Genomic DNA, 203822 nt, shown 5'->3' on the forward strand with positions numbered 1-203822 from the left:
CTGTTCCCTTTTTGTCCTTCCTCCCCAGCTAGATTTCCCCACTAGCTGGAAGGTGGCACTGGAAGGAGTAACCAGTATGCCACCACTGCTATACCCAGCTGAACCTGGCTCTCTTCACAGTTGCTCCCTACAGTCATTGGCAGGAATGGCTCTGCCCCTCCAGGGACAGTGGCAATGGGGTTCACTGGTGTCCAACCCTGGCACTTCAGGCATACCTCACTCCCATCCTCCCATGACATGAGGAGTGGTGTGTCCAGAAATGCCTCTGGGACGCCCAATGCATGCATCAGCTGGGGACAGCAGCAGCAGTTTACAGGTTCCTCCCTACAGTGCCTGCTCCCAGCAAGCATGGGACATGGAGGCTGGGCAGTGAACAGGTGCTGGGAGGAAGAATGTGTGCTGCTGCTGCTGAGCATGGAACCCCACACAGCCGTAGTCCACAGCCAGAAAAGGGCAGGGACTGCTCTGGCGCTCCCCATATGCCCAGATCAGCCAGGGACAGCAGTGACAGAAGGGGGTGGGGTGGAGAAAACATCTGCACCACTGAACCTCCCTGGATCTGTTCCTGTTCCTGCATCTAAACCAGAAAGTTTGAAAAATGTTGAATACTGACAGAAAGTGAGCTAACACTTAAAGTTGGAATAAGTTTAAAAGCAGAGAGGAGAAGATAGCAAGCTTTGTATTATGCAGAGTTCCAGGGAAAGAGGGAGTGAATTATTATATAGAGATGAAGAGACACAAAAACAGAACACCCACACAAAAAAAGGAACCATCAGAAACTGAAAGAGAAGAAACAAGACCCAACAAGACATTAGCTTGGATTAAGGGAACGCTTTTGATAGATTATAGATATGTCTTTATGCATATTTTAGGGGATTGGATGCATCTTTACATGCTGAATCTGATATTTAATAAGTTGGATTAATTAATAAAGACATGTTTTACAAATATATTCCTTTTTCAGGTTGCTTCATATATGTACATTCATGGACGGCTTTTAAAAAAAAAGCAGCCTTTTTGGGTGGAAAATATCAACTGAACCAGAGGTGCGTACTGCATGGGGGCCTAAGGGCCCCGGCTCACCTTGGGAAGAGGGTTGTCACCTGAAATACATAAAACTTTCCACAGGTCCATCATTTTAGGCTCCTCCCCCTGGCAAAAATAAAAGTTGATGCCCATGAGCCAAATGCCAATGACCACCTTGCACAAAAATAAGAGAAAAATTTGGGCAGTTGTAATGGCAAACTCACAAGAAACTTATGGAACAATCAAAAAGGTGATGGAATAGACCAGACAAACAACCTTAAAATAAAACCTCTCTGAAGAGCTCTTTGCTTATGTAAATCATTGTTTAAGTTTACTAATCTCCATAAGTGAAACAGAGCTTAAGCTGCTGGGAAGGCTACCTTTCATGGACTCTAGACATTTCAGTGTTGGTTTAGCCTCAACCTGTTACTATACCCTTCATTTTTCTCCCCTCCCCCAAGTTTGGAAGTACAGTAGTTCTAAAAAGCAGCACAAACCATGACATTTTGAAGTTTTTCTATTATGCACTACTTAATAATATTTTGGCACCTTTTACCATCTTCATAGAGGACTTTTGTAATGTAAACACTCAGGTCACTAACTGGGTTGAGGCCATTAGCTTGAATCAGATGGTTTACTTTAAAGGCACCCTTTGGTTCAAATTCTGCCCCAGGGCAAATGTTCCAAGCAATCTAGTATCAATTTCCTCAGCCATTCAATTGCCATGACCCCCCCACCCGCTGAACACACACTTAACAAAGTTTCCTGTGAACTCTACTAGTATTCTACTAGTTTTTCATCTGTTTTTCCTCCCTCCCACTCTACTTTCTTCAGCTTGAAGCTCATCATTTCATTTCCTTCCCTACTGACAACCTCCCATCTAAACCTCTTCATGGAAAAAAAAAATTACACAGCTAATATTTTAACAGTTTTTGAGCAGAGTTGTTAGAGAACACTTGATGATGAAATGGCCCAACAGTGAAAATCAGCTTTAGGAAAGAGGGGTGGTTTAACATTGACTTGGGACATAGTTTTATCGTTACAAATGAAGAGTAAACCACACAATGTCAGTGGTATTTCAGTGCCAATTCAAATTAAGTTGAAAAATGAGAGTACCCTGACAATCTGTATATAATTAGCAGTTCTGTAACAGTGGTCTATTTAATGTTGTGCCTGTAATTCAACTTGATCATGGGTACTTGAGGGAAAGAGACAAGAGTAATTAGTCCCATTTTCAAGGACGTTTTGACGCTCCAAAGTCTCTCTCAATTTTATGCATTGATAATTAAACTGTTTGGGATTTATTTTTGGGGAGAAAGGAGAAGGCAGGACACAATTATAAATATTAAGACCGTTTTAGCTGTTTCTCAAATTCTCCCAGACATACCTCAGCCTTTCTAGTGCCAAAGTTTGACTGAAGCAGCAGCAAAATGGAACAACTGGATTGCATTGTAAGTTTATCACAAAATTGTTGATTTAAGTCACACTTTAAAAGTTCCATCTATAAAAATTGTATTTAATTATTAGAGAATTAGTATTGGTTCAATAGGTAGGAACATCTATATAATTCAAAGAACATCATATACTGGGTTTAAAAACTATTTATCTTTGAATACTATAACGTTGAACTCCTTTAATAGAAAATGATCATTCAAATGGCAAAACTTGCTTCTATAGATGTGCTGTGTATCAAGTACACCTTAATTTTTCAACTGGAGGAAAAAATTCCATCATGTGCAACCACAATTCCCTCTCATCAGTTAGCAGTAGTCTTTGACCCCATAGCTGTTTGTGGTGATATAAAAGTAACCTCTTGAGCTAGAAGAGGAAGTATTCTCCACATGAATAATCAGTAGATGATGTGCCAGACATCAAACAGTTAGGGAAATCAATTTTCTTGGATCTTTTCCTAACTCTAAAATGTCATTTTGATCAAGTGGCTTAAGATTTAGCCCAATAATTGCAAAAGGTATCATACTTCCAACTTGCATCTGTCATAGTAGACCAACCAGGTGTCATTTAACCAGGGGAGGATGATACTTGTCTCCCTAGTGGAGTGTGAGCCCTTTCCCTATACCAGGGGTTGGCAACCCCTGGCATGCATGCCGTGTAGCACACAAGGCCATTTTGCTTGGCACGCTGCAGCCAGCCCCGGCTCTGGGAAGCTGCTGCCAGCGACAGAGCCCAGGTTGTTTTGAGCAGGGCTTCCCAGCTGCCTGCTGGGAGCAGCCTGGGACCCCAGTTGGCAGCAGTTCCCCAGAGCCAGGGCGGCTGCAGCTGGGAGGCTCCAAACAGCTGCACCAGGCTCCGGCACCACCTCCGCACTGGAGGTGATGAATCCGGCGCAGCTGTTTGTAGCCTCCTGGCTGCAGCCAGCCCTGGCTCTGGGGAGCTGCTGCCAGCCGGGGTCCCAGGCTGCTCCCAGCAGACAGCTGGGATGCTGCAAGCCATGCTCGGAGCAGCCTGGGCTCCAGCAGTTACCCAGAGCTGGGGTAGCTGCTGGCAGCCACAGAGCCCAGGCTGGGGGGCAAGGGGCACAAGCAGAGCATCCTGCCATGTACCCCTTGCCCTCATTTTGTTTTTCTGCCATGCTGGCACTCTGACACCTTCCAAGGTAGGCATTATTGTGTATTTTGGCCCTCCGGCCAAAAAATGTTGCCTACCCCTATAGGCTCTATACTGAAGAACTGCAGTCACAGAGCTCAAGTGGTCCCAGGTAGAGAACTACAACTCACACTACAGAGGATGGCAAAACCATCTTACAGTCCATATCAATGGGGTAAAATTCCTTCCTGACCCCAAATATGGCAATTTGTCAGACCTTGAGGAGGGCAAGACCCTTTAGCCAGGAACCTCCGGATTTGCTCCTCACTGGCACACCCTAGTTGAAGTCCCCAGCCTTGGCTGTAGCCAGCACCCAATGCCCCGGGAAGGTTTAAAAATACTCTGACTCATAGCAGAAAAGGGCGGGGGAGAAGCAACCAGCAAAGCCCAGAAGCATGGGAAATACTGTTAGAAAACAGGCATAGCTATGCCTAGGTTATCTCCAACCAGTGGCTGTCCAACCTCTTCCTGAACACCTCCAGTGATGGAGTCCACAGCTTCCCCAGGCAGTCTCTGCCATTGCCTCACTGTACTAACAGTGACTCACTGTTCTAACAGTAAAAAAGTTTTTCCAGGTATCCAATCTAAATTTATTTGGCTGCAATTTCAAGTCATTGGTCTACATCCTCCTCTCTGCAGCAAAAAAGAAAAATGGTGCTTTCCCTCCTTATGGCAGCCCTTCAAGTATTTGAAGACTGCTAGCATGTCCCCTCTTGAGTACCTTTTGGCAAGTGGAACATACCTAGCTCCTTCAGCCTCTCCTCGCATGACTTGCAGTCCAAGCCCTTGATCACCTTTGTTGCCTGCTTCTGGATTCACTCTAACTTCTCATTTTTAAAATGTGAAGCCCAGAACTGCACACAGTATTCCAGATGAGGCCTAATCAATGGTTTTTGGGCACCAAGAATCATAGTCAAATAATGATGCATCTCTGGACAGACACTACACATAAACCGGTTTAAGTGATCAGAAATCGGTTTAAACCTGTAACAGAACAGATGTTTAGTGCACATAAAGCAGTTTGAAAATGGCTGAAACTGGTTTGAGATAAACCTGGTTGAATGTAGCATCAGACTTAACTGATTTGGCTCAAACCTGTTTATGCAATGTGTGTCCAAGACTCCTTGCTGATTTAAGTTTAAACCAGACACCCCCAGCATCCCGGCATACTCTCTGGGCTGGATGGGGCTCTCTGCTCTGCTCCACAGCAGGACTGTGACCTCCCCTCTGCTCCCTGGCTGCAGCTTAGTATAGATTGCAGGCGTCCCTGCTTTCCCCTCCCCATCTCCTCTGCCTTACAGAAACCTCTCAGCATTAGCTAGCAGACCACATGCTGGCTACAGTCCCTGCTGTGGCAGACAGGACAAAGGCAGAATCAACAGGTAATGTCCCTCTGTTGTTTTCTTAATGGGGTGATAAACACTGCTAAAAATTCCCTGCTGGGCTGGTCAGAAGTGGGGAGGAACCCACCCCTAATCAAAGCGTCTTGCCAGGGCCTGGCTACGCCCCCCCCCCCAGTTCAGTACTGTAAAAGGGAAGGGAGGACTGCTCTAGTGCCCTCCAGCTTCTAGCCTGAGTTACTGCAGGCATATGCCTGCATGTCTGGGATGTCTGTACAGTTACAAGATGATTTAGCCTAACCAGGTTAGACTAATCTGCCAAGATTGAATCAATTCAGGCTCAGGCTTTCTGAATGTCTGTCCCTAGCCTAGAAGGGAACTTAGTTTCCTCTTCCTCTAAATTATCACAGTAGAAAGAGAAGAAAGGAAGATCTGGGGGCAAATTCTACCCTGGTTTCAAGTAACTCTAATAATGGTATGGGTTGCATAGAGGTAAAAAGCAAGACTTTAGCTTTGTGACTGCTTCTGCTGTGAAAGCAATATACTCCCTTTAAGAGATCCAAAGTGAACATTTTAAGGTGCAAGACACAGGTATGAATATCAGTGTTCTATTACCACCACCCTTTTGCTCCAGGGAGAGTATTGATTTCAAATGAAACCAAAAACATTGCTTCAGCTATTTCATAAACAGATATTTGTATCAAATTATTTATTACCCAACAACCTAAGTGGCAGTGTATACAAAGATGAAGTAGAATGTGATTATTTACAAGAATTTTCAATGACATACACATGTACTCTTGTGAGGTGTTTCAACATATTTCTAGAACATGTTATCAAGCTGAACAACTATTCCCCACTCCAAAAATTCATCTGTGTTTTTACATAAAAATATATTGCACTTTTTACAAGACCAACTATTTTGCATATCAGATTTATAACAAATAGAATTCTGCCTTTTAAAAATAAGACTCCATGAGCAACACCCCAAAATCAGATTCAAATATGGGAGAAAATGAAATTCCCAAATAAGTTGTTTTTTTTTTTAAATTAAACACATCACTTCAACGTGAACCAAACTTTTCAGTTTGTATTTGGATCTTAAATTAACATTTAGACTAAGAAAAACATGATTAAAGCCATCCCATTCAATGAATCTATAATATATGCAGTTTAAATTCATACAGTATTCAGCCATTTGTTTAACTGGACCAATTATCTACTTCCATTATATGGACCTATGAAAATACATTTAAATAACATAGGTGGACAGTTTTTGAAAATCTACAGAAATTCTTGTGACTTTCTAAATTCCTTTATGTTTGGAATTTTCAAAAGAAAGTCACAGATTTGTGATAAAGAAAAATACATATACACATACAAAGATCTAGAATTTGTTATGGTACAGTATTTGAGTCAGACATTGTATAAAATGAAATAGAGCAATTAAAATCTTCATGTTAGAGGTGGACTGTGTAAACAATTTAAAGGCAAAATGATTTTGAGGAAATTTACTTTAAATTACTTCATAGGTTTAGCTATGTGACAATCTTGGGTTTTAACATTTTTGTAGTGGAAGAAATAGTTACCCTCAGTCAATATTCAGTCTCAGAATAATTAAGTTATTCACTATGTCAGTTATACGTTGAGGCAATCGCCAAAGAGTTATTTTCAAAATTAATTTTGCCGGCTTATAAAGAGTTGGCTTTTGATTTGGCCTAATTTGATATTTCTACTTTGTATCAGCACTACTTTCTTCAAAAAATAGCACCTAGGAATAAATAGTGTATTTGCACTGTATATCTGTGTAAACTTTTCCAAGTGATTTGTTGCCAGTCAACATTGATAAGTCAAGCAGTTAAATATGCTATAAGATGTTTAAATCTAACTTTCAATGACAATAAATGGGAGCACATCTGTGCCATTCTTTGTGGGTATTTTTAGCTCTGGGATGCAAATTAAACATTCTGCCACACAGATTCACAATAACTAATGTTATGAATCTCTGCAGTTTACAGTTGCATAAAACCTGGTTTAAAGTATTGCTTCATGGTAGCATGAGATGTTTGCCTGTATTAAGGCACAGGCATATTTTTTTGTCTGGTTTTAGACCATCAGAGGTGAAGAGAGAGCAAGCAAAAGTTACAGACTATCAAGATTCATAACACAAGTTCAATTTTTAGCATTACTGACACCATAAAATGGTTGGTGCAAAAAGCACCTACTGAGTCACTTGCTTCTTAAAAAAGCGATTTTGAATCTTGGATTTTAAAGTTATTGGGCACTTATCTCAGAGCCAGCCATATTATATTCAACTAACCAGATATACCCATCGACACTCTTATAGACATTTAAGAATTTAATGCTACTCTTATTTTATAACAGATGAAAGAAGAGTTACCACTCATTATTCAATATTGGGAATACTTGTTTCCAAGAAGTGATTAAAAAAATACTATTACATTTCACACTGCAGCATTTCAATTTGTTGGTTAGAGCATTTATGCATCACTTTGCTGGTATCAAAATATAAGACCAGAGCCTCCTTGTGAATTTGATACGCTTAAGTTTTAGGCATGCACATATACATTTTACAATAGCCTTTTCGTAAATCAATTGACTTGTTTGACAGATAATCAGTCTTTTTCAAAATCCAGTTAAACAACAAAGGTTCTAGCATCTAGTTTGATTTTTAAAGTGCTTTAGAGTCATGGTGGTTTAGCAGCATAAAGAGTCTCATCATCCAGCTGCGTAGTTGCTGAGGAATGAATAGAACATGGGCAGCTTCAAGCGTTGCTGGTCCTTGCGACACCAAGCTATAACATTTCCATCACTATTAGCTGTGTACAAGTGATGACCATCACAGGAAAATGTAAGGCTGAAAAACAAAAAAAAAAAATCATATCACATTTAGCCAATGATACTATTTAGTTTAAAAACTAGGGGAACTAAGTTAGAAAAATAAAGTACACAATAGCTGTAGTCATCCCAACATTGCTTGCTCACTGCCAGTGGAAAAAGTTCAATGAAATGCAATATTTTTGTTCTGTGGTGGCATACTTCCTTCTGCCCTCTAGCTTGGGTAGAAGGATTTCTCAGTGCAGGGGCCACATGGCTTATGGAAGACTAGAGAGAGAAGTTGGCAAATGCCATGGTACAGTACAGACATTAGTCAGACATAGTTTAGTCAGATATTTCCTGATTTACTGCAACAGCTCAGGGATCCTACCACCTGTTTTATTTCAAGAAACTAAAAATCCAGAAAATTGTAGAAAAAAGTTAAGTTAAAATCTGAGACCACTTTATAAATCTAAAAATAAATCTCTACACACAGGTAGAGAACTCACCATGGGTTGTACAGTTTTTATTACTGGTTTCTTATAAGCATCTTAAAAAGGATAATGTCAAAACAGTATGACCACCCATTTTCCCTCCTTGTAAACTTTTAAGTTAACTATTGATCTTTTATTCCAACAGTTTCTGTTGCTTCAGAGGCTTGGTTACAGTACATCAGTAATCACTACAGGTAAAGATAGACAAGGACAGCCTTTTATCCTGGGATCCTAAAGATTTACAAGCCCCACTAAGTGCTTGTGAAGTGTCCATAATAGCTCTTCCTCCATTCTCCCCCTCTCCCACAATCACAGCTAATTTGAGTTAGTTGTCAAACATTCCAGGGACAAGCTGCATATGTAAAAGGCTACAATGCTCCCAGGTTTTGACTTGGTTGAATCAGAACAGATTGAAATGCAACATGTGTTTTTACCCATTTACCACACTGTAGGAAGTGTTGATTTAATGACAGCCAACAACATTGTTATGGTGTTTCAGCAATGGCACCAGTATAATTTTTGTAGGTAATGTGTTACTGGTTAACAGCAATGTAAGAATGTGGCTGGGTGTCCACAGTGGCTGCTGCACACAGGAGCAGTGGCAATTCCTGCTTACTGCTGTGAACAAAACTGCAATGTGGCAAATGCCTTTTTTTTGCCTCCCGCACCAAAGCGCATGCTATTTGTCTCCGTCATCCTGCTCTAGTTATACCACTGCTGGGTAACTGCCAAATATGAAAATTAGGGCTGAAATTCTGCAAGTCCTTCATGTAGGAGTAAATCACACCACAAGACATGCAGGATTGGGTCTGCATGCCCTGCTTTGGCAAGCAATTAACAGGGTTCTTCCCATGAGTGAAGTCATACAGCTGCTTAAGTGTTTGCAGTTTCCAGTATTTAATTGTGGTCTCCATGCCACCAGGACAAAGTTGCAAGGGCCAAAACATATTGTTTAATTAGTTGTTGTGTAAATTATTTACTGTTCAAACTCATAATTATTTAAAATCTGCCTAAACTGAAAATTAGGAACATCTTTTGAATTTAAGAGATCCTGGAAAAAAGAAGTTTACGAATAAAAAGAGCAACCATCATTCACACAGGAATCCTGAAAGCTTCAGTCTGTATTTATCTCATCATGATAGCAACTGAATAGCTATTACTGTCATTATGCTACAATGTATTTGTGCTCACTTTACTTCTGTGATTAATTAGTAGGATCGTGTGCCTGTTTTCAGATAGTATTGTTACTCATCCCTTTCCCAAATGTCAATGTGTTCAATTGTGGGTGGGTTTTGTTTTGTTTTTATGAACAAACAGAAGTTGCATTTACTGCACATTGCAAAAAAAGGAGGAGACTTTACCTTACAATAGGTTTATTCGATTTGGAAAATGTTATTTCACGTACAGGTTTCAAGTCCCATGTGCTCCACAGCCTCACAAGAAAAAAAAGATATAGTTTAGAGACATAAAAAAAACCAGAACTATTTTAGGGATAAACATATGCAATTTTAGGGAATGCATCACATAGCAATTAGTCGAGTAACCTTGAACACTGCATACATTCTCAAGATAAGAACATGAATTTGAAACATTTTATAAAAAGACTTCCAGAACAAAGGAAAGGGAGGGAAGTGCAAACTCTTACCTTACAACTCCATTTTCAAGCCCCCCTGCAATAACGTTGACAGAAACTCCTTCAGGCTGGTTTGAGAAAGCAACAGAGCAAATGCTTTCCCTGCAGTGTACATGTCCTACAAGATCACCATTGACTGTCCAAAGTCTCAGGTCACTACCACCTCCAACTGCAACAAAATGTCAAAACATCAAAAATAAAATCCTAGGCTAATTTTGACTAGGCAATTGTAGATATTCAGAGGCGTGTTTAGCTCTAAACAAATCAGAAAGTTTAGGAGCTCTCTATGCCACATAGATATTGAAGTACAATTATCTTACACTCACTATGGTTAAAACAAAGAAAATACTTGTATACCCAAACCCTCAGTGTTCACAGTCATTCCTACTACCAAGCTCTAAAGCTTTCCACTGACAAACACAATATGAACTCACCAAAAAACTAGTTTTCATGCAACTGATCATTATAAATTAAATAGCTAGTATTTTAAGCACACAGTTCTGATTATCCCCACATTTTTATGTTCAATTTTAGGAAAAATTGTGGAATTTCACAGAATAATTTAGAAGTAAGAAGATCATGTTTCTCAATTATAGACAAACACTTCACCCACATATAGGGTTATCTCTATATCAAGACAGATGTTTTTCTATATATAGAAAAAGTGAATGGTATGATTAGCTGGCTGCTCAAATGATTCTTATTACATGAGGTTCTATTATATTGATACCATGACTGATTCTAAAATTGGTCCATCTTTAAATATGGTCTATAAGTCTTAAATGTCTTTGATACTGTACTCACCTGAATCACAAACTGTTGCAATATCACCAGTTGTTTCGCTAGCAGAGACTGCTGTCACTGGACTTTTGTGCCCAGCAAGGCTCTGGACATAGCAAAGTCTTAAGAGAGACAAAGAGCTTTGATAATTTTCAGTTTAGAGTACAAAAAACTAAGATCAATCAAGGTGGACATTTCAATCAATATGTATATGATACATTATAGTCACACTTTTCTACTCATTCTTGACTTAAACTAAACTGCAAACAAAAAGACATTTCTTTCTTTAGATTAAAATACACAGTTATGAGGCAATTTTACATTTTAGGATTATTAAAAGAAGTGAAATTGCATGTATTTTTGAACTGAGGAAAATATATTTGTACCTGTTCAAGTCCCATATTATGCAGGTTCCATCCTTGCTGACGCTTATCATTATACTGTACGGTTTGCAGACAAATAAGCTGGTTATTTCTGCTGTGTGACCATACAGATGTACCTGAGACTCCACTTCTATTTCAGATGGCTGAAATGTAACATTAAAAACACCACATTTTTATTTATTGTTTTGGAAATTTTTGCCTTTGAACTTGCCAAATTTTGCTTTTGAATTGGTACTTGAATTTGAATTCCACTGCTTTTATTGGATCAACATCTGCAGATGTAAGGAAGGAACCTCCTTACTTAAATACTCAATACATTCAGTTCAGGTATGTTTGTTGGATTTGAGAATAAGTATAAGACATTGACACGGGTATATGGAATATGATATTTCATTTGAAGGGTACTATATCCTCCCTATTCATGCCGAAACTTATAAAGCAGTGAGAAGGCTCTTGCACGGCTGGTTTATTTTTTGACAATTCAACAACAAAATGGAGTTGGCAGCTATATCTGCATATGTATCTAGAGAGGAAGTGTTGGGGATAGAGGAAATAAGGTTCCCCCCCAGCTCTCAAATGTTAATTTAATTAAAGTCAATGGAAGCAGCCAGTATTTAAATCAAAACAATGGTAAAATATTTTAAACTTGCTGGGAATTCACTGAAACACTGCCAAGTCTTTCTGCAGAGTTAAAAAAATAATGAAATTAAGTGAGAGTTAAAATATATGAAATTTGAAATTTTAGTTCAATATAGAATTCGCTAAATATATTACATGTAAGAGCTATCATTTATTTAGTGTAGCATTTATTTAATTTGAGATTGTTTTTACACTTTCTGAATAAAAAGAGGGTATTAAATCAGAACATTTATGTTTCAATTAAGGAGAAGTCAGTGTACAAAAATTATTTCAATAACTCTGCAAGAAAGGGAAGCCTCTCTTTGCTGTAGCATTTTTCCCCATGTGTTTAGAAGCACGTTAATGAACAGTCTACTTATTTGTCTGAGGAACTGACAAACGCAATAGGTCTAGAAGCTGGAGAGAGTAATCAGTGAAAGATCAGAGAAACTGGCACAGACTTACTTTATGCTTAGCATGCCAACTGAGGATTTCCTATACACTGTTTAAACATTCATTTCTGTCCAGGTTACTCTGATCAGTATTCAGGTGATTAGGAGCAAGATTATGTTTCAATACTAATATGATTTAAAAGATGTTTCATTACAACAAAAAATAAAAAAAACCCTCTACTATGTACTTGCTGGTAAGAATCTCCATTTTCCACACGTGGTCGAAGTAACACAGTAGCTTACATTTACATATGCCTGTCCTTACACATCAGAACTTAAAAAACTAGAATTAGAAACAACAATTGGAAAAGTAGCAAAAAGCAGAGGCTTACAATTTTCTGCTAAACTATTTTTTTTTTGCATTTTTGCATCTTGCTGCTCTTCTATACACATTTGTCTGTTTTGTCCATTGTCTGCATCCTGACACTGTACAGTAAGCATTCAAAGCAAACAGTTTTGTTGTTATTTGATCCTTGCTTGGGATTTCTCATCACTATTAGAACACAGATGGATAAATTAAGAGATTTGGTCCCATTTCCCCTTAAAGACACTTCTTCCCTCAACTCTCTCAAGACGCATTGCTTTTGAAAAAAGTATTCCAGTACTGATGTCCACCATTAATTTTAATTAGTGTTGTAAGTATGAAAAATGTTAGTCAAAAACTGGTAACATATTTAAGAATGCCAGTTTTTTTCTGTGGATTAGGCTGGATGACTGTGCTAGCAGCATCTGAATACAGAATTGAGATCGCAATCAGTGTCATATTCACTCCAACAATGCGCATTATTAAAATTCCTCTCCATTAGCAAGGTTAACCTCTGACAGACAGTCAATAACTAAAGGGCAGCACAAATGACTTCCCAATACCCAGAATCACTTGGTTGACAACTGATGAGGGTAGTAATTTAAGTGCTGATTTAAGATGTTATGAGAACAGTATTTATTAAACACAGCGGTTGAGGCTGACGGACACTAGAGGCAGCATCTGGAAAGCAGCCGAGTATATGTCTGAGATTTTCAAAAAAGAGCCCTGGTTTACTGGAGCTGAAAGTGGGCCTCCTTGGATTCATGCTCCACCATCATCACACCCATCCCCTAAACCCATCTCTCTGAGAATTAAGCTGTAATTGATATAGTGTACTCCATTTATAAGACTATCAGATATGTGCATAATTTGCTTGATTGCCTAATATGATGCCAGTCCCAATTTGTTGCCTATTGCTTACATCGTAGCATGTCCTAGTTATCTGCGTACTGGTAAGTACCTACGACATGTAGACAGTGAGGCCCAAGAGTTCCTATGCACTTACATTCTAAACTTCTTGCTATTGGAAACCTGGAAGGATGATGTAAACTAGTTGGTTTGAGTTATTTCCACTTGCTTTCAAGGTTTCTAACAGCAGCCCCAACAGTAACTAGTAGAAACCTCAGAAGTTGCAGAGGAGCTACTCAATTTGGAGAAGAACATGGCCTTTTAAGTTCCAAGGCTATATGGAGCACACTTCACATGAAGATCTGCTCTGGCTGACACTTCACACATGACATTTATAAGAGTCTGCTTCACAATTATTTGAGGGGCTGCACATAGAACAGATGCTGGTAAACATGCGTGCATTCCCCATTCTGAACAGAAGCTACATAATTGGCAGCAAGATCATATTGTCTGGGTATGCAGAATTGTCAATGCTGAGGGATTTGGTAAAGAGGGTCTTGCAGATGACACCTGAGCAGCAAAGCAAAGCACTTATTATGTTTATTGACCTAAACTCACTTGCTTCAAATGCATGTTTTGCTAGAGTCTCTTTTTAGCAACCTTGAAAAGCAAATGTTCTGTACAAAAGTTTACTATTCTAATGACCAAAAATTAAACTGCAGTTGCTTGGGGCTTGAAAAATTCTTAATGAGCAATTTTCTTTGGTGACAATGGGGAATTAGCTAAGAATTTCTGCAGATTAATTCTAATCTTGGTAAAATGGTGTCTTCTTCACCCAGCAGACAACACTAGTGGCTGCTCATGTTCTTGGCTTTATCAAGTAAAACCAGCATGAAATTAGCAAGACAAATGAGTTTAATCAATGTTGTTCAGAATCCCATACACAGGGCTGTGTATGTGCACAGGCTGGACTGCCAAGAATGGTTGGTTTACTGCTGCTCAGAAGAGCAGAGGATGATGCTACAGTTACTCAGAGCAGAGGCAACTAATACAGAGGAAGACTTTTTTTTTTTTTTTTCAATGCAGGTTCTTATACCACAGCTATTAACTGGCATCTTCTAGTAATATGTTAGGTGACATGACTAACTGTCATGCTTTCCTTCTCTCCTCAGCTGCACATTGGTTACTTCCCTTAAATGGTTTGTTTAGGGGCTGTGTACCTGTGCTAGAGAAGGCAAGGTCAGTGCAGCACAGCTTGAACTTGGAGCATAAGGTGGTGAGGTTTGCAATGGTTCTTGAAGACAAAAAAAAGTGCTATTGAACTTGACTTAGTAGTCTAAGGGAAGTCGGTGTAGGGAGCAGAGGGCAGTCTGATGTGTCTGTTGTAAATCTGTACTGATGAGGAGAAGCACTGCTAAGTTTTAGACTAGGTGGAGTTTCCTAAACAACCAAGACTTAATGGCCAGGCATTTACTGTGCTGCTATAGCCTGGGTGTTCTACAGCAGCTTAGTGTCAGCAAGGAATCCAAAAAGTACAGTACTACTAAACTAGACTGAATCAGTCATGTAGAGTCCTGAAACATTTAAGCACACAAAAATTCAGCATTTCTTTTGACAATAAAATACTGAACACATTCTCAACATTATGCTCAGGCATGTTGATTAGAAGTGCAGTGAACAAGCTGTACATTAAAAAAAAGAATTTGCAACTAAATATGCAGTAAACATTTCAACAAATTTCAATTTTATAACTTGATCTTGTTATAAGCACAGCTAAGTTTTTTAGAAAAAGGCAGTACAAGCAGCAAGGATAAGAGGGAAAAAAGTCCATTAAAAAAATGCAACAAGCTGGTATCTGTAATACAAGTTTGCTGATATACTTACTGTACTACTGGTGAACTTGTTCACATATGCTGTGATGACACCAGATTTGCTACCTGTAAAAAGCTGACAACTGTCTGGCACCCAAGCACAACTTGTTACCTTAGAGAGGAAAAATAAGATAAACAGAAAAATCAGAGAAATTTAAAGCATCATTTCAAATACTCATTCTATTTTGCATTATACTTCACTATTTTGCCAAATCTGGTTTCATTAACCCCCAAACATAATAAAATACCTGAGCCAGATACCAGTTTAATATATCTGCACTGGATATGCATTTGTCATAATTTGAGAGTTGAACCAAAAGTGAAGTTCTGTTATGTCACTAAGAAGCACAGGGCAGACCTCCCATCTCAGGGGCTTCAGTTGTCAGCTTGCTGGGACTACACTTCTGGCCTCAGCACCAGCTAGAATCTCTGCAGAAAGAACCCATCCACATCCATAGTATGTCCCCTTTGTCAGAAACTGCCAAGCATTATTAGAACCCTTACAACTGAATTTTCCAGTACCTTAACCAGGGGATGCCAGGCCCAGCTAGTTACGAGGTTTTAAGTGCTCTTTCATGTAGCTCATGTACTCGCAATTTTTTTTAAATATTGTTTTATTGTTTCTGTTCAAACAAAAGTAACTTGCGTATAGTGGAAGGCAGAATAAAATTTAAACTGCCCATAATTTTTTCCTATTCTTGAGCTGAACTTTGTTTGGAAAGCTCTAGAAATTCAGGGTAACCTGCCTGTTAAAAGTACAGAGCAGCAGAATGAGGTCTATTCTAGAGAGGTTTTAAGGGAGTAGAGGCATACACTGAAGCAGGGGGATTCAGCAGAGTGATAGCGGAACACTTGAAAGGAGGATCTAAGCATACATCAAGATTTTCAGTGAGATCTTATGAAATGGTGATTTTAGGTTCATATGTAAAATATAAATGTAGTGCTTTGAGTAGTTCTTCCATGGCGAAACGTAACATACACTCATCAGTTCAGTCCCTGAGCAGAGCCAAGGTTAGACTTGGATGCAACTTTGTGTTTCTGTTTTCTTCCCACTATATGCATATTTTGAATAATTGGATTTAAAATCATTATAATTTTTTTAAAAGTCTTTAAGGACCATCATGGCAAGACTGAAATAGAACCATACATATCTGTGACATTGGTTCAGACACAAACAAGACTGCTAGTGACCATGGGGTTAGGTGAAGTGGTATATCCACTCTAGCTCCCACCGACTATACACATGGCTCTGGGAGTGGGGTGAGGGGGCTTTAATTAGAGTGGCTCTAGGAGCTTCTCTAATTAAAGCTCCTGGAGCATCATGTGCATCATTGAATGAGCTTTAGTTATAGCACCGCTGCCACCATTTTTCAGCACAGGGACACTGATACACGTGATGCTGGAGTCTGCTGAAGTGTGGTAATTACCATACTCCAACAGACTTGATTAACTGAGTCTGTGCTGATGTGCCGTAAGTACAGCACCTCGAAGCAGCCTTGCTACACGTGTATAGGTGCCTAGATGTCCACAATTAGTGATGTCGCCAGCATTTTCAAAGAAAATGTTAAGCCTTCCAATGTTAGGGTAAAACCCCAGGCTTCAGATGACGAGAGAAGGTAGAAGGTGGCTACAAAACCTGCAGTATCATTGCCTGTGCTGCATTCTAATATAATAAAAGGCTTAGTCTTTCTGTGCATCTGTAATGTTTTTGGGCAACTGTGCATGCACCGTTGAGGGCAAGTGGCAATTGGCTGTGTGGGCTGGGCTGCATGGGCCCAAATTTGAGCCACTGCCAGGGAAGTTTGTGGCAGCTACGAACATGCCCTGGCCAACCAAGCAGCAGGGTTTCCCCATGCCTCCCTGCCTGAGGGCAAAGGCGGGGGATTTCACAGTGGTGGTACCCTCCTGCTGCCCAGCCCCACTGCCCCCCAGAACAGCCAGCAGGGAGGGCGAGGTGTGGGGGGAAGACACAGGCCAGGGGGATGTGGAGCAGCAGGTAGTAGAGAGGGGCCAGAACTGGAGCAGGGGGGAGAGAGGGGCTGGACACAGGGCTCTATCCCTGTCCCTGGCCCGGTCATTCTTGATGGGTAATTTGCTAGTTCTCTATTAAAACACTGCTAAGTGAAATCTCTGCTCTTAATTGCCAGAGCACCTTTTGCAAGTCTGACATAAAAAGCATTTCTGATTTTTAAAAGGTAAAAGAAAGAAAGATTTTTACCTGGTGGAACTGCGAACTCTGTATAAAGTTTACTGGAGGTTCACTCTGCTTGCTTTTTAGTCTTAAAATGTTATCGGCATATCCCCAACTCAGAATGGCTGACCACTGGATATCTGTACTGTGCATGCTTCTCACACCTGCAGAAAAGGCAGGGTATATATTCTCTCAAATAGATGACACAGTTGAACATTATGATAGCTACTCTCACACATCCAGAATGAACAGACAACATGCACCTTGCTTTAACAGGCCAGTATACTGCCCAAGATTTAAAAAAATAGATAGCTCCAGTTAAGCTCCTACTTTCATCTTTCAGGCCTAAAAGCAGCCTAATTTTCAGAAGCACTAAGCACCAGAGTTTGTTGAAATTTTGCAGGTTTTCAATTTTGACCAGACTCCTCAGTGAAATTTGGAATTTGGAGAGGTGGGGGTTGGGGGGGTAAATGGCAAATGTTAGAAGCATTTGCCACCCCACTCTGTGACCATCTCCACCAAGCAGCATCAATGGCTTCAGCAGGACTTCAGTGTTCAAAATTTTAGAAATATTGGGCTATCATATTAAGGCACTGAAAGTAAGAGCCTTGGTTAGGGCACTTGTTTTAAAAATCCTGACTTAGTCTTCTGCCTCAAAACAATTATAAGAATTATGAAAACCCAATGATATGATCTCAAAGACAAAGTTAACCTGAAATCAGAACAGAACCTCCTGCTTCAAAGCTCTACTGCTGTTTTTACTGCTCATGCCCCCACTTTCATGCTCTAACAGTTAGCTGCTCCTCCACTTCTCTTTGCCATGCTGCTGCCGCTCTTTTCACCTACTTGTCCACTCAGTACTGCCACACCAAATCTGCTGGCAAGCTGTGGACTTCAGGGGACTGGCAGGGTGGCCTACCTGCCCCAGAGATTTAAAGACCCTGGCTGCTGTTGCCATAGTGTGATGTCCCCTGACCTTGGCTTATCTTGCCAGAGCACAGACCGCCCCCAGAAGCTACCGTTCTGGTTCCTCCTTTAAAGTTGGCACCCTGGGCTAGTACTTTGTTTGCTCACCCCTAGTTGCACTATTGATATTACATATACCTGGATTTACCCTTTTATTCTGCCAAGAACTATAAATAAGACTGAAAGTTCACAGAATTTGCTGGAGGACAAGTGTGGCATCAGTCTTTGGACTGCATATGTAATTCTGATGCTGGGGCTTACTGACCTTGTTCTTTGCTATATATCATCAGAAGGCAGAATTTTCGGGAGAGACCACAAATAGCTCTAGTTGGCAGAGCTTGCAAAGAGCCAAACCTCTCCCCATGAGGCTGACTAAAACAAACAACAGGATCTGGAGCGCTTGGGGAACCAACATATTCACCCCACTTCAAACCTTTTATCCAAGGCAAAGGACTCTAGAACAAAAGTAAATAAAATATAAATTAAAAACAGCTCAGTAGAGTGAAGCTATTTAAGGAGGAGAAAATCAAAGTCAAAACTCCTATGAATGATTCAAGTCTTACACTGGTTTGTACATTTAAGGCTATATTTGAAAAACAAATAGGAAAAAAATTAATTTAATGTTGTATGTTATTCATTTCAAGTGAATTCTCTCATTTATGAACTAGAGCAGCATTTGCAGGGTTCATGTTGAACAGCAGCATATCACTTTTTCACCTCTAGACATGGGCATCCAGTCCTTCAGGCTGGATCAAGAATTCACCATTCAAAGCATCTAACCAGGCAGCCAAAGTCAAGTGTCCTTGCAATTACCAGCATTCTATTTGCTTAAAGCAAGATAAATGCAAAATTTACCCTACTTTGAAATAACTACTGTGAAAAAAGTAAAACATAAAAATCTAGTCAGGTTTTAAAGAAAACAAAAGTAACTTTAAATATTCATAGAAATCCAATTTGAAATGTTTCTTCAGCAGAAAACAAAAAGAAATTCCTTTGGCACCTTGTTCAATACAGAAACAAGACTAATGTACAGATTCTGTATGTGTATTTACATATCACAATTAAACGGGTCATTTTCTATCAACTCTTCCTAAATTTTCAAGAGCCAGAGGCATAGTAATGATGCTGTATATAAAGTACTGACATGAAAAGACCCTAATAAAATTCTGATACTAAAAACATCAACAGCAGCAATCTAAAAACCTAAGGCACCCATATACATGCTTGACACCTGCTCCACCAACATGCTCTAATTAGAATGCATCAGAGTAGACTTGATTAATCAAATCTGCATGCTCCAGCAGCCTTGATGTCACATGTATTCAGTGTTCCTGTGCTTCAAAATGGTGGTGGGGGCGCTTTAATTAAAGCTCATTGAACAAGCTTTAGTTAAAGCACCCCTGCCACCATTCTGAAGTGCAAAATGCTGAACACATAACCCAGTGGGCAGTTTAATTAAAGCAGCTCCTGAGAGCCACTCTAATTAAAGCACCCCACCCTCATCCCAGAGCATGTGAAAGACATTCCTCCTTTACTTAAAGTTAGGAGCAGCCAGTTAGCTGTGTTAGTCTGTAGTAAGGGAAAAGGCAGGGCAGGCTAGCACTTTAGAGACTAACTGGTTCAGAGAGTCACAAGCTTTTGTAGGCAACAGCTGACTTCAAATTACGGGAATGGACTCCTGACAAAACAGGGCTATGAAAGGCTCATGACTCTGAACCAACTAGACTCTATGGTACCACCCTCCTCTAACTTCTCCTCTACTTTAATGCTGTTACTATAAAGTGAAAAAAGATCATTTTTCCAGTTATTTTTTTGTAAGAGGCAAGAACGAGACTTTCTTGATGCTTCTAATCTATGGTCACTTTTACTGTGGGTAACACTTCTTACAGAAAGACGTGAGCATGCACTGGCACAGAGGGCCGTATGCACTCTGGTACTCTGTGGTGCAGAACAATATTCTCTTTTTCTGTTGTGCAGAGCATGAGAGAAGAGGCTACACTCCCCTACCACACATACTCTGGCAGTAGGATAGGGAAGAATAAAATCAATATGAGACTCTTCCTCTGTAAGCTTGGGGCCCTGCAAATCACCATGCTAGTCCTGTGCTGATGTACATAATCATGAAATGTCTTAATCATGGAGAGGATGTTGTGCCAATGCTTTGCCTTAATACAGTCCAAGTACAGCTGTTCTGCTTAATTATTCAGATGTGAGCATCAGGGTGCAGTAATTATAGTCTGTGAATGCTAATTGAGCAATCCTGCGAATCAAAATGACATACTGGATATACTATTTCTTTAGTGTGCTCCCTGGTTTCTCTGAAAGCAAACTGCACTAATAACCCCATCGCAGCAGGAAGTTCTCCTTCCATTATGAGCCTGGACCCCGGTCTGCTGATGTGTGCTGTGTAGAACAACTGACGAGGGGTCTGTCCGTATGTTTTTATCATGGTTTCCAAAGCTCTTCTTTGAACAGGATCTTCAACAGCAGAAACATCCATCCCAAAGTATGTCTACAAAAATAGTAAAAAAAATATTTTATGATAAGTCATCCTGACTCCTTATACTGCAATAGGGCTCAATTTTTTTTTTTATTTTTTTTTTATTCGCCAGCTTAACACAAGGAGAGAAGAGGGGCAAGTTTTCCCATGTTCCTCTGGTCCCTAGCTGCCAAAACCCAAAATCCATGCATCCTTCCTGTCATTCTGCTTGCATGCCTTGGTTTGTGCTTCAAGAAGTGGTCACTATGGTAAGCTTAAGTTGCTGTGCAGAACCACAATTTTTTTATATGCATCTGTTTTCAAAAAACGAAGGCTACTTTAAATACAATATTTTACCATGAACTCCTCAACAATTATAGAGAATTCAATTAAACTAGCAGGAGAGCACCTGGCTTGACAAATGTTATATTACTCTTGCATGAAGCTATTCACATGCAGTTTGAGAGCTGAAAAAGTTAGTTTTAGGAATTCTTCTGCAATTTATAAGTCCCTTTGTCATTTTGTTCTCTTTTCACCACTGCCCTAAGTGCAGAAACTTTGGAGGGTAACACAAAGCCTTAACAGTGCAGTGCAGCTTAAATGGAGCACCAGGTAGCAGGAGAACATATCTAAGGAACAAAGAATGATTGTACAGGAGGGAATAGTACAAACGTTTAGTTCTATGACACACTGAACTTTATTCATGTCTGCTGCAGCTTGAGATACAGTCTGCCAAAATGAAAGGCTTCTTTTTGAAGAAAAATAAAGCAGATGCAGACACCATATTTCTGGATAGTATTAAATAATGGTTAAGTGTCCAACAAGAATGAAAGACAAAATAAAACTCAAGGATTGTTGAATTTTGCCAATCCAACCTGAACACTGAATGCCCTTGCTGTTTTTTGCTAGTTAACTATTTCAAGGGAGCTTGCATAATCCAGATGTTTTCTAATCATGTTGGACACTTTCCCATCACATGATTATATTATGAATGCACAACTTGACCAAGAAGATACTTACAGCAGGATGGAAAACATTTATAGCCTGAACTGAAGCCTTGCCCTTCTGCTTATATCCAAACACCAAATCTATCCAATGACAGATTGTCTGGGAAACATGGTCAGACTCCAAAGTCTGACGATGAATCAGGATGAAGAGACGAGGATCATTACGTGCCCACGGTGGGAGATTGACATGATTAACTCTTTCACCATTCTGTCGCACTCCAAAATCAAAACCTAGAAGCATAAAGTGCGTTTATATTTTCAGTTACTAAACTAGCAAAAGGAATACCCAAGCAGCTTGCAAGCACACAGCAATCAGGTACTTCTCATGATGTAATCATCTCCAGGAACCTTCTCCAGAACTCTGCATTAAATAGCTTTTGTGGCACACCAAAAATGTGTACAAAAAGTATGGGTTGATGATCCTGAGAAATATGTACCCTTTACAGTAAGAGCAATAATACTAAAAGCCCTGTGAAACTATAAAGCTTTTCAGTACTTTTGTAAGGAACTTGTTTGATCAGACTTCTTGCTGGAAAGACAGTAATCGGCTTCTCACCCTTGTCACAGAAAAGATCCAATCATACTATAGAACTTCATGTGCAGTATGACAACCGTAATATCAATGCAAGAAGCTGCAAAACCATGAGATATTTCTCACATATCCTAGATGTCTTGTGCTGCATACATATATTCAAATAATCTGGGAGGAATTCTCCCAGATTTGTTCTCCTGGTATGAAAAACATACCCAGAGCCACATGTAGACATTTGAATGCTGAGGTCCTTTGGACTGGAGAGCCTGCAGTGCTGACACTGTACACACTGTGCAGCTAGGGAGGGAGACCCTGTGCACACATCTCAGTGAGCTCTGCAGGCTCCCTTAGTCTGCCTGGCAATAGATGGTAGCAGTGCACTCAGAAGCCCTGATCAGCTGATCCAGACTGCCCATGATCAGCCTGTGTGTTTCCCTGCAGCATAATGTGGGGATTGTGAAAGGAATGTGTTCTGCTACCTGCTGGAGCAGCAGAGTCCAGAAAATGAAACACTGCCTCTGGGAAGGATGCTGGAGGACTGCTCTGTTTTGAGAAAAGTGTTCTGAATCACAATGTTACCCCAAACCAAACAAAAGTTCACTGTTGGTTCTAGGGGGCAGGGAAATCTAGCTGTAGCTGGGAGCCTGTAGCCTGGTTCCCATAACAATGGGCTCTCTGCCAGCACTCACTGTTTTCAGAATGTGAGGGGAGAAAGGCAGCAGAAGGAGCTTGTTCTTGGGGCTCCCTAGCCAGTACTGAAGGGTGGGCTGGGTGAACTGGAGCCCCCACCACCTTGGGGGGGCTCCAAAACACCCACCCCACCTCCAGGTGGGTGTGAAAAATACCCCTTCACTCCCTTTCCCCCCCTCCTATTCTGAAAATAGCATCAGGCTGGGAATGCTGCAGACACAAGTTACAGAAGCTGCTACATTTTGAAACATCTTCATCCGATACCTCATGCAATGAAGGGTCAGATTTTCACCTGATTGGCCATTTTTAAAGCTGTCTGCAGCCATACACCTGTATTCGGTCACAGCTTTTTGTGCTTTTTTCTGTCACAGCTTAAACTGCTTTTTGTGGCCAGATTGGGTGAAAATTGTTACTTCTTTCTGTGCTCATACAGACATTTGCTCTCCCAGGAGAAGAAAAAAAACTCTCCTAGGAATGATATAACCTTGGTTATTCCCTGGTTATTTTTCTCCTGCAGCAGCCATTTTTACTGTAGGAGAAAAAGGCTGAACAATTGTACACTCGTGGTTTCTCCTGGGGGAGCAGCAACTCTCACAAGAGGAAGTAAATGACTTTACAAGGCTTTAAATTTTTACTACATCCAAATCATGATCTCTATCCAGAGTACTGCCAAACTTCCACTACTCTATGCAGTTTCAACCAGGTTTCAGATATGCATTGTTCACAGACACACACCCACCTGTCTTCTACCCAACACTGAAAGGCCAATTTTCTACAGAAAACATTCACTAAAAGCTCTTTCTGTATGGGATGTTTTATGCTGATTCAACAACCTGATTCCTTCATCTTCTTACAGCATTGATCCCTTTCACTGAGTTCTTCAGGGAATTTGGCAAGGAAATATGAACAAATAAAAGAGATTCAATCTTTTTAAGTGCTCAACACTACAGTGAGAACCTGAGTACCCGCAACTCCCAATGTTTTTAACAGAAGTTGCTTGTCTTTATACCTTCTTCCATATTCTGATAAAATAAGATATAAATCCACTCATGTTCAACATAACAAGAGAAAGCTGTATCAGTGACTGATACTGTCAGAGTGCTCTGGGGACCCAAAACCATAAATAGCTGAAAAAAGGAAGATAAGTGTTTATAGCAGGCTTTACTTTTAAGAGTAATAGGTAGCGTGTTTTAATTACTATACTTACCAGGCATCTTTTCAGTTCTTTCATATTCAAATGGGATTATGACAGTGCACCTCATGGGCATGATATTTGGATTTGAAGAACTAAAATTGTGACTACAGTGGCCCAGCCAATCTAAGGCTCTGTGGGTCTATAACACCAACACCGGAGACCAGTCAGGTTTTCCCCTCCACCACCCTTCTTAGTGGACAGTTAAAAATTCAATAGCTTGGGAAAGAACTGATCACACGCACACAGTTCTCAGTTTCAACCTACAGGTGAGTCCTTGGACATTCAAAAGAGGTAGTGCCCAACTGATCTCTACTATACCTTCTCTATTAACTAAAAACTCTGGGAGGTAGAAAAACTCTGGGATTAGCTCCTTTACGTCAGTCATAGATTCGTAGGATGAGAGACGCCAGGTTGTATTGGTGGAGTGAAAGGTTCTGTCTGGGATGTCAAAACTTTGATCTGCAAAGAAAACCCAAACTGAGTTTGTTACACTGACAGGAGAAAATCATAACACTACCTGCACATTTGACATTTCAAAGAGTCAACTTTACCCATTTCATTCCGTTAATCAAATCTGAGCAGCTAGAGCCTTTGTATCCCAGTTAGAAAGCTGCAGAAGATTTAGACCATTGTGAGGGACATGCATTGTGGGCACAAATATTGTTGGCTTTCCTGAGGAAAGCCTCAACATGGGTCTGCTCTCAAGGTAGGGCATATTTTAGAGATTACCACACGCAATTTCACATTACTGTTGATCGAGAAAAAAGGCACACTCTAGAAGCAACTTCTTGGTTCACAGAGGCTAGTCTCTTGCCAGAGGCAGAACTGGGTGTGTTACAGTGATGGTATGGTTGCACCCCATTCAATTTTTCTTCCATTCCTGCCATCTGTGGGAGCCGAGGGCTTGATCCTACTGGAACTAAACTGCCTGGTCCCTCTTCCCCAGTCAGGCAAGCAACCAGCAGCACCTGACAAATCATATGAGAATCAGCTTGAGCTGAGCCAGGCTGCCTCTTCCAGAGCCGACTCAACAGGTGCTGCCAGCTATTTGCCTGGCTTGGAAAGAGGGGCTGGGCAGCCTGGTTCTGGCAGGACTGGGTTCTCAGCTTGTCCGGTGCTAATGGCTGCTTACTTAACCCAATCCTCCTGGAGTCAGGCTGGCTGCCCCCTCTTAAGCCCAGCTGTCAGTCAGATATACCTGCTGGATCCTGCCAGCACCAGAAGCCAAGGGCCTGATCCTGACTGCATTCCTTTCTCCAAAATCCCCACCATACATTTCCTGTCACAAGTTTATCAGGATGGAGTTGAATTACATTTAAACAAAAATTTCGTACCTTGATAGGCTAAAAACATTTTAGTAAAAGGAGGCAGTCTGACAAGGAAGTGAAGTACAGTTCCACTGTTGGAGTAATGAGAGCCATAGTGGTAAGGTTGCACAGGGGGCATTGGGTCATCCTCTCGAGCTCCTTTACGGTATTCCTCTTCCAAGTACTAGAGAAAGAAACACGTGTGAAGAAGCATAGGTGCCTTTTCTTCTTCAGCCTGCCACTTAACTTTGCCAGAGTTGCTACTACGGGTTAGAGGGAGATAAAACTTTCACACTTCACTGGTGCTACCTCTTGCCAATAAATTTATTTGAAAGAAACAGTTCTGCCTTTCCTTCAATATAAAATTAACTTTTCTACAGAGATAACAACCTACTCTATTTTAAGTGAATATTCTATCCGTTAATTACATCTTAGCAAAATATTAGCTATGGTTTTCTGCAAAGGTACTAAAATGGTTTATCTTATTTTCCATTTGTAGTTGTCTTGTTTGACATGAGTTTAGCTAACTTCATGCTTGCCATCTTTTGTCAGAAATAGATAACTTATGGCTTAGATCAGGCTCTCTTTGCAGCTTTAAAAAAAAACGTAGGAAGCATTATGCAGGAACTAGCATCCAAGATGCTCTATCTGGACCTTTACATCCAAAAACCTAATCTTGGGTGTGGAAAGTTTGAAGGGACAGTGCAAGTTTTCAGAAGGAAAGCTACATTTACTCAATTTTCAGATATGACTTATGAGCCTACGTCATAATTTCAAGAGAAACTGAGGCCCCTGCCAGATGCGCAGGTAAAGGCGCAATGGGATCTGATTTGTGAGCCACTCAATCATATCTTCTGCCATACACCTCTTGCCATGCACGTATGGAGATTGTGGGACTGCTCATCAGATCCTACCATGCCTTATTGCTAGTGCAGGGGGAGCCCAGGATCATGATCACAGGCTCCCCCTGTACCAGAAAGTAGCAAGCTCCTGTGGCTGAGTGCCCCCTCAGCTGATGAGGCTTGCAGCCACTGGGAGCTGGCAGATGACAGGACTCCTAGCTGTAGGGGCTCACCATATGCTCCCATAGCTGGGAATCCCGCCAGCTGATCCAAGTTCCCTGCTGTGGGGACACACCTGACAGCATGTTCAATTAATGTTCCCAGTCCCCAGAAGCATCACAAGGTCAGGTTTTTCCACATACTTTAAAAACAAGCCTTTGCATATATATATGCAGATGAAACTGTAAGGCCCAAATTTTGATGATTCCAGCCCCAAGACATTCTCTATGGACTTTAAAAGGCACCAGGAACAAAATGCTATTTATAGGGTCAACAAAACTATTTAACAGAGACAGCAGGCAGTGTTGGTGGAGTAATATAACAGCAGTAGCTTAAATGATTAGTTCTAGTTTTCCAACTGCATCGATCTTCAATGAAGAAGCACTTACATTTACGGTGCACTTAGTCTAAATGACTAAAGATGTTTGAAGGCAAACATAGCTGTTGTATATTAGTAACATAATTTTTAGATTATGGAAAGCACTGAAATTTACATATACGTTTCTCTAGCTTTTTCGGTCAGTTTCGTATATTAGATGCGATAAGTAACGAATTCAATAACCGTGATATATTAAAAGGGTGCTAAAAAGTGCATTGTGACTTGTAGGATTACGCTGATTTTGTGTTAATATTTTTGGGTACACAGAGACAAAAATATAAAAGGAGAATCCATCCACATTGTGGAGAACATTCACAGGACCTTACACATTGAAAATGAAAATCCCTCAAAACCCAGATTCTCATCTATGGACATGTATTATACAAAGTCTCCCTCTTATTTTGGTTTTAAATATCAGATGCACACATGTAAAAATTTAATATTTTAAAGTACCTTATAGGTATCCACATAACGATCTTCCTTTTCTTTAGACTGTACAGCAATAGGCTTGACTAAGTTTCTGAAACAGAAAAAAAATGAAGAAATGGTAGGATGTCATTAGCAAATTCACTTGGATACAAATTAACCATCATGGAAACTAATACTTTTAGGTTAAAAGCCTAAAAGGACTACAGCAAATCCTAAGAACAGAGCTTTTACTGTATTTTGTTATCTGGCATCCCCCGGGAATGGACACTGGGCCGTGGGCTGAAGAAGTGGCAAGAACTCTGCTCACGGTGGCGACAAAACCCGGAAGTGGTACTTCCGGTTTCGCTTTTGCCGCATCCCTTGGATGCCAGTTAATAGAGTTTTCTGACTAATGAAGTGCCAGTTAACACAGGTTTAGCTGTATCACAAATAGATTAGGGAAATAAGTATTTATGTGAGGTTAGGGGTAATGACAAAATTCATTTATCTACAGACTATGGAAAATGGTCTTCTGGAATGGGCAGCAAGAACTTTGTCATGTGTCCATGCCAATGCACCTCACTGCTGATTTGATGCAGCACCTTTTTAGATTAAGGCCTTGGCTGCATGCAGGAACAGAACTAGTTTTAATGCAAACACATTTTTAAATCAGTTTAGTTTTAAGTAGTACTCATATGGGCACTCTTAAATCTGCTGTCAAGACATTGCTTGTAGCTGGAGAATTAATCATAGACATGCCAAAAAACAAAGTCTTTATGACTCTACAGATTGAAAGTTCAGGATAGTAAATATAGAAGCAGACCTAGAGACTACTGCAATACCAAGTAGGCTTTTAAAGTTAAAACAGGTGAGCCATTTACCTATTACAAGCCACTAATTTACTAGACTAAATATACTTCACAGCAACCTTCCTAATCAAGTTTGCACATAATTTATCACAGTGACGAGAATAGCTTTTTCCAATACAACTAGCTAGCTGAATTACTTGAAAATAAGTAGTTTCACATTTCATATTACCTGTAAACAGATGGATCATTTAGGTCCAAAGTTTCATTGGTGTAGTCAGAAAGGATAAATGGAAACACTGGATATTGCATGAGATCATTAAAGGAACGGCCAGCATGCTTATTTAAATGAGTCAGATATTCAAAATTAGTAATCTGTCCTGTGTACCACAAGTGGGTCAAAGCAGTAATATTTCCATATTCCAAAAGGTTAGGCAGGTTATTCGTTAAGATGTTGTGGTACACATCATCACGGACCTAAAAAGATAGAAATAGTTTTAATAAAGTGACATTTTTTAAATTTAAAAACAACTAAGTCTCCTTTCTATATACAGTAAATTCCTTATTTAGTAAGGTTGTAAAGGCCTGCTGTTGGCAGCACATTAGAAAACGGACACATTTAAAAAGATACTTCTTTGGCTTAGTCTCATTGTTTGAGGGGGGGGTAACATATTTGCAGGCTTGCCAAAAAATTAGCCCCACCCCCTGAGTGGCACTCCAATCCCCTTTCCCCTTCATGATCTGGTGCTTTGCTTTCTGCCCTATCGGCTGTGTGTCCCCTCCCCTGTCTGCTACATGCCACACACACAGGCAGCCTTGTGTCACTTTTGGCATGCATGCTTTAGGCTGGCTACTCCTGTTTTAGATACTGTATCACAGATATATTCTATTTAGACACTTGATGTGACAGACTACAGGGTTTATGGTAATTTTTCTGTGTTAACTGTATTCATGTTGTAATAAAATTGCATGTCTCAGTTTCCCCCTAGCTAATTTATGGCGGGGGGAGGATGCGGAGAGAGTAGGTTAGAGATGGTGAAGTCAAAGTGCCTAGATGCCAACTGAGACAAGATGGACCTCTAACATCAGAGATTTAAATTGCTTTGCTGATGTGTCAACAAAGGTGGGATTGCTGGTGACACCCAAGAGGCTCCAGGACAGCTGAATGAGATAGGTATGGCAATGACTAGAGCAGGCAGGAATAGGAGGCTGAGGCAATCTAAGTAGAGAGACTAGGGAAGCAGCTTTGGGACTTGTGGATGGGCCGGCTGGAAAGGGAATAGCTGAGTAACTTGGGGGTACCCAGGGCTCTGAGGGCTGGATTAGAGACAGATGAGTATTTAACCCTTTGGCTAGGAAAGGGTCTTTTGGTTCTGTGACTTTTGCTCCAATAAACGTCTTTATTGAAAAGGACCTGTCTGTTTTACTTCTCCCCAGTAAGAAGCAGAACTGGAAGCTAGCTCCTTGAGTCAAGGCCAGGGAGGTTTGGAGTCCAAAAAGCCGGGATCTCAATGGGAAGCAGCCATGGCTCCCCTCCTCAGCTCTAGAAGCCACACCTGAGCTGGTTTCAGGGGGTACTCAGAGTACACAGGTTAGAGTGGTTCCAAATAAGCACCCCCCTGGGAGGAGCCTCTGTGCCACCTGGCTGAACCATTAACTCGGTCTGTGGTAGTGCATAAAAAATTCTCATAAGCCTACTCATAGCTTTCTTTAAATTGTGAACTCATGAATACATATATAACACACTGAAGATCTAGCAAAACAACACTATATTACTCTGCATTAATACTGATTTACCTTTGTGTTATCAAAAGCTAAAAGCAAAGTTCTACCATTTGTTAGAAATATTTCCACAGCATTGTCTCTCAACTGCCACCAACGCTTATGAACTTCCTTAATTTCTTCATATGTCCAAGAAAAGGATGCTGGTTCAGTTTCCCCATGAAAACTCTGAAGGGTATAACAGATACAAAGTGATTTGCTAAGTAGACTTAAAACAAACAAACACAAAAGCAAAAAAAACCCAACCCTTTTTCAGTTTTGTCAGGTGTATATTTATACTGTATACTGCAGATGACCAAACCATGGCTTGTGAGCTGCATATGGATCCTGGGCAGTTTAAAGCAGCTACTGAAACATATAATTTAATGACAAATTGTTATTTGACCTGGAGCACTGCATACAGATCAACTCTGGGGCATGCCCTGCAAAAGCTGAGTGTCCTAGAGCTCTCAAGCCATGTCAAGATTTCAGTTTGTAGCAAGGAGGATTAGGAACTTTGGCTACCTTTCCTATGTACTGTAAATTAATTGTCTGAATAAAGTAGTTTAAGATTTTTGGTACTACAAGAGAAAGCTTGAAGAATGCTTATGCAATAAATGTTAAAGAACTAATTGCTGTACAAAAGACTTCATTATAAATGAAATTATCTTATGTTCATCTAGTAGAACTTTTGGTTTTAATTAGTTCCATTTCCATGCAAATAGAAGGTATTGGCAGGGATAAAAGTTAGCTCAAATTTCATTTTAAAGGTAATGAAAGCTTTGTTTCATTACAAGTTTCACATTTCAAAAATAGCATATATTATTACTAGGATGCCTACATTCTGAGATTTTGACCCATGACTAAGATTCCTAACCACTATAGCATAAGTTAATAAACCACCACATACATTAGCCAAAAAGCTTTGTCAAAATATCCTCTAACATACTGTGTTTCTGAACTATTATTAACAAACCATGAATTGGAATCTTAATACAATTTGAATTAAATTAGTCTTATGATGATTGTAAAGTTTGCAAGGTGTTCAGAGTTGCATTTTAGAAAATTTAGAAAAAGGAAATATTACTCACAGAATTTTCAATTGTCTCAGAAGCATTGTCTTGAACAAAATACATTCCACATTTTCCTGCAGAGAGGAAATTTTATATAAAAACAATAACACGGCTGATTTACTGTTAGTAAACTGTAGACAGGACAACCTTTTCCTAGAAATGCATTTAAAAACCTTTTTACAAGTATTTAGTAAATCAAATTAGTGCAGTGTGCAAGCTAGAAAAGGAATGCCAAACTAAGTTATTTTAGTAAGCAGGTGCAACTCCAGTGAAGTAAATATCAGTACAAAGCTGATGACTACTTTATGCTTGGAATGCTTGTGCTAGTAATTTTAGAGAAGTACTAGATGTTTAACTTAAGTATGAGAATGGAACAAAAACTAATTACTCAACTTAAACTGTGATATAATTTAGTGTCTATATAGCCACATGGCAAAGCAAAATCATGCAAAACAACAGTTTATGTACTCTACTATTCATAAACCTTTACTAGGAGTACTATATCTAAGTCAAACAACTGTGCTGATGTTATCAAATGCACACGTATTACATGCCTGGCTGAAAATGGGTTGTATCTGCTTTAGAAAATTCAGAAAGTAACAAATAGGAATTTTTTATTTTTTTTTTAATATAAAACTTATATATAACAAATTATAAATAGAATGCATATACAAATTACATGTAACATTTTTTCTAAATACTCTAGAATGCATTAAATCTACTTTAAATAATAAAGAGTAGAGAAGTTTAGTCAACCATTGAAACAATTTCACTTACCTAACAACAATTCACCGGCTGTCTCTCGAGATGGTGCCACACTAATGCATCTTCGATTAACTCTGAAATAGACATGAACAATAGCACCACTTCCACTTTTTATAATTTCTAGTGTATATCTAACATTAGCTGCTTCAAATATTACAAGTACATTAAGTGGGACAAACACAAAATTCAGTCACTTGTTGATATTTGATAAAAATACTAACAAGATTCAATACAATAGTTTTTACGGTTATTTCCAAAAAAGTGAATCACCAAGTCTGTACCACCAGTCACTGCATGTAGGGCCAAAACTTCAAAATGGTAGCTACCATTTTCACAGAAAAGTCAGAATTAGAAGTGAAAAACTTTGTAAACACACTACAATCTTTCATTATTCTACTAAACTTTCTGCTTTGAACAAGTAGACACACACAAAGTGATATATGTGCATAAATATTTCCTTGTTAAAATATCATATTGAAGTTTCTCTCATGGCTGCCTGCCACAAACAGAAGGGTCAAAAATGTTTTTTTGGGAAAGTCTTTTTTTCTTGTTCAATGCTTACCTTATATGCTCACTTGCTGCTTTGTCTTTGACAGTGGAAGAGTGAGAGGAATGAGTTTTGTCTTCAAATAAGTAAGACAATGGGGGTTTGATTACCTCTATTAAAAAAGAAAAAACAAGTTAAAAATAGTCACTTGCTTTCATAAAAATTCAGTCAGACTTAACATTAAAGATAACTTTACCTTCCTGTTTCTGCCTGTCTGGGAGAAGGTATTTATTTGGTATGGTCAAATAGCACCTCTGCAAACGGCGTCTCTCTCTATTTGGGCCTTCTGTTGGATCCAGTTGCCAAGATGTTGGATAGTAGACAGGGTCATACCAAAGTGCTCTGAAAATTGAAATATTTTAGCTTTTAAGATGCCCAGTTAATGTATCTGTTGTACAACTTTTCAATTCAAAATAGTTAAAATATAACTGCTAAAAACAGATATATATTTCAAATAGTGCTTACAAAATGTTCGGGCCCCACTCCAACTCATGGCACTTTACACATCGTGTCTTGAGTTAGAGCAAAAGACAAGAGAGACTGTCCAGTGGAAAAAGCACAGTGGGTGTGTCTACACATTTATTAATGCGCTTTAGGTAATGTACATTAAATCTAGTATATCCACTGTAAGGTACTAGAAAAATGTGGATTAGCCTATTTTAATGGGCATTAGCTGAAGAGCATGGTTTTTTGTGACGCTTTAATGTGCATTAAGATAGGCTAATGTGCATTTAAAGTCCACATGTGTCTAGTGAACCCTGTCTAATACGGAGTCTATAAAAGCCAAAACCTGCTCAAGTTGGAAAGTTTGTATAGTCCCAACCTGCTTTATAGGAATTGTGTACATGTGATCTGCATAAACTGAAACCATCTATCATAGAACAGGAAAGAAAATTTGGGATCCATTTCTAGAATCATCCTGTACACTACAGAAAGTAACTACCTATTTTGTGCAAGGCGTGAGCACGAGGCAAAGAGAGCGGCTAAGCAGCAGAGAGCGCTGAGCAGAAGGGCTGGGAAGTTTCCCCTATGAGGCAGAAACCTGTCCAAGCCAGAACTTTTTCACAGTCCCATGCAATTTTGTCTTAGACTGGTTTCACTGTGCTACCAAGATGATGCTGTGAAGTTTCATACTACATAAAGATTTAATATTGTTAATTTTTAAATAGATCTTAAATAGTTGGTTTGTAATAGCAGCATGCGGTACTTTAGTTGAAGTTCTATATTTCCTTATGTGGTTTAATTCATTCTGTACCACAAATAAAAAGATGCAGTTTACACCAGACATTTATCGTAGGCCTATAGTATTCTTGTACTTTTGGTACTCTCTCTCTCTCAGACAAAAATGACCATTTCTTCTTCTCTTCCCCCCAGTATGTACACCAAAATTTACCTGGCAAATTGTCTAATTATTTAAAAATCTAGAAGTGTCATTTGATTGTCTGCTTAAAATATACAGGAAAACAGAATCATTTTACAAATCTTAAAAAGAGTTGAACTATTTTGGAAGAACAAATCATATTAACCTACTCCTGCTTTCAGCAGCATCTAGAGGCAATTTTAATTGACAACAACACTCTTGACTCAGAAATGAATATAGATTATAGAATACATACTTAAAGTCAGCAATACAAATTTACAATGAAAGTCACTTACCTATCATGTGTAAGCTGTTGAACAAGTTCCTGCCAGTGTCTACTGGCACTTAAGTCTGCCTTATATATACCCCTAATATGCTGAATCACCTTCTTTCTTTCCATCCCTTGAGAGAGAGAGACTGTTTGGGTGATGTCTGCAGCTATTTTGGAAATATCTTTTGACTTTGCATCCAGCCGTTGAAAGAGACTAAAGGAAAAAAGGGTAATATGGACCAGATTATAAAATGTTTAACAAACACTTTGAAAATTGAAGACAAACATGTGAGAAATGTTTGTGAAGTGCAGTTAGTTCTGCTCTCAGTACCTGGGGTTCCCATTATGGTAGGCTCACTACAGTCATGCCCTCAGGACTAGGGACAGACATTCAAAAACCCTGAGCCTGAACTGATTCATTCTTTGAAGGTTAGTTTAACCTGCAAAGCTTGAACTGATTTGGAGGTGGATAGACATTCCCTTTCTGTTCCAGAAATGCGGCACATGCCTGCAGTGGCTCAGGCTAGAAGCTGGGGGGGCACTAGAGTAGCCCTCCCTTTCCTCCTAGGGTACTGAGTTGGGGGGGGGCGTGGCCAGGCCCCAGCAAGACCCTCTGACTAGGGAGGGATTCCTCCCCTTGCTGGTCAGCAAGGGAGCCAACAGAGATTTACACAGCATTGAGTTACACAGCAGGGAGTTACACAGGGAGCATTTATCACCCCTTCAGCAAAACAAAAGGTTCTCTCATTAGTTCAAGCTCTTCTTAAACTACTATTTCCAAGGAAGGAACAGAGGGACATTACCAGCTACCTGTTGATTAGGTCCAAAGAGCTCTAAGCAGATACTGTCCTGTCTGCCTTTATCCTGTCTCCCACAGAACAGACTGTAGCCAGCATGTGGTATATTAGCTAATGCTGAGAGGTATCTGTGTAAGGTAGGAAAAGAGCTGATGTCATTGGGTGCTCTCCTGCACCTCAGCCTTCACAGTCCCTAGGCAACATCCACTACAAGAACTGGAGATCCTTGTGCCCTCTACCACAACTGGAGAGATACCAGGGACTGAGGGGTGGGTGGGGCTGGAAAGCGTTGCAATCCTGGGTGTAGCAGTGAGAACACTTCCATAGGTGTGGGGGCCAGGGGAGTGAGGGAAATAGAGTGGATCCTGCCTATAGCAGGGCTCCAAGCTCCTCAAGTCCTGGAAGCCCCAGTGTATTCTAGGCACCGCTGACACTGCTGTTTCTGGCATGTGGGGGTGAGGAGCAGGGGCAGCAGTGTCTAGGGTATAGGGACTTGATGCAGCAGTGGCGGCAGCTAGGTGCAGTAACCAGCACTAGGAGAGCCAGAAGGCTGTCAGTCAGCCTGTTAGACTCTCTCTCCAGCTCTCCCCGCCTTCCCCTCCCAGGAAAAAGAACTGAGCATAGTGGGATTCTGGAGGACCCTGGGTCTTCCTATTCCCATGCAGATGTAACAGGAAGTGAAGTGCTTCAAAGAACGCAACCCATTTCAAGAGCAAGTATTTTGGAGTGCTTCAAAGGGATGTATGTCTAGTCTTCTGAAGAGTAGCAAAGGAGTTTAAAATGCTTTAATGTTGCATCTGTCCACATCTTCAGTAATGAAATTGCTTTCCTTATCCTATACAAAAAGTATCGAATATGGCCATTAAAAGAAAAAATAAATCAAACCAGCTATATGCAAAGAAAAATTCTGAAGAACATACATAAACCAGAACATAACATGACTGAAGATCTTGCTAAAAAATTAAAAACACTCTGAAGTGTGAATTGCAGTCTACTTGAGTGACAGCCTAAATTCTCAAAATCATCCTAAACTGTAATTTTGAAATATTTCTCTGGAATGAGTGTTCCCGACTGCTCTGGTCCTTTAAACTTGATTAAGAGCCAGAGTGGTAAAATAAATCTCACTGCAGAGCACTAGAACTCAGTGAAAGAAGCAGGATTTGTTGGATACTATCTTATTGGACCAACTCTGTTTGGCAGAGATGTTAAAACAAGCTTTTGGGCTTCTTGCATATTCCATAGATAGTCATGGCTACAATACTACTAACTCAGTATTTCAGGTCTGCCATAGGTCTGGCTTCCAGGAGAGTGTGGTTAGGATGAACACACAACAGTTTTATTGGTTTCACTTATGGGCATCACTGCCAGTAGGCAACTTGGGCAGTGCTATAAAAAACAGACAGGTGGGAGGATTTAGAGTTTAGGAATGTTTATATTATGCCTGTATCCTCCCTCCCCTTTTCCCTGCCCCACAAATAACTTAGAAGTAGGCTTGAGAGTAATGAGAGGAGGTACAGAGGTGTCTTCAAGACTTTGTTTACTCCTGGATGGCAAGTTCTGCACTACATCTTGGAAGAACAGCCCAGAATCACATTCCACATGCTTAAAGGTTACAATTTCATTTTTGCAGGCAGCATATATTTCATGCACTTTCAATACTTATTTTCTTATCTGACCAACTCCTCTGGGCTACATTTGGCAATCAGTGAATGAATTCGTGAATGCTTGGGACAAGGCTGTACTCCCCTTCTACCAAGAGAGAGTTCCATTAAGATGTACTCATGGCTCTCCACAAAGAAAAAGAAAGAACGTTCAAGCTAAACTGAAATATGGATCATCTGGTTGCAAGACTTTCATGCAGAGAATCTGAAATATTTAAAATTCTCAAGTTGGTGATCAGTTAATTCAAAAGATAGCAAGTCAATTCACTAAATTTAGGCATAGAATAGATTCATACACCAATATGTTATGATTTGATAGTTGAAGGAAACTTGACCCCCAGTCACAGAACATGTAGGGCAAGCTCCAAAAATACAGAAGAATGATCAAAAGCTCTCCTTTTGTATTAACTGGAAAAAAAAAAAATCACAAAAGAAAAACAAATCTATCTTAAGTATTTACTTCTGGGCAGATCTACATGTAGTATTTTGGGAGTTACTGACTTTTAGCAGTACTACAAGTTCTTTGATATGTCAATTCCCTCAACTACACACTTTACTTACCTACATGCCATATGATTTTTGCATGAGAACATCCTTTTGTTGATTAAGTCTTTGGACACACTGAGTATATAAAAATCTTAAGATTATTTTTAAAAATGTATGCTACTGCAAACTACATGATGGACTGATATTAAGCATTCATCCATATAAAATTTTCTACAGTTTTAATCAAGTTCATGACTTATCCATGCATGGTTTCTTATCTGGGACAGTGGAGGCCAACCTTCTTGGTAGGTATGCCACAAATTATCTCAATTTTCCTGGAGAGCTACTCCAATCTCTCTCTTACCTGCTCTGCTTTTTTTTCCCCCTTGTCCAATTTGTTGCTTTGCTTTCTGTTTCTGCCCTACCTGGTGCTGTCTTACTTGTCTGCTCCCTAATCTGCTGCATGTCACACACACAGGCTGCCTGTACCACTGTGGCAACTGTGCTGCAGGTTGGCCACTCCTCATCTAGGAATTCATTAAACAAATCTTGTCTGACAAGACTGACCTCAAGCCGACTTAAGATTTCACAACTGTATGTAGGAGCTGTCTTGCTGATGTGCAACAGGACTTGCAAGGCAGCTTTTGCCTGGCTAACATTTTTACACATGAGATAAAGAGCTTTTTAGTTTGGCCAAACATGCTTGGGCATGTAAGATATATTTCAGACACGAAATGGGAAAAACAGCTAAATGATTTTATGAGTACTGCAAAGATCCCATTAGTCTATCACAAGAGACTTAAAATTAAGTTATATCAATCAGCAGGAATCTACAAAGCTTATAAGAGTTTACAAAATGGTAAGACAAATATAGCAGAGTAGTGGGTTAATCATGTCCAATTACAATGACATATGCCATACTCTTAATTACAAGGTTCACATGTAGAGAAAACCATTGTGACAAATACAATAGTTAGCTTTTAATTGAAAAGAACAAATTTACTTAGGGTTTTTTTTGCTTTTAAAACTGTACTAAATACACAATGTATGCTCTGAAATTTAAATAATACTGTTTTAAAATTAGTGAAAGCTATCAGAATGTGTATATCTACAATCAAGCCATTTTAATTACAGTGTAATAAACTTTCCATTTTGTTAATCTTGAACACTTCTATAAAGTATATGTGGCATTTTGCAATGAGCTGTGTGGAACAAAGAACTCTTACAAAGATCTTACAGCCCTTTTAATAAAGGCACATACTTTTGCCGATTGTTAGTCATAGTCTTCTCCCAAGCAGCTTTGTTCACACCTTCTTCTGCCTCGTACTTCTTTTGATCCTGAAAGAAAGAGGGTTATTTTAAAACTAAAAAAAGTATAGATTTTTGCTCGCTTAGTCAGCTTGTATTCTATACCAGACTTATTAAAACACTGCATCTAAAACAAATGAAACAAACGGCTGCTCTCAAAGAAAGGTCTGCCCACTCATGTCTTCTCGTCTCACCTATTAAAGTGATTTAAACCACACAGCATTAGTTTTCTGTTTTAGGAACGCTCCCCTACCAAGACAGAAAAGTTTAAGTGGTTCATGTTTTGAAAATTACCATAAACCACTATAAACTGGCTTGCTTTTTTTCTTAATTGAAAGCTATCTAAAACAACATAATGAAGGCTGATATTTTTTTTTTTTAAGTAATACTTCTTTACCCATACCTCTTTCATAGCTTTGATGATGTCTGGTTTTAGTGGTGCAGTGGAAGGAATGCTTTTATACCCACAAGATTTCAATGCATCTAAAAATATTCTTGATGATTCTTGTTCTTCTTCCGTCAATTCACCCTTGTGATCATGCATTAATTCATACAAATAGAGGGCTAATTTAGGCCCATGCTAGAGGAGAATAAGAAAATAGTTATTATCAATATTGGACAACAGAACCCTAAGCACTCACTTAAAAAGCTATATGTTTTTACTGAATTATTTTTTCTAGTGCAGGTCTTCTCTGCTTATTTTGGTGCTATTTCTGGATTTCCCCCCTCTTAAATTGCTGAAATCCCAAGAAATATGGAGAAAACTAGTTTTTTGTATTAACAGACAAAAATCATGGGCAGAAAAGCCTCCAGAGTTTAACTCTTAAATAAAGGCAAATTTCCTAAGCATGGCTGAGGCCCTTAGAAAGCTAAATGAGAATTTCTTGTCACATATTTGCAGTGTTCAGTTTTGCTTCTTTAGGGCCTTGTGCTTATTTCAGGACATGGGTACCAGAGATCTCAAGTTTTACTTGCCCAAGATTTTGGCACTTGCACAACTGGCCATAGTCAGAACTGAAAGGAAAAAAGTGTGAGTGAGTAAACTTTCTGTATTCAGCATAGGGGCTCCCAACAAAAGCCATCATTGCTGAATTAGTTTTCTCCCTGCTTCCTTAAACTTTACTGGGATCTTATATCCACACTGGAAACCTCACACATGATCAGAAACACATAAAAGTTTGTTGATCCTTGATGACCTTCCCTCCTTTATTTTAGAGACTCTCAGTTCTACTATGGCTCAGTAGCTGGGATATAGACATATTTCCTCAAAAACACCATTCTAAATGGATGTCATTTCAGATTCAGCCTTCAGCCTGTTAACAATTACATTCAGTGAAACATCAAATATGGAAACTGTGACAACGTAGCCAAAGGAACTTTTCACTCTTGTCAAACCTGGAAATGTAACAGTATTTCCAGCCATACGGTATATACACCATTAATTCCAAATCCCGCTTTAAGAAAATCTTCAGAAGAGAGTTTAGAACGATACTGATTGAAAACTACCTTTAAGAAAATGTATAATTTAAATCATGGTTTCATGCATTCAGTTTTTAAGAATTCCAGTAAATTCAGTTCAAACACCAGCATAAGCTATCTTTATGCATTTTCTTAGGCCATATCTATCTTGTCCCTTCTTTTTTCAGATTACCTTCAACACCCTTATCCAAATTCTACAATACTGAAATTAATAAACTCGCCTGTCAGTAATATCCTCATTTTCTGCAGAGACATATTTGAACATGAAACAGCAAAAAATAAAACAATTTTGTAATGTAAAACAGAAGTTTGTGTTCAAGAGTTACAAGGCTTTTTTATGCTTAAGAATAGTTGCTCTGCTTACGTGTAAAGTTGGACTCAGACAGTCTCGCAAAATCTCCTGGTGGTTTGTTTCACACACTATGTCCAAAGCTAATTTTCTTTCCTGCAAGGGTCTTGCTGGGGACAAAACATTCACGAGGAGTCTTCCAAGTTGCGTACGGAAGGTATCTTTACATGACCAGAGGACTCTCTTCCACTGGTGCCTGGGAGTGCTCATTCTGCTCGTACTCTAAACCGAGAAGAGATCTTTTTTTCCTCCCAGTAACAGGATTTTTCCTGATCATTTTATACAATAGCATAACATCAAAAGTTCAGTCAGAAGCTTCCAAAAGCAAAAAGAAACAGGAAAGAATACAGAAGATTTGGAAGAAAATCTGATTGAAGGAACAAGTTTCAAATTACTGACTATTCTACGAGTCAAGGTGACCCTTCAAAGGAGAAAGGTGGGATCTGTGCCAGTTATGGCAAAAACAACCTAAAGTTTTCTTCCTTCTTTCCAAATATCAGAAATCTAGCTTGAGGATCAGGATGTTTCATCTAGTAAAGGTGGTTTCATTAGCGGCCAAAGGCACAAAAAGACCCAGTGAGGAGATTTTCATGAAGACAACTTAAAGTAGTTCACCTTAACCATCAAACACAAACATTATGAATAATAGACTCTGTAAAAAGCAGACTTTTGTCATGGTGCTGGAAGAAACCAACATTTCCAAGACCTCTGAAAATGTCCTCTGTCAAATCTGGCCTTCTGAGGCTTTGTTATTCTCAATGTTTCTAAAGTTAAAAAACAAACAACTTTGCTTCTATGTAAATCAAAGCAACAAAAAAAAACCCCCAATGCTATTTTTATTTAATTTGTTGCAAGTCACTTCTGAATGACCTGATCAGCATGAAAAGGTAGACTGCAGGTAGCTGGAAGGGATGCATTAAAAAAAAGCAAAACAAAAAAACCCAAAGATACACACACGCCCTAAACACAGCTATTTGTAGGTGTCCAAAAATCCTACTCTTAAGGCTTGTTGCTAATAGGGGCCAAACAAGGATTCCCTTTGCTCCCATGAATACTAACTGACTTCTGGGGAATTTTTTCACCTTCCCCTGAAGCATTAGGACTAGAATAGATTGATTTTTTTCTTCTGATTGGGGTACACCGATTGGCCTGACAGTACTTAGAAAACTCAGGGTTCCTGATTGGTGGATATTGCTCTTCTGTTCAGGGCCATTCTAAATGACTGGATTTGACGTTAGGAGGGAATTTTTCTTTTAGGTCATATTGGCACAGACTGTAGGCAGTTTTTTCTTCATCTGTAGCATACCGCATGAAGCAAAAAGAGATATCGAATGTCAGGATGCATTCTTTTAAATAACTACTTAGTGACATGGAAATTATATGCACCTTTTCTAAAACCTGGGATGCATCTTGAAATGCAGTAACCACAGTATTTATGAATAGGAACAAATGTATGCCGAAGAACTTTTCATAATGGATGTGCCTTAAGAAATGTAATATAATATGGAAATGCTGTCCTGTTACTTACAATAGATACTTTGATCCCCTCAATTAGTATTTTAATCATTTCTTTCAGAAAAGGATTTGTATTGTTAGGCAGCTCTCGTTGCTCTTCCTCTTCAGATGCTTCCAAATGAGATGCTGAAAGTCTGCTTTGGATTGTGGTTTCCGGTGCACCCAGTACATAAAGGCAATCCTGAGTAGATTCTTAAATTTTAAAAAGCACAAATAGAGCAATTTCATCTTAGACCATTCTAACCGTGCTGTTCTTGTAATTAAACCTATTCAGCTGTATAATACAGTACATATATGAACATTCATTAGTTTGTAGATAAAGCTAAACAAGTCACTCATCTAGGCTCAATATTTAGGGCTAAAAAATAAATAAAGCTCAATTCTGTAGGTGTTCCACATACACAACTCGCATATGTTTGAAGTTTCACAGAGTACAAAAAGAACATGAGACCCTTATTAATGAATATTCAAGAAATTTACAGAAACATAAAAAACAAATGACTAATAGCAGTAGGCCATATGCACTAGATTTCCGATTCTAAGGTTCCTTAATGCATGTTAATGCAATAATGTAGTTCTTAATCTTAAGCAGTTCAATGCAACTTGGAAATCAGACTGCTCAATTTTGCCAGCAGGCCAGATCCTTGCTGGTGGGAACAGGGCTGTCACTTCTGAAGACCCTGCTTTTCCACTGATTGGAACAGTGAACCTTTCAGTCAACCCTGAGGGACAGGGAGAAAGAAAGTGGCTGGCCATACTAGGAAGCCCCAAAAGATTATTACAATTAAGTGGAGGCACTAGGACCTGAAAGGCCTGAGTAAACTGCTGACTGGGTACAGGGAGTGCCTGGATATAGGGACATGTAGAGAAGGGGTGTCAAAATCCTTTGCTCCAACAGGCTGGATCTGGATCCACTGCATGGCCTGATTTCAGAACCCAGGGGGATGAACACCACTACTGCTGAGACATGCTTTTACCCTGTTGCTGATTTTAGTTGCCAAGAGCAACAAGATATCCCATATTTGGCTGTAGGCCAGGGGTGGGCAAAATATGGCCCGCGGGCCGGATTTGGCCTACCAAGCACTTCCTTCTGGCCCGTGGAGCCCCTTCAAAACCCAGGTAATGGCGGCTGCCTCTCTAAAAGCTTCCAGCGGCACCTCAGGCTGTTTACTTGGGGTCTGGTTGCAAGGCAACCAACCCTGACCTCAGCCTGCCCCAGCTGGCCCTGCCCCACCCTGGCTCAGGCCACATTTACAGCTTGAGAGGGGCAGGGGGGCTGGCCCAGAACCTGTGGCACTGGTGAGAGGAAGGAGTGTCTGGGCTAGCTTCTGCTTTGCTGCACGGGACGGGAAAGGGCCCTGTCCTCAGGTAAGCCCAGGAAAGTGGCTGCTGGGCAGGCTTTCCCCATGCTGTGCTATGCCACGTCACTCAGGCTGTGCGGGGTTGGGCTGGGCTGGCACTGGGGAGGGGAAGCAGCAGCTGGGCTGCAACTCCAACCCAGTCAGCACCAGGGAGGAGAAAGTGGTGGAGCCGTGCGCCACTTGGGATGGGACGAGCCGGGCCAGAGCGGCAGGGGCTCAGCCGCACTTTGCCCCTACCTGTGCTGGTCAGTCCCATGGCTCTGCTGCTGCTTCTGCTGGCCAGTGCCAACCCGGCCAGGCTCCTCCCGTCTCCAGTAGCATGTGGGAAGCCGGCTTCAGCTGTATGCTGCTCCAGATGGGATGGACCCAGCCGGGTTGGCACCGGCTAGGAAAAGCGGCATGCAGCTAAAGCCGGCTTCCCATGTGCTGCCGGGGACAGGACCCCAGCTGGGTCTGCACCAGCCGGCAGAAGCGATGGCAGAGCCGCGTGCCACTCAGGATGGGATGAGCCCAGCTGCATTTCCCCCCTACCTGCGCTGGTCAGTCCCGAGCAGCACACGGCTCCGCCGCCGCTTCTCCTGGCTGGCGCAGACCCGGCCGCGGTCCTCCTGTCCCTGGCAGCACACGGGAAGCTGATGTCAGCTGCATGACGCTTTTCCTGGCCGGTGCCAATCTGGCGGGGCCCGTCCCACCTGGAGCAGCATGTGGTTGAAGCCAGTTTCCCATGTGCTGCTGGGAATGGGGCCTGGCTGGGTTGGCACTGGCCAGCAAAAGTGGCGGCGCATCCTCCTGCCTTTTGGGACCAGCTGGTGCAGGTAAGGGGAAAGTGCAGCAGCACATGGGGAAGTCACCACTTGATAGGGGATGGGATGGGTTGGTCTGGCTGCACTGGGGAGGGAAAAAACTGTGGCTAAGCCCTCTGTGGCTTGGGACAGGAGGGGTCCTACAGCACTGGTGGGTGCCATGCTGGTGAGGGGACCTGGGCCTGGGCTGGCTTCTGTTGTACCACAGGGGGAGGGGGGGCAGGCTGGGATGGGTCAGGACCAGGTCATGCTGACACCAGTGATGGGTGGGGAGGTTGGCCAGCTTTTGATGCCTGGGGCCCGACAGGGTGGGTCAGGTTCCAAGGCCACCTCTCCAAAAGGAGTACTTCCAGGGGAGGGACGTCCGGTGGCAAAGGTCAGGGGTTATGGAGTGGGCAACTGAAGGGGTGGGGCTACCCATGTAGCCCTTGACAGCTCGCCAAAACTCATCAAGCGGCCCTCTGCCTGAAATAATTGCCCTCCCCTGCTGTAGGCAATGGTTTGGGGGGAGAGGGTAGAGAAGGAAGCCATGGGAAAGTAGTAGTGATGGGGTTCTGGAGCCATATCAACACAGCAGCTCCAGGACCCATGCTTGACAAGCCCTGCAGGCCACAGTTTAACCATTCACAGGTCATATGCAGCCACAGGGCATCAGTTGAACCCCCGATGTTGAGGATTGGGGAAGGACTTTATAGGCTGTAAGCAGATGCTGCATTTCTCCTCCAAGAAAGCCTTTTGTCTCTGTGCCCTACAGAAGTTCAGATTCATTGTCCTGCTTCGAGTACTTGTGAAACATGCCAGATTAAGTGTGCTAACAGTTCCCCCACATCCCAATCCTGGTGTGACTCTATAAGGTTACTCTGGGTCATTCCAGGGACAAGCTTGTCAGGCTGTCTGCTTTCCCTAGCTACCTGTTGGAAGAAGGTACCTAACTGGAGGAGTAGTAACGCAGCTCGGAAAGGCTACCGTGTATAAGTGACTGTGTTCCTCCTATTGTGACCCAGGTCAAATAAACTGGTTTACACCCATACAGTAATATTCTCAGACTTGTTCTATTAAAAAATCTCATATAGCTGAAGAGTCTTGGTAAATGAAATAGATGGGTACAGACAGAATGAAATTGAATCCAATCCAATTGTCGAGGATTTAATTCATGAAGCAGAAGCCAAACACTGATGATAGCAGGAAAGATTTGGAAAAAACACAAAAAACACCTATTAATCCAAATGAATCATAAATTTGGAAAAACTCCTGCTCTCTGTTCCTTCAAACTTACAATGAACCACTAAGAGAACATGAATCATTTTTTTAATGCAACAAAATGCTGGCACTGTCAATGCAAGTATGAATATAAAGTAATTTTTTTGTTCCTACCTAGATAAATGAGCCTGTTAACAGCTAGAACAGTTAGTCTCTGTAACCTCTGTACAAACTCAGTTTCAGTAGCTCTGACTGGATTCTCTTGGCTCATTCTCCGCTGTATCATCATATTGAGTTCATCACTTGCTACTGAACGCATTTTCATCAGCAGCGTATCAGACTGAGCAATGGAAAGTTTTCTGGAACCTGAGGCAGAAATATTAATATCAGTCTAAGGAAAAAGTCACATGTCATTTGTAAGTTAGATTCATCAACAGTTTACATTCAGAAAGTTGCTGTTAGAAAGAAAGATAACTGAAATACATTAGTTTAAAGGGAATTGGAATGCCAGAGTTGTCAGGGTTTTGGGTTTGTTTGTTTGTTTGTTTAATGTAAATGTGAATTTTTTCCGGTTGAAAATAACATACATATGAAATCAAAGAAATAGTAATATGTAATCCAGTAAAGAGTTTACAACAAAGCTGTAAAGACATCTTTTAAAAAAAACCCTGTAATTTCGCATTTTAGATTATATAAAAACTGATGCAGTTAAAAAAAAATGTTCACAGTACAAAATAGATTCTGAATTATCACTGTTTTGTTACCTTGCTCTTAACAGCATCAATATATTACAATATCATATTATTTGTTCTTACTCTAGCATGCTGTTAGGAAAATAGTTTCTAGCCATATGAACTGAGAATTAGCAAGGCATATTAACAGCTCAAACACACTGGGTGCATACTGATCTATCAACACTATTTTGATAGATGCACTTTTACCAAGCTAATCTTGCAGAAACATTTTTTGAGAAATGTTTTTTTAGGATGCATTGGTAGACATCACTATCGCCCTTACTGCACCTGCTGCTGGAAGGAATGTATATGAAGTGGATCCGGTGAGAAACTGTAGGGGCAGTTCCAGATTTAACAAACTGAAGGAGGGGGACTCCAGAAACTGACCATACAAATAGACATGTTGTCTTGGTAGATGAGGAATAATGGAATCTTTCATTGCAATTGAACCTTGTTTTAAACAATTAACAAAAAATATAGCTGATGAGTTGTCTCAAGTTAAGTCTTACACATATATAAATGACAGCCTTGATTTAGGAAAACATTTTCCAGACAGAAGAATCCCAAAACAACATATAAAATGATCACTTAAACTGATTATGTCCCTCATCCCATGCCAGAAGCTTCTGCTAAAATGGTTTGACTATGTTTCTAGAAACACGATTAATATGGGCAAAATATATTTTCTTTATTTTTCTTCATTGATTTGGAAACTGGACCTACAACTTGACAACAGGGATATCACCCACCATCAGGTGTGTGTCTTTTTCTATTTTAATGAAATTTTTCTTCTAAATCAGTTTGCATATGCTCAATAGAGACAGAATTTGGCAGATAAAATGATCAAGAGTCAATCTTCAATGAGCATGTGCCATTCTTGGCTGTAGGAGCAAAGCAGTACTTTTACTGCAATTGTTCCTCTGATCAGCCAGGGGCTGCTGTAGTGTTGGCAGAGGAACTGAGCAATTCTCTCCAGCTCAGTGCTCTCTCTATTGGTGGGTGAATGAAAGAGAAGTTACCTAATAAGAAAGCAAAGAACAGAAAAAATGAGTGAGGGCATAGAGTATGACAGAAGCAGAGTAGGCCAGAAACTGAGGATCCAGGCAAGATAGGTTTATAAGCCCTAGGAGCAAACTCTATCAGGATCTGGAAAGTGAACCCTGGGGTCCTTGCTACAATCCTCTATCAACAAGTAGCTAGGAAACTCTGAAAAGGCATAAATCTCATACCCCAGGTGCTTGATCCAGAAGGTAACATCCTACCAAATGCTACTTCAAAAGTGAAAAGAGCACTTCCTGTGCAGTGGATTTAAAAAGTCCAAACACTGTTGGTGAACCACATTGCTGATAAGCCTAAACCAAAAAAAACTTCTGGTGGAGGCGAAGGTGGCCGCAGAATCTAGGAAGTTGCACATTCAAGTTCCTGTAGATTAAATACTTCTAAAAGTATTTTAAAACGTTAGGGCTGCAGAAGTTTCACACTCCAAAGGTTAAGAAATGTCAGCGTTATAGAACACCCTTGTGAATAAGCACTACGAAACAGTCTTTAAATATATAACCATTTGGTCCTGTGTGGAAAAAGATTTGATCATTTAATTAAGACTAATTGCAATACAATATTGACAGGGGTCTGAATTAATGTTATATTCCAAGCTATTTTGACTTTTCCTATTTTTTCAGTGTGAGATTCCAAAAACTTAACATAGGTTCCTCCCACCTCCCCACACCTACTACACTGTATGTAGGGAACAACCTCATGACTTAGGATTCTGTTTAAAGCAGGGCTGAATACAGTTTCTGGAATGATATAGTATAAAGTGATTGGAATGCAGAAAATGTTATTGCAATCTATTCCCTCTCCAACACACAAATGATACCTTTTCTATAAAAATAGTACAAGTTTCCCCACTACCCTGAAGCTTGTATTGGACTTTTAAAATGATTTTTTCATATTTGGATTAAATTTCCAAATAAGATGCACCTAATTTCCAATGCTGTTTTTTGCTAAGCTATAAATATCTTAGTTATGAAAAGCTTCCCAAGTAAGAGATGTATAAACATATAAACAATATATTACGAGACAGTCACAGAAAAAAAAACTATTGCCTAAATATCAACTTAGATAAATGTCATTAACTCTATTCCAAGGAAGGGCAGAGCAATTCCAAAAACAAAAATCACAACACACTATAATACTGCCACTCACCAGCAATGCTTTTACGTTTCTGTAACATTGCATGATGGCAGGTAGCAGGTAAATGCAGAGAGTTGGCCTGTTCCTGAGAATCTTGGTTTGCTGTAGTTTTTATTAATTCAATAGCTGCATGAAGAACTCTGAACTGCAGCGTAATTGCCATATCTATAAAATGAATAATAAACGTGAACTTTTCCTGAAGGTAACTACATAAGTAACCCAAATGTTAGCATGTTCTCTATCCATATTTCTGTGAAGTATTACAAAGTATCTGAGACGCTAGTGACTTTTAATGAATCTTGATGCTGATATTTTAAGGAGTCTTCAAAAAAGAGACATTTAAAAATATATATAGTTATAATTTTCCCTTATATCTGTAAAATGAAAGGCTATGCATTTTTGGATGCTAAGAAAGTGATCTACAAAAATTGGCCCGATATCACGTGTGCGCCGTAGTATTCAAACCAAAGCATTCAAAACAATTTCAAAACAAAGAGGAAATAAACCAAGACAGAATCCTCAAGACTAAAATCTGGTCGTTTACTTAATTTTTATTTATTTTTTTGTGAGAAAATAGAACTCCCTGAGTATTTCATTTTAGTACATCAAAAGTAGTAAAAAGTTGCTCAGGGTGCAAGTAGAATTTCAGTTACTGCTCATCTGAATTAGCAGTAAATAACTGCAAACCACAAGACAGATTCCTAACTATCCCCCATACAACTATAATTTCAGGTCCATACCAGAAAAACAAAATCAATTTTGTGACTGGAGTATCCACTTCGAAATTTTACTGTTATCTTACTCTCCCCTCCCTTACCTACCACAAGATCTGAGAAAAAAAAGGCAAAAGAGATCCTGACTTACTTTGTGTCCTCTCATTGTTACTATTTTGAAGATGTCCCAATAACACAAGAAGATCTTCAACAACACGAAAGTACTGAGATCCTGAGGAACTGCAGGCATGGATTGTGACTGCAACTAGTAACTGTTGAATATTGCATGCAAGTAGCTTGTAGTCATTCAAGGGAATGCTGTAAATAAAGTCAGTTTTAGTTATTACAACTAGAACCATTTAAGTGATAGACAACATGACTATAGAAAATGATATTCGTATAAGTGACTTACATATTTGTTACAAAATCAAGTACTTTTCATTCATTCCCAAATACTACTAAAGACTAGAAAAACCCCACATATTACAAACAAGTAACTGTAACTAGTTTTATAGTTCCTGAAAAAGTTGACTAGCCAAAGGGAAAAAATAGCCTCAATAGCCAAAGCAAAATTTGGAAAATAGTCCAACAGTACATGAAGTTGACAAATATCTTGAAAAGTTTCAGACTATACAATAAACTTCTGATGCTTAAGGCTTTTGATCTGTTAAATTCACAGAATCAGAAGTCTACAGAATATGCTGAAGTTCATATTTAAAACTCTTAAAATTGTTTTTAGAACAAGTCTGAAGTTTTATAAATAAAACACTTACTTGTGTTCCAGTCCATTGAGTGCTGCTAATGTATTACATAGTACATACAACAAACCATTATCAAGCAGCATGTCTGCCACTTTAGAGCAGGAATTTATAATTTGCAGCAGAAGACAGAAGGAATTATGCAGCAGTACATTATCATACAGAGAGTTTTCTATAAGTCCCAAAACAGGAATGATGCACCATTTCTGAAAAAGTCCAGCATTTTTCACATCTTCCAGATCAAATCTATTAGAACAGATGTAAAATAAGAAATATACTATGTCTTTAAGGATTATCACAACATCGATATCAAGTAGAGTCTATACAAACAAACATTGATGTCTTGGCAAAGGGATAGGAACAATTTCCATGGTCATTTCATATTAATGGCAGTACCATTGTTAAATGCAGTAACAATTACATAAAGTGAAAAACATTTACAGAGAATGAGACCCCTTAAAAAGGAATTTCAAACTTGATTTTTAAAATAACTTTTGTTCCATTAAGAAAGTACAGTGTAAATCTAAATTTCAACTTCTATTAAAAACCTACTGGCACAGTAAGTTATTACTCAACCCATTTCCAGTAATAAATATTGGAACTGGCAGGGACACTTATAAAATAAAATATGGCCTTGCTTTAATAAAATAATACACTGACCAAGAGGAGGCTTTGATGCACTGGATCCATTATGACTGAAAAAAATAAATTAAATCTGGGAAAGAAATCTCTTGTTTGGCTTGTGGCATTGAAGCGAACAACATCACTACAGTCCTTGTCTATTGCATAATGGATAAGGAGATTGGATCATTCTTATAAAAGGTATCATTTGTACCACATCACCACAAAGATTTGATTAAGCAACACAGCAGAATGCTAATGTGTCTTGCAGCCATGAGAGCTGTCTTTGGGTCCTCCTTTCTTTAATTCCTTTTGGAGAGAAGTCCTCTTTCCTTGGGGGAGTTGGGGAGAGGGGTCAGAGAGATGAGGGGGAGGCTGCTGTATGAAAACTGGTATTTTTAAAAGCTTCTTGTAAGAAAGCAATGCGAGGTATACATAGAAACTACTGGGTGAGAGGTATACATAGAAGGTAACTATGGTTTCCATACTTCTATGGAAGGCAACTGAAGTAAGAGCTTTTTGCCAATTGTGGGCACTTGACTATGCCACATAGAGACCCTCTAATTCTGTTAAGATCTTCGTAAACATTGTGGAGCCTAACTGACCAAAAAGAGAGAAAGGCCACCCACCCCTTTAGCAGAACAGCCTGCTTGAAAAGTGATTTCCTTTCCTGACTACCAGCAGGGTCCCCTCTTCTTCCAGTAGAAAGAAAAAAAAAGTACTAAAGGTTGTGAGTTTGTTTCTAAAAAAAAACAAAACCTGGGCATTTGGATTTAATTAAGACCAGGGTAGCTGCTAGGACTGAAATCTTTACCAACTAGTTATCACAGCTTTGTAGCCTAATATAAGTCCACAAAGTAGTACTGGAGGGGCTAAATTGATTATGGTAAATGCCAAGGATGCTGGAGTCTTCGCAAGTGAGCATGCATATGGGATACCACCCAATCCTGAAAAAAAGATGCGAGTGAAGCAGGTTTCAGCGATTAGGGCTGCACGAAGCTTCATTCGCTGATTTGATTCAGCAGAGATTTGGTCCAATTCAGTGGCCAAATCTCTGAATCAAATCAGGAGACCCTTTAATTTCTCCATATTGAATCGGAGCCCTCTGAATCTATTTGGAGAGATTCGGAAAGATATGACAATTCGAACATAAACACATCTTTAAATATTTTTTCCACATACCTCAAGGTACCAGGTGACTTGTGAATGCCAAGATGCTGGGGCAGATGGAGCGTTCTACAGTAGTGCAGGGGGGTCCCCAGCGTGTTTGGCAGCAGACCTGAAAGTGGCACTTCCAGGTCTGCTGGGGAGCACACTGGAGGGCCCCCCTACATCCCCCCAGCTTGGCGACTGGTGCCTTCTGGGTCTGGGGTGGCACCCAGGGTCCCCCTGTGGCCGATTGCTGGGCCCCCAGCGTGCTTGGTGGTGGACCCGGAAGTGGACTGGAAGTACTTCCAGTCCACTTCCAGGTTTGCTGCCGAGCATGCAGGGGGCTCCCCCCCCACGCTCCTGTGGGACAGCTCCATCCGCCCCAGCATCAGAGTGTTCACACGCCACGCCTGGTACCTCGAGGTATAAGGGAACTTCCCAAAAGCAATTATGTCCTTACCATACAGACAGCCTAATCTTTGCTTAAAGAAAAAACTGCATATTTATTGAGTGTTTTAAGAAAACAGTACTTACTCTTCATCCAGGCCAAGAGAACGGCCAAAGAGCATTTCCAAAAAGCACTCAACAACCTCCTGAGTTCCTTGATGAAGATACAATTGGTTGGCTAGCAAAGAGAAGCCACGATTCTTTAAGAACTTCTCCTTTTGTTCCCTAGTTGCTCTGTTGAAATATGCATCTAAAAACTAGAGAGAGAGAAATACATAGTTTTGATTCAAGATTAAATATTTGGGTAATTTATTTTCTTGGAAGTGAAAGAAAGTTAAACTTCAAAGTCGTTTCAGACTCCAAATTAATGGTCAAATTCTTCTAACTGGGCTTGCAATTTCCACTGATTTCATTACATTCAAGAGCAGAAACTTTATTTTAGGAGTTTACACTATAGCATCTCCTATTGTAAGGAACACAAAATAGAGGATTTATCAGGTAAATGAAAAGTTAGCTTTAAAAAAAAAAAAAAAGTATTTTAGATTAAAAATTTATATCTACACTGTTATGATTTGATTTTTTTGTAGTGTTGCTACTTTTTAAATCTCCTCTCAAATCCCCCTTCAGAAATTTAAAGCAAATACTACTCCCTTCCTAGGCTTACCTTAAGCACAAAGTTCTCCTTTATAATTAGAATAAAACTATTGAAGTTAGCTTGAATCTTGAACTTCATGCTCAGGAAACAGCCTGGTTCACTTTAATGGGAAATCCAGTTGAAAAAGCATTTCATGACTGACAGATTGGCAATGAATACCCAAAGAAATATGAGAGTTTTGCTAGCAATTTGTATAAATATTTTTATGCACTAATCAGATTGAAGGATGATCATTTTCCTATAATGCTGATCACATTTTACAAGTTTCTTTTATTCCCATCATGATGGTGTTGTATTTGTTTTGTTATCCCTAACTTTAGTTAAAGTACATAATATAGACCTAGACTCTCTATTAATGACTGATGTATATAGAAAACATTAATTTCTTTTCCAAAAAAGTTTCTTAAAAGTTTAGATGCAAATCAACTCCATTTTTATAGTGTACGCATTTAGAGGATTAAAGCAAAAATAAGACTTATTTCTAAAAACGTGAATATTAAAGAACAACTTAGTTCAAGCTTATATTTGCTCAAATGAGGTAGTTTATAATTGTCTTAGCTTTAGAACTTTAAAATTTTATGTATTCCTACTTTAATGACTCCTTGTTGTATGAGAGGTGATGGATGGTTCACAAGAACTATAAGAGTATCAGGCTGAATAAATTTGTCCATCACATCTTCTAGCATGATATCAGGCAGGATTAAAAGTACTCCACGCAAGAGGTCATATAAACCACAACATATAAGCACAAGAAAATCTTCTGTGGACCTGAAAACAGAGAAGAGTGCGTCACTGCTACAGTTATTGAATTTTCCACTGCTGTAAATACTAGCCTGTCCCTATGACGAGACTGGCTGATGACTAACAAAAGGCATTTCCCCACAATCCCCTCACTACTGTTCTCTCATTCTATTTCTTGCAGCACTGCTTTGCCTATATAATCAGTGGAGGGCAATATGAGCAGACTGCTATGATAATAGTGCCTAAAGGCATCAAATGAGTTCAGGGCCTCATTGTGTTGGGTACCCTGTAAACACAGACAATTCCCGACCTTAAGCCAGTTCTTCTCAACCTTGTAAGACTCGAGGCACCCCTCAGAAAATGCCAGCTCTTAGCTTGCAGCCTGGTTGAGAATTAGTGCCTTAAAGATAGGCAAGCAAAATAAAGCACAATTGGTATTACAAGTAATCTGACAAGACTACTGATAGTTTAACATAATATATATAATATTTGCGAGTTTGCACTCAAGATGCTAGACTTCTTTTCAGACAAACATAAGACCATAAGAAGTGTCACACTGCGTCAGATCAATGGTCCTTCTAGCTTAGTATTCGCTCTCTGACAGTGGCAAAAATGGATCATATAGAAGGAGAGCATTCAACCAGACATCTATAATGATCTATCACCTATTCAATGTCCATCTTGGCATCCACCAAATATTTGAAGAACATCCACTAAAAGCATTTAATGGTATTGCAGAAGTTACAGGACAATGAATATTTTTTCAATGTTATGTCTACTCATTTTCTAAAAAGATCTGCATACCTATCATCAAGGCTTTCAGATTTTTTAAGGGTCTGCTCACTGACTGAAGAAAAGTTAAGGCCTTCCCAGTCTTCAGGAGGCACATTCTTGTCAGTGAGGCTTGGCCAGCGAGACATGGTTGATGGTCCACTATGAGCAGAAAATGCTAAACCCAAGCCTGGGAAATTACTTTGACTTTTCTGAAATGAAGGCAGCCCCTTCAGATGGTCAGGACGGCGCAAAGTTGATTCAGTATCACCAGCATCCTCATTAGGTTTCAGATCTGCATTAGCTCCTTTGCTCTCAGATGCATTAGCAGACAGTTCCTCTTCTTTTGGAATGTCAACAAGTATTTCAGCAGATGTTAACTCTGAATCACAAACTGTTTTTGCAGACTCGCAGCTGCTGATAAAAAGTTCCTCCTGCACCCTTTTCAAAGTTTCAGAACTTTCCATTAAAGTGATTTTTTCCTGTAGATTAGTCCTTCCTCCTCCAGCTTCCAGCAGGTGATCAATATTCTTGCCCAAACTCCCAGTTAGCCTTTTTGGATGCACGTGCGGTGAGGAAGTAGGAGATGCAGGTAGGCTTTTGCAACGCCGCTCCTGTACCTGAGAGCCTATTAACTGTGGCACACTAACCTTGGAAGCAATACCTCCTAAGAAAGTTAAAAAAAAAGAAAATTCTTAATATCTATTTTGCATTAGAGATAACGCCTTCCCTAGAAGTACTACCGTTCTTTTTCACCATCTAACAGATATGCAAAATGGACTTTTTTTTTTTTTTTTAATATATCATGAGAGTCTCAATTTCCCTCTTAACCCACACATTAAAGTCAGCTATAAGACAGAACATATTCCTTTGGCATAAAAATTCACATTTGAATAATAAAGCAGAATATTCAGTTTAGATGTAGCTTAAAACAATTTAATTGCTGTATTCATGGTCTTCATTCTCACAGCACAGGACTGTTTTTCTTTTGTTTCAAAGATGAGAATTCATCTTAAATAACCGTCATGCAATAATCAGAAGTAAATGGCAAATTCTAGAAGTTATGCTCTGTTATGTCTCATCCAATTAATTACGTCCAATGGCAATAAGACCCTTAATATAACTAGGTTTTAAAAAACATTGTTAGAGCAGATGCCAGAAGATAGTAGAATGACCGCATGAGGGAGAGCATGACATTGTTAGAATGTATATGAAACTTAAGAGACTGCAGCATTTCATAATCCTGCAAGTGAAAGGCTTGTCACTGTTTTGACAGTCAACCCTCAGTCTAGCAAATAAATAGTATCTGAAGAGCTGACTTGTAATGCCATTCCTGAGCTAAGCACTAAACATTGCATTAAAAAAAAAAAAAAAGTATTATGCACGTCATGTGTATCAATGCATGGCTGTGCAGATGGTATCGCTAGCAGAGATTTGGCTTCTTTGACCAGGGGATGTTGTTCCAAGAAGGAATGCTAGGAAGAGATGAGATCCACCTAATGAAGAGAAGAAAAAGCATCTCTGCAGACAGGCTTGCTAACCTGGTGAGGAGAGCTTTAAACCAGGGTTTGCAGGGGGAGGGAGATGAAAGCCCTGAAGTAAGTGGGGAAGCACAAGGAGGAGGCAGCAACAGGGGAAGCCTTCTCATTCTTACTGAGAAAGTAGGGCAATCAGCTAGTTACCTCTGGTGTCAGTACACGACCACATGGAGCCTGGGAAACAGGCAGGAAGAAATGGTCCTTATACAGTCAAGGAACTATCATGTAACTGGAATAACAGATACTTGGTGTGATACCTCACATGACTGGAGTACTGTCATGGATGGGTACAAACTGTTCAGGAAGGACAGAGAAGGGGAGAAGAGGAATAGGAGTTGCACTGTATGTAAAAGAGCCGTATGATTGTTCAGAGCTCCAGTATGAAATTGGAGTTAGGCCTGTTGAACATCTCTGGGTTAAGGTAATAGGGGACAGCAACAAGGGTGATGTTGTGGTAGGTGTCTGCTATAGACCACCAGACCAGGAGGATGGAGGTAGATGAGGCTTCCTCTGGCAACTAGCAGAAATTTCCAGATCACAGGCCCTGGTTTTCATGGGGGACTTCAATCACCCTGACATGCCTGGAGGGTAATAAAGCAGTGCAAAGGCAATCTGGGAAGTTTTTGGAGAGCACTGGAGACAACTTCCTGATGCGAGTGTTAGAGACACCAACTAGGGGCTGTGCTCTTTTTCACCTGCTGTTCATAAACACAGAAGAACTAGTGGGGGGTGAAGAAGAGGATGGCAACTTGGGCAGCAGTGACCATGAGATGATTTAGTTGAGGATCCTGACAAAAGGAAGAAAGGAGAGTAGCAGAACATGGAGCCTGGATTCAGAAGAGTAATCTGACTCACTCAGGGAACCAATGGGCAGGATCCCCTGGGAGGCCAGTCTGAGGGAGAAAAGGAGTCCAGGAAAGCTGGTTGTATTTTAAAAGAAACCTTACTGAGACAAATAATCCTGTTGTGCAGGAAGAATAGCAGGTACGGCAGGTGACGAGCTTGCCTTAGCAGAGAACTCTTTGGTGAGCTTAAACACAATAAGGAAGCTTACAAGAAGTGGAAGCTTGGATAGATGACTATGGAGAAGTATAAAAATACTGCCTGGGCATGAAAACAGGGAAGCCAAAGCACAATTGGAGTTGCAGCTAGTGAGGGACCTAAAAGGTAATAAAAAGGGTTTCTACAAGTATGTTAGCAACAAGAAGGTCAGGGAAAGTGTGGATTCCTTACTGAATGGGGAAGGCAACTTAGTGACAGATGAGAAAGAAAAGGCTGAAGTGCTTAATGCCTTCTTTACCTTAGTCTGAGACCTGACCTGGCCAGTGAAGACCACTGCATCGGGCAGTACCGTTTGGGGAGAAGGTGAAAGAAGGTGAAGCCCTCAGTGAAAGAACAGGTTAGGGACAATTTAGAAAAGCATGGATGTGTACAGTTGGACACGTACAAGTCCATGGGACCAGATGCAATGCATCCAAGGGGCTGAGGGTGTTGGCTAACTGCAGATTGCAGAGCTGCTGGCCATTATCTTTGGAAACGCATGGCAATCAGAGGAGATCCCAGACTATTAAAAAAGGGCATATATAGTGCCTGTCTTTAAGAAGGGGAAGATGGAGAATACAGGGAACTACAAACCACCTCACCTTAGTCCCTGGAAATATCATGGAGCAGGTCCTCAAGGAATCTTTTTCGAAGCACCTGGAGGAGTAGAAAGCAATCAGGAACAGTCAGCATGGATTCACCAAGGGCAAGTCATGACTGACTAACCTGATTACCTTCTATGATGGGAAGACTGCCTCTGTGGATGCAGGGAAAGCAGTGAATGTGATATACCTTAACTTTAGCAAGGCTTTTGATACAGTCTCCCACAGCATTCTTACAAGAAAGCTAAGGAAACATGGGTTGGGTGAATGGACTGCAGGGTGGACAGAAAGCTGCCTGGAGCGTTGGGTTCAATGGGTAGTGATCAATGGCTCAATGTCTAGTTGGCATCTGGTATTAAGTGGAGTATCCCAGGGCTGGTCCTGGGGTGAGTTCTGTTCAATATCTTCATTAATGATCTTGAAGGTAAGATGAAGTGCACACTCAGCAAGCTCATGGATGACACCAAGTTTGGGGGAGTAGGAGATACGCTGGAGGGTAGGGCTAGTATTCAAAGTGACCTAGACAAATTGGAAGACTGGGCTAAAAGACAGCTCATGAGATTCAACAAGGACAAGTGCGAAGTCATTCACTTAGGATGGAAGAATCCAGTGCACTGCTACAGACTTGGGACAAGCAGCAGCTCTGTAGAAAAGGACCTGGAGGTTACAGTGGACCATAAGCTGAATACGAGTCAGTGTGCCCTTGTTGCCAAGAAAGCTAACAGCATACAGTTCCATTAGTAGCGGCGTTGCCAACAGATTGAGGCAAGTACTTATTCTTCTCTATTCCACGCTGGTGAGGTCACATGTAAAAAAGCCATATGACTGCTCACAGCACCAGAGTACTGTGTCCAATTTTGGGCCCCCCACTACAGAAAGGATGTGGTCAAGTTGGAGAGAGTCCAGCAGAAGGGAACAAAAATGGTTTGGGAGCTCGGGTACATGATGTAGGAGGAGAGGCTGAGGGAACTGGGCTTATTTAGTCTACAGGAAAGACTGAGGGGGAGATTTGATAGCAGCTTTCAAGTACCTGAAGGGTTGTTCCGAAGAGGAGCTGACTGTTCTCAGTGGTGGCAGATGATAGAACAAAGAGCAATGGTCTCAAGTGGCAGCAAGGCAAGTTTACTTTGGATATCAGGAAAAACTCACAGTAGGGGTGTAGTGAAGCACTGAAATGGGTTACCTAGAGAGGTGGTGGAATCTCCATCCTTGGAGGTTTAAGGCCCAGCTTGACAGAGCTCTGGCTGAGCAGGAGATTTGACTAGATGACTTCCTGAGGCGCCTTCTAACCCTAACTTTTTATGATTTAGATTACATATAATTTGAAATTGTTATAAATGAGGAGATGAGGAATGGAAACAAAGAATGCTTATCTTGTATATGCTAAGTTGTTCATATCATACAGCTGTGTTTATTTCATACAGTTGTAGCCAAAGCTTATTCCTCACTGTACATGAACAGTGACTTCATAGTTAAGGTTGCACTGGTGCTTTCATTGCAAACCTTATTTTGACAAAAGTTTACTATTTTGATCCAGGGATGAGACATCAAGAGAAGACATAAAAATGCCATAAGCCTACAGCAGTTTTAAAGTTTACATTTAATTTATTTGAAGCAGTAATTCAGGATTTTATAAGCCTGGAAAAATTATTAGTTTGCACTGTTCCAACACCTAACAACATCAAATTGAAGTCATATTGTTAATTCTAGCTATTTTTTTGGAAGCAGGGAGGTTTGTTAACTAACTACCATCAAAACTCCTCTACATAATGTTCATCATTCATAGTAGAAGTATGAAATTGGTTGACATTTCAAAGTTCAAAAGACATTGTGTATTATCATACAGAACACTTACAAGTCTGTCTTAAGTAAGGAGCTCCCCTTTCACACAATGGGACATAATAGCTGTTTCTATTAGATTTTCTTAGCTACTTTACCTCAAATACATAAAGACAACACTCTACCAAGAGTGTAAAAAGAAAAAAAAAAATCAGCATCTGATTATTTCATATTCAAATATAAGTTGTCAATTTTTTTCTCAATGTCCAGTTTAACAATGTACCAGTTTTATATTTTGCACAGACAGGACTGACAGTTTCAGCTCATTAATACAATTTAACAAGCCCGCCCTTCCCTCCCCACATCATACATTGTGCAAGCAGCCCACCCCCACCCTTCCCATGCACATAGCCTTGCTCCCCCCTGTTGTATGCAGGCAGCTCGGCCCCTCTCACGATGCCTTGCCCCAGGGATATGGGCAGAAGAGAAAAACCATGGGAGGGAGGGGATGTCCAGAGACCCTGACCACTGCAGCAGAAGGAGCAATGAGGGGAGTGACAGGGTGGGAGCCCACAGCCTGTATGTTAACCCCTTGTGGGCTAACTAACCAACTAGCCAGCCCTGATGTACATCAGAAAGACAGAAAGTAGTTGCAGAAAGCAATGGCATGCATCATTAATTTACCTTCTGGTAGTGCAGCCGTAAATCCAGCTGGACTTGTAACTTCAAATGCAGAACACTCCACTGGTTTCCCACCACTGCTGAAATTTCTAAGGTACATGATTGATTGGACCTTCTCCTGAAAAATCTTGCCATCTAGGAACAAGAGGCAAACAATGATTAACAGCTTGGAATTTTTTACTTTTAGTGAACTAAGGTAAAGAGTCAAAAGATACAAATGGAATTTTTAGTGAGCTATGCATTTTCCTGCAACATTCAAGAAAAGCACTCAAGGCAGTTTAGGGGAAACAATAAATATTTTCTTGTGTATATAGTGTAAATAGTGTAGCAATGTGTTCAAAATCCACATAGTGAGAAGTCATAATGCTCCATAGTTAAATATATTACATTTTTTCTCTTAACAATATGCATTTTTAAAATGGCATTTCAAATGTGAATGCTAGTCAGAGGGCTCCAATTTTAGGATCCTACTATTATACATGAGATCACAATGAAACACACATACAACAGCTGCATGACCACTGGTAGACACCAGTTGTCTGAAGAGGATATGCACAGGCCAGCAAAACAGAGAATGCCTGGAAAATCTGTCTTAAAACATCTGAAAATATTGATTGTACCATTATAGTTAAAGACTAGGTTATGCAAATGATACTTTCTACAATATGATATCTTTTTATAAGTGACACACTGGCAAAAGCCTGAGGAATGCCAACTTTATAGAGGCATGAAATAATTTCCACTTATGGATATAGAGAAATGCTTTTTTCCCATTAACAGTTAACCTCTAGAGAGAGGATAGTTCTGTTCTGGATTAGTCTTCCTAATTTCACTCATTCCCAAACACTTTTCCTACTGCATACAATCAGATTACTCTATTTCTTCCCTTGACACTACAAATGGCTGCATGACTATTATATGCAGCAACATGAACCCTGTAATACCATTCAAACTAAGGCCTAGTTGCAAAATCTTAGTTGTAACCTGCCTTATTACATCAAAATGCAGCAAGATTAATTAAATTATTTTAAGAGAAATTTAGGAAGATTCTATTATACATCTTGTTGGAAACATGTGACTAAATTAAGCAATGTGTACATTACCAAGATGTGTGGAATACTGTATGCAGATGTATGCACTCACCACAGCATCACTATAAGCACTTTGGGGAGCACATGTATAACATAGTTGGGGCATTCACCATTCAAGCATCAGACTGTAAGTGAGCAGTAACTGTACTTCCCAATTTGTTCTTTCCATTTATTTAGGAATTTTTTTTAAAGGATAAAAGCTGGAGAAAGAGTAACAACACAGGTGCTCTCAAACTGCCCCTGCCCGCCTTCCCCCACCACTTCAGCTGCCACCAATTGCCAGTGACAGAGGGAAGCAGCAGCAGCAGCAAGGGGCACAGGAGTGCCCAGCTTTACTATGGGCATAAACCCACAGGGTTTGAGAATCACAGCTTTAAGGCAAATCAATATGGTTATCTGATTATTCTAGTCTAAAAATTAAAATCCCTACAGCAATATTTCAGTCAAACTATACTAACCTTATTGAACCATGAAATAAAACAGACTTGACAGAATGCTAAAAATATAGTGGTGGAAGAAGAGCAAACACCCAATCAGAGAAACCAAAGTGACAGTGAAGGAGACCTGAAATCAATTAAGAGAATTTTGGGCAGTGAGTGTTTCTGTACCCTCAAGCCTGATACTGTGAAAAGGTGTACGTGTGCAACTCGCAATTGCCAATACTACCTAGAAGATTACAAGCTTGCATACAACCCAAAAGATTGGATCTGTAGAGGGAGTTTTTACAGGAGGAGTTACAGTTCACACGTTGCCAGTAACAATTGACTTCATTTAAACAGCCTCAGGATTCTACTGTATCAAAAAAAATATAACGTACAGTGTTCAGATGTTCCCTGCAAGGGCTTTACTGAGATGAGATGTTACTTTCAGTTAAGTTATCCAAAACATGGCTGCTCAAGATTGTTTTTTGAGGGGAGCATGGGGGGGGGGGAGGAAGGAGGGGGCCAGCATATTTTATGTCTGTTTTTGTAGTAGTCATACTTTTTGATAAGATGGTATCACTGGTTCTTCACACATTAAGTGAATGATGAAATGCAGACAACAGTGCTCCAGTCATCCAACAAGATCAAGAGTCAGGAAATGGTAATTTTTATTCTGATAACTGACTACTTTGTTTTTAACAAGCTGTGTGACCTTTGTCTTGATTCCCCCTTTTGCTGAACTTGACACCTTGCTACAAGATTTAATATTTGCAAATTATACAAAATAGTACCTGCATTAGACTATTCTTAGGGGATGTCAGGGACCAGTTTACTTAGTAATCCAATACAGAGAGTGCAGAATGAAGTCCAATAAGATTTTTTTTTAAAATAAAGCCTGTTGTAGTATAAGAAATGTTGGGTTTATGTCAATACTTCAGAAACTTTTGTACAGATGGAAGTTATATAGCAACATTCAACACAGGCATTCACAGTACAGCTACTTACAGTTAGTTTGGTTTTGTTTTTTAAGTCAGAGTGAGTGGTATTTTATTTTCTATTTGATATTATTTTGGAAGTAAAAATATTATATCTACCTATGTGCAGGGAAAAGTAGAAGTTGGTGGGATTGTGACAAACATATGTATTAGTAGGAGGGTGAACTGCTAAGAGGAAACTGAAGATCAGTGTCAGTAACTCCAGGTCTGGGGGAGATCCAAGCACTTCTTCAATAATTTTCACAAATGATCTACAAACCTCCCGAGGTAGGGATGCAAGATGCCCTTCTTTGTGCTCCTAGAAGAGAAGAAGAGGTCAAGCTATAGTATTGCTATGTTGTTAACAATTATACCACTTTCTTGAACAACATTAGCTAGTTCAGCAGAAGGCCTCTTCTGTCAGAGTTGCATCTAGACCAGGGGATTTACTAGAAAAGATCATAGCACTACCTATGCTTTAAGATTTTGTAGCCTTACCAGATATAAATTCCACAAAGCACCCAAGTACTTCTGTAAATCTGGCCCTTATTCTGCAATATGGATTAAGTGGTTACTATTATTTTATAATAGTTCCCTTTAAAAAAAAAAAAAGAATGTAAGTGTTTCAAAACTAGCAGCTGCAATTTTCCCTGAAATGCCTTTAATTTTGAAATAGTTTCATTTCAAAATTTTAGGCAATGTTAAAAAAACCTCAGGAAGTAAAGTAGTTTACTATTATTCTTCTACTGAAGAAAAATCAAGTAGCATTGTAGATCTGCAAAAGCTGAGAATGCAAAGTCAAAGGTTTAAAAGGTAAATTAAAAAGGCTGGGTAGTCCATGGTCAGTGCTGTACAAATGAAAGTGGTTCACTTACTAGGAAATTGCACCTTATGAAGGCGAGATCCCGATTCGCTGGAAGCAGATATGGGGAGGTAGGGATGGGAGGGAGGGAGATCAAAGGTGTCACTTTACATGTTAAGAGTTCAGGTTCATTTTACTACAACAGATAGAGGCATTTATACGAGTTAGAGAGAGAAAATTATATGATGGACTGCTCAATCTGATGTTTTTGTTGTCGTAAATGTGACCTAAAAACAAGTTAATAAACAGAATTTATACACAACTGTGGCAAATATTGTAACGGATAAAAGTCATTATAAAAGTTCACTTGGAAAAAATAAAGCAACATAAAGTAGTTCAAGGAACAGTAAGCATTTCCAGGGCAATTTGATAAGGAGCAAGTAAGTTAAAAAGCATAACATGGAAAAAATAGATTAGGGGAAAATGAGAAGAGAGCCATAATAAGAATAGGAGTAATACTTATGATTAAAAACTCATACAACTATGGTTTACAGAAGTGAGTACCTTGGAAGTATTTGACTTCATATTATGAAATAAAACAAAAAATTATTTTAAAGAAAAGTCATATTTATTCAGATGATTAAAAGGTCATACAAAAAGATAACACAATAGGAGTATAGAACCTGCTTTTGAAGTGGCATGATTTAATTTGTGCCACTGAACATTCTTGGGAAATCACACAAACAAAAGGTGAGTGTTGCAAGTATAGAACCATTAATCTCTGAAGACTAATAAATAAAAAACAAAGACAGAGGACACAAAAATGCTACAAATCTAATTGTGCTTTATATTAGTGGCAATATGAGCATAAAGATAAAACAAATGTTTATTGGAGAAAGATAAAAAAAAATTTACTCCTGCACATATATACTTTCTAGAACCATCTAAAAACAGCCTAAATATCTAGTGGCAATGCCTTTTATTATAGGTGTGAGAGTTCGTCTTTTGCTCTTTCCCCAGAAAGGAATGACAGTACTACAACTGAGCATACAGGGAGCTTCCCAACTCCTTTGATCCCCTCTACTACCATTCTCCTCCAATGTCTGTGGAGACATAGGTAGAGGGCATGGACACAATGGGAAGAAAAAAATCTAAGATATCAAGACTACAAGCTGTGAACAACTGTCAAAAATGTCTAGTCTGAACTGAAAAAAGTTGCCAAGCGGAAGGTAAGAGTTGAAACCGAAAGTACCTGCAGAACTTGACATGTCAGCAGGAATCGGTGTACCACTTGAGCTTTCAATAGTTGTTTGATGTTAAACATCTGTTGGTGATGATCAGCTCTAATAAGGATTTCTAGAGTTACTAATAGGGTTTCCCAAACACCTTGCTGAAAGAAAATAGAAAAGTGTATAGCAAGCAAAACTTCTAAACAGATTTTGTATATTACATCAGGGGTTGGCAACCTACAGCCAGCTCAGAGATGTGGCTTCAGCACTGAGCAGCTGGGAGAAGTGGCAGCAGCAAGGTACTACTTGCCTGCCTCCAACAGGAGCCGTGTCATTCCAGCCCCTCTGCCAGAAGATACTGCTGACCCCTGTACTACATTGAATATCAACAGTATAGTGTACTAAGGTGGTAATGAGATGTAATAACCAAATCAGGATGCTTTTTAACTTCATTGATTACATGCAAGTAAGACTAAAGAAAATTAATTCCATTTAATTCTGACATTTAAGCTAACAACAGTAGCTTGCATGTAATTAGCAGGGTGAATAAGTACCTTATCATTTTACACTTGTAAGACTCCTTTTACAGCTATACTAGGTTTTTCAAAGCTACATTAAATTGTCAAATATAACCAAAGTGAAGGATGTACCATTTGTTTTTCCTTTTCATCAACTTCCTTAATATCTAAAGTATTTACCTGTGCTTTAGACCATATCTTCCAATCAAGCAACAGTTTTTCTAGCAATTTGACATCTTGGATTACTGCACTGGAATCTACATCAAGCATGAATTGTCCATTCTCATTTATGTGGAGAATCTCATCACTATAGCATCCTTCAAGGAGTGTCTTAAAAATAGAAAAAGCAAAGCCTAGTAGTTAAACTTCTTGTGCCCATCAGTATTGCCTTCAAAACATATTGTGTTGCTGCAGGCAGACTTAAATTAGAAGCCGCATAGCTTTAGCCATGTGCATCATGTGAAGACTTATTAGCATTGTCCTGGGCTAACTGGCTGTCACTCAGCAGTACCAATTAGCTGAAGGCACCATATGGATGTGGCTACATTGCTTCCAGCATAGAAGGCAGCCTGCCCAGAACAGTTCAGCACGAATAAGGGCACTGGTCCTGGGCATGGTAAATCAGCCGAACAGATTCCTTGACAAAGGAATGAATCTACATCCTTCCTGGAATTATGATCTCTAAAGACACACCATCATCTCTATTCTCTCTAGAAAAAGCATTTTAGGACTCAAAGCTCACAGAGCTTTTTCTAAGCTTAAAGTGGTTTTGTTTTGTACTTTCAGAAGTAATTAGAAGTCTTAGGTACCCATCCACAGAAACTGGGTGCACAGAAATTTCTGAAAACCAGGAACCTGTGCCCTTTCATGTTAGGCACCCAACTCTGGTACTTTTGAAAACCCTGTTTATAAAATGTAGATTCAAGTCTTTCTGTATAATTTGATGACTATTGTACAGTTTTGTAGCAGAATGAACAAGTCATAGTGCACATTTCAAATAATTCTTAAGCATAGGTTGAGCATTAAGTTTCCAAAGGCAGCCCCAGGGATTCTGTCCTCAGAACCGATATCCATACGTCTCAGAAACATTGCAGTTATTCCCAAACATGTGCAGCACAATTTCTAAGCAAGGGTATTGTATCAGTTTATCAAAAATTGCGACTACAAGGTACCTTTAAACATTTGCATCCTAAAGTGTCCCAGTAGAAATGCTGTCAGGATACATGCAACTTTCATAAGCAGTAAATGGAATACATGACAGGTAACAGCTTCTGTTTTTACCTTGATGATTTAGCCAGTTCTTTCCTTACCAGTTCTCAATATGCCCTTTAGCATAAGCTGTGATGATGTTCAAAGAATGTTAGTTCAGCCTACTCTGGAAGACCGTTTCCATTTCTGACTTTAGGTTTAGGTTTCAATGATAACACTGTCCCTCAATTTAAACTTAGTGCTAAGCAAGACGATCAAGTATGGTTTTGATAGAAAAATTAAAATTTGCAATTTTTTTCTGCCTGCCCCTCAAATTTAGATCTGCTTGGAAATACCATATCCTTTTACCCACTCCCATAGCTTCTAGATCAAACACAAAACTTCCTGTATTAAACTATAATTAGTGATCTTTATCCCCAAATAGGTCTTGAAACCCAGGTCTATAGATAAGCTTCCTAATGTGTGCCAAATTAAAAGTCAGACAAAAGTCTTTAACATTTACCTTCAAAATGCGAAATCCAACAATACACTTAGGTTTGGTCAACACCTGATGAATCATGGAATATCCATTGCAGTTTTCCATCTCTTGTATTCTCTGTTGATTGTATTTTGTTAAAGACAGTATAAGTTGCAGTGATAAAGCTTGCGTCTCTTCAGAATCACTGATCTCTACAACCTAAAAAAAAAAAGTGTGACAATTAAAACAGGTTTAACAGACCTAGTGTAAAGAATAGATTACATTTTTTTGCAGCAAATCTTAGGTGTGTAACTGCAAGATGAAAAAACTGTTGAGGTTCAATTAGGCTGCATTCTATACAGAGTGATATTCTTCCTAAATAGATGAATCCCAATTGCACTTACAAAAAAGTCTGCCCAGTTAAGTGGAAGACCAAAATAAGGATCTCTTTTAGAATAAAAAAAAGGTACTCCAAACATCCCCTCTCCCTCCCTCCCCACCCCCAACAAAAAACAACCCCAGAACAAAACCCCACAATCCACAAAAAATGGGCAAGTTGCTTTTGGTCATTTCAGGGACTGAGTAATGTAATAGGGATAGCAACAGCTTTGGCAGAGGCTAGGAGTTCTATTTAAGAGAGAACATTTATGGTTCTTGGAGACTAGGTTTGCCTATAACCACGGCCATCTGCCTGAATATAAAGGAGTTCCTGGACACCAGATAGCCAGCCTCCATTAAGGTGTAAACAAGTTTCTCTACATGACTAAATTGCACAATTACCATTTAGACATACTACTAATCCAACAAGCAATTTCTAGGATTACTTGAATAAACCTGAAGAAACCCCAATATTACAGACATAGTAGTGCTAGAGTGGAGTTTACTATCTGCAGGGGACCCACATATGGGGAGACAGAAAAGGTACAAATGATACCTGCCTTGAACAGCCTGGATTTTTACATTTTGGCTTTTATATTTTTCTTAGAGAGGACCATATGAAGTATTTATTTAGTCTGACCACACCTTTTTAAGGCCTAATTTCTATGAAGCTCATCCAAAAAGCAAGGAGACCCTGCACACTGTGTAACACCTCACCTTTTGATAGTCTCCCATTTAGTTTAGCAAGCTTAAAATATTAGATCCAACTTGCACTATTTGCCAGATCTATACTATGCACAACAGGTGGTTTTGACCTCAATTCTGCACTTTCACTGTAAACAGTCTTTGGCTTAAGGAAGAAAACTTTTATAAAAAAAAGCTACAAGGTATTTCAATTTCTTATCAATGCAGGACTTTATAAGTGATTAAGGATCGCTTTCAAAACATACATTACAAAAACAGAAATTAGAGACTCAACGAAAATATTATGTACATGTAAATAAAATACAATAGATTTCACAATACAAACAACCTCATACATTGTGATAAACTGTGGTACTGCCCATCACATACCTATAATTGTTTCTAATGTACAAAACTTACACAATATAGTCAAACTGTGAAAACCACTTCCTCTAAGCAGCACAGCAACCACATTATTTTGGCGGTTATGTCACAAATGATTTCCTTAATGACAAAGGTGCCTGTATTCAGAAGCAAGATATCATGCACCAAGACATTAACATGAGAAAGGCAAGTTGTAGCTACAGAGGCTGATGTACTACTCCACACTGAGGGGAGAGGGCATGAGGTATGGAAAAGTTTTAAAACACCATTAAGTCTTACTTACCCTGGCAAAAAGAAAGATAAATGCACCAGTTCCTCCAATCTCATGCAGTATACCCTGAAGAGTTTTGCATTCAATAGGCTGAAGCATTTTCAGGTGATGAGAGTCCAATTCATTGCTTTGAACTTCTTTTGAACTGAAAGGTCTTTGAGTAGGTACACTTTTCACTTGACTTTTTAGTCTAATAACAGGTTCATAGATTGTGTACTGAGCAGGACAACAAGTGGTATAAACAACAGCAAGACTTTCCTGAAAGCGCAAAGTTTAGAAACAAAATAAAACAAGATAAAAAAAAATTCTCACTTTGTCTTCAAACCAGTGGTGTGCAACCTCTTGGCTCCACCTTTTGCCCTATGTGTTAGGATTGGGTCCTGGCACTGTCTTCTCCCAGCCCCCCAACACTGTGCTAGGGTCAGGTGATGGAACCAAAGTGCAAGGCCTGGAGCTCCCCATGGGTCTGGGGATTTGGCAGCAGGAGAGTGGTGCCAGCGATTCCCTGCTGCCAAATTTCTGGCCCTATTGGGAGCCCCACAGGCTGGGTGATATAGTGCCATGAGCTAGATTTGACCGATCAGAGGCTAAGCACAAGTAAGCTTGTGTACTAGGATATACTAGCGGTAACTTATTTTTTCTACTCCTCTTTCAATGCATTTGTCTAGGTAAATATTTGAGTGGCTCTGTGATGCAACAAGATTCCCAAACTTAAGTCAGGATTGTCTGGCATATTTTTGTGAACTATCAAAAGCTCCCGTTTTTATTAAAAAAAAAAAAAAGGTATGCATTAGTTTGAGGAATTAGTTGTTTCCTTTGTAAGAGTTAAGTCAAATCACACAAGACCAGATGTGCATTTCACAGACTATTTTTCTGTTTGTAAACTGGTCTTTCCTTACTGTGAAACAAAGTATGCTTATTAGTTATATCACTGACTCACTAGGCTTCCCACCTACACTGTTCATAATTGCTCTTTCTCTGAATCCACTGAAAGAAAACCTCTATGCTTGTAAGCTGCACATTTAGCCTGACTGAGGACTTGTTCACTCTTAAGAGTCTGTCATCAAATTCTTCCACTGGAGACAACTTATACTGGGATATGCTAATTCTAAGGCAGCTGGGGTGAAAAGAAAATAAAGTCACCCTGACCAGCATAGCTATGTTGACAAACTGAAGAGCAGACCAATTTCCAAATACAAATGAAAAACAGTAGTAGTAGCAATTAAACAGACTCACAACCAAAGAGAATAGGGAAAAGAATTAATGAAGTTAAGAGTCTTCTATTACAAAGATGCTCAATTTCAAAGTCAACAATGGAATATTTTACACTGACTTGGATGAGAACTGAATCAGTCCACAACCCTCCACCCCACTTAAATAAAACCAAATAAAATAATTTACGTGTGGCCACTTAGAAACAAAACATGGCAAATACTAAAGAATCAGACATGTGCTGATTTGAAGCCCAGATTTTTTTTTGACTAATGTAGCCTGAGCCCCCACTTAAAGCAGCTCTGAGGGGAAGAGCAATGATATAACTGGGACTAGAGACTTACAATTAAAGGCCCAACATCCACTTCTTTCTTTGTCATGAAAAATTCCTTAATTTCCTCACACTGTAGAATTTCTTTACTTATGTATTTGGAATAATCAAATGAGGTTTTGCCATATTTACAAGGCATTACAGAGGTAAAGTCTGGTCCACAGGCATATAGGTAGAATGCTTCCTCTGGACCAATTTTTGCACCTAAACATAAAAAAAAAAAGAAATCAGAACAAAGCAAAAACATTTTCTTCATGCAGTTGACAAATTAAATTTACTATCCAAAGTACTGAAAGTACAGTCAAAGATCTTGCTGGGTGAACTCTAATCTAAGGGATGGATAACTAGTGTTCAGAAAGTTGTAGAGGAACTAACAACATATAAACATGGAGGCTGCTGGAGGTGGTTGTTTCCTGCTACTCACTATGAAACATCTACCTCAGAGGTCACCCCAATGTGGCCATACAGCAAAGGGCAGCAGAGGAGGTAACAGACTAACTCACACAGCATATTTGGATGATCTGAACAGCAGCTCTCAAAATTACATCGCACATTTTGCCTGACATCCTCCATTCCCACCCTACTGCTCAAAAAGTTTTCGTAAACTGAAAATTTATTCCAAATTGCAATGTAATACCAAAAACAGAGAGAAAGTAATTCATAGAACGCCTAGAACATGAATGAAACAATAAAAAGGCACAAAATAGCAAGACAGATGCTTTCAAGGGTGCTCTCAAAAACCAGCATGTTCAAAAGGTTGGCTAACTATTTTTTAGAACATCTAATTTCTTAGAGTTTCAGGAAACAATTCTGAGGATAAGGATAGTTAAGCTATGTCACATGTTAACTCCTCCAAAGTGTAACTGCATTAAAATGTGAGCATCCATGCATTCAAGAAATAAAACATGTAAGTGCACTCGTATCATAGCAAAGCGTGGACTTTTTGTGGGAGGAGCATCGCCAGATCGTATTAAGTTAAGCTATCGTTGGCCTGTTTCACAGAGATAATATGAGTAATTTGCAGTCCTACTGGCACTGGTGGGAGTGAGTAGCAGAAGCGATACCCTGTCCTGAGCTCAGCTCCTCCCTCTGCCCAGAGCAGCAGGAGCAGAGACCTGACTTGCCCCAGTGTGCTCGGGCAAAATGGGCAGCCCCTGGACTGGGCAGCACTGGGCATGCAGTGGGGAGGTCATGGGCTCTGGGAGTTGCAAAAGAGGATGCTGAGAAAGGGAAGCTGGTGAGGAGTCATGCTGAGGCACAAGCAGCAAATAATGCTTTCGGCATGGGACCAGCACATCTGCGGCCAGGGTGTTCTTCCTTATGCTGCTGCTGCCTGACACCTTTGGGTTCTTGAGGCAGGTAAAAAAGGAGACATTGGTGAGCTCCCTGCAGGGAGCATCTGGGAAAGGAGGGGAAGAGGGGGGGCACAGACAGCTCTAGCCCTGTCCAGAGCAGGCATAAAAAAGCATTGCTGGCTGCTGTCACCACAGGGCAACCAAGTTCTGGGCGTGCCAGGTGGGGGATGAGCTGGAGCAGTAGCTGACAGCAGAGTATAATTGCTGCCGTGTGTGGCAGACCTGGTCTGTGTTGTCTGCTTGCATCACTGTTGGAGCCAATTCCAACCTGCCACTAGTCTGAACCCCTGCCTTGCCGTGGCAGCACTAAGCTAAAGTGTTGCCAGTCGCAGGAGCAGCTAGCCGAAAAGGGAGCTGGCAGTGTCTGCAGCTGCCAGGGCAGCAGCATGGACTCTGGCACCTCCCTCCTCAGCCCATTGCCAAAGTCCACTAAGCCTGCATGGAGAGGGACTTGGGAGACAGGAGGGAAAAATATTAGCAGTCTCCCTGCAGCACCCATGATGGTGGAAGGGGGGGGGGGGGGGGGAGAGAGAAGGGAACATAGCCAGCACCAGCCCTGTCCAGAAAAAAATTGCCCAAAAACCAAAAAAACCCAAAACATGCAGAGTTTATGCTCTGCCACAAGTAAGCAAGCATTACTGTGCAATTGCTCAGAACACATTTTAACTCTTAATACTGCATAACATTCCGCGGATAAAGCATGTGCTAAGTGTCCTGTATGACGATCCCTTGGGCAGCACCAAACATCTGAAGTGAGAGTCATTTCCACAAGCTCGTTTTATTTAGCCTGGAGAATTCTGCTGGAATGCCCTGCAGTTGTACTCTTTAAATCATTAACCAGAAAAGTCTTCAGATTTGCAAATGGAACTGCTGACTTGGATGGTGACATGACCCAAGGGCAAGGCTGCCAGGTATTAAAACACAGAATGCAGCATCATATTATCACCTGGTCCTTTCCCTGACAGCTTCTCTCAAGAAACTGGAGTTAAAAGGAATAAAAAGCTGGAAATGCTAATAACTATCTCTAGACCAGAGCTGTCCAAGTGACACCCTGTAGGCAAAACAAAAGAGGTTAAATTGGTAGCAAGAGAAAATGGGGGGTGGTGTTAAGTGGTGTTCACCTCTTGGGTTCTGGAGCCATGCCAACATAGCAGTTCTACCAGCTATGCCAAACCACCACCACACTACTGGCAGGAGAATTGTCTGGCCCACAAGAAGCCCTGAGGCCTGGTTCCTGTGGTGCCAAACAAAGTGAATAGCCCTGCTCTAGACTATGCCAAAGGGCTTTTTGGGAAATCTGTGGAACAAGGCCTACCCAAGAGGATGTTAAAAGGATAGCTTATTGAAATGGCTACTAGCTTGGAAAGAAGTTTTAGATAAATCTTTTACACAACGCTTTTGTGAAGACCAATCGCTTGAAGTTCATCCACGCAGAAGACGCTGCCACTGTGACTTCCCATAGGATAAACCTGAGATCACAAATGTTGAGCACCTCAAAGAGTCACTCATTTTTAGCAGAGTCCTACCAATATAGAGTGATTTTTAAGTGGGGGAAAATATCAACTCTGTCAAGTGCTTCATGGATCTGATGATACAGTTCTGCAGAGAAGCTGGAATTGCTAACCCAGACATTAATCCAGGTGGAGGCAAATATTACATTACATTTTTGCTAGGAAGGGTGGGGGTTGTGGAAGGATGAATTCAAGTAGTCTATGGGTCAAAAACCTCATCATTAAATAGTTTCACATGTAACCAAGTTCTTCTGATAGTCTCCTAAAAAAGCAAATATGAAAACAGCTACAGAAATACCAGGCCTCTTCAGCTTTCCTTTCAGAGGGCACCCTGTCAGAAAAAGGGATTCCAGGATTTTGGTGGCATACTGCAACCTATAACATTGTGACTGATCACATCTGGTAGTAAGTATGACACATAAAAAGAGTTTTAAGAATAAACTGTCATGCTTAAGTTTGATTGTGCCCAGTGGCTAGGCCTCAAGAAGTCTCTTTCTCTAGTGAAGAAAGATACTCCTTCCTATAAGACTACTGTCTTACTGTTAGAGTCAGCTCAAGAATCCTTTACTGAAGGAAGATCTTACACACCACTCCATGACAGAAACCAAACAAGCTCTATTACCAACTGCGAGTTGAAAGCGACTGCAGGATGAAGACAAGAACTAGAACGGTCACCAGTGCAACAGACCATCTCGGCTGCGACGGAGAAGGGAAGTAAGAGGATTTGAGATCAACTTGTGTGGCAGAAAGGACTTCTACCATCCTCCATTAACTCGGGGTTTACTTTTACTGCAAGGTTACTTATGTTACAGTTCATGTGTGGTCTTTTAAGCCTCAGTCCAACCCACAAAACACAAAAACCAAGTGTGGTATTATAACTTGTGCACTGGCTGTTAGGCTGACAATATACCCTCTCTGCAAGAAGGATACAGACTTGTTCCACTCAAGTGCCACAAGTCATCTACTGCCTTTTGACCATTTGTATCCACCTGCCTAGTGCTCATTGAAATGAAAGACAAATGTTCCCAGCTTATTATGGAATTATTCAGAAGTGTGGGTCAGTTTTCTGCACCACTAAGAACTCTGAATTATGCCCACAAAAGCCTGAGTGCCTCAGCAGTGGTATTTTTTCCCCTCATAGGAATGTTATTTGTAATGACTGACAGAGCAATGGGGAGGTTCTATCCTGAAACAAATCTGTTTGCTCCCTGTATTCATGCTACATGCCCAAGAAAAAATCGTGTGTGTACATTTTTGTAATAATCGGGCATGCTTACAATATATTTTAAATTAAATGGAAATTTAAGAAGTAATGAAAAAGTGGTCTCTTTAAAACACACAAAAAAAATGAAAACAGAATAAATAAATACCATTAAAAAGAAGAAGGTTTCCCAGATGCCACTTTCCAGCCAATCGGAACATTTCTTCTTGGGATGATGTACAGTGGCCAAGCATACAAAAGGTCTTATTACTGTCAGATGACAAACCTGTTTTCCTTGGTAGTGCATAATCTAAACCAATATCAGGTTTTCTAGAAATAAAAAGCAGAGTGAAAGTATCACAATGTTACTAGAAGTGGCAGCTAAAATAATATGTAGGTCACTTTTGCACATCTCTCACCAGGACTAAAAACAACTGACTGGTTAATCTGAGACTGTTTTTAATTTGAGCACAATATTTCATCACTAAATAAACAAATTAATGAAGAAACATTTCCCAAATTACTTTATACACTGAACAGACAGTAGAAAAATGTTTAAGAAAAAGCAAAGAATATTCTTTTTGGTACCTTTAAGCATTGTGCAAGGTTAGAGCTTGATCACTGTCCTGGGCCATTGCATCTGCATGAAGCTGAAGTGATACAAGTATAAGGAAACTGCTCTAACTTTGCTTCATTCAGGATCAGTTCAGGAAATTTAGCTAACTTGTACCAATCACTACACTACCACTGCATATGTAATAGATGTATTGTACTAGTTGCTGGAGTCCTAAGCAGTTTGCTGTTCCCTTTTAAAGTGGCTGAAAAGTACATTCATCCTTACCCCGAGCTAATAATTAGAATGAAGAAGAATCTATAAAGCTCTTCATGATCCAGATCAGTGGTTTTCAACCTTTTTTCATTTGCAGACCCCTAAAAATTTTAAATGGAAGTGCAGACCCCTTTGAATTATAAGTGTGGGTGTTCACATACTTTGATTGATCAGAGTGATCTTTTGCAGACCCCTTAGAGACAGTTTGTGGACCCCATGGGTCTGCAGACCACAGGTTGAAAACCACTTATCTAGACTGTAGGAATAGACATGTTCAGATTCTTCTTCCTCCTCTACCCACTGCCTCACAAAATGCCCACTCCCACAATAACCTGCCAGGAAGGGTGCCATGACAAAAACCCACAAACTATTCCTGTTTCTTCCCCACACATCACCTGTCTCTTTAATGCTGGTTACCAAGTTCGCCCTTGAGATAATGCTTCTAACTCCATGCATGACCCCTTTCTGTACCTAAATGAATTTATGCAATGATCTGCTTCCTCACTTGGTTTCTGAACAAGGGATGAACTTGAAACAAGAGCCACAGTCTGTGTGTGAAGCTGAAGACTGGAGAGATGGCTAAGAATTTAGCCTAGGCATAATTCCCCCCAAAATGGGCATGGGTCTCAACAAACAAAAGTTAGGAAGATCAATTTCTAATAGCTAGCTTCCTAGGGATTCAGAGAGTTCTAGCAGTAACTGAATACACTTTACCTCTGACCAGAGACCCATAGTGACAGTTTTCCATGTATATTCTTCTTGCCTTCTGGCTGCTGCAAATATGTTAATACCAAATGCTGCCACTTGCCTATACGGAAAACATTCTCTGGAGATTCAGCCTGTGCCAGCAGGCCAGCTTTCATTTCATCGTTTGGATCTATGCACATACTATAACAAAGGAGGAAAAATATTACAAATCTAAGAATGCCTATTTTCATTTATGATTTCAAAACTACGTTCTAGCTTGGCTTATGAGGAGCTTATTTGGGAACAAAAATATGTATTTTTTTTTTTTTTAACTTGAATTGATATGAAAGCATTCCAAATGCAGAAAATTGGAGCAAGCAGGCTGAGCGAGTACATATGAACCAGGAACTCTTGACAGTAAATAACGGACTGCAGATCAAAGTACATTTGCTTCTGCCTGATTTTCCTTACATAAAAAATAGGAACAATATAGTTTTACCTAACAGAGGTATTGTGAGGGTTACTTTAAAGAAGTTAACAGACCATTTTGAACACTCTGGTAGAAAATATTCTCAGTATTGCATATTTTCCCTATATAACAGAAAATAAGCCATGTTGCTAAGTACTAGAAAATTAGAAACACTATTCAAAAACACTATTCACAACACGGTTTTCACAGTAGCAGAGTAGAAGCAATTTAAGCAAAATGAATTTAGACTAATACACAATTCCAACTGTGCATACTTTTTAAAAGTTTTGCCAGAGGATAACCCTTTAGACCAGCATTCAGCAACCTTTTCCAGCAGCAGGCCAGAATGGCCTGGCTTGGGTCCGAGGTGGGCCAGAGCCAAGACCTGGCCACTGCCACTTTTCTCTGCCACTGTTTTTCCCTACTGCTCAGCTGTGGTGCAGCACAGAAAAGCTCCCTGCCTCCCAGTCACAGAGTGGCATGATGCAGCATGGTGCAAGCAAAGTCCCCTGGTGCCAAACACTGCTGAAGCACTGGCTCCATAGGCCATGTCCAATGGCTCAGCAAGCCACAGCTTGCAGACCCCTGCTCTAGGCCCCTGCACTAGGCATTAGACAGGTTACAATGAACTCTCTCAAAGTTAAAATCTTTACTGAATTAATTCTAAAGGATGCAGTGCAACAGAATTAACTGCAATATTTTTTGTATTAGGTTACAATGTTATGGGCTATTTTTTCATAAGTCCTTATTTATCACCAAAGCAACTTAAGTTATGTTGCCTTTGCCACAATACCAGCAGTGAAGCCAAGACGTATGTGAAACTAACTGTAGTGCTGGACTCTTAAACATTTTGAGCAGTATTCAGTTACATTTAGCAGCTCTCTATATTTTCACAGGTGGGGATACTTTTCTAGTAAATCACTCCTATCTAGAAAAGTCAAGTTAAAATTACATTCTTTAAAGCTTGACAGCTTTTTCCTCTGTATAGCCACCTTCTATGCAGGCGGTATGAAGCTCAACTAAGATATTTTGTATGTTCTGGAAAAGCCCACAAACTTGAGGCTATATAAAAAAGTCACACATTTGTTTCCTATGAACTTGCCAAGATATCAAGATTGATGACAGTAGAAATATTCAGAGGTACAAAAACCAAGTCTGCACTCATATTAACATCCTTGTAAACAGGCAGCAGTTTTCCACTCTATTTAAATAAGCCTCCTAACTTACCTCCTCCCTTCATCATACTGCCTGAAAAAGCTTCCCTACTTTTTATGCATCAGGTTGCCTCTTTACCTCCTTCAAGCAACCTCTTCAAGTAGTACCTTCATATCTCAGTTGCTTTTCTATATTTTCCCTTGTTTGAGGCTCTAAATGTTGCCATTTGATCTTTACAGATTTCATTAGGGTATGCCCCTCTACAAAATGCAAGGCCAAATCATATTAGCAAGGTTATAAGCAAGGAACATTTTAGTTTTACAAACCCTCAAATAAAATTTGTGCCATGTCAGTGATCTTGCAGTTATTAGTAAACAAATATTAGTACTGCCATTACATATAATTAGTTCTGTATGCCGTGGTTGACTCTCCAATGCTACTAGTAAATCAGTTACAGGAAAAGACAATATGCAATATGACATTTACAAATGAATTTCTCCTACTTTTGGGCTCAGATATACAGTACCGAAAAATGAAAGCGCCAGTGTTCAAATCAGCCCAAACTTGTATCATCAGTGCTTTAGAGCCCAACGAGACTATATGAATGCAGCCATCTTCAACAAGTTTGTCTCTCAAGCTTAGGTTCTCAAAGCCTACAGGTTTGCTTTCTTCTAGGAAAAAAGAAACGAAATGTTAAATAAAATAATATGCAATTAAAAAGAGAGTATGACAACACTAATGTCCATTTTACAATTCACAAGGTGTAGAGAAAAGTAGCTTAGATATTGGAAGGGGCTTTTCAAGAGTGAATTTACTAGTATGTACACAATGCTACATCTTTGGACATGTAAGTCTTTGCTTGGTGTAACTGAAACTGTTAGAAGTACAAAATTAACAAGACTAGCATACTCAGTTTCTCCACTTTTACTGCAGAAAAAAAAGTTCTGGAGAAAAAATTTGCCATTTGCTGAAACAGCAATATCACACCTGCCTAACTATCTGACTATTCTAATTGTCTATGGCAATTTTATTTTTCAGGCTGAGCGCCAGGGGAGCACTTAAGCACAAAAGTAGTTCCACTGAAGTCAATGAAACTACTTATATGCTTACATTTAAACATATTAAGTGCTTTGTTAGATGGGAGCCTTGGTGTACAATGATTGTCTTAAAATGTTCTCTGAACAGAATGTTCTCTGAACAGAATTTTTCATTTGTTAAGCTTTTTCACCAAAGCAGTAGTCCTCAATTAGGAATACAGTATGCTAAGTTTTAAAACTTGGACATTTTACAGTAGTTTCATGTGAAAACCAAGATTAGATTTTTTAAAAGAAAACAAGAAAAAGAAGTTTTCCTCCCTCCTAGTCAGGGAGATTCTGCTCAAAACTTGCAAGTATTAAAAAGAGCTCTCATTAGCAGAAAAAGCCAAATATAGAAAAAAAATATTCAAAATGGTGCATATTTTGAAGTTTAGAAAACATGCAAAAGAGATAACATGGCATAACCTGAAAATCCCAGCTCATGGAAGTTGCCTTTTCTTAAGATATATAGTCCCACTAAATTTGGAAATTTAAATTGTTTGAGTAAGGTGTAGACTACTTGCATTGATATTACAAAACTAGGTCCAATCCTTAATAAAATGGCCTTAACAGCCCCCATTTAAAGTTTATATGTCCTTTATAGTTGTCATCCAGAAGGCAATGGAAGCTCAAGAGACAAACAGAAGAAAAGGTAGAGGTCCACCTTATAGTTTAACTGTATCAGAGATACATAAGCTTTTGAGACCCACAGCTCGCTTATGAGCTTCTGCTCGACTTCAGACTAACACTGCTCAAGAGACGAAATGTGAACTTCTCTAGAAAGTCTGATGAATGTTATTTTCATTTTCTTGATGTGGGATGAAATAGTATACTCCTTTATCATTTCAACTTACCAATTTGATGAGAATACTAAATAGAACCAAAGAATCAGTCAGTCAAAGCAAGGTCAAACCTGATATACTTCTAAAAGCAGTAATACTCTGAAAATATTCTCAGATTTTTATGTAACACAAAGATGTTTCCCTTGTATACTTAACTTATTGTTAGCTATTAACATTTTTCACTATTCAAAAATTAAAGCTGAAAATAATTTTTGCATTTAAAAAGACATCTTGCATGTCTCCAAATACTAAGGTATCATTCACATCTGGGTGTAGTTCAAGCAGAGCAGAGGTGATAGCTTTGAGCTAAACAGGAAGTTGCAGTTCATTCTATTATGGTGCATTTTAAAACTAGAAATGTTAACAATGCCGGAGGTATACGAACAAAAACTACTATGCCTTACCTGAGCTATCAAAGTTGCTGTCTTGTAAAATTAATGGTTTGCTTCTTTTCTTTGTCTTTTTCCCTTTCTCTGTAGGACTTTCCATTTCTTGAACATGCTCCACATTAAACCACAACGAGATACTGAAGCCCTCAGACATGTGTGGCCAACAGTTTTGCCCAACCAAAGGCAAGTGGATTGGGGCTACATGCCAAGAAGAAAGAAGCTGGTGAGTCAAATTCTCACCATCTGCTTCCTTCTTGCTCTGTGAAAGCTTTCCTCTTTTTAATAAACCAATGGCCTTGCTGTTCAGAACGCTAGCAGATTTTTGTGAAGAGCTGTTACTTAAATTTGGGATGTGTAGCAAAGGAAAGGTGAGATACTGTAATGGGCTCACATAGATATTAGCTTCCACAATCTTCAGTATACCCTGAAGTAGGATCTCCTAGGAAAGAGAACAGATCAAATATAAGACTGCAAGTCAGAAGAGACTGCTACTTTCTACCAGCTAAAAATGAACAGCTTTGCTCTACCATGGCCAAGTTAGACATTCAGTTCTAGTTCAGTGTGTTGGGCACTGACTTCAGAGTTAGGGCATTTTTGACAGCTGAAATAAAAAATTTCAAGCTAGGCACTCAAATATCACAGAGTACTGCTGGCAGGGTGGGGACTAACTGATTTGGGGAGGCATATGCTTTCATAGGTGACAGCCTACTTAATCAGATACTATGAAATACTTGTCCCAAATGCAAGATGATTTGGCGCATTTAAATTCAAAACTTCAACTGAGGAAGGAGGGTCCCAATTCAAATTTGGGTCAAGGAATTTCAAAATACTTCTGAAATTTGTCTTCTTGCTTACATGGCTATTATTTAAATATTGATGGTGTAGACATTTCACTGATAAAGTTATTTTTCTGGAGACAACAGAAAGAACAGATCTTTCAAGTCCCTTATACACACCTGTGGTAATTTTTTTTTTTTTTTTTACCACTATATCCATCATCATCACCAGATCAAGTATTAAATACAACGTGTTTTTGAAGTGCCTCCTGGTCACAAAGCGATGAAAAGGAGATGCTTTTGCCAGTTTTAATACTACGAAAACTTACAAAGGTATTTTAGAAACTAATGGGATAATGGCTGCCTGTACTGTATGCCTGTGAAAGCGGAAAACTACAGAGCTGCAGGGAACACTGATAACAGAATTGAAAGAACACACACATTGTTTTGTGCTGGATACAAGTGTCACGCTACTGAGCATGTAAACAATACTGCTAAGCAGTTATCAGTGTATACCAAAAGAAGAATTGAGTTATATCATTTGTTTTTTTGTGGGCCAAAAGGTATGCCCACCTACTGAAATTCACCATAGAATTGTGGCACAGTATGGTGAGAACTGCGTGGCTCAATGGAAAGTCTGTGAGTGGGTGGAGAAACTAAAAAATGATGAAGGAGGTTCTTTGTGGGCACAGATTCACCAATGATGCAGAGGTACAACTCACATTATAGAAGTGGCTGTCATAGCAACCAAAAAAAAGCTTCTTTAAGGACAGTATCAAGGAACTGGCAACTCCCTGAAATACCTGTGTGGAAGATATGCAGAGACAATGATGTGGTCTAATGGAGTGACCGCTGCACACAAAATGGTTTCATTTTAAAATGTTAGTTTATGAAACACCCTTGTAGTTCCAAAGACCCAAACCTGTGCGTCTCAAAAGCTTAATTTTCTTTGTCCTAGAATGTATGCTCAAGACATTTCCTCATTTAAAGTTTTAAATAAAAATGTTCCACTTCTTGCCTTTCCCCCAGTTTCCCACTTTCTGTAGGAACAAGGAAAACAATTAGGAAAGTAAGTAGGGTTTAGTTATATTATGGGTTACATTGAGATAGGACCTCCTGCCGCTCAAAAATCCTTATTCTCTGAATACGATGGGTATCCATAGTTTCTTTAGCTCCAGTTGCTGCATCAAGCAACTTTCTGAAGTTCTATTGCATACATACTGTACAGGGTGTTTTTTCCAAAAAGATCCTCAAGAGAAGGGTCAGCTCTTCTGAGGATGTCCTTGAGCTCATCAAAGAATCCAGCAGATCCACCAGTACTACCTGGCATTCTGGAAAGATAAAAATGGGGAAGAATGTGTCTAAATAACAGTAGTTTTAAATGTATCAGTTATATTTTTATACATTCAGACCAGCATATTGGGTGTTCCATTTTGTCAGAAAGTGCCAAATCAAACCTTATGTGTTCTATGATAATGCCTCAGGTTCAATTAACCGATTTATTGACAGGGTTTTTCAAATCCAAGCTTATAGGGTCTGCAGCTCTATGATGGCTTTCAGATGCTTTGCCATGGTGCTGTGATTCTAAAAGCCTTGGGAAACCCTGTTTTAAAATCAGCCTTAGGCTCTCTTCTGCTGATTTAGGCTATATTTACAGCCAGAGGCATAACTGGCCACTTTGTGCCCTGGGCATGGAAGCGCATGATGCAGGAGCAGCGGTTGGAGGTTCAGTTCTGCAGAGAAGTGTCACCTCTTTTTTTTTCCCCCTCATTTTATTTCGTTTGTGCAGCTGACATGTCTTGAGTAGCCATTTAAACGCTTATTAACATGAGCATATATCCCATCTCTCCAGGTCTGCAGAACCCAAGCACAGTATTGGTGGGCACATCTTTCAGAGGCCCACCTGGTGCCACTCTGATGTGAAGCTAACACAAAATAAGGAGGTAGCAGTGCTAGAGACCAGCCTCTACTAAGACTCTGCATCACAAGATGCCTGAACACTTTGAAGTCTCAGGTCTGGACTCTTAATGCATTCTTACATTTGACTCCCCTTTTCCCAAGGTTAGCAGTTTGGAACTGAACTGTCTCATCCAGGTTTACCTTAAACCTGTTTCAGCCATTTTGAAAGTGGTTTATGTGCACTGAAGTTCCAACATGTTAGAGATCTGAACCAGTTTCCAATCATTTATACCAGTTTGTGTGTAATTTCTGCCTCTAGCCTAGAAGTCATGCAGAGATAGTTTAAAAGCCCTGAAAAGTCAACCCCGATTCAAACTAACAACAAAGACTCCCAAATTCACTAGCATAGATCTAGGACTCCAGCCCCCCTGGAATGAACCTCCAAGGGGGTTCACTGTTTAAACTGCCTCAGGCCCAAGGACCTCAGGTTAGATGGCATAGGGAGCCAGTTAAATTCCTCAACATGGCAGGAAAAGAGAGACATGAGCCGTGGAAAACCTTGGTGCTGCTGACAAATAAGAAAAAAAAAAGGCATTTTCAGTCAGCAACTGTAGATCTATTGGGGAGTATGGTTCATTTTGCAAATGGAAGGCAGGGTAGATACGCACCTTTATAAACTAAGTAAATTTACAGTGTGTGGGTGGGAAGTGTGGATGTGTGTACATGTGCATACACACGCATCCCCCCACCCACCACAGGAGGTATTTTCTTAAATATTTTCTGGACACCTAGATGACTAGATTTGGTCATCTAAATCCACAAAATACCACTTATACACAGAATAGTAATCTATTTCTCAGTAGGTGCATTTACACATGCACTTTATTACAGAGTTGACTAATTAGTAACTTACTTTGCCAAAACACATGTAGATGTTGACAGGGGCTGGCTGGGGCACAAAGTGTGGGGACTGCTTGCTGCCTACCCCCACACTTTAGCACTCATGCCCCAGCAAGCCTCTCTGCTGCTTGATGCCACCACCCAGAGCCCAGGGCTGACCCCCCCCAGCCTAGTGCCAACCTGGGGCTGCTCCACTCTGGCTCAGACTGCTGTGGTCCTAGGCTCACGTGCAGATGCTGTGCCCAGGAGCAGCTGACTCCAGCGTGAGCTGAGCCACAGTGTATTGCTCTGTGCTAATAGCATGTAGAGGTACCCAGTGTGTTGATAGCCATCCTGTGTATACAGCTACACATGCAGGAAGAGAAGCCCAATCTGCATTTAAGTGACATTTTTGGGACTTAGATGAACATGCAGATGACCAAATCTGGTTCTGTAAGCATTTGGAAAAGAACAGAATGCTTTCCAAATGAGAATTTTGGACACTCCAGTTCATGGGAAATTTTGAAAAAAAAAGATTTGATACTGAAGATTTGGTTCTGAATCACACAATTGCGTTCTGAAACCTTTCCCACACTGGAGATCCCAAGTTCTGGCCAACTCGTAAGGTTGTTGAAGTTTGTTAAAGGTTTAAAAACTTAAAACTGGAAGAGTCATATATCCTATCTCCATGACAGAATGAAATTTAATAAAAATAATCCAAATGACTTAATTTAATAAAAGAAGAACAGGTACTTCCGGCAAGATAATAGCGGTGGGCTAAAAATACCCCTAAAACCTAAATCTCTCCTGCTTCCTCACTGCAATAAAAAAAATAAATAGAGAAGTGTGAAGGCTTGTTAGTTCTAGGCTACTGCTGTGGCTCTAAGCAAGAATGGTAACAAGAAATCATTACCACAAGGCATTTATTCTACAGGTTCTCCCCCTTAGGTTAGTTGTCCTAACCTAAATGACTTAGCATGAAGGAGCTTACTTGCCATGGCTCTCTCTTTTGCATAAGAGAGCCTTGCTGCATGGCTCTCTCTTTTCTTCCACTGATAAAGCTGAAATTCTGTGCCAAGAGTGAATTGAATTTTTAAAATATAAAAGGTTTTAAACATGCTAGGAACAAAGGTACTTCTTTCCATAGAAAGTTACATCACATGCAAAACAGGAACATTAACATTTCAGATCCAGGTTCAGCTGGCTTTTGAAGTCAAGCATGCCTGTTTTTATTAGGCAGCCTTCCCTCACCTTAAAAACACCCCGCTCCATTTGTATGAGTATTAAATATCAACGTACACTTGACTTGCATACACAAATGGGGAAATACATATGTACCAAGAGATGTGTTTGCCAAGTCTGCAGTTGCATAAATAGTTTTGAACTGGAAGTTTGAATTTAAATGCAATAAGAGTACAGCAAAATTTCTTTAAAAACATTAAAAAAAAAAAATGAAACTCACCATACAAATTGGAGTCTGACTGTGTCAATATGTTTAGGAATCCTCCCAAAAGATTTTTTACAACTCCCTGAAAGTGAAAAACTTTATGGTTCAGTGTCTGAACAAGTCATAAAAAATTGGAGAAGAAACCGCACACAATTAGTTTTATGAATTATTCTAGAGCATCCAAGTCTGATTTTCAGTAATTTTTATTATAACTGTTAATTTTGTGACTGAATGGGTTTTCATGATTCAGACTAATTCAGTCACTTCTGGTTTGTGACCTGGATACCAGATTGTTTTGTGAAGAGACAAAAGCAGCAATTGTTAATCCACTATCAGTCTGGAAACATCCTAAAAACCAATTTTTCTTAGACTGAATTCCAGGAAGTTTCTGCATCACTGAACTGAAAAAGTGCTAGATTTCAAATGACATTGAACAGTCAAAGAATAAGCATCTGCAAACCTAAACTCAAACCTTTTATATGTAACGTACAATCACATGCTGTATTAACAGGCATTACCTGGTAACTCTTAACGTCTACATAGCATTGTTTAAGACTTATAAAACATTAATTTCATATTGAATATTCTATTTTGTTGAAGTGAATATTAAAGTAAATATCAAAATAATGAGGACAGTTTGTCAAATTCTAAAGTATTTTTGTGGTTCACATTAGTAATATTTAAAAATTTTCCATTAACGAGTTTAAAGATACAAAAGACAAGCATAACATTTTTGTAAATTATATTATTCTACCTGGTGCATGAGTAGTGAGGCATTCTTTTCCTTTTGTCTGATGATTTTCAAGAAACTCTCAAAAACGTGGGCAAGCACATCTAGACTTGGGTTACCAGCCAAAAGCAAATTTAATTCTAGCAAGCAGATTTCAGGATATATTAATTCTCCTTGATTGAGGCTTTCAATTAGGTCACTGGAATAACTTGAAGGACCAGTGTATCCTGCTTCTGATTTAGTGTCTGCTCCTGGAAGAAAACAATTCAGGACAGTGAAACTCATCCAACTAAAAACTCTTTGATGTAGAAAGTCAGAAGATACGTTATGTATATTCTTTAGAAGAGTCATTATTTTCCTATCAAAAAATAAAAGCTTAAGGAGATTTATAGTTATAAAGCAAATGATTTCAGAAACTCCAGCTATCTTCTTCCCTGACATGTTTACTTAAAATTTGTGGCCAAAGAAATCAGACACACACAAAAAAAAAAAATGACCCGAACGATTGCTTTATTTGGAAATCAATGCTAGCGCAGACCCCCATATCAGTGATAGCCTGAAAATACTTCAGCCTATTAAGACAAGTTAGGCTTTTCATTTTAAAAAAAAGTGATTATTGCTTAAAGCAAAATTAATTCACTATAGGCAAATCTATCGCTTACAAGATGTGCTTAATGGGCAGTTGCAAGTGCTTCAGGTAAACCCTGAAAGCATGAATTCCTCTTCGAAGTAGATAAGAATTTAAAGTAAACTATAGTTACACACACTGCTGCAAATATTAAAACCCTGGGTGACAATTAAAAAGGTAAGTTTGTTCACTTTAAAAGGGGATGAAAAGCTCTGTTTAAGAGGATGCCTCAGTTGCTAGCGTAACTTATATTTGTATGCTCCTGGAACCAGGTTAGTAAACAGCCAATATTAATTCTCAATAATAAAACAGGATCAACTCTGCAATGCCTTTTCTAGGCTTGTAGTGATACAGAAGCATGTAGATAACAATTACTTCATAACCACTTACAATGTACCATTTGATATCAATACATTTTGTAAAAATTCGTCTATAGCATATGCTTACAAAAACAGATTTTCAATAAAAACAGTGATGAAAATAAAAATTTCAACTTAGCTGTAATTAATGCATTTGATATTATTCTAAAATGTAAATGTTTAAATTTAGTGAAAGGACAGACATTAGGCAGATTAATTTTTTTAAGAATTGTTTTTAACAAGCATATATCTGAATAATAGATGTGCACACTAGTGGTCAATTAATATAAAAAATCCTTGCGAATGAACTAGATTTTTTTTTTTTTACAAAATTGTTATGATACTATCTAATAACTTAAACATAGATGTATAAAGATAAAAACAATAGTTCTTCATCAGCTTCCCTCTCTAACAGAAAGAGTTCTTTTAGATCATAATCAATACCACCCTTCAGCAAGGATAGCTCAACAGGACTTCAGAGCAGGTTTGACAAAAGCCACAAAACAATACACAAAGCATTAGACATAAAAACTTTTATGTAAAATTGATTCAAACTGTTGTCCTGTCCATAGCAAAACTGTTTTGAGCCTTTAAAAATAAGATAAACTGAAAAATCAATTAAAAGACTCTCTAATCCATTCTTCCTAGTGCATTCTACTTGCATGTCAGAAAAAGTCTAGTATTCTACCCTTGAATATGCTGCAAATATCATAAAACAGTCAAAGATGTTTTGACTGATGCTTACAAGAACTAGCATTTACCTTCATCTTTGGTTTCGCTGTCATCAGGGTTACTTTCACTATCTGCTTCATAGCCTTCTTCTTCAACAAAGAGTTTCAAACTACAGCACTGCGACTCCTCAGTTTCCTCTGAAAGATCCCCAGACTGTGGCACAGACTCCTTTTCAGCTTGTTGGCCCTGTTAAATATGTATGTCAAACTTATATGCAGTCCTTTCATTTGTACAAACCCTTCACTAAGCAAAGGAAGGGCTCTGGGATCTTCCCAATCGGTATGCCCCCACCAATGTGCTTCTAAAACCAGCAGAAATAAACTGCCCTACAATTCCTACTGGGAAGTATCATCTATAAACAAGATTCAAGAGAAATGAAGGTGGAACTACTTTGTTCCTATTTTTACTCCTTAAAAGCAAAAATGTACTTACATTTTTGTTTTTAAAATTAAAATTTTAAATTATTCCAAAGATCATTCGTGTTGTAAACTACTCAACTAACTTTTGGGAGGGGCTCACCAGGACTTGTACTGACTCAGACTTACTGACTAAGAGTAGTCAGAAGAGTGGGTTTTCAATCTGAAAAAATACACACATGTACCTGAGCAAGTAACATTGTTTGTTTCTCCATTTTGCCATGAACAACACTATGGGGATACTGATACAATTTATAATAGGTCTTGCAACCATTAGGGTCAATCAGCATCCCATACCAATTTTCTTCTCTGGGAAATTCCTAGGTTGGCAAACAAAACATCTCTGCTGTAGAGCGGGGGCATCAAACTCACTTGGCCTCACAGACCAGATCAGGACCTACCTCTGCCAGTGGAACAAGCATTAGTAGCATTAATTGTGGCAGCATTAACCGCATCAGCTCAGGCACCCATGGGGATTAATGTAGCAGTTGCTTGTTCCTCTACTGCCAAAAATGCATCTGCATCAGGGCTCCATATCCTGGAATCTGGCAATGGGCCTCACCCACACTTGTCCCATCCCCAACCCCTTCAGGAGCTGCCTCACAGGCCAGATACTGCTGCTCTGTGGCCTAAATCTTTGATACCTGTTCGGTAATGTGAAACAAAAATTGTGTTTCAAGTCATTTTAGGTATATTCCCTGAATCCATACTATATCTTGCTTTTCCTCCTCTCTCAACCTCCTTTAGAAATGAGCCCTTTGACTTATTTCTGATATTAGACAGTGAAGGCAATAGGTGTTCTCAGAGTATATTTAAACAAGGTACATTAAGTTTAAGAGAGCTTAGATGCATCCATAAAAGCATTAACTGTTAACCACCCTGCACATGCTCTCTAGAGAAGGAGCAGCACTATAAGCCTGTTTCTTTATAAAGAACTGAATATAGACACAAACTCTCACACAGGATTATTCTCCTTTAATCAGTATTAATACATTAGCTTCACACCTTCTCAGTTTTTTCTTCAGAATTATCCAGATCAGCAGAAAAATTGCCCAATGCAACTCGAAGCAGTGAATCAAAGAGCGGTTTTGCCAAGTCAGTTTCAACGACTTTTGCCTGAGTGAGCTGGTCCCGTATTTCAAGTAATATATCTTCCACACACATGTTCTTCGTGAGGAAGAAGAAAAGAATGTTATAACTGATACTCGGTTGTGACATGGCTCAAAAGCTATGATCACCATGCATTTTAAAATTCTCCTGTCCACCTGCAATCTCTTATCTAAATGGACTGAATCTTCTGCCATGTAGGCATCCAGGCCCTGCTCCTTATTTGTATAAAGAAGTCTGCCAACATCACACATCTGGTAGGTCAAACATTTGCAGGATGTGTAAACGTAGATATTTTACTCATTAGCACAGTAAGGCCGTGCTCATTAGTTCAAGTGCAGTGCCATGCTAACTCTGTTACACTAACTCTGGACTGGGAGCAGAAAGCAGCTCACCATTTCAGCCCTGCACCACTTGGCAGGTAAGTTATCAGTACAGACAGGTCCTATAGAGCACTGTACCTGCACCACTCACTGCCCCATTTTGCAAATGTGGAACATGGAAAGAGGTTAAGAGCCTGCCCAAGTCCACAAAGCAAACTGATGTAGAGAGACAGAGCTAGGCGCTAGTCCACTAACTTCTAATTCTATGCCTACATCTAGAACATATTGTTTTTACAATGTGTACTCTCAGATTAACACACAGAAATACTCGACAACCTAAACATCTTAGCTGCTGTACATATCTACAACTATTTCAGTCTTAACTACCCACCAGGTAGTATCATTTTTTAATTCTCTTCTTGGAATATACCCGTTTAGCTGTGTTCTCCCATACCCTTTATCAGTATTTATGCTCTGCACAGTACTCCCTTAACTCCAATTTAATTCCCTCTGTATCTTTAAAACAGCCTGGTTGTGTGCCTAACAGTTCCCTTTCCTTCGAATCATCTCCATTTCAGAGCCTTCCATTGACTGACCACCAGTTTGTTTTAATCACCAAGCATCTTTCACTATTTTACTAGATCCACCCTATGAAGACAATGCCTTAGTGGGGCCAGACTTTTTGGCAGGCATGCCACAAATTCAGTCTCTGTCCTGTCTGAGTACAACTCTGACCCCCTTCCCAGTCTGCTACTCTGCTTTCTGCTCTTTGCCCTATGCTCCATGACCAATCTGTTCTGTGCTGCTTGCCCCTTCCCCAGTCTGCCACATGCCACACAGGCTGCCAGTGCCATTTGTGGCACGCATGCAGCAGGTTGACCACCCATGTCTTCCAGGACAGACCCATCTAAATAAAGATTTAAGAGACATTTACAAGAGATTTAAGGGAATGAAGAATACTATTTTCCCACCTCTAAAATGATTGTTGATTGATTGATAAGCAAGACAATAATGGAAATAGTTATTTTGCATTTCTCCCTTTAAAATGAACTTCAAAAAAAGGATTTATTACCTGGTGAAGTGTCTCCATTTCCAGCTTCTGTTGCATATTATTTACACTGTGTAGACAAATAGTCAGGAGAGCTTCCAAAAGTCTTATACTCTGAAATGCCCACTCATTCTCTCGTCTTTCAGAAGCATCCAGCTCAGGATGAACAGGAGTACCTGAAATTTGTTCCACACTAAAAGAGTGGTCATTGGAAATATGTTCAGACACTAGTGGTCTTGTAGCCTCAGAATTTTCAACCAGACTATGAACCTCTGATGATGCCAACTTATTTTTCTTAGTCACATGAGACAAGGCTTCTTTGAAAACAGGCTCAATTCGAGGACTTCCATTCACATTTTTACCGTTTTCAGTAAAAAGTCCCTCCTTTTTTTCTTGCTGCTTTTCTTTATTTTTGGAAAGTTTCTGGATAATCATAATCAACAACTTATGGCATACTTCAAAGCCACCCAATCTATGGAACTGCCTCTGGAAAACTGAACTATACAAATAGATCCAACGACACATAGCCCAAATGTCTGCTGCCCTGTGGATATGCTCTGGGGAAGGTAAAACAAGGCTTTCTAGTGACAGACATGGTAGCTTGTGACTCAAAGGTTCACTAGCTGTACTATCATAGCCTGAAGTATCTTCAGAATCATTAGCTGAATCCCTATCACTATCTGCTTCCTTACTCACACACAAAAAGGCCACACAGAGGAACAAGTTTATTGTGTTGACGTGAACGTCTTGGCTGATGGACTTTTTCTTCTTTGGATAAGCTCCTTTAAGGCCAGCATAAAACTTGCTCAGACTTGGTGGAACTGAAACTATCTGCTGGCTACACAAGGAAGCAGGTGGATCCAAAGTAGACTCCTTTTTTTCACTATCCAAGCCTTCTAACTCTGGCATTGCTTGGTCTTTCTGCTGGTCTCCAAGGCAGAATATAAGAGTTTCAAAAACTTTCAGAGAATGAACTCTTACTGAATCCAAGTAATTTAGTTCTGTCATTTGGTTTACTCCATTACAACTTAAAAACAAGTCTCTTATTACCCTGTAGGGAAAAGAGCACAGAAAAAATTATAAAGCTTGGCATGAACACAGGGGGGCAGAGGAAATGAAAGAATATATACAGGCAACTGAAAGTATGTGCACATGCATATACACATGCACCCCTGCCCCCCACTTCAGTAGCTTTCAGAAAATGTGGGTTTATAACAACTGGGCCCAGGGGCAGATCCTGGCAAAAGTGGCACACCCTCCCCACCCCAACTTTGACTGTGTGCTGCATGCACTCACTGGCACATCAGCTTAGCATGTGGAAACTCTGCATGTGCAGTAAGTTCTGAGCTCATCAGCTGGTCAGTACAGGACCTGGTTGGAGCCCCTGCTTTCACACGGGTCCTGAGCCTAGGGGTCACCACTACTGCTGCTTGCCCTTTCTAATCCCTTCTGCCACCTCCCACCTCCACCCACACCCAAGCCACTGAATTAACTGAATTCAGTGACCAGAGGGGCAGTGGGGAGAGGGAAGAGAGGTCAAATGATGGTGAAGCTCCAGAGTTGCATGCAAGTAGGGGCTCAATACCACCACTACTCATTCCCTCTTCCCCTGCTGTTGAATATGGGAACGTGGGGGTGGGAGAGTTAAACAGCAGCAGCACTCATCCCCTGGGTTCTAGAGCTGAGAGAGAGCAGGGCCTCTGGACAGACCCCATGCTGACCAGATGGTGAACTCAGAGCCTGCAGTACACAGAGCTGGAGCTGCACTCATGTACCAGCTAGCTCAGTGCTCACTGGCATTCAGGCCCATATCAAGGCTGGTACTGCCACACCCCCTTCAGCTGTGTGGCTCTTGAGCCGTGAGCTCTTTACCTTGCTGCAATCCTGGATACACTCATGCTTATGTATTCTGGGCACAAGGTTATAAGTGAGGTCCAATGCAAATTTTTCCCTCATTTACCACCATATGAAGGATTTATCTTACAGATCTACAAAGTTAGTTTTTGCATTATTCTGAGTCCCAAGTTGATCATCTATTGATTGTATGTTCTCACTCCACTATCTTACTTTGTACAATGAATTTATGTTGATGGACCACCACAATGCACCTCATGCAGACCAGAAGAACAAGCTGTTTAGGACATTTTAGCATTGTTTTGGCTTTTGTTTTGCATTTAAGTTTGTCCCAGAACATTTAGTACTTTGTTTTAATCTGATATTCACTTCTTGCACTTCCTTAATTTCCCAAAGTCTCTTGCATCATAAATTTAAAATTCCATGAAATGACAGAATGAATGGCTTTTGCCCCTAAACCGTTTCCTCAAGAACTCAAATGTCTGATCAAGATGTAAACCAGAGCCAATAATAATTACAATCTGTTCCCTGACAAATATGAAGTCTGTTAGAACCCTAGGTAACTAATGACATTCTTAAAGCTCCAGATGGATCAGAGGACATCACCTGCTAGGAATGAAGGATATATCCTAACATGTGCTCTATTTTGTGCACAGAAACTTAATCACAATGACGCTCCATGCAAAAATTAAAGCCAAAAAAATGAAGTGACAATTAATTTCTTCCTTTTTTTGGAATTATGAACAATGCCAATTTAAGCATCATTTATCAAAGATATAATAGGACATTCAGAACAACATAAGCACTGACAGTTCTCTGAAAGCTGTTCCAATACACAAAATAGACTGCCAAGAATTAACAAGCCAAACCCTTCATAAAGTGGCATGTAAACCTATTCAACAAGCACACAACAGATTTAAATTGCATTCTATAGGAATATTTTAACCCCATACATATGATCATCATTCCAGATCAACTGTCTTGATGTTTATGAATCTACTGGCAAATCTATAATTAAATAACTAGATATGTAGCATTCATTTGGTCCCCATCACTTCATGACCGAAGTGCAAGATGCACCTGCTTACATTATATTCAAGTTAATAACTGAACATTTATGTCATGGAAAAAACTCTATCTATTAATAGATACAATATTAACCAACCTGGATTTAAATAATGCAGGCAGTGTCTGTAAATAAATCTGAAGTACTTCCTGAGGCAAACATTGGCTATGGTAGCTGCGTATGTGACTGCGTGCTGTAGTTACACCTAGTTGCTGGGTGTGATGGGCTAACTCAACTCCTCTCTGGAGCACTGGGTTATATATATAATTATATAGCTTCCACTGAACCACAGCATTGCCCTTTTGGATTAAATGACAAATGTGGGTCGCTATCTGCACACTGCATAATTTGTCTTCTTCAAAAACAAGATCCTGGTAAGCCTCCAAAGCATCCCATTTCAACAACATATCTTCAGATCCATTAGTAGGTAAGATCCCTTGAAACCTGTAAGAGGAACCTGAAAAACTGGATGCAGGACCTGCATCGGGAGAGTTGCCTTGCATAGTCTCTTCTAATTCAGCAAGTTCGTCACAGTCAATTGTGCAAATATTGCAGGCTGCCTGTACAATTTTTTGAGATACTTCAGCTCCACCCAATTGATCCAATATAAACTTGTTAAGGATGCTCAAAACATATTGTTGAAAGTTTTTTAATACTGGTAATTTGGAAGCATGGAGTAATGGTGTAATCACAGATTTTGGGTCCATACAACAGCATATTCCTACGTTATTCATACCTGACAGTATCTGAACACAGGTACTGCTTAAAGAAACTTGTTGCAGCAAATGCAAGCACTGGTGAGCACAAACGGCAATGCAACAACACCGTTCAGGATAACAGACTTCTCCATCCATGGTCTCCTCAAAGGGGTTTTTTGAAAACTGGTTTTTAAAAGCAGAAACTGGAAGCCCTGAAAGATCTCTGTGGTGATGCATGAAGTGAGAATACTCACATCGCCTATGCCTCTTTCGTGTACACATTGACTGATGAAGCTGTTCTGATTTCACTTTTTTGACAGTGCTGATTATTTTCATAATGCTATTAATTAGTGCTTTTAAATGCTCTGACGCTTCGTTAGTTATTCCCTCCTCCTTTGTGACCAACCATTCCATTTGAAGGACTACCATTTCAAAGAGTTTAAATCCTTGGTGTTGTACGAACTCATGAACCAGATCCATAGCTTGACTAAAGTAGAATGGGTTGGAGGCTGCACTCTGAAGGCAACAGATCAGAATATGCAAAACCCCTTCTAGCAGCTCAGGTAAAATAAGGGCTCTGTGACAATACTTGGAGAATACAAAGTCACCCTGAAACTCCTGTAGTGTTTTCTTTTGCTTTGGAGCAAAAGGATCAGACTGCTTTTCCAAAGCAATTCTGATGTTTAAAGCTGCCCTAAGCAAATCTGTTAGATTTTTTCTCAAGTTGTCAGGCATTGTCTCAGAACAGCTAATATCTAAGGACATAAGATGCAGCACTGTTCTAAACAGCATTCTTTGAACTAATGCCACAGGTTCTTCTGTCCAACCTACAGAAACCACTTCACTTTCTGCAGAACTATTTATATTGCAACAGTCTCCAAAACCTGATAAGAATTCTGTCAATGTAGGTACTACACTCGCTGAAAGGGCAGAACTGTGATTCAAGGTAATATCAAATTTATATACTTTTTCTAATAGTGACAACAAGACATGGCACAAGTCAAATGGAGAATTGTCCATGCTGCTGATAACAGTAGCTGCAGCTGGCTCACTTAAAATCTCAGGATTTAGTTCGTGTGCTGGAATGTTTTGTCTAGACTTTTCTGAATTCATAGCATCAGGATTAGAATTTGGTACTGCTTCTGCTGATGGCTGATCACACAGACCTGCAAGGAAGTTGTCCCTGGGTGGATACGTTACAAAAGGCTGCAAGAATTGGGACCGCCTGTGTTTTATCATTATGGTAGTCTTGTCATCTGAATTGCCTTCAGAATCTGAAGTCGATAACTGAGATTTTCTTGCATCTCTCACTGAATAACGGTGGGTAGTCTTGCGCTGACGCCTACTTTTTCGAGAGAAGGGATATATTTTTCCAGAAGGCTGAAGAGATGGAGGAGAGTTTCCTTCTAAACTTATTTTTTCCTGAGTGGATTTCAGGGAACCTGAATTTGTCTCTTTGGTCAGGTATACATCAACTGTGAAGGGTAGATTGAAACCTGCTGAAAGACAGGGGAAGGGAAGGGGAAGTTGGGGGGAGAACAAAAATAAATAAATAAATAAATAAATAAAATCAATGTATAAACAAACGTAGAATTAAACTTGCCCTTAATGCTTTATGCTGTAATCTGAATACAGATATTTTGGAGATACATATTTGTTTAATGTCTCTCAAGGGTCATGGATCATGGAGTGATCTAGGATTTTGGAAAGAGATGTGCAGATAGTCCATGACATGTTATATGTGATAATGTGCCACATATTTCTCCATTTAAACAGAAACTAGAAGCTTTACTAATATGCTATATTACTCAATTTAAGATTGAATAAAAATATGTAAATTTATTGCAACATCCACCAATTTGAGACATTATACACTAAGTTTTAAAAACCACAACAAACAAGGTAAAAATAGTCAAAAGACAGTGTTTCATTAGTCCTGTGGCCATTATAACTAATATACATCTCATTCACATTAATAACATAAAACCTAGGCTTCTTGAACATCTTTATAATGTCTCCAATACTTCACTGTCAGTCATTTCTATATGTAAATTAATATAACCACACCCGAGTTAAGGTTTCTAACTAGAGCTAAAAACAGTCTGCAGGTCTTTGAAATACAAGAGACATTACCAGGAATGTCTAGCAAAGAGCAAAATTGCAAAAGAAAGGATAGTTTGAATAGTGGAACATCAACACCATTTGAAAAAGAGAGGGGGATTAACACCAGTGAAGTGAGGAAAGATTAGTAGCATTCTGGTAGAGTATAAATGAGCCACAAAGTCAACTGACTGCCTCACTCATACCTGGATAGAAATACCACTGCCACTGCCAGGCAGCTGGTTTAAAATTTTTGGTGGAGCAAGAATTAAAGGGAGTTGCAACTGCACCACTACACCTTCCTTACATATGCTTTACTTTTACTTTTTTTCATTCTTTCAGTAAAACTTCATGACAAGTCATCACAAAATGGTTATTAGCAATGCAGATTTAGGAATCCTATTAACCCATTCACACCAATATGGACAAGCAAGGGTAATGTTTCTGCAGTGATAAAACAATCAAAATCTAAACTTTCACTTTTTTCTTGAATGAAAGCACCACATCTCTTTTCTTCCTTACTAAAGACAAAAACATCCTACATCTGAGGTAGAAGAGGTATCTTTCTCCCTTCAAAATCTGATTCAGAAGACCCCCTCACTTTTAGGCTATGGACAGAAGTTACACATAAACCAGTTTAAGTCATCAGAAAATGGTTTAAACCTGTAACAGAACAGAAGCTCAGTGCAAATACACCAGTTTCAAAATGGCTGAATCTGGTTTAAGATAAACCTAGATAAATCAGTTAAGTATCAGACTTAACTGATTTAGGTCAAACTGGTTTCTGAAGTTTCTGTCTTAGACCCTTTCCTGGTTCAAGTTAAAATCACAGTGCCCTAGCATCCCAGCATGTTTTCCAACCCTGGGCTGGGCTGTGCTACCTTGCTCCAGCAGAGAAGGTAGGGAGAGGGGGAAGGCACAGTCCTGCAAGACAGCTGGGGTCTGGGAGGGGAGTTATACTTCCCTTTCCCCAAATACAGAACTGCCCTGCCCTGCTAGAAGAGCAACTTACTGCTGGCTGCAACTGTGGACTACAAATTTCAGAGGCACCTGGAAGCAGGAAGAGGAAGCGATGAGCAATCCTGCAGAGTCCTACTGCTGCAATTCTGGACTGCAAATTCCAGAGACTTTGTGGGCAGCAGGAAGAGGTAGTGAACACACAGCCCAAGCTGGCTATGTGCCAGAGAGTTGTGCTCTAGCACCCCCAGCTTCTGGACTGAGCTACTGCAGGTATGTGACTACATTTCCTGAATCAAAAGTGAATGTTTGTCCAGTTGTTTCTGAGTTTAATCTCTGTAGCTTGGCCTAACCTGCAAAGTCTGAATTGTTTCAGCCTCAGGCTTTTTGGCTGTCTGTTCTTAGCCTTACAGGACAAAAACCAAAGTTAGGCTCCTGACGCAATCCACTCAAGACTAATCTGACCAACAAAACCAAAATATTACTTTAGGGGCCCTATACATGTTCAAATTAAAGCTGGATAAAAACCAGCTGTAAAATTGTAACACATTTTCAAACACTACTTTATAGCTGGTTGCATCTTTCTATAGCTTGACAGTCATTTTTATTGTGTGATAACTATATTGCACATGTGGCTTGTCTAAAAGAATGCATGATTAACCAGTTAATTAAACTGCATAATATATTTAGCCTGTAGCAGGGCCTATGGAACAGATATGCTGAACTCTTCTCTTCTACTGCTCCATCAAGCAGAAGAGTCTTTTCACAAGGAAGTGTTTGAACAAAAGCACATTAAGGGCATCTATACACGTGTGAAGGACCTCTGCTCCAACACATGCTAATTAGCATATGTCAGAGCACACAATTAATGGTAATTAGTGTGCTCCAGCAGCCTCCACGTCATGCGTCTTCAGCATCCCTGTGCTTCAAAATGGTGGTGGGGGTGCTGTAACTAAAGCTCATTGGACAAGCTTTAGTTACAGCAACCCCACTGCCATTTTAAAGCACGGGACACTGAATACACATGACATTGTGGGTGTTTTAAATTATAGTGGCTCTCAGAGCTGTTCTAATTAAAGAGCTCTCTCTTCCACCCCAGAGCACATGTATAGACCCCCTAAGTGCTTAGTTCAAGTGCCTGTTCAGAACTCTAGAAAAACACTCTAATCATAACTGATCTGAGATACCTGGATAAAAATGGCAGTTGGGATGCCCAGTTGATATTGGCCAGAGGGTTTACTTTTATGGGGATTTAGGCAGGGAAGTGGTACTTGAGGGTACGAGGGAATGGAGTTCAAGTTTTGGCATTTTGTTTGGGGAATCTAGTATTTCCCGCATGTAGGTTGTTTATCCTAACCTAACATACTTTACTAAAAAGGGCATGCAGAACTACCTGAACATAACAGCCATTACCAAACAGATCTCCCTGCATCTAGCCATGAAGCCTATTGCAAATACCTTGATTCCTTAATGCAACAGTTCTCAACCTTTTTAGACTCAAGGCACTGCTCGGAAAATGCTGGCTGTTAGCTTTTTATTGTTTCTTGACCACGGAAAAAACCATGGAGCAATGCTTGTGTTGCAAAGAATTCAGAAAGACTACAATATCTTGTGAATCATGTGTAGGTGTTTACACATCCACTATTGCATGGTACCCTTAAAAAGGATCTCAGCTCATGCTGGGGTGGTGTACCACTGGTTGAGAATCACTGCCCTAAAGAAATGAGTTAGTCTGTAAGGTGGTCCTTCTTTTCACTACATTAGTAATGCTAGCTAGGTATTCAGATGGGAAAGAGTTTTATAGACTGTATGTGAAGTTAAAGTTGCAAACTTAAATAAGTGCAACTTTATTTTGAACTCATCTTTGAAAAATCACTAACCTATTATGGGACCATAAGAAAGCACATTTCATACCAAGTTAGGTTAGAAATGCACACAGAGAAAGGAATGTAATTATGCTGAGGCAGCCAACAGAAGTAGTAAAGTTGCATACAAGGATTATCAGATTTTGTCTTTAAACCTTGTAAATCTACATATGGTAACAAGACTTAAGACACAAAGAAGTTTTAATGAAAAGGAATGTGAGAAAAACTGTAAGCAAATTCTCTCCCTCACCCATCTAAATCTTTAGCTTTTCAAATCTATTTTATCCTGTATTAGAGGAAAGTACCTGAAAGGTAACCAATCTGACATGTAAAACTCACTGCCTGAAAATCCTGGATAACATATCGTTTTAAGTTCAGGCGTAGGGGTGCAGGAGGATGATTGGCACCCGTAACTATTCCCAAATCTATTCATTTAAATCTCAGGAATGTAATATTTTGCTTTCTAAACTTGAAAAAAAAATGCTATCTTGGCCCATTTATATCCATCCAGAATGCAGTTATGAAAATAATCCTGTCTCACTGTTTTAACCATGTCACCTTTTTTCCAGTCACTTCACTGGCTCCTCCACTTTCAAAGCCACTGTCTGCCCAACACTCTCCACCTATCATTGTTAATTCAGTATCAAGACAAGAACTGTTGCTGAGACTTTATGCTTGCTTCCAATCAGACCATGATGCTAACTACTGCCCACTCATTCAATTTTCAGAAGTACCTTCATGCTTTCCTTCCTTCCACATCCCCCTTTGCAGTTGAAGACCCCTGTAGATATCTGCAAATTTCCTTCAAACACCTCCTTTCCCTGATACTTACAAAAAAAGTGGAACATGAGCAAACTGATTACCAAGACCACTGCCTTTTCTGTAGGCCAATATTAACTGGTCTCCTTATACACACCTATACAGCTCTGGGGAGGGACCATCTTAGCATCATAAGCTTTGGGAAGGAACCCCTCTTTGTTCTGTTTGTACACACCTAGCCCAATGACTATCAATCCTAGGTGCTAAGGGATACAAATACCATAGGTCGGGCATTGGCAACATTTTAGGAGGCAGGGTAGATGTACACCTTTATAGACAAAGTAAGAAAGATACATAGAGAGAGCACTTGTGCTGACTGATTTCAGACTAAGACAGCTAATGTTTTAGGAGTAATGGGCCAAATTAATGCAGCCAAAAGGCAGGCTGTGTTTGCAACCCAGCTTCCACTGTTCCCTCTCCACCTCTGCTTCCCCACACCACTGAAGGTCTCCAGCTACGCACAACATTCCAGATTCATGGGCTGAATGAAATTGCTTGGTGGACAGGATTCAGCTCATAAGCCACAGGTTACCAACTCTGACATAGATTAATTTTGTCATGTGCAATTCCATAACAGCATTAAAGCATACCTATTGCTTTTTCTTCTTGGACAGGTATTTTCCATACCAGTGGCAAAAGTGAGAGAAGGAGAGTTAGGAGTTCTTCTCGACATGTCAGCTCCTATATTTGGAAACAAAGGTTCTTAGTTGGACCCTTTCATCTGACAGACTCCAAATTTTAAAATGTTGTTTAAAAAAAAAGTTTTAAAGACACCCACTCAAATCCTTTTATCATCCTCCTTTCTACATCTCTAAAAGCCACACCAGGAAAAAAAAAAAAAAAAAAAAGATGCCAACACTTCTTGTAGAGTACTATAATCTTAGACTGTAGCCAATCAAAAAGCATTGCAAGTATTTAGCATAACTTTGCAACTGCTTCTATAAATATCAAAGTACTCCAAGCCTTTCATACTGAAGGAATTCCTCACCCAAGGGTGAACAAAACTATTTTATTATATATTGAAAGCAAATAGCTTCCGCTGATTTGAAGGGAGAAGGCATTAAACCCAAGGAAAAATTCCCCCTGGTTCCAAAACACAGTACTTTATCGAAATATTCTTTTATCCTTGCCACCTTTCCTAAAATGATGGAGTTGGGTTTTTTAAAATAAAAGTTTGAATTTATTTCAATTTAATTCTTGAACTGAAAAAGTTAATCAGTAATAGTTCGTCATGACGCATTAGCCATCTATCAGTAAAGCCAGTAAAAAAAAAAAAAAAAAAAAAAAAAAAAAATCCTCTGGAGAAAACTAGAATGTGCAACACAAATGAAAACCTAAACAATATACAGCTTTAATGAAAGTATTTCCATAATCTTCAAAGCCCTATGCAAGTGTATGCTGTCTTTCACCAGAGTTTTACAAATGTCAATTAAGCACCTGTATTAAATTGAACTAGCAAAATATTTCTTTTGAAATTCTGAAGTTAAACTTTGGATCAGGAGTGGGCAAAATACAACCTGCGGGCAGCACCTGGCCTGTGGGACCATTCTATCTGGGCCATGGGGCCTTTAAAAAAAATTTAGAAAATTGAAATGCATCTGTCCTTGGTTCCTGTCAAAGATGACAGGAACCAAGGGTAGTAGGACCCAGGGGAAGCCCTGGAGAACTCCTGCAAGACCAGGGCCCACCTGGCTCCACCCCCCCAGCCAGAAGCCCCATCAGGGGCTTCTGGCCTGGGACCATGTGGCTGCCCCCAGAGTGGGGAGCTCAGGTAAGGGAGGCTGGGGTGTGGGGAAGGGCAGAGGACTAGCTGGTGCTGAGCATGGGAAAAAGTGGCCCCTCACCCGCCCTGTGGCTGGCACTCCCTGCTACAGCCTCTTGGAGCCTGTGTGGGGCCGTCCTGAGCAGGCAAAGGCAGTCCCACGTGGGCTGTGAGTGGCTGCAGTGCGGGACACTGGCCATGGGGCAGGGCCGCTTTTTCCTTGCTCTCAGCACCAGCTTGTAACCTGCTGCCAGCCTGGGCCCCACACCAGCTCCGGGCTCACCTGTTGGGGCTGCCCCATGGTGGTAGCAGCTGTGCCCCCCCGGCTTGCCACGCCGGGCAGTGTTTGCTGCTGCTGCCCAGCACGCGAGCTCCAGGCAGGCAGCAGCAGCAAACACTGGCCAACACAGCAAGCCAGGGGGCCGTAGCTACTGCCGCCATGGCACAGTCCCAGTGGGCGAGCCCAGAGCGAGTACGGGGGCCAGGTTACAAGTTGGTGCTGAGCATGGGGAAAGCGGCCCCTTGCCTGCTCCATGACCAGCGCCCCGTGCTGCAGCTGCTTGCAGCCCACGTAGGGTTACGTGTGCCTGCTCAGAACAGCCCCATGTGGGCTGCGAGTGGTTGCAGCAGGGAGCGCCAGCCATGGGGTGGGCATGGAGCTGCTTTTTCCCCCACTCTCAGTACCAGCTAGTCCCCTGCCTGCCCCATGCCTGTACCGTGGGGCTGGGGGGGCACTGGGAGTGAGCAGGTGTGGAAGTAGGGCCCGCACCCGTGTCCCAGGGCCAGCAAGGCCTAGAGCACGGCAGCAGGGGTACAGGGTCCTGGCCAGCAGAGGCTCTATGGAGACAGGCCAGCTCCCCCCTCTCCCTGCTGGTGCAGCCCAGCCTGGCTCTACAGACCCCTGCGCCAGCCTGCGCCCCAATCTGGGCCCCACCAGTGCTGGCCCTGGGACATTGGTCCCAAGACATTGGGACATTGGTCCCAAGATGGTGACCGGGGGCAGGGCAACCCATGCAGCCCTCGGCAGTGTGCCACAATTTAGTAAGCGGCCCTCCGCCCGAAATAATTGCCCACCCCTGCTTTGGATGCAGATATCAAACATTCACATTGCCGCATTCTGCCTTTACAGCAGTAAGAAGTGGTAACAGTGCCTTCTGTGGGCAGTAGGGCTGTGCAAAGCTTTGATCACCAATTTGATTTGGAGGAGATTTGGCCTGATTCGGCAGCTAAATCTCGAAATCCAAAATTTAATGGGTCTCCCAATTCAAGGTCCGAATTGAATCCAAAGCCTCTGAATTGATTTGGTAAAGATTCGGAGATTCAGATCACCCGGGGACAGGCAGGCACAGGCAGGCAGGCATAGGTTCTCCCACGGCTCCTCCAGCTGTGTCTTCTTCTCCCTGGACTGGGGGAGCCGCAGGAGAAGCCCCCATGGCTGCTCTCCCTGGCCCAGCCTCCCAGCACCAAAAAAAAGAAGCCCTGCACTCACCAGCTGTAGTAGCAGCAATCAGGGCCTCTGAGGGCCTGTGGCAGAGCCCCCATGCGCAGCACAGGGCAGTGGAGGACAGCCCCCTGCCCTCCCGCCTTGGCACCCACGCGGCAGCTGTCTCATCACATGGGTGCAACATGGTTCAGCAGGGTGTTGTGCGTCGTCTGGGAGCTGGGGCAGATCCATCTATGAGCCAGAGCCCAGCACTGCTCAGCCCCAGTTCCCATGCAGCGTGCAGCATCCTGCTGAGCCACACTGCACCTGTACCATGGGGCAGCTGCTGCACGGATGCCAGGCAGGGAGGGGGGCAATCCCCACTGCTCCCCACTGCCCTGTGCTGCACGGGGGCTTCTGCCACGAGCCCTCAGAGGCCCCAATCACTGCTGCTACAACCAAGGACCGCATCTAGACGAGGGGCAAGAGGCATTGGCACGTGTCTCAAATCCCTTTGAGACAGGGCAAGAGGCACGTGTGGGGATGAAAAGATGTTCGCAGCGCAGGGAGAAAATGAAACCAGGGGTCTAAAAAACTGAAGTTTATAAAAGCAGAGCAGGGCATGGTCCCGGACTGTGACCCCAGGAAACCAGAGGCTGGGTCCTTCAGGGAGATGCTCTGGCTGCCAGACCATCTCTGTGGTTGGCCCCTCGCCCTGGTGCTGAAGCAGCATGCTTCAGCAGCAGGGCTCCAGTGCTGGTAAGTAAGGGGTCGGGGGGGGGGGGCCTGCAAGCCTCACCCACTCCCCCAGCTCCCCGATCCCTGCAGTGCCTGGCCCCACCCCCCACCCATGAGGCCCCTGATCCCTGTGGTGCCTGGCCCCAGCCACCCCCAGTACACTGTCCCACCCCCTGCCTAGCCCCCAAACCCTGGCCTGCCCAGCCCCATTCCCCCTCCCCCCCCCCAGTCCCCCGCTCCCTGCCCTCCCCCACCCCAATGTGCTCACATTAACAAACAAACAAACAAACAAACAAACAAAAAAAAAACCCCAGCACTTACCAGCAGCTCCAACTACCATCAAGATCACTTGGGGCCCCACCCACACACTGCGGGGCAAAGGGACAGCCCCAGCCTGGGCCATCCTGCCCTGTGCTGCCCTGGGGGGGGGTTCTACCAAGAGGCCCCGGAGCCCCCCCACCCCTGCTCCTGGGGTAAGTAGAGGCTTTTTTCCCCTCGTTTTTTTTTTTCTAGGTATTTTTAGGGCTTTTTTTTTTTTTTTTTTTTTTTTTTAAGTGCTGGTGCCTGGAGTTGGGGGGGGCAGCCATGGGGTCCTGGGGGTACAAGTGGGAGGTGGGGTCGGGCAGGGCAGCCATCGGGGGGGGGGCTGCAGCAGCTGGCGAGGGATGGGGCCAGGTGGGGCAGCAATTGTGGGGCTGGGGTGGGGCATGTGGGCCTTGCGGGGAGAGGGATGGCCCCTGTTGGGGGGCCATAACTCATGTAGCCATGGCTCCCCCAATAGCCAGTGCTTTAACATTGTAGATATAAATCAATAAAACATTGCCTAACTGATCGCTGGTCTCTCACTCTCTCTCTCTCTCTTTATAGAGGTCTTCTGTTTTAATTGTGGAGGAACATGGATTTGGGGGTATTTTACAAAGTGACTTTGGGATTTTTTATTTTATTTTTTTTAAATCAGGGATTTTTCAGTTTTCCAATAGGGAACACCAGAATTCCTGCTAGGGAGGCAAGTGGCAGGACCCTGCCTGCTTAGAGCTGGCACCTTGGACCCAGCTGGTTGTGGCTGACCTCCTGGCCAAATGGCAAGTTGCCCAGGTGGCCAGGCAGGGGGCACACATGGTAGCAGTGCCACACAGAGGCCAACCCTGCAGCCACAGACCACTAGAAGGTGGCCCAGAGGGGCAGATGCCTCATCCTGGTCTGGCAAGTATGCAGCAGCCCCCACTGCCAGACTGCTGCAGTGGGTAGAGAGTGCAGGGAACTTTTCGGGCTACTTCAGCAGTCTAGCTGGCACAAGGGGTAGTGTCCCCAGGTACCAACTGGCTGGGCCCCAGAAGCTCCTGAGAGTGAGTAACCCTGAGCTATTTGCTAGGGCAGCTTCTTGTACTGCTAGGGCTAGGAGAGGACAGCTTTTTATATTGCTGGGGACAGAACAGATGCTGGCCCCAGGCTCTAGCTCCCTCTGGCTGCAGATCCAGGAGGAGCCAGGTTGGGTTATTTTGCCTCAAGTGGCACAAATTTGCTCCTCAACAAAGTACATGTCCAAGCACGTGCACTGGGGCAAAAAGCCCCAGCTCAAATTCACACCGCTTCTATTTGAGCTGCTGCAAGCACATGTGCTTGCATGTGTGGATACACCCAGTGAGTGCAAGGCTTTTCTTTCTTTTTTTTTTTTTTTTTTTTTGAAGTGCCAGGAGTCTGGGCCACATGGGGAATAGGGCCAGGCAGGGCAGTCATGGGGGCGTCTCCCATAGGAGAACCTGCAGCTGCCTGACTGTGTCTGCCTCTCCCCGGCCGATCTGAATCTTTTCTGAATCGATTTGGAGGCCTCAGATTTGATTTGGACCTTTTAATGCGTCTCCTGATTTGATTCAGTGGCCGAAGCTCCAAACCTGAAATCGGGCCAAATCTCTTCTAAATCGAACTGGCAACCAAAGCTTCACACAGCCCTAATGTATAGGAAGCCTGAAGGCAACTCAGCCAGAACCACATGAGCTTTCAATGTGTCACTGCAACCTAGGGCTGATCTTTTCTTAGTTATTCAGAAGAGTTGATCCCATTTGCAACCTCAAAATGCAATTCTTGAGGAAGTAATTTATCTTGCCTGTAAGATTTATCCTTCTAAAAAGTGAAAAAAATTGCTATTTTACGAAGGACAAAGTGCTGAAATATTGGTAAGATTTGTGTAATCCTTCTAACTCCATATCACACGTCTTCCACACAAGAGAAGAAAAGCCCAAACAGGATATAAATCTCAAGGGGGGGGGGGGGGGGGGGGGGGGGGGAATGCAAAAAATCCTCTTAAGAGGCAGCATCCACATCCCCAGATGTTCAGTGCTTGCAAATGTAGTTTTCTATAACAGAGAAACAGCATACTAGCCAAACTAGAACAGCATATGGGATACTACAACTATGGGAATGGTTACCTGATCAATAATTGAGTTGAGCATGGTAAGCAAATTAAATCCACGGCCCTGAACAAGGTATTGTCCAAGAACTGCCATGTGAGTTTCTTCCTCCTCTTCTTCCCTGGCCTCTGCCCTCTGGACCACTGCATTGCAGAGGCGGTTGACATCTGTCAAAAATTCACGTGCCAGGGAATTACTGGCACTGCTCATGTCTGAGCTGCTAATGCAAAGGAGAAATGTACAAGTTAGTGTATTGGAAGTAACACCTTAAAGTTAAGAATTCTCAGGACTTCCAACCTCATGGGATTTCTATAGGATTGAATAAAACTATTCTAACAAGCCTAAAAAACAAAAAAACCCTTCTCATTCAGAACTTTCAGCTGAGCAAAGTCATCCCATATACTGTACCAGAACTGATGAAATCTAAATATATTTCAAGGCCTTCTTGCATCTTCAAGAGTTTTTCATAAGTTATCATTACACTTATGATACGTAGGACTGTTCCCTTTAACTTGGAATCATTATGTCCAAACACCTAAAATTTACTTTAAAACTAACAAGAGTACAAAATGCCATAATTTCAGTATTTATTAACTTGAGAAACTTACAGAGTTGGAGGGGCAGGAGCTTCCTTTATCCACCTCCTATTACTGCAGTGAAGTTACTTTATAATACCCACTACATTCCTCTTGCAAACATTTCTTAAATTGTAACAGTCTTGGGGCAGGCACTATCTTTGTTCTGTATTTCAGAAAACTCAGCACAATGAAATCTCAATTCATGATGAAGGCTCTTACACTAAGTAACAGAAATAATTATTAGGTAAAGTTTCTTTGTTGGAGAGCATCAGATACTGACTGTTCCAAATGAGCAGAAAGGAAGGGAAAAGAAATATGTAAGAAAACCAATAAATATATTTTCTATTGAGGAACTATATTAAGAGCGATGCATATTTACATTGGTGACAAGAGAAACACAGAAAGCAGCATAATACACAGAAACGAAGAGCATAAACAAGTCATGATGCGTCTTATAAAATTGACAAATAAGTTGACAATACGAGATCTTTAAGGAAGCACAAGGGACTCCTTATAGACTCCTTACAGGGAGTAGACAGGGTGACCAACTTTCTGTTTAAACTCCTGTTTTAAACCGATTCAGCAACATGAATACAACACTCCCTTAGTCACGTATGTCAAAAAACCTATGCTACAAAACAATTATTAAAAAAAAAAAGCATCAAATGAAAGATGCACCACTTTCATGTGACAGCTAGGATCATTGTTTCTTATCACATTGAAATATATTTGTTAGTACTTTTTCATTACAGCAATAAAAATATACCTTTATAAAAAAGCGTAGGCATTCATAACCCCAGGAATGCAAACATTATGCATTTGGCCAGAGGGCTACTCAACTCAGGCAAGGATGCAAACAGAGCGAAGGGTTGGTTTGAGAACTGGCAGACATATTAAAGAGCTTTTTGGTCCTGAACTGCCAATTGATCATCACTACCTTTTATGCCATTTGGAGCTGAAGCAACATGCTCAGACCTGCAGGATGGGTTGGGAAAGGAGAAGAAAATTTCAGATGGGGGGGGGGAAAATCAAACCCACCCTGATGCATTGTCTCCAGAAGGAAAATAAGAGGAAATATTAAAAATGGCTCAAGAAAGAGAGTGGTGAAAGAAAAACCTGGAATGAGGTTAAAAATGTGGGAGGAGAGAGAGAGAGAGAGTGCTATGCATAATATCCTGGATCGGAAGTTACTATTTTAGTAATCATTATGATCTAGCAAAGCGCTTGATTACATGCTTAGTTTCAAGCACAAGTATTTTCATTACCCAAAGTCAATCATGGAGCCCCTTTGACAACATGCATGGGCTCAGAGTTAGGAACATACTGAAGTGGATGATGTCCTATTTGAGGTTTTCAGCCAACCACCCTAGAGCTGATGGTTTAGCTGCAATTTCCAATCTCAGCACTGAGGTTTCCTTTATAAGAGTTTTCAGTCTTTTACTTGAAAAAAAGTGGTTAGAGACAGTCCCATACAACCTCACACATACACAAACTTAGAAGTATCACTTTAAATGTTAGTTTTTGTTTGGTTTAAAAACAAAACAACTCACACAAGTGCCTCAAACTGCTACACATCAAGGAGACAGTAAGAAATATACATTCTTCTACATATTGTTGGAATGAAGCTGGAAGTTATTTACCAGAATTCTTTTTTTGCCCCAGTATTTAGTACATTTATCTTCTCTTTGGAAGACTACTTTTTCTGGGAATAGTGCCTTAAGGTTTCACCTGTAAACACAAAGAAATAAGTATTTAAATCACAATTTGTACCAAGATATTTAAAAAAAATTAGCTGCTTTTTCAAAATGGTGCATCTTTAACTTATGAAATTGACAAATTATTAAGTGTTCTAATATACTAGAGAGACATCAAATTAATAAGAACTTAGAAGTATTATATATTTATGCTGTAAGTGTAGTCTTCTATACAGTAAGATGTACCAAATCTATCATAAAGGGTCTATTTAGTTGTAAATTTGTGTTTTAATTGTTGTATTAACTAAGGATAACTCACTACCTTGAAAAAGAAAAAGAAACAGAACTGAAATACAACTTGAAAACACCAATTAAAACCAATTTTAAAATCAGAGGCTTTACACTTAATAATTTAGACTGTTCTGCTCTGAATCTAGCATTGCATGTCTGTTGAAAAAAAATTGAAAGTACAGCATGACCACTATTTGCATACATGCACATACTACTTATGAGCATTAGCACCAGGACCAGTGCAGAATAGGTATTAGCAGCCATTGAGTGTGCAGAAAGGTATTAACGCTCAAGAAGTATATGCATTCACAAAACTAATCTTTTTTTTTTTCTTTTAGTGTAAGTGACAGCTATGTGGCTATGGGAGAATTATGTATGGGATACAATGGGGGAACCATGCATGTGATATAAATGGAATTAAAGGCTTCTGACACCATTGCCCACACCATCCTCATAAGTAAAGGCCTACTCAATTCGCAATTTTGTGGAAACTGGGCAATGTCTGCGAAATCCACAAAAAAACCCCCAAACACCTTAAAAAATGCTGGCTCCTCAGTGGAAGCCAGCAGTTCTCATGGCTGCACAGCCCACTTGGGCAGGGCTGAAGTGGGGGAGGCTAGCAACGGGCAGGCAGAAAGGGAAGATGCTGGCACAAAGGGAAGCAGCCAAGATGGCTGCCAACCTTGCCCCTCACCACTGAGAGCTGCCTGTTGTGCAGCCCTGCCCCTCTCCACCAATCAGCACCAAGGGGTGGGTCTGCATGATGGACAGCCCTCTCAGTCAATCTGCAGAAGGGTGGAGCCATTGTGCTCTCCTCCCTCCGAGACATGGTGAATGGGGCCCGCCACAATAAGCCCATAAAATTGGCAGCCTGCCTTGTTGATTTGAGTAAGTCCCTACTCATAAGAAAAACCTGTCTGGGAGTTTATCAGATATTTTAAAGCAGTGGCGGGCAAACTCTGGCCTACCAGGACATTCTATCCAGCCCACAGGGCCCCTAAAAAACATTTAGAAAATTAATGTTTATCTGCTCTTGCCTGCCTGTCAACAATGACAGGAGCCACAGGCAGTAGGACCCAGGGGAAGCCAGCGGCAGGACCCAGCAGCAAGGCCTGCCCATTCCTGCTCCCCCTCCCCCAACCAGAAGCCAGAGATTTCTGGCCTGGGAAACCTGGGGCTGTTTCATTTCCGTCTGCCCAAGAGGGAAACCTCAGATAACAGATGGGGGGAGGCAGGGGAGGATTGTGGGCAATTGCCCCAGTCCTTGGGCCTGGGCTGGGCTGGCTCCTGCTCAGTCCTGTGGTTGTGACCAGGCAGCCAAGAACCACATGGTGCTGGAGCATGGTGGCAGCAGGCAGGAAAGTGGAGAAAGTAGTGGCAGGCAGAGGAGTGGCAGTGAGCAGGAGTGCGGGGCCCACACTGGTGTCCTGGGGCCAATGTCAGTGGGGGTCCAGGGCAGGGTGGCAGGAGCTCTGAAGCTGGGCCAGGTTGTGTCAGCATGGAGAAAAGGGGAGCTAACCCAATTCCAGAGACCCTGCCAGCCTAGGCCCTGCACTCCTGGTGCCCCGTTGGTGCTGGCCCCGCACTCTTGTCCAGCTGTAACTGCATTCCTGCTCACTGCCACTTCCTTGCTTTCTGGCCCTGCTCTAGCACCATGTGGCTCCTAGCTGCATTGCCAGAATGCAGGAGCACGGGGCCCATGGCAGTACCCTGGGGCCAGGAGCTGGGGGGGGGGGGGGGAAAGGTGTGCATGTCTGTGCAATAAGGAAAGGGGAGAGACAGACCGAGAGAACAATGAGGGAAGGACAGTGTGTGTGTGTGTGCATACAGAGAGGGAGAGGTCATAGGGCGAGTCTCATACACACATCCCACCATACACATTCACCCACACCCCACCTTGCACTGCCATATATGCAGACCCCCACACCCCAGCTACCCTCCCCACCACACACAGCCCACCACAAACCCAATACCCACCCAACACCCCACATATCCACACACATGCTCCCTCACCCCACACCTATCCTCCCTCAGACCTCACATACCCACACAAACGTATACCCACCCACACGCGCCCCATCCCCCCCACAATATACAAGAGTAAGACTTCATTTTAAGCTATTGTGCAATCACCTCTATGTACACTACAGAAATGCATGTAAATCAGGATAAAAACATTTTAAAAATCAAATTAATGTTGTAGAAGTTCAATTTTTAGAATATAATTTGGTATTTTTCTGGTTCCGAGATGGCAAAACTCGTTGCTGAAAGAAGTACTTTCAGGGGCAAAGGGGAGGACTTGTATCAGGGAACCATGTGGCCTCGGTTGGTGGTTGGCAAAGGTCAGAGTGTAGGAGGTGGGACTTCCGGTCACAAGATGGCAACCAGGGGGTGGGGGTACCCTTGCAGCCCTCAACAGGTTTGCCAAAACTTGGTAAGCGGCCCTCCAGTTAAAATAATTGCCTGCCCCTGTTTTAGAGGATGAGATTAGGATTCAAAAAGGCCTTGATAAATTGATAAAAATGGTATGACAAAAAGAAATTCAGTAATGCAAATACAAAATTCTACATGAAATGGAAAAACAATGGCTGGACTGCAGTATCACAGAAAAAGACCTAGACCTGATCACAAGCTAAACAGCTGTGAAGAAAAACAAACAAGCACTGTTTACCAAGATGTATCAGCTAGTGTCATACGCAAGTCATGAGACGATATGGATCCATAGTAATGGAGTTAAAATGTGACAAGGAAGATTTAAGTTGGATATTAAAAAATACAACTTTCTATATGGGTGGTTAAGCATTAGAACACATTATGTCCATTCCATAGGTTGGAAACTTGAGTGAAAGTTCAAAAAATGTTGCTTGGCATGGTTGAGACAGTGATAACTCTGCTTGGAACAGGGAGCTGAACTAGTTGTCCTTGCAACCGTGAGGGTCCCACCTGCCCCGCCCTATAATTCTATGATGAAGGGGCCCAAATCCAGAACAGGAATTCAAGAATTTAAAAGAGGACAATCAAAATCAAATCATTGCCTTGTTTAAAAGCATACTAATTCATAGACAAGCATAAAGTACAAAAATACAGCCTTTTCTCTGTGAAGGTAGCACAAAAGTGGCTGAGGAAAGGAATCCAACTTGCTCACAGAGCAACTAAGACTGTTGTAAGAAAAAGCTTGCAAAAAGAGCCCAAGGACCATGCTGAAATGCCAGCTCTGCACTCCCAGGTGTCACTCACATCTGGCAGTCCTGTCAAGTCTTCTTGTTGCAGGTCATCACTGCCCCCTGGCTGGTTGCACTCAGACTTTGAACACTACTATGGCCTCAATGCATGGGCTCCCACACTGCACCCAGTGGTGAATTTGAACAAGAGACGAGAAAATAAAGAAAACTGTGGTACTGACTGATGGGAAAAGTACAAACATGACAATGGCCCCAGATCCCAAATCTACTTAAAAAAAAAAATCAAAAAAAAAAATCAAGCCTCCAGTTGTGCTAAAACATCTCCACAAAGGCTCCACACTCAACATACTTCCAATATGCCCTATGCCTGCTAAGCTTGGGCAGCTCCCATTGCAACCCCTATTAGTACTTGAAATAGTAACTCAGTTTGAGAAACATCACACAAGGAACAATGCAAGTCTTGAACATTATGAGTATCATTTGTTGGGTTATAGTGTAGCACCACATACCACTAGTTACAAATTTTAAAGAATGTCAACTAAGTCAAAACATTTAACCAATTTTGCAACTCCCTTAGACAAAAATATTCTGGAGTAAAAGAGAGAAAGAGAAAGAAAGACGCAGGCAGTTCCAAAGGTCTTAAACTAAGTTTCTCAGGAATCAGGATTTGGTCTTAAAAAAAGACTAAAAATTCACAACCATTCTTTCATGCCAGCTGAACAGTGTGGCAGCTTGGGTTTTATAGTGTAGTAGTGGTCTGTCACAGAAAGCAACAATACACAAACCCTTCCTTGAAAACTTCAGTCTTCAAGATTCCTGTATTTCATTGCATTGTCAAACGTCAATTCCTTAAAACACAGATGATATGCATTATAAAATTTTTTGCAACCTCTAGCATTGTAGTCATATCAGTGCAAAGCTATTGGTACAATGCCATCTGTCACTATATTTTGACACTCCCAATTCAAACTGCATAATCCTATGTGAGTCTTACTTCCTCACAAATTTATATGGAGGCAGATTTTTAGGGAGGATCCCTTCTAAAGTGTTTACTTAGTCTTAGCATTTTTCCTACAGGTGTTCATTCCTCATGTTTACAAGTTTCTACGCTGTTAGATGCATTTAGACAAGTGCTTACTTCCTCCTCCTCACTAGTTTTACCTTTTTCCTGGAACACAAACTCATATACACTACAATATAAAATTAAAAATAAAGCTGCAAGGGAAAACCCATCTTAAACAACAGCATGAAACAGAGAAATAGTAGCTGAGTAGTTTTCTGTAAAAACTCTTTCCTCTTGTTTTCTTAGCCTGCCAGTTTAGGTTGGAGTGGTGCTGTAGCCATGATAGTCCAGGCAATGTATGAGAGATAACAGTTTATTCAAAAACTTGTCTGACTTCTCTTGCAACTCTTTTATTGGACCAACTGTGTATCACAAAAAAACCCTTGAAAGAGAGAAACAAAGTATTTAAGACAAACAGTTACCAGTTTATCCCAGTAGTTTACCCCAGTGACACTGTAGTGTTAGCACGTTTGAATCCTATATGATGCATGGTAACCCAAACATACTTCATGTTGTAGATTGCTCGTCTCTTTCTCTTCCTGTTGCAGATTGTGGCACAATGATATTATCTCCTCCACAGATATGAAACTTCCTCTTATACTGAGGAAAGCAAACTAGTGTATTTACCCAAATCCCAGACAACTTTGAATTTAAGATGACCACCCAATAATTAGATATTATACACAGAAAATTTAGAAATGTTATCATTTTCCACATAGAGACTAATTATTGGAGGGCTGTCTTAAATTGTCCCGTCCCCACCTCGCTGCAGCAGGCAAAGCAGTTGCATTCAGGAAAGCAAGCAGCCTAGGGGAATAGGCAGCCTGACCCCTACCCTTGCTGACCCTGTCCCCACAACTTGTTCCTCCTACCACTGCACATCCCTCAGTGCCTGTGCTCCTTGCACCTACCCCACTTCCACCTGCTCCTCCACTAGTTCCCGCCCCCCACACTGACTGCTCCCTGCTTTTTCTCCAACCTACTGCCTACACTCCACCTTCACTACCACACCTCCAACATGGTGCCAGCTCCAGCCCAGGACACAGAGCACATGCTGGCGCCAGACCACACCCAGCTGGGAGCAGTGGCAGTTCCAGCTGCAGGACTGGGCTGGAGCCAGAGCCGACTGGGGCTGGGGCTGCTATCATGGCCGCTGCTGCTTCTGGGCCAGCCAGGGACTAGAGCCCCAAGTGAAGGTAAGAGGTAATATGAGGAGTGCAGAGGTAGATGGCAAGCAGGAAGTGGTGCAGAGCAGAAGCAGTGACAGGAGCGGGGTGGGACCCCAGATGTGGCAGAGGCAGCCGGGGGCAAGTAGCAGCTGCAGCTTTGACCCCAGGCCTGGGTCAGGGCCAGAGCTGGAACCACCACTTGTTCCCTGCCTTGCAGTCAGTTCCATAAGGCAAGGGTACTGGGCCATGAAGGGGTGCCTTCCAGACTGGAAGCGACTGGCATACTGTGGATGGGCAGCCAACCCTTTTTCATACTGACTATAAAAAAGGGTTGGTTGCCAGCCCGCAGTATACCAGTCACTGCTGGTCCATGGCCACTTCTGGTCTGCAGCATAAAAAGGTTGGGAATCGCTGCCATAAGGGGCTTCCCCTTCCCCTCACACTAAAAGGGGCGATGAGGACATCTCCTCTTGCATTTAAGTAAATATAGTCCTAGGATTAAGAAAAAATATGACCTGTATCACAGCATATTTTGCTTTGTTTAAAAGAGTTTTGTAAGGCCCCATAATATTTAAGATACACAGATGACATGGAAATTGATGCTCTATAAAGCATTTGTTTTACATGTCAAAATTTGGTGTTAGAGTCTGTTTACCACATAGCATGGTTATTATTTTAGGCAGGAAGCACCTACACATTATTAAATAAAGTCACAAAAGCAGAGAATGGAGCACACTGGAATTATAGCTCCTCATGCCCCAATGGCATGTATTATTAAGGCATTAGGTCAATTAAAGGTCTTGGAAAGTACAGGTTTTTTGGGGGGAGGGCTGTTTTTTAAACTGTTGGCATTTTGGGGTTTTACATTCAAAGATCTGGCTTCTCAATATACCCAAGAGATAAAATCTCCACCTTTGAAAACCTCTGTTTGCTTCCTTCAAATGAACAGCCTGGGGGGTGGGGAATCTAATTTAAAGTTGCACAGCCAAGTCAATTCCCTTTACCTAATAGTTTTCCCCTCCCATCTCCTATCACTTTGTAAGAGTTCAAAACTTTTTCTTTCTTTCTTTCTTTTTTTAAAGTAGTTTCAAAGAAGTTTATGCCGTTTCGATAAAGTTACAAAATGATGACTTTGAAACCAGGAAGAGAATTTAACTTTTTACATACTTTAAGCAGCAGAAAGTTTTTGCAAGAGGCAACAATTTTACTCATATATGGAATATGAAAGCTGTACACCATATCTTGTTCCACTGCTTGCAGCCATTCATTCTCCTTTATCTAGTTTTTGCTGTCCAGCTGATGCAGTTAAGAAAAACCCGCTGCACCCATTCTCGCATTACATTTTTACAGCACATACTTCACTAATGTCAGAACTTGGTCTTCCATCACTCCTTTATGTGCTATGGAAGTTTTGAAAGATGGAGAAGACGGATTGTCTTGAACAAGAGAGTTGTGCAAATATGTATACTAGTAATAAAATACCTCTCCAGCAATGATAATTTTTACTACATTTTGATAAACCAATTTCTTGTACCTTTAGACATCAGATCTTCCAAAAGGTAGTGAAATTAGATTGGATAGTGCAGTTGTTTAATATTTAAAGGCAAGAGAATAGCAATCATGTTTAACTCAGATTTTTTTTTAGCTTTTCATATTCTTGGCACAAAACCAAGTGAAGCTACCTTTCTTCAGAACGGTCTTTAAAGGTAACTGGACCCAGCTCAACTAGAAAAGATCCATTATTTTGGAGCTGAGACTTGTCATCTAGGACCAGAGGATTATAGAAGTCAAGATTTCTCATCTGGGGATAAGGAATTGCCAGGAACAGGGGGACTCTGGCATAAAATCCGTAGATTAAAAAAGGGAGATGGAGCTACAGGGAGTAGATGGGTCCTGGTAGGGGACCCATGAGCAGGACAGAACTCTTAAACGTAAGTAAGTGTCCAGTGAAACAGAAATATTTAGTAATTTTCAAAACACCCGCAATTGAGAAGAGGGCACCGGGAAAATTAAGGTGAAGCCTGGAGAATGGGGCCCAAACTAGATGCTAGGAAGAAGGGACAACCCATTAGCCTACAGACCTCTATGACCATAATGCCACTTTGCAGGGAGACAGATGATGCAGCTCACTTTTGAAAAGGAGCTTTTAATTTTTCAATGTTGACTTATTCTATCAAAAAGATTTTTGTGCCCAGGTACTTACCCCACTGTTATCCACACATGTGCCTTCTAAATAACCAACATTAACAACTTTATTGGGCTTTGCTTACGTTGCAATAAATAATGGTTCTATAATGCAAGGTATTTTAAATAAAAATACCAGAGTTTAAACTAACATTTCCATCATTTTCTGGGATCTTGTCTTTACATGACTCACAAGCACCTGTATGTTACTGACAAAGATCAAACTACTCCACTAGACACCTGTAGTTTGAGCACCTAAGTAAAATATAATCATGCTCTCAGTTCACAAGGCTCAGCACCAAAAGCACCAAAATCTAAAAGCATGCAGGGGCCTGGTGAGCTTCTTAACTGGCAGTAAAATCTTTGTATTTTCTCAAGCCCACTTACTGCAGGTTTAGTGAACTGCCACTCTTAACATCTCTCATTATGATATTCTCTCTCCCTTGTACATACTTCAATAAAGTGCAATTATTATATAATTGGGCATCAAGAGTTAACACCCACTGAAATGTATGCTGTAGGGCCCAGTTCTTATGAAACTAATTGTTTTCAGACATCACCATGCCAGTTCATCTCAAATATCTAGAGATTCTTTAAATAAAAGCTTAGATCCTGAAAAACAAGAGAGCAACTTGAAGTGCTAATACTCCATGTGTACCTGAAAAGTGTTGCGCCTAACCTAAACTAACTGCAAACTGCAGTGAAATGTGCAGGGAAGAAAAACAGCTACGTTTGCTTCAATATCCCAAATATTAAAATTAATAAAACAAAAACAGTATTTTAAAATATCTAGTAATTGATAAAATACAGAACCAGAGTGAAATGAAAAAATTAAATCTATATTAAAAGAAACAAAAGACACAAAGTTCCTAGCTAATTTTAGGGCAAGTCTATAATGTGATGATTTGCAGAGAAACACTTCAGGCCAAAATAGAGGGTGTTGGTCTTAATTAACAAGATGTTCTCCTTATTACAGATTAAAGAAGTTGAGAACCACTGCATTAAAGTAGAGGCCCCTCCTGAAAGACTCAAGGCATGGCTGGGAAAATGCCAGCTCTAAGTTTTCTATTGTTTTTTTTTACTAAAGAGATACAATAGAGTAATTCTTCTGTTGCAAAGTATTCAGAAGACAACAAGTCAAAATAGTTTTGGCTGCTTACAGACGTGAAAAAGACCCACGAAAACGAAAAAAGTGTTTTACCGGAAGAGGAAGCGCCTCAGTTTGACCCAGCTCACCCAGCACCTGCATAGATTGGGTGCTTCAACAGGGCCTTTATCTAACACAGAATTAAATTGATTTAGGTATCTAATAGATTAAATCAGCTCTTAGATAAAAGCACCAAAAAGCCATGCTGAAGTGCACGATCTATACAGATGTTAGGCAAGCCAGGGCGCTGGGGGGGTTTTCCACATCTATAAGCAGTCTTTGGCATTAAGGATTCCTCTTTGAAATCTCTGTATTTATCTTGTGAATCATATTTGTACAACTAACAGTGCTTATACTGTATGGCACCCCACAACATCCTTGAAAGGAGCTCAAGGAGAAGGCCTGTCACCAAAATCTGGACTACAACAATCTTGAGATGCGTTAAAAACTCCATCTACCTTCATTTTCTAAGGACTGAGAGAGACCAGAATAAAACTAAGCAAGCACTGAGGTCTGGTACCATTCACATTGATACTGTATAGCCATATTTTGACTTTGGGGAAAAACCTATGCTAAAAAACAAACCCTCTCCTAACCAGAGTAAATGGATGATAACATGAAGACCTACATAGACAAGAATACGCTGCGCTCTGCTGATACAGGGACTCGCGTAACAAGCGTTCGACATCCCATACACCAAAACATTTCTTTTACAATTCAGGATGCACATTAGTACTGAAATACACACGGGGATGTGTGTTATTTTGTACAGCACATGGATCCTTCTTAAAAATAAGACTCACCCTCCAATTATATTATATAATGTTTTCTTCAGTACAAGCATAAGAACAAATGTAGATGTGCAAATGCTTAAAACCTGCACATATCAAAGTAAAAGTTTCACTGAACTACTAAGATCACAAAAGTCCAAAATAGTTAAGTAACATTTAGGCAAGCATAATGGTTACTTCAATAGAACAATAATTAAAAAAAAATCAAATGCAACTGCCTAGCCATTTGTAAATTTTTTTCATGCTAGCAATAGACATTTTAAAATTATTTAAATTGCTTGTTAGAGAGCAAGAATAATTTTATAGGCAAGGCACTGGACTAGAACTCATGACCTCTGTAAAAATCTTGGCTCCAGCACTGATATCTAAAAATCACAGCGGACAAGTTGCTTGCTTTGTGCTTCGTTACTTTATCTATAAAGCATATGAATACGTCTGTCTTACTTAATATAGTTCAGAATCTACAGTCTAAGTACAGGGCCTAAAAAGATGGAATGCCATTCTCAGACAGGACTTTTAGATGCCATGTAGAATCACCATAAATTAAATAGAACTAAAGCTGCCCCTCTTTGAAATAGCAGACAAAAACAACTCTGACAATCATACTATATCATGTTACAGAAGCCTATTGCCAAAAGGGTTAATTCTAATACAATAATCAAATTTAAACGTCAGTGTTTGCTGCAAAACAACTGTTCGTAAGAAATGGTATAAAATTTTACTTGGAATCAGTGAACTGTAGCAAACAACACAAGTTTACCATACTTTGTTTGGTGTGAAAGATATCAGTACTAGATAAAAGACTCTGGCCTGACAAGACTGTGTGTATTAATAAGCTGCCTGAAATAAGCAAGCAGCCCTGTGGTCAGACTTATACAGTATGCATGAAAGAGAGTGTGTGTAAGAACATTAGTTTCCTATAGCTCATTATGTACTTACTGTCAATAAGAGTGACGAGCAGTTTTTTTTTTTTAAGGAGAATCATTGTACTAAAAAACAAAAACAAAAACAAAAACAAAAAACACCCCAAAACAAAAAACCAACTGTCCAGGTGTCTTATTGTACCAGACTGGTTACAAATCAAGCTCTGAAGAGACAGCAGAATGAGCACAACAGGAATTAAATTTACAGGTCAGTCTAGACAACCCAGACAATTGTATGTCTATGAATAGCTCCCAGTTTTTGGACAATTTTAGTAAACATACAATTTACTCTCAAGTTCAAAAGATGTCATAAAGTTTTCTAGAGTACGAACATTCACAAATCAACCAGCAGTTCTTAAAGCAGAAAAACAAAAACTTTTGAACTTAGATCCAAAGATATATGTAGATCAATCCTTGTAACAAACAGGAAAACAACCAAGTACCATATAGTGGATGCGCATACAGTCAGAGCAGAAGGATACTGCAGTTGCAACAAGCATCAAGATTATTTAAATTAATATTATGAAAAATAATAATCTGGTACAGTACTGTGCAACTATACCTGGACTCAATTTCAAAACAAGAATAAAAGCAGTAACGATTAAAGAGGAAAAATATGAATGCACATGAAAATGAATCATCACTGGCTGGCAAATCCTAGTTTTCTTGAATACTGTACTAGGAAAAAAACTAATCTAGCACAGCCAGGAACCCCAGACTGGAAATTTGGCAGTTACAAAATGATACTACTTCACATTCAGCAAAGCTGAAACCACAGCAAAAATACTGTCACTTCCAAAGGTGCAGTTTACAAGGTGTATACTTGTTATAATGTCTGAGTGGGGATTGAGGCAGCTTCACTGGCCTTTAAAAAATAAAAACTAAAAAATGTTCCTCCTTTGTACTACTCTTTTGCTATATGTAGAGATTCAAGCTAGGGGTAAGAGCTTTTTGATATTTTTCAAAATGGATAAGTCCATGGCAATCAGCAATTCGATGAGAACTATGCATCTCTATCCAATTCAATGCCTCATCTTGCGATTACAAGTTAATCAAGTCAATGATATGGTTTTTAAGAAGTTATAATTCATACCTGCCAACAGCTGAATAGTGCCTTGGATTTGAAAAAATAGGCTCAGATCTTCAGTTTCAGGGAATGTCCACTGACAGGAAGCTTAAGGATGCAATAACGTGGCTCCAACAGAATATGGAAAAGGTTCCTTTAGCACAGCTACAATCCTCTTTGACAGTCCCGAGTTATATCTAGAGATGCTGCTATGCTGCATACAAAAATTCAAGTCATATGCCATACAGCACAACAGATCTGAAGTTTCTGTATCTTCTCTCTCAAAAATGGAAGGCATCAGAAGATTTTTTTTTTTTTTAAATCTCATCATGCATTATGGGAAGTTTGTGTAAAAGGTCATCTTTTCACAAACTGCCTGCTCCTTGGACTATGCAGTCTCTATACTTGTAAAGAGGACAAATAGTAACTTGTGCATATCACTTTTATTTTTTAATTGTTCTAAATGTAGTTTCTCTGCATACTTGTACATCTGTGCTTAACCAAATGGACATAAAACTTTCCCCAGAAAGTCTAGTTAACAAATTTTGAAAGACAGAATCCAATTCCCATGGCTTATTCTGAACTACAAAATAGTTTTTCCTATGTTATGTTCTTCCCAAGAAAAACAACCATTTACCAAGTTTCTTCAAAATATTCAAATAGGTAAACGCAACTATGATTCAAAGACATACTGTTCTTTAACTGACCTGCAACTCAAACATAGAGATTGAACAAAACATTGTTTCAGATAGTTTACAAGAACATCATGTGCACATAATGTGAATAAACCCACATGACTGTACTGCTGTGATACATGCTCATGCTTCCTTGCGTTAGATGACCAGCCACGTTGAAAGCTCAGTCACACTAGTGGCAACTCGTCCTGTTCACTTTCTAACGTTTTCCCCTTCAGTCATGTGACATTTGAAAGCTAGATTGTAAACTCTACCGGGTACAGTCCTTAGCTTTCTATGCCTTCTTTAAAACACCCAGCCTGCTTCTGGACACAAACATAACTATTATAAATACTACTGTAAAAATATCATTTAAGGGAATGCTATAATGACATCACTATGGTTGCTTCAATTAGTTGCTGTGCTGCTTCAGAATAGTTAACATAGTGGCCAACCATAACAAGAAGCCTTCTGTCCTGTTCAGGGAAGAGGAAAGCATATGCTCTCAGACCTATTGATTATGAAAGTGGTAATTACTAATGAACAGTCTTAATGATGTACTAAATAAGATTTAGAGGTCAAACAACAATATGTATACCTCATTTAATCTGAAGGTTAACTTTTATTCCAGGCCATAGAAAGAGAACCATAACCTCTTAACAAATGCATGATGAAAGTTAGACGGCTCCAAAACGAGGAGAAAATTACCTTTAGTACCATATTAAAACCAGAGTGCTCACAGAGATCCACGTATTTCTTTGCTCAACTTCTAGCCACAGGATATCACAGTGAGAGGCTGACTGCGTTAACACACAGACATAGTTACTCATGTTAGTAATATGAAAATCTACCTAGTCTTCCACTTATGTGAACATAGACAATGAGGGCAAATGGCAAGATATGAATTTAAAAGTATCAGAGGACAACTTCAGTGAGGGACAGATGGTACAAAAGCTTGCAACTACTGGCAAATGTTCCAGAGAAAGAGGGTATGCAAGTTTGGTCAGAACTAGTGTTTTCTAAACAGGATATATACACAAGCAGCTGACAAAAAAAAAAAGGTACCTTTAAAAAGAAAACTGAGGGACAAAGAGGTACTTGTGGTAGAAAAGGTTTAGAAATGGGAAAGCGCAAGTTCTCGTTATTTCCCACATGGGCCCAAATTAGAACAGAAAAAAAGTGAAGTACACTACACAACTGAAAAAGATTGAAGTCTTTTTTTTATCCTAATGCACAGAAGCATACGCTTGGAAGAGGATGTGAAAGTGTTTGGGTCTCTCTCTCACATAGATGAGAGTGACTTGTTAAACTGGTGAGGACCCAAAAGACAAACTAATTTTGCCACATCCTCAAATAAGCATTCAATTTCATCTTAATTTGTTCTGCACTAAAACAGAAGACCCTGACCACATCAATATTCACTGCAAAGAAAAGTCATGTTATAACAACCTCTGCTGTCCCCAACTCTAGTCCCATCCATGCAGAAAAACCCTTACCTGGAGCATTAGCATGATATCTACTCTGTCTCAGCTTTAGTTTTTTGGTTAGATTGTCTGGTAACATTTGCTTTTATTTCACATGCTACTTTTCAGGAGTGTTTTGTAACTGGAAGTCCAATTATAAAAATAAGAATTAAGAAGCGCTATTTCTCCTTTGTGCTTCAATTTGTGATTTTTTAAAATTGATATCCAGGCATTTTTTCTAGTTAATATAACTATGTACAACTTTTTTATCCCATGATCTGTATTCTAGCTTCACTGAAGCAAAATATTGTGTTAGAGCTTATTAGCACGCAAGTTATAACTGTATTTACTCAATTCAAAGATGAGGTTCCCCCACATTTAACATGGGAAACCCTCCCCCCATAAAAACCAAAGAAAGAAACCCCACAGATGTTGTGGCCTACTCCTTCTCCTCTGCTGCCTCTGCACTCCCTGCCTCTCCTCCCTGCAATCTCAGCACTGCTTTCCCCCGCCCCATCTCCATCCCAATCTGCAGCCTCTGCCTCTGTCCCTCTCCCCTGACCCTTATTCCAACAGTGGCAGGCTCTGTCCCTGCTCCAGCCTGCGGCCTGAAGCACAGCCCCAGCCTGGCCCTGTATAAAGCACTGCCAGCTCCAGGCACAAAGGAGGCAAGTAGGGAGGGGTCAAGCTGCCTGCACCCCATAGCACCTACCTGCTACCACCTGCACCCCTACCGCTTCTCGCCCACTGGTCCCCATAACGCCTACCCTACCGCCTGCCCCCCTACCATTGCTCTCCCTCCCTGCTACAGTCATGGTAGGGACGAATTTAAGACAATTCTCCAATTCTGAGAATTAAGTTTATAAATTTTCCATGTGTAGAATCTAATGACTGGGGAGTTGTCTTAAAGCCAGGGTCATTTTGCATTTGGGAAAATATGGTAAGTAGTTACTATAGGTACAATGCTTTGAAATAACTATTTTTCCTACTAGAAACCCAGATCTTCCAGGCTAGAGGGTCTTGCTCTTCTAATCAGGGTCCTATAAAATCACCAAATTTGGGGCCAGGAAGAAATTTTTCCCCTTACAAGATGCAATGTTGATTTTTTTTTTTTGCCTCCTCTGTAGTATAGAACAAAGTCCTTTTCCTGAGAGTTTTGGGTATATATTGACTGCTTCCTTGCCACTGCAGTGGCAGGACATTGGCAATATCCTAACCTCTCCTGCTTTTATGCTGGTATGCCATAGGGTAGTGAAGCTTAACCTTTTTGCGTAGGGAACCAGGTGCTTGCGACTTAAGTGCACCATGGGACTCCCCTACAGTGGGGAAAAAGAGAGGTGGTGGCTGCCAATGTCAGAGGGAAAGGAGCCTGGGCACTGAATTCTATTTCTTTGGATCACCAGCTTATTGGCAAGTGCCAAATTTTTGTTGTTGTCGCTGCTGCTGCAGAAGTCAAGATGGCTCCCCACCCTAAATCTTATTAAGAACCAGAACACATTCATCCCCTTATTGCCACCCTGAAACATAAGTCAGATGTCAACAAAATTACATTAAGATTTATTCCCTTCTACACAAAGATAACATAGTAGACATGCACCAAATTAAACGCAAGTTTAAAAAAAAAAACCAAAAAAGGAAATGTGTTGTCCAGTAGTCTTTGAGAGGTAGAGAAGACATACCGTAAATGTTCATGTTTCCATACTTCCTTCTAATCATTCAGAAAATGTTTTAAGAAGGATCTGTCCCTACTCAAAGATGGGCTACTTAGCACCTGCTGCCAAAACCCCAACCCTTGTTCTTAGCTGTTTACCCATCCTTTATTTTCCTAAAATGCTCATTCTAGCTGTGACAACAAGTCCCTTAGAAACAAAGTACTTTTGAACTTAAAAACAAACAAACAAACCCAGCCAAATAAAATCCTATTCTGGATCTAGACACTTAATTGACAGACAGAGAGAAAGATAGATAGAAACTTTTGACTTTTTAAGCCTTCAATATAAAAATATTAAAAATAATATAAAAGGTGAAAACGCAACACTGTGTGGCCCTTCCAGTTGAGCATGACACGCTTGTCAGTAATAAAATTACTAATATCACCAGAAACAGAACTCCCTTCCCCGCAGTGCCCTTCATGGGGTTATACATTTAGGACTGGCTGTCCATTTTGTACCTTGTAAAGCATCCCCTCGATGGCTCAGCACAACACAAACTGGTCCACATTTTGTTGCAGTGAAGTGACCAAGCTCAATTGAGATCCATTTCTTGGTCTAGGAGTGTAAGGGGAGAAAGACACAGCCAAAAGCTAAGTCTATACTGTATTTGCCAGTAATCTACTTAAACCAAAAAAAGGTGGTGGGGGTGGGAACAATTCAGTGGTGAAAGTTATTTGCAGAGCATGTTGCAAAGTTCATAAAGTCAAGCTACTTTGGACCAAAGAAAGAAGAAAATTCCAAAGCTCTCTAAGATTTTCTAGTCAGCAGCTTTCTATGATATACCAAGGAAGCATGAGCTTCAGGGTGTTTGCCGATCTCAATACCATGGTAAAGAACTAGAGGCAGTCTGACAAGGAGGTGAGGCTCTGAGCATCTGGGACACAACTGTACAGTCTTGTTGCAGAGCCTGAGCCCACTGCTAAGAAACAGGAGAGGGGAAACAGACATGGCTTTGGGGTTTTGTAGGTCACTACCAGCAAGCTAAACTCTACACAGAAAAGTCACTGAATGCTACTGCAGACCACAGAACACATCACAAGGGCACATGAGGAAATACATTCCCTATTCATTTCAGGCACCAAACCCCTTTTCTTCAATTTAACATTTATTCTCAAGTACAGCACAATGCAGTAGACAAAGCACAAATCAGCAGAAGCAAGAACCATGCCTGCATCCTCCTAGACTGATGTACACAAAAAAACCTATCATAATCCATACTAAACCTGATCTAAATATAAACACGAATCTAGTCAAATTCTCAGCTCATAAACCACAGTAGCAAATGCCTGAAAAATGCTCTCAGCAAGCTGATGTGTCCTGCAAAGTCTTTTGGCTGTAAGCCCCGCCAACAGGATTATTTTAATCAAGTGAAATCTCTGCCAACATGCTCTTTTCATGCCCCAGTCTCAACCAGAGATTTGAAAAGGAGCTGCACTATACAACTCAGGGGAAAAGTGAAATTGAGTGCCCTTCATATATTAAAGGCACTAGATCTTATGCTCACTGGCTAACATTTCTCATGTCCTGACACAGAAGTCAACATGGCACCTTGGAGAGCTCTATTTAGCAGCTCTTTTGAGGTAAAACAGAAATTGCCCAACACCATCCTGCGATTCAACTGAGCAATGGCAGAACAGCACTCAACATCCAGCAGCAATTCAACAACATCTTTGATCAGAAGCACCAGACAGGTCTCTCAGTACGACTCCTAATACATGATCTTATCTGAAGATCTTCCAATCCTTATCCATCACTAGACTGTCTAATGCAACTGTCACACACTACTATCCACTGGTCAGAAAGAGGCTGACAGGAGCCCAGGAAACGCGAGGCTTCTAGTTGTGGGGGAGAGTTTTTATCCCACCCCCTCACCCCCCCAATAATATTAACCAGAAAGACTGCAAAAGAGGACAATAGTTAACCAAGCTGTCAATATCAAGTGATACCTTCTTAAGCAAGTGCTATAAAAATATTTCAAATAAAGAAACCCCCCTAAAAAACCCCAGAAGACCTTCCCTCCATTAACACCACACCTAGAATTACCAGTTTTCTTCAACCAGGAAGAAGCTTTGAAATAAAGGTGTGGTATGAAGTGAACACAGTCAAGTGAACACAGTCTTAATTTATTCACAAAGACCAAAAAAAAAAAATATCCCCAGTAGATCACATAAGCATCTTAGCAGCTTCAGAAAGCAGGCATTTACTTTTGCACTCTAGAATTTCACTACATGCCATGTCACCTTATTTGACAACAACAGAATGATTAGAACACAAGACCTCCAAACCACTGCACAGAGAACTGCTGATGCAACTACTTCGCTGCTTGTTGAAACATGAGACTCAAACATACTACGCTAACAAATCTTTGTTTGCATTTCGTATTTACTTACATTATTCTAGAGCAAACATAGATTTATAACAACGGTACAAATGTGGAACCATGTGTATTTAAATAGTATACTGAATTCTTAGGAAAAGAACTGACACTAAAAATAAAATCATTGGTTGATTTTTAGTTTTTCATTTCCAGTGTTTACATATCTGCCATTGAATTCTTAACATGCCCTGTGTTAAATGTATAGATTACTGAGAAGAGGGAAGACAGAGAGAAGATAAAAAGCAGTATCATTAATTTAAGATGATTTGTTAAACTGAAACACTTCAAACTGAAAATCCACACACTGACTATAATCTCTTTCAACAGCAAACCTTTCCAGATTTTAAATAAACGATTGTTCCTTAGACTTATATGAATCAGGATACAACTCCTGAGGTTTAATATGTTTTAAAATCAGTTTTGTTATTACAGCATCAATAGACATTTGTATTGGCTATGCAAAGATCTACACGCAAGATTTTACACAAAAAGGAAAATGGGAGGAGAAAGAGTTACACTATCACAAAAGATGCCAACTTCTAAAGTGATACTCAGAAGAAATATTCACTAAACTGGGATGAGTAAAAGCAACACATTTTCCCTTATGCTATTTATGATACCTCACACACTTGCAATTGAAGAGTAAATAAATCTGAATTAAAATCCTCATTAAATTTATGTTCACATCCTGCATGAAAATCTTATGTCTACACTCTACTTTATCTCTGGATAATCTCCTCTGTAAATGCATGTTCAAACACCATTTCTATGCCAATGATTTAGAAGTGCCTCTCTAGTAAAGGTTCGTCTACTTCTGTCAAAACTAAAACCTTTACCTGTCTTTCTGACTATATCTACCATCAACTTGAGCTCAACATGACTAAAACCAAGCTCTTACCACCACACCAAACCTGTCACTACCTATTTTCTTGAGGATTGTGGACTACTCTGCCATTATGCTGGACACTGAAACCTAGAACCCAGGTGTCAATTTCAGTTGCAATTTCTGTCAAGGTCTCATCCGGATTATTCCTACCAAGGATTTAAGAAACAACCTTGGGAATCTGCACAGCTAAAATTCTTGACCCAGCTCTCATCACCACGTCTTGACTACTACAGTTAACCTTCTCTCTGACCCCAACCTGGCTCAGCTGAAATCCATTCAGTATGCTGTTGCAAAGATCACTATCTTAGCTCATCATCACTCTTGACCTCACCTGCCCTTCTTCTGGATTCTTCCCATTGCTTCCCCTTCTCCATCACAAAGAAACTACTTGCTTTCACTTTGAAGGCCACTCATCTTACACCCCCTCCTATCATTCTCTCTCAATTGCTATGGAGAAGTTATCACCTTGCAGCATCAATTCATGAAGCTCATTAGCCACATCAATTTCCAGAAAAAGTCCCTGAGGAAAACACAAAGGTATATTCACCCTTGAGAGAAATTCCTCATACACATACATAAAACCATGCTACCCTTCTCCAAATTGCTCTTCAAAACTTTTTTCCTGATCCCTAAAATAAATAAATAAAGAGTGCTGTTTGGCTTGTTCTGATCAGCCCTCATGAAGAATGTCTTGCATTCAAAAGCTTACCTAATTCCACCTCAACTATACAGTTGGTTTGATAAAAGACATCACCCTAAAAAATCATTGGGCAGCGGAGCTGGAAAGGACAGGACTTCCAGAGTCATCGAGTCCGACCTCTGCCTGTGGCAGGATCAGGCCTATCCAAACCATCCTATACAATCCATCATCTAAACTCTACACAAGCCTACCATCAACCCTGACAACACAGGCCTCACACCCACACCTGCCACAGGTAACAAAGGGGAACTTGCCCCTCACAGAATTGCTGAACCATTCATAGAATCACAGGAAATTAGGGTTGGTCTATTTGTCACTTCAGAGATTCATGGGAAAAAGGCTCAAAAATGAGGGTTGGGACTCCAGGGGGTCACCTAGTCCAACCCCCTGCTCCAAATGGGACCATCCCCAACCATCTCATCCCAGCCAGGCTTTGTCCAGCCGAGACTTAAAAGCCTCCAAAGATGCAGATTCCACCACCTCTCTAGGTAACCTGTTGCAGTGCTCCCCCACCCTCCCAGAAGGAAAGTCTTCCTAATTACAGCCTAAACTTCCTTTGCTGAAACCCGAGCCCATTGCTTCTTGTCCTGCTCTACAACGGCACTCTCATGCTGCCCAAAAGCCAGCCAGACCCCTGTCTGAAGCAGCATCAACCATCCCCCTAAACTCTGCACAAGCCACAAAACACCTGAAGACACTTCCTCAGCCTGACGAAGGGCATTTGTGCCGGAAACCTTGCAAAGAAGAAATGTTTCCAGTGATTTCAGTCGGTCTATTATATAAAAGATATCACAATTAAACCAAAGACCCTTGTCTGCCTACATTCTCTATCTGGGCACCACACAGACCTGACGCCCTCCTCGCCCCTCCGGCTCCTTCTGGTTCTACCCCAGGACCAGGTCTTCTGCTCTAGAGGGCCTGGGACAGCCCCATCCCACCCAGAGGCAAACCCAGGGGTAGGAAAAGTGGGAAGGACAAACGGGTCCGGGAGCGGGGGGTGCCCAGCCTGCCAGCGCGGCACTGGGCTCCCACAAAGGGGGGGGGAGGGGGAGGAGCTACTTTGCTCAGTGCCCGCTGGAGGGTGCAAGTGTGGGGGCGAGTGGAGCCCCTTCCCCTCAGCTGTGCCTCAGTTTCCCCACAGAGAAGCTCCAGTCCCCCTGCCGCCGATGGACGCACACACCCCCCTCAGTGCTGGGCCCTCACCCGGCGCTGCAGCGGGTCCCGCCGCTCCACCTCCCTCGGACAGCGCCCGGGCCGGCCGGCCTCCCGCGCCCCTCCTCCCCGCCCCGGTCACCCGGGAAACACGGAGCCCGCCCCCCGCTCAGGCCCGTGCCCGGCGCCTAGCCGCTAACGTCAGCAACTACGACAACCCCGCGCGCCAATGGGCGCCTGCCTGTTGCCTTGGGGAGGAGGAGGAGGAGGGAGATTCCGAAGGGGCGGGGCTGCGCAGGCCCCGCCCCGTCCGTGCCTTCCCTCAGCCAGCCAGTGCCTCGGTCCTCCCCGCCCCCAGCCCAGGAAAGGCGGCGTTGCCTTGGCAACGGGCGCACGAGCTCAGTGCAGTGCAGGGCAGGGCTGCCTGTCACACTGCGAGTCCCCGCGGGCAGGGGCAGGGATGCCATGGCCAAGAGGCGTCTTGAGCAGCCTGGCACACAGCCGCAAGGGACGACTCTTGGCCATGGCAGCCCTGCCCTGCCAGGGCAGAGTCCACGGCAGCTCTTCCCTGGCACTTGGAGAGTTTGGGCTGCTGAGTGGAGGCGGGTGGCTCAGCTGCTAAGCACACGCAAGCTGCGTGCCCTGGAATAAAAGTCTCTCTCCAAGGGCAGTGACCCTTCAAATCAACCTCTCGGGCCAGGGCAGTTGCCAGAAGGACTGCTTCCTGAAGCAATATCCAGCCTGCTGCCTCTGAGGGCCACACCGTTATGTCGAACCGGAGGGTGCTTACAGCCCTGCTGTAGAGGCGGCTGACTAGGGCTGATGATGGCCTACCTCAGCTGGACGGATGAGCCCTGGTTTCCAGCAGTCGCACAGCATACATGAGACAACTGAACCATGTGGGCTACAGGGGAGCCCCGGCACAGGGGATGCGCATGCCACACAGAACAGCCCCACTGGCGTTTGACTCTTGGTATCCACCCTGGCCTTCTGTAGAGTTTAGATGATAGTAGGGTGCCAAATCATTATACATAGGATGGTTTGGATAGGGGTGAACCTGCCTGAGGCAGGAGGTTGGACTAGATGCCCTCTGGAGGTCCCTTCCAGCCCAAGTTCTCTATGAAATATATTATTTGCTTCCTTTTTGGGGACTGGTGGAAAACAGGATTGATACTTGACAATTATTATCTTGTAATGCTGTTTTCATCTCAATGCACTGAAAACCTGCATATAGCACCCATGACTGGACTAGAAAGACCATGCCGCAGAAGAAAGGAAAGAAAAGGCTGCTCCAGGACAAGGAAAAAGCATAATGAGAAACTGAATGTCTTAGCGAACCAAGCAGCACTGCAGCTTTTTAAGTGTTGTTTAGAAGACAAACACATGAACCTGTCTGGAACTAGAATTAATTACCTCCAGAGAGCAGATATCTGTAGTGTTTACAGCAGCAATTGAGAATGTGGGTTCTATACCTGACTGTCCTACTGGGCTTTATACCCGAGTTGAGTTCTATACTTGATTGTACTACTGATGGCAAGTAACTTGCTACCTCTGTTTCCATTTCTGTAAAACAAGGCTAGTGATACTTAACTGTGTAAAATGCACCTTTATAAAATGCCTTTGAGATTCTCGGATGAAAGCAAGGCTTGAGAGGGACTGGATCATCTAGCATTGCAAAATCAGCCAAAAAAGGAGTAAGCCCATGAATAGTTAGTTGGCTGGCCAACAATAAGGATGTGATGATAAGGACATGACTGAAGAAGCACTCCCTCAACTGGTAAGGAAGAAGCACACTATCAGTGATCCCCACTATCAAAGAAAATTTTGCTAAAAGTTGCCTCGCTTTTAAGGGTTTGGTAGTTGCTTTATTTTGGGGGACACAGGAAACTATTAATGATGAAAAGAAAGGTAATGGAAGGCTACACCAGAAACAGCTGTCTTTCAGGTTGCAACCTTATTAACTCTCAGCAAAAGTAAGAAGTGTACCACTCTGAACATCCGTGCTGCTGTGCAGTGACTGCACCAATTTGATGCTAGACAGTTATACTGCTGCCTCAAGTTCCTACCAGCAATAATGAAACTGAGGAGAGTCTTGCTACTTTTACCGCCTGGCTTCAAGGCAAAGCCTGAGCAGCAGCAAAGGGACTGGAGTTTTCTGTAGACTAAGGAACACACTATCAGTTTATATTTGGTTCATAAAATGTAGAATGTTATCTTTGCAACCATAGAGATTGAAGCAATTTTGGACTGAAAATTCTAATTCTTCAGAAATTGATATCTTAGGGCATCGTGCTCTCTAGTGAATGCTTTCCAGACACCAATGGCAAATGGTCGATCGACTTTTTCAAGTTAGCTGGTACTTAGAATTATATTTAAAAAGGAAAGTCTACTTTTAACTTAAATTGAAACACATCTAAACAGATAATGAAGGGATGGCGAAATGAAGTTAAATGCTTTGATTAATTTTTTTTCAAAACCCAAAGGAGTAGTGTTGTGTACTTGTCTGTCTGAATTAAAACTACACTCCAAAGATCAGATAACTGGAAAAGTATTGTCAGCTCCTACTGTGAGCTCCTACTCACACTGATGGTTACTCACTCATACAGTCTCAATGGAACTTTTCACCTGAGTTAGTGTATTCCAGTACAAGGGCTCCCAGGCCTGCCCTTTATCCAGATTTCAGTCATTTGAGGAAGCCTTCTTAGAGATTGACTTTAGGTATCCAATTCTAAGGACAGCTGTTTCCTCATTTCCAGTTTGATTGATTAATTTCTTCCTTTCCAACCCTCCAGGTTTGGTTTATAATAAATTGAGCCAATTCCTTTCTTCTTTATACTTCTGTAACCCCATTGACTTGAAGAGGACACATGGAACTGGGAGTAACATTTCCAAAATCAACAGCATCTTAAGTCTCTTAAAACAGTGACTTAAACAATCTGGGCCAGATTTTTAAGGCATTTAAACAGTGAAAGTTGAAGAGAGATATTTTGTGAGATATTTCAAAACCATCTAGATTCTTAACTTCTGTTGCCACTTTTAGGTCCTCCAAACATAAGTTCAGCTGCCTCTAAACCCCAGAGGACCTGGGGCTCTAAAAATCAGTAGGCACCTAGGTTTCTGACATTAAAGTTCCCCAAGATACCTAGGCCGCATCCAGACATGCATGGATGTTTGGTTCCTTGGGGACAACTAGTGGCAGCACACCTTGCGCAGCCACTAGCTGTCCCCGGGTAATGCCTGTATCATGCACGCTCTGGTGCACAGCAAGTTACCCCAGGTGGGGTAGGGGAGGCTGGAGCCACCACTGGTCTGGCCCCAGCAGCCTCACCTGGGGTTTTGGGGCCCTCCCAGGACTGCGTCCGCATCGCTTCTGCTGTGTGGAGCCTGGCTAGCAGCGGAGTGCAGCTCTGGCTGGCCAGCCTCCAGCTTTGGACGGCACACACTGCTGCCTCATGTGCCACTTCACTTTTTTTTCCTGTGGGTTTTTTGACCCCTGGATATCCAGGGGTCAAAAAAATCTCAGCCCTGCTTACAGTGCAGAGAACAATTGAACATGCAGTATGTGGTGCCACAGATGTGTCTGTGGTGCCACATACCACACAACCCCACTTGTTTGAACACGGCCCTAGGCATGCCCCAAAACACCTCAGTCTCGACAGTGCTAGGTAACTGGACTCCCCTCACATGTACACCCTGACATGCTCAGACTTCTTCCATCTATCTTGCCTGATGGGGCCAATCATGGAGATGCTGTGAGTATACCTAAGGAGTTGTACTGAGTACAAAACATCCAGTGATGATAGTCACGATTCCCATCCCCCAACCCTGACTTACTGTGGTTAGATCACTTACCCACAATATGAGAGACCTGGCTTTAATTCCTCTCTGTGTCTGATGGGATCAGAACCCACATCTTTTACCTTCCAGGAGAGCCTACTACCCACCAGTCTATAGGCTATTCTTGGTTCAGGGGTAGACAAAGATTTCTCAGTACCATCTATTGAAGTCTCTACTTTGTATGGCCTAATCAAATAATCAGTGACTCAGAAAGAGAGAGTGAGAGAAAAAATGGCTCCACAGCCTTATGATTACACATCCGGGAGGAGGAGACCTGGCTTCCAGTCTGTGTCACTAAATACATAATATCCAGGGGTATCTAGCAGTGGGTGATTAGGGCACCAGCTCCAGTGCCAACCTAGAGGAGGAGCCCCCAAATCCCCTCTGCCTGCTGCCACCTATCAGTCCCTTGAGTTCAGGGGCATAACTAGTAAGATTGGCACCCTGGCAGAGTCCCCTTCTCTTCCTGACATACCAACCCTTCTTGCCTGCCACTTCTCTTGCTGCCAAATTTGCTTCCTGGGGTAGCCAGTGGCAATGGGAATGCCTTTTCTCCACATGATCCATGTATTTCTCTGTCCCTGAACTGCTGCTGCCCCAGCCCTTATTGTTCTCTTTCTCTTGCCCCCTTACTGCAGCCAATGTCTCACTCACTGCTGAGTCTGCCCACTGTGGCAGTCAGTGGTGGGAATCAGCAATGAGAGTAAGGGGCAACCCTGGCTGGAGGGTGGAGTGGAAGGGAGTGAAAGCAAGAGAGCAGAGCACAGAGCAGGGAGGGTTGTGATGGCAGCAGGCAGCTTAGGTACTGCAGAGAAACAGTACAAAGAAAGAAGAATGTCTCAAAAAAGGAGGACACCAGCCCAGGGTGCAAACCTTACTAATTACACCTCTGGATAATATTGAAATATTCAGGAATACAAGAACTTGTCTTCCTTCTTCCAGACCAGAGTCACACTTACTTGCTCTCTTTCTCTCTCCAGGGCCCAGTGCACAGTGCTGAGATGCCACAAATCCCTTTTCTGAATCTAGTCCTCAGTGCCTAAGTCATTTTTGAAAATGAGCCTTAGGTTTGTAAGTCACTTAGGTGTTTTGGGATATTTTACCCCTAGTTCCATGATATAACAAAAACAATAGTAAAAAGTGTTGGTTATACGCACATAAATGGGGAGGTAGTGGCAGAGCAGATGAGATGTCTTGCTAAGATCTAGGGCAGGGGTTTTCAACCTTTTTTAACAAGTGCACCCCTTCTGTCTTGAAGTTTCAGCTCATGTACCCCTTTATATTAAAGCTATTTGGGGCAGCTGAGTGTGCGCATGTATGCACACATGCACCCCCCCCCCCCCGAGGTAAGTCTTTGGGGGGTGAGGAAAGGGCTGGGGGGGGCAGATTGAGGGCCCCATGGTGACAGAGGGAGTGGGTCACAAACAGGGGCAGAGGCTCTGGTGAATGGGGCCCTGGCTGAGCTGGGTCATGGGACAATTGGAGCCTGGGAAGCTCATCCAGGGGCTCCCACCACTGCACGCATCCCAGCGGAGGCCTCAGGGCACATGCCCCTCAATCTGTGTGTGGAGCAGAGACAGCTGCTGCTGTGTGCTGGCCTTTACACACCACTGCAGCTGCCCTGGGAGCAGCGCTATGCCATGTGCATCCCATGGCCGGGTGGGCAGGGTGCACAGTGCAGCCTGGCGGTGGGAGGCATGTGGCATTGCACGACTCCTGGGGCAGCTGCAGCAGTGTGCAAAGCCCAGTGTACATTGGCAGCTACCTCCTCCCTGGCACAGATCGGGGAGGGGAGTGGCACATGCTTCCTGGGCCTCTGCCGGGGTGCATGCAGCAGTGGAAGCCCCCGTGTAGCCCCTATGACCCTTTTAAGTACCCCTAGGGGTACGTGTGCCCCCAGCTGACAACCAATGCTCTAGGGGCATGAGTTCTGAGTCTCAGACTTGTACCAAAAGCCATTCTTAGTCAACCCAGTTAAGGGTAACTGCTCATGTGAACAGCGAAGGCACCTGGATGTGATGCTAGCCTTATCGTTCCCTTGTGTGCATTCAGCTATGGAAGCTGGTGTACCTTGCCAATACGAGATCTATGGGCCAACAGGACTGGAAGGACCTTTGATCTTGATATGTATAAATGAGAGCAGAACAGGGATGATTCAGGTAATTCAGGATCTTAGCATTGCAACTTTTTGTTCAGCTTGAAGTAGCAGCCATTCTAAAAGAATAAGAATAAAGCTTTGTTTGTAATAAGGAATGATTAATTCTTCTCTGTTCTCTCCACTCCCCTCCCCCAGTAACAAAATGTGAGAGTGAGAGAAATACTAAAATAGTTTTGCACATGGGGAATGAATGAATTATCTGATTAAGAGAACAAATGTGTTTGCTTAGATGATGGTAATGATACAATGAATGCATCAGAAGGATAAACAGTCTGTGACTACATGCACACATAGACCTATGTGGGAGTATATGTGTTGTTGAACAGATTCAGGGACAAACAAAACGGGACTGGCAGTATTTCAAATATTGGTCCACATGTTGTCACTTGTTGTCTATATCAGCCTAAAAAGAACAGAGAGCAGAAAAAGGAGAAAATGTTACAGTTGTCTGAATTCTGAAGTGCATTTAAATTAATCGAAGTGGTATGAAATGGTATTTAAAGATGCAAATTAAGAGAGGTGCCAAGGTCCAGGTGGTGTCCTGGGAGGATTTTGCCCTTAATTTACCACCTTATTGCTTGCTCAGACACAGTATGGTTTGATTCTCTATTTCACTGAATTCTCAGTGACTCTGCTTATGGCTTGCATGGAGCACAAGGCTACAGCTTGCTTTCTTAATCCTGAACTAGTCCAAGGCCCTGTCTATTTGAGAAAGGCTAAACCGACTTAACTAAACTGAGTTTAAAATCAATTAGCCTAGTTACACCAGTGTAACTTGATCCCTCCTCAAATAAATGAACATTTCTTTTAATACTCACTTACAAGCAGATTAGCTGAATTTGGTAATTTAGCAATGCAAGCTACACTGAAGCAAGGAGTAAATTATCTTCCATGTGTCTACACAGAGAACTTGCATGATTTAAGTAGCTTGGTTTAAAGCATTTTTTTTAAAGCTAATATACCTTTTCTTCTATAGGAAAGGATTAACCTAGTAGCTGTCACATGCCAAAGGACCTGAAGAGATGAGTACAGCTAGAAAAACAAGCAACATGTTGGTGCAAGAGTGTATATATTACATCCCCTCCTTTAACTGACATCTTATGGCTTTTAATTTCACAGCCTGGTACCATTGCTTACATATTGTCACGTGGCTGTAAGTAGAATTAAGGCTTTGTCTTTGTTACTAAAAAGGTAAGAGAAAGGTCATTAGCTATGTAAGTCTAAATTTAGACAGAAGACACCCCCTTCACCTCTCAGCAGTGGCCACTCCTTTCCCTAACCTTTATATTTAAATTACTTAATTCCTTTCTATTTAGTACCCTGCTCTCTGCAAGTCCATTCATAGCATGTGACAAAGTAGGCTGTAGTTTATGAAAGCACATGCCTCTTCAAATAAGTTAGTCTATAAGGTGCCACTCTGCCCTATCTTCTGACAAAAAGGTTGTTTCGTTAATCTGAATTGACTGAGTTGTTCTTATTGAAAACAAGGTAGGCTGTAGTGTTCACATGAGTAGGTCAGAGTAAAGATTAGTTTCCCCTATAATTTTTAGTTCAGCCTACTAATCTGTGAAACTACAAACTGCCTTGTCATCACTGTGGGCTTCATCTTGAGTTAGCTAACCTGGTGCTCATGGGGCATTTTAATTACAGTGATTATCTTTTGGGAGAGTAACACAGCAGTACACAACCAGCTCAATTTTTTTTTAATATGTTGGGGATAACCTTTTGGTACAGTGGGTGAAGTCAACTAAAGCAGTCTTGATCTGCTGCTCATGTATAGGAAGGAACAGGTGAGAATATGAAGGTGAAATGCAACTTGGGTGACAATGACCATAAAATGCGAGACTATAAAATTCTAAAGAAGGGAAGGAAATTAGGCAGGAGAGCGGTAGAATTAATATACCAGACTTCAAGAAAAGCAAACTTTAACAAACTTAGGGTCAGCAGGATCTCATGGGACACAAGTCTAAAAGGAAAAGGAGACCAAGACAGCTGGTTGTACCTTAAAGGGACTATATTAATGGTGCACAAGTAGGCTATCCTGATGCAGAGGACAGAGAGTGCAGGGTGAGACCCAAACTAAACAGTAAATCTTCAATGAGTTGAAACTCAAAAAAGTCTTACAAAAAGTAGAAACATGACCATATTACTAGGGATGAGTGTAAGAGTATAGCACAGGAATGTAGGGAGAAAAATGAGGAAGATCAAGGCACCAATTGAAACATAGCTACAGACTGCAGCCAAAAAAGCATTGTACAAGTACATTAGAAGTAAGAGGAAGCCCAAGGAAAGTGTAGGTCACTTAGTGAACGCAGAAGGAAATCTAATAAAGAATGATGCAGAAAAGGTTGAAGCTTGTAATGTGTTTTTTTTTTACTTTGGCTTTCAAGAATAAGGTCAGCTATCAGATAACACAGACAGTTGGCAGCAAGGATAAGGGAGGAGATAATCAGCCTAGAACAGGGAAACAACAGATTTGAAATTACTTAGAGAAGTGGATGTTTTTACATCACAGGACTGGTTAAGATTCATCCTAGAGTACCCAAGGAATTGGCTGAGGCAATTGCAGAGCCATTGGATATTTATTGTCTCTAAGAATTTATGGAAGTTAGACAAGGTGCTGGAAGACTGGAAAAGGGGAAATATAATGCCCATCTTTAAGAAAGGAAAAAAGGAGGATCTGGGGAATTACAGACTGATCAGTCTGATCTCAATACTTGGAAAAATTATGAAGCAACTCATCAAGGAATCTGTTTCTAAGCACTAAGAGTTTAACAATTCATAGATTCATAGACATTCAGGCTGGAAGGGACCCTGGAGGATCATCAAGTCCAGCCCCCTGCCCCAGGGGCAGGAAGTCAGCAGGGATCATAGGACCCCAGCAAGATAAGCATCCAAATGTGTCTTGAAGGCTTTCAGAGTGGGTGCTTGAACCACCTCCAGCAGCAGTCTATTCCAAACCTTGGGGGCAGTGAAGAAGTTCTTCCTTATGTCCAGCCTGAATCAGTCACGGCGGAGTTTGTGACCATTCGATCTTGCCATCCCTTGGGGCGCTCTGGTGAACAGACGTTTCCTCAGATTCTGGTAAACACCCCTGATAAACTTATAGGTGGCCACCAGATCACCCCTGAGCCTGCGCTCTTCTAAGCTGAGGAGTCCCATGGCTCTCAGCCTCTCATCATAAGGTCTGTTTTCCTGACCTCTGATCATGTGCATGGCTCTCCTCTGCACTCTCTCAAGCTTCTCCACATCATTTTTGAATTGTGGAGCCCAAAACTGAACACAGTACTCCAGCTGCAGCCTCACCAAGGCCGAGTACAATGGGAGAATGACGTCCCAGGATTTGCTTGAGAAGCATCTATGGATGCAAGCCAGTGTTCTGCTCGCTTTACTAGCCGCAGCATCACATTGAAGGCTCATGTTCATCTTGTGGTCAATCATGACCCCCAAGTCCCTTTCATCTGTAGTGCTAACCAGTGTAGCGCTGCCGAGTCTATAAGCATGGTTTTTTCTCCCAAGGTGGAGAACCTTGCATTTTTCGGTGTCAAACACCATCAGGTTCTCATCCGCCCACTTCATGAGCCTGTCAAGATCTGCCTGGATCACCCTCCTATCCTCAGGTGTGGATACTTTACCCCAGAGTTTGGTGTCATCGGCGAACTTGGTGAGCCTGCTTCTGACACCAATGTTTACACCACTGATGAAGATGTTAAAAAGTATAGACCCTAGGAGAGAGCCTTGAGGGACCCCACTGGCGATCGCATACCACAATGATTGGCTACTGTCAACCACCACCCTCCAGGTCCTACTGCAGAGCCAATTCCCCGGTCAGCGGATCGTGGTGAGGTCGAGGCCACAGTTAGCCAGTTTTGCCAAGAGGTGATCATGGGATACCAGATCAAAGGCTTTTTTGAAGTCAAGGTATATGACGTCAATCTCTTCCCCCCTGTCCAGGTGATAGGTCACCTGGTCATAAAAGGAAATGAGATTGGTCGAGCAAGACCTACCCTCAACAAACCCATGCTGGGTATCCCTCAGGATATTGCCATCAGCTAGTCTGTTAAGGATGTCCTCTTTGATCATCTTTTCCAAGACCTTCCCCAGGATAGATTTCATAGATTTCATAGACATTAGGGCTGGAAGGGACCCCAGAAGATCATCGAGTCCAGCCCTCTGCCCAAAGGGCAGGAAGTCAGCTGGGGTCATAGGATCCCAGTAAGATAAGCATCCAGTTTGCTCTTGAAGGTGTTCAGTGTAGGCGCTTGAACCACCTCCAGTGGCAGGCTGTTCCAGACCTTGGGGGCTCGGACAGTAAAGAAATTCTTCCTTATGTCCAGCCTGAAACAGTCTTGTAGTAGTTTATGACCATTCGACCTAGTCGTCATCCCTTGGGGCGCTCTGGTGAACAAACGTTCCCCCAGATACTGGTGGTCACCCCTGATAAACTTATAGGTGGCCATCAGATCACCCCTGAGCCTGCGCTTTTCCAGGCTAAAGAGCCCCAGGGCTCTCAGCCTGTCATCGTAGGGTCTGTTTCCCTGACCTCTGATCATGTGCGTGGCTCTTCTCTGGACTCTCTTAAGCTTCTCCACATCCTTTTTGAATTGTGGAGCGCAAAACTGGACGCAGTACTCCAGCTGCGGCCTCACTAAGGCCGAGTACAAGGGGAGAATGTTGTCCCGGGATTTGCTTGAGAAGCATCTATGGATGCAAGCCAGCGTTTTGGTCGCTTTACTAGCCGCAGCATCGCACTGCAGGCTCATGTTCATCTTGTGGTCAATGATGACCCCCAAGTCTCTTTCTTCCACAGTGCTAGCCAACATAGCACTGCCAAGCCTATAAGGATGCTGCGGGTTTTTCTTCCCAAGGTGGAGAACCTTGCATTTATCGGCGTTGAACACCATCAGATTCTCGTCCACCCACTTGCTGAGCCTGTCCAGGTCAGGCTGATGGGCCTGTAGTTTGTCAGATCTACTTTCTTCCCTTTTTTGAAGATAGGCACAACATTGGCCTTCTTCCAATCTTCGGGCACTTCACCAGAGTGCCATGAGTTCTCGAAGATCCATGCCAGGGCTGAGCTATGATGCTTGCCAGCATCTTGAGTACCCTGGGGCATCAGGGCCCGCTGACTTGAAGGTATCCAGCCTGTCAAGGTGTTCCTTCATGAGGTCAGCTTTGATGGAGAGTAAGGAATCTCCCTCACCCAGGCTTCCCTGACTCACAGTGGGCAGGGGCATCCCATGGGACTGGTGAAAAACTGAGGCAAAGTACCCATTTAGCAAATTTGCTTTTTCATTGGCATCGGTTGTCAGTTGTCCCATCTGGTCTAGCAGGGGTCCAATGTTTCCCTTGCTTTTCCTCTGGCTCCCCACGTATCTAAAAAAGGACTTGAAAATGTGATCAGGATCAGTCAACATGGATTCTTTACAAGTAAGTCATACTAAACTAACTTGATTTCCTTTTACAAAAGTGATATGCTTTGTGGATGGGAAAAGAGCAGTGGATATGATATACCTCCACTTTAGCAAGGTTTTTCACAGTCTCTCATGACCTTTTCATCAGTAAGTTAAGGAAATGCAGTCTAGACAAAAGAACTATAAAACAGATATATGACTGGTTGAATCATCATGCTTGAACAGCAATCACAAATAGTTCCATGTCTAACTGGGAGAAGTTATCAAATGGCTCCCACAGATCTGTTTTGAGTCCAATATTGTTTAATGTCATGATTAATGATTTAGACAAATGGATTGAATACAGTGTTGGCTAATTTGCAGATGACACCCAGCTGGGTGGAGATGCAGGCACTCTGGAGGACATGATCAGGATTCAGAATGATCTCACTAACTGGAAAAATGATTCATAATTAATTTAATAAAATTAAATAAGGACAAGTACAAAGGCCTGCAATTAGGACAGAACAAACAACTGTACAAATACAGACTGGGGCATGACTAGCTAGGCTGTAAACTACAGAAAAGGACCTGAGGTGGATCATAAGCAGAATAGGAGCCAACAGTATACTCTTGTTGGGGAAAAAAAATCTGCTAGTACACTGGACTGTATTTATAAAAACACTTCTTGGAAGTCACGGAAATTGATTCTTGCACTCTATTCAGCCCTCACCTGGAACACCACACGTCAATCAGGATAAGGACAAATTTGAAAGAACCCATTGGAGAGCAACAAAAATTATAATAGGTCTAGGAAACATGATTTAAGAGAAAAGAGTGAATGAACTGGGATTATTTAGCCTGAAGAAGAGAAGACTGAGGAGGATTCGATAACAGTCTTCAAATACCTAAAGGGTTATTAAACAGATGATGATGATAGATTATTTTTTATGGCTGCAGACGACAGGTCTTAAATTGCAACAGGAAAATTTAGGTTGGCTATTAGGAAGAACCTTCTAATTATGGGGGTAGTTAAACATTGTAACAGATTACCAAGACAGGTTGTACAATCTCCATCCTTTACAATTTTTAAGAGCAGGTAACACAAACACTTGCCTGGAATGGTTTAGAGAGAGGTGATCATACCTTGGGCAAAGGGTTGGTCTAGATGGCCTCCTAAGGTCCCTTCCAGCCCTTTTTTTCTATGACTCTAACCTGTGGCTAGGGTAGGGAGGTGTGGGAAGGTGTGGGTATGGTGGGGTTGGGGGTGAGGTGTGCAGGAGGGTATGGGTGTGTATGTGTGTTTGGAGGGGTCCTCAGAATCATAGAAAATTAAGGTTGGAAGGGGCCTCACGAGGTCATCTAGTCCAACCCCCTGTTTAAAACAGGAGCATCCGCAACTAGATCATCCCAGCCAAGGCTTTGTCCAGCTGGGTCTTAAACATCTCCAAGGATGGAGCTTCCACCACCTCTCTGGGTAGCCTGTTCCAGTGTTTTACTACCCTCCTAGTGAGAAAATTCTTCCTAATATCTAACCTAAACTTCCCTTGCTGCAACTTGAGACCACTGCTCCCTGTTTTGTCATCTGCCACCACTGAGAACAGTCCAGCTCCATCCTCTTTTGAACCCCCCTTCAGGTAGTTGAAGGCTGCTATTAAATCCCCCCTCAGTCCTCTCTTCTCTAAACTAAATAAGCCCAGTTCCCTCAGCCTCTCAGAAGTCATGTCGCCTACCCCCCACACCATTTTCGTTGCCCTTTGCTGGAATGTCTCCAATTTGTCCACATCCTTTCTATAGTGGGGGATGCAAAACACAGTACTCCAGATGTGGCCTCACCAGTGCCTAATAGAGGGGAATAATTACGTCCATTCCCCTGCTGGTAACACACCTACCAATGCAGCCCAGGATGTTGTTAGCTTTCTTGGCAATCACAGCACACTGCTGACTCATATTCAGCTAATTGTCCACTGTAACCCCCAGGTCCTTTTCTGCAGAGCTGCTGCCCAGCCAGTCAGCGCCCCGCCTGTACATGGGATTGTTCTGTCCTAAGTGCAGGACATTGCACTTGTCCTTGTTGAACCTCATGAGATTCCTTTTGACCCAATCCTCCAAATTGTCTAAGTCACTCTGAATCCTAGCCCAACCCTCCAGTGTATCTACTACTCCCCCCAGCTTGGTGTCACTTGCAAACATGTGGAGGGTACACTCTATGCCATCTTCCAGATCACTGATGAACATATTGAACAAAACCAGCCCCAGGACTGACCTTGGGGGCACTCCACTTGATACCAGCATCTGCAGAGTATGCATGTCCACGGCCACACATGGTGGCAGACAGCAGGGCCAGCCTGCCTGGCCTCATAGTGTGCAGCTTCCTGCACTCCCATCCTAGTCCCCAGCCGCAGGTGGTGGCAGTGTGCGTGGCCAACCCCACCCAGCCCCATAGTATGCAGCTCCTGCACTCCTGCAACACGGAGGGCCAGCCCAGCCTAGCCCCATAGTGCATGACTCCCCACACTCCCCAGGTCCTTTCCCCAAGCAGGAGTCCCTGGCTCAGGCCCAATGGGGCCCTTACCTGAATTTCCACACTCAGAGGGAGGCTGGGAACAGCCACAGGGTGGCCAGGCAAAAGCTCTACTAGGCAGAGGCTTCTTGCCTCCAGCGCCCCTTGGCTTGGGGCTGGGGTGGGTCAGGCCAGGCTGGGGTGGGAGTGGGTTGCTGCACCTCCTGCATGGAGGCACCAGCTTGCAGAGGGACAGCAAGGACCAGGGCTTACGGAGAGGCCCTGTGGGCCAGATGGAATTGCCTCATGGGCCAGATTCGATCCCTGGGCTGTATTTTGCACATCCCTTTCTGAATTTGTCCTTCTGCCTCCTGAAATGCTAAAACTAAACACCCTGAAGAGGTGCAGAAAATGCTGAGTTTGGGAGGGCATTATATAAAATGATCTGGGGCCAGGGTTAGGTAATTCATCAGTGGACAAAGTTTCCCCTCAGACAAGAGGGAAACAGCCTCCATTTTTTCTGCCACCGGTCATTGTTTATCTTCCAATATTTGTTAAGGCAGCAATATGTCCTTAAAGAGTGTATAATATTGAAGTGTTAGGCCTAGGAAGCCTTTCTGACTCTATCATGTTTGCTGGTACAGTGATGTTTGTCTGAGCACAGTTGAATCAAGCAGTCATTTTCCTCCCTTTATCGGAACTTGTCCTCTCCTGTAGTCCTTCTCCAAGTGCTAATTTTCCTCTTCCATAAGGAAGAGGTCCTTTGCCCATTAGGGGTGCACAAAGCAGGCCCTATTTGATTTGGATTCGGCCCGAATCAGGGACAGTGATTTGATTAGTTGATTCGGATCACTGTCCGTGATTTGATTCGGCCAAATCCAAATCTGAAGATTCGGTGCTGATTCAGAGAATCAGCAATTTGGCCAGAGACACAGCTTTAAAAGTTTTTTCTACGTACCTTGAGGTAGCAGGCACGGCTTGGGAACACTGCAATGCTGAGGAGTCTGGAGCGTCCCACAGGAGTGTGGGGAGGCTCTCCACATGCTCAGTGGCAAACCCAGAAGTGGACTGGTCTGCCGGAGAGCACGCTGGGGCCCCCCCCACGCCTCCCTAGCTTGGCAATTGGCCATGGGGGGACCCCAGGTGCCCCCCCAGGCACAGGAAGCACCAATCACTGAGCCAGAGGGGGAGAGGGGTGGAGCCCTGTGTGCTCCTCGGCGGACCCGGACACGGACCAGAAATGCTTCTGGTCCACTTCCAGGTCTGCTGCCGAATGCGCTGGGGAGCTCCCCGCACTCCTATGGGACGCTCCATGCTCCCCACCATCACATCATTCCTGAGCCCCTGCTACCTAGAGGTATGTAGAAAAAACATTTAAAGCTGTCTATGTCTGAATCTCCGAATCTTTCCGAATCTCTCTGAATCAATTCAGAGGGTTCCGATTCAATTCAGAGAGATTAAAGGGTCTCCTGCCTGATTCAATTCGGGTTCAGAGATTCAGCCACCGAATCAGGCTGAATCGAATTAGGGACTGAAGCTTTGTACGGCCCTGTTGCCCATCCAATCTTGACACAGTATTTAAATAATCTGAGAATGTCTATTCTCCATGACATTTAGCAAACCTTGTTTGTTTTTTTGTGTGCGGATATTTACTTGGCTCTCAGAGATTTCAGTTTCCCTCTGGCGCTGTAGTCCTACCTGATTATCCAGTTGGAAATTGCAGATGTTTTTTTTTCTGAGATGTGTCTGTTCTAATTCTGTTCTATAGCAGAACATGGCAAGTAGTAATGCTGGTGAGCATTTGTGTAATGCTCCACAAAAATTATCTTCCACAAAAATTGACATTGCTTTAAACTTCCCAACAGACACATGCACACATTTTTTAAAGAAAATTGGATATGCATTTTACACAGTCAGTGGGTCAAATACCTAAGTGAACACAATAATAATATTATTCAGAGTATTATGAATAAATTATCAGGCAGATATAGTCTCTCTTTCTCTGGAAAATTGATCTTAATTTTTATAAATATATTCACTATGCATAAGCATGCACAAAATAGGGTGATCACATTTCTGCTGCTGCCTAATACTTTGACTATTTTCCATTATGATGTGTGACTGGTCACATAAGCCATGTGGCATTGTTTCTTATTCCTGACTGGATATCTAAAACATTTTAAGCAGAAGAATACTGAATGATGAATAGGAATGATGAGTGATCTATAGCCATGAATTTCAGGGTTAATCATCTTCCATTCTAAACACCTATAAATGTTCATGATTTATGAATATCTGCACAACTAGAACTGCAGTTGTGTGAATGTTCATAAATAAGAGTGAATTTGCCTTCAGAAACAGCAGCAGGATTAATTCACTATATTTATTCCAAGAAATATCGTTATCACTTTCTGCATGATTCAACCAGTACTAACAATAGTACTTAGCATCTCTTTTCTTTAAAGTGCTCCTAACTGTTGGTGTAAATTATATAACAGATGTTGACTTGTGAGAAAACAGGGGTAAGTGCTTTAACTTAAACACAGAAGGAAGAGTTCAGGAGTAGTGCGTGGTCTCTGTCACCCAGTGTAAAACAGCTATAAAACTGCCCTGAAAACTCTTATCTCCAGTGTAAAGGATCATGCTGGCACTCGACTCCATGCCTCCTACTAGTGCAAGAATCATTGCTATAGCATTTCTAGGGAGGAAGGACAGAGGAAAGGGTGGGGGGAAAGGGAAAGGGAAGGGGAGGGGGCGTTAGGATATCCCTATGCCCTTGTTGTTATTCTCTAACTGTTACAGAATATACAGTAAGGGTAAATGTTAGGGTTTTACTCAGGGCTGTTCTAGTCCATATCATGGACAAACTACCCCCTTCCAACAGATGCAGGGCAGAGAGACTCTGGTTCCCACTTTGGTCCCAATAACCAATTCAAAACCAGCACTGGGGAACAACTGGGGATGGCAGAGAAGATTGGAGGGTTTAAAGATAAAGGGCTCCATTTATCCTCCATGGAGAGAGCTACATTTGCTTGGGTTCAGGATGCATGAGGTTTCAACTGTATACCCTGATGCAAACATCACACACATACAAAGCAGCCATCACAACAGCACCCACACGTTGTGTATTCCAGTCTCTGTTTTGCAGTTTCTCTAAAAGAGACTATCATTCCTGCAGCTGATGCTAGCACTGTGCTAGGCTCTGAAGACATCATAGCACAAGGCACCCATTGCATTTCAAATACTCTCATCTCAGGAGCATTCCCAGAAACAGCAGCTGACTAGCTTTTAATCCAAACCCTTCTGGCAGCTTTATAGAATTTCCCTTTAAGGCTTGTTGTATTGTGTTCTCCTATTTTTTCCCAAATGCATTGAGCTTTGGTGAGAGTTGCTGATTCAAGGTTGTAATGCAGTCTTACAAAAGAGAATACAATGTTGGCTCCAGGCAGAGAAGAAAAGATCAAATTTTCCAGCTTTATGAAATAAAGGCACCGTGCTTATTGATTGCATTAAATAATTCAGCTGAATGGCTGTTTTAAACGCAATTGTTTCCTTGTTTGTTTTGTATGAAAAACAGTTCACCTTTTGAATACTGCAGACAAACATCCTGCAGAGTTGTTCTGTAAAAGCACATACACTTACACAGCCATATGCTAACTCCTTACATTCCTCCAGGCCCCCTGCCAAATCTTTTCATTTTGAGGATAGAAAATTCCGCACTGCGTTCCACTAGCAAACACCTGCTTGTTTCAATAATGTCCCTTTTGGAGCTACCTTTGTGTAACTGAGATTATAATAATCTCTTGTAATGCCCCTAACATACCTCATGCCTTCCTAACCCTTCTGTACCGCCTCCAGCAAACAATCTAATCACATCTCCCACTTAGTTAACCCTCCTGCCAAGATGACAAACAAATTCCCATGTGTGCCACACAACAGAACTGCCACCCCATACAAATACCGCAACATGCCTACCAACCTCTTAACAAGTGGACCAGTTAGCAGACTGTCCAGTCACTATGACTTTCCAGCCAAAACTCCTTAGCCTACCTTTCAATTGTCTAACTTTCCCATTACTACCTCTAAGATATCCTCCCACCCCACAGTCTAGCAGGATAAACCCTGTTTTCCAAATCAAGTGTGCCAGCCACTTCCAAACAGTCTTGCCCTACTGCACCTTCTTCCACAAGCATTCTGACTACCTTCTACTCCACCATCTGCCTAACACTTCCTGCTAACCTGCCTCTTTACTGTCAAACCCTTCCCTTTCTAGAAAGCCTATTCATTTGGAAAATAGGTATCATCCTAGGGGATAAAATAATTAAAAAAACAAGGACCCTACCTGATTACCTCATAGTACTGGAACTTCAAAGTAGATGGACACTGCTCCACAATTATATGGACATTTTCTTCCAGGTATCCCTCTGATAGTATTTGATACAGACCCATTAACAATGCTGCTGCATCGGCACAACTTGCTGCAGTGAAGCTTCAGAGTTTCTATTATACTGTTTCTATGATACTGTCACAGGTTCCTGGCTGGTACATTCTGGCTCTGTGTCAGCTTCATACTGCCAGTATTATCCTGCAGAGATTTGAGGGTTGTTGGTTTTTTTTTTTTAAATAATTGTTGTCATGCTGCCTGCAGCACTGCTGAAAAGAAAAATAAAATCCCTCAGTCACCCATTATCTATGATGCCACAGGATAAGCAGACAATGCAGAGAGCTACAAAGATTGGACAATTCAGTGCAAGAAACTAAAAAGCCAATGTGCCATACAAGCGAGTCAGTTGAACTGTTCTACGTATATAGAATGACAGGAAGGGACAAATCAGAACTGTATGGACTTTCCTCAGGCAAAAATCATCAGCTGTGGGGGTTTTGTTATGAGTTCAAAACTCTGGCCAAGTTTGCCAGAAGCTTCAATGAGCATTTCTGGGCTGAATTTGTAGCGAAGACCTTATGATTTTAACTTGAAACAGATTGAATATTCCGTGCATGTGCCTAAAGTGACAAAGTTAAACAGTTTGGCAATCTCAACCATGCAGCTAGAAATATATGGTGATGAACATGCAGTTTTAAAGGCTGTTTTAAAGACTGCACAAGAGGACAAATGTACATGGTTGAAGAGATGGACCTGGTCCTGCATTCCTTGTCCTCCCATTGGGGTTCATGGATTTTTTGTGTGTGCAAGCTGGATTGGGCCCAATATTATAAGGAATAAAAAACCAAGTGCTGGCCCCTCTGTGCCTCTGTCAACAGGATCTACATGGAGAAACCAGGCAAAGACAGAGGAGACAGTGAAGTTTGAGGTTTGAAGGGGGCTGTTCAGTTAGAGCAGTGATTCTCAACCAGAGTTCTGCAGCACCCAGGGGTGCTTTGAGATCCTTTCAAGGGTGCCATGAGGTGCTATGTGATATTAGCACTGTTAGGTGTGCAAACAGGATTCACCGGATAAACTCAGAGGGTGCGTCCAGATGAGCCCGCATGTGCGTCTTGCTGTGTCTCAAAGCAGTTTGAATTGTAGCAAGACGCACACCAGGAACAAAAAAACATTCCCTGTGCTGCATATTTGCAGCGCAGGCTCAAAATTTGGTTCCTAACAATCCAGGTGGCTCGGGTCCTCCACAGAGACCCTCTGGTAGCCAGCCAGAATGTCTCTATGGCTGCCCCTTGCTCTGGTGCTGAAGCATGTGGCCTGCCCATGCAGGGCAAACATCAGTGCAGGGTGCAGGGACCTGGACCTGGGCTCTGTTCTGGGTAAGTAGGGAGTGGGAGGACTGGGAGGATGCGGGGGACCATGGGGTGTGTCCCTCACCTGCCCACCACAGGGGCTACAGCCCCCCCCCAAGAAGCTACAGCCCCCTCCCCCCCGCCCCCCCCCCGCAGCAGCAGGGGGCATGGACTGCAACAGTGGAGTGGGGTGCAGGGAGAAGCAGGGGGGCACACGGTACCCAGAGACAAGTGTGGCCCCCTGCTATTGTGGTTTAAGGGCTGTGCAGCCCCTGACCACTTAGAAGTTGAATCACGGGTGACTGGTGCCACCTTTAGTTGGCGTGGCATGTTCCCTCCCCAGCAACCAGTCAGTGACTGGGGGTGGGGAGGGTCCCCCCATGGCCAATCTCGCTGAAGGGGCATTGGCCACTTCCAGGAGCGCCACGGTGCTCTCACTCCTCGGCCAGTGCTCGCAGTGGGGGCACTGGTGCTCCTGCTTGCCCCCCCGCCCATTGCCTAAGTGGCAAGAGCAGCCAGTCAGGGAGTACTCTGGTGTTCTCAGAGGGCGCATGTGTACCCCTGTGCACCCTCTATGCATTGCCACTGAATTGAATAGGTGGGCAGGGCTCTTCCCCTCCTCATCCTTCTCTGCCACGGGGCTGGGGGAGCTGCGGGGGGCGGGGAGTTCTGTGAAGCACTGCCTCAAGGTTTAGGGCTGGAGCGGCTCAGCGCTGGGCCCCACTGTGGGGCAGGGGGTAAACCGGCCACAGGAAGCCCTTGGTGTCTTTCCTCCCCAGCAGTACAGACCCTCGAGCAAACCCTCCACTCTTTAGATTCTAGTGCTTGTACTGGAGGGTCTGGCCAGGGCTCAGGCAGGGGTGGGAATAGACACGAGAGGACCTCTGAAGGTCCCTGCCAGCCCTGCTTCTCTGGTTCCCCCCTTCCTCCCCCGCTTCATTCAGGCCCAGGGCCAGGGTTTGGCCATGTTCCTGCTCTCGCTGCTCAACCCTTTAGCTTGGGGCTGGCCATGCTCCTTCCGCCCCACAAAAGCCCAGCAAGGTTTGCTTCCCCTCTCCCGCTCCAGGCACAGTCCAGTTGGGATCCCTGCAGGCAAGGGTGGGGGTTTAAACCCCTCCCCAATCATACTCAGCCTCCCAAGGCCTACACATGCCCCCCCACCTCTACCCCCCGGCCCCCCGGGCAAAGATTGAATCAATTCAGGCTCGGGCTTTTTGAATGTCTGTACTTAGCCTTGGGGTTAGCAATCTGTCTTTAAGATGTGAAAATATTAGCAGCAGCCAGGTACTGAAAGCATTATGTATGAGTCTAAAAAAAGTCTATGCTAGCAGTCACTAGGAGCATCTACAAATGCGCTTTACTGCAGTTGACTAATTAGCTCTGCAGTAAAGTGTCACTGTCTACACATGTGGCGCTATTAGACTGGAGTAAACTAATTAACTTGGACAAAGGATAGTACTACTTGACACAAGCACTATCCTGTGGTGGAGTTCATCAGTGCACTGCAACAACACGTGTAGATGGTGACTGGGGCTGGCTGGGGCATGCGGGTGCTACAGTGTGGAGGCTGCCTGACAGCTAGCCCCTCACTGTAGCACCTTTGTGCCCAGCCAGCCCCTCTGCAGCATATCGAGCCAGGATGGAGAAGCTCCAGGCTGGCAGGCTGATGCCCTGGGCCCCCTGCCAGCCAGGGCTGTGCTGTCCCAGCTCAATGTGTTGCAGTCTCAGACACACACATAAACACTATACTCGGTAGCAATAAACTTCATCACAAACTGCACTGCAGTTTATTGCTATGTGCTAACTGCACTTTGTAGATGCACCCACTGATTCCTGACACATTCCACTGACTACTGAACCAAGAAAATGTTACCATCATATTTTAAATTCTTCTGGAGAATTACTCTTAAAGTGCTTCCTTGTGCTCCCCTGCCACTTATCAATATGCCACTTTCTCCAGTTCTCTCATTATACCAAATTGCCTCCTGGTAGACAGACTTTCAACATGACCTGGTGAACATTTGGAGGAAAAATTTATTTTGCAGTTTATATATATTCAGACCTAAATTGGAAGCTGAGCCCCATTTTGACTGAACCCGCTGATTAAAACAAATGACAGAAGTTGTTGTGTCAGGCTTGATTCTGATTTTATCTACACCAACTTTTCACCATTATAAATCCTTGTAACTTCAGTGGAAATATTCCAAATTTACACTGTTACGAGAGTGTTTAGGCAGGGCATTCACATCTACAGGAGCGGTATGTGTAGAAGTAAGACTCATAAGAGCAAACAGCTCAGGACACCTCTGTGCTATGTTGAAGACAAACTGATTTTATCACCTACTAACATTCTTAGGACTCTTCCTCAAAGGCGTACATGTACTTCCAGTTCTTGCGAAAAGAGTAAGTTGCTTCTTAACTTTAAGGAGGTAAAAACTGCCACAAGAAGCTGTGTTCTCATAAAGTACTGCTGCATAATTTTTTGTTCAACACACAAGTCTGAAACACATTCAGTAAACTGGGCAGACTGCAAGACTTCTATTTTCACAAAATAGTATTAAGAGCATATGTACTGTGCTGCCCAGGTGTTTGCGAACAGTTTTTCCTGAATATTTATTGACACATGTATGCAAATTACAGGGTCTGCACAGTTACTTGGCTAGATGGGCTCGTATCTAGCTACAGATTCAATCCAAACCCAGACTTCTGTAAATGTATAATAAGCACAAGTACTGAATGTGTACATATGCCTCTTCCATCCATATGTTCCTAGGATTACACTGAGAAGAATGAGGTACTCACAGAAGTATTAGATGTTTCAACTTTTTTAAAAAAAAGAAGCTATTTTAAAAGATGCTTAATAATAATAAAGTACTTCATTTATTCCAGATTTTCAGAACAAGATTTAGTGTAAGTCTTATTCACAACTAGAATTCTGAAAGCATGGGAACTCTCTCTCTAGCTCTCTCACTTCCGGAATTACAAATGGATCAAATCAGCCTTAGGCATGTTGAGATTATTAACATTCCACAATAGACAAACCTAGGTTCAAGAGTTGGAAGTAGGACTGTGATCTTACAGCTCTAAAAAACTCCTTGTCTACCAAGCTAAAAGAAAGATAGTCCCCAGTCTTCCCATGTTTTAAAATGCATGCATAACTTTGACTTCAAAAGGAATACTCCTATGCATAAAAATTATATAACATAAATCATTATTTACCAAGGTCAATAGCCAACTATTTGATTTAGATACATTGTGAAAAATTTCTGTGTTGAAAGCAGAGCTGAACTAACAAGGTTTGAGAGGAGGAGGGAAATCACAAAATACGAAAGCTTTTCCCGTTTTGAAAAAATTTAATAGAATCTAAATATTTTAATCAGCTCCATAACGTACCAATGTGACTTGGATAGGTTTTGAAAAAATTAAGGATATGCATCCTTTTGTGACTAATCTCTTAATCATAGTTTATTTAATTATGGGTAAAACCCCTTTCTTCTCCACAGAGCCAATAAGGACAACAAAGCAGATGATAGCACTAGGAAACTAAATTACATAAGCACAATTTCTGATCTTGTTTGCTTTGTATTTACTCTGAGATCAGAATTTGCTTCATACTGCCTTGTTTGTAAATGAACCTCTTCCATTAACTGCAGTCATTTTCTGTGTTCCATGCAGCTACTGCTGTAACAATGGTGAAACGTTAGCTAGTTATTAAAGCAGTTAACCTTCCTGTTATTTTTGACACACTCCAAAACCACAAAGTAACCTTGAGCGATTAGACCAGTAGGAGCTGTAGGCGTCATGAAGAGATGAAGCATTAATAACACTGCATGAAAAAGTCCTGCACAAAGGAAGCTGAATATATAGCACCAATACAAATTCAACAAAGCAGCCCTAATAATTGCATCTAAGAGAGTATAATTTCTCCTGAGTGCTGCTGTTATTGGAAGGGAGGGATTTTGGGGACAGAGGAATTTTGAATTTGATAATGGTTGAGGGAGGAGATGGGTCATTGTAAATAGAGACTTAAAAGAAAATCTGTGTAATGATTTGAGGAGCCTGCCTATTTGTAATTTATTAATTCTATTTGATGTATAGGACTGTCTTTCTGTGTCAAACAGCAGGCTCCAGTTTGAGTACAGGGACTTGTCTGCCTTTTTTGTTATCTTTTTACCTCCATGTTGAACTGAAACTCCAAAGGGCTGGTAAAAGGTGGCTAGTTACACCTTGATAATCCTCTATTCATATGGAAGACTCCAGGATGGAGATAGCTACTACACAGGAGAAACCTAGGTGGCCTGGTAACTAAATGGTGGATTGCTTGATAGGGGTTTTGATCACCTAATAAGGCTGATCAGGAGCCCATCTGTGTAAGGGGACTGGAAGACATAAAACACATTTTAAAGAGAGCAGGAGGAAAGAGTTACCAGTAAAAACCTGGTGGGAGTGAAAGGAGGCTCCATGTTCTGGAGGATAAACCATGTGCAGAACAGAAGAGGCAGAGGATGGATCTTAGATCCTGAACCCAATGGCTAGGGACAGACATTACGCATAAACCAGCTTAAGTGATCAAAAACTGGTTTAAACCTGTAACAGAACAGATGTTCAGTGCACATAAACCAGTTTGAAAATGGCTGAAACCGGTTTGAGATAAACCTGGTTGAATGTAGTATAAGACTCAACTGATTTGGGTCAAACTGGTTTATGAAGTGTTTGTCCCAGAACCCTTGCTGGTTGAAGTTAAATTAGAGTCCTCCCACATCCTGGCATGCTCTCTGGGCTGAGCGGGGCTCTCTGGTCCAGCCCAGCAGGGCTAGCCCCTCCCCTCCGCTCCCTGGCTACAGGTCCAGCAGAGACTACAGGTACAGCTGGGTTTGCCTGGCTTCCTCCTGCTCCCCCCTCCCCCTTACCACTCCCTGCTGAAGAAGGGATCCCCCCCTCCCCTCTGCCTTACACAGACACCTCTCAACATCAGCTACCATACCACATGCTGGCTACAGTATGTGCAGTGGGAGACAGGACAAAGGCAGACAGGTCTGTGTTGGCTTAGGGCTTTTTGGAGCTAATCAACAGGTATCTGGTAATGTCCCTCCATTCCTTCTCTGGAACAAGTTGTTTAAGAAGAGCTTGAACTGATGAGAGATCCTTTTGTTTTGCTGATGGACTGATAAATGCTCTCCATTATGTAACAAAATGCTGTGTAAATCCCTGGCTTCCTCGCTGACTAGCAGGGCAGGGGAGGGGAGCTCCCTAATCAGAGCATCCTGCCAGGGCCTCGCCATGCCCTCCCTCAACTCAGCATAGTGGGAGGGAAGAGAGGGTTGCTCTAGCACCCCCGCCCCCTGGCTTCTAGCCTGAGCCATTGCAGGCATGTGCCTGCATTTTCTCAGTTCAGAGGGGATGTCTGTGTGATTACAAACTGATTCAGCCTAAGCAGGTTAAACTAACCTGCAAAGATTGAATCAATTCAGGCTCAGGCTTTTTGAATGTCTATCCCTAGCCAATGGGTTTTATAAGAACAGAAAGGAAATGAGGCAGGGGAAGACGTACAGGTGTGTTATTGCTCTGTAACAATCTCTATATCTCCTGTGCCATGTAAAGTATATTGTAATAGGGCCAGAAACCCCTGTCAAGCCTGTGTATTATGTTATTGAATTGTTACATGTCCACAGAGAGGTAAAAGTTAGATAAGAATGTCCACAAAATTGGGGCTGTGGGATAGGGTGCATCTAAGCTATTAGATGTTGGTTTGAAGGACCTGGCACTAGTCACTGGTCCTAAGCAATTGAACAAGTGGATCTTTAGCGATCAGAGTTCTAGACCAGTGGCACTCAACCTTTTTTTGGTCCTGTGGCCCAGATGAATGATGGCCAGTCAGAAGGCAAGATCGAACCCCATGTACCAGGATCTGGCCTGTATGCCCAGATTGAGCCCTGTATGGCTTCAGGTGGCTCTGCAGTGCCCCTACATGATGGTATTAGGCTCCAGGCCTAATTGCCTCCGCCCAGACCTGTGGCCCAGAATCAGTCCCTGTGCCACCCTGCATGACCAATTTAGCTTATGGAGCCACAGCCCATAGAGCTCTCCATGGACCCATAGGGAAAACCATGGACTGAATGACATGGCCCTGGGGGCCAGATCTAGTGCACGGGCTGGGGTTGAGTACCCCTATTTTCAAAAGAGAAACTGCACATTAAGTGGGCATCTAGAAACACAAAACCAAAGACTGTGCCTAAACTCCTCTCAGTCTCACAAAACTCAAAAACACATGGGTCTAACATGTTACAGCAGCCTAGTAAGTGTCCAGCAAGGACAGCTCACTTAAGACTACAATACAGACAACACTACAGTACAGGCTACAATAATCTAGTGACCAGAGTGTCAGACTTCCACATGTGCATGTGCCTGCTTTGTTACCCAGCTAAAATAATAACCTGTATTTTGTCACAGTTCTAAGCAGAGAGCCTGTTGAGCCCTGGTGGCAAAGATCTGTAATTTTGGAACAGAAGAGCCCAAATTTTGTTTCTACTCAGCACTAATATGTCATAGACACCCTCAGTGTATGGTGCAGCTAATAACCAGTAGCATAACTGAGGGGAAAGTGGGGCATCAGCCCTGCTGGACATTGACTTGGAGGAGCTGCCAGTGTGCACCTTTAACGGAGCCAGAGCCTCCTGTTACTTTTAGGGGAAAGTGCAGTAGGTCAAATTTGCTGAGCAGGACAGAGGGCCAGGCAGCCTGAGGGTAAAGGCTGCAAGCAGCTGGGTTAGGCTGGTGCAGGGAAGGGCAGGCTGGCCATCACTTCTGACCCGTAGTCCCCTGCTTCCCCTAGCCATGCTGTCCACACAGCTAGCACACACACTCTGTCTCTGTGTCTTTCTCTTTTACCTGCAAGCAGCTGCAGGGGCCCACACACAGAGCATGTGATACCCTGACAGTCAATCATTTTCCCTGATGCCCTCAGCCCCAAACAGCCAAGCTGCAAGTGCCAGGGAAAAGCCAGAGGCAAAGCAACAACCTGGACATTTGATTGCATTTAAAAAATCCACCCAGACAGGAGGCCTGGGGGCCAAAAAAGAGAACATGTCTGGGAAAACCCGGATGTATGGTAATCCTAAGTAGAAGGGGCATGGCATTGGGGCATATAAACCCAATGACTGGAGCAAGGGAGGCAGTCTGGCCCTGTCTGCAGCAAGGAGAGAATCTCCTGGGTGGGTTGGGCTGCTGGCAATAGCCTGGCACACACCCAAACTGCCCCAGAGAGATGGGATGAGAATGCTCAATGGGAAGCATGGCTTGTAGGGTGACATTGACCCAGAGTAGGCAAGGTTTTTAGTTTGTGAAGCAGCTGCTTTTGTTTATGTTGTGCTTGAGCTCGATAGTGGAGGACCAGATTGTGGCTGTAGGGGAGGAAGGAGGCCATGGAGGTGTGCCTGGTAGGGCAATTTGTGTCAGGCAGCCTAGCCTGGGATCAGGGACCCAGAAGGCCGAGGGCTGGCCCGGAGCATGAGGCAAAGCCAGAGCCCCAGAGCACATGCATGTGAGACAGGGCTGGGGTCCAGGAGACAAGGTCTGGGTCAGTGGACCTGGGCTGAGGGGCACAGCTAAAATAAAAGGGCCAAGGCCAAGAAGGCAGAGGCCCAGACAAAGGTTTAAGGCCTGAGGGCCAAAAGCTGTGTTGGGGTCAAGGGATCCCCTTGAATGAATATGGAGTAACAGCTGCAAGGCATGGGCATTGCTACAGGGGAGGATGGAGGCCATAAATATAGCCCATAAGGCAACTAGTGCTCAGAGGCAGTGACAAGGCCAGGAGAATCACAATATAGTGCCTGAGGGGCAATATCGGGACCAGTGGGGTATGGGAAGTACCAGCTGGCTGAACCAGGGCTCACCCTGGGACCCTGGCACAGCTTCTCTAAACACTATAACAGTTTCATCAAGGTGTCACAGGAAAGGTATGAAGGAGGGCAGTCCGGAGGAGCTGGGGTGGGGCAGGAATTGCTTGACCACCATGGGGATGTCATGGCTGCCCCTGGGAGCTGATCCTGCTACAAGCCCCCAACCCAGGAGTCTTTCCCAAGGCAGGAGCAGCCTGGTCATAGGTGCAAGCCGGGCACAGCCCCTTGACCCATAGTGAATCTGTTGGGTAGGGACATGAACTAGGCACAGTGGAATGAACCCCTTCCCCCAGGAGGCTTTCCCTGTGCCCAGAAGTGTATCTGGGCATAGGTGGAGGAAGGGGAGCAAACAGGGTACCAGAAGCAATCCCTTGGAGTTCATGCCAGCTGGGCTGCTATACTAGTGTGCAGCAAGCCTGTTCCTCAGCTACAGCAGCCTAAGCTCCCACTGCCACAGCAGGAGCCATGGCAGGTGCTGCTTGAGCACAGAGAATAGGGGCAGGTAAGATTGCACTCCTCCCCCCTGCCACACTACTCAGTGGTCATCATAATTCCTTCCTGCCCCCCCCCCCCCCCCCCCCTGCCCTGGGCACTGAAATATCTTGCAATGCCTCTGGTGAAAACCAGGAAGTCTATGAAATTACAATAGCTTCTCTCAAGCAGAGCAGTTGTTTTGTTAATCCTTCCCAGGACTGTGGCCTATATCCGTTCCTGGAAAAGATGTTTATTTGATGCTAAATGTATACCATGAGATGGCTTTATTGATTAGCACTTAGGCAGTAGCTGCATCACTTAATATAATGATAGCTGCTCTTACTGCTTTTGTTATTATTCATGTGTAGAGGACCTCTCTCAATTCTATTTTTGGTACATCATATTATATTTGTTCTTCTTGACTCAGACATATCTGCCACCTAGAATAAATCATATTTGTCCTTGTAGGCCTGACTCTGAAGTGCCTTATTCTGGCAACACACTTAAATGAGTTGTTTTGCAGAGTTAATCTCAAATCACTTTGGTGCAATACAGTAAAGTGTAAAGTATCTGGCTTAGCTAACTTTGCTGCATTAGTACTATTTTCACTGAATCTTTTTAGTACTGAAATGCTTGGCTACCAGAATATAATATTATATAGCTATGTAATAAACTATGGATTTATCTCAATTTAAAAAAATATATTTTTTAATAAAAGTGGTGGACCTATCATGGTTGCTCCCTTGCTGCTCCAGGGGTGGGGCATGGCATGGCGGGGGCAGGGAGGGGGGTTATTTCCACGGGAGGAGCGGCACATTCCTCCAACCCCTTGGATCTAATGCACTGAGGCCCTGGATGAACTGCTGGGCTCTGATTGCCCCACGACCTGGTCCGGTCATGGCCCCATTCATGGTGAATGGAGCCCCAGCCAGGCTGGGCCATGGGACAAGCAGAGCCCAGTGGCTCTTGCAGAGCAGGCAGAGCCCAGTTCTCCTTGCAGCTGCAGCCTGCCCTTGCTCTGTGCAAAGATTCTGGGAGAGGGTGGGGGGCAGACATCATGTGCCCCTGGCGCTGCGACTCTGGAGGAGGCATTGGGGCCGACTTAGGCGGGGGGGGGGCAGGGGTCCTGGGGGTTCTGTCTCCTCCAGCCCGGTGGCGCAGCCAAAGCTTGCCCCGGTTCCAGCTCCGGGCCCCCCTGGGCCGTGCAGGGATGGGGTCGGACCGGGGCCGGACCGGGGAGGCAGCCAGGGCCAGAGCAGGGCGGAGGGGGCATTGGATGCGGCACCAGGCAATGACCCCTGGCATGGGGGAAGGGGCAGCCGCACAGGTGCAGCACACCCTGGCCCCGATCCCTGCCTGTTGCCAGCCCCAGCCCCGCTCCCTTCCCCCATGGCCCTTTCCCGTCCCCCTACCCCTTCTTCCACAGACTTTTTTCTCCCCCGCAAATTTTTTTCTTCCATCTGGCCCCAGCCCCCCAGGCAGTGACCAGCCACTGGGGGACCTCCCCAAAAGGTCAGTGATTGGCCACTGGTGCCCCCCAGTATTAGGAGGCACCAGTTGCCCATGGTGAGGAGGCAGGGAGGAGGGTTATTCTCCCCTCCCTCTGGTGTCTGGTGGAGGGGGCTTATCACTGCTTGCCCCACACACAGAGCGAGCGGTGGCATCATAGGGACAAACCCCATCTGCGGTCTCCCAGGGGCAGAGGGGGGAATAACCCCCCGCCCTGGCCCCCCTTCCTCAGGGGCCATGCTGGCTGGTGTTTGGCCACGGCCAGGTCCCACTGCTGCAGCAGTGAGGGAGAGTGCTCAGGGAACCCCAGCCCAGGTCCATCTTGGTGGGACAGGGAGGGGGGAGTTAAACTGCTCCCTGGCCAGGTCACTCAGAGCTACCGCCGAGGATGGCCATGCCTTGTCCCCCTCCCCTGAAGAAACTTACGGAGACATGCAGGTCTGCACTGGTGAGACAGGGAAGGTGGGTGGGGAATAAACCCTTTCCCTGGCCACTTCCCAGGGTCAGTGTCTGGCCAGACCCCCAACTCTTGCCTGGCCCTGCTCCAGCTGGGGAGCAGAGGGGCAGGGCCAGCCCTGCTGGGTTGAAGCAGAGTGCCCAGGCCAGAAAGCATGCCAGGATGCTGGGGGACTCTGTTTTAAGTTAAGCCAGGAAGGGGTCTGGGGAAGATATTGCATAAACCGGTTGGACCCAAATCAGTTAAGTCTGATACTACATTCAACCAGGTTTATCTCAAACCGGTTTTGGCCATTTTGAAATTGGCTTATGTGGACTGAACATATGTTCTGTTACAGGTTTAAACCAGTTTCTGATCAATTAAACCATTTTATGTGTAATGTCTGTCCCTAGCCACAATGACCGTGGCTCTAAATAACATTCACTTCAGTTCCATATTCCAGTTTAGTTATCAGAGCTCAGATACTGGTCAAACTAACAAATCGCTTACTGGTCAAATCAATGTACTTCAACATTGCTGAATTTGTGCTACTTTTCAGCATAACAAGACATATGTGATTGAATATTTAAGTACAACATATATCATTATACAGATCATATAAAAACTGTTGAGCAGGTAACATTTCCTGTGTGTATAATTGAATCTGTGTGTCTCCTGATATTCAATACCACCCAGAAGGACATTTAGGAGAAAACACGGAAATCACCATCACTCAGTAAAAGGAAAAGCCCCATCCTTCCCCACTCTTAATGAGATTTTGGAAAACGGTCATATTATGCACTTTGCCTGGCCTTGCTACATGCATGCCCTTGTCCCTGTCAATGTTTTCCATTAAAATGTGCATCCGTATGATCTTGTACACTTTTCTGTCTATGCACTTTGCAGTTTGTTGCAGAAAGTGGAGTGAGCCACAGTAGAGGAGCTCATCCATTCCATCAATGACTTCTGCAGGCTTTGGGACCCTTGGCTTTTTCTTTCTCTACAATGCAATTTCTGGCATTTCAGCCATCTCTGTACTACCCTTGAAAAACATCAAAAAGAATCCATTTCTTCCTAGCTGCAAACTGATGCCCCAACATCTGGTAACAATCTGAAGTTGGAACCTTCCATGAAACCATCTCTTTTCCATGCTGAATAAAAGCCTTATTCTGTTATTATGTGGTCCTGCAATAAGACTAACATGCTACTGAGTGACATAAAATGTTTTTTCCCATTCTGAAATTCTGCACTTTCTGCTCATCTGCTCATCCCAGGACTTAAGGACAATTTAGTTTCATCAGTTTGCTGTGCTAACTTCAACTCAACAGCCATCTGCCACCTGCTGAATATAACCTGTAACTATAGCATGCAGCCATCCAGACAGAGGATTGCAGAAGGTGCCCAACCATTGCATGGCAAGATTCTTGCTGTAGTCTCTGGTTCTGTGCAGCAACTTCTTGGACAACTACTTCCTCTCTGCAGCCACCTCAAATCTCAGGACTGCTTTTCAAAAGCACACCTAACTCAGCAAGAGCTGAACTATCATCTTTGTCTCCTCCCAGTTTGAGAAAAGACACCCCAAAAGTTAAGGGGGGTAAGAGTGGATGATGGCAGGTTAGCTTCTTTCTCTGTGGTTTGGCAAGACTCCTGTTAGTTGCTCAAAAGATATCTTGAAATCTCTTAGAAGAGGTTTGCTCCATCATGCTCTTGGTACCAGTCCCAGTTCTGTTTCTGTACTTGGGATAGTACAGCAATGATATGGACACAGAGCAAAAACTGCAAGAGACCTGCACCTGCAGGAGCATGTGCAATGAGAATATACAGCACAGTTGATGCTTATACCACTGCTGACCCACCAGTTCTGTCTTGAATATATAATTGCTGCAGGCAATTCTGAATGCAGAGGCTTTCCTCTGTGTAAGAACTGTGTTAATACACTCTACTTGTGTTGAATACACCAAGGAAATACTGCCTCCAGTGCTTCTGATGTCATAGAACCTCAGTACTCCCTACACTGTTTTGAACAGCGTAATAAATGAGAAACAGCAGCCATTTTGTTTTGCTTTTTAAAATATTCTTATTTTAGCACATAATATCCAAAGGAGGAACATGGAAGATTGCAGGATGCTAGTAGATGGTATACGGTAGATGGTTGACGCTGATATAACATCAACACGTGGCAAGTTCTCGTCACGCTTTCTATTATTCTAATCTTTATCCTGGGAGGCTGCAGATGCACAGAACCATAGTCATAGGATGCAAGAGTGACTCAGTCCCAGAGGATCCAATTTCTTCAATGCCAATTAAATATTCTGTGTAGAACATGAGTGCAGAGCACTGCTCTCAAAAAATCAACAAGGGCTGAGAGTCTGAGATGGTTTTCTTAAACAACCCAATGCACAGAGTGAAGCAAATCTTTTATTCTGTGCATAACTTGGACTATGACAAGAGCAATATAATGGAACTAGAGCACAAACAAAGGCTGGAACTTAAATATGTATGTTTAGGGAAAGATGCATTTCTAAATGGGAAATCTAAGAAAATCCCTTCTGGCAACACAGCCCTGCCCTAAACTCAAAGCAAGCCAGGGACTGTGTCTTTTTTCTAAATATTCTAGCCCTCCCCAATGATAGAATTAATTCTTCTGTTTTATATATACAGTAAAAACTGAGCCATCTGGCACCTTACAAGCTGACATGCTCTATTAACTGGCATGCCGGCTTGTAAGGGAAAAGCGAAACTGGAAGCGCACACTGTGGAACTTCCAGTTTCGCTGAGCCCCCATGGCCCAGGGCAAAGCAGCCTGCACTGTCAAGCCCCCACAGATCGGGGCATAGCAGCTTGCGTGGGGCCCCCCTCCCTTTTTTGGGGGGGCCCGTGGGGCCTGTGATAAGGGTGGTGGTGCGAAGGGAGGGGCAGTGATGCACCAGATGCAGCGACGCCCTGGACGCGGCGAGAGAGGTGGTGGCCCAAACAGGCCTGTTTGGGCTGCTCAGTTAACTGGCATATTTTGTTATCCGGCACCCCCCATTCCCCATGGGTGCCAGCTAACAAAGCTTTTACTGTATTTTCCTATGATTTACACATATTGCTCAAGGGGAAAAATCATGATTACAACTTCTGTCAAAATCTTGTGTGGCTTTGGTCAGGTCCTTTAGTCTAGAGACAGACATTGCACATAAACTGGTCTAAGTGATCAGAAACTGGTTTAAATCTGTAACAGAACAGATATTCAGTGCACATAAACCAGTTTGAAAAGGGCTGAAACCGGTTTGAGATAAACCTGGTTGAATGTAGTATCATACTTAACTGATTTGGATCAAACTGGTTTACGCAATGTTTGTCCTAGATCCCTTGCTGGTTTAAGTTAAATCAGACCCCTCCAGCATCCCTGCATACTCTCTGGGCTTGGCAGGGCTCTATGCTTCACAGCAGAGCTGGCCCCTTCCCTCTGCTCCCTGGCTGGAGTTTGGCAAAGACTACAAGCGTCTGCCTGGCTTCCCCCTCCTTCCCATCTCCCCTCCCCGTCCCCTCTGCCTTACACAGACACCTCTCAGCATTAGCTAGCAGACCACATGCTGGCTACGGTCTGTGCTGTGGCAGATGGGACAAAGGCAGAATCAACAGGTAGCTGGTAATGTCCCTCAGTTGTTTTCTTAATGGGTTGATAAACTCTGAGTTAGGGGTGATAAACACTGTATTAAAAATTCCCTGCTGGGCTGGTCAGAAGTGGGGGGAACCCTTCCCTAATCAGAGCATCCTGCCATGGCCTGGCTATGCCCCCCTTAGCTCAGCATTGTGGAATGGGAGGGAGGGCTCTTCTAGTGCCCTGTAGCTTCAAGCTTTCGCCACTGCAGACATGTGCCTGCATGTCTGGGATGTCTGCGCAGTTAAGAACTGATTAGCCTAGCCAAGTTAGACTAACCTGCAAAGATCAAATCAATTCAGGTTTGGACTTTTTGAAAGTCTGTCCCTAGCCTGAGTGCTTCTAAGCCTCAGATTCCCCCTTGGTAAAGGGCGGATAACACTACTGACCTGCCTCCTTGGGGTTTGCAAACCGAATATGTAAAACATGCCTTAAAGATCTCAAGTCCTGTTTGTGGTATTCTCTGTGATACTCTGCTAATTTCAGTTCTACTACTTTGGCCCTGGAAAAAAAAAGAGATTGTGTAACTTCACAGGAATATAAGACAATGAGACCCATCTATGTTAGTGATGCAAACATTGTTCTACTGCTCTGGAACAAATGTTCTAGGACAGTTAATCTATGCTCAAAACTAGCATTGGCAGAAGACATGAATAAAGAACTATGTTCTGGTCAAAGCAAGGGAAACAGCCTAAACAAATAGCTTTCTTTTAGGCCTCCTTTGAAGTCAGTGGGAGTCTGTGAGCTATGATGTGGTATAGTTATATACACTCTTGGGAGGTAAGAATTCTCATGAGTGAAATCTTTTATTGGACTAACTGTATGGTTGGTGTTGACAAAGGCAAGCTTTTGGGTATTGCAGTACCGTGCCTCAGGCCTCTCCTAAATGATCACAGCAACATCTCCTCAACACTGCCACATGTGTGTGGGTCAGAGGAATAGTGGCAAGGCTTAGGCACTGTTGTTTGCACTGTGTAACTGAACAAATGCATAGAAACCATGCTAAACCCCCATCTGTGGGCACCCTATTATGCCTGTTTCTCCCATTGCTGTCAGTCATGGAGGACCAGAAGGCAGAATTCAAATAGCTAATTTTGCCATATGCTTCCTGTTACTGCCTATAGGTTTTCTGGCATGCATTTCTGCCCATAGTCTGGCCATTAGACTTGTGAAGGAATGTATTCTTTCAGCAGGATTCTCCCCTTTTTGCTGCCAACTGCTATCCAGTGTCCTGTTACATAGTCTGAACCTATTCATCTCTAATAAGTGTCACAACCCAAAGTTGTGATTTGTTGTTTGTGTGCGCTTCGGCAACGCTAAATTATGTTCCCGCTAAAATTACAGTTTCCTTGCACGATAGAGTTCTCTGCTGCAGGAGAGAACTCTGGTGCAATGGGGGATTTCCCGCCAATTTGCAGCTTCTTTGCATGGTGCATTTCTTTTGCATCTCAGAGATGCATGGTGCAAAGGAGTTCCTGCCATTTGTATTTAGATTTGCGCCATGTTATTGGCCGGTTCTAAATGTAGGCACACGTGGCGGCTAGCTATTGGCTTGCTAGCCGTACAAAAGGCTTGGGTAGTTTCCGCCCAAGTCGGAGAGAGAGGAAAACTGGAGAGAGACAGAACTCGCCAGGAGGAGGAGACTTCGCGCTGTGTGAAGATCTCTAAGCGATGTGGATCCTTGCGGACCCAACACGCCTTTCTTAAGCAGGCAACAGAGGTCTAAACAGCCTCTGGCCTCTCCCCGTTGCCGAGCGCAATCCTAGACATATCCCTATCCTATATACCCAATTTTCGAACCCAAGGAGTCTTAACAGCTCTGGGGGACCTGGGAACTGAACAAAACCCACGGAGATTCAGCCACTCCGTGAGGAAAGAATTGCCGAACCCGCGGAGCCTAAACCATTCCGGGGCCAAAGAACTGAGTTTGTCAGAGTCCTCCAACGAGGACTCAAGTGGAGCTGCACCTGGAAAACTGTCCAGCCTACACCGCGACCATCTTGGGTGTAAGTAAATAATCTTTTCAATCAACCACTACGCCTCCGTGACTAATTCTAGCTCGCGCATACCTTACCGCCCCGCGGTTTTCTCCAGCCCCGTGTGCCTGGGCTGCTGGCCACAGCCTGCGTGCACAAAGACGGGCCCGGCTCGCTCCCGGCCCGCACAATAAGTATCAGTTTCACATAAGACACATGTATACATCTGGCTGCACATGTCACTGCAGTTTATAGGAAACTCTGTCTTACATCAAACACAGTCATTTAAAAATGGGGGCTTGAAAATGTATTTCCTTTTTACTATCCATAATGTTTATACCAGGAGCCAAATGGTGGTATTAGATACACCAGCAAAAGATAGTCATTTCAGTGATCTCTGAGTTGACAGTCACTGGGGCTCTATGTAAGCACATGGCTAACCCATGAGTAGTTCACTTCAGGGTTTTGTCTACAGACAATAAACAAATAAATACCACTTCACAAGTATATTAAGGGCAGAATCACATGCTGTCAATGGATATTCTGTAATTTTTAGGGCAAGACTAAGCATTTCCTGCTCGTGTGATCTTTGCAAGTATCTCCTGCCTCCATTAACATTCATACTTTGGTAGAGCCTGGAGGCTTTGAGGCACCATTGTACTAGGTATTGTGCAATAAAATACAATGTTATAGATATAGATATCTATCTATCTATACACACACACATACATATATATATATATATATATACATACATACATATATAACTCCCTGCCCCAACACAGTTTATAATCAAAAGTGTGTGTGTATGGTATGAATTCTGAACTCATTTGATGCCATTCATTCCTCAGTGGGAGATCTCATTGTCAGAGTCCACAACTAGAAAAATAAGCAAAGGAGTCCAACTAAGACAAGGGAAGCAGAAATAGCAGTAGCTTACAAAAGTCCTGGTAGGCAGAAAGGGAAAAAGATGGGAAGTCATCAAGGCTGCCTTCTGTTCTTGGAAACTTCTGCGGGGGCAGGCTGAGGCAGGAAATAAAAAAAAGCACATTGAATAAATCACTTAATGCTCTGATTAAGAGGCATGAGACTATATCATGTGATAGTTAAAGCCTTAAGCTCTAGCCTTGAAGATATGATTTGGTACACAAGCAATTTGAATGAGTAGATAGTATTCATGAACCAGATTATTATTTCTAGCAAAATAGGGCAAAATAAATCACTTACACATGGCATTACAATAAAGAGATTGATTGTTTTATATTTTTACATTTGGCATTTTTTAAATGAATATTAAAAAAAACTCAACTGTCTTTGAATTGCATTGGTGGTCACCATGCCAGTGGGAGAGAGGGGAGATTTAATCCCCCTCCCTCCCTTCCCCCCACTCATCACTTGAAGCCGCTGCCCAGGCAGGCTCTGGCCATACCCCCTGCCACTAGAGGGGTGAGCCAGGCAGATCTGAGCTGGGGTCCCATGTGGGTGGGAGAGGAGAGACAGGGGGTTTTCATCCCCCTTCCTCCCCTTGAGCCTGCTGACCCACACCCCCTGCTCCCTCCACTCCAGTGCGGAAAAGTCTGGCAAGGGCTGCTCTACCCCCATCAGACAGACTGGGCTGTGCTAGCCGGGTTTCCCATCCCCACCCCTTTGCTAGCCAGATCTAGGGAGCACAGGGATGGGGCCAACCCTGCTCTGCTGGAGCAGACAGCACAGCTGAGCCCAGGGCTGCAAAGCATGCTGGGGGATTCTGATTTAACTTGAAGCAGGAAGGGGTCTGGGACAGAAGTTCCATAAACCGGTTTGACCTAAATCAGTTAGGTCTGATAGTACATTCAGCCAGACTTATCTTAAACCAGTTTTGGCCATTTTGAAACTGGTTTATGTGCACTGAACTTCTGTTTTGTTACAGGTTTAAACCAGTTTCTGATCACTTAAACCGGTTTATGTGTAACTTCTGTCCCTAAACTCTATTAATTGTTCTGTGGATAGCTGCAACTGTGACAGGTATCAGACTTTAGAGGCAAGCCTGAGGGCTATAGAAATCCCATATAAGCCCATGTCATGGACAAAAAGGACAGGCTAGGCACTTCAGTATTAACAGAGGCCAAAAAAAAAGAGCCACAAAATAAGCTTTGGCCCACAGAGGAGCCCATCCTCCCAATCAGCCCAGAAGTGCCACCTTTCACTAATCTCCTATCACCAAATAGGAGTCCGTTGGCCCAATCATCATCCCAGTGGCAATACTGCCCTTGATTTCAATATTAATGTTATTTATTTGTATTCCATTGGGGCTAAAACCTGTCACAACACAAAGTTGTGGTTTTTGTTTTTGTGTGCTTCGGCACCGCTAAATTATTTTTCCCGCCAAATTATAGTTTCTTTGCATGGTGGAGTTCTCTGCTGTGGTGGGGAGCTCCGGGTGCAAAAGGCTTTCCCGCCGTTTTGTAGCTTCTTTGCAGGGTGCATTTCTTTGCTGCACACTAGTGATGCACGTTGCAAAGGAGTTCCCGCCGTTTGTATTTAGATTCACGCCACATTATTGGCCGGTTCTAAATGTAGGCACACATGGCGGCTAGCTATTGGCTTGCTAGCCGTACAAAAGGCTTGAGTGGTTTCTGCCCAAGTTGGAGGACTCCACGAACATCAGGAGAGAGAGGAAAACTGGAGAGATACAGAACTCGCCAGGAGGAGACTTTGCGCTGTGTGAAGATCTCTAAGCGATGTGGACCCTTGCGGACCCAATGCGCCTCTCTTAAGCAGGCAATAGAGGCTTAATAACCAAACCCATGGAGCTTTAACAACTCCGGAGGGGGGGAACAAAAGAACGAACCGCCTCTAGCCTCTCCCCGTCGCCGAGCGCAATCCAAGATGTATCCCTTTCCTGTAAACCCAATTTTCGAACCCACGGAGTCTTAACAACTCCGGGGGACCAGGGAACCGAACCCAATTTTCGAACCCACAGAGCTTAAACAACTCCAGGGCCTGGGAGCCGGATGGCCCACGGAGCTTCAACAACTCCATGGGAAAGAATTGCCGAACCCGCGGAGCCTAAACAACTCCGTGGGAAAGAATTGCCGAACCCGCGGAGCCTAAACAACTCCGTGGGAAAGAATTAGTCGTAGTCCTCCAACGAGGATTTAAGCGGAGCTGCACCTGGAAAGCTGTCCAGCCTACACCACTACCATCTTTGGGTGTAAGTAAATAATCTTTTAATCAACCACTATGTATTTGTAACTAATTCTAGCTCGCCACCGGTTTTCTCCGACCCCACGTGCCCGGGCTGCTGGCCACAGCCCGCATGCGCAAAGATGGGCTGCGGATCGCCCCCTCCGACTTGCACTTGGCGGCGGGATCGGGGCCTGGCCCGCACAAAACCATTGTGCTAGGGACTATGTAAACACAGAGTAAAAGAAGGAAGAACATAAAAGCCAAGTGAACACTGAATAGGGAGAACATATAGGGAGGATGGAAAGAGAAAAAAGGACAACAGGAAAGTTAAAGTAAAGAAGACTTGAAAATGAAGAAAGGGAGACAAGGATGGAAAGGAGCATGGAGAGCAAGTGGATGGAAGCTGAACTGAAGGGACTGAAGGGGAAGGCTGGGAATCAGCGAGAAGGAGAGAGTGTTCCATAATATAAGCTATTTTCCCCATCCCTGCTTAATGGAGCTTCCTCCATCAGCTGACTCCCTTTCTTTTGCTAGAGAGAGATTTTTGGGAGGCTGGTCAGTGTGGCCCTGAAGAGAGTCAGATTGCATTGGATCAATATCATACCAATTTGTGTACCAGACAATTCAGAACAAACAAGTAAGCGTCCTGACAGCAACTTCCTCTACAGCTTGGGTAACAGGCAAGGTGTTAACTCATTTTGTGGTGACATTTTTAATTGGGTACCCCCTTCCTAACACCTCTATCTCTTCCTTTGTGAAGTTACTGCTTTTGAAAAGCATCAAACTGAGACTTGTGGAGGCTAAGTTTTTGCTGCATAACCACAAAACATGCACAAAACAAGCAGTGGTTTTATACACTTCTGTGCCTGAATCATATAGACCATTAAAGGCATAGGGATATGGGAGGTATGATGGGCTTAGTTTTCATGCATATGCATTTTTTGTTCTCTCTGCTGAGCCTTTCAGTAAGTGTGGCAATTCCTGCTAGATGCTGTGGTGATTCTGTAATAAGATGCCTGTTCACCGGCCAGAGACTGCTACTTTTTAGTCTTTGTTACAGGATGTTTACTAATATTTTTGTGTCTCTTATGTCTCCATATTTTCTTTTTAGAGGCCAGAGCAGTAAATATATGACAGGTTCCATATGGATATCACAGGAAACTCTCTGCAAGAGGTGAATGTTTTGACAGTTGGAAAGATTGCTTTTGGGTTTTTTTGGTTGTTTTTTTTACAGACTACTAAAAATTGAAATCCTCCAACTGGAACATTTAAAGAGGATTTAACTGGTGCATCAGCTTTGCACAGGGCTTTGGCACCAAGTTGAAATTCACCCTTTGACTTTGAACTCTGCTATTCATAATTAATTATTTGTGGCACATGACTAGTTATTTAAGTCACCTGTATTATTTCTGCATCTCAGTTGGATGAAATGTTCACTTCCCTGTTATCCAGAATACCAAGTGCAACAAAAAAATAGCTGCTTCCGCATATATGAGTAAACAAGGGACCACTTTTATGAAGGTTGGTGAAAAAAAAATCAAGTAAATGGGAAATGAAGTCAGCTGGATCCAAAAGCAATTCTGAATGATTTGGGAATGGTTTCTATATTTATTCATTCTGCTCTAGTCAAGATGTACCAGTTTATCCAGAAAGACTAAACAGAGCATATATGAAGGCTGTGTCTGATACAGAAAAAGTAACTTCACTTGAGTCACATCATGCAGTCAGTTCATTGATACAGTACAAGTGTTTCTGAGGTGTAATTTGAAGCATGGATCAGGTATACGTAACAAAGACATACAGCATTCCTCAGACTTCACTAGGCTCAGTTGCCTGGATTCAGTTTCCAAACTTTCCAGTTCGTTGTCCGCATCATATGTCAAAAGCCCTACATCTGTTCTTTCAAAAAGCATTTGACGGCTTAAAGGGTGCAAAATGCTAGTGACTCAGGAGGGCACATAGATGGGGAGCCTTTTAGTAATGTGCCTGCCTTCAACACGCTATACTTCTATTTCTATGTATAAGCCAGGCTTTTCTGAGAAAATCTTGATCATTACCATTTGGCTACCAGATTTCCCATAAAAGGTACAGCACAGGAGTGCCACTGCACTCTCAGAATTATGAAGAAACGGACACAAACTAAACCTCAGTAAACCAGGAAAGAGGAATCTCATTTACACTAAGGCCCTTTTTCTACTCTGTTGACTTCAATACCCGAGTGATTTAAATGGGGCTCAGCATCAACGATGAACTGGCACAAAATGAGAATAAGACAATTTAAAGAATAAATAAATGACAATCCATTAGGCAAAGGTGCAAGTAACCCCTAAAAAGTGCTTAGCACTTTCCATTTCAATTGACTTCAATTAAAACTGAGAACACATCATTTTAAGTGGCTGTTCATCATGTTATGGTACTGAGCTATTCGAGAGAACTAAAGAGAAAGCATGGAGCTACCAGGAACAGATTGCTTGCCAGGCTGAGCTTTGGCTCTGTAATATCTAAACACTTTGCAAAACATAGGCTTAAATCTTAGAAGCAGTGTAGCCCATTGTTCTTCCAAGATATGTAAAGTGAGCACCCATGCAGTGTAAGGAATACCTCCAAAACATTGCCTATGAAATCCAAAGCGCTGTCTTTAAGGATTTAAATCCTTGCAACATTTAAGAGTACCATGGCAAAAATGGCAGTCTGCAATTTAGCCTTGACTTGGCAAATCAGGTAGAAGTTGATATCAAGACAAAAAAAGTCACACAATTTCATTAGCATTTACCATACTCAAAAAGAAAGGACAATCTATTGACTGTCTCTCCTTTTAGCATCAGCAGTACCTTGTGGTACTTGTCAATTGGTCAAACTCAGAGAACTGACTATTTTATTGGTAGTCTATTCACTGTCAATGAATGACTTTTGAATCTATTGTCAGGGCATCTGGACATGTGACAGACTAAATGCAACTGGACAACAAGCCAAAACAAACTACAGTACAAAACGTTCCCTTCCCTGTACTGCTCCACCTAGAAAGAACTCACTAATGGTCCACAAAGTGATTCTACACAAGCATTAAACTCATTTTAATGTATTAAGAAATAGAGCAGCATTTTTCTAAGTTTCTTTCCATTACATTACTACATCCATGTTTATCTAAAAGTCAAGGCTGTGATCCTACAAACTATTCTATGCCCATGAACTCCTCTGTTCAACTACAGCATCAGAACTGAGGTCAGACGCTGATGGTCAGGCCTCTGATGATGTTTTCCTTCATAACTGTGCCCCTTTGGACTTTGTGTTACACCTCTGGTTGAGGCTCTTGTAATTTCTATTCATGCTCATGTAGAAAAAGATGCTCAATGGTACAACACAAACAGGAGAAACAGGTCCCAAAACGTAAGAAGGAATGTGGCACCAGAGAGACAGATGCAATAGCGCCCAGTGGAGACTTCTAATTAAAGTGAAACAAGCCTAATAAACAGAAGGGCTGCTAATCATCAATGGGAGTTAATTAGTGGGTAGTGGCAAGAAGCCAAGTTGCACTGTTGAGCCTTCTTAACAAATGAGAAAGCTGCACAAATAGATTCATGTTATAATATGAAAGGGAGGAGACTCAGATACTTTTTAGAACAATGAATTGTGTTTTATCAGTAGTTTGTTTTGTTTCCATGAATTTCAGTCAATATCACCTAGTGCATAAGTGGTGGCCTTAGCAATTTCCATTAAAAAATGTAATTTAGAAGCCAAATCACTCCTTTCTGAACTAAAAAAAATATGCTAAAATTACTTAAAAAATGGAAAAGTGAAAAGTACTCCCCTTCACCTTAATCGGATCTGCATGATTACAATATAAGCAGCCATGAATGTGAGTGGTTTCAAGCCCTTTCATTTTTGGCTCCTGGAGACCTAACACACAGAGGAATGAGCTGGTTACTATGGTTACAGGCGGATGTGAACGCTCTCCCTTAACAGACATTATCAGCTGCTGTTATTGGGTAAAGGTGGTAGATAGACAGTACAACATGAAAGGCTATGAGAAGTGAGTCCCAAGTCACAGAAGCAAATGCACATAACAACCAGGAAGAGAATTGCAGTATTTCTCTGTAGTCAAATCACAATCAACAGAACCTTCCTTAGCACAGGCCTTGGAATTTGATTATACAGAAATACTGCAATAGATATAGCACAAAGAGCACATATACATCACTAGCAGCTCCTCCATGGTGTTCATATAAGTCTTGGATGGAAATACTGTATACAGTCAGACGTGAATATGTGGTAACATCTGGGTAGCAAAATTTCAAATAAAAAATATGGGACTTGTTACCACAATTGATCTAATCTATGGAGAAGTGTGTCTGTCCCCATGGACACATGTCTGATCATCATATAGTATCCATCCAAGTGCAAGCAGACTCCTCTACAAGCCTGTTGTAAGTAGGGTAGCATTTTGGCATACTTCATGTATAACAAAAGAGCATTAATAACTTGCAGAAACCCAGATTCAAGGACTACACTCTACCTAGCACAAGTATCAGCTGTGGTCCCAAGTGTGGAGAAGCAAAAGATGAAGGTTAAAACTTGCTACAAATGGCCTTAGTTTTTCCCTATTGGTCTTGGGAAGCATGATGTTGTGTAAGCAATTTAGTGCCAGCCCACACCTTTATTTCTACAGCTCATACGATAAGCCAGCAAGCCCTGTGTACTGCTGTATATCACCATCCCCCCTTGCCTATGAAAGACTCTCATAGCATTTATTTATGTAATGCCTATACTGAGATGACTGGATGTAATGTGCATCATGTTGCATACCACTCACCTAACTGCCCAATGGTGAGATGCAATGTTAGTCATTTTCTTGATTGTTTACAGCCCTAGTTAATCATTTGTTGGGGCAGTCTTTTACAGACTTCTTTCCAAGACCATAAAAACACATTTAAACATGAGACAACATTCTTTCTTTCAATAAACCAGGCTGGACTCTCCAGGGCTGTGCATGATCTGCTTCAGACCACAAAATAGCTGTTTCCTTTGCACACATGGACAACCAATATTTAACTCACTGCTTTGTACAGAGTTGCAAGATACCTTAGACCAGCGTTTCTCAGCCTGTGGGTTGTGAGCCAAAAGTGGGTCGCAAGAATATATGAAAGGGTCATGAACAAACTTTAAAAATGGATTTTCCTTTAAAGGAAAAAAACATGGGAAACCATGGCTTTTCCCTTGCAGGCTGGCAGAGCTCCAGCCTGTGATGTGCTGTTTGGCCTCCCACCCCCCTGCCCCACACACCCACCCCTTGCCCCACACACAGCAGAGCTGGGGGGCAGTGGGTCAGGAGTGAGGGGCACTGGGTCAGGACTGGCCACTGATGTTTACAAATGGGTCCTCATACAAAAAAGGTTGATAACTGCTGCCTTAGATAACCGCTTGTACCTCTGCAGAAGATCTATACATTGCAATAATTCTCTGTGGGGAATGTGAGTAGTTTTGTAATAGTCTTATGGACTACTATATTTCCTCATATCCAACACACACCTTTCCCCCCCAAAATTAGGGATGCATATTTTAAGGGGGGGGAAGCTGGAAAAGGAGCACTCTTGCAATGTGTATGCCGTGCACCTACCAAGATGGCTGCTGCTTGCATCTTCTCAGCAAACTGAAGGGTCAGGTCCTGTGTTAGCCCTTTCACAGAGGTAACTGTTGCCTGAGCACTGTGGCTTGTGCCCAAAACAGCAAGTGAGCTGCTTGTAGTATCTTGATGAGGCTTGTGATGTGGAAATAACACTTTATTTATAGGAACGTATATAAGGAACGGCTTGCTACTGCCCTTTGCTAGCGTCTGTGGCTTAGCCTTGTGTGACAGAGTATGTCCTCCTGAAACAAACTGTTACTGTAACCTAAAGGCCCACTCTTGGAGTTGAAGGAGTCATGGGATTGCCTTTCACAAAAAAGTTATCCTGAGTCGGTCTTACTTAAAGAGACTTTCAGGCTGAAGTTCTGGGTAAGAATCTTAAGGTAAATCCTTGAGACTCCTCCTTACCAAATGTCATAATCTTACAGTCATATTTCCTTAGTCTTTAAAAAGAGTGTTTCTCTACCCCTGTTGTGTGAAAGAGCTATGTGAGTACAGGCTAAATGATTACTTACTTGTCTTTTGGGGCTGTGGGGCAAGAGGGGAGGGAGTGAAATTTAGGCTATACCTACCAAGTACTGCTAAAACCACAAAGGGAGGAAAAATAGGTTGCCGTTTTTCTTCTTCTCACTGGTTTCGCTTATGGTGATCTCAGAATACAAAGTGTTCAGAAAGTCATCTGATTGTTAAGCTGATGGCCTTCATTTTTTAAGGGGTGGGAAATCATCAGTGAATGACAAATCATCTGAAAAGTTAAATATATCCATTTGGGAGAATTCAGACTGTAAATAAATGTTCCATAATTAAATTACCTTTGGTACTTCTCTCCAATTCTGATTTGACACAGTTTGAGCAGAAACATAACTCCCCTGATTCAATGGAGTTAATCCTGATTTACACTGCTGGAAATGAGAGTATTATCAGCCTGCAGAAGCTTATTGAACAATGACATAGCTTTGTGCACAGTATTTTTCCCTGACCATAACTGCAGGACCAGCTACATGTAGACAGGAGCTTGAAGAGAGATAGATGCTGAAACAAACAGAGGAAAAAAACTCCAAACACGGAACAAGAAGATGCAGGCAGTACACTGATGAGTCACTCTTAACAAATTCATCTACTATTTGGCGAGCAATGCATTAAGTTACATAATAATGTCACCAATGTCCCCCTCCAAAGGAACTCACTGCATATTATTTGCTATATAACAGTTAGAAACAGGATAATGACACAATAAATCAGGGCCTATTATGGGCAAAGAAACAATCAGAATTAATGGATTTTTGTGCTAAAGTCTACATGGTTTACACAAAGACATGCGTGAACAAACATACCTGACTGCTTTCAGCTGACAGTAAAGCCATCTGTATCAGCAGCTCTGCTAAACAAGAATACAGATCATATCTACCCTTCTAGTCTGTTTAATTTAAATATCAACGTACAAGCCATAATTCTAGCAACAACAGAAAACAAACTTGACCAAGACAAGGATTTCCAAGACAAAGTAAATTGAAATGAGAGATGGGAACAACTTATCTAACAGTAATGCCCAAGGTTACCTACTGAGTTTTTGGATGTTAAGGTTCAATGGCAGTTGTGATGGCAACACATGAGGCATCATTCCCAAACGAAGTGGAAGTCAGAAATCCACAGCTTTTAGGGTGCAGTGGCGGGCAGGAATGAAAGAAGCAGACTTGCATGCCAGTGTGTGTAGAATGCTCTAGTTCAAATCTTAGAAATCTTAACTTTTCTTGATACAAATAATCATCCCATAATTTTAAAATAGTATAGTGGTTCTCAACTTTTTTAGACTTAAAGCGCCTCTCCAAAACTTCTGTAAATAGAGCAGCACCCCATTTCAACAACTTACTTATTACAGTGCTTACCTTCTTGCAGAGGGGCTGAGCAGTGGTGGTAGGGGAATGGCCAGGCAGGGACTGAGCCTGAACCTACTCTTACTTGCTTATTTCCTTACAACTTGGGACACCTTCAAAGGATCTCACAGCACCCTGGAGTGCCCTGGCACCCTGGTTGAGAATCACTGAAATAGCACATTTTTAAAAAATGGACCTGCAGGTCACTTCTAAGTGACAGTTTGAGAGATATATAAGCATCTAACAATCTTTATCTAAAGACCAAAAAAAGAAAGTTAAAGGCAGAGATAGGCAGATAAAGATGATCAGACAGATCAATTTTAAATAAATATGCTGAGCCCTGACTACACACACACGACATTTCAAAAACTCTGTTCCATATTTATTCATAATAGCAATAAATAGAGGAATGTTATTAGTTTAGAACCAGCTTAGAAGAGGAACACAAAACAGCTGAATGTTGGACGTAAGAACCTGAATGTCAGGAGACAGCATCAGATCTGGAATTGGTCCCTGGGTCCCATTCCTTTGCTCAGTTCATTAGAGCATGATGCTCCTCTAGCATCGCTAACTCCCTTGATATGATTATGAGTCATAGCGTTTGGTGTCTTACACAAGAGTTTCATTTAAAATAAGTGTTAGTTTCTGTCTCTCTTGGCTGTGGAGGGAAGCATGAGAAATGTGATTTCTAAAATACCAAAAATCAGAAGGCAAAGAAAAAGACAGTGGTATTGGTATTATGAAAAGGCCTGTGATTTTTTTAAAGCCAGTCTCACTATTTCTTGGGATGGGGTGATCGTTGCATGCTTATAATGGGTGATACTGTTTTTGTGAAACAGACAGCTTTACGAAGGCTGCTTTTTTGGCTAGCAGTGGGCTAGTGCCACCTTTCAAAGCTTAGTGACTGCTTCTTCCATCAGCTGTGAACTTGAGCTGGAATATTCACTTAAATCAACAGACCAATGACTATAGTATACAGAACTAGCAGGATTTCTCCTTTAGGAAAATTACTGACTAAATTGTCCGTTTTTAAAATGACAATTTGTGCAATTTTTTTTTCCTTTCAAAGTTGCTGTTACTGACAAAATTGTTTTCTTTCTTTAAAATTAGCTAGTTTCCAAAAGCAGTAAAAAGAAGCTGTCTTTGTTGTATTCTGGGTTTTTTTAAATTGTAATTTTCAACCAATTCTAAAGATTGTTTTTAGATCCTAATGCCTGCCCTGGACTAACTTTGAACATGGCATACATAAATTATGATCTTCAGCAAAAAAACCCAGCAACCAGCTTTCCACTCCAGTGATCAAATTACATTTTCAAGATATTCTTTAAAGGCAAATAGGGTAGGAAACATGTTTTTAAAATAAAAATATAATTTTATCATTTCCTTAGCCCCCAAACAGGGTAAGTTTGTAGCTATATGGCAGGGGAGACCTTAAAGGCCTGCTCTGGATAAGAACAGTCAACCCTGAAGATACTCCCAACTTCTAGGTAACAGCACAACTGGATATATGCCTTCTCAGAGACAAGGTACATTTGCTTAAGGGAAGGGACAGGATTAATTAAATGAAGCTCTGCTTTTTTCAATAGGACTTCTGTCCTAATCGCATGCAATTTTTTGACTGCCAAACTGTAATGCAATTTACCGACTTTTATAAAACAATGTTGTCCCTCATTAAAAATTTATCAACACTGTAACCTACGCTGAAGCCACAAGAGTGGAGAGAAAATAGAAACAGGAATAGCAGATTTTACAACCTTTAAAATAATCAGCTTGATTGCAGATTGGTAGTAGTCATTATCTTCTCTAAGGTCTTCCGAGATCAAATGTAGGAACAAATGCACAGTGGAATTTATTAAGTGATAGATTAGGCTGCTTGTGATAAAAATGGAGTCAGGGAAGTCAAAAGAGGAAAGATCTATTAGAACGCTACGTACACAACGTGCCCTGTCAACAGTTTCATTTAGCTTTGATGAAGAGTAACTAGAACATTGAGAACATCTCCTACTATTGGATGGATTCGTTCTCTGGCAAAAAAGCCTTAAGTGCTTTCTTGAATCACAGCCACAGGAGGTTTCACTGTATACAGCAATTCTGTTTTATTTATTTTTAATAAAGTGGGAATTTGTGAAGGACTGAGCGCTGACTCTGGTCCTGTTGGAGTCAGTGACAGAACTCCTACTGACTTCAAAGGGCACAAAAGTAATCCAAGGAGGATAATTTTTGAACCCCCACCTACAAAGCTATGGGCAGAGGAGAGATCCTGGGCTCTGCATGACTTTGCTAAAAATATGCAAGAAAAGATGAAGTCTGTAGGTTTTCCTTATCACCCCAGTCAAAACACCCCTATACCAAATAAACAACTGTAATAAAATGCTACTCTTTTCCCAGAAACCAGCGTTTACAGTTGCCCTACCTCCTAAAAGGCCTGCATAGCTACATGGAGCTTGCAGCATTTTCTGGAGGTCAAACATGGTACCTCTTTTGGATCAGGTAGGTTCTAAACTCAGGTCTGCTGACAGACAAAGCACCATCTGTCCTCTTTTTTATCAGAGAGCTCAAACTTAAATGACTCTATTGACTGCATCTGAGGAAATATTACCCATGAAGCAAGATGGTTTTCCAGATAAGGTGTCATAAAAATAACAATATCTATAACTCCAGTAAAAAACCAACAGCAGCTAGTGCAGATCATGAAGCGCTGATGTGCCATGCACCTACTAAGAAACACCATTAAAAAAAACAGGCTGCTGTACTCAGCCCCAGCTTGAGTTTCTGACAATGCCAGGTGTAACTTCACATACAACACCACTAGCCAAATGTAATAATAGCATTGCCATTGTGGCAACATTGCCACACAGCTAAATAGTCTTTATTCCAAGCACCTCTAACAAAGAGAATATAATAATCCAACCAGTATATTATTTTAGCAGATATCCTCCAGTACTACCTGCCTAATCACCCATTGAAATTCTCTGATAAATCTGATAATCAGTGACGAGTCTCTCTCAATGCCTGGGGAACATAGAAAGGCTTCCTAACTTTTAGCAAGAATAACTCAGAATCCCAAATATTAAGATTTCCTAATTTAATGTGCTAAAGTCTTTATTTTCCAAATACTGAAAGGCTGTTAAACAATACAGCTCCTCAGCCATTTTTTTAAAAACTCTTGGATGTAAGTTAACCATTTCTGTTGAATGAAAAGTGTTGAACTTTAGGGCTAGGGACAGACATTACACATAAACTGGTTTAGGTGATCAAAACCTGGTTTAAACCTGTAACAGAACAGATGTTCAGTGCACATAAACCAGTTTGAAAATGGCTGAAATAGGCTTGAGATAAACCTGGTTGAATGTATTATCATACTTAACTGATTTGAGTCAAACTGGTTTATGCAATGTCTGTCCCAGACCCCTTCCTGGTTTAACTTAAAACAGAGTCCCCCAGCATCCCAGATGCTTTGTAGCCCTGGGCAGGGATCTCTGCTCCATAGTAGGGCTGACCCAGCTCCTCTGTTCCCTGGCTGGAGCTCGGGCAGAGATGGCAGGCATGGCAGGGTCTGCCTGGCTTCCCCCTGCCTTTCCCCCACTCCCTGCTCAAGCAGGGATTCCCCCCCGCCCCTCTCCCACAGCACAGAGGTAGCAAGCATGTGGTGTGCTAGCTAATGCTGAGAGGTGTCTGTGTAAGGCAGACAAGACAAAGGTAGACAGGACAGTGTCTGCTCAGGGCTTTTTGGAGCTAAAAGAAGAGCTTGAACTAATGAGAGAGATTTTTGTTTTCTTCATGGGCTGATAAACACTGTGTTACTCCCTGTGTAACTCCCTGCTGTGTAAGTAAATGTTGTGTAACTAAATGCTGGCTCCTTTACTGGTCAGGAGCTGTGGTGGTGGGAGGAACTCCTCCCTAATCAGAGTGTCTTGCTGTGGCTTGGCCATGCCCCTCCTCAGTTCAGCACTAGGGAAGGGAAAGGAGGGTTGCTCTAGCACCCCTTCAACCCCCTCCGGCTTCTAGCCTGAGCCACTACACTGCTTGCATTTCTTCAGTCTGGAGGGGATGTCTGTACAGTTATAAACTGGTTCAGCCTAGCCAGGTTAGACTAATTTGCAAAGATTGAATCAATTTTTGAATGTCTGTCCCTAGCCTAGTAGTTTCTGTTTAAAAAGGTCACTAATTATTGTTGGAATATAAACTGCTTCATTTTCACTGTAAGTTATAAATTCTTCATTTCTTTTCTTTCCAAAAACAGAACAGAAGTATTTATTGAACAGTTCTGCATTTTCTGTGTTACTGACAATTTTACCAGTCCTAGTTAATAATAAGCCTAAGCCATTGCTAGGATTTCATATGTTTCTGGTTGTTCTTTAAAGATGCTGTCTTTTTCTCTTTACCCTTACATCACTATGTAGGTTTCTAGGACTGTGCAAAACCTCAAAGCATTGTTTTTGCAAAACGAAAATCAGTAGGTTAGTGTAACAGAATTTTTCTGCCTTTCAGGTTTGCTTGGCATCATAAACTCATATACACCTAAAAACTTCAACTGAACCTCAAGTGACCACCTGGAAACCTTGCTGGTTTATTGTGAACTCCTACTTTTCTTCTGCTGCAACAAGTTCCCAGTTACTCTACTTTTGGTAATTTCCAGAATGTCTCAGAAACTCACCATCTTTCCTCTGGCAGCCATGCTCTTTCTAGGGTGAAAGCAATCTTTCTTTCTCATCTTGGCATGGTTGGGGGATGGATGGCTACTCCAAATTCTTATTATTGTCCTTCTGCTGTAGTGAATAGATAAAGTGGTCTACACTTCATACCCCAACCCCTAAGCTTTTCTATTCTAACTGGAATTGGTTAGTTTAAACGATTCCAGGAAACTTGCGATAGTCCCATGTTGTAAAGTACTCGGAAATATTACAGCTATATCACTTGTATCGTTATAGTTGTTTGTGTTAATGCCACATTTCTGTTATAACACCTCACTCCCCCACAGATTTAAAGGTTTATAGTATTATTCATTTGATTCTAGTTGAAAGCTTTGAGTTCTTTAAATGAGTCATTGTAAAAAGAAAAAGATGTTGTTCTTAAGTCACAGGGCAGGGAAAACATAAAACCAAAAACAGACAATAAAATTTAAAGAATTTGATAGTTTAAACATGAAATCGTTCTTTAAAATGAGTATTTTGTAGCTATCATATTAATCCATAATGTGAACAGAAAATTCCTTAATCTAGCTCAGAGGGGTGACTAGCTGAATTGCCAGTTTTCTTAACAAGTAATTGTGTGCAGTCACTTTTCTTTATCAGAGATGTGCAGATTGTTAGAGTGCATGTGTAAAGGCCCATGCTTTGACAGGATGTGCTGTACCTTAAGGGCTTAAACTGAACTCTTACTGTCTGTCAAATCAGCAATCCACAAACTAAAATGGATTGATATCAATCCTGGCTCCTTCAGTCACCACGACCAATCAAGTTGCAGACTTCTTTGGTCTAGTCAGCTAGTTTTACCATCTCAATTTAAAGAACAAAATCAGGTGGAATAAAACAACAGGTGTGAAGATACTATATGATGACTTATGAGGAAGTGACCTGGAGTAATTGCTGGCTTGCATCTTTTTGGGGGTACAATGTGGATTCAGAAAGCGTGGAATGCAAGCTATGTGGAACAGAAGGCCTCATCAGATACTGAGAGATCCACTGTGCAAAAAACAGGCAGAAAGCCCATACTAAAAATCCTGCAACAGCAAAGGGAATATTCAACTGGTTACTTAAATCAGCTTCAAGTCTGCTTCATGTCAGAGCATTATAAAACTGACTGAATACACTAAGGAGGGCTTTCAGCATCCACAGCTGTATAATATCCATTATGTTTGTTAAACCTTCTCTTTGTTTCTCATTCCCAAAAGAGCATCCTGCAGCAGACAGGATGGATTACTGTTCTCTGGAAGCAGAGGAACAAATCAGTGGAAGCCATCAGGCCCAATTCCACAGTTTTGGAAACTATTCTCCATATTGCTCATAGTCCAAGTCAAGTGCTAATTGGACTGGTCTCCACCATCCTTGCTCTTGGACTACAGATGTGCATGCTTGCGTGTGTATATGTAAGTGTCCTTTTAAACATACATAAAGCAGGCAGCAACTCTTACCTAGACTATTCCAGCTGACCTTTAGAGTTGCCTTCTGCCACAGGGGCAAGTAAGCCTCACCAAAGAACAAAACTTGTAATAAATGTTCACAAACCAAGATGGCCTTTCTCCAACTGACCCCCTGGGGTAGAGTCTTAACAATGCTCTTCTGCAGTCTGGAGGCAGAATCCATCTTGGGTTTCATCACACTTCCCCAGGAAAGGCACTTCCTACTCACATCTCTCACCTCAGAGGAATCAGGTTTAGTACCACCTTCCTTCCCAAAAATGGCCCCAGATCAAAGCCAGAACCCAAATAGAGCCATAAAAAGTATGGGTATCATAAAAAGTATGGATATGAATATCTCAAACCTACAGAACAGTCAGACTTGGAGACTGCACTTAATCACAACTCTTCAATTTGCGTACATATTTAAAAAAATAGCTTCCTATTCTTCAAATAGTTCACAAATATATCTCCTGCTTGGTTTATTTGCATTCTGTATACCAGTATTCCTTACCAATGTGTCAGCACTTGCCAGAATTTTTTAAAACAGCAAAATTAGGTGGATAGAAAGGTGGATAATTAGGCGTTTACTGGGTAGAAAGGGGCTTCCATGTGAGGAGAGACTAAATAAGTGATGACTCCTCAGCTTAGAAAAGAGATGACTGAGTGGGCATATGAGAGAGGTTTACAAAATAATACATGGTGCAGAGGAAGTAAATAGAGTTTTATTATTTACTATCTCAATGCTAGACCCAGGGGACATTAAGATGAAGTTATTAGGTACTTGGTTTAGAAGTAACAAAAGGAAGTCCTTTTCCACACAGGGTGCAATTAACTTGTTGAACTCATTGCCACAAGATGTTGTGAAGTTCTGACAGTGTAGCCCAATTTAAAAGAGGATCAGACAAATTCATGGAGGAAAGGTCAGTCCCTGATCACCGTTCTCTGTCCTTTTTCTAGTTCTGCTATGCACCCAGTCTTTTATTGTTTGAATGAGATTTGAGAAAAGCAAACAATCTCTATTCTCAATTAGTTATGTAGTGCCTTCCTTAACACACAATACAATTACCGCTGGGCATGAGATGACATAAAGGTCTGGTCCTGGGATATGGAGTCATTCACTGGTTCGAATGTGGCTCATACCAGTAGCAGCACTTGAGAGCTCTCATCCTTCAAGTACAGCCTTAAAACCTATTGAAACATGTGCCCAAGTTGCCATAGAGCTTTTTGATTCCACTTTGGCCTTGACATCCATCTTTGGACCCACAGATAAGGTAATCATGGAAAACAGTCATCCTTGACTGTGAGGGATTGCGGATGATAAACTTACAGGATAGGAAATGAATTGCTCCCGTTCAGCTCGCAATAGACTGTGGAGATTCAGGTGCGCTTCTCCTTAGAACATTAGGGTTGAAATGACAGGGCAATGTCGGGAGCTTGACATTGCCTCCACTGAACCCACCGTGTGAATGAACAAAAGAGATCGTTATGCAGGGAAGTCCTTCTGGTACCTCCCACTAGTGCTTAATTTAGTTTGCTTTAAAAACAACCTGGCCACTTATCATTAAGTAAGATTATAATTCAATGCTAAAATACATACCTTCAAGATGGAGTTGTCCTCATGCTCTAGGTTGCCTCCCTGGAGGCCCTGATCTGATTCAGTTTGCCTGTCTCCCCAAACTATCAGGGAAAGGACAGTCTTTTGCATATCTCTAACATGCCCTGTGGCAAAGCCTAGAGCAGTACTGGTTGCCTGGGAAGAGGATCTTTTTTTGTCTTTCTCTGCCAAGCAGGGTCACCTCAGGGCCTTGAAAAATGCAGATTAGAGGATGATTTCTACTAAAACTCCAAAACAAAGCTTTAAAACCCAGAAACTGTAAAACTACCATGAGAATTGGAGTATCACACAAAGAAGTATTTGTTAAAACAAAAATACCAGAGCTTTTTTTGCACCACAGATTTGTTCTTTCTTTAATGGGGCAGGTGGAGAAGGTTTACTTTCACGAAAAGCAGTTTTCTTTTCACTAAACTTTTATGGCTTGCATTATTATTTTATAAACAGAGTTTTTAGCCAGTGAAGCACATCCAATGCTACCACGTTTCATAAGGCGTAATTCTGCCCTGGGGGTTGCTATATTAAACTGTAACAAATGCATGGAAAAACAAGATATTTTTCATCAGTGATTGGGATTTTCTGGGGAACAGAAATGGTGTATGATACTTTTTAACCTGTACTTTGCCAGCTGAAAACCATCTTGGGTCAACAGAAACAAAGGGCCAAACTCTGCTTTTATTCACACCCATATAAATTGGGAGGTAGTCACTACTTCACTAAGCTTGATTTAGAAGTGTAGCATAGAGGAGAACGTGGCCTAAATTTGAAGTCACTGCATTGATCTACTGCTCATAGCTCTGAAAGGAAAATCTCTTGCAGGTGCAAAAGCTAGTTATGCTGGCTAGGAACATCAAATGGACCTGCCCTGTATGGACAAAAAGAAAGTAGAGACATAGAAAGAGGGCACTCCGGAAAGATAACCCTGGAACCATGACAATGGTTTTTGTAGTCAGTATACAAGCTTATTGGCAGGGAAGTACAAGTAAGCTTGTTTTGTAGCAGCTGCTTATGATAAAGTAGCATCACTAAGTCGGGGGACCAGGGCAGCAGCCTTGGGTGCCAACCCTAGGGGAAGGAGCAGGGGACACAAAAATAACAGGGGCTATGATGATGGCCAAAGAGAAGCACAGCCACTGATGTTGTCCTGCAAGCCCCTGCCATCCAGGATACTCAAGTATTCAGGTATTGTCTCTGCTATAATGCACATATTTTGTGGGCAGCTGTCATCTCCAGGCTTGTCTTCCTTCAGTGTTAGCTTGAAGCATAACTAGAGTACTGGCCCAGCAGGCTCCCATCCCTACCCAAAAGTCTTTAATTAAATGGTGCTTCATATTGGATTTTGTTAGCCCTCAGGGGATATGAGTTTAAGCTTGAGAATTGTTAACACTTGGGTTGGGGGAAGGCAGGGGTGTGTGGAGACTCTCTGACTTTGTATTGTTTGTGCTGCTTGAGTGTTTGGCTGTGAGAGCTAAACTAATTCAACAGCAGTTAACTTGAGTCTAAATAATTTGAGTTTACACTGCAGAGAAAATAAGCCCTCCGGGATTATCAATGAATCATCTTCAAGCGCTAAATTCCCACAAAAGAGAACATGATATTTAATTCAAAGTTTAATGCCACTTCTTAACCACCCACATCTATTTTACACATAGGCACAGGACCCTATTTTTAGTCATAGGGGTTACTAATATACTAACCTAACTTTTTCCTATTTGTATAATTAATTGTTACACCTTGTCTCTATCACACACTAACCATCATAGTGTTGCTGTTTCTGACACCAACATATGCCTGGTTTCATTAAAGGTCAAAGCTCTCAGAAAAACAGAACCAGCCATCTCCTTGTGGTAGTTAACACACTGAAGCCGTAAGACATTAAAAAAATCAGTCACTGACTGAATTTTATAATGCACTATGCAAGAGGTAGAATACTTACGAAAGTACCATCCAGCCTGATTCTTCTGGTAAAAAACTATTGGTCATTTTCCACATCCTTATATAGTGGCTTAAATTTTATATCTTTGTTGTATAAAAGAACCTGTGAAAATCATACTGGAATACAAAATATTCCACATATTGAGTTATGCTACATTTACAAAAATGCTGTGATTTTTAAGGAATGACAGTATATTGACAAGTTTCTACATAATGTTGAAAAATTGAGAGTCCTGAAATATATAATCTACAACACTGGGTACAGCTTGTTATGTACTAGAACATCATTTGCATCTAAATTAATAGATTATTTCAACATAGGGTATTTCAGGCTCTCTGTCTATGGCCAGGGTTATTTCTGAGTTCTGGTCCTTGTTCCCAATGGATTTTATCCAATGCACAAATAACATTGGGAGCAGACACCAGGGAACAGGGCTGCCTCGCTCCCAGGTTAATGCCTCTTTATTAGGCCATGGACTGACACTTCCTCTTGCTTGCTCTCTGTTTGAGTGTATGGGTGCCTTTATATGTGCTCCGACATGTTCTGATTAGATAGTGTCAGAGCAGCCTCAATTAATCAAGTCTTCTGGAGCGTTCTAATCAGCGTTTTAATTTGATCAATATGTTAGATCTCAGGCTGCTCACCTGCTTGCCTGCAAACTCCTCTGCAAAAACACACACTTTACCAGAAGCAGCATCACCTTACTTCAACCCAGCTCTGCAGAATCTGTAAAGATTGGGTGCTTCAGCAGGGCTTTTTAGCACTTTTAGCTGAAGCCGATTCAAGCAGCTATTAGACAAAAGCACCCAAAAAGTCCCATTAAAGTGCCTGATCTTTAGAGATGCTGAAGAGCTGGGTTGGAGTAATGCATTGCCTCTTCTGGGCGTCCATGGGGCTCAGCGTGGGAACACGTCAAGTTTATAGTGGGTTTTTTGTTTTTTGTTTTTAATTTGTGAGCACCCACCAGCAAAAACCCAAGTCAGCCCCTACTTTGAAATGTGGGATGCTGAATACATGAGACGCTGGAGATACTTTAAAGTAGAGCAGCTCCCAAGAGCCACTGTAATTAAAATGCTCCTTTCCACCCACACTGGAGCACGTGTCTAGGCACCCTATGATTCTTACATGGTTAGCTGCCTAGTGTCCTAGGTTCAATAAGATGGATGGAGATTACACACAGCCCTGCCTAGCCTGTGGCTTTGTTGTTAGGGCATTTGGCTGGAAAGTCAGAAATGTGGGTTCTGTACCCCATCTGGCCAAGGAAGGCCTAGAACAGGCATGGGCAATTATTTTGGGTGGAGGGCTGCTTAATGAGTTTTGGTGAACTGTCAAGGGACGCATAGGTAGTCCCATCCCTTGACAGTTGCCTCGCCCCCTTGTTGCAATCTTGGGACCAGAAGTCCCACCCCCTGCCCCCTGCCCTTTGCCACTGGAAGTCCCTCCCTTGCCCCCTGCCCCCCCAGAAATACTCCTTTTCAAAGGGGAGGGTTGCCATCTTAGAACCAGAAAAAAACCAAATCATACATGAAAAGTTAAACACCTACTATAACATATTCTAATTTTATTACGAAAAATAATTTTGTCATGATTTATGTTTGTGTAGTGTATATAGAGGTGATTGCATAATAACTCAAAAAAAATTCTTAGTCTTGTATATTGTGGCGGGGTGTCAGTGTTGGTGGGTGGGTGGTGGGTGGTGGGGTGTGTGTGCGTGTGTGGTAGGGGTGAGTGAGTGTGTGTAGTGGGTGTGCGTGCGGGGTGTGGGTAAGCGTATGTGTGTGCTAGGTTATGTGTGGGGGGGAGGGGTTGCAAGGGGCTGTGGCTGTGTGGGGGGGGGCAAAGGGTATGTTGGGGGGTTGTGTATATGGAGCAGGTTGTAGAGGCCAGGTATGGGTGTGTGGGATGTGAGGGAGGGTGGGGTTGTGGAAACCCCTGAATTCCCCCCATAGCGCAGCAGCAGCAGGTGGGGAGCTCAAGGTGCTGGTATCCAGCACGTCGTAATGAGGAATGCAGCCTCCCCCAGTCTGTCTGTATTGCCATGCTCCCTGCCACTGAAGCCAGCTACCTCCCCATGTACTGGAGCTGGCTGCCTTCCCTGCCAGGGCTGTGCTGCAGAGGAGGGAAGCCCCAGGTGCTTTCCCCTGGAGGGTGGGGAAGACAACCAGCTCCAGTGCCTGAGGCCTCTTTCTGGTGCTGCACAGCGCCGGTGGGGAAGGCAGCCAGCTCCAGCATGTGGGGCTTCCCTCCCGTGCCCAGTGAGTGCAGGGGCTTCACATGAGTGGCAGGGAGCAACAGCAATATAGACTGCCCATGGAGACTGTCCCTGCTGCTATCAACCCCTGGACATGGTCTCTGCACTGCTGCCAGCACCAGCCCCATGCTCCGTGCTCTCACCTAGGTGCAGCCCTGCCCCGCTGCTTCCCTCCCTGCTGCCTAGAGCCTACAGGAGACTGGGAAAGCAGAGTAGGTCCCAGGGGAGGCAACATAGTGGAAGCTGTGCTGGCTGGGCTGGGGCCTTCTGCCCACAAGGGTGGGAGCGAGGCAATAGGGTATGTTTGGACTCGTGTGTACACATGGGCACCTCGCTTCCACCCTTGTGGGTGGAAGGGCTGGGCGGGGTGCGCTGCGGGCTGCCTGAAAGTACTTGGTGGGCCAGATCCAGCCCATGGGCCATGTTTTGGCCACCCCTGGCTTAGAATCTGGATGTTCCACTTCACAGGTAAGTGCTCTAACCACTTGGCCCTCTCTGTCTTGAACTAATCATGTATTTGTGCACAAATTCCCCTTCACCATTTTGGAAGATATAACACATGGATTCATGAACAGTAGCAACTTCCCTCTTCCCTTTTCATTTTGTCCATTACAATGCACATCATCACTGAAATATTCTGAATATCCCAACATGACTTGCATTTAGAGAATTATTTTTAATTTAGGTTTAAGATGAACATCATAGAAAAAAAATCACAGTTAAGAGGTACATCACTAAGGTAGATGTTATTTACTTAGATTTTAAAAAGGGCTTTGACACAGTGTAGCACCCAATTCTTATAAATAAACTAAACAGTTGCAATGTAGATTATTACACAGTCCAGTGGGTGGAAAATTAGCTTATGGGATGCACCCAGAGAGTGGTTGTGGATGGGTTGATTTCTACCTGGAGAAATGTAGGCAGTGGAGTCCCTCAAGGTTCTGTTCTAGGACTGGTACTGTTCAATATCTTCATTAGTGACTTGGACAAGGGAGTAGAAAGCACCCTGTCCAAGTTTGCAGATGACACCAAATTATGCGGGGAGGTAAACAAACTAGAAGGCAGGAAGCGAATCCAGGTGGATTTGGACAGGCTGGGGAAGTGGGTGGAACAAAATAGGATGCAGTTTAACAAGGATACGTGTCATGTGTTGCACCTAGGGAGGAAGAATCATCAACACTCATATATCCTGGGAGGTACCACTCTAAGTAGCACAACTGCAGAAAGTGATCTCAGACTCATAGTCGACTCCAAAATGAACATGAGTCACCAATGTGATGAAGTAATAAGTGAAGCTAACCGCACTCTTTTTTGCATAAGTAGGTGCATCACAAACAGGTCTAGGGAGGTGATACTTCCCCTCTGTGTGACACTGGTCAGGCTGCAGCTGGAGTACTGCATCCATTTTTGGCCGCCATACTTCAAGAGGGATGTAGATAACTTGGAAAAGGTTCAGAGGAGGGCCACCCATCTGGTTAAAGGCCTACAGAAAAAACCCTATGAGGACCAATTGAGGGACCTGAACCCCTTCAGCCTCCACAAGAGAAAGCTGAGAAGCGATCTTGTGACTGTCTACAAACTCATCAGGGCAGGGACATCAGGAAATAGGGGATATGATGTTTACCAGAGTGCCCTTCAGAGTAACTAGAAACAATGGCCACAAAGTGAAGGAGAACAAATTTAGATTAGACATCAGGAAAAAGTTCTTTACAGTGAGGGTTGCCAAAATATGGAATACGCTTCCAAGGGAGGTGGTGCTGCCCCCTTCCTTGTAGGTATTTAAAAGGAGATTGGCCAAACACCTGGCTGGGGTCATCTGACCCCAGCGCTCTTTCCTGCCCAGGTCAGGGGGTCAGACTGGATGATCTAATAGGTCCCTTCTGACCCTAACATCTATGAAATCTGTGAAATCACAAGTATAAGACAAGAAACCATCTTTAGTCATCAAGTCCAGTAACCTGCACTGAGCCAGTGCCAAAAGCTATTGCCATTGAAAAAAGTAGTTCTCTCATAATGTAGAGAGCCAAATTTGTAATGATATATAATTAAAAGGGGAAGGGAAACATCTGCATCTCAGACACTCAAAAGGAAAATAAACTCTCTTGGTTTATATTCTTTATTTTGCAGAAAAGCTTTTTTCTTGATCATTGTTACTTGTAAATTCTATTCAAAATTAGGGTTACTTTAGTAACAATAAATAAAAGGTAGTAAAACCCATTACGGGTGCATACACACATGCAAGCATGTGCGCTTGCAGCAGCTCAAATACAAGCGGTGCAAATTTGAGCCAGGGCTTTTTGCCTCAGTGCATGTGCTCGGACATGCACTTTGTTGTGAAGCAAATTTGTGCCACTTGGGGCAAAATAACTCTGCTTGGCTCCTCCTGGATCTTCAGCCAGGGGGAGCTAGAGCCCAGGGCCAGCACCTGTGCTGTCCCCAACAGTATAAAAAGTTTCCCTGTCCTGGCCCCTGCCTGAGGGAGGGGGTTGAGTGGCATGCGGCGGGACCTGGGCCAGTCCCATGTGGTTTACTAGTCCAGCTTTGCACCAAAGTGGGTCACATGGCTCTGGGAGGCACGGGTCCTGTGCATGCCTCCTGGAGCCCTGCGACCCACTCTGGTGCAAAGCTGGACTAGCGAGCCACACGGGGCTGGGCTGGGTCCATACTTCCTGCAGCCCTGGGGACATCCCCCCTGCCACTCCCCAACCCCTGCCAAATCCCCCTGCCACCCCTCACCCACCCACACCCTTGAACTGCCCCCCCACCACTTACCTTGGACAGTGCCGGGGGCCGCAGGAGTCAGCAGGAGAACAAGAGACGCTCTGGCTGACACCAGCGCATCCCTTTTGGAGGATGGACTCCAACTTACTCCGCTTTTCTGCGGAGCAGTATTTTTAGACCCCTGGGTATCCAGGGGTCTAATTTTCTCCCTGCACTGCACACTTGCAGCACAGGGAGCCTTTTTTCATTCCCACACGTACCTCTTGCCCTGCCTCAAAGGGGTTTCAGACGGGGGAAGAGGCACATGCGCACTCATCTGGACACGCTCTACATGTTTAATTTCCTGCCAAATAGTAAATCAAACCTATTCATAACTTTGCAGGGCAGAGGGCAAAAGTTACACAACCTTGAATGAAGACTATAGGTAGACCAGGGTCTCTGGAGACAACCAATTATCCATCATCATATGATTGTTGTGAAGAGGGTCCGGGGGATGAGAGAGGGGAGGGTAGAGGGACCAGCTATGGGCTGGATAAAATCCTTTGGCAGGCTGGATCTGGCCCACAGGGTGTATTTTTCCCACCCCCATTACAGACTAACCAAAGTAGATATGTATATATAAGTCCTTCATGGGGGAAGGGCACGCATACTTATAGCACAAGCTTTTGTAAGCTGAAGCTCACTTCATCAGATGCAGGAAGGAAAAGGCAGCTACAGCTTATCAGGCAATAGGGTGCTATGTGCTTTACAGTGTGAGAAGAGGAAGCTATTTGGCAGTGGCTACCATTGCTTGGTTACAAGAGGGAAACCTGTAGGTGAGAGGTTTAGAGTCGTAAATTCTCTTTTGATTTTTGGATTGTGTTCATACTCTAGAAGAGAAGGTTTTCATTTGGGTGGCTCTAGGATTTTGAAAAGGGGGATACAGACAGTGTGGTACATCATCACATATAATACAATGCATATTTTTATCAAGTTAAAGAGAAGCTAAAAGCTTTACTAATACCCTTATGGCCTACAGCTGCATTATTCAGTTTAAAATCAGAGCAAAAATAAGTATAAATTTTTTGTAATGTGCATTAATTTGCTGTATAATAGATTATGCATAAAAGCATAGCAAGCCAGGCAAAAATAATCAAAAGATGTTATTTTATTAGTCCTGCAGTCATTAGCATTAAATAGACATGTCTTTTTTCAGATTCATAAAACAAAATCTAGTGTTAAGCATCTTGACAGTGCATCCAATGCTTCTATGACAGTTATTTCCACATGTCAGTTAATGTTTTTAGCTAGAGTTAAAAACAGCCTATAGGGCTGCGAAATAGGAGCTGCATTACCAGGAGCAGCTAAAAGACAGCAGAATTGCAGAAGAAAGGCTAGCTTGATTAATTGAACATCAAGACCATTAAAAGGGAGGGAGATTTGTTAACATCTCTGGAATGAAGAGTTTGGAAGGAATCAGGTAGATTATAATGAGCCATAAGGTCAACTGACTCCATCAATGCTGCCTGAGTACAAATGCTATGTTCATTGGCAGGCAGTTGGTTTTTAATGTTGAGTGGACCAGGAATTAAAGGGAAGGGTGGGGTGCAACTGCACCACTGAACCCCCCTGAATCCGCCCCTGAGTACATATTAAATGTAATATTAATATTAACATATTAATATTTTTATTAATTAAGGCACTTGTCCACAACTAATAACTTCACTGAACAGAAAAACAATAGAAGCCTCAGGTTCCCCCGAGCTATTTTTATTTGGGTGCCTAAATACAGATTTGAAAGTGTAATTTTAGGCATGTAGGCTTGAAAACATAGTTCTTTAACCCTATGCTTAATCTAATCACTACCAGCTAATGGGGCTGCAGACATTTCTTAGAGAAGAAGTTTCTGAGATTTGCCTTTTCTACAAGCTTGATAAAATGCTTCTATCATTACACTTTACCGGATTTTAATAAATAAATGCAAAAACTCTTGGGATCCTGCCACAGGGTAGAAATGGAAGAAGCATGAAGTTTTTATTTCTGGTAATTTTATTTGCCAGCAAGTGAAACTGGAAAGACTTTGAGCAAGAAAGAGTAAAGAAGTAAGTAGACAATTACAATAACAGCTGCACCCAACTATGGAGACAACGAAGCGTTTAAATGTATGATCCTTTCCTGAATTTTCCCAGAAGAGAGTAAGATACAGAAAGACAGGCAAGTGACAGCTCTTGTCTCTAGACTCTTCACAGTTTAACATCTGCGCACGGGTGACTCATCTCTTCTGACTACTGAGATAGTAAGCTGACAGCTGCACAATTGTTTTGTGGAAGAGTTTTGGCTTTAACCTTAAACACTGAGTCTTCCACTTCCATATCTGCTCTATGCAGGCATTAAAAATCAAATGACACTTTCATAAGGATAGAGGTTCCCAATGCTCGTGATTCACAATGTAAACTGTGTATGGCCAATCCAAACCAAAGCATAATTTCAATAATCCCATATATAAGTGGGATCGGATATTGCTCCCACTGAAACCAAGGCCACACTCTCAATTTACTTTGATGAGAGTGGTGGGCAGGCTAATTGCTAACACAGTACTTTGAGATCTTCCATTAACTTATAAAGGTTAATGCTAAAAAATGGAGTACGGAAACTAGAAACCCCTCAGTCTTTGGGGATTAAGTCATCTCACATTATTGGTAACTAGATAAGACCTTCATGGGGGTAGCATAACTGCTTCCCAAGGCAGTTCTGTGCACCCAGAGCTGGTCACTATTAAAGACAGGATACAGGATTAAATGGACAAAGGGACTGGATTCAGTCTGACAACTATGAAAAGCTCTGCATAAATGTGAGGTAGTGTTTCACTCAAGCCAGCATAGATCAGTGTCAACGGAGTCACACTAGGTTAAGTGAGATCAACCAGGCCATCTGCTAGGGCTGTATGAAGCTTTGGTAGCCAATTTGATTTGGAGGAGATTCGGCCCAATTCAGTGGCCGAATCTCCAAATCTGAATCGAACCGGGAGACCCATTAAAAGGTCCAAATCAAGTTGGAAGCTTCCAGATGGATTCAGAGAGATTCGGAGATTCAGAAGGCTTGCAGCAAACAGAAACTGAGATGAGAAAGTGGGGGATGGGGTGATCTTTCATACATGGAAAAGGCTGGGGTGGGGGGACTGCTCTGATAATGACATGTGTAGCTGGCCAGTGACTGTGATCTTTCTCCGAGTTCCCTTCCAATCACAGTGCTCTGGGGGAGGGACGTAGAAAAGTTAAAGGTATTTTAGTGATTCCCCATTATAGTCTATGGCCAAATCTCCGAATCAGTGCTGAATCTTCAAATCCGAATTGGCCAAATCGAATTGGTACAGTGATTCAAATCACTGAATTGAATCACTGTCCCTCCAAATTGGCCGAATCTGAATCTGAAGTGAATATTTGTTGCTTCGCACAGGCCTACCATCTGCTTGCCTGTCATCCACCTATTTTAATCAGGGAGACATGCAAGTTACAGGCCTGATCCAAATCCAGAGAAGTCAATGTGTTGATTCCCATTGCCTTGCAGTGGGTTTGGATGAGACCTAATAAAGCCCCTGGAATGCAACTGATAATGTTATCTATTTGTTTAAAAGGATGAAATAAAACAGTATTTTCAATAGATAGGTGTGCATTTTTTGGAATCTCAGATAGTTATATTAACAGCTAGAAAACCATATCACATCTGCTTCACAATCCAGTTATGATGTGTTTCAATTGCTGGCTTCTCCGTGGTTCTGTTTCCAGATTCTCCCCTGCCCCTCGCTCCTGTCTGCCCTCAGAACTTTTCACAAAAAACATATAGTTTCTAGGCCCACTACAATATTAGTCATCAATTGTTAGAGAGCTGAATACACCATGACACTACCTAAAGGTGACTCATCTACTGCTCATAATGAACAGTATCGCAACATATCAGTTCTCTGGATTGAAGCCTGCAAATTTGATTGCTGAGGCTGAAGCAAGACAGAAGCCAGTGACCCCATTCTCCTTTCACACCTGCAAAGATTAGGATTCAACTCCATAGGAACCAATTCAGCTTCACTGAGGTACAAACTTTTATGGACTGGCATTAAGGAAAAGGAGAATAAGGGGTTTGTTCAGAACCAGAAAGGCCCATTCTGGCTTCACATACACCAGCGTGATTTAGACGTAACCCCTCAAATCAATGGAAAGGCAAGAGGAGGGATGAGCAGTCAGGGCCATTCTGTCCCAGAAAGGAAATCAGCGTGGGGTAAAGGGGCACTGATGGGGAATTAAGGCTTCTTCATGAAATTCCATGGGAGAGAAGTAAAGTGGAGAATGACTTGTAGAAATAGCCAGAAAGACACAAAGATTGAAGAATCATTCCTTAAGGAAAGAACCTGCAGCGATTTGTTCTACAATAATAGAAAAGGGCCCAGCTCTGTAAAGCTTTCCCTGCATGAAACTCCTACTCAAGGCAGTATGACTCACTTGTGTAGACTGCTTAGAGGAGAAGCCCCCTAGAGAGCTAATTATTGTGCGGGTTATAATGAGTTTTCCAAAGAGGTTTTTAGAAACACCTGTCACTGCTTCATTATCACCAATTCAGGAACAAGAGCAGTTGTCTGTCCCAGTATGGGTGGCTATCTAAATGATGCAGTATGGTATTTTCCAGCAGAACCTTAAGGAGCAAAATCAGGGCCTATTAGAAACTTGACAAAATTTACAGATCCTAAGTTGTTCTAATGCAAATCCAATACTGGAAACGTTCTCTGCTAAATCAAGATCTGATTCTCTATTAGTAGACGGCGCCTTTAGGATCTCTTATGTCACCCAATGGTTTTGCTTCAACTTCCCTGTCTACACTACTGCAGCAGGAATAAAAATTAAAGGTCATACTCAGCACTCACTTAGCACTTGCATAAATCAGCAGTAATGCCAGCATTGTGGATCATGGGACTGAAATCAGACACAGGGAGTGTGTCTACATAAGATGTTTACTGCAGAGTTGCCTGTTTAGCTCTACAGTAAAGCGTCACTGTCTACAAGTGCGGTGCTATTAGGATGAAGTAAACTAATTAATTCCACTGTTGGATAGTACTGCCAGGTACAAGTACTATCCTATTGTGGAGTTATTTACTCTGCAGCACCATACATGTAGATGCTGATGGGGTTGGCTGGGGCACAAAAGTGCTTCAGTGTGAGGGCTTCCTGCCAGCTAGCCCCACACTGTGACTGGAGCACCCTTGTGCCCCAGCCAGCCCTTCCGCAGGACATCGAGCGGGGTCGGAGCAGTCCTGCGCTGGCAGCCTGACCCTCTGTGGCCCCTGCCAGCTGGGACTGTTTTGACCTGGCTCAATGTGCTGCCATCCCAGGCACACATGCAAATGGCACAACTGGGAGCAATAAACTCTGGCATGAACTGAGCCGGAGTTTATTCATTTACATTCATCGCATGTGTAGATGTGCCCAGAGAGTAGTTAGTTGAACCATGGTTACACAGAAACAATACTTTATTAACTAGATAGCGGGACAGTTTTTTGTGCAAATTATTCATGAGTAAAATATCTATCTACTAGGTTAGACCTTACACACAGCAGCCAGGATTTTTGAATATGGTTAAGAGCATAACTTAAGTTCCTTACTTAGACATAGCCTTTGAGAGAACTAGACTAGAGAAAGACAGCTGTATTAGCCAAGTACTGAACCCTGGCCTCCCACAGAGCAGCTGTCAGTATCCTTATCTCTAATAACTTCAGCTTAGGACACTGACTTTCTTCTTGTTGTTTTCGACTGCTGCTGCTTATGAGTGCAGGACACAGAGCAGGCAGCTTTTGGCTTTTTCTTATTCTTTGGGGTAAGATAGTGAGGTTGGGAGCAGAGGGAAGAAGGGATTCTAGGGACAAGCTCAGGAAAGGGGATTCTCAAGCAGAATCCTTTAACCCCAATCAAAACCGATCTCCGTGGGACCGGTAAACAACCTAAGATCTCTTGTTCAGTGATTATATTATTTGCTTCAGAGGCAGGCAATCCCTTTCCCTAAGGGCAATTCCTTAGGTGGAGAAGTGGGAAAGCATCCTGCATAACACTATTCCCATAACTCATTGTGTAACACACTGACTTAATCCCTTCACAGGCATAGCTCACTGAAGGTAGTGTTCTTAATGAAAGCTTACATTCATCTTCCTTATCACGGAGGCAGGCCATATGGAGAAATCATGTAAATATTAAACAAGAAAAAGTTGATGGGGAACGTGGAAGGGTGACAGCATTTTTCATAACCTCCCCCAACATCTCAGTGCTGTCCTCTGTACATACACATTTATAGGACAAAATAATGAAAGAGAACAGACTACACAAACAAATGTTCCTCACGGCTTTCCTTTAAGCAGTAGAGACTCACATTGAGTGACACATGAGAAGACGGCGCTCATTCAGCAAAGCAAGGCAATAGAACAGATGGACTGGCACAATATCCATTAAAGAAATCATGCTGCTCTATTTAGCTCTCATGAGCTTCAGCATCTGGACAGTTTTATCTTTTTTAACACTTCATTGACTCTTATATAGTAACAAAACAACAATGCAAGAAGGGAGGGTAGGAAAAATGGGGACTCAGTACACAAATCAGAACTGGTGGTGCATGCAGCTAAGAAACAGGGTTACACGCAAATACAGCCGAGATTGCCCTTGACTGGCTGTATTTGCACGTGCCATGTTTCTGCGATAAAACATTTAGAATGTTGCAGGTGTGCTGTTTGGGTCTGACTACCTGTGCAGCAGGTCCTTTATCCAGACATCCTGATATTGCATCAGTGTGACTAAGGAGCGATTCCGCTGAGCTCCATGGAAATTAACTGGCGTGAGATCATAAACCAATACAAGAAGCAGTAGTGGTATAGGACAGTCCCCCTGAGGTTTCCTCTTGACATCTGTGATTCCTGCATCACAAGTGTCCTTCATACCCTTCCAAGCTATTGTCTAGTGATTAGGGTGTTTCCATAGCCTGTTTCCGTTTCATTCGACAAGCTTAGATGCTCCTGCCACTATTTTGAAATGCAGGATGTTGAGTACACGAGATGCTGCAGCACACTTGAGCATTCTAATTAGAACTCGATTAATCGAGTCGTCTCTGATGCATTCTAATCAGAAAGCATTGGAGCACGTGTATAGGTGCCCAAGGTTATACTTGCATTTGATCACACTAGGAAATTTCTGAAGGCTCTCAGACATTTTCTATTTATAAAGTAAGAATACTGTAATCCGCAGTCATGGGGAAAATAGCCACTTGATGGGCTTAACGAGTCCACAAATTATAGTCTGTATTCAAACTGCCTGGAGTGTTTGCCAGATGTGGCCTGTCTACAAGCTGATGCTGGCAGCTGAATTTTTCGCGTCGCGCAGTCCTTTCATTTTTCCCCTCAACTGTTTCCTCAGTGGAGGGGGTGGAATGATGCATGAGGCTGAGCTGGACCTGTCAGGGAGGCATGATGGTGGTGTCATCTGCTAAGCTTAAAAGGTTTGCCTACATTCACTCAGTGCAGAGGCCCCATGGGAAGCTCTGTGCACTGTAGAGGGGCTTGTGCACTCCCTTTACACTGAACAATTTTCATCCAAAATCTACAGTCTTTGTGAAGACTAAAGGAGACTCTTCATGCCGACAAGAATCATAGAAAGACCTTGCACGGGAAGCTCTATGATTTTAGCCTCCCCTTATGATAGGAGGCAAAAATAGGCTGGCTTGTTTAGTCTAGCAAAACAAAGGCTGAGAGAGGAAGTTTGCTCTAATGCAAACAAACTTGATGGAGGGAAACAGAAACACTGGTGCAAGAACACCTGGGAACAAACTGGCTATGAATAAATTTATCTTGAAACTCATAAGTTATGTCCCAGACCAACTGTCCAATAAAGCGAAGGTTGCAGGGGAGGGAGGGGAGGACGGGACGGGATGACAGACAGACATGACAGTTTAATTAGTTTTAAGCTTGATACATTTAGGAGAGAGATTATATGACATGGTTATCTACATTGGCAGGGACCTAGATTCAACACTCAGGAGGTCCCTATGACCCCATGTAATGACCTGTCTTTTTTTTTCTGCTGTAGATACTTGTCTGCTAAGTGCTGCATAAATCACTTAGCACTCATTTCACACAACAGCATAGAACCCAGGAGTCAAATGATAACTGCTTTCAAATTACTTTTGACCTGTGCTGTGTTTGAGCTGGTAATTCAGAAGACAAAGAATCCTGATCCCATCAAGTTTAAAAATGAAAACGATTATTAAAATAATTATGAAAAATAGCTTTATGTAAACAGTTTACCTGAAAAATGCTAGAAATATATAATAAGCATTCCAGTGAAGTGGTTGGCCACAGCTTAGAAATGTGCCATTATTTTTGGTCTGGTCCCTGTTAGAAAATATAGCTAATTAAAAATGCCCAATATAATAGACTCTCAGGTACAGTAGAAGAAAATTGAAAGGTCTATCAGTAGAGAGACACTACCAGTACAGAAGTAATCTTCCTTTCTGGTACACCATTGTAGGTTTATCATAATCTGTTCGGACAAATTACTATCTTGAGTGCTATTAGCTATACTTAGTTGTTTTGTGGATTTAATACAAACCATTTATAGAACTGCATCTGCAGAACATTCAAGTTGCAGCAAGGGAGGTTTAAGTTGGATATTAGGAAAAATGTTCTCAGTAGGAGGGTGGTGAAGCACTGGAACAGGTTACCTAGAGAGATGGTGGGATCTCCCTCCTTGGAGGTTTTTAAAGCCCAGCTTGACAAAGCCCTGGTTGGGATGATCTAGTTGTGGATGGTCCTGTTTTGAGCAGGGGGTTGGACTAGGTGACCTCCTGAAGGCCCTTCCAACCTTAATTTTCTGTGATTCTAAAATAAGCATTTCCGTGTAAGGATCCATTCATTCACAATAGAATTTAAAAACCTAAAAAATGTTGAAAGCATCACAAATCAGTTATTAAAACATCAACAGGAATCTGACATCACAATCAAAATCTCAAATCCTTTCCCTCTATCACAGAAATATAGAACTGCAGAAATGGTGCAGACCTAAGAGATCATCTCCTCCACCCCTCTGACTGCTGTGGGGCTGTTCATGAGGTTATTGTCCTGCCGTTGGAATGCCTGTGTTTAAAATGACTTCCAGGGAAAGCTGCTCATTAGGTTTAAGAGCCCATATTATTAGAATGTTTTTCCTGATTTTCCTAAAAATATTCCCTTTTCCGACAATCTTCGTTTTCTGATAATCTTAATCTTGTCTACTTTGGACACTGATTCTGCAGTCAAGGCTGCTCTTTGTTATGCCTCTGGCATGACGTGCATCCCTGGCAGTCTTGTCACATACATGCATGCTTGGAGCCTGCTTGGAACATCCAGCTGGACTGGGTCTGTCATGGTTCTTAGCCACAAGAAATGTCAGTACGGCACTTATTCTGCAAAGCTCTTTATCTCCCCACTTCCAATGTCCCCCTGCTGTGAGGAACAGGCAGCAATGACAACAGTAGCAGCTGGTGGTTGATTAGCCTGCTGGCAGGAGTGCAAAGACACTTAATACCATTCTCAGGCTCCTTCCACTGGACCGTGCCCACCAGACTCCAGCTATTCTCTCAACCAGTAAAACTCTGTCCTTTTGTGACATCCTGGAGGAGGCATGGGGAGAAGAAAATCACATGAGCCTTTAAAATTCAATGTTAGTTCATTTGGAACCAGGCACGTACTCTAATCCTATGCATATTGTCCAGAGCTGAGCAGCAACTGGAGTTCCTGTCCAATGGAAAATCTGCACGTCCTTACGAGATATAGTGTTTTAAACTGAAACAAAAGGCTTGATGAACACACCTCTTCACAGAACAAATATTTTAGAAACGTTCTGTTTTGGAAGAACTGAACCGGTTTCTTTGCAGACATTCTAGAAGCCCAGAAAGTGTCCTGCCTCCACTATAGCCCTGCTGACCAGCAGCTGGGAGCATGTACTCATGCTCCTCACCTCTTCCACAGTCCATTTGACCAAGGCTGTGGGGGAGGTGGGTAGGACTGGCTCTTGGCAGCTGATCAGGTGGCTGCAGGAGAGCCTGACTGCTAAACAGATATGCTGGCAGGAAACCAGGTAAGGAGGCAATCTAGCCTGGCTGCTTTCCATGCAAAGTTTTTCTGGATTCAACATATTCCTGCAGGATAGTTAACATTTTGTTGAATCAGCATTTTTCAGTGTAAAACTAATCTATTGGAAAAGTTTCAGTTCTCTCTAGAATTACTAAATGAAGGCGACATAGGGCAGACTTACAGTTATTTAGGTGACCTAGCTGCATTTTTATACTGTAATATGGTAGTGTGTTTTTAAAGTTCAATCTTAACTCTTACATATCTGAATTAATATGGTTTTTGGGGAGAATTATAATAATTTTCTAGTGTACTTTACCCGATGTGACTGGTGTATGCTCTCAAACATAAATCGATTGTCATATCTTTTTTGTAGGGAACACAATATGCAGCATTTTGCCATTTGGGAACACTTTGGAGACCCACACACTGAAGTTTATACAGAACATCTAAATAGCACTGGACTCAGACATCATTTATTTTCTACTGTGGTAACACCTAAAAGCCTGATCAGAGAACAAGACCAGTTGCATCGGACACTAAATACTGAACAAAAACCTGCCCTGTGTCTGCCCTTACAATGGGTTGTCCCATCCTATTTGTCCATAACTTGCTTTGTTTGCATTTGTTCTGCTATTTTATTTTAATGCAATACCATCCCAGCTCCAGTTCTGTCTAAACTGGCAACAAGATTGACAGATGCTATGAAGATCTGCAATGCTAATACATTGCCACCTAGTGGTAAGTAGGTCTCCCATCCATATTTTTATTCTTGACGTGAACTGGCCAGGTCTTTTGGGCTCCAAACCTTCACTCAGTTTTGTGGCAAGGAGTCAGGGGTAGGAGTGCATCACTCAGGCTTTTATGGTATAGTGATTCAACACTTCCTACTGATACTTTGCTTTGCAGTGAGACTGACTGGTATCAGTTATCATAGTGGTTTTTGACAAAACGGAAACAAAGCCATCAGCTCAACATATGCCAGTAGCAGTAGATCTGGTCCTGTGATTGCTAGGAAATGTTAGCATTCATCTTGAGCAAAGACAGATAAAAAACAGATGCTCTGGGTGCAGGGTGTCACAGTCCTGTACCTGTGGTCAGACCTGTTCATTGGATCCATGTGCCCCTAAACTGCACAAGTTCTGGGTAAGGTCCAGCCATACTCTCTGTGCCAACTGGTACCCCTTCTAAGGTACCCCGTGATCCATCTGGCCTCAAGGACCAGTGCTGATCCCATGAGCCATCCCAGACACTCAGGCCATTCTCCCCAGAGCTTCACTGTCATGGACAAGCTGCTTTATAGTTAACCCTTTAGAGACAGCTAGCAGTTGGAGCAAGTCAGAGAGACTTTCCAGAGGGAATGTTGCACTTGGGTAGAAGTTAGGTACCTAAGCCCTGCTTTTATGCCTAAATCTTCTTTTGAATCTGCCCATAAATGTTTAACTGGAGACCCTAAGGTCTGATTTTCAAAATAACCAAAGCCCATTTCCAGCTTTGCTTAATTTGTGATGGCAAAGAAGGAACAGGGGAGAGGATTTGCCACACCCTTGGTACCTGTCATCCTACTCTCAGGATTGACAGGTAACATACTGCATGCTTCAAATTAAGTGCAACCATTAGCCTGTCAAACCAGTATAGTAGAAGGCACTGCACCTGTGCCTGCACTAGATTTGTTAACCTAGTTAATTAAATTTAACCTCTAGTTAATGGATAGTTTGGATTTAGCCTTTCGGTGGTAGCTACAGGGTTCAAGATCTTAATGCATCTATCTCATACACCTACACTGGAATTCATGCGCATTAATCCCATGAGTCACAGTAGCTACCACAAAAAGGTCAAGTGCAGAATAAGTAATGCTTTTTCCTGTATGACAGCAGTTGAGCAAATTGTTGCTTAGGCTTTTCTGCATGAGCATAGAAGCACAGGCAATGTGAAAGATGCAGCAGGCAGAAAATGTGCCTCTTGTTCACTGTCATAGCTGAGTATTATTACCATTGGGAGTCACAGGGAAATTTACCAGTAAGCATGCTAGTAGTTATACAAAGTTACACCTTGTCTTCCCACAAAAACACAGTGGGGTTTTTTCCCTGTTTAGTTTATGCTTTTCTCCAGGTGTTCACACAGACTATTATATCAATATTATAGATATTATGTATACAGGTTTCCCTTGCTTTATGCTGGTTATATATGTGCAAATTCGCTCTTCTGTGATGACCCTTTTTATACCAAAAATTTGGTATATGCGAGGTATACTAGCCTAATAGTTAAAAATTGAATGGGCAAAACACATAAACACACATAAATTTCTCTCTGGAAAAATGCTGCATGAAAATATCTGATATTCCTTCCAAAGAGTGTTTGGGCAAGTAGGGGCTCTGTGCATGTAGGGAGCAAAAAGTGCTTGCTATTCCATTTCAGTTAATTTTGCAACCTGACAATGTTCCTTGCCCTGACTCCCGTTCTCTATACAGAACCTTGTATTTGGCCCTCACACAATAACCTTACAGCTTTCCTTTCTCACACGCCATGTGGACAAGTTTCTGTCTCTGAGGTCCATTTTGTACAGGGAAATCCTTTTCAAATTCCCTGTGATCAAGTTGTAGCAGGGATGAGGAGCAGGAGCACTGCTTCACATTACAAATTTCTTGTTGAACTTTCATTACTATTCTGTCAAGGTAGAAATTTACTTTATCACTTTAAAATGTATTCTCTCTTGTGGTTGTTTGTATTTTGGATTACTTCAAGTAAAATCTCTACCATTCTAGACATCTTTTCATTACTTCCCCTGGACTGATTATCTTCCGGTGCTTTTGTCTGTCTATCAGATGAAACTTAATCTTTCTTTGATGACAGGTATATGTCTGTGGTACAGGAATGTAAAGGTACTATTAGCATCCAGATAACTCAGTAGTGCTTATCTGTTTCTATTACAATAGAGGTTTGTTGGGACTTTACTCAAAAGACAAAGGTTTCTTTAAGGATAATCTCAGCCTGGCAATTAGTCATTTCCTAAAGGACATTAAAACATCAACTAAAATTTAACCAGGGAAAAATGGAGTACTGAAAATTTCCCCTGAAGCTTTTCCCTTTTTCTGTCGTAGGTCTTTGATCAGGTCTTCTTTTTTAACTCTCCTACACAGGCCAAGTCCAAATTTTGCCACTTCTTTCTGTACAGTGTCTCTGACCTTTCCTCTCTATTGATGTTGCCAACAGCCTTGTCCAAATCCTAATCATTTCACACCTTAGCAACTAATCTTTCTGCCCTCAATTCCTTCATACCTGCCCTCTTCAAGTCCGTTTACAATGTTAAGGCAAGGTTCTTGCCTCTTCCCTGAGGCCCCTTCATCTTAAGTCCCTCTCAACGTTAGCTGCTACCAATTACTTGTCCTTACTTCCAAAACGCTTCACAATCAAGTTTTGTCCTGACTCTTCTCTTCACTCTTGTCATCCTCAATAACCCAATCCTCCATTTCTCTGACAAGAACTTCTAGATTTTTTCATGAAAACTCTGGGAAGCTTCCAGTCACAATCCCTAAATCCACCACCTCTTCTTCTTTCCAGTACTTCTTTCCAGAACTTGCCTTTTCCATATGAATGTATCCTGGAACACAGATACATGGTGATCTGTGATTACTGTACTTCATAGGATGTATATAGTTTTTCTTACCTAGTTTTGTTACCCTCTTCTCCCAACACAACCGACATGCTGACTTTTCTATCTGTCTTGTGCTTTTCAGTTCTCTTGAGTGGACTTTTCACAAGTGTTTGCTATATTAACTGTACTACCAAAGCCAGCTTGAGTTTTTGCCCTGTTGACATTCATTGGAGCATGGTAGGCTATCAGTGAATGCTTTGGGAATATCCAACTCTTGATGGGATTGTGGATGGTTTGCTAAAACAGAAACAAAATGTTTTACTTTTTCCCCCTGTTAGTCTCTTCTTCTGTTCTCTCTGTTCTCTCTTCTTCATGTATCTATCTGAGAGCCTATTCAGGTATGTCACTGCTTTGTAAAGGCTGTTTGTAGTAGCTTAGCAGTTAGATAGCTTTTTTTTCATATTGAAAATATGTTAATTTTCATGCCATTGTTCAAGATCATCTACATTTTAAGTTTATGGAAACTGAGAAACAGAAAGATTAAGTCGACTGACTTAAAGCCACAGGAGGTAAGAACAGCACAGCCCCGAGTAGAACACAGGCTGTTCTGATTCCCCGTTCCATGTTACAGCTGCACAATGACTAAGTTCATTGTTTTAAATAATATCTGATCATTTCTATTCAGCCCAATAATTACTTTGCCAAGCTGTGTTTGCTACTTTGCTTACAGGGGATTGTAAGCAGAGTGATCAACAAAAGAAAAGCTTGAAACAGAAAAGTGCAGTCAGAAGGGGGCCCACTTTACTAATTTTTAGAAAATTTTAGGAATATTGAAAGAGACACTTTAGATTTTCTGAAAAATCAAGCCAAATCATAGATAAAACTTTTTTTGCCTTTTGCCCAAAGGGGAAAGGAAAGTAAGGTGTATGCAGTGATTTCTGATGGCTTTGTTACATAGATATATACATTCTAAATACATGCTTAAAAAGTATAAGTTGGTTAACATTTTAAGGTGAAAGCCACCATTGAATTTATTGAAATTTTGCATGACTAAGGATTGCTTTAAGAACTAGTTCCTTTCTTCTTAGAGATGAAGTCAACATTTCTCTTGTTTCAATCAGCACATCTTGACTACAAAGGTAAGTTTAGGGAGAACATCTTCTTGGGAAAACACTGAGCCAAATCAAAGGGGGATTTGTTGGTACAACTGTATTGGATTAAACTCTATTTCTGTATAAATGGTACACATTTATATAGGAAAAGTTAAACTAATGCACTTGCATTCACTTTAGAACATTAACAAGAAGTTTACAAGT

At 42.0% G+C, this 203822-nt stretch overlaps 1 protein-coding gene across 6 annotated transcripts; it reads right to left on the bottom strand.

Annotated features, from left to right (window-relative positions):
• Nucleotides 1–5664: 5664 nt before the first annotated feature.
• Nucleotides 5665–128042, bottom strand: LYST (lysosomal trafficking regulator). 6 transcript variants are annotated; one of them, XM_006258179.4, is made up of 53 exons: nt 127986–128042; nt 107101–107188; nt 104901–105099; nt 99142–99232; nt 92212–94306; nt 89217–90243; nt 87720–87881; nt 86328–86484; nt 84604–84830; nt 83865–83931; nt 80846–80955; nt 78864–79287; nt 77068–77212; nt 74945–75118; nt 73571–73731; nt 69348–69538; nt 67804–68049; nt 66120–66293; nt 64589–64738; nt 63914–64051; nt 61980–62178; nt 59376–59507; nt 53765–54398; nt 52810–52987; nt 51652–51821; nt 49363–49593; nt 48741–48907; nt 47889–48041; nt 45124–45315; nt 41599–41777; nt 40086–40292; nt 38646–38822; nt 38196–38272; nt 34016–34204; nt 32556–32701; nt 32375–32471; nt 31825–31886; nt 31066–31121; nt 30011–30163; nt 28446–28690; nt 27453–27519; nt 25587–25743; nt 24571–24711; nt 21849–22066; nt 20631–20861; nt 18615–18804; nt 17411–17547; nt 15206–15304; nt 11102–11241; nt 10740–10837; nt 9948–10104; nt 9664–9735; nt 5665–7848 (listed from the first exon to the last, which is right to left on the bottom strand). In XM_006258179.4, exons 3-53 carry the CDS (start codon nt 105090–105092, stop codon nt 7710–7712), a joined length of 11421 nt encoding a protein of 3806 aa, XP_006258241.2. In that variant the 5' UTR covers nt 105093–105099; nt 107101–107188; nt 127986–128042; the 3' UTR covers nt 5665–7709. The 6 variants fall into 6 exon arrangements, with proteins under 6 accessions (XP_006258241.2, XP_019335371.1, XP_019335366.1 ...); XM_019479826.2 differs by having other exon boundaries at nt 77068–77209; nt 92212–94309; XM_019479821.2 differs by having other exon boundaries at nt 92212–94309.
• Between the last annotated feature and the right edge of the window lie 75780 nt (nt 128043–203822).

This window comes from Alligator mississippiensis, chromosome 1, assembly GCF_030867095.1.
Source record: "Alligator mississippiensis isolate rAllMis1 chromosome 1, rAllMis1, whole genome shotgun sequence".
NCBI lineage: Eukaryota > Metazoa > Chordata > Crocodylia > Alligatoridae > Alligator > Alligator mississippiensis.

Coding starts and splice junctions, on each gene's coding strand:
- LYST (XM_019479821.2), bottom strand. CDS start 105,092: ATGAGCAGTGCCAGTAATTCCCTGGCACGTGAATTTTTGACAGATGTC. Junction 86,485..87,719: donor CTGAAGAAAAAACTGAGAAG/GTGTGAAGCTAA, acceptor CATATTTAACAG/GGCCAACAAGCTGAAAAGGA. Junction 48,908..49,362: donor CTCAATGGACTGGAACACAA/GTAAGTGTTTTA, acceptor CTTTATTTACAG/CATTCCCTTGAATGACTACA.